General features: G+C 48.7%; 17 protein-coding genes, 1 long non-coding RNA gene and 1 other non-coding gene across 31 annotated transcripts; 7 read left to right on the plus strand and 12 right to left on the minus strand.

The window, feature by feature from the left end:
* The first annotated feature begins 15,330 nt into the window (after positions 1–15,330).
* Positions 15,331–18,819, plus strand: MARCKSL1 (MARCKS like 1). Its single transcript, XM_077837818.1, has 2 exons — positions 15,331–15,734; positions 17,447–18,819. Exons 1-2 carry the CDS (start codon positions 15,639–15,641, stop codon positions 18,083–18,085), a joined length of 735 nt encoding a protein of 244 aa, XP_077693944.1. The 5' UTR covers positions 15,331–15,638; the 3' UTR covers positions 18,086–18,819.
* A 2,362-nt stretch (positions 18,820–21,181) lies between these two features.
* Positions 21,182–42,739, minus strand: HDAC1 (histone deacetylase 1). The gene is made up of 14 exons (XM_077837659.1): positions 42,613–42,739; positions 36,065–36,177; positions 35,408–35,525; positions 31,766–31,840; positions 29,819–29,957; positions 29,035–29,176; positions 27,238–27,330; positions 26,833–26,941; positions 26,509–26,649; positions 25,922–26,030; positions 25,668–25,798; positions 24,909–25,055; positions 23,178–23,226; positions 21,182–22,791 (listed from the first exon to the last, which is right to left on the minus strand). Exons 1-14 carry the CDS (start codon positions 42,659–42,661, stop codon positions 22,764–22,766), a joined length of 1,443 nt encoding a protein of 480 aa, XP_077693785.1. The 5' UTR covers positions 42,662–42,739; the 3' UTR covers positions 21,182–22,763.
* Positions 30,518–30,589, plus strand: TRNAQ-CUG (transfer RNA glutamine (anticodon CUG)). The gene has a single exon. It is a non-coding gene; the product is annotated as a tRNA-Gln (tRNA).
* Positions 42,740–45,234: 2,495 nt separating the features above from the next.
* Positions 45,235–75,961, minus strand: LCK (LCK proto-oncogene, Src family tyrosine kinase). The gene is made up of 13 exons (XM_077837997.1): positions 75,667–75,961; positions 62,236–62,342; positions 61,764–61,845; positions 60,560–60,650; positions 59,960–60,058; positions 59,564–59,667; positions 58,718–58,867; positions 58,160–58,312; positions 53,853–54,032; positions 51,076–51,152; positions 50,272–50,425; positions 47,332–47,463; positions 45,235–47,078 (listed from the first exon to the last, which is right to left on the minus strand). The coding sequence occupies exons 2-13, from the start codon at positions 62,335–62,337 to the stop codon at positions 46,876–46,878; spliced, it is 1,527 nt and encodes a 508-aa protein (XP_077694123.1). The 5' UTR covers positions 62,338–62,342; positions 75,667–75,961; the 3' UTR covers positions 45,235–46,875.
* A 5,875-nt stretch (positions 75,962–81,836) lies between these two features.
* FAM167B (family with sequence similarity 167 member B) lies at positions 81,837–84,958 on the minus strand. The gene is made up of 2 exons (XM_077838076.1): positions 84,644–84,958; positions 81,837–82,100 (listed from the first exon to the last, which is right to left on the minus strand). Exons 1-2 carry the CDS (start codon positions 84,956–84,958, stop codon positions 81,837–81,839), a joined length of 579 nt encoding a protein of 192 aa, XP_077694202.1.
* Positions 84,959–86,066: 1,108 nt separating this feature from the next.
* On the plus strand, positions 86,067–99,883 carry LOC144277227 (myotubularin-related protein 9-like). 3 transcript variants are annotated; one of them, XM_077837896.1, is made up of 11 exons: positions 86,067–86,155; positions 88,289–88,622; positions 89,996–90,104; positions 93,321–93,446; positions 94,457–94,630; positions 95,106–95,323; positions 95,709–95,870; positions 96,480–96,621; positions 96,969–97,189; positions 98,702–98,853; positions 99,101–99,883. In XM_077837896.1, exons 2-11 carry the CDS (start codon positions 88,426–88,428, stop codon positions 99,277–99,279), a joined length of 1,680 nt encoding a protein of 559 aa, XP_077694022.1. In that variant the 5' UTR covers positions 86,067–86,155; positions 88,289–88,425; the 3' UTR covers positions 99,280–99,883. The 3 variants fall into 3 exon arrangements, 2 of the variants coding, with proteins under 2 accessions (XP_077694022.1, XP_077694021.1); XR_013348422.1 differs by lacking the exon at positions 86,067–86,155 and adding an exon at positions 87,073–87,292 and having other exon boundaries at positions 98,716–98,853; positions 99,101–99,232; XM_077837895.1 differs by lacking the exon at positions 86,067–86,155 and adding an exon at positions 87,073–87,292.
* A 123-nt stretch (positions 99,884–100,006) lies between these two features.
* EIF3I (eukaryotic translation initiation factor 3 subunit I) lies at positions 100,007–109,184 on the minus strand. The gene is made up of 11 exons (XM_077837897.1): positions 109,105–109,184; positions 108,282–108,374; positions 107,610–107,697; positions 105,591–105,656; positions 104,473–104,622; positions 104,241–104,368; positions 103,672–103,782; positions 103,052–103,141; positions 101,490–101,563; positions 101,194–101,286; positions 100,007–100,465 (listed from the first exon to the last, which is right to left on the minus strand). Exons 1-11 carry the CDS (start codon positions 109,105–109,107, stop codon positions 100,384–100,386), a joined length of 978 nt encoding a protein of 325 aa, XP_077694023.1. The 5' UTR covers positions 109,108–109,184; the 3' UTR covers positions 100,007–100,383.
* Positions 109,185–109,193: 9 nt separating this feature from the next.
* On the plus strand, positions 109,194–135,351 carry TMEM234 (transmembrane protein 234). 3 transcript variants are annotated; one of them, XM_077837904.1, is made up of 6 exons: positions 109,194–109,230; positions 111,839–111,990; positions 112,533–112,599; positions 113,173–113,265; positions 114,445–114,553; positions 134,655–135,351. In XM_077837904.1, exons 1-5 carry the CDS (start codon positions 109,218–109,220, stop codon positions 114,513–114,515), a joined length of 396 nt encoding a protein of 131 aa, XP_077694030.1. In that variant the 5' UTR covers positions 109,194–109,217; the 3' UTR covers positions 114,516–114,553; positions 134,655–135,351. The 3 variants fall into 3 exon arrangements, with proteins under 3 accessions (XP_077694030.1, XP_077694029.1, XP_077694028.1); XM_077837903.1 differs by lacking the exon at positions 134,655–135,351 and having other exon boundaries at positions 114,445–115,053; XM_077837902.1 differs by lacking the exons at positions 114,445–114,553; positions 134,655–135,351 and having other exon boundaries at positions 113,173–113,339.
* DCDC2B (doublecortin domain containing 2B) lies at positions 112,708–131,301 on the minus strand. Of its 2 annotated transcripts, none has more exons than XM_077837899.1 (11): positions 131,213–131,301; positions 125,381–125,438; positions 124,476–124,552; positions 122,855–122,986; positions 122,148–122,294; positions 120,809–120,848; positions 119,548–119,616; positions 119,109–119,298; positions 117,716–117,819; positions 117,245–117,304; positions 112,708–114,954 (listed from the first exon to the last, which is right to left on the minus strand). In XM_077837899.1, the coding sequence occupies exons 2-11, from the start codon at positions 125,420–125,422 to the stop codon at positions 114,769–114,771; spliced, it is 1,047 nt and encodes a 348-aa protein (XP_077694025.1). In that variant the 5' UTR covers positions 125,423–125,438; positions 131,213–131,301; the 3' UTR covers positions 112,708–114,768. The 2 variants fall into 2 exon arrangements, with proteins under 2 accessions (XP_077694025.1, XP_077694026.1); XM_077837900.1 differs by lacking the exons at positions 112,708–114,954; positions 131,213–131,301 and adding exons at positions 115,703–115,931; positions 127,076–127,353.
* Positions 132,481–137,543, minus strand: IQCC (IQ motif containing C). Its single transcript, XM_077837901.1, has 3 exons — positions 137,488–137,543; positions 133,977–134,120; positions 132,481–133,283 (listed from the first exon to the last, which is right to left on the minus strand). Exons 1-3 carry the CDS (start codon positions 137,539–137,541, stop codon positions 132,921–132,923), a joined length of 561 nt encoding a protein of 186 aa, XP_077694027.1. The 5' UTR covers positions 137,542–137,543; the 3' UTR covers positions 132,481–132,920.
* A 2,244-nt stretch (positions 137,544–139,787) lies between these two features.
* On the minus strand, positions 139,788–143,035 carry CCDC28B (coiled-coil domain containing 28B). Its single transcript, XM_077837976.1, has 5 exons — positions 142,834–143,035; positions 142,116–142,285; positions 141,665–141,819; positions 141,382–141,404; positions 139,788–139,971 (listed from the first exon to the last, which is right to left on the minus strand). The coding sequence occupies exons 1-5, from the start codon at positions 142,992–142,994 to the stop codon at positions 139,917–139,919; spliced, it is 564 nt and encodes a 187-aa protein (XP_077694102.1). The 5' UTR covers positions 142,995–143,035; the 3' UTR covers positions 139,788–139,916.
* Positions 143,036–153,727: 10,692 nt separating this feature from the next.
* Positions 153,728–167,534, minus strand: TXLNA (taxilin alpha). Of its 2 annotated transcripts, none has more exons than XM_077837862.1 (11): positions 167,397–167,534; positions 165,590–165,840; positions 164,262–164,600; positions 162,542–162,633; positions 160,626–160,796; positions 159,533–159,727; positions 158,799–158,918; positions 158,372–158,446; positions 157,602–157,694; positions 156,869–156,964; positions 153,728–156,327 (listed from the first exon to the last, which is right to left on the minus strand). In XM_077837862.1, the coding sequence occupies exons 2-11, from the start codon at positions 165,804–165,806 to the stop codon at positions 156,010–156,012; spliced, it is 1,716 nt and encodes a 571-aa protein (XP_077693988.1). In that variant the 5' UTR covers positions 165,807–165,840; positions 167,397–167,534; the 3' UTR covers positions 153,728–156,009. The 2 variants fall into 2 exon arrangements, with proteins under 2 accessions (XP_077693988.1, XP_077693987.1); XM_077837861.1 differs by having other exon boundaries at positions 167,356–167,534.
* Positions 167,535–167,666: 132 nt separating this feature from the next.
* Positions 167,667–211,920, plus strand: LOC144277112 (uncharacterized). Of its 2 annotated transcripts, XR_013348393.1 has the most exons (4): positions 167,667–167,742; positions 168,992–169,328; positions 205,196–205,304; positions 211,853–211,919. It is a non-coding gene; the product is annotated as an uncharacterized LOC144277112 (long non-coding RNA). The 2 variants fall into 2 exon arrangements; XR_013348394.1 differs by lacking the exon at positions 205,196–205,304 and having other exon boundaries at positions 211,853–211,920.
* On the minus strand, positions 171,436–209,695 carry KPNA6 (karyopherin subunit alpha 6). 3 transcript variants are annotated; one of them, XM_077837668.1, is made up of 14 exons: positions 209,634–209,695; positions 190,684–190,823; positions 189,651–189,746; positions 189,176–189,275; positions 188,654–188,748; positions 187,512–187,643; positions 187,199–187,287; positions 185,482–185,581; positions 183,506–183,669; positions 182,499–182,577; positions 181,602–181,727; positions 180,863–180,990; positions 179,304–179,482; positions 171,436–178,824 (listed from the first exon to the last, which is right to left on the minus strand). In XM_077837668.1, exons 1-14 carry the CDS (start codon positions 209,635–209,637, stop codon positions 178,637–178,639), a joined length of 1,620 nt encoding a protein of 539 aa, XP_077693794.1. In that variant the 5' UTR covers positions 209,638–209,695; the 3' UTR covers positions 171,436–178,636. The 3 variants fall into 3 exon arrangements, with proteins under 3 accessions (XP_077693794.1, XP_077693795.1, XP_077693796.1); XM_077837669.1 differs by lacking the exon at positions 209,634–209,695 and adding an exon at positions 209,496–209,513; XM_077837670.1 differs by lacking the exon at positions 209,634–209,695 and adding an exon at positions 204,278–204,295.
* A 4,465-nt stretch (positions 211,921–216,385) lies between the features above and the next one.
* On the minus strand, positions 216,386–222,498 carry FAM229A (family with sequence similarity 229 member A). Its single transcript, XM_077837675.1, has 3 exons — positions 220,452–222,498; positions 219,198–219,335; positions 216,386–216,629 (listed from the first exon to the last, which is right to left on the minus strand). Exons 2-3 carry the CDS (start codon positions 219,314–219,316, stop codon positions 216,527–216,529), a joined length of 222 nt encoding a protein of 73 aa, XP_077693801.1. The 5' UTR covers positions 219,317–219,335; positions 220,452–222,498; the 3' UTR covers positions 216,386–216,526.
* On the plus strand, positions 221,101–224,738 carry TSSK3 (testis specific serine kinase 3). The gene is made up of 2 exons (XM_077837678.1): positions 221,101–221,245; positions 223,932–224,738. Exons 1-2 carry the CDS (start codon positions 221,101–221,103, stop codon positions 224,591–224,593), a joined length of 807 nt encoding a protein of 268 aa, XP_077693804.1. The 3' UTR covers positions 224,594–224,738.
* Positions 224,739–226,198: 1,460 nt separating this feature from the next.
* BSDC1 (BSD domain containing 1) lies at positions 226,199–240,263 on the minus strand. 4 transcript variants are annotated; one of them, XM_077837673.1, is made up of 11 exons: positions 240,220–240,263; positions 239,055–239,115; positions 237,368–237,484; positions 236,192–236,359; positions 235,583–235,637; positions 234,673–234,788; positions 233,557–233,625; positions 233,187–233,268; positions 231,828–232,388; positions 229,595–229,698; positions 226,199–228,522 (listed from the first exon to the last, which is right to left on the minus strand). In XM_077837673.1, the coding sequence occupies exons 1-11, from the start codon at positions 240,228–240,230 to the stop codon at positions 228,490–228,492; spliced, it is 1,377 nt and encodes a 458-aa protein (XP_077693799.1). In that variant the 5' UTR covers positions 240,231–240,263; the 3' UTR covers positions 226,199–228,489. The 4 variants fall into 4 exon arrangements, with proteins under 4 accessions (XP_077693799.1, XP_077693797.1, XP_077693800.1 ...); XM_077837671.1 differs by having other exon boundaries at positions 239,055–239,139; positions 240,220–240,259; XM_077837674.1 differs by lacking the exon at positions 240,220–240,263 and adding an exon at positions 239,208–239,681.
* A 9,122-nt stretch (positions 240,264–249,385) lies between these two features.
* LOC144277352 (oligodendrocyte transcription factor 3-like) lies at positions 249,386–250,087 on the minus strand. Its single transcript, XM_077838095.1, has one exon. It carries the CDS (start codon positions 250,085–250,087, stop codon positions 249,386–249,388), a length of 702 nt encoding a protein of 233 aa, XP_077694221.1.
* Positions 250,088–266,549: 16,462 nt separating this feature from the next.
* On the plus strand, positions 266,550–274,114 carry ZBTB8B (zinc finger and BTB domain containing 8B). Its single transcript, XM_077837875.1, has 4 exons — positions 266,550–266,582; positions 268,133–269,105; positions 272,734–272,912; positions 273,324–274,114. The coding sequence occupies exons 2-4, from the start codon at positions 268,157–268,159 to the stop codon at positions 273,633–273,635; spliced, it is 1,440 nt and encodes a 479-aa protein (XP_077694001.1). The 5' UTR covers positions 266,550–266,582; positions 268,133–268,156; the 3' UTR covers positions 273,636–274,114.
* Positions 274,115–280,069: the final 5,955 nt, after the last annotated feature.

Below are 280,069 nucleotides of genomic sequence, written 5' to 3' on the forward strand. Positions count from 1 at the left end.
GGTCCAATTTTGGGTGTAAGGGTGTGGGTGCTGGCTGGTGTTGGGATCTACAGGGGGGTCAGACTAGATGCTCTGGTGGTCCCTTCTGGTCTACGATGTGGGATACGGGAGATGCAGGTTCAAGTCCTCACTCCTCATCAAGCGGAGCAAAGATTTGAAACTGGATCTCCACATCCCATGTAAATGCCCTTGGGCTATTCTGGAGTCTCTAAGGTGCCACAAAGACTCTTCCTTGTTTTCCCCTCTCTGCTTTTTTGCAGAAGATTTCTAAAGGTCTGGATTTCCTTCCGCATTGGGACAAAACCAAAGCTCAAAACCTCAATTTTTATTTTATTATTATCGGTTTGGTTTGGTTTTTGCAAAACAAACAGAAACCTTATTTCAGTTGAAGTCAATAGGCAGATGATGGGCCAAATCCGGACCACGTGATGCTTTTGAATGGACTGCAAAAATCTTTTTATTTCCTTATTATCACTATTGTTATTGCGGTGTGAAAAACGTTTCTCTCAAGTCTGGACCTTGACCAAGAAATTTGGACTGTGACAAAAAATAATTGATTAACTCCTGCCTTATTTCTTGGCCAGCCCTGCCTAAAAACATACTATAAACTTTCCCCTCATCTTTTAAAGGCTGGTAGCAAACAACTCTGTTGCCCAAAGAGCTGAAATAACATTGCCAATGTATTCAAAACATGCTGCATTGAGAATTTAGGGGATTCTTCCCTAGTCAGGAAACACATTGGATGGGACATAGTGGGGAGGGACTTTTCCGTTTCTAAGCTCTAGGACACACGGTTATTCGTCTGGAGTTGTCCTTTCCCAGCAATCAAATAATCTTCTGCATTTATATTGCACTTCTCATCCGCCAACCTTTGATCACGTCACAAAGGCGGGTCTGGATCATCCCTCCCGTTCTACAGGTGAGGAAAGCAAGGCACAGAAAGATGAAGTGACTTGCTCAAGGTGAAGATCAGCCAGCAAGGGCAGATCCTGATTTCCAGTCCCCTGTCCTGTGCATGAGGCCCATGAGGCCCCAATTGAATTAACCCTGCGAATTCGCTGGGATTTTCTGGTAGAGGGAGCCACAGTGACAAGGTTAATGGTGTTGACACTTCAGGGCTCCTAATTAGGCTTTAAAGTTAACAGCCCATTACCGTGAATGGGGGAGTTTGCACCTCTCAGTGCCATTTGTGGCCATCCATTGTGTCACTGCCACTCCAGAGAAAACAATCCATTCCAGAGAGACCTCAGTTCCCCCTCCTCCCTGGGCTGGGATCTGCAGACACAGGGGGACAGTCTGGCCCGACTGACACCAGCAAAGTCAGGGCTGAGCCCCTGGAGTTCTGTGCCCACCGAGCTGACCAAAGAGAATCGGTACCCCGCCTGTAAACAACCAGCCAGTTAAAAGTCAACAGTAACATCAACTTCTTTAAATGTTTTTTCTCTTTCAAGCTTAGGGCTGTTTTAAAGTCAATGCCATGCCAGTGGAGGCTGCCAGACAGACATCCCCAGACCTACAGAGATCTACAGATACCACATGCAATGGGGCAACACAGGCCCCTCCATGATGCCCCACCAATGTGCTTCCACGGAGAAGCCACCCCTTGGAGATGGAAGGGAGTCCAGACCCCACACCTCTTTGCTGAGGCTGCTGACCAATGGGCCAACCGGTGCCGCTGGTGATAGTGGTCCTGTGAGGTGGACGCTGGCTGCACTGCACCAAGAGCCTTGGTATCAGGGAGAACAGAAACAAAGTGACCGAGATGGAACAAGGTCCAGAGAGCCATGGGTGTGGGGGGATGTGATGCTCGCCACTCCGCCTGTCCTCATCCAGCTAGGTTCTCACACCATGCTCATCACCATCACATCTGAGCGGCTTTAGTTGGCACCTATCCTCTGCCCCAGGCTTGTTCTCTCCTCCCTGGTATTTGCAAAAAGAAAAGGAGTACTTGTGGCACCTTAGAGACTAACCAATTTATTTGAGCATGAGCTTTCGTGAGCTACAGCTCACTTCATCAGATGATCCCTGGTATTTATTTTCTATACGGGCCCAGTCTTCACCTCATCATCTCCTCATCTTACTGGAAGAGGCTACATTGAGGACAACCTCCCTCTTCTCCGGACAGACTGCTACCCACCTCCTCATACACATCAGCATCAGCCTCTCATTGCTGGAGGGCCGAAGCCACAAACCTCCAATCCAGATCTTTGGAGGCAGGGTTTTGTTCCCCTCCTCTCAGACTCACCCAATAGCTGCAGCAAACTGCGGAGACCAGGAAAAGCCCCTTTGGTGGAAACTTCAAGAGATTCCTGCAGTTCTGCCCTGGGTTTCCTTTTTCTTCTACCTGACCTTTACTCATCATTCTGCAGAAGCCCCAGAAGAGTCACTTCTAGCTGCTCTCCAAAGACTGCTGAGCTGGCAGCAAAGAATAAACTGGAGCAGCTCCACTTGCTCGCTCACGGTAAAGGCCAGAGTATGGACAGAACCTTCCTGCCCTGGCGGAGCTTAGATCAGCTAGCGCCATTTCACAGGAAGGAGCAAGCACAGAAAAGACCCAGCAGGTTCTTCCACAGGAATGTTGCCCTGTTCCCAGAAGGGGAAACGGCAGAGGAGACCTGCCCCAATGCCCCCCCCCCAAAACACCCCCAGAGCGCCCAGGCCATTAGCGTGCAAAGCGCAGAGCTCCCCACAGCCAGACACAAAATGCTATGTTCTGCATGGCCTGTTTCCAACCCCATCTTGCTCCTACTTGAGGTCAACTGATGTTTTGCCACACGCCCCTCTCCCCTGCAAGATTTTCTGGAGCTGTAATTCCCTGTCCTCTCCCTGGCAGATTCTAGTGCAGCCCACGCCACTGGCTAGCTCTTCCCCCATCCCTGCCCTGGCCAAAACCCCTCCCCCCATCTCCACCCTCTGGCGCGCTCTCTCTCACTCTCTCCGGGATCATCAGATGTTGCTGAAAGGGAACAATACCACGTATTGTCCCTCTCTGCTCACAGGCATCAAACCCCAGCAGCACAACAAAAAGACACATTGACTGGCCTGGAGAAAGAGGCCCATACATTGCAGAGCTGCCTTTCGGGGCGGGGGAGGTCCCAGCGTGCCAAAGGGAACATCAGAAAGTGATTTTCCCGTACCCCGATCAGTAGAACTACACACCCGGGACAGATGCCACCTCGTCCGGGAAGGGGCCTTTGTCCAATGGCTGCAAGTCTGTAGTTCTCGAGCCCATTTCTGGGAGGCTCCGGTTCCCCGGAGCCAGGGTGTAATGTGATCTCAAAGGAGGCTCGGGTCTGTGGTTGCCCCAGAGTCTGTGACTCTCTGCTCTAGGGCTCCGCCGCTTAGTTTCATGATTATTTCCACTGGGGCTGGAGGCAAAAAGATGGTTTTGCTCTTGGGCAGCAGGAGCCGAGTGGAGACCAGCGGGAAGCAGGGTGAATTTGCTGGTCAGGAGATGCAGCGTGTCTGCTCCAACCACGCAGGCCTTGGGTGCACTGGACTGTCTTAGGGAATCTCCCGCCATTACACTAGCATCAGTGCAGCTCCCCTAGTGAGGGGGATGATGGGGGCACTTGTGCCGACAGGGCACTATCATTTTTATCCCTGTGTCCTCTTGCCTTGCTCCGAGCAGGGCAGTAGTAACGTTAGTGCCCTGGTCTGCCCTCTGGCTACCACCCGTGGAGCTCGGGTAGTGCAGGGATGAAAGATTTTCCCAAAGAGCGTAGCACAGACGTAGCCTTGGAGGCCAGTCAGTCATGGGCCTGGAGCAGAGACCCAACAGAAAGGGACTGATTGCTGGCTGGCACATGGCAGCACTGCCAAGCCCCAGGGCCTTACTCAGGCAAAACTCCCACCAAGTGCAATAGAGGCTCCGCCGGCGCAAACACGACACAAGCAGAAGACCCCACAATCTATTCCAACCTAAACGGAACATGAGATCTTTTCCCCGGCGCCCCAGCTGCTCCCACACGCATTCCAGCCCCATCGTCTGTAGCATCATGTCCTGGACAGAGCAGGAAAAAAAAACGGAAAACATCCTGTGGGACTGGCCAGCACGACATTCCCCATGGGCCATCTGCTTCAGTCTCAGATGCATCATCTCACACGGGGGACTTCGTTGCTGTATTGATCCAGGGCTTTCCTAGGGCGTTCACCAGGCAGGCCCTGCAGGGAAGGGATTTCTCTGGGTGTTCTCGCTAGGAGAGAGCGGCGTGCACATCCGCAGCTCCAGACAGGTCATTACCAGGCAGGACTGCTTTTGCTTGGGCTTTTTGTAGGAGCTTTGCCTCCAACTCCAATGGGAGCAGTAGCTCCAAACCTATCTGGTTTTGGCCTTGCCTGCGCAGGTGGGAAAAAACCATGGTATTGGAGGTGGATTAAGGGTTTGTGGGGCCCTGGGCCAGAGCAACTGGGGGCTCCTCCTCACCCCTTCCACCTGCAATCCCTCCCAGGCGCCCCCCCTGGCACTTCTGCCAGGGAAATGGGGTCGGGGCGTGGGGACTTCCCCGCCTGGCACTCCTGCCAAGGAGTGGAGTTGCGGTGCGGGGCCTTTCCCTGCTCCCCAACAGGAGCACCGGGTGGAGTGGGGCACGGGGTGTCCCAATTGGCCAGGGCCCCTGGGCACGGGCCCTGGTGGCCCAGTGGCTAATCCACCACCGCATGGTATAACCACATCTGAAATCCTGGGGCTGAAGCCAGAGAGGGGATGGGCATCTGCTGCTGGGCTTGCAGCTCCAAAGCAATGGAGTTGCAGGTACGCCGCAGGACTCTAATGCGCTTCATTGCATGGTTCTCCCACGGTTTTGGGGGGGCCAGTCCAACCCCCATTGTAACCCAGCCCACCCCCCCACCACGTGATAGTTTGTGGAGTACGGGAAGACCTTCCCTGCACCTCTGTTGAGGCTCTAAAGGAAATCGAGTGGGACGAGCTCCATTGGGACTGAAAGTCACTTTTGTTTCCACTATAAACTTCCTTTTCAATGAGAGGATTCTGAAAACGAGCTCCCTCCTCAGCCCCCGGCTGTGATGTTCCTGCCAAAAGCTGACTGAGCAGCAGCCTTGACTGTGCCGGGCAGAGAGCTCTGCCCAATGCTCCAGAGCACCCTGACACCCTCTCATGCTGCCCTCCCAACCCTCGCTGCCAGCTGGAAGTCATGGCTCGGTTTCTCCCCGGAGACGCATTGGCAGCCGGCCTGCTGTCGTAATGTGACCGAACCAGCAACATACTGGATGGTCAGGGTCAGGAAGCCCGTTATCAGAGCTCAAGGGCAGCCTACGAGGGAGATAAAGTGTGTGGGGTGAGTGTCCCCATGCAACAAGCTTGTTTTCTTGGGTTGAACTGTAGCCCACGACAGCTTATGCTCTAATAAATTTGTTAGTCTCTAAGGTGCCACAAGTACTCCTGTTCTTTTTGCGGATACAGACTAACACGGCTGCTACTCTGAAACCTGGGTTGAACAGAGAGGCACAGACTGGATGGGTCATGGGATATGGAGTCTTCCCTCTCCAGCATGTTGGGTCAAATGTGGCCCAGATGAAAGGCAACAGACCGTTGTTACCGGCTGGCAGCTGTTGGTGGCCTGTGGGAAAGGCACCAAGTAGGCCTCAGTATAATTCCCAGTAGTCAGTTCTCTGTAGCACAAATATCACCGCAGTTGGTCCCTGGGTGGGCAGCCTCGGCAGAGGGATCAGGGCCTGAACGGGTCCTGGAGACTGAATTCCCCTCTCCCATCGAGCAGGGATTCCTGCAGGTGAAGGCTGAGGCTCACTGGCAGGAGGTGGGCTGTGCGCAGGGCGAGCTGGTGTGATGCCGTTGTGCCCGTTCTGTGGAGAAGTAGAAGACTCTGAGCTCCTGAGGTGCCAGCTCGGCACCATTCGTGGGCACAGAAGGAAGAGAAGGGGCTGCAGAAAAGACACCGGCTGCAGCCTTGGCCCGCTTGGTACGCGGTGGCTATTTGATTGGGGTTGGGTCGTGTTCAAATACTTGTCCTAGAAGGCGGTAAATGGCCTCAGAGGTCAGAATCAAAGCGTCTCTCTCTTTCTCCCCTCTTGACTCACAACTGCTAGTTTCTCTAGCCTCAGCTTTCTTCTCACGCTGCTGTAAATCAGGAGTAACTCCAGTCAACTCAGTGGAGCTGCATGGGCACAGGTGACCGGGGAGATCAGGCCCTCAGTCTCTTTCTCGTACGAGTGGCCTGCGTGACAACACTCATCATGCTATAACACGCTGCCCCAAAGGTGGTGGTGCCCTGATGGGATTTGCTCATGACTTGGTCATGCCTGTGTAGACAGGACCAACCCATGTCATAAGCATGTTACAGAACCAAACACCTGTGTAAACAGCAGGTTCTGTAATACAAGACACTGAGTTCTCTTCAAAAGTGCTTCCAGTGATAGGTGCTTTACAAATGCCATCGCTAGATACAAGATCACCCAGTTCAAGGCCAGTCATTCCTTATCCAGTCAAGTCGCAGTAACAACATAAGGATCCCAATTAAAAATAGATAATAGCAACAGGGGTTTTTTTCACCCATAGATCCCAAAGCACCCAACAAGCTGCTGTCCAATCAAGAGTCACTTTCTCCCCCACCATGGAGAAGCAGCCATTTGCCATGCTGTTAGCAAGCTCCCAGCAACCTTCCTCTGCACAAACCCCACTGGTATCATCAGCTGATGAAATTAGGAAACATCATCTTCAAAGCTGCCTCTGCTCCTGAAAGCCTCCAATCTTCAAACCCCTCCTCTCCCCCCTGCCTCCCCTCCGCCACCAAAACCACTCGTATTCGATGGAAATCAAACCTGCCCCTCATCCAGGTGTGTTTCAAGGACTCACAATCTGGCCATTGTTGACTTGGCTGTAATCTCTTTCCTTGCATATAACACAGAAGAGAGAGTGTGTTTGGATTGCACAACCCACAGGGTTGATTCCTTCTCCCCCCTTAATCTTTTCAATCCCTTGGACGTTGCACAGAACAGAAAGGTCACTGAGGATGCTCTGTACCAGACACCATGAGCCAAAGTTGGATGGACTCTTGAGTCTCTAGTCAAATGCTGCAGCTGCACTGAGTAACCCAACACTGTATAGGGGAGAGGGACAAAGCTGGGGCTGGCTGAGCAAAATCTTATTATTCAGGCTTTGGTTTTCCAAAATTAGGGTTGGCTTGGACCCAGGGCCCATTCTATCCGTGTGGGTGTCAGACAATTGCTCAGGCCCATCTCCACTATATAATCAATAGATCTTTCTCATGTGAACCCACACGCATCTCAGGCTCCACACCTCGGCACTTATGGTGATTTTTGGCCCTGCTTCATTATACCCGACTAGCTCATTCCAAGCAATATCCAGCCACCCTGACTGGGAAGAAACGGAGCGATCCCATCAAAGAAAGCACATCTCTACAAATGCATCCTTGTAGAAGCCTACGCTGTACAAATGGTGTGGCAGGAGCCAGGTACAATATGGTTAAAGCACAGTTCAGACCTGCAGGGTAGAGGATAGAATTACGTTTTAACCACATTCCTGAGCCATGTCACAGGCCTGCAAGGTGCAAGGCTTCAGCAGGGTTTGGTCCATGGCTAGTGCCAGGCTGAGCGTTTTAGTGACTCCAGCAGACAATGACCTCACAACCAGGTGCTGGAAATGGAAGTTTTTCTACTGGTTTGATTCGCTCACTCCCTCTCTCTAGGTGGCACCTACACCCACCCCGCTGTATGGCCAATCTGGGCATGTCTACACAGAGATGCTCAGCATTCAGGAAAGTTAAACTGAATTAGCTAATGGTGTGTATTTAAAGTGCATTAGCTAACGCACATTACACCCCTGTGTGGACATTCTCTTCCACTTTGGAAGTGAATTGAGCTAAAGCAAACTAAACCGCTTTGCTTCTGAGCATCCACACAGGGGTTTAACTAATGCATTTTAAATTCACACCTTAAATTAATCTGGCTTAACTTTCCCGAGCAGCACCATGCAGACACCGCTCAGTAACTCATCATTCATTGAGGTGACAGTTCCCACTCACGCTAGTGTTGAATGGGCAACAGTCTGCTCTTAATTTCACCACCCCATCCCAGTCGCTACAGTACCTTATACAGCATGGCACCTGTTCCAGTGGGTCAGGCATGGGACCAGGAATCAGGACACTGCGTTCTAGACCCAGATCCACCACAGACTCTTGGTAAGTCACTTTCTGTTCCTATGCCTCTTCTACAAATACCAACAGCGCTTTGAAGTCTAGGGGGTTGCATGGGTGTAATTCACTAATTGCTGCAGTCGCCTCCTGGCTGCTCTCCCATTTACTCCGTCCACTCTTTACCTTCCAATCTACACTGCCCTCATTACTCTCACACTATTACCCGGCCATTCGGTCATTCACACAAGCAGTGGGCATGATGACAACCAGACCTGTCATAGTCAGTGAGAGCTGCTGAGTGCTTAAGATGTCTGAACATCAGGTCTATTATCTAGGTATTCTGGTCCACACATAGTTTTTGCACTGGAATAGCTATGTCGGTAGGATTGTGATTTTTTTTTTTTTTTTTTACAGATATACGACCCCTAGTGTGGATGCAGTTACACCAGTATAATAATAGTACCTAGCTCTCATATAGGGCTAGGGTGCCTTATACCCATATAGCGTATTCTTCCTCCTTGGAACTATACCAGTATAAACAACTTTCCTCTGAGCTAAAGCGGTACAGTGTGGACGGAGTTAACTATCCTTTAACTATATTGAAAATGGTACAGCTTTGGAGAGCAGGCAAGGCCTAAATATGGATTTAGTAGCTGGGCAAAGACTCTGAAAGGGCCAAGGGGTGTTTGAAGGAGCTGTTCTCCACGTTCTTGCTATGCCGGTGTCAGAAGCTGTTACAATCCATCCTTTCCCAATGGCCTATTCAAAGTAGCGCAGCTTTGGCCAGTCTCTCCCTGCTGTTAGTTAATACCATTGCTATTTTCAAAGCTACATGAAAGGCTCTCTCTTTTATTCTGAGTGTCACTGTTTGTGCTGGGGGGTGGGGAGGGGGAGCTGCTAACTTGGTCAAGATCCACTAGCCATGATAAGACACTTGTGAATAGCTCTATATAAATGAATAACTAACCAAACTAATTCTTACATGCAAACTGAAGGAATAACAAAGGTGGGAGGGTCAGGGTGTGTTGCTTATTAGCTTAGATTCTAAGCTCCTCCAGGCAGGGACAATCTTTGCTTCTGTGTCTTGCAGGCTGTTGGCACTTAACACATAATAAATTTGTTAGTCTCTAAGGTGCCACAAGTCATCCTTTACTTTTTGCGGACACAGACTAACAGGGCTGCTACTCTGAAACATAAATTCATCATCGTCATCTTCTTAACTAGGCTCTGAAAGTGGAAATCAACAGATCCATGCAGGCTTCCATGAGGTCTTTTAGGAATGATCAGTATGAGGAATGACAAGGTAGGTGAGGTAACCTTTTACTGGACCAACTTCTGCTGGTGAAAGAGACAAGCTAACCAGCTTACACAGAGCTCTTCTTTGAGCTCTTCTTCGGGTTCTTCAACTCTGCGGAACCTGAAGGCTTGTTGCTTTCACCAGCAGGAGTAGTTGGTTCCGTAAAAGATATTATCTCACCCATCTTGTCTCTCTCATATCCCGAGACCAATGCAGCTACAACAACACTGCAGACAGTACTCAGAAAAGCAGCCAGACTCATCTGGCGGTCTGGTAGAAAAGCAGATAGACTGCGAGTCTCTGCTTTTCCTGCACCATAGAAATCCCGAGGAGTTTTGCAAATGGGAGCTTATCCAAAGCTTGCTGAAGTCAATGGAAAGACTCTATTGACTTCAGTGAGTTTTCCATGGAGGCCTTTTGTGCTCATCCATCTTCTCTCCTGCTTCATTTATTACAGTAATTGTATAGAATCACGCTTTTTAGACAAGAGGATTTTTTTCAATTTACAATGTAAACCCCACTGTTGTTCAGGGTGCTGTGCTGCTGCTGACCTCCACCCCAGAAGTAGCTGCACTTCAGTGGTATTGTGTTTACACGCGCGAAGAGATTTGTCACTTATCATTTGCCTTGTACCAGCAAGGTACAAAACAGAAACCCAGACAGTCCCTCCCCCGCCAAAAAAGTGTACAGTTGAAAGGTCCCAGATCTGCACAGATGGACTATTGCCCCCAGAATCCCATGCACATCTGGGTTGAGGATCAGAACATCTACACCACAGCGGGGTTTCCTGACACAGAGGTAAACAGGCCTGCTCCTGTTCTAATCCAGCATGTCCACCATTGCTAGGACTAGTTCTGGATAAAGGATAGACATTCAGTAGTGTTCACAAAGCCTTAGAAAACCGGGCACACATGGAAACCTAGAGGGGACTTCCTCTATTTACAAACACATTCCTTGGTGTCCTCACAGAAGACCTGGGGTTTAGAGGACAGGGATCAAGAAAGAGTAGGTGACTGGGGATCTTTTGGGATGAAAGCTACAGAAACACCAGCAAGATTTATCGTATTTCTTATGATGAAAAAAAGGGCCTTTTTTCCCTCTCCCCTGCAGGTCTGCATCTTGACCTGTCTCATCATGCTACGGTTCGCCCTTTAGAAACATCACGTCTGCCTCCCATCACTTCAGCTCTGGCCCATGATTGCTGTGGCAGGAGAGCAGCGGGGTATCAAGCGCTTTCCCCCCTCAAGCAAAATGAAAGAGAGATAGGTTCTGCATGGGGGAATCACAGACGGAAAACTCGGCTATCAAAGATCTGGCGAGACAGGCTGGGTAGCATCAATGCAGCTGCACAATGTGCCCAGGGCAGCTTTGGTGGAGCAGGTTTCCCTCTTATCCCCCCACCAAAATCCCCTCTTTCCAATAAACAAGCCCCGTCATCCATATAATATCAGCCTGTTCCTTCACGGAGGAAAATCCCTGCCTAGCAAACAGCCACAGGGGAGAAGGGTGCATAGATTGTGTTTGATAACACACAGCCAGCGCTCCCGCTCCACTGATCCCATACATTAATGCATTCGGCAGCAAAACCCGGCTCTGACAGACTGGCAAAGACAGCCCAAGACTTTCACTGGAGTAGATGAGACATAATATCCTACACGGAGCAGTTCCAGAGAGCGTGGTGTCAGGGAGACTACAACCACTCCACGGAGCTTGCTGCTACGGGGCATGCTCGTAGGAAGATGAAGGTTTTTGTGTCCCGTCCCCCCCAGCAAAATGATAACCTAATGCAGACTAAACTAAACCGCACACATAGGACAGGACACCACTTTATCTCCGCAAACACTGGAAAAGCCGAGCATTGGCCAGCATAGGGAAATCCAGCTAGTTTGATGGACATTTTCTTCCCATGCCTGTTTCCAGCCCTGGCTTTGGCTTTTCGGTCTATGACTGTAGTTGCATTTTCAGAATCCCCAGACCCTCTGCCACGAACTTGCTATCGCCAGAGAGATATGCACAGGTTTGTATAGGTTTTGCATGACAGACAGACAGTCATGCTAGGTGCGGAAGTAACAATCTGCTACAAGAACCACCCCACACGGGTAGGGGAGGCTAGACTGCTCAGGAGATTGGAGCCATTAATTCTATGCCAGTTTCAAACCCAGCTGAGTTTAGTGGTGACCCAGAAAGGTGGACTATGAACTGTAAGTGATGTTATAACTCGCACCCAGTCTGGGTCTTCAAACAACATAGCTCATATACGTAGATCCTAACCATGTGGAGAATGCATTTGGACCATGCCCTGGAACTGGGCTTTCATTAACATAACAAACAGGCTGTATTTGGGATCAGACACAGTTCTTCTGCTGGGTATCCAGCCCCATACACCCCTGTCTGTGGAACTGGGTTGGCCAGTTCTCCTGTCTCTCAGATCTCTGGACAAGGGGGACATTGGAAAGCGTATCACACCTGGTGAAAAACACCCTACAGCACTCTACCCTTTGCACGGGTAGCTGAAGCATGGGATAACCATAGTGTCCTCATTTTCCCAGAATGCACCAGTACCAACAAGGTGAGGCTGCTGGTCTGGAGAGGCCCAAAGACTGGACGCACTTGAGGTGGGGCATTCTGAATGGGATCAGTTGTAGCCCTGCATGATTGTGCATGTCAAAGATTACTCATGCTTACCGAGGTTCTAGGTATAGCGAAGATAGGACCGTCAAACGATTATTCGGTGGTTTCTCAGTCGATTCCACAGAACCTGGCACTGCCGTTGGTCTCCACGTTGGCAGCGTCAGGAGAGAGGCCAAGGAACGAATGGACTCCAAAGTCTGGATTCTCCTATCTCTACTTCAGTTATGGGGAGAGACATATTGGTGATGTGCTATGGGGGAAGCCGGCTGTGCAGTTCCCCATGCTGTACCTGTTTTGTAGATAAACAGAAGACAATTAGTCTCCACGGCTGTCAAGATGGTCCCCTTTCATGAGCAGGACTGCAAAGTCACTCCAACCGCTCAAAAAGAAAATTAATTAGCTATGGTTTAATAACATTATGGATTGCACTAAAACTGACCAAAGCCAGAAAACATCAAACAAGACTGATGCCTGCTTTTGCAGAAAAGAGCAACAACTGTAACATCCAACTCCCGGGCTGTTTTCTCTTTGTGTCCCAGCAGATAAAGGGGAGGGAGGGGGTTTGCTCTCAAGTTCTTTGTTTAAGAACCAAATCTTTCATGCTGAACTCGAACATTACAGTGTGTTTACTCAACACAGTGTATGGATTCACTAGACCCACTCACCTCTTTCCAGCAAACAGGGGCCTGGCTACATGTGCTAATTCTGAAAGCATGCATGTACTTTGGCCCATTAAACTTTTACCCCCAATCGGGGAGATTGCAGATTATGTATTCCTTATGACACCAATTCCTAAACCGAATTTTGCACCCCTTGATAATCTGTACCTTATTCCCTGATAACCAGAAACTTCTATGCTTAAACTCTGTACCGTTATCGTTACTTTAATATTATCTTAATAAAATTTTTTAACTCCTGTAAATCCTCAGTGGCTCCTTTGCAATCCTTGTGGCCAATTGGGCAACTCCAGATTTGAGATATGGATTAAAGATCAGGAAGACAAATAAGAAGCCACATGGCAGCCATTCAAAGGCTTTATCAACTATAAACCAAGAGTCAATAAGGACAATGTGGCCCAATATAATTAACACAGAAATATTGCTCCAGCAGGGGAAAGACAAAACATGACCTTGTTGGTAAAACAAACACAACAACCCATTGTTTTCCATCCTAGATGCTGCTGGCCTTGATCCTACACTGCTTTGTGCAGGCCGCAGCTGGGTGCGCTAGGCGGTTGCGCTCCTGGGAAGCTACATAAGGGCAGTTAAAGCCAAGCATTCACGGTTTGCATTGAACCTCAAGCCCACTGACTCCCAAGACGGCAGGGTAACCAGGGGCTGGGGAGGAGCGATGCACCTATAAGCCCAAGGTAAGAGGTGATGAACAGGATGGGAGCAAAGGGGACCCCAGTCCTGCAGGAATGAAACACTGCTGTGCAACCCACATCATAGCACAAACGAGGGCAACGTGGAGAGCCAGTAGCCAAGGACCTTATTCAAATGATGAAGACCACAGTTCAAATCATGTCTCCTTAGACATACCCATTCTCCAGCTGTACCCCATCCCTTTGCTACAGCAGCAGACGCATATGGACCACAATGCCCTTACGTGTGCCCACGTGCTAGCTTCCCAGGGTCATGAAATCTTTGGCGTCCCTACTGTGCCATGGGCAAGGACGAGCAGGACCAAGGCCTACGTATGAAATTATTGATGTATCAGAACAGACACCGCCAGGTTAAACATCATCCGGGCCTGAGTTTCAGCAACGCTGAGCGCAAACAACTCCAGCTGCCATTAACGGGAGCTGTATGTGCATGGCCCTTACGAAAATGGAGCCCATGGATAGGTTCTGAAAGCAAATTCTCCTCTGCGTGAGAGCCACCCCCCTCTCCCTATTATAGGGACACCGTCCGCTTGAAATCTAGTCACATGTTAAAAAAGGAGCTTGAGGCCGTTTCAGGTGCCACATCTGCCTTGAAATTGTTGTGGTTTTACAATGACATTTTCCTAAAGATAGGTTTCAGCGTAACAGCCGTGTTAGTCTGTATTCGCAAAAAGAAAAGGAGTACTTGTGGCACCTTAGAGACTAACCAATTTATCTGAGCATGAGCTTTTGTGATCTACAGCTCACTTCATCGGATGCTCAAATAAATTGGTTAGTCTCTAAGGTGCCACAAGTACTCCTTTTCTTTTTTCCTAAAGATCTTTCTCTCCCCTGTTTTTGCATGAAAGTCCCACACCAACAGCAAGGGGAAACCCAAGGAACAGGGGAACTGACTTGACACAAAGTGCTGTCAAATGCACAACACAGACAAATTTCAGAGTAACAGCCGTGTTAGTCTGTATTCGCAAAAACAAAAGGAGGACTTGTGGCACCTTAGAGACTAACCAATTTATTTGAGCATAAGCTTTCATGAGCTACATAAATAAGCTTATGCTCAGATAAATTGGTTAGTCTCTAAGGTAACACAGACAAAGTGAGGAGGAAATGGAGAAAATGACTTCTTGGAGCTTTAGACATTTTAAGTGTGTGTGTGTGTGGGGGGGGGGAATTGATTTGTAAGACCACACCGTACAAACTTCAGACAGAAGGGTGATTTTTAAGCAGCTGGACTAACTGGAAAACCAAAACCAGGGCAACCATCCAGTTCATTTCCCACCCTGTATGTGTTTATTTCTGGCTTTGACTCACCTGGTAGAGTGAAAACAGACTGGTCGGTTCCACTTCTGTTTCCAGCCAATTTTACTTTCACACTGCAGGTGGGGAAAGGGGGGGGCAACAGTCTGATTGCCACGCCAATCTCTTCCCTCCCCCCCGCCACGAGAGCCTCCCTTGATGCTCCGAAGTCTTGCCAGACCCTTCACTGCTCCCTCCAGCCAAGCCAGCCGGGAAGCCAATAGAAGATAGCCTCCCAGTAAGAACTGAGCAGGGCTGGAAAGATGCAGCGGCCCCTCTTGCCTTTCCCCCCCAGACACGCACCTAGCACTCCCTCTAAGTCATCCCCCCATGCAAGCCACCCCTGTAAACCTCCCCCTTTGCAAACGCTGCGGGGCGTGTGTGTAAATGGCGGATCTGCCCCCTTTTGCCTCCCCCAGCCCCAGCGTGCTCCCCATTGCAAGGGGGGGCGGGGGGGGGGAGGAAGCGCAGCTCCCGCCTGTCCCCACCCCGCGCCGGCCATTGGGCGGGGATTTAAATGCCCGACACGCCCCTGGCTTTTGCGCGCTTATTAGCCGGCGCTGGGGGCGGGGAGGCGCCTAGTGAGACTGAGTCTGTCCGGCTGCAGGGCGCGGAGCTGGCTGCCGAGCCCCGGCTGGGACCCCGCTGTGCGAGCAGCCGGCAGACCGCGCTGGGCGGCTGGGGGAGGACGCCGAGCTGGTCTCCCGGCTTTGGGGGCGCGTCTCCCTCGCTCCTCGGATTTGTCGCTTTGCTTTTTGCCCAGCCAGGACTTTTTTGCCCAGCAGTTTGGGGCAAGCGGGGAGTGGCTCTGCCCGCCCGCCCCCACTCGCCCCGTCTCAGGATTTGAGGCGCTTAAACGGTCTTCGCTGATTGCCTGCCTCTCGGTTGCCCTCCAGCCGCCATGGGAAGCCAGGGCTCCAAGGCCGCCAAAGGAGACGTGATGGCTCAGAAACCGGCCGAGCGTGCGGCGGTGTCTCCCTCCAAATCAAACGGCCAGGTGGGTGTCTCTGTCCGGCTCGGGGAAGGGGGCGTTAAAAGGATCTTTGCTTTGTTCCCTTCCCCCCCCTCCGGTATAAGTCGGGGGGGGGCTCCCCGTGGGGGAGGTTTAAGCCCCCTGGAATGGCTAGGGGTGGGCTACTGGAAAGTCTTCGCCCCTTCTCCCCCCCCGCCCCGGATTTGGGGAGGGGCCCCTCCCGCTCTGCGGAGGCGAATCAGGCGATGTCCCCCCCCTTCTCTGCTTGGAAAGCAGGGCTCCTGGTCTGCCCCTGCGACTGAGCCCCCCCCTCGAAACCCGCCTTTCTGGGGGGGGTCGTGCCCCAAACATGGGGGAAGGCGGGGTGCGGACCCCCCCTGCAAATCTCCATTTAACCCCACCCACCCCCATGGCATTTTACTGCCATAATCTCCCCGCCGCCTGTCCCCCCTGCCCTGGGTCCGGCTGGAGACCGCGGCGTGGGCTGCCTTTGTTTGGCGCTCCAGCCCCGGCAAACCCCTGGGCAGCCCCGAGTGCGTGGAGGAAAAACAAAGGAAGGATCCGGGTCCAGCGCGCGGGGGCGGGGCAGGGCGATGGCCGCATTCCAGGGCGAGCCCCGGCGAGCTCCCGCCGGCGGCTCGGGGTGTCGGGTTTGGAGGGGCGAGACCTTCTCGTGCCTTTTCTCAGCGTCTCCAGTTAAAGGGAGTGTGGGGGGGGGCCCGGCGGCTGCGTTCCTCTGCCCCCACCCCAAATAAATCCGTGGCCGAAGCCCCAGGGGATCCCACGGGTCCCAGGGGGGCGTTCACTAGGGCGCATTCTGGAGGCGGGCAAGGGGGCAGAAGCCGCGGGGAAGGACCTTTGCAATTCGAATCACTGCGGGTTTTTCTTCCCTGGGCGCTGAGACCCCCCTCCACCCCCGTGTCGCCTTATCCGGGGGGGGGGGGGGAGGCGGGGCTGGCTCCCCCCAGGGCGGGGCAGGGTGACTGTGGAATGGAAAGCCGACATGGGGCAAGGGTGGTGGTGTAAATCACGGCTCAGCGGCCCCCCCCCCTTGCTTGCACCGTGCAACAATGCCTCCAGCAGCAGCCAGCTCCCCGCCCCTGCCCGGGCTCTGGCGATGGAGCGCCGGCGCCAGCTGGTGGCGGCGAAGGAGCGGCTCCTCTTAGGCGAACCCCCCGCCGCGCGTATTGGGGGCATGGCTCACCTGCGCTGGCAACGCACCAGCTGGGACTGAGCTTCTGCCGGGCTCTCCAGCGCTGTTAATGGCCGGGCACGGCCGCTCCGTTAGGCTATGGGGTTTTCCAGTTAGAGGGTTGTGTCTGCACTCCCCACAGCACATGCCTCCCTGTCTGCCAGTTGTGCCTCCTTCCCCCCACACCATGCCTGGTCAGCAATAGACCCCCCTGGACTGCAGCAGGAGCCCAGGCTCGTTTGCCTGAACTCTGTGGGAAAAGAACTTAGCTCCAGCCTTATGCATTAGCCACTGGGAAATACTTCCACTCCTCTCCCTGCTCTGTGGCAGGGGAGACTGATGAGCTGGCTAGTCAGCATATCATGGGGCATGCTCCTGACCTGAACTGATCAGGAAGCAAGAATTGGGTTTTACAGCCAACACGAACTCATCTCTGGGAGGTGAAAACACATTTTAATCCTACTAGTTAAAGTCACTGGGGGAAGTGGTGGTATTCTGGATCTCCAGGGTCTATCTAATATGTTATGGTTCTCTCTTCCGTTAGGAGAACGGCCATGTGAAGATAAATGGGGATGTCTCACCCAAGGCTGATGGAGAAGCCCCACCACTGAATGGCAATGGATCTGCTGAGCCAGTCCAAGATGAGGCCAAGGCAGAGTCTGGCAGTGGCGATGCCATTGAGCCAGCCCCAGCTGCTGAAGGTGGGGAGGCCAAGCCTGATGGCGCTGCAGCCTGCAAGGAGACCCCCAAGAAGAAGAAGAAGTTCTCTTTCAAGAAGTCCTTCAAGCTGAGTGGGATCTCCTTCAGGAAGAACAAGAAAGAGGCTGGGGATTCTGCTGTGTCCTCTCCCACAGATGACCAGGCCAAAGCAGAAGCCAAAGGAGAGGAGAACCCTACCTGCTCCACTAATGAAACTGAGCAGACCAGTACAACACAAGAAGGGAAAGCTGAGGAGAAAGCTGCTGCAGTGGACAGCAGCCTGTCTGCTCCTGCTGCTGAGGGGCAGCAGGAAGCAGAGCCTAAAAGGGAAGATGCAGAAGCAGGGGAAACCAAGGAGAAAGAGGAGCAGGAGCAGCAGCTGGGAGAAAGCCAGGAGGCTACAGCTCAGCCAGAGGAGTCCTCAAAACCTGTGGAGTCTGAGGCCAGTACAACACCTGCAGCAACTCTACAGAAGGAAGAGTAGAGCCCACCTGACATTGTCATAAATTAAAGACTTTTTGTGCCATCCTCTTCATCCCAATAACACTGACTTGCTGCCTTGCCCACACACCTGTATGGTCAAAGTAGAACTGACACCTAAAATTAAAATGCCTGAATTATTTGTCCCTCCCCCTCCATGCAGCTCACCTTTAGAAAACTGGTCTGGATTCCCACCACCACAACTTGGGACTAGTTTGCCTGAATCCTTTAAAACTGGAGGAAGACGATCCTGGACATAACTGGAATCTAGTCAGGCTCCATCTATTACACCAAACTCTGGGCTCCCTGCTGTGACCTACTGTCTCTTTTCCACTAATCCTCCATGCAGCTTTCAAAGTCCAATAAGCCACTGACTGTTCAATGGATTCTTTTTCTTGGTTTAAATTCCTCGTTCTGACTTCATTTAAAGTATTTGGGGCTTTTTATAGAAACCAACAGTTTAAAAGCTAATCTGGTTAGTTTTTTTTATAATGTCTTACTATTGGCTTAAAACCATAAAGCTTGTAAGTCCGCTGTGCTTAATTTTACTTCTAAGGGGTAACTTTTCTGGGGTGGGGGAGGGAGAGTACAAGCTGTATAATGTGAAGTTTTTTCTTCTGTAAATAATTTTTAATGGCCAAAACATTTGATTTGCAATTTTCTAACTCTAAAAAAAAAGAATTTTCTGGGTTTCCTTGTAACATTTGAAAGGAATAAATGGTAACCCCTTTCTGGGTATACTTGTTGACTCTTTGTCTGGGATATGGATGCTGGTGGTTGCTTATTTAGCCTAATGGGTGCACTTAATCACTTTATTCCTAACTGTACTAGCACTCAGTTGACTTCAGCACATCAAAAGCTGGACAAGCTACACCCTGTTCTGCAGGGTCTGTCCCAGTTTGCCCCATTTTGTGTTTAACTTTCTTGCATGTTGTGTGAGCCTGACTCTGCTCCCTACATGGAATCCTTTACTTGGATGGCCTCTACGCCTTATTGATCATCTTTAAACTCCAGTCTGAGGTGCACACCACATTAGAGTTAGCTTCAGGTAATAAGCTAATTCTAACAGACCACCTGGCTTGATAGCCTGTAATGACTTCACTGGGGATGTGACATGCATGGCTGATCACCTGGGAGAGGGGGAGTGCTTGGTAATTTAATCTAGAGCCATTGAGGTAGGGAGTAAATATTTTAGTCAGAATTCAAGCACAGATTAGGTGGCTTGTCCAAACTCACCTAGGAGCCTGTAGTACAGCTGGAAACTGAACAAGTGAAGTCTTCTCCATTCCCTTAACAAGGGGCCAGGCTTCTTCTGTAAGACACCAGTGGACAGGAGCAATAATGACATGACATGGTTACACCTTTTAAAGGCTCACTTTACAGGATTATACTGGGGCTGTAGTCTGTACCTATCATTCTGGGGTCCTTTTAAATAAACTTTGAGATATGTCTTCTCTGAGGTCTCCCAGTCAATGACAGTGCACTGGGGAAATGTGTACTTATAGGCCTCTCCTGCTAAAGGGGTATTCTTGCCTGTAATAACTTGATTCTACTATAGCATCTATGTATGGCAAAGTACTTTACACCATTAACTATTCTATGGTAGAGCATTCACCATCAGTGCTATGAGGCTAAATGTGACCAATCTTGTAACTAGATTCTAGCTCAAGTCACAGTATGCCAAGGGGGATGCTCCCAAATTGAGGCTCATCTCCACTGCATGAGATTGGGTTATGAAACTGGTACCTTCAGCACAGCTGTTGTCCATACTGTCTGGCAGAATTAAAGCTATCACATACTGCAGGTCCATGGAAATGGGCACAGCTGCACTTATCTAGTAGGAATCATTCTACAACATATGCTCTTACACATGCAACAGTATGAATTGCTCTAGGGTTAACTGCCCCAGTACTGAATAGCTGTGTGGCAGCCATTTTGAGTACTGCAGACCTACAGGGAGACTTGCAGGCTAATGTTCACAAGCTCACCATACATTATGGGTTGTAGTCACTTGCATCCCTTGGAAATGGAGAGATGCCCACATCCTGCTTCAAATTAATTGACAAAGGGGTAAATCAGGTGTTCTCAAACTAGGGCTTGAGATCCCTCCAGGGGTCATAGGTTATTACATCAGAGGTTATGAGCTGTCAGCCTCCACCATTTATAATGGTGTTAAAGATATTTTAAAAATTTATAAGGGGGTCTACTCAGAGGCTCACTGGGTGAAAGGGGTCACCAGTACAAAAGTTCAAGAACCACTGGGATAAATGAAAGAAAGGTAAGAGGATTAATTATGACCCATTATCACTAGTAGGCTTGCCAGTGGAAGAGATTGCTCCCCATGCAGGGAAATGCTAGTTTATGAACCTGTGTGAGGTGCAGAAAAATCTGACAAAATAGCAAGTAGGAGTCCTGGAATTGAATCAAGCACAATAACCCACTCATCTCATTTGTTTCTAGTGTTCAGTTGAACTACAGCAAAACATTCCTAGACCTGACACCATTTTTTCCTCTTCCAATTATAGCAGGAGTCAACTGCCTCCTAATTAAGTAGCAGATTGAAGATAATCAACTTCAGGAAAGACAAACAACTTTCTAAGCAATGAGAGAGACTTGACCTACTAAGTTCTCCAGTGGAAATCCAAACCAAGGTGCACACCCCAGTTGCAATGAGGATAGTGCAGCATGAGAACAGCAAAAAGAAATGCCTCTCTAGTGCTCAGCGTAAAATGTAAGGCAGGGGGATACCATGGCAAACAGACCAAGCCATTCATCAAAGGGGCATCTGGAGAATTAAGATACCTTAAACATTTTTTTTTTTAAAGTTGAAAGGAAGGTAAGGCCCTTACAGAGGCCTGTAAATGAAATGAGCAAAAGTAAGCATCAGTAAATTCAGTCTTGCTATAAATACATTAGCTTCAAAAGATGAATACAGGTCAGTTTTCTTACCAATAGGAGTAGAGGACACACTAAGCAATCACCCAAAGCCTCTAATTTCAATGGCTACGTTTTTCAACGGTGATCTACGCTATTTTGTGATCAACAAAACAAGTAGACCCCCTCCCTCCCTTGACCACAAAGAGTAACAATTCACACCAACTTAGAAATGTCATTTTTATTACAAAGATTTTCAAAATTCAAAATAAAAAGCATCTTTTAAAAAACCACAATATATTTCCCCCCCCCAGACACACAGATACAGTGATCTCTCTCACTTCACAAAAATGTAAAAAAGCAGGAGGAGCCGCAGTCAGCTTCAAGAGACTAGACATGGTGGAAAAGAAGAGTACTTAAAAAAATAAAACATTTAAAAATAAACCTAAGTTAGCAGCATTACTGGAGTTGAACCCATCAGCAGCGCTCAGTGGGAGGTACAGATATGCTAGTGGACAGAGGTATCCCCCTGAGAAAACAGCAAGTGAAAGCTGCCTGCAGAACTTCTGGGAGGCTGGAGCTCAGTGAAGTATTTCACAGAAAGCTCATCCAATGATTAGTCATGAGAAGTGAGATGCAAGGTAAAGGCCAGTTCTGATCTCAAGCGACAGTTAGGGAGTGCTGCTGTTCCATTACGAAGACAGCAGCTTAAGTTGCAGGTTCAAAGGGTTCCCCACAGTTACTGGCCTGGACAACAAGGAGAAAGGTCCTATCCAAAAACATTTGTGCTTCACATCAGATGAGAATTTTCAGCAAGTGCCAAATTGACAAGCGGTTTCAGCCAGGCTCTTCGCAGTCTGGTCTTTAGCTGACTTGGGATTTCTGTAGTGGTTTCAGTCTAGGACCTAGATCAGCACTCAGAATGCACATTATGTGATCACGGGTAGCTGAATGGGGAAAAAGCAGGAGGACAATGGGCAGTAATGCATTCCCCCCCCACACAGGGATTTTGGTATATGAAGAAAAATATTCCTTTGAGCCCTTCTCTCTTGTATGAGATGTATAATGCTGCCACACTAACTTCACGTAAAAGGATCCACTTTAGAAAGTTTTATTTAAAAACACCAGCTACCTGGTAGTTTTCATTTTGTGCTATACAGATCTATACCTTAGAGCAGGGCACCTTGGGCTGATACACCAGGGAACTTTACATATTTACTTTCAAACTGCCTCAACTCCTTCCACAAATCCACTGCATTTAGCCAACTGTATTCAAGAACTGCACTATTTGACCCTGAGAACTGGCATCAGCTTGCAGTTACTTACTATGGTGTAATTGGACCAAAGACCATAGGAGCAGTTTCTCTCACAGGCATAAGATGGGAACTCAAAGTTCTCCCACAAAGTTTCATGGCCATATTTCCACCTGACCTGAAAGTCAGACACTATTTCTACTTTAAAAAAAAAAATCAAAAAAATCCGTATTCTCCAAGGGGTTATTTCAAAGAGAAGGTAGAGGGGAGGAAAATGATTTAAAAAAAAAACACCACACCAAAGAGGCAGTGGAAGGCAAGAGTGAAACTTCCCTGTCACTAATTCTGAATAGTGCAGGTCTGTCTACTCAGAATCCTCCCCATCTGCTCTCCACGGAATGCAGCAAGGAATAATTTACAGTTCTTAAGTCATTTATATATTTATATAGAAATATATACAGAAACATATAAAATATAAATCCTGTGGAATGGGAGGCTACCAGAGAAGCAAACTTATAACTATGTACTGAAAGGTATTGTCCAGCTGCAATCATCTTAGGCCGATTTAGTCTCTTCCTTTACCCTGTAGAGCCAAGAGTGGAGAGCGTGGGTTAAGCAACTGACAAGGAAGACTTAAATTGTGATCAAGTGTAGCAAAATAGTGGAGTAGCATGTTAAAGACTTTACCCTTAGGTCCTGTCCTAACAAATGCACTAACATCTGTCCTTATCTTCCACACAATGCAACATATTTTTAAGCACTTCTCTAGCACCTTTCATCCAAGGACCTCAAAGTGCTTTACCAAAAGAGGGCCTTGGGTATTATCTATAATTTACAGATGGAGAAACTCAGATACAGGCACCTACAGGGAGCACCTAGAAAACCATCCTGCTCAACTCGCAGGCACCTAAGTCACATTGCATCCTAAAGTGGGGAGGGGAACATTCATAAGGCAGAAGTAGGTCTCACCCTTTGGGTTCTGCTTTCTCCTCTTTGGCTTTTTCCTCTTCTTTCTCATCTAGAAAAGAAAAACCCCAAATAGCAAAGAGGCAGAGAAATAGCAACCACTCACCAGCCCCACCTGGCAGAATCAGACACCAGTCAGGGAGGTCCGATTACATTAGAAATCACTGGTGAGGCAGTCATTTTCAAAGTTACCTTAGAAAAGCGAACAGATAATGCCAGCTACTCTGCATGTGTGGGGCAGAGTTTGGAAACCGGGGAACCCTTCAGGTATCCACATTTGAAGCCATAGTCTGGTGCAGCAACCTGTTTTGAGCCACTTGTGGCACCCTGAAGCTCTGTTTTCTATTGTCTTCCAATCAGAGTCATAAATCTTCACAGTAAGTACAGCAGTTGTCCCAGCAACAACAACAGACCAGACCAGCAGAGACTCAGACAGCTTGTGTTTGAGGTCAACTAAGCTGCAGAATGTTTTTGGGTGGCAGTGACAAAAGATTTTTGCAAATCTGGCAACAGGCTGGATTATACCAGATCTCAGGGAGCCCGCAATGATACAGCTCAGGTTGTAGCCTTTATGTAGTTGTTCTGAGGAGTCCCCTAACAGTCACATCATTCTAAGCGTGTTACATGCGTATTTTTCTTTGGAACAGGTTAGAACGGTCAGTGGCTCAGGCTGCATTTGCTGACATGTGGCCTGTGGTTTGTTAAAGATAGATTAGCCACTGATTCACAGCTCTACACTCACTCTACCAATGAAGAGAACTGTCGCCAATGCATTGTTGATGAAATAGAGACACTCGGAGGGCCCCACTGCGGCAAGCCAGTGCAAAGGTAATTAGGGCAAGTGGCTAGACACTATGGTATTCTGAAGGAGTTTGGGGTTACGAAGCCCATAACCCCAAGGAACCAGACAACTCAGATGTTTATTCCTCCCCTTCCCAAAATACCTAAAGCCTCACACTGAAGCTTTAGCAGAGGGATGATCATTATTAGGCCAGTTGGAGCAGAACGATGAGGGCAATAGCACAGAAGTATCAGACATTGTCTCAAAGCCCAAGGAATACTTTGGTTTTCCATCTTAGTGGTAATTGTTGGGATGGTGACACAAGGACAGAATTTAACAGTTGTCAGACCAGAGCTGACCTTGGTAAACCCACCTAAAACCAGAATCTGAGAGTAGAGTCTTTTTTGCCTTGGAAAAGAAGAAAATTCCCTAGCCTGGGTGAAATTAGAGCACTCATGGAGAGTACACAAGTCAGTCAGTGCTTAAAATGCGAGGGTGGGGACGGTTAGAAGAGGTCACAAACCTGGCAACATTTGTTGTCGTTTGTTTTAATTAAGCCAGGTTGCACTTTAAGCACTGTCTTATCAAAGCAGCTGCCCCAGATTATGAGGCCCCCACACACTAACACGCTCTTTCCAGATGCGTTAAGCACTGTGGTCAGTCCCATGTGTCACTGAGGTGTTTCTACTAAACTCCTGTTCTCTATTAGCCTGCCATGCAACCCGGGTTTCAAATCTGGCAGCTCCTTCAAGGTTCCCATTGATAGTGGAGTGGTTCAAACGTCATCTCTCTCACTCCCACATATCAATTGTCAGCAATCTAGAAGATGAACCGCAGAAACGTTAACTTCTGCAACAGACAGCTTTATTCATCCCTCACATTACGGAGTCCTGCATATAGGACCGGCTCTTGGGAGCAGTCCGACATACTGCTAGTTCCAGTTTTACACCTACCTTTCTTCTCCTCCTCCTCCTTATCATCTTCTGCTTTTACACGCTTTGACTTCTTAAAATTGGCAACATTTTTGCGACCACCTTCCCCTTCATCTTCAGAGTCTGAGAATTCTTCATCACAGGCTATTCTCTTGTCAGCAGAGCGCACTGAGAGCAAAGAGGGAGACGCTACCTCAGTCACACTGGAGTCTTTTTCCCAGGGGTCCGTAAGGCAGTAAACATATTTAGGAAGGTACATGTGCACACATGGAATGCTCTCCAGTGCCAAGAAACTTTACTACTGTGCAGAAATACAACAATCCTACTGGAGTCACAGCTTAGCCAACTACCTGCAGCAGCCAAGGTCAGTTTCGGAGATCTCTCAGTGTAACACGTATATGCGCCTTGGATTAAGTTTACAGCAGGATGTCTAGAGCTGCCAGCACAAACAGGTTAACTAACTTCACACTGGGAAAATCTGACTCCAGACCCAAAGGGCATAAGACAGTCTGGATATAAGCTAGTGTTTTCACAGCTAATGGGCGACTTTTGCTAGAACAGCGGGAGCCTGTCTTCTGGCAGCATAAACGGATGTTACAACTTCCAGTGTTTTGTCAGTCATTTCCCCCCAGGAGGCTTTGGCAATCGTTCGAGCTCTAATATTAAAATGTAGATTCTTTTGTTAAGGAAGTTATCTAGCAATAGCACTGCGTCACCAACGGAAGGTTCAGCAGCTCCGTGATCACGCAAGGCAACCTATGCCCACAGCCGGGCACCTACTTGAAATGCGTTTGTCAGGATCCTCTTCATCTTCATCTCCGCTGTCCTCCTGCACAGCATCCTCAGGAATTGGCTGCATCTGGACACCAGGGGCATGAGGGAGCATGCGTAGATTCTCAAATAGCCGCTGCCTACAACCAGCAAAAAAACAAACAAACCAAAAACCCCACACGCTGGTGATCTAAAAAGCATCATCAGAAACAAGCCCCCAGTGTAAGGGACCAATCTCACTAGGAGTAACAGACAACACTTACTTAATCTTCTCAAGATACTCATTGGTGTTCTGGTTGGTCATGTTCGAAGGACTGATGTGGAGCTTAAAGTCTGGTCCAAAGTATTCAAAATAGTCATTATATGGAAGCTCTGCACAAAGATTAGAACACAGAATAACCTTGATTGGTTACAGGTCTGGTATCGAAATAGCAAATATCACATGAGCTTCAATGTGCTATGAGAATAAATGGAACATTTCCTTTTGGGGGTGACTGGAGCTCTCCTGGGATGCTCAGAAAAACATAACTTTGTGACAGTGGGGCCAAAGACTATTCGCTGCTTTAACCCCATGGTGCCCACAACAGGCCTTTTAGTTTCAATGAGATGGCAGGACACCCCAACCATTGTGTGGTGTAGGGGAAAAACGGTTTCTCAGGAGGTACTAGAGGACTAGAACACCCCACATATGCAGCGGCAGCTCAGAGAACTCAAACGCAATAAAAGTCAGCAGCTAGCGAAGTGTCCAGGGTACTTCACAGGTCTCCTACACCTACTCAGAGCAATTTAATTTCCCCCAAGCTCTATTACTAGACACCCATCCTCTCAATACAACACACGATAGCCTTACCATTTGGAATTTCCGTGTCCAAAGCCACAGCAGTCTCATAAGTCCAGCATCTAGCCACGTTGCGGATTGTGTAGCCACCCCCTCCTAGCATCAGCATAGGCAAGTTAAAACTCTTTACGAACTCCACACACTTGGCATGACCTGCAGCACAGGGAACAGGAGAAAGTTCACAGCCTCACTAGGTAACTGGACAGTAAGCTTTTCAACACAGTGATTACATCAACCACACAGGTGCCACCACAGATACTGTATTTTACATGTCTGAGCTTTCCTCAAGGCCACCCCCCTGGTTTGACTGCTTTGCTAGAAGCAGTGTGCTCTTACCTTTGATGGTCAGATTAAAACAGCCCAATCTGTCCCCTGACAGAGAATCCGATCCACACTGTAAGGCAACTGCACTAGGCTGGAACGTCTCCATCACTTTAGATATCACCTGGACAAGAAATCCGTTGTTACACACTCCCGTGGGACGATGCCATAGCAACACAATGAAATCCATGTCAGCAGCTGACATGGAGATATTCCCTGATGCCTCAATGGCTGTTGCCTCCCTCCCGTATTGGTGACATTGAAGCTCTCACAGGTAAGAATCTGCAAGTGACTGGCTGTAATTGTCAAGTAGAAATAAACACTAGGGAATCTTACAGCACAGGATTGCAGCTCCCCTCATCAGAGCGTCACTAGAAAAAGACAAAGCAGCATACCAGACTCACTCAGAAAAAGGCTTACCGGCTTAAATATCGCCTCATAGGATTCATCGTCAATTCCATCCCGGAGAGGATAGTTGACAGCATAATACTTGCCTTTGCCTGCACCAATATCCTATTAGAGTGAGACAGGAAAGACCACAGGGTCACCAGAGAAAAAACACCAACATACACGTGCCAACGTAGAAAAGGAAAGTCTGGGATTCCACCAGGTTTATCAGAATCCAAGCCAAGGCACTTGGGGACAAATTCAGTCTTGGCATAAATGAGAACGATTCCAGTGACTTCAACAGAGGATTAGCCGTGGAGTAAGTGGGTACATTTGGCCTTTGCATTCAACTAATCAATCTAGACATAACGTAGCTAACGGAGAGTAATGCGAGGTTAGAGTCAAGAAAGGGAGTAAAACAGCACCTTGGAATTCTACTGAAACAACAGCCCTTGCCTCAGCATCTAGTCAAACATTCAACTGAGTCAAACTGGAGTCACAAGGTCTATGTAACTTGGGCCTCATTGAGAAGGTCATTAAAAAGTCCAAACAGGTGGGCTTTGTATTGCCCCCAGTTACAAGCCAATAGCAGATTTAAAGGAAACAGGTTCCACAAGCAAGGATGCTCTACTGAGAATACTTTACTGCTTGCCCGAGAAAGTTCAATCCCAGGAACAGACATGAAGAGCATCTTGCTGTGATATGATACATGGGAAGGAACAATCCCTAGTGACATCTACTGTCTCACTCTGGGCCTGTGAGTTCTCAGTTGCACATTCTGCTAGTAAAAACTGTGCATCGTGCAGATCCAGTAGCGCTGCAGAAAAGCCAGATTTTATTCTTTCCTGCATCAAGGACAGGGGAAACTGGCCATCAAGATTCCTGTTCCAGACTCCACACTGTTGGCAATGACGTACAGAGCCAAATGCGAATCAGGCTACAGTCCGATACCAGCCTGAGCCTGCAGTATTGACAGTTAGAGGAATCTTGGAAGAGTCTAGTTTTGATTTTTAAAAACAATTAAATATCTTCTATCTACAGAGCACACCACCACACCAAAGCATTTGAGAAAAAAAAAATCATTTCACTCACTGCTGCAGCGTGGCCGCTTGTAGGATCAAATGTGGCAGCTAGCTACAAGTATATATCACCGCATAACTTAGGACAGGCAGTGACAACACTACACCCACCTAAAACTCAAGGGGGAATTTAGGTCAGAATGCCATTACCCTAACTGGCATCAGACCATGACCCTAGGGTTAACATCCCTACCTCTTGAGAAGAGCACGGCATTGTCAATGACCATAAGCAGGCAGGACCCCAGTTGTGTCTCATTTGAAACACAGCACCTCCAGATAACCATTTCCCAGCACGGGCCATTAGGCTCAGCACCAACTCAGAGGGAGGAATGCCACCATCAGTAACACTTCCGCAGCACAAGGTGCTCCTTTGTCGGTCTCCCATTCAAGTACTGGCATGGCCAGACCATGTATAACTTGTGAGATCAAAGCAATAGGGCCACCAGGGGAACATGGAAGTCAGTCTGCCAATAAATATGGCCCACCAAGATGTTCAGAGTCCCACACTATGAGGCTGTAGAGTAACTGACATCTGATGTCTGGGCATTGTTACTATATAAGACTAAGCACCCGCTCAAAGAACAAAAGTTAACTGCCACACACATTTCCCATTAAACAAAGGCTGCTATTTTGAGAGAGTCCATCTAAACCAGTGAACACAGAAACAGCGTTTTAGTGAAATTAGTTGGACAGTGAATAGATGGAACAAATCAAATTCTAGGGGAAGTTTCTACTAAGCCTCCATTCTCACCCGCAGATCCCCTGTTCCTGGGAAGTATTCTCCGTACTTATGAAAGGATGCAGTCATGACACGGTCTGTGGTGTAAAAGGCTTCCTCCACGCCATCTCCATGGTGAATATCAATGTCAATATACAGCACCCTCTGGTGGTACCTAGAATCAGAAGGGAGTCAAAATGCTATATTTCTTCAGAATGGAAACGGTCTTCACCAGCAGAGTAAATGGGAGGAGAGCAAAGACTGTGGTGCTAACCCCCAGGCTGTATGGTTACCAACTTGCTGTCTCTCTCTCTTGGAGTCTCTAAGCAAAACCGATGCAGAGCACGGACATTTGCCTTGAACTGGTCGGCAGCGGAACAGAATCACCGAGGAAACCGAAGTGGCTCTTGCTGCAGCACCTGATCGCTGATCAATTCAGTTTACACAAACTCAACCCGTGACTTGCACATTTTACCTCCAAGCCTCCTACTTGGAGCTGCCTCATGACAAAAGCTGCCAGGATGGTAACGATCACGACACGTTACAGGAGTGCCACTTTTGTGCGCCAAGGAAGAAGCACCAAAGAGTGATCACGCAATGCCTCCAGGCCTTTCATCTACCGCATCATACCATAAGTACAGCAACCCCTGCTGAAGAGAGGGCACTGCATCCAAAAAAGATGTCTGATTAAGCCCTCCCAAGAAAAGACACAGCTAACAAGGTAACAAAAAAGAGCAAATTGGGAAGAAAGTGGTAAGGACTCAAAGAAAATGCATCAGAACAGACAAACAAAAAGGATAAGAAGTACTGCACATACTTTAATAGCTCCAAGATGGCTAACACAATGTCGTTGACATAACAGAAGCCAGAAGCCTCCGATTTCTTGGCGTGGTGAAGGCCTCCTGCCCAATTCACAGCAATATCTGTCTGTTGCTTGTTCAGCTTCACAGCGCTGGCTGCAGGGAGAAGAATTGCAGAGTGTTAGCATGAAAGACAGAATGGAGCCCTGACAAACTCTGGAGAACACACAGAGACCGCCTGCCCTGTAGGGTCACGTGTGTCATTCCATATGCCTGTGTGTGTATAACAATACAAATATCAAAGATTTAAACACTGGATTTCTCATACAAACCGGTAAGGCAGAAGACTCAGCTAAGGGGGGACACTACACTGATCTCTCTTCTACAGAGATACTACAGTAACGTAAACCAATTAAGCATCTATTTTTGCAGTACAGTCTTGGTCCTGTTTCACACCGGTAGTTCAGAACATAAATGGGGAGCCTGGTTTGAAAACAGGTCCACAGCCCGCTAGCTCTTGCTAGCTAGAGTCACAGTTAAAGTACAGTTTAGTTTTATTTATCAGTTTCCTAAAGATAAACCTTTCATGGATAGCTTTATCTCACACACACAGTTAGCTTTGTTTAGTCCTTTGTATAGATAACTAGGCAAAGGGATCCCCCACAAACCTTACAGCTTGCACACAATTCCACTATGTGGTTCCGTTTGGTTCAGATGGTTCCATTGTGTAATGGTTAGCACTCTGGACTCTGAATCCAGTAATCTGAGTTCAAATCTCAGTGGAACCTAGAATTTTTTGCCAGAAGCTGGGAATGGGCAACAGAGGATGGATCACTTGGTGATTACCTGTTCTGTTCATTCCTTCAGGGGCACCTGGCATTGACCACTATACGAAGACAGGATACTGGGCTAGATGGACCTTTGGTCTGACCCAGTATGGCCGTTCTTATGTTCACAGACTTCAGTGCAACTTTGCATGGGTCTAAGGGTCAACACAGATGAATCCTTTTGTAGGGTCAGAGCCTTAGTGATAAGAGACTGGAATAGCTACTTCAGATGTATCTGTCAGCTGGACAAGCATATGTTTATCTTTTTAATTTTTGAGTGTAGTCAGACTTTATATTTCAGAAAATAAGGATATCTATCAGTCTGTAGTAAGCCTCAAAGCTTTTAAGCATGTGCACAGTAAAAGTCTCTCAATGCTGCATTACTCTATGGCAAAAACTCACTAATAAGGATGCCATTTTATTTTAAATGATACAGATTTTAGAGAGTTTATTGAAATCTTCCTGCTTTTGTTTTTCCTTCTTATCAAAAAAAGAGACCAGTGGATTTCATTTTGTAAAACAAAACACCTGCTCTGAGGCTGAGGTTACACAGCCCTGGAACAAGTTTTTATAAAAAGCAAGATATCTTTAAATAAACCAAGGTTTCAACAACAAAGATAGCTAGCTTTATTGAAACAAAGTCATTCACGAGGCTTTCATTCCATACACAGGTTTCAGAGTAGCAGCCGTGTTAGTCTGTATTCGCAAAAAGAAAAGGAGAACTTGTGGCACCTTAGAGACTAACCAATTTATTTTAGCATAAGCTTTTGTGAGCATCCGATGAAGTGAGCTGTAGCTCACGAAAGCTTATGCTCAAATAAATTGGTTAGTCTCTAAGGTGCCACAAGTACTCCTTTTCTTATTCCATACGCAGAAATTCCTCAACATGACCACTTAAGTGATCTTTGGATGAGAGAATATGGCTCATATTGAAGAGCCAGACCTTTCATATAGTCATAAAGCATTCTCAACCACTGACCAATCTCATTCCAATGCATCGGGACTTGAGAATGATCACGTCAGCCCAGTTATTTTAAGGAATCTAGAAACGTCTCCAACATCACATTTCTTTTCTGACAGAGCGACATTATGGACATTCTCCTAAAAAGAGAAAGCATCTAGGATTCTTGTGCTTACCAACAGAGCCTCCTGCAGACAGCTGACAAAATTCAAACAACCCATCAAACACCGGGCAATCTTCCCCAACATTGACTTGAAAAAGAAAGAAAGTGTTTGCATGACAAGCCTGCATACAAGAGGCAAAGTTTATGATGTAAATCTAACTTAAGGACATAAACAGACTCAGTAGAGCAACAAATATCTTAGCCTCGTTTATGTAATTTACATGTATATAATAAATAAAATGTTCAGTGAGAAGTAGACACTCATCCCTTCACTAAAGATGTCATTGTATCAGTCATCAGTTGTTGCAACCTTCCATTCAGTCTTTGCTCAGCCCACTGCCATTACTGTGACAGCTTGCAGGAAAGGACAGAACCTGCACTTAAGGTTGTAAAAGCTCTCTGTTGGTACAGAGAGATGCTATAAGTGCAAGTCCACCGCTGCTCTTTGAGAGACACTAAAGAATGAAACCAGCATTTCACATGCACTGTGGATCTACACAAGAGTTGCACCACCTAGTGGAATAAACTATAATAAAACCCAATTGTCAGTCAATTGTGTTAGAAAGTGAGTCGTGACACTATTAATTTAAAAATCACATGTTGCAAACAGGTCTCCTTCAGTGTTACTAACATCACCTTAGATTATCAAGACTGAACATTTCAAAAGTTCAGTTTGATTCTCATGAGGTATGCTGTTCATTTACTTTGCGCATTTCATATCTTGGATTAAAAAAAAAAACACTAATTTGTCTTCTAGGTTCTCAAACCTGAAGCACGTTTGGGTTGGAAACACTGCAGGGAAACCATTTATTTCCATATAATTTTTCCTATTAGAAATGTTTACATGATTTTTTAAAAGTTTCATTGGGCCTATGTTTTGCAAAACCTGTTTTTACAAAAATCTGTATGGTGTAACAAAATTGAGCAGAACTTTTCCCTTTGTACTTAGAGGCAGGACCAGTCAAGCTTGAATCTTCCCAGCATGAGAAATGCTGCCTTCATTCAATTCCTCGCCTCCAAAAAGGCTAGCGAAAAATCATGTTTGGAGACCGAACAGATGAATGAGAAAGTTTAAGTAGTTTCCAGATTTAAATGGAACTCATTTCTTATGGACTGTACAAATCAGGAAAGTCCAAATTAAGTGTTCCAATTTGTACAACTGTTCCAGTGGGGTATGGTAAGTAGCAGTGGTTGAATAGTTCCCTCATCAGAGATGTGTGGGAATCTATTCCCAGCAAGTGGGGAGGTCTGTTATCAGTTGCTGCAGAATGTAAGCTTCCCAATGCAACAAATTAAATTTCTAGCCCTTATGGCTGCAGTATAATCTTCTTGAGTCTTCAGACAGAGTGTATCGATGGACTGAGATTAGAGAGACCGTTTAGCATCACTGCTACCATTCAGAACCTTGTGGGCTGCAGCAAAAAGGACAATATTTGACAGTGTGACTCTGCTTCTGCTTGGCAAAGATATGGCCCTCTGTATAAGCAGAAGCAAATGGTGGAGTTATTCATTCATATGGAGACCTCTTCCCGCCAAGCCCTTCAAAGCAGCCAGGAGATCAAGCCTTTTACAGCAATATGTGGCTCTGGACGGGGAAGAGAAAAAGTTCTCTCTCATTTCCAACAGCTAGAGCAGGGTCAAGAGCTTCATATGTATGATAAGCCCACTAGTCAGAGCCCAATATAATACTACCTAGCTCTTATATGGCACTTTTCCTCAAAAGACCTCAGAGCACTTTACAAAGGGGGTCAGTATCATTATCTCCATTGTATAGATGGGAAAACTGAGGCACAGAGTGGCAAAGTGACTTGCCCGAGGTCACCCAGCAAACCAGTGGCAGAGCCAGGAATAGAACACAGGTGTCCCAGTCCAGTGCCCTACCCATTAGGCCATTCTGCCACTCTTATCAAAGATGGGAGTCCCCAGGATAGCACCCCTATGGAAATCCCAGCACCCACTCCTTTCTCAACAGCTAAGAACAGAAAGGAGACTAGGCTCTTCACCAGGGACTGGCCTTGCACTTGGGTGGTGGGGCCCCATCACCTCCATCTTTAATCTCTATTTCTGGCTCATAGGATTAGTCCTCTGACTAGGTGGTGGTGGACATATTTTCAAAGCCCTGTTAAGGAGGGGACATTGGACTGAATTGTGAATTGGCTTTTGTCTCACCTCCATATGTACTGAAAAATTTTCACATTTAATTTCCTTAAAGTAAAACCCTTCCTTGGAAGTACAGTACAGAAAATGCCAAGCTGACCAGAGGGAGACCAGTGTGGAGGTTTATGAACCATTCCAGTCTCAGCGGTAAGCAGTTAGGTTTGTGTAAATATGTACTTTAGTATGTTAAGGCATATTATTTACCCCAGGAAGTACTTTGGTACACATTACACATATTACTCATTCCTTTAGTCGTTGCACTCATGTGCCTAAATACTGTGTGGATTTTGGCTCACAATAGTTTAAAACTGCATATAATTCACCCTCTAGACCATAAATCTTTCAAGAGAGTTAACAGGGGATTACATACACACTTCATAAAAATAAGCCCCATGGGCCAACAATTCTACAGATTTCAGGAATAAAGAGAGTGCACACAACCAATATACTGTTTTAGGGAACTCCTAGCAATTGTATTTGTCCAAATCAGCCAGAAACTATAGTTCATTACCTATTAATTGTTGAAAAATGTTAGCACAGAGCTGCAGAAAGTCTGAAAAGGTATTTAAGATTCTATAACATGAAAGCTGCAAAAGATTTTTCCACATGGAGGGTGGGGGGAAATCTATGCATCTGAGGATATTCTAAGGCCAGAAAGAACTTTAGTCATTTAGTCCAACATCCTGCATAATACAGATGAAGTTGCCTGTCAGGTACGACATCAGAACGGAAACTAACACCACTTTCAGCACAGAAGGCCTGGTCCTGAAAGCTCTCAGTGCACAGAACTTCAGCTGAAGTCCATTTGAATTCAGGGCTTGCAGGATCTAAATCTTGGTCAGAACAGAACAAATTGTGAAGCTGGAATTTAAGCAGCCAGATTTCTTGATGCTGACTGATAAATATCACAGAATATTTTATACTCGTAAGGAATGAATTCCACAGATCTCTAGAAATAGCCCCAAAAGGAACACAGTTACCAACAACATACCCCCTATTGCAATAGGAAATAGTGACACTGGTGTTCCCAGATCATGAAAATATTACACAGATCTCTGCATATCTACCATACAACAGTACTCCTGCTTCAAAAAAACAAAAAAACAACCCATCCTCCCAATATCTGGGAAAGGTGGTCCCCAGAACGTCCCCATTATTAACAACTCCAGAATCTTATGTTACAAGTTGCTTATGCAGAATACCTATTGTACAGGTATGTCCACGCTGTTCCATTTATAAGCTAGAAAAGAAGATGAAAGCTTCCACCAACCTCAAGATCAAAGGTGTTAGGGACAGAACCACAATGGAGGAAAACAGTGTAGAACTCTGACAAAAAATAATAATCTAATTGGTTAGGTGAACATGGAAAAAGAAAAGAAAAAAAAAAGTTTCATAAGATTCTCCCTCCTCTTTTGACAATGAGCTCAAAGAGCTAACCAGGGTTCTCAGGACTAAAGCAATTCAGGTTAGAAGCTGCAACACCATACGCATAGCTTACATCTCTGCATCTGCTTGCTGTACTCAGACATGTTATCAGGGCGAATAGATCTCAGAAATTTAATGTAGTCATCACTATGATACTTGGTCATTTCTTCCGCATTTGCTTTGTGGGGGCGCTGCAAGGAGAGAACAAAACAAGGTTTATTTGACATATATTCCTTCTCCCTCTCTAATGCCTGCCTCCAATCCCAAATTTACTCTCAAGAATAGCAGCAGCTAAAGCCAGTGCTATTAAAGCAAAAATAAATCTACTTTCGAAGGGGAAGAGGAATGTTATGATAGGAGACTGGAGCTTTTTACTATATGCCTAGGCATAGGAAATAGTCAAGGTACAGGGAGAAAAACATTTCCCATTTTTATATATAGACTACCTGATCTTTGGAACAAAACAAGGAACACCCCGCTAAACACAGGAGCAGTGGAAGTCTTAAATTCAACAATCTCTTTAAATTAACTTCACCTGGACGTTGGCCATTCCCCAGGAATATTTTCCAACTGTTTTTCCTCCATCTTGCTTCTCCAGAAGTTCCCAATAAAACACATGAGAGTCTGCAAGACCCTGTTCCATTGCAATACAGTGACAGCATGGGAAGCGGGTCAAGCCCCCTCCATACAAGCTTCCTACTTCTCTCTCCATGTCCGGGCCTATACTTACATAGATCTCCATTTTTCTGTAAAGGCCGTAGTTCAGCAGTAGGTTGTGGGTCATTCGGATCCTGTGGGGTTTCATTGGATGGCCCTGGCCATAATAGTAGTTTCCAACATCCCCTGAGAGTGATAAGCATTTGGTTATAGTGGAAAAGAACATTTTCTCCTCTGAGCAACATCACTGCAGAGGAAGATGACAGGAGTCACCTCTAGTTAAGTCCCATCTGACCTTTATTTTGTCATTTTCTCTTTTCTACAGCAATATGTATGCTTGTCATGTCCCCCCCACCCCCCAGATTTATACCAACTCTATCAGAGTCTCATGGAAGACTGGATAATTGAGGTCTTGGAAAACCGAGGAAGTTTTCAGTGCAGTTAACAGATGTTGGGGAACATGACACTGTTGCAAATCATTGAGGTTTGGTTAATCAAGTTTGTACCATACATGGAAAGATCCCACCATGTACAAAAGCTAAAATGAAAAGGCTGCAGCTTCTGTGGGACAAGAACAGCACTGACAGGCATTACACATAACTGTCCCTTAGTGCCATCATCTCCCAAAATTAGAAACCTTCTAGAGTCACCTCCATATGGTTAGGATCAATTTTCACTGCTGTATTTAATGAAGGTACACGTTTCCTTGAGAAACTACTGTACAGCCTAAGTTTTGGTCTGGAGCCAGGAACTCTCAAGTTCTAACGCCAGCTCAGACAATGTCTTGTGTAATAGCCTCAGACAAATCACTTGGACTCTCTGCCTTGGCTTCCTCATCTGTAAAATGGCAATAATGTTTCCTAACTCGCAGGGACAGCTGTGTGTGTGTGTGTTGTGATGCTAAGACAGTTAAGGCTTGCAATGCACTTTGAAGATAAACGAAATCCTAGTATTTTATGGCCCCAATTATCTTAATTCATCCGTCCTTACCAGCCTGTGCATCCAGGCCTATCCTATCGGTAACTCACACTCAACATTGACACACACAAAAAAAAAAGTTAACTAGTTTCACAACCTCAAACCATCCTAGGAGGTGAGAGCGCCAACCTCGCCTGGCAGGTGACTCAGTTGAGAGTACATAATGATTTGTCATAGATCTCAACATTCACGAGTAATTTGCATTGCTCCCGCAGCCAGCAGAGACTGAAACCTTTTCTACGCTTCCCCTAGTGTAGACAGAGTAAAACCACAGTTTCCACTGCTGGAATTTAACTCTGCTTGAAAGTGGGGTAGCCTGCAGCTTTCCTGGTCTACAACAGAACTCTGTACTGGTGCAGCAATACCAATGCTGAAAATTAGGTTAATTCCAAGCATTAACAAGGCCTGAAAGAACCACAGAGGAAGCCGAAGAGCCTAGCTAGGTAATCATCTGGCAGCCAGCACCTTCTGAATACCGAACTAACAACTGCCCAGGAGAGAATGGTCACTTGTCTTCTACCCTCCAATGAAATGCAGTGGGCAACTCACAAGTGATTTGAACTGAGCAGTCTATATGGAGGTTTATTTTGCTAAACAAAGTTATTTACCGGCTCTCTTTTTATAAGCAGTGGGGATATCTTTGCAGCCTCTAGGGTATGTCTACACGGCAAAAAAGGCATGTTCTTAATTTGGGTTAGCTAAATTAGGTTAAAATAGCAGTGAAGACATGGCATCTGTGCTTTTAAGTTGGGTTAAGGGCTCAAGTTAAAGCCTACGGGGAGCCTGGGGCTGAATTTGAGCTAACCTGAGTTGCCGTACATTCACTGTTCTTTTAACCCAAACTACCTAACTCAGATTAAACTAAATTAAGAGCACCCCCACTTTTTTTTTTTTGGCGCTGTGTAGACATACCCAAAGATGCTATTACAAGCTGGACTCTACCAGCATCCTAGTCTATGTATATACCGATAAAAAAAAAAGTTTTATCATCACTAACAGGCATCACCTATCCTGCTGTAAGAACACGCTGGGAGACAAAGCACTATAGTTTTACTGTTAGATCAAGCATAGGCAGGCGGTGGGGGAGCGAGAGTTCTGACCTTGCAGCTACCTTGTGATAAAAACTACAAGTGCCTTTCCCCACTTCAGATTTTACAGCAATAAAACTAAAGCATGTTAGTTATCCGCTGTAAAAAAAAAACAAAACCAAAACCAAAACACCACCTTTCTGTCCATGACTACAAAGCCCTAGTTTATCACTGATGACCCATGCATGAGTACAAGTGTGAAAATTGTGCATCTCCAGACCCAAGGGGCACTGTGGACCCTCAGACAGAGCTTTCATTCGCCATCTGACAGTCACGGACGTAGGTACGGCATTCCCACAACTATCACCACCAGAGACCAGTATTTCCCGGAACTCTGAAGGATGCATCCAAAACCTCAGGGCATTAATGTGGCACTAACAGGTCACAAATACTTTGATTTTATGTCTAATGTGCACAGATCAGCTGTGGATATTAGAAGGATGAAAGTCAGACTTGCAATATCACGACAACTGGCCTAACCTAAGGTCCCAATCCAGCAACAAGTTTTGCAGGGGTCAACCCACATCTAGCACTGTGCGCATGCAGGGGTAGATCTCATATTGGAACAAGGGCCTAATGTTGCAAGTTACTGTACTGAAGAGATAAAAGTCCCTGATATATAGTTTATGGAGCAGAGCACTTAAATAAACCATACTAAAATGCCTAAATGATCACTAAAAGCACCTTCTAACCCCACAATAAAACGACTAATAGTTATTTTGCCACAAGGATTAAAAATATTATGATAAACATTATGATTACACAACATCTTTTATGAAGGAAGATCACAACCTGCAAGAGATCATTTCATCCATCACTGAAACACACACCCTGCTGGCAAGGCACACAGCAGCAAGTGTGGAACGGCAAACAGCAGTTATGTGACTGTAATTTCCCCCACTGAACTACAGGGGAAGAAAGGGAGGCAGAGCAGAATTACCCAGGTTGCAATTTGGGCAGGGCACCAGGGGCTAACACCCAACATTTGGGGAAGTGTCATGGAATAATTCAATAAACACAAAGCATCACCCCCCCATACCCAGTACCTACACTCACAATCCAGCCAAGCATATGCCTGGTGTTAAGCAATACCCCTGGCTACAGAGCCTCCCCAACTAAAACCAAGCAGCTGTTCTGAAGAGAGACAGAAAGAAAAAGGTCTGATTGATATTACCACTATAGATCCGAAAAAGTTTTCAAAAGCATCAAGGAACAGCCCCCTTCGCTAGCGCTGCCTCCCCCACAGGCCCTTCCCCAGCACCCCATCTGGACTTCCTCCCCCGCAGGTCCTTCCCCAGTGCCCAGCCATCCTCATCCTCACACCCCCACCTCTTCCCCCCCCACAGGCCCTTCCCCACCTCTTCCTCAACCCCCCCTTCCCGGCAGGCCCTTTCCCAGCCCCCCCTCCTCCTCACCCCCGCTCCGCCGGCTCCCCTCCAGTCCCCCCGTACTCCTCCTCACCCCCCCCGCCAGCTCCCCTCCAGCCTCCCCGCTCCTCTTCCTCCTCACCGCCCCCGTCGGCTGCCCTCCAGCCCCCCCCTCCTCTTCCTCCTCACCCCCCTTCCGGCCCCTCCCCTCCTCTTCCTCCTCACCCCCCCCGCCGGCTCCCCTCCAGCCCCCCCCTTCCTCCTCACCCCCCCCGCCGGCTCCCCTCCAGCCCCTCCCCTCCCCGGTCGGCTCCCCTCCAGCCCCCCGTCCTCCTCCCCTCCTCACCCCCCCTCCGCCGGCTCCCCTCCTCCTCCCCCCCCCGCCGGCTCCCCTCCTCTTCCTCCTCCTCACCCCCCCCCTCCGCCGGCTCCCCTCCTCTTCCTCCTCCTCACCCCCCCCCTCCGCCGGCTCCCCTCCTCTTCCTCCTCCTCACCCCCCCCCTCCGCCGGCTCCCCTCCTCTTCCTCCTCCTCACCCCCCCCCTCCGCCGGCTCCCCTCCTCTTCCTCCTCCTCACCCCCCCCCTCCGCCGGCTCCCCTCCTCTTCCTCCTCCTCACCCCCCCCCTCCGCCGGCTCCCCTCCTCCTCCTCCTCCTCACCCCCCCCCTCCGCCGGCTCCCCTCCTCCTCCTCCTCCTCACCCCCCCCTCCGCCGGCTCCCCTCCTCCTCCTCCTCCTCACCCCCCCCTCCGCCGGCTCCCCTCCTCCTCCTCCTCCTCCTCCTCCCCTCCCTCCGCCGGCTCCCCTCCTCCTCCTCATCCCCCCCCTCCGCCGGCTCCCCTCCTCCTCCTCATCCCCCCCCCTCCGCCGGCTCCCCTCCTCTTCCTCCTCCTCATCCCCCCCCTCCGCCGGCTCCCCTCCTCTTCCTCCTCCTCATCCCCCCCCTCCGCCGGCTCCCCTCCTCTTCCTCCTCCTCATCCCCCCCCTCCGCCGGCTCCCCTCCTCTTCCTCCTCCTCATCCCCCCCCCCCGCCGGCTCCCCTCCTCCTCCTCCTCTTCCTCCTCCTCATCCCCCCCCTCCGCCGGCTCCCCTCCTCCTCCTCCTCTTCCTCCTCCTCATCCCCCCCCTCCGCCGGCTCCCCTCCTCCTCCTCCTCTTCCTCCTCCTCATCCCCCCCCCTCCGCCGGCTCCCCTCCTCCTCCTCCTCTTCCTCCTCCTCATCCCCCCCCCTCCGCCGGCTCCCCTCCTCCTCCTCCTCTTCCTCCTCCTCATCCCCCCCCCTCCGCCGGCTCCCCTCCTCCTCCTCCTCTTCCTCCTCCTCATCCCCCCCCCTCCGCCGGCTCCCCTCCTCCTCCTCCTCTTCCTCCTCCTCATCCCCCCCCCTCCGCCGGCTCCCCTCCTCCTCCTCCTCTTCCTCCTCCTCATCCCCCCCCCTCCGCCGGCTCCCCTCCTCCTCCTCCTCTTCCTCCTCCTCATCCCCCCCCTCCGCCGGCTCCCCTCCTCCTCCTCCTCTTCCTCCTCCTCATCCCCCCCCTCCGCCGGCTCCCCTCCTCCTCCTCCTCTTCCTCCTCCTCATCCCCCCCCCTCCGCCGGCTCCCCTCCTCCTCCTCCTCCTCTTCCTCCTCCTCATCCCCCCCCCTCCGCCGGCTCCCCTCCTCCTCCTCCTCTTCCTCCTCCTCATCCCCCCCCCTCCGCCGGCTCCCCTCCTCCTCCTCCTCCTCTTCCTCCTCATCCCCCCCCTCCGCCGGCTCCCCTCCTCCTCCTCCTCTTCCTCCTCCTCATCCCCCCCCTCCGCCGGCTCCCCTCCTCCTCCTCCTCTTCCTCCTCCTCATCCCCCCCCCTCCGCCGGCTCCCCTCCTCCTCCTCCTCTTCCTCCTCCTCATCCCCCCCCTCCGCCGGCTCCCCTCCTCCTCCTCCTCTTCCTCCTCCTCATCCCCCCCCTCCGCCGGCTCCCCTCCTCCTCCTCCTCTTCCTCCTCCTCATCCCCCCCCTCCGCCGGCTCCCCTCCTCCTCCTCCTCTTCCTCCTCCTCATCCCCCCCCCTCCGCCGGCTCCCCTCCTCCTCCTCCTCTTCCTCCTCCTCATCCCCCCCCCTCCGCCGGCTCCCCTCCTCCTCCTCCTCCTCTTCCTCCTCCTCATCCCCCCCCCTCCGCCGGCTCCCCTCCTCCTCCTCCTCTTCCTCCTCCTCATCCCCCCCCCTCCGCCGGCTCCCCTCCTCCTCCTCCTCCTCTTCCTCCTCATCCCCCCCCTCCGCCGGCTCCCCTCCTCCTCCTCCTCTTCCTCCTCCTCATCCCCCCCCTCCGCCGGCTCCCCTCCTCCTCCTCCTCTTCCTCCTCCTCATCCCCCCCCTCCGCCGGCTCCCCTCCTCCTCCTCCTCTTCCTCCTCCTCATCCCCCCCCTCCGCCGGCTCCCCTCCTCCTCCTCCTCTTCCTCCTCCTCATCCCCCCCCTCCGCCGGCTCCCCTCCTCCTCCTCCTCTTCCTCCTCCTCATCCCCCCCCCTCCGCCGGCTCCCCTCCTCCTCCTCCTCCTCATCCCCCCCTCCGCCGGCTCCCCTCCTCCTCCTCCTCCTCATCCCCCCCTCCGCCGGCTCCCCTCCTCCTCCTCCTCCTCATCCCCCCCTCCGCCGGCTCCCCTCCTCCTCCTCCTCCTCCTCCCCTCCCTCCGCCGGCTCCCCTCCTCCTCCTCCTCCTCCTCCCCTCCCTCCGCCGGCTCCCCTCCTCCTCCTCCTCCTCCCCTCCCTCCGCCGGCTCCCCTCCTCCTCCTCCTCCTCCTCCTCCTCATCCCCTCCCTCCGCCGGCTCCCCTCCTCCTCCTCCTCCTCATCCCCTCCCTCCGCCGGCTCCCCTCCTCCTCCTCCTCCTCACCCTACCCTCCAGCCCCCTCCCCTCCTCACCCCCCCCACCCCCTCCGCTGGCTCCCCGAGGCTCGGCTCCCCTCCCCCGCGGCTCGGCTTCCCCCCCAGACCCCCCCTCCAGCTCAGCTCCCCTCCCGCCCCCTCTCCTCCTCACCCCCCCCTCCGCCGGCTCCCCTCCATACCCCATTCCTCCTCCTCTTCCTCACCCCCCCTCCGCGGGCCCCCCTCCTCTTCCCTCCCCCCACAGGCCCTTCCCCAGCGCCCCCTGTCTCCCCCCGGCCCAAAGTCTCCTGCTTTCGCTTCACCGCCCCCAGCGAGGACCGCCCCGGGGCTCTCACCGTCATAGTAGTAACAGACTTTCCGCTTGGTCCCCTGTGTCAGCGCCATTTTCCTGCCTCCCGACCGCACCAAACCCTCCCGCAGCGCAACCGAACGCGCCCCGAGGGCCAAGCACCCCGCGAGCAGGTCCTCCCGCCCCCGCGGGGCAGTAGACCTATCGGGGAGTGGCTTGGACCCACTTCCCTCGGAGCAGCCAATGAGAAGTCAGATAGGGCGGGGCGGTAGGATTAGCAGGGTAGGTAGAGCGCAAGTGTTCCTGGACTGTACCATTCCCAGAGAAGGGAGAAAAAAGGAGGAACGGGTTGGCAGGACTGTACCACTTCCGAAGAATGGGGCTATGTTCAGACAGGAGTTTACCATTCCGGGGGGGGGGGGAGGTAAGGGGAAAGTACCATTCCTCAGAGAATGGGGGGGAAATCACACAGACATGTGCTATTCCCAGGAGAGGACTTGGGGCTGACGGGACTGAACCATTCTCACAGAAGAGGTGATCTGGGCAGCTTAGGGCTAAACCATTTGACACTTGCTGCCACGACATCACGTGCCACATGGCTGTCCCCACAGTGCCATTTGATCCCTCGCTAGTGCCGGCCCGCAGTGCGCTGCCCAGGGTGTGGACGCGCCCGCGGGCCTGGCTGGAGCCCGGTGGGGCAGGGCTACCATGGGATTGAGGGGGGGGGGGTTAGCAGTAGTCCCAGAATGCACTGGGGCCACCATGCCTACAGGGGAACTGGCTGGGGGGGGGGGGCACGATGTGTCTGCCCCAGCTGCGGGGGGAGGGCGCATTCGGGTGACCAGACATCCCCAGACTGGGGCTTTTTGTCTGACACAGAGCGACTGTACCTCTCCTTCCCCGCTCCCGAAAAAGAGTGTCCTGATTTTTCACCCTCCATGGTCCATTCCTACCACATCCATGGTCCATTTTTGTAAATTTCACAGTCATGGCATTTTAAAAATCTTGAATGGCATGGTTTCAGACATTTAAATCTTAAATTTCCCGGTGTTGTAACAAAGCATGAATATATACTTAAAAACAGCAAAGTATAAACGTGTAAAGCCCTTGTGTCAGCTTTCCTCAAACTGGGGGTCTCAACCCAAGGGCGGGGTCGCAAGGCTATTGCGGGGAGGAGAGTCACCGTATTGCCATCTTTGCGTCTGTGCTGCCTTCAGAGCTGGGTGGCTAGAGAGCATCTGTCCGGGTGCCCAGCTCTGAAGGCAGTGCAGAAGTAAGGCTGGCAGTATCGCAATGCCCCCACCCACAATAGCCTTGTAGTTCCTTTTGGGTCAAGACCCCAGTTTGAGAAACGCTGTATACTTTTGTATACTTTTCCCCATAGTACAGTATATAGGGTAAAAGTCCACAAAACACCAGATTTCCCCGTCCTTGACACGTTTTTCATGGCCGTGAATTTGATAGGGCCCTAGTCACATCACAGACCCAGATCCCTCACCTAGGGACTCCCTGACAGGTGTCACCCTTGCTCCCCCGCATGCCAGTTGTGACAAGTTCCTGCTATATCCTTGCAAGACTTAGTTCTATTAAGTTTATGTTTTATCGCTAGATGTTTTATAGCTAGAACTGTATGTAAACTCTCTAGGGGGAATGTGACATGTGAAACCGGGGAGTTCAGAAGACTATATTGAAAATGGGCTGGACAAGTGTGGACAGTTGGGACAATACATTTCCTGGGAATACCTAGGGAAAGGTTAATGCAAATTCCCCAACTCTGGTTATGCAAAACCCCAGCCTTTTACGCCCTAAGGAGAGGGAGAGTGTCTGCTGATTACCTGTTGCAGAAGGCCAAGATCAAAGACATGAGTGGTATACAGAAACAGCTGATCTGCCCAGCCTGGGTTCTGGTTCTGGATCTTTGTTGGATATGAACTTGTAACCACAGGAAAAACCCAGTTGTGGATTTTGAAGGACTGACGCCTACCAGAGTCCTAGGTAGGAGTTGGGGGGTGACCTCTGGTAAGCTTTCTAGCATGCATGCAGGTTCTTTTATTGCTTTAATGTGCTTTCGCTGGAATGCTTTTACCTTAAGAATAAATGTGCTTGCTTAGCTGGAACTGGGTGGTAACTTACACCTCTGGGCAATACACTGGGCATAGCCTCTAAAGAGAAAGCAAAGCACAGGCGCTGTCCTTCTAGGCAGACCGGCTTGCTGGGAATTTGACATGGTAAACCAGGGGACCGTGTAGCATTAAAATCCCTGGTTAGGAAGGAGTGAGGCACGGCTCTCCGCCCAAGAGACACGACAACTGGGAGCTGGAAGCCTAACGTGGACCATGAATGGGGACTACTGGTGCAGCTATCCTGAAACTGGATACCAGCGCCCCCTTACTGGGTACTCACCCTGCCAGGAGCTAAGCCAAGTGCACCCCTTGCCCCCTGAGAAATGCTGCCTCAGATCCCCCTCCTCACCAAGTGCCCTGACCTCCTATTGGGCCTGGCTTAGGGCCCAATCCTGCAAGTTCCCTGTTGGGCTTCCCCTGTGAGGTTCTGAGAAGGAGAGCCAGTAGCCCACCCTCAGCTCTGTATACACACAATGCCAAGTTAGGATGAGCAGCTCCCCTCCCCACCCCCGCCAGAGTAGAGGAAGCAGGCTCCATTTCAAAGGTGTTTATTTACTGAAAATCAAAGAGCAACATAAGACAGGGCTTTAAAGTACCATGGGAAATAAAAGAGTCCTGCACAGGCTGGTTATTCAGGGTGGCTCGTTCCTAAAACAGGGATTTGGGAGGGTTGCTCTCAAATAAGCCTTTTGTGAGACTATGCAGAACCCCTGATGGTAGGGATGGGTCCAGATTAGAGCCAACACCTGCCAGGTCAAATTCTGAGCCCACTTTTGGATCTAAATGTTGTGGTTTGAACCTGTCGCTATCGACTTTCCAGGACACTAATGTCACATTCAACAGTGCAGAGAAACCAGAAGAGCTTTTGCCTCTGCAACTCCTGCCGGTTGAAACAGCCTTCTGCATCTCTCCACACCTCTGTGACTCACCAGATCCCTTGCAGTCTGGGCTGAAATCCTCTCCTTTTCCTCCTGTGTGGTCATTCCTCTCTCTCTTGGCTAAAATGTTTGAACTGGGTGACTGCATTACCAAACTTTCTAAACGGTTCTGGGACCCATTGTGTGCGACAGGCACTGGTCAGAGACCAGCCGTGTGGTTTCAGAGTGAAAATGAGCAAGCGAGCAGGGCAGAGAGTGGCTGCTTCACGGGCACTGGGACAAATAGACTTGGGCAGTGGTGTCCCAGAGACAGCCTGGCTCTGGTGTGAAGAGGTTTTTGCCTCTGTTACATTGCACAAGGGGGCCCTGCGTCCCCTTGGAGCAGCTGTGGCGAACGCAGCGATTTGTGTGCCTTGATCACAGCCCTGTGCGTGAACTGTTCTGTCACAAGGCTGGCAGAACCCCTTGGCACGGATACACCATCCATCTTCACTGGGGAAAGAAAACGCACCAGGGAAATCCTGCATTGGGAACCCATGGGTAGGGATGGCAGGGACATGAGGTGCTCCACATTGCAGCTCTCCGAGCCTCTCATGCTGGAAGATCAGTGCTGATAAGGGATTCTTTGGGTCCAGTGCAATTTGTGGTGGGTTCTGAGCATTACCCGTAGCCTGGGGCTGCAAGAGAACTTGGCTTGTGCATCGTACTGGGCCAAAACGAGGATTTTAGTTGCCAGAGATATGGGTCTGAATGGTTACAGTGCAGCTCTGTGTGTGTGTGCACTGCATGTCCGTGTGTGTCTGTACCGTGTGGGTGTGTCTACACGCCTAAGGCTTTGTGTGCATCTGCACAGCTGAATATTTGTGTGTTTATGGCCCGGGTGCACACACACACCACACACATATCGGGTACGTGTGCATTGAGTGAGCCCATATACGGTGCGGTGGGCATACATGTGTGCCCACGGTGTTTGTGTGGGTGCTCTAGCATGTGTGTGCCTGCCTGCACACGCAGCTCAGGTAGAAAACTCGCAGCCCTCTGGGTCACGCAGCTCTTTTGTCAGCACTCACAAAACACACATCACCTGTGCTCTGAGAATCAAGAAGAATCAGCTGCATGAGTGTGAGCTCCAGAAACACGTAAACACCTTCACTGTCGTGAGGGGGAGAGACGAGTTTCTGCCAGGGTTAGGCTGTGATCCAAAGGCCCGGGCCTGAGCTGTGAGTCTCTGAGGAGCGAATGTACGGGGACCATTCCCCCCTGCACATCCCAAAGTGAGGACGCCGCCAACCCTGGCTCAGGGTCTCGTCACGGCTGCTGCTGGTACTGGCCCTCTGTGGCAGTGAAAAAGTCCTCAAGAACGCTCTTCATGTACTCAAAGGTGGGGCGCTCCTCTGGGCTCTCCTTCCAGCAGTGCATCATCAGTCCATACAGCTCCTCTGGGCAGTTGTCGGGCTGAGGCATTCGGTAACCGCGCTCCAAGTTCTGTATCACTTCTGGATTAGTCATCCCTGTGGTCACAACACACAGCCCTGAATTAGGAACCAGCCAAGTCAGGGTGCAATTTACATACCCCAGGGCTGGAAGCCCTTCCCCACAGCCTGTGGTCCTGCACTCTTCCCTGCTGCACCTCTGACTGGTCCAATCTGGGACTGGAGTAGCTGGGCGTGTCCCCGAGACAGTGAGGGACTTACTATTTTTCCAACTTTATGCACAGTGTACGTACAGGTACACACACACACACACACGCTGTGAAGTCCTGACCTGGATAAGGGATCCGGCCGTAGGTGACAATCTCCGTCAGGAGGATTCCAAATGACCAAACATCAGACTTGATGGTGAACGTCCCATAATTAATGGCTTCTGGTGCTGTCCACTTAATGGGGAACTTGGCTCCTGAAATACGAAAGGGGATTTAAAAAATAAAAGGTTAAGGCTGACCTGGGACCTTCCCTACCTGCCCTCATCACTTACACCTTCTCCCGTTGCTTAGACTCATCCCCTTCCTTCCCCATCACTGCCCATCTCAGAGATGTATCAGCACACTCAATGTCTTTTGGGAGCCTCCCGATGCCTTGGGCAGCCCATGCTCGGGGCAGCAATTGGGAGAGTGGTTGGTTGTTGTTTCAATTCCCATCCCCACTCAGCTTGCTGGGGCAGGAAACACAGAATCCCCAGATCCAACACCCACAGCCACCCCTGGAAAATCTCTGACAATATTCACAGGAATCAAAGACCCCCCGCAAAAGGCCCCTAACTGGATTCTACACTGGCACTGTCCAAGGTTTTATTATTTGGAAGCACCATTCTCATTTGTCCAGAATGCAAGGTTATGGGCAGTTTTATCCATTTCTACAGAAGCCACCATTCCAGCCATCAGTAAAGAAAAGCTTTAATCCAGGGGATGCCTGAGCAGTGCCCTTGTCAAGGTGTTATGCCGGGATTTTAGCTTGCAGACAACTAACTACAAGCTAACTAGCTATAGATCCCTGCACTGTTCCATCAGGCTGGCTGACTCATTCCATGCTCCCAGCTTTCTACACTGGGCTCGTGCCAGGGTTTGTGACCCACACACTCACTACTGTCAGAGCCAATCCAGAACCAGCGATGGTCCCAAGCTGGAAGGAGAAACTGAGAGGCCTAAAGGCCACAGGAAACCCATGGAGACTGACTTTGTAACCAAGTGAAACAAACTGAAAGACACGCTCTTCTTCTCTGCACAAAGTGTAAAGGTGTGGCCCCGAGCCAGCGCGAAAGCTGTGCCTATCCTCGGAGAAAGGAAGGAGGAGGTGGAAAGAGGGTCATGCCTGAGCCAATGAATCACACAAGGACCCAGGGTATAAAAACCTGCTTTGGCACTGAGAAAGATGCCCTAGACACATCTCACAGACTGCTGATGTGCAGACTTGGGCGTAATCTGCACATCTCATCACGGCCACAGAGTTACTGAAACTGACCTGAGCGATGGAGCCAGCCCGCCCAACCCTAGAACAGATGCCAACTCTGGCCTTTTAGTGTTGGCTGTTCCTGCATGAGCCACCAGAGAGGGCTCTAATCCTACAGGACTGATGTGAGTTACAGGGCAATCAATGTCTGGAGGAGCAGCCCCTCCGCTCTAGAGAGGTTATAAATGTTTTCCCCTGCTGCTCTCGCTGGCTTGGGAGAACAGGGGGCAACCAGGCTGTTCTCTCCATGTGTGTGTAGGTCCTTTACTGAAGAAAACAGTCGTGACCCCATAACCTGTAAAGATCCTGCTCTCACACTGGGAGGGGCTGCCTCTAGCCCTCTAACCCCTCTCCCCCATGCCCCACAGAGCTCCTCGCACCCCATCCCACACGAGGAGGGGCTGTGTCCAGACCTCAAACCCCCTCTGCTCCCTGCTGAGCTCCCCCCGCAGCCTACCATGAGTGGGAGGTTGTCTCTGCACCCCTGAATCCCTTTCCCTCGCACTTCAGTTATACCAGAACATTTGAGCAGAGCCTCCTGCCCATCCTGGCCAGTGCGAGGTCTCAGCCCTGCTCCCGGATCTGGGAGACGCCAGCCTGTTTCTACCAGAGATGTTCTCTGGCGCACAATGCTCCAGCTGAGGCAGCTCCAGGTCCCAGCTCACCTCTGCAGGACCCACCCCCCAGGCCCAGCTCAGGCTGCAGCATCCTGTGCTCACCAAGAGCTGCAAAGAGCTCAGATACACAGGGGCGACAGGTTACTTGTGGTGGGCTCCCACTTCCTCGCTGGGCTGGGATGTTACTGCGAGGCTGTGGGTGTCTATATTCAGCCTACTGCTGGTCTCCCCCCTGCAGGAGGAGAGACGCCGAGAGATGTGTCAGGCCGGCATCCTGCCACGAGCTAGAGTTTCCAATGCTACATGGGCGGGTGGCGGGGGAAGAGGTTCACTGCAGCTCACCCTCTGTGCAAGGCATTCACGAGCAGTGATCAGTGCCTTAGCCGGTAACCTCGTGCATCCCTCAAACACTTTCCACAGCAGAGGAGCCCAACCTAGAGCCGCACAGTCTCACTGAAATGAAGCCGCCCAGGAGGTGGAGGGTAGTCACGTGGAGCAAAACCCTGACTCGCAAGAAGTGCCCTGGGGTCTTTAATATCCATGCAGAGAAGAGGATTTCTAGATTCCCCCCTCTCCGATGACCCACCCAGGGTAAACGGCATGAAATCCTATTGCTGTCAATGGTAGATATTAGTCAGCTCTAGAGGGGTTTGAACTCACGGCTGCAGAAGCCTGTTTCAAACCTGGCCACCAGTAAATGCTCCTTTTTAGGAGGAGCTGGGGGGATTCCCTCATCCCTCCAGCTCCTCCAGATCCTCCTCCCAATCCTGCTCCCCCAGGGCAGAACCAGGGCGATCAGGGAGGTGTGAAATCCACCCCGCTCCTCTGATCAGCCAGCAGAGGAGCGGTGCTGCAGGAGGGGGAAGACAGCAGCAGCGAGGGGCTCCATGGGGGCAGGAGACCCCCCTAAACTGGAACTGGAGGATCAGATTGAGAGAGAAGCTGGGGCAATTGTCCCTGCAACCTTTCAGTGGGCACATCAAACACAACACCGCTGCCCTGTTGCAAGGGCCCATTCCAGCCTTGGGAGCTCTGCCCCCCTGCTGTCACGGCCCACACCTGCCCAGGAAACCCCACCACCCTGCTTCCCAGAGAGGGGCACCCCAGCTGGCAGGGTGGAGCGGGGGAGGTGGCAGACGCACCCTCCCGGGCTGTGTACTCATTGTCCTCGATGAGCCGAGCCAGCCCGAAGTCAGCGATCTTACAGCAGAGGGTCTCTGACACCAGGATGTTGGCAGCTCGCAGGTCGCGGTGGATGTAATTCTTCTCCTCAATGAAGGCCATTCCCTCTGCGATCTGGGGAGGTGGGGCACAGAGGGGCCGTTACACATGGCAGGGGAGACTGAGGCTCTGCTCCTGCAATCTCAGTTCCAGCCCCACCTCGTTGCTCGGGCCTCAGCTAGTCAAGCATCTCCTGCAGATCTCAGGGCCGGGGGCCATGTGGTGGCAGGTGTGGGGGGCAGAGGAGAAGGAAAGACACAGAGGGGAAATTCCTTCTCCGCTGGATATGGGGGGTGGGGGGCTTACTGACAGTAAACCTGAGGGAGTGATGGCTGCTGGGGCTAGCACTGGGTACAGGGCAGTCAGGTGCTGGACAAACTCCTTCCGCCCCAATGCTGCCCATCCCTCTCGGTTCTAACCAGCAGGCCCTTGCTCTTCCTGTCCTGCCCCACCCCACAGCTCTGCCGATGCCCCTCAATCCCGACAGGCAGCCCCCGTCACTGTCCAGCCTCTCAGTCATGATGAAGTATGTCAGAATGTAGGGTTCTGCATGGATGGGCCCATCCATTCCCAGGGTATCAGGCTGAGATTCTCTCTCATCACTTGAGCACAAAGCCCTAGGGAACATTAACCCCCTGTGCCCCTGGAGACAGACTCTGCCAGCTTGTCCCCAGCCCGGCACCATCCCTACCCGGTTCCCACCTCCTGGCGCTCCCCCTCCTCACCTGTGCTGCCATATCCAGCAATTTGTTAATGGTGAGTCCGATTCCTTCGGGGGTCTTGAGAAAATCCACCAGGCTCCCTGCAACAGGACGAGCCCCAGTCAATGCTAGCCCTGCCCGGAGGGCAGCCCTCTTGGGAACCAGCTCGGCCACCCTCAGACCCAGCACCAGACAGTCTCCGTCCATCAGGGCAGGGCTTCTCAAAGGTGCGAGGCCTCTATTTGGCCTGGGTTGTTCAGACAGGGGCAGGGACTGATTTGCTAAAACACAACCTGGCCCCGTTGGATGAACAATGAGCCAGTGCAGGACCAGACTGGGTTGGGTTCACGGGGTGGGGAAGGAGGTTATTGCTCCCTTTGCTGGTTTGTCATCATGTGATTTCCCTGTGAACCCATGAGCTTGCCCCCTATAAACCCCTCCTCCCCCATTGCTCCACAATCAATTCACACACACAGGCAGCGGTGAGCTGGAGCCGGTTCGCACCGGTTCACTAAAACCAGTTGTTAAATTTAGAAGCCCTTTGAGAACCGGTTGTTCCGCGAGGGGGAACCGGTTCTAAAAGGGCTTCTAAATTCAACTGGCCCAAAGTGGCGCCTTAGGCACCGACTCCATGGGTGCTCCAGCCCTGGAGCACCCAAGGGGAAAATTTGGTGGGTGCAGAGTACCCACCGGCAGCTCCCTGCCCCGCGCCCAGCCCACCTCCGCGCCCCGCTCTGTTTCTCTGCCCCGCCAGGCTTCCCGCGAATCAGCTGTTCGCGCGGGAAGCTGGGGGGGCTGAGAAGCAGGCGGTGGCTTCCCGCTCAGGCCCAGAGAGCAGAGGTGAGCTGGGGGGGGCACAAGGAGGGCTGCCCGCACTGCAGCAGGTAACCCGGGGGGGAACAGGGGGCGCAGCAGGTAACCCGGGGTGGGGGGGCGTGCAGGGGAACCGCTCCCCACCCCAGCTCACCTCTGCCTCCCTCGGTCTGAGCGCGAAGCTGCCGCCTGCTTCTCAGCCCTCCCCGGCTTCCTGCCGAACAGGTGATTCGCGGGAAGCCGGGGGCCAGTGTGGGAGGTGGAGAAGCAGAGTGGGGCGGTGGGTTCAGGGGAGGAGGCGGAGCGGAGGTGAGCTGGGGCCGGGCGCAGGACGGGGAGCTGCCAGTGGGGTTTCTGCACCCACCAAATTTTCCCCGTGGGGGCTCCACCCCCGGAGCACCCCCAGAGTCGGCACCTAAGGCGCCACTTTTGATGTGATCAGTGGGGGGAGAGGCCACTCCCCCTGTTCACCCCATAGCTATGCTCCCCTGCCCCTAGGAGCCAGAGGGACCTGCTGGATGCTTCCTGGGAGCTGCCCCAGGTAAGCACTGCCAGGACTCCCCACCTCACCCCCCGGCAGGTGCCTCTAGCTCTTAGGGGTGGGGTGGGCACCCACTACAGTGGCCCACAAGACCCTCTTGCCCGGTTCTGGGGGCAGTCAGGGGACAGGGGAGGGGGGTGGATGGGGCAGGGGTCCTGAGGCGGGGGGCATCAAGGAACACAGGGGGGTGGATGTGGCAGGAGTCCCGGGGGACGGAGGTGGGCAACGACCCCCTCGTGGGGTGAGGAGGGAACCGGTTGTTAAGATTTTGGCAGCTCATCACTGCACACAGGCACCATGCAGTGTGAACCACCCCCATAACGACAGACCTGGGACCCTCTGAGAAACATTCCCCAAGGACCCCTATAAGCCCCCATCGTCCCATGGGAGGATCATACTGAGAAATCAACTCCTTGCAAACTTCTTGAGCAACATGACCCAAGTCTAGAAATAGACCTGAACAACCCTGGAGTTGGCTGGGTGGCCTGGGTCCCATCAGCCTTTCTGCTCAATAGCCAAACATAACAGACAGGCGCGTTTCCTCTGGCAGAGCCGCCAGCTCTCAGAGGAAGGGAGCGTGACTCTGCCATGGAGCCGGCGAGACAGAGAAGGGCCATGCTGAACCCTCTGGATGTGTCCCTTGTGACTCTTGCTTAGCAGCCCTCTGAACTGGATTCCTGCCTTCTATGACACTCTTGCCAGGAAGCTCCACAGCTCTGCTGAAGTTGGCACGGCGTGGAGGCAAGCAGGAAAGGGAGAGCTGTCTGTAGGTCTCTGTCTCTCCTTATCCCATCCAGCCGGCCTCCCTCCTCCTCTGCCAGGATTAGTTTGTCCAGGTTCGCTGTCACACCCTCTGGATAATGGAGGTCGTGACCCGAACCCACTGCTCTTGGCTCTCAGAGCAGGCAAAGGAAATGAAAGGCTGCGTGAGACAATATGCAGTGCCTGCCGGCAGGACTAGAATAGCCCTAGCGCCATGAGCCCAGGGTGGTTTCCTGTCTCATTAGTAATGAGACAGGGGAACGCCAGGCTCAGGGTCAGCTCTCCAAGGGAGTGGGGAGTTCAGATGGAGCCCAGTTCTAGGGGAAAAAGCAGGACAGGGCATTTAAGAGGCTTTGCAGTAACAGTGCCCCTCTTGGGGCCGCTTCCACCACGCAGCGCTCTGCAAACAACTAGCAGTTAAGCGCCAAACCCTGTCATCACTAGCTGACTGCCATCATCCCCATACTAAGGCTGGGGAAACTGAGGCACGGGGTGTTGGAGTGACTCCCCCAAGGTCACACAGTGAGTCAGTGGCAGGGCTGGGAACAGAACCCAGGCGTCCTGGCTCCTGAGTCTGCTCTAACAGCTGGACCACACTTCTGCCCTATTCAGTCTCTCATTGGAGTAGCCTTTGGTGGGGGGGGTGCACGGTTAGGGATGGCAGGGCAGCTCCCGGCGGGCTCACCTTTCTCCATGTACTCCGTGATGATGTAGATGGGCTCCTGGGTCACCACGGCGTAGAGCCGCACCAGCTTGCGGTGCTGCAGGCTCTTCATGAGGTTGGCTTCTGCCAGGAAGGCGCTGGGGGACATGCTGCCCTGCTTCAGATTCTTAATGGCCACCTTGGTGTGACCGTTATAGTAACCTGCAGAGAGATGGGGCAGGGGGCAAGGAGGGAGAGGAGGCCGGTGTTACCGCAGTGAGTGGCTAGCACGATCCTCCTGCCACTACACTGTCAGCCTGGGGCCCAGCCGGCACTGCTGGGAGGGAGCTCACAACAGCGGAGACTTGGGTCCAATCCATGCCTGGTGTGACTCCATTGACTTGCCCTCCCCCAAGGGAGCTCACACAGCAGGGGTCCCATACAGCAGTGAGTGGGGGGTGCTGGAGACACAAAGACCACTCAGCCCCTCCAGTCTACGCCCAGAGAGAGGAAACAGCAGGTACAAAGCGACTGTTGCAGACGGCGTCCATAGGGCACCGTGCGTGGGAGTTACGCAGCTTCGTGATCAGCACTTACTCCCCTGGGGGGAATCTCTAGTCACACTTCAACCCGGGGGCAGGGGGGTTACTCATGGTTCTTGGTCAACAAGAGAGAGGAAGCCGCGGGGGTCTGACCTTTGACACCCTGCCCTTCAGAGCCACAAGCTCCTGGACCGGGGTAGCTAGTGGGGTGCTGACCCTACCTCTCCCCCGCACCCCTGTTCCCAACAGCCATCTCCAGTGGGGCCCTCAGTCCTCGCCCCCACCCTGCAAACCCCTCCTGGGCTAGGCTGCAGAAACGGAGCACACAGGGGCAGGGCAGCCCAGCAGGGCCCATGCCACTGTCTGACCCAACGGTCAAGGGGACGCAGAGTGGGGAGGGCCCGAGAGAGAGAGGAGCTTGTGCCCATTGCAATGGCAGGTTCAATCCATGCGTTATGGTGCTGCAACAGGACCCCCTGCCACGCTGCACCATGGCAGCCCCTCCCTTCCGGCCAGGGGAGAGGACGCCAACCACAGCGGGAGCTGAAGAGCCTTGCAGGGTGTTCCTCGCTGGCATGGGAAGGGACAGACGAGCTCAGGCACCAGGCCCGCTCTAGGTGTCTGAAGGAAGCCCCCACCACAAGGTGCCAGGGTGAGACAGGAGACTGTGCCCTCCTGCTCTCCCTCCAGCTGCCACAGCACCGGGCGGTTTCACGATTTGCTCTTTTTGTCACAGCGCAGCTCAGAAACACAAGCCCTCGGAGCAGCAGCTGGTCCCGGATACCAGAGCGACAGCCACAACAAGGGCTTTTCTGATGCGCACGATTCTTATCAGTGCGGTACAAAACTGCCAACAGCTCCTATGCCAGGCGGCGCTCCTCATGCCCAGAACACAGAGCCAGGCCCTGGATGCACGCACTCTCCACACCCCGCCTGGGACCGGGCAGCCCAAACCCAAAGGAAGTTGGGTTCTCTGTCTGAGCACTGGGACCCAGGCCTGTCTCCACTAGCGCCTGGCATGAGGCCAGGGCGGGAGTGGAGTGGGAAGAGGCTGGGGAGACATTGAGCCTGATTGTCAGTTACTTGGTTGGGGCAGGAGTGGAAGGTGGGATAGAAGTGGCATTAAGATATCTTTGCGCTCCGCATATTCTGGGCAGTGCAGGGGTCTACCTGGCTCCTGGTGTAAGATAGAGCAGCCTCTGGACTGCTCTAGCTTACGTTTTCCTTCCCTTTGGTCCCTGGGAAGCAGGTAATAGCTGCTGTGCAGTGTACTCCAGCCACGCCCTGATCCACCCCCTCTACCAGGGGCTAGGTTAGGACCCTTATCCATCTCTATGCCAGCCGAGGGCTATTTCCACCCCCTTTTCACCAGGGCAGTACAAAAGGCCTCAGGGGAAGGTCTGTGAAGAGGAGGGGAGAGAAGCTAGGGAGTCCTGAGCAGATCCAGGGCCCACTCAGAGACTGAAGCCGGAACTCAGGTGCTTTGAGGTCCAGCTCCCACGTGGCTCTGTGCTGCCGTGTGCTGTCCTGGATTATTTGCCTGGCAGCCTTTGGACGCTGGATGAGAAATGCCCCCAGACAGGAAGCTCCACTGTCTGGGTAGTGCTGGCTGCTGTATACCTAGAAATCCCTGGGCCACGCTGAATTTCCCTTGAAAGCTGAAGTCCCTGGAGCACGACTGCCGTGGCTTTCCACTGGGGGCTGCAGCAATCGTAGTGGGGAGTGACGCCCTGGGATTGCTCCCCCTGGAGTGTTAGCCAGACTGACTCCTGGGGTCATGCCCCCCGTCATATACCTCCTGGAGTGCCAGCCACCCTGCACACCACAGGAGCACCGAGGACGACGGGCCCTGTTCGCCAGTGCAGCCTCACGAGAGCCGAGCTTTGCAGCTGTGCACTGGGGCGGGGGTTGCAGGCGCTGGGCCAGAGCACCCGGGGCGAGAGAAGAAGGATGCAGGCCTGGCCTGCCTTGCTGGCCAGTGATAATGGCACCACCCCTCCCTTCCTCTTCTTGGCAGCCAGTGGGGCCGGGGTTAGGGGTGAGCCAAAAGTAAAGCAGCAGGCAGGGCAAGTAGAGAGTGTGGGGGGAACCCAGCCACATGGAGGGAACTGTGGCCACCTCCCTCCCTGGCACCAAAGGCCTGGTGATGGGCAGGGCCGGGTGAGACACGTCCCTCAGCAGGCCCTGTCCCCCCCCTCCCTTTGCATTCCACTTGGGACGCAGCTGGGCCTCTGTCCAGTGCAGCCTCGTCTGTGAGTGAGAAGCCAAAGGAAAGGGGAACAGACACCTCGGCTGGGCCTGGGAGCCAGTCTCTGGGCAAGTCTCTGCTCCCTTGTACTGCTGAGCCCCAAGGTCTGTCTCTGCCTCTTTTCACCCTGGGCCAGCCCGTCGCCCTGGCGGGAGCGGAAAGAAGCTGCACTGAGCTTGGGAGCTGGGCTCGTGAATCAGGGCTGGCTTTGTCCCTGGGAGGGACTGGCAGCCCCTATTTACCCACAGGACAGGCACAGCCCCGGGCTGGGGGAAGGGACGGCTTCCCCCACATCCTGGTCCCCTGCCCATGGGCCTCAACCTATCCCACAGGCCAGTTCAGTGGGGGGGGTCCAGCCCCACTGTTCCAATCCCGCTGCACCATGCCCAGGTGCAAATGACAGCATGAGGCACTGGTGAGCCACGCCAAACCGGGCAATTAGCCAGGGGCAAAGAGCCATCTGCTGGGAATGATGTTGGATCCCTACACAGCCGGGCTGGAGTATGTATCCAACCTTGGAGAATCCTCTTACCAGGCCCCTGAGCCTCCCTTCCCCACACCATCCTATGCTGTGTAGGGCAGGAGTCCTCACGTCCATTACACCTACACACTCCTTCCAACCACAGCCCTGGCCCTGCCTGGCAGAGTCTGGCTAACCGTCCAGCACCCATCATCACTGCCCTGGGTGGGGTCGCAAGCCTGCCTCTCCCCAGGGTCTTTGTTCTTGCACCCCCCAGAAGTCAAAGTGCCCGAAGACGGTCCTGGAACAAGTCCTACCCCATCACCTCCTCTCCCTTCTTCCGCTGGCCACAGCCCTGGGGAGAACTTCCTTCCAGGATGCAGATACAAGGAGAGAAGCTGAGTCAGCAATCAGGTGCCCCGAGGAACCGCAACCACAGTGCCAGTCGGATACAGGCAAGAGTGACAGCGGAAGGCAAGGGGGCAGAGAGCCAAGCAGGGGGCCTCCCTTCCGGGCCTCTCCTCGATATTGCTAAATATACTGTAATAAACCCAGGGCCACTAAGGAATGCCTCAGCTGTCACTATTCTGCACCCCCTGGACACCAGCAAGGATGGAACCCTGATCCCCCTGCACCAAAAGCACAGGCCTGCTCGAGCTGCAGGAGACTCTCCATTCCCTACTGGCAGTATAGGGCCTATGACTCACAATCGATGAGTTTTGTTTCCATCCGGCAAAGGGCAGCGGTGCTCATGCACACTAGTCAGTTACAGTATTAAACCCAACCCCTAAATGTAGCTGAGATCCATGTTTATTCACAATGTGACCTCATTGTTTGGAGGCTGGGGGTCCTGCTGTCCTCTTGCCGCACCCCGTGACCCCTCCTCCAGCCCTTGGCTGAAGATGCCTGCAGGCAGCGTTTGGGAGCCTGTCAGGGCCATTCCTAAAAGCCAGCTGGAGAGGGATTCTGCACATAAGCAGACATTCCCCTGGCCATGCCAGGGAGCTGAGCCCACCAGTGCCACTCCACACCCACTGACTGGCCTGCCTGTCAGCGTCACCCACCTCTTGGCCCGTGTCATGGCTGCTGCTTTACTCACCCATCCAGACCTCTCCGAACTGCCCCGCTCCCAGCTTTTCCACCAGCTTGAGAGTCTCCCGAGGCACCTCCCATTCATCCTGCCACCAGGGCTTCTGCGGCTTCTGGTTCTGGCAGGGCTTGCCCAGGCGGGTGCATAGTCCATCTGTATTGCCTGCAGGGCGGGGAGCAGGGGAGGCAAATCAAGGGGTAAACATGAGCCCGCATGGAAGAGCAAAGGGGGCGCACGCAGGATGGGGCGAGGGAGTGCAGCCATGGCCAGGCACTACACGTGCTGCTCGTCCTGTCAGTGACTCGTCACCAGGTTTTGCGGATCGATTTGTCCAGAGCAAAAGCTCATTCGCCTTCACGAGAGGAGACGAAACACAACTCGGCCTCAGAGACAGACTGCACAGTTCCCCGTCCCAGCCTCTCCCTGCAGGCTGCGCTGTGGGGCACGGGGGCCAAGAGCTGTTGGGTGTGTCCATGGGAGGTGGAACCGCCGTGGTTCCCGCAGTGATAAGTGGAAGTTTCAGTGCCCACCCTCCCTTGACCTCTCCCGCAGCGCCCGGGGCCTTACGTGTGTAATGCTCCACCAGCTCATGCAGGCTGCTGAAGGTGATGCGAGGGGAGATGTAGTACCCCCCATTGTCCATGTTCCGGATCTTGTAGTGCTTCACCATCTCGCCTTGGCTTTGGTCGAAGTCCCTCACTGATAGGGAGAAGGAACCTAGCGAGGCCGACATGAAACAAGGAATGAGGCCGCTGCGGGCTTGGTCTCCTTTTCTCCCCTTGAAGACTCCTGCCCCACAGTTCCTGCTTCCCTGCCCACCCTCCCCTAGGGGACTCCCGGAGCAAACCTGGACCGTGCCAGGCACCGGCAGAGGTGCGCCAACATGCTGTAAGAGGTGGCTTCTCTTCAGGCCAATGCTGAGTCCATCGGAGAGATGCCAGGGAATGTTGGCCAATAACAGGCCAAATCCTTCTCCCACGGCCGTCACCACAGCACCACAACAGTCTTGAGCTCTGGGCTGTTTGTACCATCCCCATAGCCAGGGTAAGACAGTGCAGAATGGCAAGTATCTGCCCCTCTGCTTTATAACCTGAGCAGCTGAATGCCAGGAGGAGGGGAGCATCCCCACACACAGCCCAGGTGTGCAAACACGCACACACACCCATATAGGGAAAAGTGTGGGTACACTTGTTGTACAGTACAGTTGTGGGTTTGCTGGGAGGAAGCCCACTGCCAGAGGCCCAGCTGGCACTGTCAGGGCACTGCTATGGGGAAGCTCACGCTGACAGTAGCCTTAGTGGTACAATCAGGCTATTAAAGAATTGGATTGCCCGTAGAGTAGCAGATGGAGTTAACACGGTGCATTCAGAGCACCAGGCAGGCTCAGAGGTGCCAGACACGGACACAGGTTACCTTTGGTGGATTCGCTCTCCCGAATCAGGAAAGAGCCATGCGTGTTCCCGGAGGCCAGGAGCTGTCGCTCAGCATCCTTCCTGCTGAGGTTTTTGAAGAACCAGCTGCATGGACCAAGACAGAGTTAGTGTCACGCAGGCTCGTGCTCCCCTACCCCATTGCCAGCCCCCACGCCAGCAGAGACCCGACCAAAGATGCCTCGCTGTGCTCCCGAGGAGGACAGGAATCCGGGATCCATTGGGGCTCATGTTGCCCAGTCCCCTCCCCCCCTAAGACCGGGGGCATGTTTCCTAGTGCTGCAGCCAGGCTCAGAGCAAATATGGCCAGGGCTGAGACTTCCCTCTGGGGGCATGGGCTGGGGGGAGAATATTGAACCCAGACGACACATCCACTCACGGTTCCGGCTCCAGGCTGTTCACCCTGGCGACGAAGTTATAAGGAATGTACCCTTCCTGGCCAGTGGTGAGCGATTGGGCCTTCCACCACTCCCCACTCCTGAAACGAGACCAGAAGACAGGCCAGCGTCAGCCCCCCAGTCCTGCTAGGGAGGGACGTTTCCGCTGGCACAGCGGTCTTGGTAGAAAGAGGCCAGTGGGGCCTCAGACTGGCATGGGGAAGATGCTCCCAGCTGGCTGGGAAGGTGGCAGATTGCCTGGTGATGCTGGCTCATTTGAGGGTCGTCCCGCCCCCACTTCTTACCTTATTGTCCAATGGGCGCTTCCCTCTCACTTGTAGCTTATTGCTAGATGCAGCCACATCCCCTTCTCCCTCCCTGAGGCAGGAGTGCAGGGTGCTGAGGGCCCTGCCTGCCTCCAGATCTGGGGTCTCACCAGGAAACTGCAGGCAATCCCCTGGCCGCAGGACCCCTCCCAGGCAGGTGCTCGTCCAGCAGCACTGACCGACCCATAAGCCTGCAAGGCTGGCTGGAGAGAGCATGCTCCAAGTGGCTCTCCAATGCATGGCTTAGTGTGAGTGGGGAAAAGGCAACAGACTTACTCCTCCAGAAGTCGGAGCGTCTCCCCCTTCTGGAGCCCCAGGTCGCCATCGTGAGTTGGTTCATAGTCATACAAAACTACCACTAGTTTATCTGGAAAGAAAAGCAAGAGATCTCTTTCGAGGAGGCTGGACAGAGGCCAGGTGTATCAGGGGCCTGACAGTGACCTATGGAGCCTTTCACCACCAGGATGCTAGTTTGGCCCCAGCCCCTGTCAATTAACTATTGCCACCTGATGGCTGTTTCGGGGCTTACATGAAATGAGTTTGACAGGGCTCAACCCAGCGTCCAATGAGCACTAATTGGAAGTCTCTGCAGAACAGTTGTAAAGGCTGGAGCCCGAGAGGTGGCCCCTCTGGGTCAGAGTGGAAGAAGCCTGTGGTTGGGGGCAGAACTGGGGGGAATTCAGAATTTCTGTCCTGTGGGAAATGCCGAGAATTCAAAATCGGGTTCTGCCCTGAACCAGGAGGAAAAGTTGAAATGCCCAGGATTTTTCCTCAAACAATATATTCCACAAATCTTTCATTTCAGCCCTAGGGAAGCATTCCATTTTGGCACTGATCCTTTTTACTGTTAGTTTTATTCTATTATGAATGTGATCATTTCCCACAAAAAAACGTCGATGAAATGGACCCGTTCCCACAAAAGGGTTTGATTTTGTACAATCAGCGTTTGCCGACGGCAAACACATCTGCTGGAACATTTTCAACCTGCCCCAGGAGGGGGTAAAATTTGCACTGGGGCTGTGTGCACAAGAGAGGACTCCATGCTCCATGGGCCGTTGATCAGGCACTCTCCAAGAGCACTCAGTTTAGATCCACACAAGCTAGAGGGAGCACTGAGAGGGGAAGAAAAGCAAAGAGAATGAGAAGAAGAGGAAGAGGACGGGCTCAACTCTCCCATGCACTGCACCTTACATTGTCTATTACACCCGCACAAAGTGGGAGTAAAAATTCTACCCTCCTTTTGCACGGAAGTGAGTGATGGCACAAGGTGCAGGGCAAGAGAGGGTCCGGCCCAACGTGTCTCTATGAATGGCAACAGGTGACTTATTGGAAAGACTTCACCTTTGGGAGCCACGTTGCAACCATGCACTTTCTGGGACTAACTCATTTGCACAGAACCCGCTAGTGACTCAGAGTCTGGGCAGCTTCCCCAGGACCGGAGACCCCTTTTCCCTTAGCGTTCTGGTCTGCGGGTACCAACCTTGCATAGGAGAGCAGGGCGGAGAAGGAATTTCATAGGACACCAAAGGATCACGCACCTCGGAGCCATTGTGTGTCAGCCTCTGGAGGGAAGAAAAGAGACCAGAGTGAAGGGGATTTCTCTGATTTTCTCTTCTAGAAGGAACTCCCACCCCCGCACCCAGTTTCTTCCAGTCTCCCCCTCACACTGTCCTCTCAGATTCACTTCCTCCCCAGCAAGGCGTTACCAAGGGCTTCCCCTTCCATCTTCCTGAGTGAGGAGTTTCTCTGTGCTTTGGGTTCACAGGGTCCTCCTTAGCTATACAAGACCCCAAATGCTCGGCACTGCGGAGCTGTTGCAAGTCTCAAATATGGCCTCAAGTATGGCCATTTCCTCCAGCAATGCCAGTCCAAAAGAGCATGATCCCTATGAAAGGCCCCCTTCCCCACCCCGATTCTGTGATGAGAGGCGAGCTCTCCCCCATCTCCCTCACCTGGGATTTACTAGCCGGGTCTATGGGGTAATTGCAACGCTCACAGATGTCAATGTTCTCGATCCAGTCTTCGTCATAATCAGAACTGCAACAACAGCCCATGGTCCCTGCAGGAAGAGGGGGACAAGAGCCAGAGGCTGTGAAAAGGGAGGGTCCAGGTCTTCATTCCTCACCCAGAGGGACCTGAACATCCAGGCACAAACCAAATGCAAATGGGCCCATCCCTGGAATGCAGGCAACAGTCTCCCCACAAGTAACAGGTCGGGTTGGAATCCAGTCTCCTCCCTGGTTCTAAAGGAGGCCTCAATCGCATCAGACCCCAGAGGGCAGGGAAGAACTAGGTGTTGGCTCCTCCATAGGCACAGGGCTCAGTTGTGGGGCTGAGGCATAGCATGGGGCCATCCCCGACCAGGGGGCATTTAAGGAGGAAATATGCCTCTGGGGCTCCCACCCCTTTCTAGGTTGATGTGTGGTCTTCAGTTGTCACTCAGTGCTTAAGGTACTTGCAATAGCTCTCCTATGCATAACAACAAAAGCTTCCCAGTGCCGCACCCAGCCTCTCTTTCTGGGACGTTCAGCCCTTAAAGGCACAGGCCACTTCTGACACCACAATATGTCGCCCCCCCACTGTGAGGAGCAGTCTCTCAAGCTCTCCAGAGCATGACTGTGACCAGCCCTCCTGCAGGATGTGCAAAGGGCTGGGAGAGTCTGTACGTGAGAGACAGCTCCCATCATGGCTGGGGAATTAAACCCAGGACCTCCAAAGCTAAAAGCATGAGTCTTTACAGCTTGAGCTAAAGAGACAACCTCTACAGCAGGTGGCTGCATGGACTCTCAGCCTCTGTGCATCGAGCACAGAGGGGGACAGCATTGACAGGTGGGTTACATGCATGCCCCATACTCTCACACACAGTAATTAGCTCCATCTATCTGAGGAGTGGAGGGGAGTTAATCAATGGTAATATCCTCTTACATTTCAACCGCACATCCCATCCCAAGCAAGGCAAAGTGCTTTACAGACTTCACAGCTTGAGATATTAACTGCTTATTCACTTCTTCACCTGCCACCGCAGAAACGCAGCCATCTCTGGGATGGAACGCAGCCGCCATTTATCAGACCACAGCAACATTGCACAAGAGTTTGGGACAGGAGTGATGGAGCTGGGATTGCAAAGGGAATTGAGGGAGGCCGAACGTAATGATCCACGCTAGAATCTGGCCAGGACGCTGGGAGAAACACCCCTGATCATGCAATCAACACGATCGACTCTTTAATTACCCTAAGCAAGCAGGTCATTGGTGTTATGCCTAAATATAGCACAACAGGGCCCTTAACACTACGCCAAGTCATTGGCTCAAAGGTGAACAGACTCAGCCTCCTAAAGCACCAGGGTCATTTTCGGTCCCCCTCCAGGTGCTGACCTAGCTTAACCCTGCATAGCCGTGGAGATCGCACAGAAATCACACCCCCAAGGGGCACAGCTGCAGATTAGCCCCCAGTAACTGTCTGCCATTCAAAGGATCGATGCTGATACAGAGAGCAGTTTATGAACTCCAGCCATTCAGCCCTTGAGAAGCCCATTCCCCACAGAGGAAGAAGACCTGGGAAGACAGAGCAAGACAAGCTGCCCCAGCCAGCAGAACCAGCTAAAGTGCCCAACCTTGGGAATTTGCATCTTCATCCCCTCTCTCAGAGGCCTGATCCTTGCATGCTACTCTCATCGGCGTCCCTGCAGAGCACGGACAATACACAGGCCCGGTGTGAGCTTCACATTCTCTCTGCTGGGGTGACCCCGCTGCTTCATTCGCTCCCGTTTCCAGCTTCCCCATCCGCTAAGGACGGACGAGAGTTACTAGCGGGGGCGTTGTTTGTTCCCAGGCTGTACTCCAAGTCCTTCTGCCCTTTGGGACAAGTTTTCAGCCAAGGCCACGACTTTTGGATGGCTCCTTTTTTTCAGGAGCCCAACTTGAGACCCCGGAGGCGTGATTTTCAGAGGTGCAGAGCACCCACCACTCTCAACGGTTTCAACTCGCATGACCGGTTCCCCGTAATAAAGAATCAGCCAAACGGGCAGAATCGCCCCAGCAAACAGACTAACCTGGGCCCGGCGTTTGAGATCACAAACGCTGAAGTGCTCCTGTACTGGCATGCCCAGGAGTGTGGGTGGCACATACATACAAACACGTGGTATGCGCAAAACAGCAGGCGGGGGTGTCAGGGACGTGCTGGCAAACGTGGGCCTTGCCAGCGGAAAGCCCCCTTTTCGCATTAGCCGCACAAACCACCTGGAAAGCATAGCCCTCCCACAAACGCTGAGCACAGCATAAATCAGGGTGGGGAATGCCACCCAGTGAGTCAGTCTGGAAAGGTTAGCCCACAGCCACGGAAAAGCCTGGCTTAGGGCATCTCCCTCCTCTGCCTCCCTCGCCATCGGTCTGCCCCTCACAGCACCGAGCAGCCCCAACTCCCTTTGAAATCTGTGAAGGGTGAGAGAGCCCTGAACTCACAGGCGCTGGGCCTGAGTGATTTGGTGCTGAGGGGCCTTGCCTGTCTTTAATTGTGACGGTGTCAGGTCCTGGAGAAACGCAGAAGCTAAGATGAGAGGTGGCTCTTTTAATAGCGACTGTCGGCTTCATTCATTCCAGGTGGTCGTGTAATGGGCGCTGCAGGGGGAGAGCCCCGAGGCATACAGCTCTCCCATGCCTGCAACGGCCTGGTAATGTTCTCTGGGGATAGGGAACGATGGCCCAGAGAAACTAAGTGACTTGCCAGAGGTCACACAGGGCATCTGTGGCAGAGCAGGGAATCAAATCTGTGTCTCCCTAGTCCTAAGTTAGTGCCCTAACCACGAGAGCCGCCTTTCTCTCTCAGTGCTTGCGCCTTGTGGGACCATTTGCACCTTGCATATAACCTTGTCTCTAGTGATATGAGAACCTCTCCTCTTGCCCCCTGGAACAGCCTGCTTGTATCTCACCATCTCATCAACTCACCATATGTTTTCCATTCCTCCTCTGAACACATGTCGTTTAGCCCTGGCTCCTGCGCCTTGATTTCCTTCTCCCTCTGCTTTAATTTGAAAAGGACAAAGTCCTCTTAAAGCTAGTCAGGGTATGTCTACACTGCCCACATTACAGCACGGCCGCAGCGCCATGGCGTGGGCAGGCTCAACGCGCTTTATCGCCGGGGGGGAGAGCTCTCCCAGCGATAAAACCCCCCCACCCCGGACGAGCGGGGCCAGCTTTACCACTGGGAGTGCATCTCCCAGCGATACAGCGCTGTCTCTACCGGTGCTTTTCAGCGCTAAGGGCTTGGCCACGCTGGCTCTTTACAGCGTGATGACTTTCTTGCTCAGGGGTGTGAAAAAACACCCCCCCCCGAGCGCTGCAAGTTTCAGCGCTGTAAAGCGCCAGTGTAGACCGTGCCCCGGCGCTGGGAGCTATTCCCCTCCTGGAGGTGGTTTTTTTATCTCCCAGCCCCGGTGCTGCGACTACACAAGCCATGGTAAAGCGGCAGTGGTTTAATGTTGCCAGTGAAGACGTGCCCTAAAACTTCTGTCGCTCAGGGGGGTGTTTTTTCCACGCCCCTGAATGACAAAAGTTTTAGTGCTGAAAGTGGCAGTGTAGACACAGCCATAGTTTGTAAGAACGAGTTCACAGCAGTAGCAGGTAAGGCACCAGCCCCTGAGCCCCCCCGACATTTGGTATAGTGTGAAACGCACAAAGGGAACAAGCTGAGAAGCTTGATTCTCCACATCTACCAATGTGATATATGCCATCATGTACCAGCAATCCCCCTCTGCCATGTACATTGGCCAAACCAGACAGTCTCTACGCAAAAGAATAAATGGACACAAATCAGACGTCAAGAATGGAAACATTCAAAAACCAGTAGGAGAGCACTTCAATCTCCCTGGACACTCAATAACAGACTTAAAAATGGCCTGTCTTCAACAAAAAAACTTCAGAAACAGGCTCCAACGAGAAACTGCAGAACTGGAATTAATTTGCAAACTGGACACCATCAAATTAGGCCTGAATAAAGACTGGGAGTGGATGGGTCACTACAAAAAGTAATTTTCCCTCTGCTAATATTCACACCTTCTTGTCAACTGTTGGAAATGGCCAACGTCCACCTTGATTGCACTGGCCTCGTTAGCACTACAAAAGTAATTTTCCCACTCTTGATATTCGCCCCTTTTTGTCAACTGTTGCGAATAGGCCACTTCCACCTTAATTGAATTGGCCTCGTTTAGCACTGACCCCCCAACTGGTAAGGCAACTCCCATCTTTTCATGTGCTGTATATATATATATACTGCTTACTGTATTTTTCACTCCAGGCATCTGATGAAGTGAGTTTTAGCCCACAAAAGCTTCTGCTGAAATAAATGTGTTAGTCTCTAAGGTGCCACAAGGACTCCTCATTGTTTTTTCAGTCAAACTGGTTTCACACCAGCATAGTTGGGGATTGGTCCTGCTTTGAGCAGGGGGTTCTGACTAGATGACCTCCTGAGGTCCCTTCCAACCCTGATATTCTATGATTCTATGATTCTACAGTTCCTTCTATTTGCATCATCCGGGATGAAAAACCAGGCCCAAAGAATTATTTTCTCTCGAGCATGTTTCATCTCTACTAATCTTAGACTTTACTTGTAACAGCAGTGGGGGGAAAGTGTTTAGACTGAAATGTGGCTTTTGACATTGAGAGTTTCCCTTTAACTTCACGCTGGCATTATTTAAGTTGGCAAAGTATTTAGGGCTGGAGCAGACGGGCAGGCACCTCAGCCGGAGTAGCGCCACTATCAGCCAATTTCAATATTGTCAGTCGCGAGCGTTCCAAAATCATGAATCGGGCTGCTAAATAGCATGAGATTTGCTTCAAATCATGTGGTTTTTCTCTTTGCCTTTTGGGTTTCTGAGCCTTTCGGGATTTTTTTCTGCAACCATGAGAACTAGAAACTTACCATTTTTGTTTGTTTGTTTTTAATGAAACCTGAGATCCTCATGTCATATCAGGATTTCCCAACCTGGGACTTTAAGAACACTAAATATCACGTGAGTCGAGATAAAATTGTAGGGGTTGGCCACATTGCAATTGACACCAGCTGAGGCTCTGACCTGTGAACTGGTTTTTCTCAGGCTATGCTCTGGGTCCCTGTGTGTTCGGATCAATTTGTCAAAAGTGGTCACTTACGTTGGAAGCTTCCTTTCTTGGGAACCCAACTGGAGACACCTGGGGCCAGATATTCAGCACCCACAACTGGAATGACGTCAATGGGAGCTGAGTGTACTCAACACCAGGACCCAGGTGTCTCCGGCTGGGGTACTCACAATCAGAGGCTGCTTTTGAAAATGCTAACCTTGATCTGTTATCAGCGAGTGCGTCTGTTCTAAAACAAAGTGGTGCAGCTGGTGTGCGTAGCTCATTTGTAATTGTTCCCCCCCCCGCCTCCGTGCAGTCCCGTGCTAATGTCTGTTTAAGCAGGCAGCAGACAGGCACAAGGAGGTGGCTTTTCAAAGGCACAAACAACAGTTAAGCACCCAATGCTCAGCAACTTTCAATGGGACCCAGACGCCTACTTGTCTTTTGTGTTCTCAAAAATCTCCCCCCAACATACATAGGTGAAAAGATGGGAAACTGGCTGAAATGGGCTGAGCTGGTACGAAGAATTCTCTATCTCAGGCGCTTAGCTGGAGGGTCTTGCTCACATGCTCAGGGCCTAATTGATCATCATATTCAAGGTCAAGAAGGAATTTCCCCCGAGGTCAGATTGGCAGGGACCTTGGGGGTTTTTCATCTTCCTCTACAGCATGGGGTGTGGGGTGCTTGCCAGGATTACCTGGGTATATCTCACTTAATCAATTTCCTGCCGTGGCGGAAGCCTTGGGGATTGGTTCACCTTGGTCCCTCCTGTTCTCTGCCTGTGGCACCCAGCAGCTTGGTCTCCTCAGGGCTGTAATACCTTGGGTGGGATTCTGGCGGCGGAGTGGCTATCTGGTGTTTAAAGGCCCATGATATACAGGAATAGAGAGAAGACAGTCTACTAGTGCCTCCCGGCCTGAAACTCTCTGACTATGGAAACTCCAGTTTTACAGCCCCAGTGTAATTGTGCTGCAGAGAAGGGTAACAAGGTATAAAGGGTTAATTAGAATGGAAAAGAATAATTAATAAAACTAGGAAGCTCCTGTCTTGTCGGCCGGGGGCCCTACCCAAGGCCTATTGAAATTAACTGGAGTCTTTCCATTGACTTCATTGGAGATCAGACCACAGATGATGGGGAACGTTTAACGCCCATCGGAATCCATGGTAAAGAAAGAGATTTTCCAAGCTGTCAGCTAAGTTCTACTAAATCAATAATGGAGGCAGAAATAAATATATTTTTTCTCTCTTTTGGTTCTTTTCAAAGGGTTTGGTCCATTTTAAATGCTCCATGTTTGCTTTGTGGGGAGAAATGATCAAACTTGCCACTGAGCAAAGCCTCCTGCTTTTGTATAAATCACAAAATCATAGAAATGTTGGGCTGGAAGGGACCTCGAGAAATCATCTTACCCAGCCCCCTTGTGCTGAGACAGGACCTAGTAAACCTAGACCAGGGAGTGGCAACCTTTGGTATGCATGCGGCCCATCAGGGAAAGCCGCTGGCAGGCCGGGCCGATTTGTTTACCTGCAGCATCTGCAGGTTCGGCCGATCGCAGGTCCCACTGGCCGCGGTTTGTCCCAGGCCAATGGGGGCTGTGGGAAGCGGCATGGGCCGAGGGATGCGCTGTCCACCACTTCCCACAGCCCCCATTGGCCTAGAACGGTGAACCGCAGCCAGTGGGAGCTGCGATAGGCTAAACCTGTGGACACTGCAGGTAAACAAACCATCCCGGCCCTCCAGCGGATTTCCCTGATGGGCCGCATGCCAAAGGTTGCCGATCCCTGGCCTAGACCATCCCTGACAAGTGTTTGTCCAACCAGTTCTTAAAAACCTCCAATGATGGAGTTTCCACAATCGCTCTTGGAAGCCTATTCCAGAGCTTAACTACCCCTACAGTTAGAAAGTTTTTTCCTAATATCTAACCTAAATCTCCCTTGCTGCCAATTAAGCCCATAACTTCTTGTCCTACCTTCTTGTCCTACCTTCAGAACAATTGATCACAGTCCTCTTTGTAAAATATATCTGAAGACTGTTAGCAGATCCACCCTCACTCTTCTTCTCTCAAGACGAAACATGCCTTTTTTTGACCTTTCCTTCTAAGTCAGATTTTCTTAACCTTTTGCCATTTTTGTTGCTCTCTTCCGGACTCTCTCCAATTTGTCCCCATCTTTCTAATGGTGTGGCACTGAGAATTTGACACAGTACTCCAGATGAGGCCTCCCCACTGCTGAGCGTAGCGGGACAATTACCTCCCATGTCTGACATACAACTCTACCATTAATTCTCACCCAGAATGATATTAGCCTTTTCCACAACCATATCACATGGTTGATTTATATTCAGTTTGTGATTCACTATAACTCCCAGAGCCTTTTCAGCCATACTACCACCTAGCCTGTTATTCCCCATTTTGTCCCTGATTTTCCCTTCCTAACTGAAGCTCTTTGCACTTGTTACTATTGAATTTCATCTTGTTGATTTCAGGCCAGTTCTCCAATTTGTCAGGGTCATTTTGAATGCTAATCCTGTCCTCCAAAGTGCTTGCAACTCCTCCCAGCTTGGTGTCATATGCAGCTTTAATAATCATACTCCCTACTCCATTACCCAAATCATTAATAAAAATATTGATTAGTACTGAACCTAGGACTGACCCATGTGGGACCCCGTAGATATGTCCTCCCAGTTTCACTATGGACCATTGATAACTATTCTTTGAGTATGTCTTTCAATCAGTTGTGCAACCACCTTATGTTTATTTTATCTAGTTTGCTTATGAGACTGTCATGTGGGACTGTGTCAAAAGCCTCACTAAAATCAAGAGGGATCATGTCTATTGCTCCACCCCTATCCACTAGGCCAGTAAGCCTGTCAAAGAAGGAACTTAGGATGGTTTGGCCTGATTTGTTCTGGACAAATCCATGCTGGCTATTCCTTATTACTCTGTTATAACTCTGAGCACTTGTGAATTGATTGTTTTAATAATTTGTTCCAGTACCTTTCCATGTATCAAAGTTTGACTGACTGATCTATAATTCCCAGGTCCTCTATGTTCTCCTTTAAAAAGCTAGGTTCTATGTTTTCCCTTCTCCAGTCCTCTGGGACTTCACCCCTCCTCCAGGAGTTCACAAAGATAATGGCAAATGGTTCCAAGATCACTTCAGCTAGTTTGTTAAGTACCATAGGAGGAGTTTCATCAGGCCCTGCCGGCTTGAATACATCTAACTTATCTAAAGATTCTTTAACCTGTTTGTTTCCTATTTTGGCTTGTGCTCCTTCCCCCTTGTTGTTAATATTAATTGTGTTGAGTCACCATTACACTTTTTAGTGAAGACCAAAGCAAAAGAGGCATTGAAAACCTCAGCCCAGTTATTAGATCTCCTTCCCCGCTAAGTAAAGGACCTACGCTTTTCTTCATCTTTCTCTTGCTCCCAATGTATTTATAAAATGTCTTCCTATTGCCTTTTATATCCCTTGCTAGGTATAAGTCATTTTGTGCCTTAGCTGTTCTGATTTTGTCCCTGCATGCTTGTGCTATTCTTTTGTAACTCCCTGGCAATTTGTCTGTGTTTCCAATTTTTGTAGGATTCCTTTTTGATTTTCAGGTCATTAAAGAGCTCCCGATGGAACCATATTGGCCTTGTACTTTTCTTCTGCTCTTTCCTTTGCATCGGGATAGTTTGCAGTTATACGTTTAATATTGTCTCCTTGAGAAAATATTGTCTTCAGCTCCCGTGAACTCCTTTTCCCTCAGATTTTCTTCCCATAAAGGCAAGTAGCCGATGAATGCAATTGAACGAGGATGCATCGGAGGGCTGGGAAGCATCAGTGAAACGGTGTCTCTCACTGAGCCACCCCAGCCCCGCTCATGGTCATGAGAGTGAGGTCTCCGCAGGTACTTCTGCAAATGCTTCTGACTATATCCCTGTGCGGCATTAGAATAAATCAGCATAGATTCCATTTAGTGCCCACACCTAGGGCCTGTGTTAGCCAGTCTTCTTACTGTATCAATTCTGGCCTGTGAACCTTCACCCTGGGCTGGATTCTGCTGTGTTGGAATCAATGGGAGATTTGTCAGTGTCTTCAGTGGGTATTGGACCGGGTCCCGTGTGTGCTTGTGTTGGGAAGCATAGAATGCATTGCTCAGCTAACTGTGAATTTCCAGGGGTTCGTTGCTTTCTGTTGTATCCTTAACACAACCACAATGTAGGTTTTTTTGTGAGGATGTAGCCTATACATCTGGGTGACTGAATATGTGTGTGTGTGTGTGTAAGTATGACTTTGTGTGATTGTGTCCACGGTCCTGATCCTTCAACGGCATCCACACAACAGAAACTTTGTACCTGTGCAGCACCCCCTGGAAGCCACACGGCTCTTAGGAGGCACAGCGGTCGCCCACGTGGCTCGTATTGCAAGATGTGTGTGTGCGTGTAGGTCTATGCAGGGTGCACACACACCCTTGTTCATGAACAGAGAAGTGTATTGTCAATGGCCCCTATTGTATCGATTTTAAACGTTACATTTGATCTTGTTGGCTGGTGAGCTGGCTACTCACTGAAGTCTATACATTAACTAGGTATGGTTAAAACAGAAACCCGTGTTATCAGAAACTACGCAGATGCTCTTGTCCAAATGAGGTGGAGAGCAGTTAGAGCAAAGATGGGCTGGCAAAATATTTGTCGCTTGGCTTGGAAGTTTCAGAGATGCTAACAGCACTTAGAAGGGATCTTTCTTAATGGAGACATGGAAAAATATGGGGGATCGTTGTTGCCGTTCTTTGCTTCAGAGAGAAAGGCCTGAAAGCTTCCCCACTCTCCCCTTCCAAATAGTTTTTATTTGGCTCGGGGGATTATAATATTGGAGTTTCAGGTCTTCTCTACCCTGCAAGTCTCCAGCAATGGCTGGGGGACTCCCAGGTGTGATATCACAAATTCCAAAGAAGTGAAAACGGAACGCCATGGAGGCGTTTCTAGGTAACTGTGGGCCAGCACCGGAGGACGAGTTTGCATCAGCCGTTGTGTCATGGGTCTGCCTTGCTGGCATGACCCCAAATGAACTACAAATGCTCAGCTCAATCCAGGCTGAGAGTAGGTCACAGCCGAGGGTGACTGCCCTGACTTCTGTCACTGGCAGCACAGGGCTGGGGGAGTTCTGGGTTTGGATGGGGTGGGGGAGCTAGAGGGAACAATCCACCTCGAGCTCTAGATCAGTGGTTCTCAACCAGGGGTCCGGGGCCCCCTGGGAGACAGTGAGCAGGTTTCAGGGGGTTCGCCAAAATAAACCAGAGAGCAGGGCCAGCGTTAGACTCGCTGGGGCCCAGGGCAGCAAGCAGAAGCCCAGGCCCCTCCTCCCCGGGCTGAGGCCAAAGCATGAGCAACTCAGCTTCGCGGGTCCCCTGTGGTGTGGGGCTCCCGGCAATTGCCCTGCTTGCTACCCCCTACCGCCAGTCCCGACTTTTAACCTACTAAAACAGCTGTTGTGGCACGGGTGGGCCATGTTGGGTGGGGGACCCAGAAAGAAAGAGGTTGAGAACCCCTGCTCTAGAGAAAGCTTGAGTCTATGCAGGGCCTGACTCCCCAGGTGTTTAAAACTCTCTCTTTTTCATTATCATCTATTTAACACTGGGGATAAACCCTCTCTTTGGTAGTGTCGGCCCCTCCAATCCTTTCAGCAAAGGCAGACAAATCTGAATCTGCATCTCCGACACCCACAACACATTCTCCATCAAGACCAGGAAGAAACTACCCATATTTTCAAGGTTAAAAAGGCCAGGTCTTCACTACACACTTACTTCAGTATAACGAAGTCTCATGGGTGTGAAAAATCCAGATCCTTGAGTGACCTAGTTACAGATCGTAACCCTTGTGTAGACAGCACTACATCGGGAGGTGGAGTGACTAAGCAGGTGGGAGAAGCTCGCTCTCTCTCTCTCTCCCATCGGCTTAGGGCGTCTTCAACAAAGCGCTACAATGCAGCTGCACCGATGCAGGGATTGTAGTGTAGCCCTGCCCAAGGAAAACTGGTTTCAGGCCTTTGCTTCCTAAAGAAGCCAAAAGGCCGGAGCCTGATTGCTTTGGGCAAGGCCACTTCCAAAGAGGGGTACAGTGAAATGCACGAGGTGCTGCCTCATTGTATTTTAAATGGCATCCTATGGCCTGCTGACGTGACGGGGAAGTTGAGCATTGTTTGTCTCCCGTTAACAAGAAGGAAACAAATAAATTAAAACAAAATGTCCACCCTCGTGGAAGAAAAACTTCAAACTGTCCCAGATACCATTGCCTGGAGAGAACATCAAACATTTAAAATATGATGCTTTAGCAAAAGGCAAAAGATACCAGGGTTGTGTTTTTTCCCTTCCTACAAGAATCCTGGGTGCGGTAGGAGGTGTTCATGCTCAAGCCACAAAACAATTTCCACCCCAAATCAGTGTCATCTAAGCAACATCTGAGGCCAAAGAGGATTTTGGCTCTGAAGTTGTTTTTGTCTCTCTTTGGTGACTGTGTTTGCCTATGTGAGTGAACATTTGTGTTGGTCTGCATGCGTGTGTCTGCACTTACTTGCCGCGGTGTGCTTGTGTGAGTTTGTGTCAGTGTGTCTCTCGATGGGTTTGTCGGTGAGTGTATGTCTGTGTCTCTGGGTGGTTGTCTGTGTGACTGAATGTGTCGGTCTGCCTATGTATGTTGGTACCTGTTTGTCAGTTTGTCTCTCTGTGCACTGGTGTCTGCGTGTATATGTCCAGGCTCTCTGTGTGTGTGTGTGTTTGTGTCTGGGTGACTGCAAGTTTGGGTGCTTCTGTTTGTGTGTCTGTGTCTGTCTATCTCTGTCTGGCTTTGTGCATGTGTTTGTGCGTGTTTGTGTGTGTGCATGCATATTTTCCTCTCGTGGTTTTGTGCCACGCAGTTTGGGAGGCGTGTGGGTGGGTGGCTGTGTTGCGGATAGCTATTGTGAAAAGAACAGTGGAACCCTCATCTCTGAAAATATTCCAGGGTTCCTCACTAAGGCTCCAGCCCCTCAGTTTACAGCACTGACCCCACACGCCTGGCTGGAGCAGGCTGCAATAGAGTCTTGTTTTAACAAGGTCCACAGGGGCTAAATGTATACAGAACACGCGCTGCCCTACAATGTCGCCACTCACCACAAAAGCGAATTCCCACCCCGGTCACTGCTGACCAGCCCACATGAGAGACCCTTGTGTTTCATGCGGCCAGCCAGGCTAGCGCCAGCATACACATATCCCAGCTGCTCTGGTTCAAGGGGAAGAATGCAAGATGGAAGGAGGGAGGACAGTGGCCCAAACAGCCTTACGCTCAGAGCAGCCAAACTACCCATGTCTGATCCTTCCCATTTCTTGCAGAGAGGGAACAAAAACCCTGCCCTTTGCATCTTGGGCCCCTCTCTGGTTACTTGTGGCTCCTGGGGTGGCTTTAGCAGAGCAAAGAGTCATAGCTCTAATTAGGTATTGAAGGATGCGTCTTAGAGGGGAATGGGACCCAGAGCTCTTTCTGCAGCCACACGAGGCAAGGAGCCAGCCCTGCCATGGCGTCTGCACTGAAGAAGTTCATATCAGAGCCACTGAAGTTGAACAACACCATTCAGAAGTATTTCAGTGACTCTTCACTGCAGAGATGGATTTTCCCTGCTTCTTGAGACTTATGGTACCTCAGAGAGCTGCTCCGAGGGACAAAACAACACAGCAGCAAACAGACCCTTCAGCATGTTTTCAGTCCAGTTTCAAGGCTGCTGGCTCAGGACATATCTTCTAGCTTTGCCCTGGAAGTCAAGGTTTTTGGAGCAACGGGCTCACCAGATGCCTGATATGCTCTCTGAAGGGAACCCCTCTGAATTAGCCATTCCTAGTATGTGGGCAGATGGGGCACTTTGGAGAAGTTTTGTTTTGGAGGGAGCAACTCAGGAGCCTGTCCATGACCAACTCAAGACTAAAATGTGGGTCTGTCTGTCTAAACATCCCCAAACCAACACAGTGTGCCCCGAGAGAAACCAACAGGAGAGGCTGAGGAGATTAAATCTTCCTCGCTCCATCCCCAAATGTATCGCCCAGATGCTATGGTGATAGATCCTTGACGGACTCACTGCAATGCTCACTTCACTCCCTCCAAGGAGGTAAGTGGGTATCATTTGGGGGTCGTCCTTCCCCCAAAGAAACCATTACTCCCCAACTGGGGCTCTGAAAGAGCCAGCGCACACCCGTCATGCCACCCCACACCGTGGCAATCCCTGATTCCCACTCCAGGACACCATTCCAGGGCTGCTCACAGCCCCTGCCCTTCCCTTACCTGTTTGCAGTGAGGTGGACACCAGCTGCTCTTAGATTTCCATGGCCACAGAGCAATAACTCCCTTCCCAGTCACATTATCATTTCCATCCGTCTCATCCAGAGCTAGGCTCTCACCTCCCAGAGGGCAGCCAAATGGTCCTTCACATCAGGGAATTGCAAGAGTGCTTGTTCTCGCTTGGTGTCTGTTTTTCCTGATTTCCTGCCTTCTGATGTATCATGAGCAAACTTGAGAAGTCTGTTCTCAGCACTTGCTATAACCACAAAATGAACAGAGCTAATGAGAAACTCAGGGGTTTCCTGCCAGCCCTGGACTAGTAGCTCCAGAGATGAAAGCGGCTGGTACAGCGTGGCACCGTAACCCACATTGCTTGGATGTCACATGCCTGACATTTGCACAGGTGTCTCCAGGGACCCCAGGGAAGCCCTGAGAAGGGCAAGCAGCTCCGGGGCCCTGCAGCTGTTCTACACTGGTCTTCTGGGGAGAGGGTGTTAAGAAAATGTGCCGGGGGAGGGGGAGAAGGACTTTGACTTATGTTCTCATTGGGTGACGAGCTCAAATGTTGCACATCGCAGCAGGGCAAACTGAGGAGAAAGAAAAAAACCCCTTTTAGACCCTCCCGCCCCTCTCCCCGAAAACCGGGTCCTGGTCACCAGGATGACTAGTTGCTGGTCAATCTGTGCAGCAACTGGCAATCCATCGATGGTCCCAGGGCAGCAGGTTTGTATAATTTTTGGTGGTGCCCAGAACAGGTCCAAGTCCTGACCCCTGCCCTCCCTGCCTAAGGCTCTGGGAGGTAGTCTGGGTGCGGAATGGGGTTTGGGGTGCAGGCTCTGGGATGGAGTTTGGGTGCTGGGTGCAGGCTCTGGGAGAGAGTTTGGATGCGAGCTCTGTGAGGGAGTTTGGGTGCTCGGTGTGGGCTCTGGGCTGGGACAGGGGTTTGGGGTGAGAAGGGGGTGCAGGAGGGGGTTTGGGGTTCTGGGTGGGGTAGGGGTTTGGGTGCAGGATGTGGGCTCTGGGAGGGGATTTGGGGTGCAGGCTCTGGGAGAGAGTTTGAGTGTGGGCTCTGGGAGGGAGTTTAGGTGCTGGGTGCGGGCTATGGGAGGGGGTTTGGGTTCTGGGTGCAGGTGCTGGGAGGGGGCTTGGGTGCGGGAGAGGTGCAGGCTCTGGGACGGAGTTTGGGTGCTGGGTGCAGGCTCTGGGCTGGGGCAGGGGTTTGTGGTGCAGGAGGGGGTGCAGGTTGCGGGCTCTGGGAGGGAGCTTGGGTGCGGGAGGGGGTTTGGGGTGCAGGTTCTGGGAGGAAGTTTGGGTGCGGGAGAGGTGCAGGCTCTGGGACGGAGTTTGGGTGCTGAGTGCGGGCTCTGGGCTGGACAGGGGTTTGCAGTGCAGGAGGGGGTATGGAAGGCAGTTTGGGGTGCTGGGTGTGGGAGGGGGTTTGGGTGCTGGGTGCAGGCTCTGGCTGGGACCGAGGGTTGGGGTGTGGGAGGGGGTGTGGGGCATGGGGCTGGGCCAAGGATGATGAGTTTGGGGTGCAGCAAGCAGGCTGCTCCGGGGTTGGGGGCCACAGAGGAAGACTTCCCCCATCCCTCTCCCCACCAGCAGCAGCGAGCTCCAGGGAAGGGCATGACACTCACCCAAGCCCCCCCAGGCTGCTGCTCAGGAGGTCCAGCCAGGATAGGCCCCCCAGCCCCCCCTTGCAATCAACTTGGAGTCGTCTGCCGGGGGGGGGGGGGCTTGCCATAAGCCTCCTCCCTCTGTAGGCGCAGCAGCTGCTTCAGCCTGCCCCTGGCACCGATCCCTTGTAGCTGGCAGCGGCCGGTGAGGGAGCGCAGCGTGGAGCTGCAAGGGGCAGCCACCCATGGCCCAGGGCAGGCAGGGATGCTTGGCGGAGGGGGCGCACGGGGGCGGCAGGCAGGGCCGTGGGAGAGACCCAGCCCTGAACATTGGTGGAGCTGGACCCTCTGGGCCCTGAATTTGCTGGAGCCTGGGCACCATGGGCCCATACAACTCGCTGCCCCTGGGTTCTACATGGTCCCCGTCCCCATCGTATCTGACCTGAGCCCTGGCACCTCACGCGGGGCTGAAGCCCTGAGGGCTCTGGGAAATACTCCAGGTGAATTTAAGCCCTGGATACTAGCCCAGGGAGAGAGAGAGCTGAAAGGGTTTGTCTATTTAAAGGAGTGTTGTGTTTGCTAATGCCTTCTGAAAGGCCAGAGTAGCTAAGGCTGGGCAGCCTTTAACACTTGCTAAGCTGGTGGCGTTAAACCTTAGGTGAAGCCTTTGGTTCCTCTTATTTCAGCCCAGTGACTATTCCTCACAAATGATCCCTTTTTTCACAGTAACGCCAATGGCCCCACTGTGCTTGGTGCTGTACATACACCTAGCAAGAGACAGTCCCTGCCCTGAAGCACTTACACGCTAAATAGACAAAGAGCTGAGGGTGGAAACAGAGGGGAAAGTGACCTGCACAGGGTCCCAGGCATGACACGAACACGGCTCGGCAAAGCCACAGTCCAGTGCCCCAGCCACTGGACCACACTGCCTTGCCGCAAGACACAGCGACGAAAGCCCCAGCATCCAGCAAGGCCATTAACTAAGCTAGAGTGAGAGAGTCTCTGGAAGAAAACCAGGGCTTTGACTCTTTCTCTCCCATCCAGACAAAGGGGAGCGAAGTCGTGAAGCTTCACTTTCAGCCCCTCTCCACCAGACCTGCACGTTCAGTTGCTGAAGACAGCAGAGGAACCGCAAAGCTATTGTCTTGGCTTGTTACATCAAATGTGAAGCCACAGGTATGAACAGGCTGTGCTGGGCAGGGGGAGGGGAAGACAGGAAGCTGAATCTGTGGCAGAGGAGTCTGAAGAGGGGGTTGTTGCCTGGGTGCAGGGCAGTTAGCCCGAGCGCAGCACAGAGCCATTTCCAACTACACTTGTAACAGCACTAATGAGCCATCTCCAGCCTCATCACAGTGCAAGCTCTGGCAGCTTGCATTCCTCATGCTGGTAATGCAACTGCAGCGTGTCGGAATTGACTGCACTGTGCATGAGGATCTCAGGATATCCTGGGCTGGGACTCTGTCCCTGGAGACAACCCCTCTAGGAGAGCATAGTGCAAAGCGATGGGGGGAAATCTAAGACGTTCAGAAGAGACAGGACAAGAGCAAATGGTTAAACCTCTTCAATTCAGCTCTCTTACCCAGCAGAGGTGCTAACCTGGAGCTCTGGCCAGATTCCAGCCAATATAAATACATTCTGCAGCCCTAATTTCCCCTGCAGGTGTGACAAGGTCTTGACTTCCTGTCCTAAAGTATTGTGTAATGTTGCTATGGTTTTTCAAACCACTGCCTGAAGTCCTGGCCCCACCCCAAAGATGGCTGCATTTCCGTGGCGGTTGGAGTGTCCCTCTCTTGGATATGGTTTACAAAGGGCTTTTGGCGCTTTCAGAATGAAAGGTGCTGTAAAAACAGCTGATACCAATTCATCATTATTATTATTTATTGCTGGTCAAAAAATGAAACAGCAGTTTTGCAAAAATTTCAAGTTTTCCGTATGTTTTTCTGTTTTGTTTTTGGAAGGGTTTGAAATGGACCCACTTTTTCAGAACTTGTCCTGCTTTTTTTAAAGTGGAAACCATTATGGAAAATGCCAGCAAAATGGTGATCAACATTTTTTATTTACTGATAACAATTTTGAGAAAACCTGTCACAACTTGGCTTTCACAGAAAACTAAAAACGTCGCTAACATTGACAATTTTTTTGGCAAAAGATTTAAAAAAAAAACCCAATATTTTAATTAAAAAAAACAACCTTATTGTATTAAAAATTTCAACTGGCTCTAATAATTATTCAGTCCAGGAAATCTTCCTTTATTTCTGTTGAATTTTGTGAGTATGATGATCATTTAATGGGATCCTTTAGTGCAACTCGGAGCTCTTGGTTCTAACAGAGGTAATGTGCGGTTATGTTTTGAGCTGGGAGCTTGGAGTCAGGACTCCTGGTTTCAATTCCTTGCTCTGGGAAGAGAGGGTAGTTTAATGGTTTGAGAAGAAGACCAGCTCCTAGATTCTCTTCCCAGCTCTGTTACTGGTTTGCTGCGTATCTTTAGAGCAAGTCATGCCCTATCTCTATACCTCATTTTCCCCATATCCAAAATAGGCAGAATGATACTGACCAATCTCAGCTGGTTTGAATAGAATTTATAAAGTGCTCTGAGATCCTTGGATGAGTGCAAATTAATTTATTATCCATTGTGATCATAAAAACTAATGACAGGTTTCAGAGTAGCAGCCGTGTTAGTCTGTATTCGCAAAAAGAAAAGGAGGACTTGTGGCACCTTAGGGACTAACAAATTTATTTGAGCATAAGCTTTCATGAGCTACAGCTCACTTCATCAGATGAAGTAAAAACTGTAATGTTTGTAAAAACTAATGTTCCCCTGAAAATGACCCTCCCCGAGGAGATTCTAGGCACGCCCGTAAAAAGTTCCAGGGGAAAACTGCAAGTGTCTTCAGGGATGATCGCACGAGGAGACAGCGAGAAGGTGAAACGTGGAGGACAACCAACATGCCTATTCGCACGTAAACGAGAAAGGCACCTGGCTAGGCAGGGCTGCTCATAGGTTCACTGTGCAGTGGGCGCCTGCCTCATCTGAGGCCTCAGTTAAACCGAGTGGAAACAACAACACACAGCGGAAGTGAGAGCGACAAACCCAACGTTCTCAGCGCTTGTTAGAAGGCTACCCAAAAGAGCGACGTGGAAGGGGAGCGGGCGAGGGCACAAAACCACTTGCCAGCACGGTCAAGGATGGATAGACTGAGCAGCCCGCATTGGAAGAGACGGCCGGTCAGAGGCTGAGAGTCAAGACAGTTCTCCCTCATTGCGTGTTTCCACCTGACCTGTGTTTTTCTGTCTGTGGGTGGGTGGGTCCGAGCAAGGAGGCCCCGTTTGTCAGTGTCCCAGATCATATATGTCTGCAGGTCGAGGGGAGCTGACTGTGTGTGTGTCCCTGACCCTGATCTGGGGATGGAGCCAGGCTGACTGTGTGTGAGAGACAGAAGGAAACAAGGACACCTTTGCAGACGCCGTCTTTTATTTCTGCACAGAAACTTTTTTCTTGAGTTTTCTGCAGTAGTGAATGGGACGCAGCAGCGTAATATGCATCACAGATGCCTTAGAGCAATAACCTTCTCCTCCCCCGTCCCCGCCCAGCTGAGCCATGAGGCTCACATGCTGGGGAGAATTCACCCAGCTGCTCACCAAACCCTGCCCCCTCTCTGCAAGTACCTGCCACCGCAGCCTGTGGACCTCTGGCCCCGCAGCTCGAGCATTTCAGCTCAGGGAGGTGTGACTCGCGGGTTAATGTAAATGCATAGCACAGACACGTAGTTACAGACACTGCTTCCTAAGCTAGGACAGAGCTGGCTGAGGAGGGACTGCCCCCTGGCCAGAGCTATGGCACTGAAGGGTGGGGATGCGGCTACTGCAGGGCATAAGAACCTTATCTGGTGGGCAGGGTGGGAGCTCAGCCCCTTAGCTTTCCCTCTGTGTGGGCAGCACTGGTTCCACAGAGCACACCTATCCGTCTTTGCAAGGCAGGCCCAGAAGTGTCCCCATGACTGCTGCAGGGACTGAAACCAGTCACAGGCTCCAGTTCCTCAAGGGGCAGTGCTGAGCTCCTCCTGGGCCTGCGGGGCTCAGCACTGCATTGACTTGGCAGGTCTCTGCACCTCTCCATGCAGCGCGTTAGCCCGGCCTCAGTTCGGTCAGGTTTGGTTTCTAGCTGGCTGCTGTATCCAGTGTAGGACGCTGCAGGGACTGACCAGAGGCGGCTGTGAATGGCAGGGGAGGGTCGGGCAGCAGGCTGTGGCATCTGACAGGAGGCAGCAGCCCTGCTTGCCCACAGACCTGCAACATCAGTCATCAGGGAGGGGGGAATGCGCTGTACACTCACCACTTGCCTCAGTTTCCATAACTGGGCTGACCACTACGCTGGCCTGTATATAACCCGACCCACCAGCTCAGGACCCGAGCCTTCAGCCTGAGTTTCTAGGTATGCGCACGCCCATTGGCCAGGTTTGGGGCCCGGAGAGCGGTCCCTGCTAATGCTCCCCCTGATGTGGATGGGCTGCGAAGAGGTGTCCTGCCCAAACAGCCCTGGGCAGGAGGCCAGGGCCCTCAGCAGAGGGAGAAGCGCCGGGAGTTGATGTTCATGCGTGTGACGCCAATGTGCTTGAGTGGCGTGGAGAGCAAGAAGGCGGCCTTGGGAGGAATGTTGCAGAGCAGGTCTGTGTCCTCCTCACAGCCCTCCAGGCCAAAGGTGGCATTGTCCAGCATCTCCTTGTGCTGGTGGCACACCTGCTCCACCTTCAGCTGGTGAATCTGCCCCCGCAGCCGCATCAGCTGCCGTGCCAGCTGGTGATCCACAGCCTGCATCTCCTGCTGTGCAGAGGAGGGAAAGGGGAACCTTTAGGGGGCCAGCTGGAGCACAGGTCACCCCTGTCACTGAGGCAGAGAGCAGCCCTAATGCAGAGCCGCACGGACAGAGCCACAGACGTGCGGAGACACAAAGACAGAGGTACAGACGCATGAGGTATGTCAAGTGGCAGCCTGCGGCAACGAGTCTCAGAGTCCGGGTCAACGCCGCCAGGCTTGCAAGGATCGAGCCGCCATGCTAAAATTAGCTGTGTAGATGTTGTGACATGGGCTGGAGCTCAGGCTTTGAAGCCTAGGGAGGGGGTGGGCTGAAGAACCCAAGCTCCAGCCCAAGCTGCAATAGCCGCACGGCTGGTTTTAGCGCGGTAGCCTGAGCTGTGTGACTGGGGCTCTGAGAGTCGCTGCTGCAGCCTGACGTTTGCTGTGTAGACATTCCTATGGAGACACGCAGAGACACACAGACGCATGGAGAGACACTGCCAGAGACAACCCTGAGACATACGACACACAGAGACACACAGACAGGCAGAGACAACCCCGAGACATGCCAACACACAGAGACACACAGACAGACAGAGATACACAGCGCCAGAGACAACCCTGAGACATACGACACACAGAGACACACAGACAGGCAGAGACAACCCCGAGACATGCCAACACACAGAGACACACAGACAGACAGAGATACACAGCGCCAGAGACAACCCTGAGACATGCCAACACACAGAGACACACAGACAGACAGAGATACACAGCGCCAGAGACAACCCTGAGACATACGACACACAGAGACACACAGACAGACAGAGATACACAGCGCCAGAGACAACCCCAAGACATGCGGTCACCCAGAGAATCATGGACAGAGATAGAGACATGGACACATGGAGCCACACTGCCAGAGGCAACCCCGAGACTTGCGAACACACAGAGACACCCAGACAGAGACATGAAGACACACGGTGGAGACACACTGCAGAGACAGACACACAGAGACACGCAAACACACAGAGACACGCAGACACCCAGCAACAGATGGACAGAAAGACACACAGACAGAGACAACAAGGAGTCCGGTGGCACCTTAAAGACTAACTGATTTATTTGAGCATAAGCTTTCGTGGGTAAAAACCCCACTTCTTCAGATGTACGGAGTGAAAGACAGAGATACAGAGACGCTCATGGACAGAGAGAGACATGCAGATGGACACACAAATATACAGAGATGCATAGACAGACACCCACAGAGATAGAGACACACACAGATGTACAGACACAGACACACAAACGCAGAGGCACAAACATACTGAAACGTGCAGACAACCAGAAAGACAGACGTGTGCGAGCACTTACAGACTTGTGGACCAAGCTGGGGACAAACATACAAATACACAGTTGCACTGATGCAGACACACAAACGTGCAGAGAGAGACACACACACACACACACACACACACAGGCCGTGTCTACACTAAGCAAAGAAGCGTTGCAACAAATGGGGCCTGGAACACTTTGAGCTGGCAGAACATGTGCAGCCCCCCACGCCCACATATCCGAGCTGCCCAGACCTTTCACAAGCATTGACTGTAATGCTTGGTTGCAACCCCAGGAGTGAGGTGTTTCCTTTGGGTCTAGCCGAGCCGGTGTTGGCTACAACGGTTTCCCCCGAGCATGGAGAGGAAGCCATGACCCTTGCAGCTGCCCGAGGTCAGCTGGCCCCCCAAACTCCCGCCCACACAGCCGTGCCGCACGCTTGGAAACCCGTGATGCCCTCACTCCTACAACAGGGCACTAGGGAACAGGTGCTCCAGGAGTCCCAGAATGCACTGGGCCAGCCACAGCTGTGAGAGGTGATGCTTTGCGCACCAGAATGATTCAGGGAGGAACCATGTTGCCATGTATCCGCACCGACCCGCTGCAAGGGTAAAGCAACCAGCCCTTCCAGGCAGGGGGGTCCCCCTGCAGCGCACCTGCAGAGAGACACAGCTCACACACACACACAAATGCTCGAAGACAATGTCAATCGAGGCCTATAAACACCAGAGTTAGGGAGATAGGTAGGCACCGAAATGGGCACGTTGGCATCAAAACGGCTCATTTGTACATGGACAAGACAATGCCAAGCACCAGCCGGGATTCCTGGGGCACTAACCTGGGGAATGAGCCCTGCTCGAGGTGCAGAGGGCTGAAGTAAGCAGGGTGATGGAGAACAAACCAGCCTAGTGCCACCTTTAAAATCGACCCCCCCCCCCCCCCGCGGGCCATGGATGTGACACCCAAGCCAGGTACAAATTGAATTACTGAGCTCCCAGCCCACGGCACGGGCTCTCTCCTCCTCCGCAGCATCCTCATACTCCCTCCCCTTTTCCCAGGTGTTCTCTGTCCCATTTCCCTTTAGCCCTGGGGATGTCAAGCCGAGCTCCACAGCCCAGGAGCCCTACCGCTGCGGGGCCTGGGATAATGGTTTAAGATCTCTTGCCATCTCTGTCCCTTGCTCTTCACCCACAGAGGCCGTGCTCCCAACAGAGCTACCAGGGGGTACTCACCAGCTCCTCCCTGAGCCACTCCAGGGCATCATCCATGGTGGCAAACCCACAGATGCTCCCGGACGGCACTTTGGCTTGAGTCCCCTCCAGAAACACCTCTCCTCCCTGCTCTTCCTTCAGCGAGCTGATGGCTCCCTCCTTGACCCCATTCCTCCAGGACTGGCTCTGCACTCGGGCCTTCCACTCCGAGTAGGAAGGCCTCCTAGTCTGCAGCTTCAGCTTGGCCGTCAGGGCCTTCACGCTGTCCAGGTTCTCCTTGTCCAAGTTCGACTCCTCTTCTCCTAGCTCCTTGAACTTCAGGTGGCTGTAGGACATGGCTGTGCTTGCAAGGTGCAAGAGAGAGGAGCGTTTGCCTGTGGCAGAGCTGGCTCGCTCTGTGTGTGTGCGTGTGAGCAGGAGAACTATTTATTTCTGGAATGAACAATAAAGCCTTGGAACTCGATGATGATTATAAATGAGCAGGAACTTTAATTGCCTGGAGGCCTGGGGAGGTGGGTTTTTTTTTTTAAAAATATTATTGTCTCCAGCTGGGAGGAGACACCCTGTTCTTTGAAAGGAAGTTTCACTGGGGACATAAAGGACTGTAGGAGCGAAAAGTAATTTATCCCACAGACATGCCTTCCCTTCCCAGTCTATTATCAGGACAGAAATGAAACTGCTTCTCCACCCAGCTCTGAGATCAAGGGAGGCTGAAAGGTCACTTGAGATTCAAGGCTGCTACAGAGCCATAAAAAAAAAAAAGAAAAAACAGAAAAAAGAAAAATAAAAAAGCTCAGCTCTGTTCAGGGTTTTTCCTGCCCCACCCCCAGGCACTTATACAGCGCCAAGGGCGGATCATACAGTGCTGGGCAGATCAGGCAGGAGAGGTTAGAGGAAGGAGAGGCCTGGCATGGAGGGGCTGGTGTAGAGTCCCCAAGAAACACTGGAGTTCACTACAGAGGGGGTTTCTGTTCAGAGTCCCTGAGAAACCCCTCTGCCACCTCAGGGAAGAACAGCAAAGGATCCCTGCAGACAGCAGGATGCTGTTCTGCACCCTTAGCCACATGGCTGATATCCCATCTGAGATCGGAATGGGCATGTGGCATCTCACAGTATCTCCCCTGCGGGTCACCGTTTGGGCCATGCTGAGTCGGCCACACACACCCTTTGTGATACCTTCAGAGGGAAGGCCAAGCTAGGGTGTGTGGGTTTGCTCTGTGCCCTGCGGGGGTCTCTCCCCAGGATCCCAGCTATAGGGCCTCCTGGACCTACAATTCTGCTAATAAACCCCACCATTTGAGGACTCTCATTGGTCACCCGTCTCCCAGCCGTGCTCAAGGCTTCTGGCCAGGTCACTTTAACCAGTAGTCTATTTGCTTCTCCACAGCTGTGCTGCATTTAAGGTGGAACCCGGGGGCCCTGGAGAGAATGGACAACCTAAGGAGATTGCAGTGCAGAGGCAGAATGCAGCATTTCTCACCCCTATGCACACCCCATACAGAAAAACAAGGACCATTCAGCACAGGGTGACAGGTAAAAAATGCCCAGCCTGTGGCAGAGAAGGAAACATGGGGTAGATGGGGAACAGGGAACGTGGTGCTGGGTCTGAGCAGGGGCCCTCGCGGCTTCTGAGTAATAGAGATTGTAGCACTGGTTGCTGGCAGTGGGCCTGGGGAATTCTGGGTAACAGAGACTGCAGAGCTGGATGTGCCCTGGGTAACAGAGACGGTGGCACTGAGGACAGGTAAAGGAGTCTACAGTGTCTGGAGGGGAATCGTTTACTAGTCACAACTCACTGTGCATATTTCTATCAGCCAGCTGTCCCCCCACCCCACTCCCTCTAGGCCTGTCTCTAGCACTCTCTGACCGGAATGCCCTCAATTTCCCCAGCTCCCTCCCCAGCTCAGGGATCCTGCTTTGAAGAAGAGAGACTCTGTCCCCTTTCCACAGATTCAATTCTTCAGCCCTCCCAAGGTGCCTGAAGCTAGGAGCCCTGTGCCTCCAACGGGCAGGTTCCCCTTCTCTCCCCCGCCCCCCAAAAATTGAGGCCCTCTGTCACCCTGGTATCCCCAGAACTTTACTTCCTCCGCTGCCCCATCCTCCCCAGGAGGGACCCCATCATCTCCAGGTGGGATTCTTTCCCCCCTACCCGCCCATCACGACCCTGAGCCTGCGAAAAGCCCCCTGCAGTGACTCAAAGGGAAAGCTCTTGGGTCCCTGCAGGGCCAAGCCTGGGCTCATTTCATCTGCACAAGCCTCCCACCAGGGAGAAACTAAATCAAAAACTAGAGCCAGGCCACCTTAAACCCGACATCCTCCGTCTCTGCTTCTCGGCCTCACCCACACGGCAGCCTGCTCAGTTCCTGTTGCTGTGTTTCACAACCCCTGCATCAGAACATGCTTATCACCAGCTTCTCAGAAGCAGCAGCTGCCGCTAGGTATTGCATGCCTGCTGCAGAAGCCGCTGTGCCCATCTCTGTGGCGCAGTCTCTGCTGCCAGCATCGGGGCTCCCCTGTTCGCTGGGGCATGGCTTTTCCAGCCAAAGAATTCCTTTGCGGTCCTGATCCCAGCGCTAGAGGTTTGGGCTCAAGTTCCCCTTGAGCAGGACCTGCCCCCTCTGCTGACCCACCTCTCCGAAGGCAGCCTGAGGGTTGCCATTCCAGAAACAGGTAAGGGCAGTGGCCATTGCTGGGGGCAGATGTTGGGGGGTATTAATCACTTGCTTCCTGCTGCTGCTTATTCCAAAAGAGAAGCCTGTTCCCCAAGATGGGGCAGGCATCCCTGCCTCCCCCCATTCCTTAGGGGCAAAGGGGGTTTGAGCAGGTTCTGTCTAGCATCCCTATACCAAGCCTGGCCAAGCGGAGCAGCTCTGAAGTGGTTTCTGGTTTTAGAAAGGGGTCTGTCTATTCTGGAGCCCAGCGTGCCTGGGAATAGAGGAAGGGGGCTAACTCCTCAGCCTCCAAGGATGAATTATGGATTGGAAGCTCTTTGGAGCAGGGCTGGATTTGTACAGCTCCTAGTGCATTACGGCCCTGATCCCTGGTTGAGGCTCCTCCATGCTTCCACACTACAAATCCTAAATAATAGCAATAGCTTCTTGCAATGGATTTTCACTTGCAGCTAAACATAATCAGATTTCAAGAATAACCTTTGATGACCGATATGGCTGTTCCATCATCTATGTACACATATACGCAAGGAGAGACAGAGGGATGGTTCGGCAGCCTGACCACAAGCCTAGGTGCTGGGAACTCCTCCCCAAGTGCTAACCCTGGTTCTGCCACTGACTCCCTCTGAGCCCTTGACTAAGTCACATTGCCTCTCGGTGCCTCCATCTGTAAAGTGGAGCTAATGACACTGACCCACTCCCAGGACAGGATCCAGGGCTGAATTAGGTAGTGCTCCGCCCATGCTTTGCAGATGGAAAGTTCCATGTGCCCTAAGCCGTGATTCATGTGGGTCGTTTAAAAAGGATCGAATAAAGCAATGGAGACTAGCCTGCAAGGGGTGACCCTATATTGGCCTAAGAGAGTACTGTGGAAAGAGGGAAGCATGAACCTGTAGGAGGGGGTGGAAGGAGATGGCAAAGAGAGTCGGCGAGGCGCCTCCCACGGCCTGTCCCCCATCTCACACTGAGTCTCCATCTCCTTTTCTGGCCATTTTAGGTGCTGGCAGAGGACTTTGTCTGGTCGCGGTTGCCCATCAGCCCTTCAGGAAGGACACGTGACAATTCTTTGGGGCTCTCTGTGCCAGGCGCCCCGCGCTCCTTGCCAGGGTTCAGCTCGACACCGCTGCCATCGCCATGGAGTTTGCAGAGCTGATCAAGACAGCGAAGGTGGAGAACGTGCAGCTCTCATGCTCTGGGCTCCCGCCGATCAAGGGGACGCTGTGCATCACCAGCCATCACCTGCTGCTGTCGTCCCAGCCCGGGGGCAACGGGGAGCAGGGCACGGTGGAGCTTTGGCTTCTCATCCGGAACGTGGATGCTGTTGAGAAAAGGTGAGTCTCTCCTGCCGCCTCCATGATGTCCCACTGGGGAGGCGTGTGTCCGACACCGTCTCACCCTCTGAGTGAGAGAGAGAGCCTGTGGGTGGTCAGAGCTGGGATGGGCCCATTGGCGTCGGTGGGAGTCACATGGCTCACGCCCCCAGATCTGGGGTTTGTGTGTGTGTGTGTGTGTGTTGAACCAGGGGTCTGTCTCTTGTTTACAGGCACCACCCACACTGTTCACCATTCACTTATCCTCCCTTGGTGCCCATCCGCCATGGTGACCCAGAGAACGACAGAGTGGATCTCACCAACTCTGCACCCAGCATAGAGCGGGGGCTGGGACGAGACACTAAACTCTGCCTTCAGCTGCCATTGCTGAGTGTCCCAGTTGAGCGCTGCATCCAGCACGGGGAGAGCAGCTGATTAGGGGACAGAACAGGCTTTCGCCTCTTTTTCCATTCTCTCCTCTGCCCTCGGGGCTAGTCAGATGGTGCAGCTCAACCCCTGTGCAATAACCTCTCTTCTTTTCTGTGACTCAGTGTTCAGAACCTAAGCTGGTACCAAACCTCCAGGACTAACTGCTCCCACCAAGACACCAGGTTTGGCTTTTACCCCTGTATTGGCTCTAACCCACCTAAAACGCCTGGCTTTGCATTAACCAGAGAGCAGCTTCCCGCTCAGACGGCTGCGCTGGGCTGGGGCACCAGGGACCTGTGTCTGCAACGCATGCTTTAGTATCCTCTCCCCAGAGAGGTGGGGAGGACCCTGGCCTCACTGCTTCTGTCAGGAGTCGGGGAAAGACAGGGGAGAAGGTGGGGCCTGGCAGTCAGAGTGAACGATGCCTCCATCGTAGCATTCAGGGATGGGGCAGCTTGACAACAATGCGCCTGAGCTCCTCCAGAAGGACTGGAAACCCCCGTCCTTTACACCCTGGGGACAGGTGGAATAACACACGCTCCTCACAGTCATCCCGTTCAGACCCTCCCAAGCACATGCTCCCACATTTGCACCTACACGTGCACAGCCCCAGCCACGCTTCCACGATCACACGTTTACCCACCCTCCAGGGCAGCCGTGAGGGCAAACCATGCAAGCCACTGCCCAGCAGACGTGCACCTCTCGGGCTGGACTGAGCTTCCTGAGCAGCAGCCTGGGCAATGAAGCCACTTGACACATTCTTACACACAGATGTTCCCGTGCACACCCAAGTTCTCACCTGCCTCTCTCTGTCACGTCTCTTACTTACATGCACCCATGCTCGCATGCACCCACGCTTACACATGCAGCAGCTGGAGTTCACCTTGGGAGTTTGGATTGTGGTTGATCAAAGAGACAAGGACACAGGGTCTGACTCCCAGCTCCTGTCTGGCATCTCCCCACAGGGTTGCAAGTTCCTTGGGCACAATCACACTCAAGTGCAAAGACCTGAAGGTGCTGCAGCTGGAGATCCCGGGTATGGAGGAATGTCTCAACATCGCCAGTTCCACTGAGGTCAGTCAGTGCCAACTGGTGGTTCAAGATTCGTTCTCTGGTGAAGGGAAGGGAGTGGCCTTTTGGCCTCCCAGAGTATAGCTGGGGTCTGGGCTGGGACAGGAAGGCAGCCAAGTGCAGCTCCTGGAAAGATCCTCTCCCCAGCGTGGAAGGTTTGACATTTGGCAAGAGGAAGCGCAGTGCCCCTGTGGTGTTTGCTTTGAGTTCATCATTAACGTGGGTAAATATTGACTTCTCTCTGGCCTTCGTTTGCATTCAGATAGGGTTACTGTATGTCCATTTTCCTGGACATGTCCCCGGCTTTTTAGTTCTTAAATCACGTCCGGGAGGAATTTTTAAATATCTAAAAACGCCCGGGAAAATAGGGACGTTTGGTAACCCTAGATGGGAGCTGCCAGAGCTGCAAAGCGGGGCTTGCAGTGAACAGAGAGCCCTCCGCCCCCCACAACCTGACCTGACCCAACCCTAAGAGCGAGGTGAGGAGTCCCAGCGGTGCTTACCTGGGGCGGCTCCCGGGAAGCATCCAGCAGGTCCCTCTGGCTCCTAGGGTAGGGTAGGGTCGGGTCAGGGGGCGAGAGGGAGGGTGAGGAGGCTGGCGGGCGAGGAGGCGGGCCGGAGGAGGGCAGCAGGGGTTGAAGAGGCGAGTGGGCCAGCAGTGGGTGGGTGGGTGGGTGGGTAGGCGGGGTGAGGAGGTGGGTGGCAAGGGAGCCAGCTGCGGGTGGGTGGACAGGCGGGGGTGAGGAGGGCAAGGAGGCGGGCGGCAAGCCAGCGGCAGGCGGGAGGGGTTGAAGAGGCGAGTGGCAAGCGAGCCAGCGGCAGGTGGGCAGGCAGGGGTGAGGAGGCAAGCGGCGAGTCAGTAGCGGGCCAGGGGGTAAGGAGGGGTGCGGTGGCGGGGCCGTGCGGGCGGGGCCTGGGGCAGAGTGGGGGCGGAGCATGGGTGGACTGTGGGCGGGGCCGACACCACCCCAATGTGGAGTGTCCTCTTTTTTGAATGTTCAAATATGGTAACCCTAATTCAGATCTCCTTGGGGGCTTTCAGACTCACCTGCTGGGTCCATCTCACTAGCACATGGTGATGACCTGGGGCACCCTACTGTAGCCCAGCTGAGGGCTACACTGAAAACTTGACCAGGATCTCAAAGGCCTTGGCTTGCAACCCCAGTCCTGCTCGCAGCCAGCTCAGTGGAAGTTTTGCCATTGACCTGAATGGAGGCGGGGTCAAGACACCCCCATCTTTAATGGGCCTCATCTTGGCCCAAAGAGAGTACAGTTCCCAGCATGCAATGTGCCATTTTGACTCAGGTGGTCTGACTGCATTGCATGCTGGAACCTGTAGTTTCCAGGGGATGCACTTCCATATGGAAGAAAGAGAAAGTTGATAGTAATGAATATAAATCAGAAGTTAGGAATTGTAGAAAAGTGATAAGGGGAATCAAAGGGACATAAGGAGAAATCTATGGCCAGCACGGTTAAAGACAATAAGGAGGAGGTTTTTTAATATATTAGGAACAAAAAGCATCCTGACAATGGTACTGGTTCGTTATTAAATGGAAATGGTAGAATTATCAATCAGAATGCCGAAAAGATAGAAGCGTTAAATAAATATTTCTGTTCTGTATTCGAGGGGAAAATAGTCTCATCAAATGGTGATGCTAACACTCTTTCCATTCCACTAGTATCGCAGGAGGATATTAAACAGAAGCTACTAAAAGATATTTTAAAATCAGCGTGTCTAGATAACTTGCAACCAAGAGTTTTAAAAGAGCAGACTGAGGAGTTCATTGGACCATTAATGTTGATTTTCAATAAGTCTTGGGGCATTGGGGAAGTTCCAGAAAACTGGAAGAAAGCTAAAGTAATGCCAGTTTTTAAGAAGAGTAAATGGGATGACCTGGGTAATTATAGGCCTGTCAGCCTGACATGGATCCTTAGCAAGATAATAGAGCAGCTGATATGGGGAGTCGATTAATAAAGAATTACCAAGAATTAATTATATCGTAATGTAATTAATGCAAATTAACATGGGTTTATGGAAAATAAATCCTTTCAAACAAACTTGATTTTTTTTTTTTTTAATGAGATTGCCAGTTTGGCTGATAAAGATAATAGGATTGACATACTATATTTAGACTTCTCTAACGCGTTTGGCTTGGTACCACAAAGACATTTTGATTAAAATACTGGAACGATGTAAAATTTACATGGCACATTAAATGGAATAAAACTTGGCTAACTAATAGGCCTCAAATGTAATTGTAAATGGGGAATCGTCAGCAAGTCGGTGTGGGGGCTGTGGTGGATAATCAGCTGAACATGAGCTCCCAGGATGACACTCTGGCCAAAACAGCTAATGCGATCCTGGGAGCCATAAACAGGGGAATCTCAAGTAGGAGCAGAGAAGTTATTTTACCTCTATGTTTGGCACCGTTACAGCCGCTGCTGGAATATTGTGTCCAGTTCTGATGCCCACACTTCAAGAAGGATATTGATAAATTTGAGGGGGTTCAGAGAAGGGCCACAAGAATGATAAAAGAATTAGAAACCTGCCTTACAGTGGTAGGAGCTCAATCTATTTAACTTAACAAAGCAAAGGTTAAGGGGTGACTTGATCACTGTCTATAAAGATCTACACATAATTAAGCATAGGCTCTTCAGTGTAGCAGAGAACAGTCTAACAGTATCCAATGGCTGGAAATTGAAGCTAGACAAACAGACTGGAAATAAGTGGGGGTAATGGAGCTTGGGGTAATTTACCCAAGGTTGTGGTCAATTCCTCAACTGACCATTTTAAAATCAAGACTGTATGTTTTTCTAAAAGCTCTAGGAATTTGGAGTGGGGAGTTCTCTGGTCTGTGTTAGACTAGATTATCACAATGGTCCCTTTGGGCCTTAGAATCTATGTATGAAAGATGAAGACATCTGTGGCCTGCACTATCTCTGTGGCTGGCTCACAGCCCCTCTCAGCTACTTATTTTGCCTGCCATTAAGACTTAAGATTGGATTTGGGTGCAAAGAAGCCCTGAGGCCCGGTGCGGGTGGTGTTATCCCCTCTAATAGCTGCTGTCTTTGCATTAGCTGCATTCTGGATGCAGGATGCCTCTTGTGGGCTGCTCTAGCCCTTCCCTAGCACGTAGTCAGTATTCTGTGGATGCTGGTCCATATACTATGAATAGAGACCAATTCCATGTGTGGGGTCATCCTTGTTCTTTCTTTCAGGCCCTCTCTTCTGTGGATTCAGTGATGATGATGTACCCATTCTTCTACAGACCCCAAAGCATGAAGCTTAAGGATGGATGGCAGCTTTACCCCCTCCAATATTACTACGAACAAATTGCCTCAGAGGTGGGTATGGAGGGGCAGAAACCTTTTCGATGAGAGATCAATGGTGGGGGGAAGAGATCACTCCAGAAATGTCCTTCAAGATGGGATGGGGGATTGAGCCACTCCATACACAACACACAGGGCAAGGAGGGAGTGGATCATTTCACGCATGGGGCATCACCCCACACGCAGGGCAGAGAACGTGTCAGATCCATGTGGATGTGATGGCTCAAGGGGTGGGTAATGGCAGGAACATTGGTAAAGGGAGAGGTTCTTAGCAGGAAAGGGCTTTGGTCAGGATGCAGATGGCACATAAAGTATCTGAACACGGAGGATGGGCTGGGAAGTGGAGATGTGACATGGCATCTTTCCCTCCAGGTTGCTAGGCCAAAGCAGCCTGGATCTGTAGGAACTGAAAGTTATCGGCTCATGCTATGGTGACCTACGGGCAGAGGTGAAAGTAAGCCAGTACGGTCCAGTACGGCGTACCGGTAAAAAAGTGCCGACTGTACAGTCTGGGCCGCTGATGCGGGGGGGAAGGGCTCCAGCAGTGATTTAAAGGGCCAGTGGCTCTGGCTGCTGTTGCCTACCCTGCCAGCGGCCGGAGCCCTGGGCAGTGCACGGCGGGCAGCACTGAAGGGTTGGTTGGGGGATTTTGGCCCAAGGCCCCACCCCTTCCAAGGGCCCAGAGCCGCCCCCCACCTTGCCCAGGACCCCAGCTGCCCTGCGTACCAGTAAGTCATTTCAGTTACTTTCACCCCTGCCTACGGGAGATGAATTGGTGGGTGTCACTCCAGCCCCAAATGGGACAGAGGTCCACATCACAGAACCCACCCTCCACAACTGGTCCCCTCGCTGACAGTCTTAGCAGAGAGGCCAAGGACTAGCTGGGCCTTGGAGATATCTGCTGTAGAGGTGGGCCCTCCAGGGTAGAGTCGAATATCCATCTGGGATAGAAGCCCCCAACCCCACCCTGTCCCCGTGGGGTGAAAGCTGTAGGAATCAGAGCCTGACACTTCTGTACTTCCCAGACAGGTGCTTGGAGGCTGAGCTGTGCTAACGGGGATTTCACCATCTGCTCCAGTTACCCACCGGCTGTAATTGTACCAGCCACAGTGGACGATAATGTCTTGAAGAAGGCCGCCCGGTTCCGCCAGGGGGGACGATTCCCTGTCCTCAGCTACTATCACAAGAAGAATGGGACGGTGAGTCTGTTTCCCTTTTAATTTCTTGCTCCCCTCCCAGCTCTTCCTCTCAGAGGGTGAATAATGAGAGTGGGAAAGCTTCTGCAGATCAGCGCTTCCCCTGTCTATCTGCCACCGATAGCACTATAATCAGACGTGACCTCTCTGAGGATCCCAAAGCACGTCACCAACAAATTGAGCCACTTCTGGGGCGAGGCACTGCAGCTGTTGAACAGTTCACAGCAACACCGCCCAGCTGTTCAGTACAGGAAGTAACAAAGAACACGGTCTCCAGCAAACTGCAAGGGGAAATGAAAGAGCCAGAAGAGACCCATTGAATCCAAGCTGGAACTGAGCTAGGATTCTGACAGCAGCTGGGTTTGCCCTCCGAGGTCTCCGAGCCAAGTACCAAACAAGCCAAAGCCTGCTTAGCTGAAGGCCTGCTGGCAACGGTGCACAAGGGGAGGAAAGACGTCCTCACTCCTCTGTCCTGCAGGTGATGCTCCGTAGCAGCCAGCCGCTGATAGGGCCCAACAGGAAGCGCTGCCAAGAGGACGAGGTGCTGCTCAGTGCTGCCCTGGATGGAGGGGGGCGCGGCTTCATAATCGATACCCGCTCAGCTCAGGCAGCCAAGCAGGCCCGGATGATGGGGGGCGGCACGGAGCCCACATCCTCCTATCCCCGCTGGAAGAGGCTGCACAGGCCACTGGAGAGGTAAGGGCAGCAGCTCTCCTGCCTGCCGTCTCACTAAGCCCCCGGCATGGAGGCTGGTGGCTTCATCTGCAGTGCATGGGGATCTGTGGCCGGGCTCTTACAGGGAGCGTCCTACATTGACATTAGACATTAACCCCCCTGCCCTTTTGTCTCCATTGGCACCGTAGTATTTGAGGCCGTGCTATGCCAAGGCCTGGCCCACTCATTACACTGGTGGTTACTGACCCAGCTATGCAAGTTCTGCAATGCCCCACCAACCCCAGGAACATTGGGACAGAGGCTCCAACCTCCCCTCCTTCTCAGATGTTGCAGACTTATTGAAGGAGCCTAGAAACCATCACACACACACACCCCCCTCCTGACGGCTTCCTCCTCCTCCTCTCAGGGGCCGCCCGCTCCAGGAGAGTTTCATTAAGCTGGTAGATGCCTGCAACGACACTTCCCTCAGCATGGACCGCTGGCTGAGCAAGCTGGAGAGCTCCAAATGGCTGGCCCACGTCAAGGGGGCCCTGAGCACTGCCTGCCTGGCCGCCCAGTGCATGGAGAGGTGAGAGGAGGGGGTGGAAGGGGCGGGCACTCAGCTGCTTTTGGGACAGTGCGTTGCGTTGTATCACCCGCTGCCCCTGCAGACTGTTGCCAGTTCTTTCCCCCCGGAAAAGGTCTTTGTAAAGCAGATGAACAGGCTGCATGTGAGCTGGGGTTCCTGGGAGGTACCCGGCCTAGCCCCTGGAGCCCAACTGGGACCAAGGGACACCCAGTCTTGTTCCCAGTGTTGCCCCTGACTCCCTATGCCTCAGCCCAGTCACATCCGCCTTCTGGGCCTGTTTCCCCATCTGTGTTTAAAAAAATGTGCAGGAGGATTAATGATGGAAGGTACTGAGCGTTAGTTAAAGCTCCCCAGCTGACTGCAGAATAACCACAGCTGTCAGCATCCTGGTAGCCTTGATCCGCGCACAGCGACAGCCTGAGGCATCCGAGCTGTGATTCAAACACCGGTCCGGTCCTCTCCTCCCTCAGGCAGCCCCAGCAGGCTCTCTTCAGCCCTGGTGCCCTGTCACTCTCTCACTGATAGCAAGTTGGGACCCCACCACTCACTGGCCTGCAGGGGACCAGGGCACTTTCCTTCTGGTGACTGCCGCGCTGTGTTTGCCTTCAGGGAAGAGACCTGCGTCCTGGTGCACGGAGCCGAGGGGACAGATACCACCCTGCTGGTGACGGCTCTGGCCCAGGTGATCCTTGACCCTGACTGCAGGACGCTGGCTGGCTTCCAGGGGCTGCTGGAGCGGGAGTGGATAGAGGTAACTCCCTCACGAACCCACCCCTGGGCCAAGGAGCACTTCGTGGAAGGGGGCTACCAACCCAAAGCAGCCTGGCCATAGCAGCTCTAGCCCACAATAGAGGGTAGAGCAGCCAGCCCAAATCTCATAGCAACACCGGCTTGCAGTTGGGGTGAAGGAATGATGCTCTGGCTCATTACACCAGACCCACACCAGCTCCTCCTCATCCCTGGTCCTCACCCAAGGGCCCCATTGTTCAGGGAACAGGCAGCTCCTTTGTGTAGGTCACCCCCCCGGGGCTTGTGCCCACTCATTTCTGCCTCCCCTGCCCTGTCACTGATGGATTCCTTCGGCCCTTGGCTTTGCAGGCAGGACACCCGTTTCACTTCCGCTACGCCCACTCCGCCTACTCCCATGTCCGACTCAAGCAGGAGGCTCCCATCTTCCTCCTCTTCCTCGACTGTGTCTGGCAGCTGGGGCGCCAGTTCCCCTTCTCCCTGCAGTTTAGCGAGCACCTGCTGCTGGTGCTGTTTGAACACACGTACGCATCTTGCTATGGGACCTTTCTGTGCAACAGCGAGAAGGAAAGGTGAGTGCCCAGAGATCAGTGAAGGGACGGCTATCCGGAGAGCAGGGACAGTACTGATCAAAGGATCTGGGCCTGGGAGATAAGCTAGCAGCACTGTGCCTGCACCCCCGCCCCCCCAAAACCTAGTTTACAATCCCCTGGGGCTCATGGGGGCAGCCCCCACCCAACTGATAAGTGATCTCACATTGGTGCATTAGTGTTTTCACTGGGTAAGGTGGGGGAAGATTATCCCCCCTGCCCTCTTTCACCTCACCAATTACTGCTAAGTTGTCCTGCATGTGCCAGGGCTGAGATGAGCTGGCAGAAGGATCATTTGTCCGGCTTTGCAAGGCACGAGCGTGAAGCAAATGGTGTGTGCCTTTCTCTTGAGCGAGCACTTATCACTTCCTTGCATGTTCTGCTCAGACCGGCCTTAGGAGACGACACACCTCTTAGGGCAGTGGTTCTCAGCCAGGGGTACGCATACCCCTGTGGGTAGACAAAGGTCTTCTAGGGGGTACTCTGCTCATCTAGATCAGTGTTTCTCAGTTGGGGGAGTACAACTTCCAGGGGGGTCATGGGACAAGTTTAGGGGGATCAAGTGCAGGGCCAGCAGTGGGTGGCCTTGAGGGCAACTGGCCAGAACCTCAGGCCCCAGGGAGCCCCACAAAGCTAAGCTACATGCCTCAGCCCCAGGCAGTAGAGCTCAGGCTTTAGCCAAGGCTCACAAGTGGAAAACAGGCACAAGTACAATATTTATATTCCCGTTGATTTCTTTTATAATGAAATGGTAAAAATGAGAGTCAGGAATAGGGTGCTAGTACTTCTGTATTTTGGTGTCAGATTTGGCAAGGAAGGAATTTTTCAGTGAGCTGAACCATGCGCTACCCAAGACAGATCAGACTCCTGAAAGGGGCACCGTATTCTGGAAAGGTGGAGAACCATTATGCAAGGGGATAGGCCAAAACTTCCACACCTTGCTGCCAGCAGCTAGGCACCTCAGCCCCGCATTAGGTGGTTGACTAGGAGTGGCATGATCTGCAGAGATCCAGAGCAGGCCCAGCGCCTGCTGCAGCCCCCAGAGATGGAGCAGCTCCCACCTTACCTGAGTTGGCTGGGGCCAAGCACACCCAAACCAAATTCCCACTGACAGCCCATCCCCCTCCCCCATGCGTGCTTTGGTGTCTCTGTACCCGTGAAGGGATGGTATGAGCATATTCCCTCCTTGCTTCCACCGCTGGCTGGACAGCCACATGTGGCCCCAGCTGGAGCAAAGCCCAGCACCAGCCGAGGTGGCTCCTCACCCAGTCTACAGCTCAGCCCCAGCGCTGGGTTTCTGCTACTCCCACAAAAGGGCTTTAGAGCTAAATTCACAATGCCCTGGCAGCTTCTGCTTCGCCAAGGAGCAGGAGCATCAACCCAGGCCCATGGCCAGAGCACGGCCCTAGCTCCGGGAGAGGTCATCCCTGTAGGCTGCCAGTACACTGCAGAACCCCAGGGAAAGGACTAAAATGCTGCTGGATGCTCATGCAGGCGCTTGTGTAAAGTGAAGGAGAAAACTCACTCCCTCTGGGCCTGGCTGAACCAACCCAGTGAGCGGAAGAAACACCTGAATCCCCTGTACACATACAACGCCCTGGTCATCTGGCCGTCCGTGGAGCCTCAGAGCCTGCAGCTCTGGCAGGGTAAGTGCTGCTCAGGCTTTGGCCTTTAGCTAGCTACTCTTAAAATACAGGGGTCTCCAACCTAAAACCACACTGCAAGAACCCTGCATTCGATCAGCAGAAACCTTGCCTGCTCCCCTCAGTCGCTGCAGGGAAGAGCATCGAGCACAGGCTGGGGACAGCTGCTGCAGTTCCAGCGTCTTCCTGCAGGGCTGAGGGTAGGAGCTGGGGGCTGCACATAGTAACGCAAACGGAACGTGTCTGGCAGGTTTGTTCCTCCGGTGGATCCGATCCTCTCAATACTTAGACGAGGCCTGGGCAGAAATCCAGCGACTAGTGACAAGCTGTGAAGATGCCCCAGAGGAGAGCGCAGGGTGTGCACTGTGCCACTCACAACCAGACGCTGCGTACCCACTGACAATCGCAGGGACCGCAAATGAAGGATGAACCAGAACATCAGTGGCCGCAACAGAACAGCTGATGGCTCAGGCTCAGCCACCTCTCCCATCTACCACTCAGGCTGCTCCAGAGGCAGCAAGGAGAGACGCTGCCTCTTAGGGAGTGGGGCTTTGTGCTGGTCACACAGGCCCTGTTGATGCCACATACAAATCTGGACAGCAGGCCAGGCTCTGAGCCGAACGTGCCAGGCGCACGGGGATCAGAGGACACATGGAGTGGACACGGACCCAACCTCGTGGCACAACGCTTGGAGTGGTTACAAAGTACAGACTGGGTTTGTTACAGTAAAATGGTCTCTACTCATGACATCTCCTCCTTTCGAGGGGGGAAACATTCAGGGCATGTCTACACTGCAATAAAAACCCCACACCACTTAGGCTCAGAGCCTGGGTCAGCTTACTAGGGGTAGCAGAGCTAAAAAAAGATATTTAGCATCAAAACCTTCCTAGTGCAAGAAGTAACTGTTCCATGAAGAAAGTCAGCTCAGTCTCACTTCCTGCACAAAGCAATGGGGTCATGTGCATTTGTCATCTGGACACATAGCAACCAGTAATTGTTTTCTGACTTGTTTATAGATTCAGTGATTCCGGATATTAGTGAAGGGGAGATGCGATTGGACAGTGATGGGTGGGTAAGAGATTTATCCAGGGAAACAGAGAGAACCAAGCTGAGTTTACCCACAGCCACTGCAAGGACTGATACACTTGTACTCATCTGGTTATAAAAGATTTATATTTATCATTTCCTCTTGCGTTTATTTTCCCACAGCCTTATAAATATCTCCAGCAGGGCAGGAAGTTAGTGTCCACAGCAGCAGGGTACAAGCTGGCTCATTCTTCCCTCCGGTCTCTCACCACTCAGACTACCTCAGACAAAGCAGCTGATCCTACCTACCATTCTGGGCTGGTTTCTCTTTTAGGCTCACACCCTCAGCATTCACTCCCAAGAGCTCCATGCTGCCACCCATTGGAACAGACTAACTTTAAGACTGGACAAAACTCCAGGAGAGGAGCCAATGGGGGGTTGGAAAAAAACACGTGTAAGGGGGGAAAAAATAAAATAAAGAGGGTGGGGGAAGAAACAGGAGCTGCTTCAAGCTTCAAATTCGAACTCAAAGTACTGTGGGTCGAAGTAATGGATGCGAACGTAACCATCTTCACCTCCACTGCTGTAACTGCATGGGGAGAGAAAGCCAGATGAACCCACTGCCCCGCACTGGAACCTCAAAAGTTTGAAGTCATTGACACCCCTTTATAAAACACAGTCTAGTAACCCCCACTTCAGCTAGTAAAGGATTTTGATATGGGACAACGGTATAATCAGCGGAAGTAACCCAGTAAAGATTTTGGGTTAGCAGACCTCAGAGGGTCTCACTTGTATGAGGATGCGGGAGCCAAGAGCTAGTGAGTCTATGCCTAGGATGGATATTCGCAGAAAGCTATTACTGGCTATATAGGATCAGCAGGTAGAGAGAGAAGAGACCTATTGGAATCATCTGTCCCCTCTGCTAGGACAGGCTGGCTCCCATACTAAGATTACTATATTAGATCTTAACCAAGGGCCAATACTTCCAGAGAGGCTGGCCCTCCCCCTTCAGGGCAGGTAGGGTGTACTAGTTGAGATGTAGAGAACCCTAAGGCCAAGAGGAGGGGGACTGGTATTGGAACAGCAGGGATGGTGTGCATCTGCATGAGGAGTCCATGATGCGACCAAACCGAGGGTGCTGCAGGTCAGAACTGAGGTCTATTCGCAGAGTTTAGCTGGGTGCTACAGGGAAGCAGGTGAGGCCTAACTGTACTGTAGAGGGAAAATGCATCTAGCACATGCCTGACCCTAGCCAGCATTTCAGTCAGCACCACCATTGGTTTTCAAAAGCCTGGGGAACCCCAGCGAGATCCCTACCTCTTTCCGTCAGGATGGAAAGCAACACTGTTTATTGGACCAAAATGACCCTTGATTCTCCCAAACTCTTCTTCAACACCCAGGTGGAAGAACCTAGGAACAAAGAAGAGGGTTTTGGTTATTTCAAGAGGCTCAGAGCTCCGGTTAGGTCAGAACAGAGTTTGGCCTGCATTTCACCCAAAGAGTAACTCTTCCATTCAAGTGACACTACTCCAGCTGTACCAGAAGAGGTGTCTTCAGGTTGCTACAAACACACCCAAATCTCCTTCTGCCTTAAAGGAACAAGACAGACCAACCTTGCCTCGAATTTGCCAATCCTGGTAGAGGTTGTGGTCACGTCCATGGCTTCTTGTCCACCACCCAATACTACCTGCAAATAGGAAGAAGCCAAACACTCTGAGATGCTGCTCCAGTCACTCTCACCTGGTGGAAGCCAGGATCTAGAAACTCCGTATAGCAGCCAGAGCAAAGACTAGTGGGAAATTTGCTCCTATCCCAGCTGGTATCTGTGGCTGGAGCAGTACTATTAAAGAGCTCCCATGGGATTTCTTGCCTCCCAGACACATTTGTTAAAAGGGGATCAGTTAATAAGCCGTGAACAGGAGGCTTAGCACTCAGCAGCACAATGCAAGAGATGGTGTCAGTTTCTGGGCTCTTTGTACACTAGAAGTGAGGTTGTCACCTGTCCAACGTTCAGTGTCTCAGTTCTGTGTGTTTTCATGTTACCTGTTTTATACACACACTTCCCAATCCAGCCAGAGGCATGGGAACCCTGCTCAGTTGGGATTTTCAAAGGCGCCTAAGGGAATTCAGCGCACAGCTCCCATTGGAATTCAGTGAGTGCTGGGTGCTCAAATCCTGTAGGCTTCTTCAAAACTCCCAGTCTCCATTCTCACACTGCACAGTCCAGTCCTACAATGCTTCTCTCCCCTTAGCATTCCCACCCGCTGCAGATGGATGGGTTGGTAGCAGGGGAGGGATATTACAGAAATGTTACAACTGACCTCTAGCTAGTACTGCCTGCCAGTGCTGTGATATCGGAGATGTTTTTAAGCTATTGCCAGCATAAACAACACAGGACAGGACAGGCTCATCAGTGTCTCTGCTCCCCTGACAGGCTGAGATGGGGAGTGGTTCCCAGCTGCCTGGTTGCTGCTGCAAATTTCAGCACTCAGGAAGCCGAAATAATCTCCCTCCCCCCCTCCACGTTGCCTGTGTCAGAAGCAACACCGGAGGGAATTATTTTAATTGAGAAGTGTCTTCTTTCAGTTTACACCTCCCCCTCCCTGGTATAGGGTGGTGGATAATGGAGCAGTCTGCCACAAATATGTGATCAGCACTTCCTGATCTCACCTAACATCTCAGAGGCGACATAAAGGGAATGTAATACCAGGATTTAGAGGGGTGACAGGGAAGAGGCTTTGGGATGCAATACTAAGACGCCATTAAACCCAAACCAGGGGTGCATACAGAGCGAAGATGATGAACGAATGAGCCATAAACCCTCCCACACTTCACGAGTGATGCATAGAAAAACAATGAAGAGTGCACTGTGGAGAACAGTCCTGCATTAATCCCTGAAGGATGGAGATGGCCCAATCATAGGAGCTAATTACAAGATTCCTACGATTTGAACACATGGCCCCACTTGAAAGCCACCCAAAACCCATCTGTGCCTTGCATCCACACCAATTCCCTCCCCACAAACTACACTCTAAAATCCTATCCTGTCACCCAAACTTTGATACTGTTCTAGAATCCCAGCCCCCTGGAACAACTTGGGGGGCCAGGGGAAAGAAAGAAAGTCATCTATGACATGACCACAGTGAAACTAAATGATTCGTATCAGTTAGCTTACGTGATCAAAGATGGGGGAAAGAGCTGCAGAGTTGACAGGCCGCTCGGTCCGGAACGATTTCTGATGCTCAAGTGTTGTGGAGTCAAACAGCTAGAAGGCAAGAGGCAAAGCTGATTATTCTGATGCTGAATGGGGGGAACAGCCGTTTACAAGCTCCCAATGCTGGGAGCATGGAGTGGAAAGCCAGCCCCCTCCTAAAGCCCTGGAGCTCTGCCTTGCCTCCACAGGTGCCAGGCAACTCCATCACCTCTGAAGCAGTTAGCGACAGGTTCCCAACTCTTGCAAAAGGGTACCAAGGCCCAAACACATCTGAGCACACAACTTGGAAATACCAGCACATGGTGCCCCCTCTGCACCTTGTGCCTGAGACAGCACACTTGAAATCACTGTATCATCTGTGCCTGTTCATCTGGCCAAGGTACGTCATCCCCCCCAGCCTCGTTACTGGGCTTGTCCCACTAAGCAGATGTCTACTTGGAGACAGGGAAAACTTGGCTCCATAGTTACCCGTAAGTTTCTAGGGAGAGGGAAATAGACATTCAAGGCAGGAATATCTTTTGCGTTTGCTCTCAGGCCCATCGGTCAGTGGGGTCCACTGAGGTAGGGAAGGGAGGTCTCACCTTGGCCGAGTTGTCCTTGGAGGCAGTGATAAACATGGTCATGTCCCTGGAGGTCTGGATGTCATTGATCTGCTTGGTGTGCTCCTTGACATTCACAAGGACCTCCCCTGACTGGGGCATAAACGCAAGACAGAGTTAATGCTACCGAGCCATTGCTGAGAGAGGTGCAGACCAGCCCTCATGCACATGTTACACCTAGCATCCTCAGTGCATTATATGCTGGTCCTTTCTGGCCTTAAACTCTATGGCTCTAAACCACCACTCTGCAATGGTCTCCTCATCCATGTCTGGACTGCAGCCCAAACGGACATTCAGGGTAAGTCTACACTAGAAAGCTACATCTTTTTCACACCCCTGAGCAATGTGAGTTACATCAATTTAAGCAGTAGTTTAGACCAGCCCTCCATAGCCGTGTACTTCAGCTGGCGGCCTTCTGGCTACACCAAGCAGCTGCTGGTTTGACTTCTGGCTCAACACTCCTCCCTGTGGCCACTACAGGTATCTTGTGGCACCCACCCCCTCTGCCCTCAATTAAAGAGGAGGAGAGCACGGCTCCTCATGACAATAACCTTGGCACTGAACTGGTTCAGCTCTCCATTTTCGTGCCCCGCGATGATGAATTCACCAAGAGGGCCCCACACAGCGCTAGTGATTTTAGACTCATTGCATGGGATTTTCATGTAAGGCTCGTCGCTTTCTGCGGAGAGGAAGGGAAGAGTTAGACAAATGACTCATTTGCAGGTGATCCAAGTTTTCCCACAGTCCCCATCTTCCATGCAAGTATTTGCTTGAATTCCTTACCAATCTGGCTGGGGTCACGAAGGTCAAAGAAGCTAACAAAACACTGATACCCCATCTGCTTATCTGTGGAGAACATGATGATGTTTCCTCCAAAGTCAAAGCCGCAGGTTCGCACAGCTGAGTTGGTCTTCACCAACGCAAGCTGCTTTCCTAGACACAGGACAAAACCGGTTAGATTGCACAGGATATCCTCACCCCTTACCATCGCCCCTCCCTTCTGCAGTGTGAATCATAGTGCTGAGCTGGCCAGTATGCAATGCTCAGATCAAGAGCAGGCTAGCGTCTGTACGAAGCACTTCTTAATTTTCCGAAGTGCTAGTGAAAAATCCTCCCTTGGACCAATCTTTACAAGTCATAAGATTAGCGAACACTATCCGTTTAATCACAAAAATTTCACTAAGCAAAAACAGGAAACTTGGCCTGGGTCTTGCCATCAACTATGATCAATCAGTCAAACACTTAACGCACATAACTGTCTATTCTCATTGCTCATTTTTCCACTGAGTATTTAGCTAGGCCAGCAAGTTCTGTTCTGAGCTGTGACAAGTGCCCCACCATCATCTCTTTAATTGGTAACGAGTCTCAATGTTCCTCTATAGGTCACAGAAGCATTCTGTCTTTCTGTGGACCTCCTGCTGGACACCTTTCCTACTCACAGGATGACACCAATTCATCCACTGAAATATGATTTACAAGACCAGGAAACCCATAGGTGCACATACATGGTTTTCTTTAAAATTCTGGATGAATTAGGCACTCATGAAACTTAGGATACTGGCCAGAGATAAAGCAAATTAGTCTGGACAAGCTACCCACACGCTAGTCTCCCAATGCACCTGAATCCTAATCTGCACCAGCAGTCCCTGGCCTTTTCGGGGCAGACACTGTTACTTCCTGCCAGTTTGGATGGTGAGGGAGTTATGAAAGAATATTTATTAGTGGGTAAGGGTAAGAGTGAGAGTGAGACCAAACCCATCTTCACCAGTGGTCCTAAAGTAAAATTAGAATCCTAGCTTATTCCCCTGCCACTCAGCTCAAGGCAAATAGATTTCATAGATATAACTATGCTCTAATGAGAGAGTTTAACACTCCCCCTGACCCCAATATTCTTGTCTTACCTGTTTCGCAGTCCCAGAGCCGGCAGGAGTTGTCTGCAGAGCCAGTAAGCACGTGTCTTGTGTCCCCTGCATCAACAGTTAGGGAATGCCAAGAAATTCTCACACCCCATCACCCCAAAAGGCCAATAGCCACATTTTGCCTTAGGATGCATAAGGACACAAGCTATGCAGTAGCTACAGTATTTATCTAGAATCAGAAAAAAAATCATGCAGATGAAATAACTTCCATTCCAACATACTATGTCCAGGCACTTACGCTGCTGAGGGAACCATAACTTTGAATTTCCTGCTCTGGGGCATTAAGGAGCTCAACTCTTAAATGCAAGAAACCTGCCCTAATGTAACTTTTATCACCTATCTGCATTGGTGACAGACGGTCACTTTGAAATTCAGGCATCTTCTAAGAACTCCAGAGCACTGTGAACCACCATGATTTCAACAATTTCCGTCCCACCATCAACCTCAGCCTGGACCAGTCCACACAAGAGATCCACTTCATCGCTTATTAGCACTGTAGTGTCCAGGGTCACATAAACACCACCCTATACCGGAAACCAACTGACCGCTATTCCTACCTACATGCCTCCAGCTTTCACCCAGACCACACCACATGATCCATTGTCTACAGCCAAGCTCTACGATACAACCGCATTTGGTCCAACCCCTCAGACAGAGACAAACACCTACAAGATCTCTATCAAGCGTTCTTACAGCTATAGTACCCACCGGCTGAAGTGAAGAAACAGATTGACAGAGCCAGAAGAGTACCCAGAAGTTACCTACTACAGGACAGGCCCAACAAAGAAAATAACAGAACGCCACTAGCCATCACCTTCAGCCCCCAACTAAAACCTCTCCAACGCATCATCAAGGATCTACAACCTATCCTGAAAGACGACCCATCACTCTCACAGATCTTGGGAGACAGGCCAGTCCTTGCTTACAGACAGCCCCACAACCTGAAGTGAATACTCACCAGCAACCACACACCACACAACAGAACCGCTAACCCAGGAACCTATCCTTGCAACAAAGCCCGTTTCCAACTGTGTCCATGTATCTATTCAGGGGACACCATCATAGCGCCTAATCACATCAGTCCCACTATCAGAGGCTCGTTCACCTGCACATCTACCAATGTGAGAAATGCCATCATGTGCCAGCAATGCCCCTCTGCCACGTACATTGGCCAAACTGGACAGTCTCTACATAAAAGACTAAATGGACACAAATCAGAAGTCAAGAATTATAACATTCAAAAACCAGTCGGAGAACACCTCAATCTCTTTGGTCACTCGATTACAGACCTAAAAGTTGCAATTCTTCAACAAAAAAATTTCAAAAACAGACTCCAATGAGAGACTGCTGAATTGGAATTAATTTGCAAACTGGATACAATTAAGGCTTGAATAAAGACTGGGAGTGGATGGGTCATTACACAAAGTAAAATTATTTCCCCATGTTTATTCCCCCCCCCGTCAGACATTCTTGTCAACTGCTGGAAATGGCCCCACTTCAAAAGGTTTCCCCCTTCCCCCCCTGCTCTCCTACTGGTAATAGCTCACCTTACCTGATCCCTCTCCTTACCATGTGTATGGTAACACCCATTGTTTCACGTTCTCTGTGTATATAAATCTCCCCACTGTATTTTCCACTGAATGCATCCGATGAAGTGAGCTGTAGCTCACAAAAGCTTATGCTCAAATAAATTTGTTAGTCCCTAAGGTGCCATAAGTACTCCTTTTCTTTTTGAGCACAGTAAGTCAGTCAAAAGTGATGTCTGAATAAGTGAGGGTAGAACACAACAACCCGCAGTTCATTTACTATTTAAATGGGTGGGGGGAGAAGGAGAGGGAGGAGAAGCCAGCAGAGAGTAATTGAAAGACCAGGATACCAGCAATAAAAATCACTTATTGTAGTGCCTGCCACCTAGTGTCCACAATAAAAACACCCCACTTCATACGTGAGAAGAATCATCATAAACAAGCAGACAGACAGGTTTCAGTCACCAAAGGATACAATCTGCATCCACACACCAGACAGCTCCAGTGTGGCCACTGTAAGTGCCAAGCCTCTCTCCATTGATTGAATACCAAACATTGACAATCTGGGAAAGCAAAACAATTAGTCAAGTATCCACTTTAGATCAAGTTGCGACATAAGTGAATGCAATTTATTTCCATATGGTCTCATCTTTGAGTATCTCAAGTCTACATCACTGCACATACAAACAGGAGCACATGCGGTATAATATAGCTAATGGGCAACATCACTAAAGGTAGTAGGATAGGAACGTTAAAGGGTGGAGAGGTCAAATTGGACAAAATGGATTTTCAGACTACACAGACGATCTAATACAGCTTAATTACCAATTTGTATACAGTCTCTGTAAAAGCCAAACCCCATATAGTGCTACCATGCAGGACTGAGAACTCTCCGTGGGATAGGTTAGAAAGATAGAAACTCATGGCAATGCCCAAGTCCCAGCCTCTTGCAAAAGGGAGTCATCATAATAACTTGCTGAACGAAAAAGTGACCCCACCACCTCAGCTATGGTTTTGTGCCACCCTCACCATACTATTAAACAGGCTGCAAGAACTTTCATGTTTTTAGAATCCTGTTTAAGTTCTCCCCCACAAAAAAAGTTCGAGAGACATGAAACACTTAACTCAAAGGCTCTGGAATACTTACAGGATCTTTGGCTACTGTAAAGAGTAGGTCTCCTTCACGGTTATATTTTATTTGAGTAATGGACCTCTCATGCCCTTGCAACAGTATAGGTTTCTAAAGGGAGATAGATCGTTTTTTTTAAAAATCCAGTATTTTAAAACAAAATTACAAACCTCCGAGCTTTACAGTTTATGCAAATACACAAGTACAGAGTTTCCATCAAACACAACTACAGCTAGACCATTTGCTCCTGTTTCCACGTTTTATACCACGAAACCTGCATAAGAAAACCTCATCTCTCCAAAGAGATGGAGCTAAATTCATCCCTGGTGTGAGCCCGTTAGTCAACTTTAGCAGAGTCCAGAGTCCCCAAAACACACAGCATTACTGGCTGTTTATTTTCCCAGGCTGCCAGGTCTCGCGGGGAAGCCCTGGAAGGGGATCTGTCATCTCACAAGCCCGGACACTTCTGAGCCCAGCAGGCTGAAACAATAAAGACTGTGGATTGAATTCGATGCACAGACACGAGGGACCAGAAAGAAGGGGGGAGGGGGGAGAAAAGGGAGGGCACGGCACCGCGGGGATGGGCTCCAGGCCGGGTGAGGATGGGAGAGGCACGACACCGCGGGGACGGGCTCCAGGCAAGGCGCGGGTGGGGGTGGGAGAGGCACGACACCGCGGGGACGGGCTCCGGGCAAGGCCCGGGTGGGGGTGGGAGAGGCACGACACCGCGGGGACGGGCTCCGGGCCCGAAGGGGGGGAAGGGGGGTAGAATCCTCTCTCCCCACAGAGACCCCCCCTCCTCAATTCCCGCTGGGCCCAGCCCGGGAGGCCCCGCACTCACCATGACGGCGGCTCAGCCCTGGCAACAGCCTGCGCAGCGCTCCGCGTGAAGGGAAGGGGGAACCACTTCCGGGTCAGGGGGCGCGGCCGGGCCGGAAGTGAACGGGAGCTGCCATGGCCTCTGCGGGTGAGTTTCCTGCTTCCGGGGGCCACCTCCCCCCCCAACCCCCCACGACAGGGCTCGGCCCGGGGAGGGGTCCCCCCAGGGTGGTCCAGAGGGAGGGGCGGGGCCCGAGGGGAAGGGCCCCCCAGGGCGGGGCGGGGCACAGGGGCTTCTTGTGCAGGGAGAAGGGAGAGGGTCCCCCGGGGGGGGCTTCCTGGGCGAGAAGGGCCCCGTGGTGTGGGGCCCAGGCGAAGGGGCTCCCCACTGGGGAAGGTGCGGTTCAGGGGGTCCTCAGTGTTAGGGGTGCAGGGGAAGAGGATGGTCGGGGGGGTCCCCAAGGGTGGGGGGGGCCTCCACGGAGGAAGGGAAGAGCAGGCAGTTCCCCCTGCACCACGGGGGACTGACAAGCCTTCCCGTCTGTAATGGGGCCACCGAAGGGCCCAAGACAGTGGCTTCACTGACCCTGTAGACCGGGGCGGGCAAACTTTTTGGCCCGAGGGCCACATTCGGGGTTTCAGAACTGAATGGAGGGCCGGCTAGGGAAGGCTCTGCCTCCCCAAACAGCCTGGCCCCCGCCCCCTTTGTGCCCCCTCCCACTTCCCGCCCCCCTCAGAACCCCTGACCCATCCAACACCCCCCCCCACCCACACACTCCTTGTCCCCTGACTGCCCTGACCCCATTTACACCCCCGCCCCCTGACAGTCCCCCCCCCCCCCCCCCCGGGACTCCCACGCCTATCCAACCCTCCCTGTTCCCCATCCCCTGATACACACACACACACACCCAGAACCTCTGCCCTATCCAACCGCTCCCTGCTCCCTATCCCTAGACTGCCCCCCGGGACTCCCTGCCCCTTATCCAACCCCCCGGGCCCCTTACCATGCCACTCAGAGCAGCATGTCTGGCAGTCACACCTCCCGGCCAGAGCCACACGCGCTGCCCTGCATGAGTACGCAGCCCCGCCGCCCAGAGCGCGGCCCGTGCCAGGGGCTAGCCTCTGTATTTGAGCTGATGCTCAAATAAATTGGTTAGTCTCTAAGGTGCCACAAATACTCCTTTTCTTTTTGCAAATACAGACTAACACGGCTGCTACTCTGAAACCTCCCAGGAGCTCAGGGGCTGGGTAGGACAGTCCCACGGGCCGTAGTTTGCCCACCTCTGTTGTATACGCAAACATGCCCAGTTGTTCGTTGAGCGGGTGCCAACTGCTTCCCAGGACATCACCTTTAAAGGGCATCAGGATGTAGCCAGGTTTTTTAAAGCTGCTCAACTCCTTTTGCTTAGCACACACTGCAGGTTGCACAAATGCCGCATGGTTCCAGGCTGGTGGCATGGGGGGAGTGCCACAAATGTAAACTGATTTGTGTTTGGTGCCAACACATCTCAAGCCAGCACTGACTGGGCCACAACACACTGCTAACAAGACCTCTAAAGTAATGTAGAGCCCAACTTTCTCACTGATAGTTTATTTAACCTACTTTCATGGACTGGAATAATCTGCAATAGTAACTGGACAGAAAAAGAACTGAAGCACAAATAAATGTGTAATAAACCTGCGTGAACATCACATAGTAATGTTTATTGCAAAATACTGCACCGTCAGCAGCATTCAAACAGGACTGTTCAGTGTTTTGCACTATTCTAAAATACATAATGCACCATAAAAGCGCAGAGCTTTTCAACATCTCTCATTCTTTAGTGCTTGCAGATGTGATGATTGGGTCGCATTTATTGTAGGGGAGCTGGGGTGGGAGGAGGTATTGTTTCATATTCTCTGTGTATATATAAAGTCTGCTGCAGTTTCCACAGTATGCATCCGATGAGTGGGGTGGGAGGAGGTATTGTTTCATATTCTCTGTGTATATATAAAGTCTGCTGCAGTTTCCACGATATGCATCCGATGAAGTGAGCTGTAGCTCACGAAAGCTCATGCTCAAATAAATTGGTTAGTCTCTAAGGTGCCACAAGTACTCCTTTTCTTTTTGCGAATACAGGCTAACACGGCTGTTACTCTGAAACCGGTCACAACATTAAGGTTGATTGTTATTTAGTAAATAACACTATGTTAATGACACAGATGCACTAAATGTACTTGCTACATTACAGAAGACATCGTAAGAAAAGACCCCTACGCCTAGGAGCTTATAGTTGACCTCAGACAAATACTATGCTGGGGACTTTAGTTCTTTAGTTTAGTTTAGACTATAGTTCTTTTGTGAGAGTTGGTTGGTAAGATCATTCCATAGGAGGCTTTATGGAAGAAACGAGGTTTAAAGAAGGATTTGATAGTTTGACTCACATGGAGTGAGAGACTTCCAAACAGGTGGGAGTGCATTGAGTTAGGGAGAGCAGTAAGGATGAGAGAGAGGGTAGAATGGGAGTTCTGGGTGCTTTCCACAATTGGGCTTTTAACACAGGAGAGAGGGGGAAAGTGAAGGAATTTGTGATGGTCACAGTGGCAGACGCAGGACTGATGTTCAGAGCACAAGTTTAGTCGCAGAGCAAATGGCAAGTTCCACCCTGCACTACATGCAGCCACGGAGTTGGGATAATGTAAGAACTAAAGTGAGAAACTCATATTACAGGACACAAATAATCCCTGAACTGTGGTGGTTTGTGATTGTGTTGTAGGGGAAGTGTCTGCACTGGTCCTAGTGGCTATTCTGTGGGGAGGGACAAACCCATTTTTGAAGACGGGGACGGAGGGACTGGAGAAGGTGAAGCAAAGGAACCGGGTGCTGCAGCTGCTTGCAGAGATGAAATTCCTGTGCCTCAATTATAAGGTATTAGAACCCCCTCCAAACCATTTCAGATAGTGCCAAGGGGGCCTCCTGGATGGAGATTGTTTTGAATGTCTGTGGCTTAATCTGGCTTTAACATTAATTTTCTTGACCATTTAATTATATCTGCTCTGGGCTTGATGGTTTTTATTGGAAATTTAATTTTTATCCTTTGTGATATTCCATTTAGCTTGCATATGATACCACTTTTCCCATGAGGGTTTCAAAGCACTTTACACGCATTAGTTAATTAAGCCTCATATCATTCCTGTGAAATAAGTGTTCTCTCTCTTTTACTGACTAGGAAACTGAGAAGTTATGAGACTGACCCAAATTCACACGAGGAGTCAGTGGCACAACCATAAACAGAGCCCTGTGATTTAACTGCTAGACCACACTTCCTTCTAGAGTGAGGAATAGGACAAATGAGTCCTGGTTCCTAATTCCCCACTCTAACAACTAGCTTCACTTCCTCATATAACATTCATGCTGTGTATATGGTCATTTCATGTGCAGTGACTGAATATGTTATGTTTTCCTTGTAGTACATGGTGCCATTTCTGTTTAACCAGTGTGGATCAATAATCTACTACCTCACATTGGCATCCACAGGTTAGTCCTTCCCATTATGTTTCAGTGTAGTGGGATAGCTGGGGCTGGATAGACAATTTCATCCTTGAGAAGTTCTGTGGCCCAGCCAAGAAATCAATTACACATATCTAGGCTTGGCAGAATGTATTATTTTTTAATTTTGACATAACATTGACATTTATTATTAAACATTTTTTGTATTTTTATCAATTTAAATTTTCACAATTGCAGAAAATTATGGGGGATGTGACAGGCAATTATTTAATGACAGCCTTTGAGATGCAAAAAAATTAAATATTTATAATCATTAAAACAAATTGTCACATCACATGTTAAAATATATAAAGTAAATTTCCTTAAAATACAGTAAGTTCTCAAGCAGCATTTTTCTCACTTTGCCTATCTGTAAATATTTTTTCATTGGTTTGTGTGTAAGGTGAAACCAATGTTTACCAACAAAAATCTAAGCTTTCCAAGCCTACATATAACAGGATAGCAGCAGTTTTGCATTGGTGATGAGAAAGTGATTTTTACAAGATTTAGTTTTTAAACTGTGGTTAACTGATCATGTCAACATTCCCTGTTCAATTTCAGACCTGTCCCTGGCGGTGCCTCTCTGTAACTCTCTAGCTTTGATAGTCACAGTAGTAACTGGGAAGACTCTTGGGGAAGACATTGGTGGTAAAAGTAAGTCATACTTCAGTGCAGTGCTTTTATATATGTGCTCTGCACACAGCTTGGCATTCAGCACCATACCTTGAACATCTAGATTACCATTGTTTGGTGTGATCGCTAGATCATGTAATGCTAGGGGCAAGATGTATGGTTAATTAAATAGTTCTTATCATAATTGGGGATGGATTTATTGAGGACCCCTCCCCTAGATATGTACAGAGTGATGATCTGGTTAATCCTACCTTCTCATGGATGGATATAAGATAACACTAGTCTGTGTGTGATCATCAGTTGCTGTTGTCTCACTGAGGGATTTGAAACTAGGTTTTAGACAACTCTACTCTGCTAGTAGTAACTTAATATTTTTACATTAAGGAGCTACACTGGGGGTAAGCTCCAGACGGTAAGAATGTTATCCTGTGCGTGCTTTAGGGGAGGGAAGAAACCAAGCAAATTGAAAGTGTGATGACATTTTGTTCCAATAGCAGCTTATTCAGCTTTCTAGGATTATCGCTGAGAGAGGGTGAAATTTGTAGATTTAGAGGCGTCCTGTACAGTTCAAGTCAATGGGAGTTAAGGGTAACCGTACCTCAGGTTCAGGCCTTTACAAAATAAAGACATGTGAGCAGAACAGAACTGGTGAACACCCCTCTGGGCCAAGAAAGATGTTCTATAAAAACCTAAATTACCAATGAAGATTCTTCTTCCTCATCCCCTCCCTCAGTCCAGTGTGTGACACTAGATAACTTCATTAAATGTCTGCAAATTTGAGGTTGTTTGTAACTGACTGGGATGAGGTCCAGCTCCATAGGCCTATACTAATAGCTACATTTGTCTTTAAACACAGCTATTGTTAGCACAGCGTTAACAAGGTTTCCCTGACTAGAGCAAACAAGGACTTTTTTCCTAAGAACTGTGCTCCAGCCTCCTATACACACACGCTATGCTGTCCGTAGTTTTATAATATAGTTAACAGATTAAAAAAAAACAAACTTCTGCACCGTTGTGAGGAAGAGTGTCTAGAACCTGCTATTAACAACGCTACTGAAATTCATCCAGAACTAGCATGTTTCTGATCTTCTCTATCTAGCTAGTCAAACCACATCATCACTGTAGCATGTGAACGGAGGACAAGGCCTAACTGATTAGTGGTGAGTGTTCATGATTCCTCCCATTTTTGTATGTCCTTAGGAGCAGTGGTAGGAATGCTGCTTACTATCTTGGGAGTTGGTCTATGTATAGCTGGTTCTGTGAACGAGTGAGCGATCGTGACAGTGGAAGAAGAAAGAATGCGCAGAAGGTAATGCCATTGTTTGGGATAGGTACCCCTGCCTCTCTGGACCCAGATCAGCTGCCAGTGGTGTGGTCTAGAACCAAGGCAACGTGGAAGGGTGAATTTTGATACCTAAAGAAGAAGATTTGTGAAAACAGTTGTCTCTTTGCCTTTTCAAGGTTGAGGTCTTGTTCTTTTGGGGGCACTAAGCCTTGAATATTTGGGGTTTGAGCCCCCAATACTTAATTTACGTGCAGAATCCTATGCAAAAAATTAGTGTCCCGATCTTCCTCCAACCTCCCTTCTAAGTCTCCCAAAGTTCCACACTGCTGGAGTCCATGGTGTAATCTCCATTTATTGTACATCCCCGTGATGGACATGTTGACATTCCCACCCACACAGTGAGGGATTTGGAACCAGAGTTTACTCTGTAAAAAAAAAAAAAAAAATGTAAACAACTGGGTTGCAGAGTTGAAGCGTCATCTCATCACTAGATAGTACATTTTAAAATCTGAAAAAAAACCAAACCCTTTATATCCATCAGGGGAATATTTGACACGGGACAGCAGAAAATGGTTCACCAAGCTTACTTCCGGAGGTAGCTACTGCACTCAGACTCCGCACTGTACTCTAATTGCTACATCACCGTATTTCTAGAACCCAAAGGCTGAACAAACTAGATAGGTTCATACTCATCCCCTCCTCAGTTTTTCCAGAATGTCTTTTCTTCCGTGTGTGCCTCTTAGACTGTAAGCTCTTTAGAGCTGGGACTATCCTTAACTTGTCTTGTTCAGCACTTACTGGATAATAAATTATTACCAAATGCTCTGAGCCAACATCCCTCCCGGATTGAGACTTACAACTTAACTGAGAACCCAGCTAGTCTCTCCGCTGCAGAGGTGTTTGGAAGGACTCCCCTTTCATGGGCGAGTAAAAGTTATTCTGTACAGTAAAAATTAATTCCTTCCCCCCCATTTCAGATACAAACCAGCTCCTTGACTGTGGAAATTAAAAAACGTAGGCCCAGGCATTTCCCATCTTCCTCCCCAAGCAAGGAAGAAAAGTGTTTATATTAAAATTTATATTTTTAAAAATATATTATGAATGTGTCTGACTCATTGTTCAGCTGAAGCCTGCTTTACAAAGCCCAGGAAATGAAGGCATTCTTATTGTTTAAAACAAGCATTTTTTAAAATCCTTGGATTTGATCAAGGTGCTTATGTTGTTATCCACCACAGCACAGAGAGTAAAGCTAACTTGATCTCCATTTCATCACAGTCACTTCATTAACTCTTTGGAGCTTCACACGGTCGGAGAAATGGCTCTTTCAGTTCTCTTCCTCCTCCGAGTCACTGCCGTAATTTCGCATTGTCAAGGCCTTCCGCCATCTGTCAGTGCTCCCAACCTTTCCCCATTTAAAGACAAAACAATACAAGTGACTTTTAATGTAACTAACGTGGTGTTGTATAGTGGTTACAGTCAGGGTCTGGCATTAAGAATTTCTGGGTACTGTTCCCAGCTATGCCATGGACTTGCTATATGACCGCAGACTTCTGCGTGCTTCAGTCTAAACACCTTTAAAATAGGCTTAGGGATTCTTGCCTACAGCACAGGAAGGCTATGAGGCTCAAATAAGTGTTTGTATAGCACTTTGAGGTCTGTGGATGAAAGGCCAACTACAATAACATCAGCATTTGCAGGAGGCAGCAGGGTACTCTTTGCAGACAAAGAAACGCTGCCCCAGCCTGTGAAGTAAACACAGAATACAAGGATCCAAATTCACCCCAGAGGCCAAAGTGCTTCATTAGCTTATTCTGATGTTAGCTAGGAACGGCTCCGATTTAAGTCTGAATTTTACCCTTGATCTTAAAAAGGAACAGGAGCAGTCCCATAACATATGCAATGGGACAAAATGCATTAACTCTAGAAATTCTTATGAAAACTAGTATAAGAAAAATTACTCCCCCCAAAGAGCAGGCACCTTTATAAAAACTCCACAAAACTGGGATTTTATTCATTGCAAAAGAAAAAAGTTTCAGACTATTGCTGCTAAGTGACTGAAGAGATGTTACAAATGTGTTGAGCAGCTGATTGTGTGTGTGCCACAAGCATCCATACTTTGCATGTCTAAAAGCACCACTTGCAGTGCCTAATTTATATGAAATAAAATACTCCTGCCTCCATATTTAATAGAAGTGCAACCTGCAGAAACTTGGTCCCAGCATGCACTGCACCATCAGGACCCCAGTAGTCTTAACAGGCTGCATTATAGTATTAAAGATTAGGGCAGCTGCAGGCTGAGACATTCAGCTGCAGAGGCCAAACTTCCGCCACCCTTGGAGGACGCCAAGATTCAGCTGTCAATCTTTTACACATTCAAAATCTAAGCCTCTGATAAAGAGGTTTTTACAGTGAAGGTTTGTAACCACAACTACAGTTACACAAGGTGAGACAATAGCACACAGTAAGTGGCATAGCATTCCCCTGATACTGTGTGCAGTTATTTTGGTTTTAAGAGTTTATTGTATCAGTTGCTTTATAAGTCACAATTAGGGGATAGCAAATGTGTGTCAGTTTAAGAATTTGTACTGAGTTACCCTCCTGTTAAATTAAAACCAGTTGCATCTTAGGTATCTAATCTTAACTTGCTTACTTTCACACTCTCTGTCTTACACACACACACACACTTTACAAGTATACTGGACTGTTTAGCAGTACCTTGCTGTGAGGAGTCATTTTGCTTTTTGGTATAACTTCTTCCACAGTCTCGGCAGCTCTCTGGAGAAGAGAGAAAATGACAAAAATCAGGGGCAACCAATTTTATCTTTAAGTCTCTGCTCTGTTGGAGAACTGTATGACTCTTACAGCTCTGTAGAAAGGCCATCTCTAGAGTCCTGTGCAAATGCAAAAGTGTGGATCCACATCTGATTCATATCCACAAGAATCAACTCTCTGTATATGGCCGGGTGGGGGGGTGGATATAGGATCTGAAAGGTGGGGAAGCAGCCTCATAGGCTATGAGCTGCAGACAGCGGATTCCCTCCCTTTGAGATCCTATATTTAGAGCCCTGCGCAGATACAAAATTTGTATCCTCATCCGATCTCACAGTAGCAGCCTGAGCTCCCAGACAGTAATGCAGGAGAGAAAAAGCCTTTTAGTAATTTACCAGAGAAAGTTATACCTCATACCTGATCAACAGGTAGCTCCATCTTTGTGTATTCGTCCTCCACAACTTCCTGGGCACCTCGCATCTCCTTCCTCGGGTCTTTCACTTTATAGACACTTCCCTCTTCTGTGAGGAGAAGAAAGATCTTAAGAGGGTATCACAGACACTAGCTGTGTCTTAGTGCAGCTTAAGCTATAGGAATGGCTAGGTCCATTCTAGTGTTTCTGGGGGTCTTTCATCACTGCCTGCCATGTTGCTAGCACTGAGGAAATAGCATTAATAAGCTGTTAACCATGTTTAGAGTTTGATTTTATATAGCAAATCAGATTAAGAAAACATTGGGTCGGTTCATAAATCTCATTTAAAAAAATGTTCCTGACACAGTTACAGGGTGAGCTGCACCTCTGTCCCCTTTCTAGGTCTCCCAGACTTCCCCCCGCACCCTGTTAGACCTCATGCCTTCGTCTCTCTGGGGTGGAATCATGCATTTTTCCCACTCTTAGATCAGGTCTAAGCACTAACCATACTTACCCAGCAGGTCCAACTGGGTTTGGTACCTGCCGTTCTTCCTTTTGGGAATCTGTGACCAGTGGTGAATACAGTGATCATACAGCCTTCTTAAACCAAAGTATTGTTTAACAGTAGGAACAAAGCACTTAGAGAAAAATGATTTTCAGACATCAGTCTATCTTACCTACACACTTACCATCCCTGGACGGTAACTGAGGTACTCCTGACACCCCAGAGGAGCCTATGTCAATCTGGTTTCCCCAAACAGCTCCCCAACAACTCCTCCCCCTCCCGAGAGAGAAAGAGTTCCTTTTTAAACTTCTATAGTGCTTTTGATCTCTAATTCACAGCCTTTTCCCCATCCTGGCATTATCTCTTAACAAACCTTAGGTATTTACTAAGGGGATGGGGGGGGGGGGTCTTATCTTGAACCACTGTGTTTCCTTCCTGCTTGTTTTCCTTGCAGCCCCCTATTAAACTTAACCAATATAGTCATACAGTAAACATCCAAATAACCAGGTCAACATAAAGGATTCGTAAGTTATTGCAGAGCAGCTCCACATCCACCACAGTTCCTTCCCTGGCTTGCTGGTAGGCGTTCAGACACATTTGCTTTTCACCTTTTATGCTCTTTAGCTATTGCACCAGCAGATACCGCGGGGGTGCAACTCAAGGCAACTCCAGACAGAGTTCAGTATCTCAGCTTCACAACGACTCATGTCTCAAGAAAGTCTCGTTCATGGGGTGTTTGTTGAGGAGAAGAAGGAATGGAATTACAACAGCACTTAGGAGATACACTAGCCACTGTTTCCCTGTAGCACCTCCGAGTTAGACAGATTACTCCCTTAGCATCAAATTAAAGCCATTCCCTGTCATTCCTAAACATCCATAGTGATGTTCTTTACCTTGGTCAGGCCAGTGTTGCATGTTCCTGGTATTCTTCCTGTTTTGCCCTGCACGGACAGGCTTAGCATGGAAAACAGACTCTTCCTCTTTGCATGGATATTTCCCGGCTTGTCTGTGCACTGCTGGAGAAGGAACGGGGGTCTTGTCTTTCTCTTCATTTCCTGTGGACTGCACCCTGCGATAGTCTGGCTGAAATTAACATTCACAATAACATCCTTAGTTTGTTTCTTAACCTAGGGCTCGTGAGAATGAGAGACTAGTTCTACAGCACTAGTTATAGAGACACTACGCCATCTGCCCAATATGGCCCCACCAGTACACCTCAAAGCTGACTGGCAGGATCCAATATGATACCAGTCCTGAAAACAAGGTTTTAATGCAAACTGCTATGCAGTTTAACTATAGTGGGTCACACCCAGTGCTTGCTATATTCATTACCTGCTGAGGTGGATCAATGAGGGCAGAATCACTAGCTCCATCCTGGGAAGTGGCATAGCTTTTACCAAACTGAGAACAAGAACAGGAAATGTTTCAACAAATGTAACAAGACAGACACTCCTCCAAAAGGGCATAGCAGCCAGGACTTGTTGGGACAGTTCGTTTTCAGTGGAGTGACAAGCTGACCCCAGCTCCTGTAGCTGAGATCCCTGTATGACCACTTCCTACTCACACAAGAACTCTCTCCTGTCCATTCCAAGATGGATTTTCAGAACAGCTGCCTTTATTGATCATGAAGTGACAAAAAGAAGGGCACAAGCCCAAATTTGCAAGCCAGCTCTATGGAGCACTGTACAACAGAAAGGAGAACCAGATGGTCACTGGCTACACAAATGTCTCCTGCTGGTCACGGGCATGCCAGAGAAAAGGACACCACAACCAGGATCATCCGAAAATAAGATCTGAAGTAGTCAACATCAAGGTCCCAAAATTAAGGAAGAAGGAGGTGTTTAAGGCCTGCTCTGGAAGCTTCTGTTGGATGAAGATAATACGCCATGGCAAAGCACTAAGATCTACTAATGATCTTACTAGGGGGCTGCGTGCTTCATTGCTTCTGTAGGCTGCGTTTACTGCACACACCAGGTGCTCCTTGCATCCCTCCATTCTCCCCGTGTGCCACTCTCCTCTATGTCAGGGACTCCCTGCAGCCCCCTCCACTTCTCCCCCATATCAGACCCCTTCATCTCCCCTTGCCCCCTGTGTGTGACCCCATTCTACCCTGTGCCAGGGCTACCCATTCCCCCAGCCATTCTTATTCTCTCTCTTTCTCTTTCATCTTTTCTCCCCTGTTCAGGATGGTCAACATTTTAAACTCAGCGGAGATCGAGACAGAGCTAAAATAAGTGGTATTATTAGGCTGGAATGTCCAAACAGAAAAATGCCATCGAGTTGATGTAAAGGCCTCACAAGCTCAGCCAGTTACGATTATACTATAAAGAGCGGACAAGTAGAGTGCCTTCATAGGGCAGCTGAGGAGAACGCCGCTATTGCTTAAAACAGAGAGAAATGAAGCAAAGATGGGCATTTCCAGCCAAGACCCATTGCTCATATCCAGAGGATATTGTATCAGAATCAGTGTTGGGGGAAGCTTTTCTGTTGCATCCATTTACATGTGTCCACTATGTACAGATTTATGTCTAAACCAGCTTGACAGCTGGTCTGTAGCGTAAATGTAGCAGCCCACGCAGGCTGAGCTACCTACCCCGTGATTGTGGATCCTGCGTCTGTTATTTGGATGGTTCCTGAAACACAGAAAACCGAATCGCAGCATGTTGAGATCCAACATATTCAGCGACAGGGTGTGCGTCCATGGGATGTGCATGCACAAATATTCACCCTGGCATTTTTTTCCTTTTCCACATTCACAAGCAAGTGCAGCGCTGGTGAAAGGTGCTGGATTGACAGCCCTGGAGGTCTCTATTCTCAGAGCAGGCAGACCACAGGTAGCATCAGTGCAGGCTCCCCCACCAGTGTGCTCAGCCCTAATCTGAGCAGGGCACTGACTCCATGACTGGACTGCTCTGCTGAGACGACCCGCAGGAAGGAGAATTCATGATGCTTGTGAAGAGCTGTTTGACTCTAAACTGAATCAACACCCACCACTCATTTCACACGGGCCACTAAACAGCCAGCAGGTGATTAAAAGAAAAAAGCTCTTAGTCACTGCTGACCTAGGCCAGATTTGAAGCACCATCCTAGAGGTGGAAGGCTCTATCCCACTGCCAATCCCAGACCAGCAAAATCTGCTGCTATTCTCAACTGACAACGGCTTTTTGGCCCTTGCTACAGGACTACTGGGAAACTGAGCCAACCAATCTTTTTCTGGTGCTGGGCACGGGGATTTCATAGGGTGGTTTGTACATGTTAAAAACAGCCCCTGACACTAAAATGCATAAAAAAACCCCCAAAATTTTGTACTCGTATCATACTTGTACCCTGACTTCTATCGTAATTCAGATTATTTTAATCCAAGGCCTCAGACACTCTCACAACAGAATCCTAATAATAAGGAAATTGATTTAAGTGTTCACATTTCCCATTTCAAGTTGGGAAATTTGATATGCAAACTCAATAAAAGCTGTTAAAGTTGTTTCCAAGATTCAGACAACACACACTTTTGCCAGGGGATGGGGGGAAGGGCTCCCAGGTTCCAATCACACCAGGAGAGCATCGCTGAACGTCGGCTCAACATTGCGGCATTTCTTTTTGAAGTGATTTTGGGTTAGTTCCAGCCATAGAAGGCGGCCACAGATTTTGAGCATTTCCAGTTTTAGGTGCCCAATTTGAGACACCTAAGGCTTTGGAGTTACAGGTGGCTCAGCAGCTCTGAAAATCAGGCCCCTACAGGTCTCAAACTGGGCACCCAAAAAGTCAGAGTTTTGAAAACTGGGGCTTGAGTGATTATTAAGTTACAGGAAGAACTAGTCATTTGTTCCCTTATTTCCCCTCTCCTCACTCCCATGCATAAATATGAAGATTATTTTTAAGTTTAGGACCAGCATAACGCACAATCTCTAGGCCACAGGTACCTGCCTACCTACCGTAATGTCCGGTGCTTAGAATTCTCAGGCACCAGCAGCTCAAAGTAGGGCAGATTTTTGTACTTCTCCACCCCTATCGCCACATAGTATTCACCGTTCACCAACTCCTTGCCACTGGAGACTGGGACTCCATCCAGCCGGCAGAGCCTATGGGAGAAGATAGCAAGGGGTTTAAAAAAGCATGGGAGTGGGGCGGGTGAGGGAGCAGCAGCAAATGATCCTGCTTGGGTGGAAGTACACCTTGTGATCAGAACATAGAACACAGGCCAGAGTATGGGCCAATCTCATGGTTGGTGGAGGTCTGCTGAAGTCAGTGGAGTTATTACACCACTGTGAATGTGGCCCAGTGTGTTTCAGCTAAGTTATTTACTGTTCAAACTGTATTTGTTCAGTAAGATTCCCCTCCCCCCCATACACATAAGGCATAATATGAGGATAATGATTTGCTTATAGTTCTTTTCACCTGAGCATAATGAACATTAACTCTCACCAAGCCCCCAAGAGGTAAGTATTATCCCCATTTTACAGAATGTAAAACTTGAGTACCAGGGCCAAACAGCACATCAGTAGCAGAAACAGGATTAGAACCCAGGTGTCCTGACTCCCGGTCCTCCTGTGCTAACCACTAAACAGTGTAAGGGGACACAGTATAGACCAGATGGACATGAGGTAAGGAAAAGCCAGTAGTGCCTCTTACGGATACCCACTTTCGAACAGCTCCACTGTGCAGGTTGGCTCTCTCAGTCAGCAGGCCCAGGATGGCATCCCACTCCTGCAGGGTGCTCTTGGAGAGCAGCAGTCGGAAAGGGGGGCTCAGCAAATCCCCATTCCGGAAAACACTTCAATAAAAGGGCCAAGAAAATATATGTGATGAACCTGTGTTTCCAGCCCCCTGTATCTGTACGCCCAACCCCCATGAACAAATAGCCAACTCCTCTAGAACTTTCCAAGCCAGTAGCTCTCCAATAGCCACACAATTAACCAGCTCTTTATTATTGGGTACACAGTGGTTGAGCCAAAGGGTCCCAACCAGGATTGGATCTAGGTGTTGTACAAACATATGAGACGGTTCCTTCACCAAAGAGTTTATCATCTAAAACAACAACAGATGAAGAGGCAGGAACAGAATACAATGTAGGAGCAGAGTGAACAAGGCAATGATAGAGGAAAACAACAAATGTACTTATCTCGCCTTTACCCCTAGGAACAGACAATATATGAAGGGCGGAGGAAAGGGAGGCCATCAAAATGCGGACAATGTTTACCCAGGCACATGTTAAAATTTTCTTTTAAAAGATATATATCAACTATAGCCAACAGCCCCCCCTCCTGTCCATTGTCAGCTGGGCATTTAATTGGAGACACCATGGAAGAAGTGGGCCTTGAGGAGGGATTGGAGAGTGGTGGCTTTATGGATCAGCTTGGGGAGAGCATGCCAAGCTCAAGGGGCAGCATGAGAGGAAGCACAGAGATGGTTGTGGGGGGAGCAATAAAAAAGGCTGGCACTGTTGGCAGAAGAAGCAGAAGAGATAAGAGTGGATAAGTAGAGTGGCAGAGTTGCAAAGAGCCTCAAAGATGAGGAAAAGACTATGATCTCAGCAGGAACTTGTTGAATGGACTGGAGATAGCCTATAATGCCAGACTCTCGAGGTCAGACATACAGATAGTGTGATCTCCAGTTAGCGTGTCACAAATTTCCTCCCCATCAAGACAGATCATCCCAAGGCACAGCACGCTGGATTTAGAAGAATTTAACAGTGAGGTGTCAGCCTGTAATAATCCATATGCACAGCCTGTGCTTCATATATTGGACCAAACTGTGCTCTCAGTTTACACTGTTGTAAATCCAGAGTTAACCCAGTTGAAGCCAATGTGGTTACACTGAATTTACACTAAATTGGTATCTGATCCAATCAGTTAAAAGCCCAGGAAATTCTGGTACTAATGGGGCTTTCCGTGCTTATTCTGTTTCAGAAGATGAAACGATTGTGCTCATAGAAAACTATTCCACACATAAGGCTGCAAGATTCATTTAACCCAGGGCTAGAGGAGCAGGGCCCAGAATATATCCAGCTACAGAGGGCTGGTCATTGAAGAGGAGGGGTCCCTTACTTCTAAAGAATGACTTAGTCCTGATAGGGAGGAACTTGATCTCAATGAAGGAGGCATAGGTAGAAATAGCAACTAGCTCTGGGAGGGACCAGGGCAGGAATATACCCCTCCAAAGTCAGTTTTCCCCAATTCCTGAGCTCTGGGACTCTGCCTCCAGCCTCCCCAGATCTCCTGCTCCCGAAGGGAATCTTTAGAGAAAAGTCAAAAGGCACTCACTGTATAATGCAGGGCAGGTGGACATTCTTCTGCCATCGCGCTGCCATGTTCAGCTTCTGGGGAGCAACAGGACGGATCTACAGGCCAGATTCAGCGCACACAAATGTCACTCAAACGCAGAGCTTAGGAGCTGCCTGCCAGGTTGGACTTCCTAACTTGCTGTATGGTCTCATTGCTGCTAGGTGGGGCTTGTTGGCAGGCAAGTCCTGGAGAGCCTCTTCAATCACTCACTCACACGCACTCAGCAAATGGGTTGGCAAGGCTAGGTGCATAGGGTTGCCAGGGTTACGTCTGTGTATAGGTCTAAGTGTCAATGATGGTGATGGAATGTAAACAAAGGGCTCAGATCTGCTGGCAGTCACCCAGGGGATGTCCCATTGACTCCCAAAGCGCTTTCAGGGCCTTCATTCTTAGGCACCCACATTTATTCCTGTCACCCACACCCACTTCTTCCTGACTCCTGTGCATTGTGCACAACTGCCTCCCCTGCTCGGTTTAGGATTGACATTCTCAGTTCCATTGATGTTTAAATGGGGGTGGGGTCGGGGCGCAGCCAGCTGCTGGTTCTGACAAGCTTATTTATGAGCTGTGGATATTTTGAAGAGATTGGCAGGAGAGCACCCCATACTGCTTTCTCTACAGCATTAGTCATGGTGGGAAAAATGTCACATACCCAGGTAGATCTCACACTGCCCTCCTCCCCCCACATCCTTCACCACCAGGCCCTCATTTAGGGAGTGGTTAGAGGAAGAGAAACACATGCAACGAGCCTTGTAGAAAGTAATTCCCCTGACAAAATTCTCCCGTCCTCTGCTAGTAGCAGGTGGTGTCCTAATCCCTGACCAAGCCTTACATTCTGCTCGCTGTTTGAACAAGGCAACCACCTGTCTCCCACACGGACTCACCTGCATGCCATTTTTTTTCCTGCTCCCACTGAGCTGCTTCATTCCAGGGTTTAAATAGCTGTAAAAACACAGGCAAGAAAATTATCAATACACACCTCTTCTAACCCCCAGCATCCTAACCTGGGGAGAACTTAATTTGTATGTATTAAACTTAATACCTTATTCTAAGTCTCATCAGCATGAATAGAAGTGAAACTGTGGACTAATCAGGCTACAAGAACAAAATTCTAGCTGGTTTTTAACTGATTACGATCACAAGATGGTTATGTCTAGTGTTTACTTCTTTAGAGGTCAATACCAGCAAGAACTGGACCAATGTTAACTGGTTAGGTCACTTCTCAGCTGATAGTTCTTGACTTCTGCAAATATCTGTATGCCAGTGTTGCCTACATTCACGCTGCAGCCATTCACATTGTATATAAAACTCTCTGCTTCCCAAGTGCTTATCAGCAGGAAATTATCATTTCTTCTGGTTGTCTCTCCCCATCTGCCCTCCAGAATGCTAGACTAACCAACAACTGTTATAATGAAACAATTCTCAGCCAAACAGGCCGAGTTCCAGATACCACATATGCCAACTTCACATTTTGGTGAACAACATGTTTTATCCCTTGAGCGAGACATTGACCAAGACTCCAAGCACTGGCCAGTGTTGCTCAATAAATACAGGTTGACAGTTTCTTCCACAATATTTACTTACTCAGTCCAGTTCATCCCTCATGAAACTTCACTGACTCCAAAGGAGTTATGCCAGGAATGAATCCAGCCCACTATATTTTAGGCTGCATTTGAAAAATAAATACACATTTGGAAATGCCTGCTCCATGCAGAACATAAGAAACCTGGTAGAATGGAGATGATGCATCAGTGGCTGACATTTCTAGGGACGGACACTTGTGATGGAAGCCCACAGCAGATAGCCCCAGCTAACTCCCACTGAGCTCCTTAAGACACAGAGCTGTGTGTAATGCAACATAATGCTGCACAGCACATACCAACATCCTGCCAGAACATACATTTTTCTGCAGATATTTTCTTATTCTTATAATGTGAAAGATCACCTTGATTTACATTTCCAGTCTCATCCAGCACATCTAGGAATATTCACAGCTGATTCCTGAGTGAAGCAATTAAAAGGACAGATCTCTTCGTTCCCAGTTTCAGGCTAACACACAGCTGATTGTTGCATGCCCTTTAAAATCCCGAATATTAAACTTATTTAAAGTCCCTTTAACTTCCCCAACTATTAATTTTAAGTGTAGATAATCTGATGGGAAGTGAAAACCAAGATTACTGACAAGTTGTTATATTCTTTTGTGCCACACAACCGGCTACACTAAGATTTTCCTTCGATAAAGACTGGTTCTTATGCATGATGAATGAGGCATGCACGAGAGCAGGAATGAGCTGGCTCTGTCAATCAAAACAAGGTGAGACTCTAAGCTCAGCGCTGTCAGCCATATTTATGACAAACCAAACACACTGCATGAATTTCTCATGCACCCCCCATTACCCGCTCAGTCTCCAATTTCTTTCCACACTCTGCCTCTTAAACTCTCGACAGAACATAACACACGCAGAAGTGCTGTCTGTTTTCAGCTGCACAGTTACCTCTTCCTTCCCCAGTAGCCACACGGGGATAGGTATCTAAGGTCACTTATCAAGTCCCGAGACTGAACAGTTTGATCTACTCACTCTAACTTTTTGAACCGCTCAAAGCCAGCTGCCACATACGGGCATCCATTCTGCAGCTCCTCTAGCTCAGTGACCCGGTGGCCCTGCCTGGGGGTGTAGATGTTCCTCACAGCTACAGAGGCATGAATGGTGCTGGTCACCTCATTCAGAAATGCTTCAAAGGTCAGGAACTGGCGCTGGTTCACCACAAACTTCCTTCCACGGAAGAAGGAGTCCCCATTGCGATATACCATCACATTCTTGGCCACAGGGGCCAGAGCAATTGTGTTAGAGCTCATTCCTCTTGAGCCGCGTCCACCCCACTGATCATAGAGAGACAAGCCGATCAGCGCAGGGCAAAGGCTGGAAGAGGAAAACCCCAGCAACCCTTGTGCTAAGCACAAGCCCTTGCTGGCTGTCTCCCTTTGTGCTCCCTCTCCCTTCTCAGAGCTGTGTTCTGAAAGGGACTCTTGACGTTTCCATGGCTGCAGCCCCAGCAAGAGGAGGGAGTTTTGTAGGCTGGCCTGGAGGCTGAGTCACTCAAACGGAGAACCAAACAGCTCCTCAGTACCTCTCCTCTACTACACACAAACAGCACCAAAAGCTCCCTCACAGCCCAGCCCCAAAATCAGGAGATCGGATGGCTCAGGAGAGCAGACAGGGCTGATTATCTCCACAGCCCAGAGTGGAGGTGTCTGAAAGTTGTCACTCTCTGATAACTGCTCAGTAGCCTGTGGGACATGAGTTTGGCAGGTGCCAATGCAGCACCTAGTTGACAAGTATCTGCATCACAAAGCAACCCCCCCCCATCCCCCTGCATTAATTAGCTCCCTAGTTACCATCATCAAAATGGACTATGGAAACTGAACTACTCTGCTGGCCTGCAGGAGAGGAAGAATAGTCCAGTGGCTAGGGTATTAGCTCACAACCGGGGAGACCCAGGTTCAATTCCCTGCTCTGCTGGGGGGGACAGAAAAGTACCTACAATAGAAAGATAGTTGGGGGGCGGAGCTTGAACTGCTGCAGACAAGTCTGGTCAGCTGGCAGAGGAATTCAAGCCAAACACCTCTCACTTATATGACAACCACTCAAAAAATATTTCAATGCAAACAAAACTATACGTGCCCCGTCTTCTCCCCCTTTCTATTCCACTGCTGAGAGCATAGATTCAAGACATCAGCCTGATTCCCCCATCTCTGCAGAGGGGTGAAGAAGTGAAGCCTACAACAGCTCCTCTCTTCTCTTCTTGAACACAGAGGGCCAAATATTCATCCTGCTTAAGTTAGTAGCTCATTAGTCTTCAATAGGGCCAGAAAGTTACATTGGCTGGAACCATCAAATTCTGAAGTACCCCTCCATACGTTTACAGGGCTAGTCTGTACTAAATGGAGTCAAGTCAAAGACATATGCATTAAAGGATGCATCCAACAGCTTTATTTACATCGTGAACAGGTTACAACCTGGAGAGCTTTCCTTCAACATATACTCTGTCATCTGAAGCAACAGCCTCTGCCCATCCCTAGCATTTGACATTATAGCTGAGGTTAGGCTTGCTTTGCTTTTCACTGGATAGTGTCCGTGCTAGGTGGAGGGATCAAGACACCATCTAGCCCAGCCAATGGCAGAGACAAATCTGGGGAAGAGACCATATTTTATTCAGAAACAAAAATGGAGAACAAATGAGTATGTTCAGGAACTGACACAGTTTTCATTGGAATAGTTCCAGACTCTACATTAAATATGTGTATGATTGCACGTGGAAAGAGATAGAACCCAGAGCATCTGCACTCACAAAGTGTTAAGGGTCTGGGATAGGGATCAACCATGCCATATGGAAAAATCCCCTTTCTGTTGTTCATGGGTTGACGATTAGAACAGGCAACAAAGCCCACTGGGAAAAGCATCTGGTTAGAGAATACATTCTGTACACCCAGGGCCAAATCTTGTGGTTAGCATTCTGCTGGAGTGAAGTCTGCAGGGTTTGGCATGGAGTATTTTGGGATCTCCAAGTCTTGAGAACAGAGTCATGGTATATGGGAGGCAGACTCTTTCCAAATACATGGCTCAGCGAGCTGACTACAAAAAGCCATTCCTACTCTGTGGAGGGGAGCCCATTCCTCGTGTTCAAAGCACCAGGCTGCTTCCCTGCAGATCAGTTCAACCACTAATCATCAACTAATCATTTAAAGAAAAGTACATAAACAAATCAGTCTGGCTGAGATTTCCCTCTCAGGCTCAGTCAGCAGAAATGGGGTTCTTCCGGGTGAGGGCTGAGTAATAACCCCTTCAGTACATATAATGTCCTCCTTAGCGTGGGGCAGATATTTAACACGTGTCTTCACCAAGACTTTTCAAGTTTAAAAATAAACATCTTCATCGTAACTAATTCTTATTCTGATGAATGTGACAAAGTCCCAGTGGAAGTCACAAGTTAACCATGAAGAACATCTATGCCACAGTGGAGCTAGTGCTTTCCCAGGCAGCTGCAGTTCATGCTGCTCACGCGAGGATTCCCCTCCTGCAGTGGATGGGACACAGTCCAGCTAGTCCCAGAGAACGCTGCTCCTCCATTACAAGGTGAGCATACTCTGCATCCCTCTGAAACAGTTTCCTATCACTCGGGAGTCCCCAGCCTTTGCCTCAGAATCAAATACTACAAGACAAAAAGGAAATCAAATGATTGCTTAAATCTTGCTAGACTTGAAACCAGAGAAGCATCTGTCTGCCTGTTACCCAGCTACCACTGGAGCCCTCATATGTGGGGAGAAATCCTTAAACATTGAAAGGAACGCAACTGAGGCTTGTAGGGCTAGATTTAGGTGTCTTCCTCCCTCTGCTGGCTACTTGCTCATGGCCAGGCAGAGTGCTCTAATATGCTAAGGATCTGTCCTATGGATGTTGCCTATTCACAAGAGGAGCAAGTGGACAGAGCAGAGGGACGTTGCTAAGTATACACACAGCAATAGTCACATGCAACGAAGCACTTTACAAACTTAATTAAGCAGTGCATGCATGCACGCCCACCCAGCCAGGTGTGCACACGCACGCACACTATAGGTGAATAACCTTATCCCGATGTTATAGACGGAACCTGAGGCACAAATTGCAAGGTCCCACAGCAAGTCAGCAACACCTTACCTTAGTCCTAGGCTTAGGCATATAGAAATCTTTCTCCCTTTGTGCCTACAGTTGGAAATAAGCCCCAGCATGCCAGGTTTACCAGTGTTGGGTTGCCTAGCAGAGTACCTGGCATTTTAGACAACATCCTCCATGTTTAATTGTTTTTAGAGTAGGTTATGGTTAAGATTGTCAACCCTCAGTGTCCTTCAGCAGCAGGAACTCTTACTAACACACACACACACACAGCCCCCGATGACTACATTACTAATCCCATCCACTGTTGCGGGGAAAACACAGAATTCCGTACCCACATCTCGGTAGGAAAGTGAGAGAAACCGAGGTAGAGATCTAGCAGTTGAAGCCAGGGACTTCCAGGAGAGTCAGTATTCCTGCATTCTACCCCTGCTCTGCCACTGACTTAACTGTCTGACCTCAGGCAAGTCACCAAACCTCACCATGCCTCATTTCCCTATTTATAAAATGGATGTGATACCACTGACCCATATCCATAAAGCACTTTGAGACCTTGAGATGGAAGGTACAATATAAGCATTATTCTATCCTTATTTCTTTACCAACTGATCATTGCTAATTCACACTCATGCCTGGAGATTAGCACTGAAGGCAGATTAGCATGTAAGTGAGAGAACACAACAATAAAGAAATAACAGACCCTACCTCACAAAACATATTTGGATAAACTAGATGAACAAGTGTGGTTTAGATTAGAATATGGACTGTAGTACATTCTAGAAGAGCAGTGAAGTCTTTGTAACACACCTATAGCTAACCTCAGCCATATCTTCATCTAATTAGCTGATGTTTACACATGGAAAGTGCTGTACAAGTGTTAAATATTATCATCTCCTGCAGAGAAGAGAAATGCACCTCCATCATCTGATTAAACTCCTATGTAACTAAATATTCATCCTGGAAATCCAATCCCCACCACAGTGATTAACCGCAGATTCCTCTTGCAAACGTTTGTCTGGACAAGCCAACCTCTGAACACACCAAGAGGCAAGGACAGGCTCTTACACTCTTACGGCTCACGATAGCTTGTTGCAGCCACAGCAGCTCCATGGCCAAGTGATTTCGATAGCACTGGAGGTCAGGAAGAGTTTGAGGCAGCTCCTGTTTTATGCTCTTGGATGGGAGCTCTGCACAGAAATGGAAAACAGAGATTAATGCCATTTAAGGGGTTATTTGGTTTTATAGCCTAGATCCTCTTTAGATCCCCTCTTGTGTTCAGAGGCCAGACAGGGGCAGGAGGTACTCTTCCCAAATTCCACCCACAATCCCAGGGGAACTGAATGTTTTGATAGAAGAATCAGCAGTGAAACAGTTAACCACCTTAACATGCAAACTGCTGTCAACAGGTTTCAAAGTCAACAACCCATTGCAACAAAGAGAGGCAGGTCACCCCATTTGGAACCAGAATTCTATTTTGTACTATTCTCGCTTCTCATATTGCCATCATCACTGTAGTATCCAAGAACACACGACTATTAAACCAAGCCAGTGCACACAGACTTGGAGCAAGCTATTTAGAAAATTAACCTCTTTGCATTCCTCACATCTTATGAAAGATGCACATCACCTTCCTTGGTTTGCAGAGTCATACTATACAGAAGCTAGTGGGTACAGAAGCTAGCTAATTTTCCTGTGTGGTTACTGCTGGCAAAACTGGGCCAGTCTGTCTGTATTATTCACTTTCTGGCTCCATAAGAGGCTGTTTATTTTCTTGGTCTTGTACATCAAGAGAGAGATACCTTGGATACTAACCTACTTCCAACTGTGTCAAAACAAACACATGCATGTCCACAAACAGGATAAAAATCAAACACTTTTCTGGGTAAAATCCCTACACTCTTGAACAAAATCCATCCTGATGGACTATCAGAGTTTTCTAGAGCTAGAGCCTAGAGTCTTTCCAACACAGTGTTCCCTAGACTCTGCTCTATACTTGATCATGGTGCCTACATAGAGAGGTTATAACACTGAGATATTGCCTGCTTTGAGGATCTGCAGTTAGTCTCTAGGACCTACAAAGAAAGGAAGTTCCTAACTTAAGCAGCCCAAGCAAGACTATGAGCTTGAAGAGTATGCATAAAGCTGCTTGGAACAGAAAAATCTAGCTTGCTTGTGATCAAAGGCTTTGCAGAAAAATCTTTAATCTGATCTCAAGTACAGCAAGGACCTCCCCCTTCCCCTATGCTAATGGAAGAGGTGACATGGAATGTATTTAGGCAAACAAAGGTTTGTATTTTCAAACCTTTCCCCACCACAGTGATTAACCTTTTGTAAGAGGGTGTATTTTCCCCTACAATTGATGCTCACTGGGAGGCAGAACCTACATTTGGAAAATGGGAAGATTTGAATAAGAGGGATTTTTAGGTGAGAAACCTGGAACCCTGCCCCAAACAGGGGCTGATCAAGGTTTCTGAACTGGTGTGGAACCAAGTTTAGTTTGTCCTTGCAGTTAAATAATGTATATCTGCAATAGGTAATTTCGTAGTGTAGACACGACCTTGGGGAGGAGATATGATTTAAACAGGAGACTCACGCAAGAGGCCCCAGACTCTATTCTATGCTACCTCTTGGATAAAATTCATTGCTCTAGTCTCTCTGTTGTATTCCTGAGGCTTTTGTCTCCCCAACAATCTAACTCAGGTGGGTGAGTATGTTGCCAGGTTACACATGCCATGCTGGAAGGGTTCAGAGGTGCTGGCTATAATGTGCATCCCTATTCCTGTTTCTTACCCTGGCTGACTGCAGTAGACCCTGTCTCCGGAACAGTGCTGCTCCATACAGATGATGCATTGCTATAGTTCTTCCATTCCATATTCTCCCCTGACAAGCTGCAGTCCTGTCCAGTGGATTTATCTGCAGCACGCTCTGGATTTTGCTTCACTCCGTTGCTTTCACCTCTTGAAACCATCTCCTCACCTTGAAGCTGGGCTGGAGGTTTCAAGTAACTCCTACAGTCACAGTCCTTTTCTGGTTCTAGTGTCTCAAGAGGACAAAGCTTTTGCTGCCCTTTATCAGTGTTGTTCTGGTCTTTGGATCCAGACTCCTGATCAATTAATCGCTTTACTTTCATCTGCTTCTGGAGAAACAATGTTTGAGAAGTTAAACATGAAGGAGAGTTAACGAATAGAGGGAAGTAATAAAACAATCCAACAAGGTTAGATTCTTCCTGGCCAAGATGATCTCGCTTAGTAGATGTTTGTAACCAGCTCTGGTAACTTTCCTCATTTGTGGGCAGAATGAATTTCTGGAAAGCAGTGAGGAAAGTTACCAGAGCTGGTTACAAACATCTACTAAGCGAGATCATCTTGGCCAGGAAGAAACTAACCTCGTTGGATTTTTTTATTACACTACAAACACTGCAAGAGAGCAAGTCTCAGATAGTGCCTGGTTGTATTATGGACAGATGGGGTCTGTCATGGAGAAGAGAGAGTTGGTTCTTCCAGGCTTCAGCATCACGATTCGGGTGGTCAACACATAGCTAGGTTCAGTCTATAGTGTGAGATGGAAGCTTTAACTGTGTCAGAGGACAAGCAGGTTTCCCCAATATGGCTGCAGTTATAGCATTTAGCCAGACCATAGTTTGAATCCAAGCACAAATCATGTGATAATGAAGTCCAGAAACTACCTGCTATATGTAGAAGTGCTGAATACCGTTTTAGCTACACAATTTTTTGTAAGAAATCCCTATACACAGAGAATATGCCAATCATATCAGCAATGCCAGCCTTTGCCAGGAGCGACAGCGTACCATGAACTGAATGGACCATACCTTTTGAGGAAAGAAAGGCGTTGGTATGAAGCGTCCTTTCCACTGCAACTGACCCAAATCCCCTTCAATCTCCTTTACCGTGTTCTCATAGTCCTCCTGTAAGCTATGGAACCTCTTCCTCACAAGATAACCCCTGACATAGGCCTATGAAGTATAAGACAGAGATCCTTAAATAGTCATAGAGATGGTTGACGAAGTTTCCCAATACAGAGACGATTTGCAGATGCTTCAGAGGGAACGAACAGCACAGGGCAATTTTGAGTGATACATCCCCTGTCGTTCACAACCAGCTTCTGGCATTAGAGGTAGGGCTACCCAGAGCATCGGGTTGCGACCCTGACCATCTTGGCTAATAGCCATTGATGGGCCCATTCTCCATTAATTCTTTTTTGACCCCAGTTATACTTTTGGCCTTCACACCATCCCATGGCAATGAGTTCCACAGGTTGACTGTGTGTTGTGTGAAGAAGTACTTCCTCATGTTTGTTGTAAACCTGCTGCCTATTCATTTCATTGAGTGACCCCCTAGTTATTGTGTTATGTCACAGGTAAATAAAACACCTCCCTGTTCACTTTCTCCACACCATTCGTGATTTTATAAACCTGTATCATATCCTCCCCTCTACTCATCTCTTTTCAAAGCCAAACAGTCCTAATCTGTTTATTCTCTCCTTGTAGGGAAGCTGTTCCAGTCATTCTTGTTGCCCTTCTCTGCGCCTTTTCCAATTCTAATATATCCTTTTTCAGATGAGCTGATCAGAACTACATGCACCATTCAAGGTGTGGGCGTACCAATGGTTTATGTAGTGGCATTATCTATCCCTTTCCTAATGGTTCCTAACATTACTATTACTTCACAATACCTTAGATTATTAAAACGGAAACAATCATTAATAAAATCTTAGAGCCCAGTACTGCAAATGCCACATAAGGCACGATGCTAACTACCCTGATAGTCCCACATAAGTCAAATAGACTACCAGATATAATGCTTCTGGCCATGAGTAGTGAATATTTGCAGGATCAGGCCCTAACTTATTGTTACTGCTTAGGCAATTTGTTGGTTTATTTTTGTATTTCTTCTGGCTAAGACAGAGAAAACAGCCCATCAATTTCACTGTGTTTCTAGTCAGCGTCACTTTCTATATGTCTAGATGTTCTCTATGTATATAAATCTCCCCACTGTATTTTCCACTGAAAGCATCCGATGAAGTGAGCTGTAGCTCACGAAAGCTTATGCTCAAATAAATTTGTGAGTCTCTAAGGTGCCACAAGTACTCCTTTTCTTTTTGAGAATACAGACTAACAGGGCTATTACTCTGAAACCTGTCTAGATGAAAGTGATTGATCTGAAATAAACAGATTTCAAACACTACAGGGAGATGTTTGTGTGTGTTTTAAAACCGTTTCCACTGGATTTTGTTTTCTCCTAATTTTCAGTTTTGTAAAACTTATTTTTACAAAGCCTAAATTCTCTCACTTAGTCTTTTTAAAAAGTTTCTTAGAATAGAATGAAGAACACAGTTCCAGGTGTGCTTTTCAAGTCACTTCCTTAGAGGGTAAGATTCCAGGTCTTGGGAAACCTCTTTCATTGAGGAGATACATTTCTCGCCTATTGGGCTATTGCCCCAGACCAGTGGTTAGGTTCTTTTAGAACGAACACATCCCCCCCCCCCCCACAGCAAAGCACCAATGATGAAAGTTTCTGAGAAAGGCATCCACCCTTTAAGGAACATGTGGCTTCCTTATACCATATTATGGCTTGTCTACCATGTCTCATACCATGGAGCTACTCAGGAATGACTACTGTGCCTTAAATTCACACCCTACCTTAATCCAAATTAACTTTCAAATGCAAACAAACTCTGAATATAGATAAAAATGCACCAAATTTGAAGTCAATGGGAATTTTGCCACTGACATCAGTAGTGCAGGATCAAGGCCCCTAATGTTATTTGTATATTGTGCCTGTTTCTATGAAACACACAGGAAAAAACTAAAGACAGGCGCACCAAGGAGCTGTGATTACTCTGGTTTCAGTGAGGGGAAAACTCAGGCCTGGAGTAAGAGAACAACCCACCACTGCCTTCAGTGGTGCTGCACCAGCTTATGGCAGGGAGGTGTTTGACCCAGAGACTCCACACTAAGCGTTAAGTGCAAGAGACAGCAGGAGCTGGGGCATCAGAAACAGATTAACAGAACTTTGCCCCTTGTCTCCCAAGATGTGCCAACACCAAGATGCACCCCCCCCCCACTCCTCCGATATACAGTCATCCCCCCCGGGGCCTGCCCCAGCCCCAGATGCACCACCCCACCCTTCCAATATACAGTCATCCCGCCCGGGGCCTGCCCCAGATGCACCCCCCGCGCACGGCCTGCCCCAGATATACAGCTCTCCCCCCCCACGGCCTGCCCCAGATGCACCCCCCCACTCCTCAGATATACAGCCCTCCCCCCCCACGGCCTGCCCCAGGTGCACCCCCCCCACTCCTCAGATATGCAGCCCTCGCCCCCACGGCCTGCCCCAGATGCACCCCCCCTCCCCACTCCTCAGATATGCAGCCCTCCCCCCCACGGCCTGCCCCAGATGCACCCCCCCTCCCCACTCCTCAGATATGCAGCCCTCCCCCCCACGGCCTGCCCCAGATGCACCCCCCCTCCCCACATATGCAGCCCTCCCCCCCACGGCCTGCCCCAGATGCACCCCCCTCCCCACTCCTCAGATATGCAGCCCTCCCCCCCACGGCCTGCCCCAGATGCACACCCCCCCCACTCCTCAGATATGCAGCCCTCCCCCCCACGGCCTGCCCCAGATGCACACCCCCCCCACTCCTCAGATATGCAGCCCTCCCCCCCACGGCCTGCCCCAGATGCACACCCCCCCCACTCCTCAGATATACAGCCCTCCCCCCCACGGCCTGCCCCAGATGCACACCCCCCCCACTCCTCAGATATGCAGCCTTCCCCCCCACGGCCTGCCCCAGATGCACCCCCCCCCACTCCTCAGATATACAGCCCTCCCCCCCCACGGCCTGCCCCAGATACACCCCCCCCACTCCTCAGATATGCAGCCCTCCCACCCGGGGCCTGCCTCAGATGCACCCCCCCCCCACTCCTCAGATATACAGCCCTCCCCCCCCCCACGGCCTGCCCCAGATGCACCCTCCCCCACACTCCTCAGATATGCAGCCCTCCCCCCCACGGCCTGCCCCAGATGCACACCCCCCCCACTCCTCAGATATACAGCCCTCCCCCCCCACGGCCTGCCCCAGATGCACCCCCCCCACTCCTCAGATATACAGCCCTCCCCCCCACGGCCTGCCCCAGATGCACCCCCCCCACTCCTCAGATATACAGCCCTCCCCCCCCACGGCCTGCCCCAGATGCACCCCCCCCACTCCTCAGATATACAGCCCTCCCCCCCCACGGCCTGCCCCAGATGCACCCTCCCCCCCACTCCTCAGATATGCAGCCCCCACCCTCACGGCCTGCCCCACCTTATCCCCAATACCTGCGCGCGCCTCACCTGCAGCTTCATCACCAGCCGTTGCTGCTCCGCCGCCATCTTCCCCCGAACCACCGCTGCCGCTGCCTGGTAACCGGGCTCCGGCCAATGGCGTCATCGAGTGGCGACAGCAGGCAGGGGATTGGCTCTTCCGCCTCCCGCCCGCCGCCCTGCAGTGGCCCCTGGATACTGCCCTCTTGCGGCACGTGCGGGGAGGAGACCCATTACTGTCGGTCCCACCTCAGTCCAGTAGCCAGCCTGGGGCCAGCAGGGGGAAGGGCAGTGAGTGGCCCCATGTCCAAGTGCCACACAGGCTGGGGGCTCCCCGCTCTGAACCCCTAGCCAGTCAAAGGTAGGACCCTCTGGAGGGGTATAAGGGGGTCCCCCTCTTTGCCTTCTGACCAGCTGGGTGATCTCACAGCAGAGCCCCATTCCTGGTGGCAGGATGGAGGGGTGGCTGGGCCAAATACAAGTGAGTGACATTATGACCAAGCACAGGGCATCACTCTGCCCCTCAGGTTTGGGGTAGCTGGGCCACTACCCTGGCCTCCTCCTTAGCAAAATTCTGGGGGCACCCTTGCCCTGAACCACCTGCTTTCCCAGTGAATCTTTGCCTCTTTGTCTGGGGTAGAGTAGCTCCCAGTGCTTTACCCCCATGCCTCCTCCATTCAGCCTCAGCCCCATTTTACAGATGGGCTAACTGAGGCAGAGAGCGATTAGGCAAGATTTGCAAGACAATAACAAGCCTCAGGATTTAGGAGCCTAACCCAAGACATTGTAAAGGAGCTGGAACACGCTCAGCATTTTTTGAAAATCAGGCTCCATTCAGGTGTCTGACATTGGACACCCACTTCCATTAGTCACTTCTGAAAAAATCACAAGCCTAGGGCAGATGCAGGAATTGAACCCAGGAGTCCTGGCTACCCCCTCCTTTGTTTTAAACTTCCATCCATTTTTCCTTCTTTACACCTTAATTAAAGTGGTGGAGAAAACAGCAAAATACCACAACTAGTTTATTTACATTACAATTTCATTATTTAGTGCTACATTCTACTACTAGAAAAACATTTTGACACATAAACATACACTCACCTATTCACTTTCAGTGTCAAAGTGAAGCAGCTTAGCTGTTTAAGACTGGGTGTGTGTGCAAGTGTAGAAATGTTAGTTGTTTAAACTCCTCTCTTCTTACTTGTGGTGTCTGGTCTAGCAAAGCCATCACTTCTATCCTTGTTGGAATGGAAATATTACCCAGCTCCCATAGAAAGAATTTCCATAAAAGGCCTGGGGTATTTTGCAAGAGGGGTAGTTATAGGCCTCAATACAAAAAAACTGTATTGTTGCAAAAATTCAACCATTAAAAAATGTTGGAGGAAAAGGATCAGACAGCAGCATCGGTTAATGACTTGTTACACTATTAGCAGAAACTTTTCTGCGAGCTCCAAAACCTGTTTCATTTCAAGTGATCATACTTCTCCTGCGTGGTTTCAGTTCCGTGTTGACCGCTGCATTGTAGAACAGGCAGAAGCTAAACCAGCAAAAGCCTTTACTGAGCTTTTCTTGGCTGCTGCTTCTATGTTTACATTTCAGGTAGTTTCAGGCTGGTGACAACTGCCAGATACACAGGGCTGGAGCTAGAGAGATTTTAAATGTCCTGCATAGCTAGTGGCTGTACTTTTCCACTGTTTCACCACCCTGCCTTGGAGGGACAAAGTCTGGGAGCGAGGAAAGAGGGGAGTTCAGTCTTCCAGGCCTGACAGGCCATGATCATTCTGCTGGGAGGGCTGTCAACAAGGAAGCCAGTTACAGCTGTTTGTCCACTAGGAACTTGACTGAAACCCACCAAACTCATTTCACAGACAGCCCCTCGAATGGTCCAAACTGAATCAGGGTGGAAGCAACAGCCTGAAAACGAAAGGCTCTATCTCCCCTTAACAATGCTTTGTTTGGATATGGCACCTTTTATCCAGGAATCTCAAAGAACTTTATACAAGGTTGCTTAAGTATCATTAACCCCATTTTTAAAAAAGGGGGGGGGGCAGGGAACTCAGGCACAGAGAGGTGCAGCAACTTGCCCAAGGTCACACGATGAGCTGGGAACAGACCAGGAGAGAGAACCCAGTACGGCTGATTCCCAGTCTTTCCTCTACGATTTTCTTGTTTACTTTTCAAGTTATCTTGACAATGTTTGGCCTTTTCAGATGCTCTAGAAATCCTGGATTTTGATACAAAATTATTGGACAACATGCCCCTCCCCCAGCCCAGCCCACCCCCAAAACACTTTCTCTTAGGGGTGTCCTTCCTTTTATACCCCTACATTTCTGTACAGTTCAGAGATGGACATGATGGATTCAAGCTGGTGGAGCTTTCCCTTAGCTCCAGAATTCTCAATGCTGCCCTCTGTTGTCTATGGAGGGACCAGGCAGCCTTTTCAGCTAGGCAGTGGCAGCATCCTCCAGGTCTGGATTCTCCGCTAGATGTAGCTTTTGGCTGAGTTTTACGTTAAGGAAGAAGAATCATCGATCAAGCTGCCACCCCATCACTGACAAGATCCGTGAGGGGAGAGGCTGGAGTTCCTAACACAAACCTTCCAACTGAGCCAGTCTCTCTACCCAGTAGCAACGGCACCGGAACCGGGAGAACGGGGGGCCATGGCCCCTCCACTTTTTAACATGGGTGTAGTTTCGGGAGGCCGGAGGCAGTGTTGCCCCCCCTAAACTGCAAGCCTTGGGCAGGCACGGAGTGGCGCCGGCAGGGGCTGGACCGTTCCGTGCCTGCCCAAGGCTTGCAGTTTGGAGGGGCAACGCCGCCCCCCGCTGCCCAAACTACATCCATGTTAGAAAGTGGTGGGCATGGCTCCGTGGCCCTCCGGTTCCAGCACCAGTGCCCCCCGCCCCCCTACAAAGGTTCTGGCGCCCTGGCTGGTAGCCTGCGCAGCACAGGAACATAGGATTTGTCAATGGTTTGTACCATGCAGTATCCTGCCTCATCAAACCAATGATCCATAGAATATAGCATCTCCCTGCCCCAATGGGACAGGCCAATGGTCAATAAAAAGTCTGGTCTCCTCCCGCCAGCCATGGTCTGTACATGAAACTGTGCAGACAACAGAAAAATACTCCTGGGGAACTGTGCATGGCAGAGATGGGGGAAGGGTTCCTTCCTGACCTCTAGGGAGAGCAGCCTGAAGCAGGAGATTTTACTCCTTCTTATCCTGCACAGCCAATGACGCAGGATTTCCCATACTGGATCAGACCACCAAGCCACCCTGGTTGGGATTCTGTCTCCAAGAGTGGCCAGTACTACATGCTAATTCAAACTGGTCCCACAGTTATCCAGCTCCTTCATAGACTCAGCCAAATTACTCACTCCATTCATGGTGCCTGGTTACCCTTAGCAGTGGATTCCAGCCAGCATCCTTCACCGCTCTGGCTCAGTACATTAGGGCTCCCTCTAACCTCTTGCCCACTGATGGGCAAAGGATGGCATGTGCTGCTCAGAGAGGTTACTCACACCTCCAGATTCCACCCTCAGGCGCCTCCTTCCAACCCAACCTTCCCTCTAAAATGGTGTCCTACAGATGTCTCCATGATAGGCTCGCCTGGAAACCTTTGGCGCCAGCAGAGTCCTGACTTCTTTGAAACCCCTGGCAATTCCCAAGGAGCCTCCAAGCTCTACCGGACTCCCTGCCTAGAGTCTCTGGTAGAAGATGACCAGCATCTATTAATGGCACCTCATATCCAATGCCGTGGTCTCGGGAGATATTGGAGAGTGGGGCTCAAGTGTCTCAAAGCTGATTCCCTCTTCCCTGCCCTGCCCGAGGGGTCACCCAGCTGTGCACATACAAAACAGGCCCCCTGAAGAATCCCACAGCCCCCATAGGCCCCGGCAGAAGGATACATGGAGTTGCTGAGCTCTTCCAACTGAAAAGGGAAACAGAACCACCATTAGAACAAGGTGACACAAGCAGCTATGACAAAAAAGGGAACAGGGCTCCCCCTTGCCTTTGAAGATCATTAGGGGGCATTATCTGTATTGTGGTAGCCCCCAGAGGGGGTCGGGGCCCCATTGCACTAGGCACTCAGAGCAGCACGGTGTAAGTGCGGGGCTCGAAGGGAGCAGGGATGTGGTCGAGGGTGGGCTCCGGGGTCAGCCCATGAAGGGGGAACTCTCTGATACTCACATTCGTCAGCAACTGATCTAGGTTCCTATCTGCCACCGTCTTCTTCTGGTCCTCAGAGAGCTCCTCCACGTAGACATCCAGGCTGAAATGCAGGCGCGCCAGCTTCTCCTGCATCTCCCGGACGTGTTCCAGCTGCTCGAAGGAGCACTCCTTCCCTGTGCCACCCAGGACAGGGACCTGGTTACACTCAGCCACCACGACACATCCTCTTGCAGTAGAGATGCCTAACCCGCTGTCCCAGGTTTCCCATTGCGGATGGACTGGGCCTGCCCCGGACATCACACAACAGGATGTGTAGCAGGAGCCTCCCCGATTAGCCAGATCTTCCAGCGCCAGCCACGGTGGCTTTGGGTGACCCTAGCTCCCAGCACCCCAGGGCCAGGCATTGATACGTTGGGGACCCCATTCAGGCTGATGAACCCCCCCGATAGAGGAGGTGCCCCCTGCTTACCAAAGGCCTGCAGTTTGCCCGAGTGGAAGTCGTTGAGCAGGTTCAGCAGCCCCCCCTCCATCTCATAAACATCTGAGACGTCAGTCAGGAAGGAGTGCTGCAGAGGGGCCCCCAGTGCCGCGCCCCCACTGCCCCCAGGCTGAGGCAAACGAGATTTCTCTTTGTTCACCCTAGATAGAAAACACAAATCCACATGAACATTGCCGGGAGGCCTTTCCATGCCAAGAGATGCAGCCTCCTAACTCGTTCGCCTTGTCTTTCCTCCAAGGAGCTCACTGTGCTGAGCCTCCCATGCAACAGAGATAAGGGACCCAAGAGACGCTACCACCAGTCCAGCAGTTCTGCATGATGCAGTGCGCTGGTCTAGCCTGTGTGAGCATGTTGCACCCAACCACTAGAGGGAGAAAAGTACAGCAGCCTGCTCCTTACAGCTAAAGGGGGCTATTGCTGTAGCTCCAGTCCTAAAAAATAAAAAAAAAAATCATTTCTGGAGTGTGTTCCCAGCATTTGCAGTAAGTGATTTGCTGGAAGGTGAAGCAGCGTTCCAGTACAAAGTGCCGGACTGGCACCGCAGAGCATTCCGGCACAACTCCAGCCCTGGGTAGCTCACGCAGGAGTGGCCTGTGTGGTTTCGGTGCTCGCGGTCTCAGGTGTAATACCTGGGGACAGGCAGCATTTGTAACCCAGGCTCCCCATCATCCCAGCCCCCAGCACTGACCTTTTGAACTTGGCCCGTTGCTTTGGTGAGGGCAGGTGAGGCAGCCCCAGAGAGAAGGTGGTGCTTTTGCTGGTGGGGACGGGCAGCTTGCGCAGCGCACTGGATGACGCAGGCTGAGCTAAGCCAGGCTTCGGACTCCTCTTCTTCTTCTTGTCTTCCATCTTGAGAACCCAATCCCCAGGCGGGGGCCAGTCGCAGGCTCAGTAACACACTGCAACAAGGAACCTCTGGGCACTGAAAGGAGACACTGTTCACAAGGGAGACAAAGCCCCTATCTTTCAGCCCCTTTCTCCAGCGTAGGCTATTCAAGAGCAGACAGAAGTTGCTCCCGTGTGGATAACTTACAACAGGGGTAATCAATCAGCGGACCGCAGGCCCAAGCCAGACTGCCAGACGCTTTTGAACAGACCCTCCCCAGCATATTTTTAATTGACTTATTTTTTATTATTGTCTCTGGAATCTGGACCTTCCCTATATCTAGGCTGAGAAATTTGGACCTTGACAAAAAATAATGGATTACCCCTGACCTGGGGGCTAAGAAAAAGAATGCTCAGTACTGCTCAGATTTCCGTCTGCCCCAGATCAGGAGATCCACCTGAGGTATTTATCTGAGCACTTCACAGTTTTGAGGGTATTTATCCTCACAACACTCGTCTGTGGCAGGGAAGCGTTATCCCCACTTAATAGATGGGGAACTGAGTCACAGAGGGGACTCATGCAAGGTCACACAAGTAGTACGGCAGAGCAGGTTTTGAACCTGGTTCTCCTGACCCCCAGGTTAGCACTTTAACCATGGGGCTTCTTTTCCTTTTCACCAGGAAGCATTTTTCTGAAGGGTGGGAACAGCACCCAGAGCCTCTCCAGAAACGGCCCCTGCAGCAAGGGGTGTCTGCAAACAGGAGCCAGGAGAGGAGTCAGGAAAAATTACACAATCAAATGACCAATAGAACAGGGTCCAGACAACCTGCTTTGCCCAGCCTCTAGTCCTGCCTCACTCCCTGTCTCTCCCTTTGGGTCATGAGTGCTAATGTGAACTGGATGCATCTGTGACAATGAGTTCCACTGAAACTTCTCTTTTCAGCCAGGAGGATCCTCAAGTGTCTGCCAGACCAGGAGCCACACCATCTGCTGCTGAAATGTGGCCACCTCTGGGATAAGTGGGAGCTAGATACAGGAGTGCATGTAATCCCCTGTTCAGCATGTATTACATATCCCCCTTTATGCCCATTACATTGACGGCAGACCTCTGATGCAGGTCCCAGCTGGAGGACTCAGGCCTATAGTGGCTCATGCTCTTAGCTCTGGAGGTCCCCAGTTCTGTCCATGCTGAAGGTCACTTGCATGGTTTTGCATCTCATCCAGAAGAGGACAGCACCCTGGTAGCACAGGACCCTTAGCACCATGCTGGGGCCAGTATTACTTTCATTCACAGGCACTTGTGTTGCCAGTGGAGGTTTCCTATCAGTACAGTGCATGCCACAGAACACTGACTACTCACTGCCCCAGGAAGATGCAGTAACCACAGTATAATTTTCAAACCAGTCACTATATTGAGCGGGGCCCATTGCCCTTACCCAGCTTGACCCTGCTTAACAAGATCAGATGAGATCATAGCCTGAAGGATGTATTTGGTTCTCAAGGCATGAGAAGAAATATTTAAATACTCACATGTCCAAACAAGCACATACCCTGTGTCTCCCCCGGCCCTGGTGCCTTTCCCAAAGTTTTACTTTCTCTTCTTTCTACATCTGTCCTCTAAAATATTAAAATGCACTCTATGTGTGAGTATATTTGTAAGTGTCAAGGCTCTCTTTGTATCTAACAAGACAGGGAGGTGGGGGCAAGGAAATAAAGCAGCTATTCAATTGTTCTCCAAGTGCTGTATAAAAATTTTAGCGTTTAAGAAGAATCAAAATCCTGGTTTTTACAGTGACACTCCCAAGCAAGCATTTAACACTGATCAGTCGTAATCTCAACCAGCAGATGATATCTTCCTACTACAGATCCTCAGCTGGCCTAAATCAGCATAGCTCCACTGAAGTCAGGAGTTTGCCAATTTACACCAGCTGGGGACACAGCCCATTGACCTCCATGGACCTAGATTGATTTACACCAGTTGAGGATCTGGCCCATTACATTCAAACAGAAAAGGCCAGGCTGGAAAAGCAGACTAAAGCTCAGAGTAAGAGCCCAGGTCAAGAAGAGAGGGTCAATGACATTCTGGGTTTGTTTTTTTTTTAAAGTAAGAGGAATTCAATGAAGGTGTTGATGACACTTGTTCTGGGTTTATTTCTATTTAATTAATTACCTGCAGTGATTTTTGACCTGCACAATCTAGTATTATTTATAAATAACATTTTATATTTAAATGAACAATCAAAAGGCTGTTTGGTCATTTTCTCTGTTGTTTTGTTAAGAATTAGGCAAAAGGGGCCCTAGGGAGCAAATTGTGCACCTCCCAGAGATGGGGCAGGGCAAGATTCACCCACCCTAATGTTCTTCAAGTCTGAGGGGGTAAAGGGGAAATCACGTCAGGCAGGGAAAGATGATTTGGATCTCCAGCCTCAGCAGAGACTATCAGTTCCCACTGAGAGGGTTTGTTTTGTTTTAAACATACACCTGATAGGAGGTCAGTGAATGAAGACAGCTTTAATGTACTGCTGACATGGGATTTGAACCTGCGACAAAGACATGAAGGGCTCTATCCCACCACCCTAAGCTGTGCAGAACTCTGTCTATATTCTTTAGAGACTGTACATTTCAGTACGGGGCTCCTGTGTGTTTGTACAATTCCTCCTTGAACAATGGAGCCCAGATCCCAATCAAGGCCTCTAGGCACTACTGCAGTCTAGGATTCCTAATTACACTGGAAATTTAGCCTGGAAACACTTTGGCAGGTCGAACCAACAAGCCCAAACCCAGCCCTTGGCATGGCGCTATCTCAGCGGAACTGGGGCTCCTTCCGACTTTATACCGGCCCCATTGATCACGCTTTAATAAAACACAGCAGAGCTCTTGCTAGTCTTCCTCCATACGCCATTCCCATTGTTCTGTACAATGGCACCTCAGCTGAAGCTGGTCGCTGCTGGGTCTGATCAAAGCCCTGTCGTAGGTGGTGGAAACAGATCCCTCTTTGTTCAGTATGAAAATGGCTGTGATTCCTAAGAAGTTACCCAGACAGTTACTTCAGAGTATCGCGGTTTGGTTTTGGTTTTTTAACTAGCAGCATATCCACCGTCCACCCCCCAGACACTGGACAGCCATGAGCAGATTCAGAACCGATCTTCATTCCCACCCTAGCATTGCACGCCTGGGGAGCGAGCTGCACCCGGGAAGCCGATTTCCAGAGAAGAGAAAAGCCAAGATCCGGAGGACAGCAGCCGCCCCTCCCCAGCAAACTGCCGGGCTGCCCCGCACGATGGTCTCTAACCTCCCTGCTCCCCACCCCTCAAAAACCCCGCAGCAGAAGCCGCCGCAGATTAGGGCTGCACAAGCCCCAGCGCGCTGACAGAACCCGCAGAGCGCCGCTGTAGCCGGGCCGCGTTCCAAAAGGGAACGTTCGCCCTGTCTCCGTTCCACCGCCCCTCCCCTCCCGTGCCGTGCCGTGCCGTGCCGTGCCGAGCGCCCTCCGAGGTGACACTGACCTGAGAGGAGCCCCCCGCGCCAAGGCTGCAGCGGCCGGACCCCGCTCTGCTCCCAGCGGCAGGGCGCCCTGCAAGGCTCGGTGTCCACAGGGCCCCGGCGCCAATTTGCATTTAAAGGGGAAGGGGCCTTCCTCCAGCTCCCCTCGCGTCCAGGCGGGGCTCTTCAGACGCGCAGGCTGAATGGCCGGGGATCAGGTCACTCGCGCCCCAGGGCAGATTTTGCCTTCATTCCCGCGTAACGCCTCCCCTGCCCTGACTTCAGTGGGGGCCACGGCTTGGCGGCCGCCCGCTTCGTGAGAAGAGCGGAGTTCAAGCCCGGGGTCTGCATGTATGTCCCTGGGTTCCCCGGCCTGTTTTCATGGTCAGTGACCAAACACAGAACAGCTCCAGTGGTGTGAAACTGCAGGGTCACTGTCTGCCTCTCTGTCACAGACACGGGGCGCCGCCAGAGTGTTCCTTTACCGCCGCTGAGGATCTGGCTCAGAGTCTCTATCTTTCCTTTCCTATTCAGAATATATTCCAATGTTCCTTTCAGCAGAAACGTGTATTGAAACCGCTAGACTCATCCAAAGGAGAGGGTGTTGCCAGCATTCACAATTTTATCTTGAGTCTCAGAACATAGGGTCTTTTCTTCCTAAAGCCCCAGCTCATGGAGTCATGTGATTATCTCAGCTTAAAAGAAAAATAAGCTTCTAAGTAGGGATAGGATACAGAGGGACCTAGACAAATTGGAGGATTGGGCCAAAAGAAATCTGATGAGGTTCAACAAGGACAAGTGCAGAGTCCTGCACTTAGGATGGAAGAATCCCATGCACCGCTACAGACTAGGGACCCAATGGCTCTGCAGCAGTTCTGCAGAAAAGGACCTAGGGGTTACAGTGGACGAGAAGCTGGATATGAGTCAACAGTGGGCCCTTGTTGCCAAGAAGGCCAATGGCATTTTGGGATGTATAAGTAGGGGTATTGCCAGCAGATCGAGGGACGTGATCGTCCCCCTCTATTCGACATTGGGGAGGCCTCATCTGGAGTACTGTGTCCAGTTTTGGGCCCCACACTACAAGAAGGGTGTGAAAATATTGGAAAATGTCCAGCGGAGGGCAACAAAAATGATTAGGGGACTGGAACACATGACTTATGAGGAGAGGCTGAGGGAACTGGTTTCAGAGTAGCAGCCGTGTTAGTCCGTATCCGCAAAAAGAAAAGGAGGACTTGTGGCACCTTAGAGACTAACAAATTTATTAGCGCACAAGCTTTCGTGAGCTACAGCTCACTTCATCGGATGCATACAGTGGAAAATATAGTGGGAGATTTTGTATACATAGAGAACATGAAACAATGGGTGTTACCATGCAGACTGTAACAAGAGTGATCGGGTAAGGTGAGCTATTACCAGCAGGAGAGTGGGGGAGAGGGGAGAACCTTTTGTAGTGATAATCAAGGTGGGCCATTTCCAGCAGTTGACAAGAACAGTAGTGGCGGGGGGGGGGGGGAATAAACAAGGGGAAATAGTTTTACTCTTTGTAATGACACAAAGTAAAACTATTTCCCCTTATTTCCCCCCCTTCTGTTCTTGTCAACTGCTAGAAATGGCCCACCACACAAAGTAAAACTATTTCCCCTTATTTCCCCCCCTACTGTTCTTGTCAACTGCTAGAAATGGCCCACCACACAAAGTAAAACTATTTTCCCTTGTTTATTCCCCCCCCCCCCACTGTTCTTTTCAACTGCTGGAAATGGTCCACCTTGATTATCACAACAAAAGGTGTCGTCGCCCTCCCCACCCCCGCTGTAGCTCACGAAAGCTCATGCTCAAATAAATTGGTTAGTCTCTAAGGTGCCACAAGTACTCCTTTTCTTTTTGCGAATACAGACTAACACGGCTGTTGCTCTGAAACCTCACCTTACCTGATCGCTCTTGTTAGTCTGTATGGTAACATCCATTATTTCATGTTCTCTGTGTATATAAAATCTCCCCACTATATTTTCCACTGAGTGCATCCGATGAAGTGAGCTGTAGCTCACAAAAGCTTATGCTCTAATAAATTTGCTAGTCTGTAAGGTGCCACAAGTACTCCTTTTCTTTTTGAGGGAATTGGGATTGTTTAGTCTGCAGAAGAGAAGGGGGGTGGGGGGATTTGATAGCTGCTTTCAACTACCTGAAAGGGGGTTCCAAAGAGGATGGATCTAGACTGTTCTCAGTGGTAGCAGATGACAGGACAAGGAGTAATGGTCTCAAGTTACAGTGGGGGAGGTTTAGGTTGGATATTAGGAAAAACTTTTTCACTAGGAGGGTGGTGAAGCACTGGAATGCGTTACCTAGGGAGGTGGTGGAATCTCCTTTCTTTGAGGTTTTTAAGGTCAGGCTTGACAAAGCCCTGGCTGGGATGATTTAGTTGGGGATGGGTCCTGCTTTGAGCAGGGGGTTGAACTAGATGACCTCCTGAGGTCCCTTCCAACCCTGATATTCTATGATACTAGCCCTCCTGGCTGCAGAGAAAAGCTTGAAAATGTGACCCCCCCCTAAAAGAACAAAATTTGACATTTACTATTTTAAAAAACTAAGCCATTCTCTTGATTTTTGGGGCCTGCCTCATGATTTGTTTAACTCTCAAGGAATGTCTATATAGCATTTCGGAGTGAGCTTCCCAGCCTGGGGTCGAAAGATATGGGCCAGGGGGACTTGTGCTAGAACACTAAAAATACCGGTGTTGACAGTGCTTTGAAGTTGCAGTTTGAGCTGGAGTTTAGGCTTTGAAGCATAGGGAGGGGGGTCATATGTCTGTGGACCCAGGCTGGGAGGCTTGGTCCAAAATACTGTGTAGACATACATTTAAGGTTCACTGTGGCAAACAGGGCAATCTCCTGGATGGACCTTACTGAATTCAGTTAAACCTTATTGAATTAAGTTCAATGCCTTTGGTGTTGATGATATTAAAATACAGTTGTTGACATGTCCTTACGGGATTGTATGTAATTTTCCTAGGACGCACGACTAATGTAAATCTTGGAAAATGGTAGGAACTTCAAGCAACTTTTTGAAACAATATGAACTTTTAAAATTAAGTGGGTTTCCCAGGAAATCCCTAGGAGGCAGGAGTATGCTAATATAATTAATCTGATTAGTCAAGAACTTGACTTTTGGAAGTTTTGCCTCCAGGAGAGGACCCATTGTCTGGCTGATTACCTTTTCATGGTCTCTTTGAAGACCCCCTTTGTGGATAAAGGACTCACTTACTGATCCATGAGGGATCATGTTCTGAGCAAAGGGTGTTAACAAAATTGAAACCACCAGAAAACCCCTGTGTGGGGATTTGAAGGCCTGCTCACCAGCCAGAGCCCATGCTGGAGTTGAGGTGACCTCTTGGAAGCTTATTAGCACGTGTGTAGGTTCTTTTATTATTTTTAATATGTTTTGTCTGTATTGCTTTTACCTTGGGACTAAAACGCGCTTGCAACCATTCAGCCTGGAAATACCCTGATCAGAAGGGAGAGAACCGTGGGTCTCCACCCAAGAGAGGCCACAGCTGGGGAGCCAGCAGCCTAGAGTGGGTGCCCTTGCCAGACCATAGAGGAGGAATGTAGGTGCAGTTGCCCTGAACTAATGTATGACCATAATAAATTATATATTAAAATATATAGTATCCATATTATATATAGTATTGGTAAAATTATTCTAGAAAGCTATTAATACTTTTACTAACACATGATGTAGCGTTAATATCTCTTTATAAGTATATCATGTTTTTAAACAGACTTTTAATATTGAAAAAATTATTAAATATTGACCATGCTAAAATTGATTCTGCCATTTCCTCTTGAACCTTCCACCGTCATGGATCTGGATCCTGCTCCCACTGCCTGTGGGCCCTAGCGGGGTAGTGAGTACGGTAGGCGCACATAATGATATAGAGAAGGGAAATATTGCTCTTGACAGGGCCCAGAATGGGCTAGTATGCAGCAGGACAGTGGTGTTGCACCTGTCTCAATCTGTCATCTTGTTCTCCAAAATCTCAGCGTGCATACATAAAATAATGATATTAAATAAGTCTCTGTTATGGTTGTGAAATCTCAAAAATGTGAACCAAGCAAGACTGCAGCAGAGATAAATCTGCAGAGAGCCTGGAACAATAGCTCAGAGAAGTGTGAACTGCCTCATTCAACTAAGAGAGACAGGATGGGTGAGGTAATATCTTTTATTGGACCAACTTCTGTTGGTGAAAGAGGCAAGATTTCCAATTTACAGAGCTCTTCTTCAGGTCTAGGAAAGGTACTCAGTGTTACAGTTAAACACAAGGTGGAACAGATTGTTAAGCCTAAGGGAATGGGCGACAGCAGATGGGTCACTTGATGATTACCTGTTCTGTTCATTCCCTCTGAAGCATCTGGCATTGGCCACTGTTGGAAGACAGGATACTGGGCTAGATGGACCTTTGGTCTGACCCAGTATGGCCGTTCTTACGGGGTTAACACATACTGTAAAAGACTGAAGTAGATGGCTATTTTTAGCACACCAACCTGAGGTGAGCTAGCACAAGTCTGTCTACCCGGGCTGGGAGGCTTGCTCCAAACTGCAGCATAGACATACCCTGAGTGGTGTTGCCTGGTGATGCACACAGGCAAAGCTGGTTTTGTGTCCAGAGTTTGGAAAAGCACCACCATTTTCCTAATTTGACCCATTCCCTCACAGAAAATGCTCTAGAAGCTTTAGCTGGTCTAATGTCCTTTAATCCATGCAGAACAGATGGGATCTGGGCTTTTATGGCATTTTTGGAAAGATTCCCCTGTATTAATTGCCCAGAACATATTGTATCTGTCTTGGATGTATAAAGAACTGAATAAAAGCCTGTGGGTCCTAGATGATTTCAAACCTCATGCTTACAGCACCCAGTCATCCCTTCCATTCCTCAACAAAGGGGACTATAAACTAGCAGGTATCTGGAGGTTGCCTGGCCATTTAATTCTCACCAAATATGTTTTTGATTTTGAGCCCGCAATGATTCAGCCTGTAACAAATCCTTCTCTAACAGGAGTCCAGAGAAGAGACTGATCCTTTATGGTGTCAATGCTTTAGATGAGGCTTTCAGAAAAGGGAACACGTGCAGGGAGATGAAAGAAGCAAGGAAAGGGTCCTGCTGCCTTTTGGGGGGGAACCTCGGTCTGAGTGTGAGACTGCAGTGAGCAGTGGTCCTGTCACAGCACCTGGGGCTGAATTTGGGTGAATTCTTGAGGTCCTTTCCACCCTTACATTTCTGTGAAGATCACATCCCCTTTCCTTCCTACACATGACTTATAACACACAGCACATCAAACAGAAGGAGCTACCTCTTCAGCATGTTCTGCTTCCAGATGGCCTGAATTATGGTTATCAAGAAAGAAACGGTAGCAAACTGCATAGGTGCTCCCGTGGCAGGTGTCCCACCAAGCTATTTACAGGAGTGATATTTTATCTTTAATTACCACAGCTCACGTGCGCTGTGACTGAGGCCTGCTGCAGTAACAGTGCACTGTCCAGTTAAAGAACCACGTTTTATTTGGTAAGGAAATGTTAAAAGCTAGCTGTAAAGGAGGGCTTGGGCCCAGCTGGATGAACGTAACCCTCAGTCCCCCTCTCGGAACACCACATGCCAGAGCCTACAACAGCCCAGCTGGTTGGCAAGGACACAGTGGTGCGTCTCCTGCAGGGGATGGGAGAGGTTCACCACAGGTGCAATCCAAGCCGTACGGATGCTGCTTCCCAGCCTCACAGTGCTGACAGGCTCCAGCAGCAGGATCCATTTCCATGACATCTGTGGAGGTTGGGCAGCATCTCCTGATAGGTAGTGCTTCCTGCCAAGCCCTCCCTCTTTCAAAAGGCACCGCCTGCTTTTTGCCCTCCACTCCTCAGCCCCTTCCGGGCTGATCATTAACAGCCATGGGAGGACTGGCGCTTCAGAGGTACCATTTGGGGAGATCATCGGGGTAGCTGCAGTTCAGAGCAGGGTCAGCCATAGGAGTGCTTAGGACAAAGGGTCACACAGCAAGCTGAGGAAAGAAGCCCTCACCAGGGGAAGGCTGTTAGGATGGCATCAAGAGGAGTCCATTTCCCTCTGACACCTTAAATTTAAAGCCATGCCTCGGAGTTTTCAGCCCCCAAAGGCCTCCTGCTCCATGGGCTGGTGCATTACTAAATTCTTTGCCTAACAGCCCAGTGAGAAGCTGTGTTTCCATTGAGATCTCATCCCTTTACATCTCCTTAATGGAAATCCCTGCTTCTAGTTCTCCTTAAGTGTAGGCACCACTTACAGCCTGAAGGGATGCTCAAAGACAATCCCGACTTGGGTAGGCTGGTTCTTTGCCACCCCCAGCTCCACCAGGAGGCAGGAGCGGTTGTTCTGCCCAGGGACAGGATACAATGCAAGCCCATCTCACGACAGCCACAAGACCTGTGTAAAACTGGGCTCATCTGAAGTGACACATCCCCATGAGGGCAAAATCAAAACTGCAGCTCAGTGCCACAGAGGTTGCATGGCATCGAGAAGAAGAGCATGGGGAGGCCGAACAGGGGACAAGACCCGGTGCCAATGTTTGGCAAGTGATGAACAAAGGCCCAGGCCTGGGATAAAGCAACTGATTCCTTGAATGCTGTTTGAGGACGGTAAGCTCAGGGCATGTCTACATCATAACTGTAACAGCACTATACTGGCAAAATACTCCTGGTGTGGACGCAGCTTAAAACCAACAACCCTTGCTTCTGCTGATATGGCTTGTTCCAGCCACCCTGACCAAGACAAGCTACAGGTCCATTTTGGTGGTATAGCTGTCTCTACACCAGTGGCTCCAGTTGGCACAGCTCAGTCCGTCAGCGATCACAGCTCTTCGCATCCCGGACCGACAAAGCTCTGCTAGCAGGAAAACGTCTGTAACGTAGACACCGTGGAAAGGGTACAACGTACTGCACCTTGACCCCAGCTCCTGCGAAAATGCTGAACTGGCTTCCAGCTCATCAATACTTCCTCCTAACACCCAAAGGAGGGCCCTGCCACAAGCAGCTCTCGGGATCTAGTGACGCACCGGCATCAGAACCCGGACCCTCTCCATGCCAAGCATTTCCTGCTCTCCCTGGTTACTTGCAAATATTTTACGTATGCTCCATGGTGGATGAAGCCTGTAATTAGGATACAGGAAAAGAACATCATTCTCTCGAGAAAGATACAGAAAACTTGGCTCGCTGTGTATGGTGTAGGGGGAAAGAATACAGACACACCAGCAAGTAGTTTATGTGCATTTCTATTGGATATGAAGATACATACAACAGATCCTACACACAGGTTATCTGCACCATCGCAAAAAGAGTTTGTGGATTTCTAAACAGCAGGAGCTGAGGAAAGTCCGGATACAGGCTGCAGCCCTTCACCTTAACTAACCTTCCAAAAGCGAGGCGTGGTCCCATCAGGTCGTAAATACATTCTCTTGCTCAGTAAGTCCCAGTTTGCATTGAGAGGCAGAGAGAGACTTCCCTGAGCTGACAGTAGTGATACTTCAGGCAATGGGGCCAGAAGACAAAACCAAAGCCAAGCTCCATTGAGTACGTTCCACTGACTTTAAAGAGAGACCCAGGCTAATCAGTAGGCTAAGACCTCCTGCTCTGTGATGACCAGAAAGATTCCAGCTTGTTAGGTCCTGTCTCCACTAGAGACTTAATTCATTAACCAGAAAAGTCTTACTGGTTCAATACCGTTTGAACTTCAAGTGGAGACAGGATGAGTGTACAGTAGCACCTTCTGCTGGCTGATCCCAAAAACAGCACTGTGGATGGTTTAAAAGGGCCCTGTGCAGCTGCCTAGAGATAAGCTGCTAAGCAGTGTTGCCAGAAGAGAAACAGTGGGAAGAAAAATTAAAGTTCCCCACCAAACGGCTCCAGTCTAAGACAGATAAAAGAGTGGAGAGTGACTGAAATTTACTTGAGCTGATCATGTTTGGTTTTAATCAAAGGAGGATGGTACTGAAAATAAAAGTATATTGTGAACTAAAGTTTTAGTGAGGCCTGCTTCAAAACTAGCAGAGGATTGGGGAGACTTACATGAGTGGAGGAGTTTAGAGAAATGGTTATCTGAGGGCCAATCCCAGAAGTCTTTGCTCAGGCAAGACTCCCAAACTGAAGTCCATGGGATTTTGCCCCCATAAGGACCGGTTAAAGCAGCAGATTCCCCATCTCATGGGACTGACAGGATGGAGAAATGGTGCGCTGCTCTCACACTCTGCTGAAGGGAGAGATTGCATGCATCCATTTCTCTCAGCAATCTTTCCCTGCAGAGCAGCTGTCAGCCAGGAAGACGGTCGGATGGTACGTTACTGGGGAAGGGTACTTGTGAATGAGGTGCTGTTACGACAAAGTCAAAAGGAGCCTGCCAGAGCACTGGAGCAGCGGCACGTCACAGCCAGTAGACTATCCATGTGGACATGGCTCCCTTCTCAGGGGCTGAGCCTAGAGCACGTTGCTCATGGTCCCAACTATTCAGCCAAGGACAAAGCTGAGGTTTTGTCTTTCTGGAACCACTGCTTTGTAAACACCTACCGTGGGGCAGCACAGAGGCCCTTCCACAGGAAAGGGATCTAGACAATAACCTGGAGGACCTCCTCACCCCCTCACGGTATTCATGTGCAAAACAAGTAGGAAGTAGACCTTTGGATTAACTCTTTAATACACTTGTGCATGTGTGCGTATAGCGTAGAGGCAACTGTGAATTATAAGGCTATTGAGACATCAGCAGGTTCTGGAAATATCAAGAGCCCAGAGGGACAGCTGCTAGGGGGCTTTCTGATGTGTCCAAGACCCCACACTGTTTCTCCATTTCCTTTTGCTCCCATACAATACATGGACTGTATGACAAAGTAAAACAGCCTCTTCCCTCCTTCTTTTAAGGGAAAGAGAAAGTGCTAACCAGGAAAAAATAAGCCAGCACACCCCAGCAGCCTGCCTTCAGGCAGGTCGGTTTTAAACCAGGAAGAGAAAAAGGAGCATCCAAGGCTGGGAAATGCTTCAAATTCTCCCCATTTCCACTCTCTGCTTTAAAGTCACGTTGAAAGCAGGACGGCTGCAGACCGCGCTCGTGACATTTCCAGTTGTTTGGATGCTATGAGCTGGCGGGAGAGACTGGAGATGGTTCACCCATCTGGCCCCCTGTGCTGCACTAGCTTTTAAAAGGGCATCACAGCCCACCACTAACAAGGTCTTTTAGCAAAAGGGCCAATCAGTTGAAAATCCGTGTATTAGATATCCACGCACACGCAGGAAAGTGGGTCAATCTAGTTTATATATATCCATATATAAAAGTGTATGTTGCCCTGCACATTGTTTTATATATCATATATATATATGTATATATTAAAAAAAAAAATCTCCAAAAGCCTAAACTGGAAAATCTCAAAGTCCCCAGTCTTGGGACTAAGGAAAGGACATTAGATCAGTCTGTGGAACCATTCATATGTTACTATCCCTTCCCCTATCTCCACCTGCTTAGTCAGCACAGCGAGAGCATTCCTCAGTCCCAACCTAACCCAAAGCTCCTATGCTCAGTTCTCCGGGGTTCTCCGCAGGTTCTGTGCAGTGCATTGGCTTTGCTGAGCGAAGACAATCCTCCCTGGGGCACTGCTGCGCTACAGCACCCCCTAGTGCTGGCTCACCAGAGCTGTCTTGAGATGGGTCCTTTAGGGGTTCCAGCGTGTCTGCTTCGGCCTGGGGTGTATGAGCACACAGGTCCTGCACCTTCTTGTTCAGGTCATTGCGCTCGGTCTGAAGGGCTCGGCAAAGCTTCTCCAGGCGCTGGATTTTCACCTGAAGCCCTTCCAGCTCCTTATCCCGAAGGGTTTTCTGCAAAAAGAGTCAACGGTCCCTAAGCAGTGAAGGTGAGGAATTGAGAGTCTTACCGCTAAGACAGAAACCTAGAGTCTGAGGCCGGGGAAGAGAGGCAAAGGGAAACTCCTGGAAGAAACAGGCCAAGTTCACAGGCAAACATATCAGCAGTCAGCAAAGGACCCAACATTCATATGCTGTCACCACCCTCTTCAATCTACCTGTTCCCTTGCGGGGCAGGGAGTGACTGTCCATCTCGGTAGCACCTTCCTTTCAAACACCATCATTAACCCTTGCTTCCTCACCACTAGTTTGGTGAGTCTCGTTATCCTCTGTACACTGAGGGGAAGGGACTTGCCCAAGATCACACAATGAGTCAGAGGCAAAGCCAGGAACCAGACTCTTGGTACTTACTCCCAGTTGCCTGTTCTAACCCCTAGATCGCTCTCTGATGCATTCGCCATTGGCTATTTGCCAGTCTCAGTGTACCCAACAAAATGCAAAGCTGAACCAGACGCCTGACAAGTTGCCGCAGCATGGTACCACGGACGGGGCTTACCTCCTCGGCCATCTCCAGCAGAGCCTTGTTGCTGCTCTCCCAGCGAGACCGATACACAGTGGTCTCTTTCTCCAGCTTCTTGATCTTTTTTGTCATCTACAGAAATACAGCAATAAAAGGAAAAGAGAAACAGTGATACAGAGCGTCGCAATTGGACAGTTTCTACAGCACCCTCGAGGGGGCATGGACATTCCCAGAGCAAGGGGTCAGATGCCAGCCGGCCCAGGAAAGTGCAGCAGCCCTTCCGCCTTGCCTCATCTCACCCACTGGAGTCAGTTTCACTGAGAGGGAATATTGACCAGGCCTCCCCAAGCCTCTGATACCCACCACCCACTGACCAGGGCACAACAAACCTGAACAAGAGCTGGGACTAAGCCACCCCCACACCCAGCTCTAAACTCCCCTAACCTTTGGGAAGGCTCAGGTGCAGGCTCTGCCAATCACGGCTAACCCTCGACCAACCTCTCCCACCCCACCCCAGACCAACTCCACCCACCCCATTGCACAGGAAAGCTCCTTCTGCTAATGATTGCTGAATCCAACTGGTTTACTTCCCAGGAGTACACAGCTCCTGGAAAATTTCTGAGGATGGTGAAAGCTGGCCTCCACGTAATCAAGGAGTTGCCACTTTACCAGCTTGGAAACCCAGTGGGGATGGTGGCAGACAGTGGCTCTAACACATCAGAGAGGACCATGCCAGCTCTCTGGCCAATAGGGGTGGCAGCCACAGTACCTTTTCCATCTCCTGTTTGAATGTAGTGAACACCTCACTGCTTTTGGAAAGCGTGTTCTGAAACTCCTCAAACTTCTCTGTGTAGAGGGCCAGCTAGGGAGAGAGGGAATTACAGCTCAGTGCCAAGTACCTTGACACTGCACAGCAAGCATCTCGTTCCAGCCTCCCTTCCCCATTCCTCCCCAGTTCAGCATCCAGCATGGGAGAGGCTGGATTTCTGTGAAGAACTGGGCTGACTCTTAGGATTCAAGCCCTTGTGGTTCAGTTGGTCCTGCTCTGGGCAGGGGGTTGGACTAGATGGCCTCCAGAGGTCCCTTCCAACTCTGTGATTCTATGATTCAGTAGAGTTCAGGGCTCTATGGTGTAACTCGTAGCACCAAGCTGCTATGCTCAGAGTCCTGGACTAGACAGAGGGGAACAATCCTCCCGTCTTGCTTAGGCCCAGTCCTGCAAGGTGGTGCATGCCCTCAACTTCCACTGACTTCAGCATCTCGCAGGATCAGGCTTTCTGTCCCATGTGAAAGAACAACCTACCTCAGCACTGAGAAAGATGCTGGTAACATTGGGACCTCCTCCTTCCTCCAAGGAAGCACAGAGGTTAAAGGGCATAGGGAGGTCCCACCCTGCATTGTACCTCCTGCGCTGTACCAGGAGCCAACACACCAGTGAAGACCACCCCCTTCCTCCCCCAGGGAAACGGGTTTCCTTCCACCTCTTTGCAGGTGGAAGGGAACCATAAGAGCCAGACAGCCTGGGCTGTGCTACGTCACCTGCTGCTTGAGATGGGTCTCCTGCTGCTTCATCAGCTCACACATTCTCTGAGACTCCACGGCCTCTTTCAGCAGCTAGAGGAGAAGGAGGGAGATGGGAATGCAGTTAGCTAACTGGACTCCAGGGAAGAGCTTGAGTCCATCCTAGCTCGGGAAGGGCCAGCTGGGTCAGAATCAGACACACCTGCAAGGCAGGGGCTTGGCACTGATCCAATAGTGAAGCACAACCAGTGCTGAAGAACAGACCAGGGCTTCTATTGCCGGGGACGGCCACTGCAGAGGATACTGGACTGGGACAGCCTGATCTGGCTGGGCAATTCCTTACCTCCCAACAGGCCAGCTGCTCTTAGGAAAGCGTTAGCAGGGAGGCGAGAACTAAAAGGTTCAACAGGTTTCGCTAAGATAGTTGCCAAAGCTGGAGACTTACAAAGTCCTTCTCCCGCTGGTGTCTCTCCTCTGCCTCCTTCAGCATCTCCTGGGCCTGCTGGAGCTTGGCATCCACCAGCTGCTGCTGCAAGTCCTTGTGTTTGAACACCTTATCGATATGCTGCCAGGGGAAATACAGGGGCTGTTACTAACATGGTCACCTAGGCTCTGCTCCCCACATAACGCGTCAGCAATTCCACAGGAGCAGAGGGGCATATGGCCCAGGAGGACATGTCCACAGGCCACCCAGGAGCCCTGTGCGTTCTATGTAGGGCATGCCCACTAGTTCATAGTACCTGGCTTACCGAAGGAGGGACCTCAATGGTTTCAGTTCCAATAACCCACGTGACTGCAAGGGAGAGGCACCAGTCTGGTGCTTAGAGCACAAGGCTCCTGGGTTCGAATCCTCTCTCTGCCACTGGCTCGCTTCACCTCTCTATGCCTCAGTTTCCCATTTGTAAAATGGCGATAAGGAGTATCAGGCAGGTCTGGGGTGAATAGCTCTGTGCAGCCAACAGCACTGCAGTTCAGTGTTATCATGACATAAATTAATATCATCCCAGTCTCCAGGAATCCACATCACCTTGCGGGTGCAGGTAGGGGGTGTATGTGAAGGAAAAGAGGAGGAAACATCCCCCTCCCAGCCAGCCCAGGCCCGAGGATTCCATCTGCTCTGCAGAGCCCCCACCCTATCCCTCCTAGGCCCCAGGATTTCTCCTCCGATGGGTGCCCCACCTCCTCCCGCAGCTCATACTGCTCAATGAGTTTTTTCAGCCTCTCTGCCAGCTCCATGTTCTCCTGGCGCAGCTTGGAGTTCCGCTCATTGTGCTGCTCCATCTGCAGCTGGATGTCATTCAGCGTCACCTGGAAATGGGACGTCACTTCCTTCCGCTTCTCCTCCTCCTCCCGTGCACGCTGGACACCTTCCTCCTATGGGAGAAGACGAAAAGGAACAGAGAGACCCAGGTCAATCCCCCGCGTAATGCACAGGGAACATCTGGACCAGTTGACCCACAGAGCAACTTACCCAGATCACCCTGCCCTCCAGGGCACAGGTGCTATTGTTTAGGCCAAAGAGGAAAGAGGTTTGAGTGGCCCCTGCCCTGCACCCTCCCGTCCCTAGCCCATCTTGGTGCTCTTTCCACCCCCCCAACCCCCCCCCCATCTCCAACTATCCATCCACCTGAGACAAAAGGCAGGCAAGATGGATGAGTCAGATCTGCCCATTTCAGCTGTCCTGTCCTCTGCTGGGTAGGTTTGGCGATGGGGAAGAGATGGGCAGTATCATGGAGTGAAATCTAACGCAGGGCTATGCAGAAAGTGGCCTCAGACAGTCTCACACAGACCAGACTGACCTCCCATGTGGGGTACAGCTGAATGCCAGACACTGCTTTCTACCCAGGGGTTCCCAGTTACGAAAACTCAAGAGTGCAACTGGTACTCCAGGCTCCCAGCTTCCCACCTTACCAAAGAGCCTCTGTGCTGGATGCCAGGGCACTGCCATTGCACAACTCCTTCATCTAAGATGCTCTAGCCCATCACAAAGCACCAGTTGCTCTAAACTGCCTGATAGTCTCGCTAGGCATGCCAAATCCCCAGTCTTCACTGTCTATGCAAGCGAAGAAGCAGTGCAAGATTAGCACACTAACGAATGGCAGGCAGTAGGCAATGGCTAGTACAGCCAAGCCCTTACTCTGGTAAATGGGAACAATCACCCTAACAGGTTGGGAACCACTGATCTGGGGAAGAGAGAGAAAGCAGTTCCGTTCCGTTGGTGCCTTTCTCTCATGTTCAGAACCCCCAAGGTGGGAAGCGAAGAGGCTCTTGCCTTGAGGGTGCGGTTGTGTCTCTGGAGCTCGCGGCACAAGCTCTCCAGCTTGCTGCGGGCCAGGATGGCCTTGCTATGTTCACTCCTCAGATGATCCTTCTCCTGTACTAGCTGCGTCTGCTTCTTCTGAAGGATTTTCATCTGCTTCTGGGAGTTCCTGTGCTCTTCCAGCTGGAGGGAGGGAGAAGCAGAGAGGGAAAGATGCAGCAAAGCAGACTCCAGCTACACCCCAAGGAGAGGGTTCTGGGTTCAGGGTGAGAATGTTCTAGCCCCCAAGAGAATAACGATAGCATCCCAGTGCAAACAGCCACTGCAGTAATGAGGCCTGGAGAAATCCATGGCTTATACAGGCTCACATTCCAGCAAGGGCTCTCACTGGGCACAGCACCTTTCCTACAGCCAGGGGTTGGCTCTAGCATTAAATACTGTCCTTGAGTTAGATGAAGGTGGGGTGTGGAGTGCAGTGTTTTCTCAGTGGCATGGGCACCTCTATCCCTGGACTCATCACTCTAGAGGAACCACTTTGGGCACCATTTGCTACTCTGGATTCCGATGGAACTTATTTCTGTGAGGAAGGCTCTGAGTCAGGCCGTTCCCTGTACAGCTAATCCATATCCATGTGCTTATTTCAGGTATTACAATAGCTCTTATATTGTGGAGAGGGAGTGATGTCTAGTGGTTGGTGCAGGGGAAATTGGGAGTCAGAACTTCTGGATCCCATTTGTGGCTGTGTCAGTGATTCTGGGGCAGTGATTTCCCCTCTTTGTGCATCAGTTTCCACACCTGTGAAATGGTGATGAGGCTACCCGCCTGGTAGAGGGATTGTGAGGTTTCTTGCATGCAAGGTGCTGTGGACATGCTAAGTATTAATCAACCCTCACAAACTCCATGAGAGATGGGTCGGTAGCATTATCCCCTGCTCTAGATTCACAGATTCCAAGGCCAGAAGGGACCATTGTGATCATCTAGTCTGATCTCCTGTATGGCACAGGCCATAAAACTTCCCCCAAATAATTCCTAGAGCAGATCTTTTAGAAGAATATCCAATCTTGTTTTAAAAATTGTCAGTGATGTAGAATTCACCCCGACCCTTGGTAAATTGTTCCAGTTCTAGAGTTGGGGAAGCTGAAGTACAGAGAGAAGGGTCTTGCCCAAGGCCACACAGCGAGTCAGTATCAGAGCTGGGAGTAAAATTCAGGAGCTCTTAGCTCCACCAAACTCCATCCACTAGACAGTACTGCCTTTCTGAATAGCCAGTCTCCCCTTTGGCATGCACTTCCCTTGAGCCTCCTTATCTCTGTCCCAAGCACCATGTTTCCTGGGCTGTGTACTGTTTTGTCCTCTCTCAGTGCAGTGTGTTGGGAAAATGGGACCCGCCAGCAGATATAATGGCACAAGGGTGACACTGAATACCGGGCCGGTTCTATCTCAGGAGCACACCACAGCTGGTTCATTGCATTTGAGCTCTTTGGCCCTACCCCGGCTTGTTTTGCTCTCTCTGTGCAGAGTACGGTCCAAGTTAGCAGGCCAGAGAAAGACGGTCTTTAAAATGGCCATATATAACACTCCTGACATCGATAGCAGGGTGGAGCTTGGAAATCCCACAATACCAATCTGCCCAAGGCACTTCTATACTCGCTTATACTTCTGCTGTGCAGAGACGGCTAAATGATCACTAGAAAACAGACTGAGCCTAACAAACTCTCTCCACCTGGGGCCTAGCTGCATTTTTGAACCCAGGTGTCCAGAGAGCCTAGGAAGCCATGTTTCACATGAAAATAACTGCAGCGTATGCATGGGCTGTCCCCCTCAATCTAGGGACATGTCTGTCTCCTGTGTCGCCAAACAATCTCGATCCCTCGGCCGTGAGAGACGTCTCCTGCCCTAGAGCCTGAAGTGTAGTGCTAGGAACTGACCAGCTCAGCGTATTTCTTGCACAGTGCCGCCAGCTTCTCCTCTGGGGTGCTCAGTGTGTTCAGCGTCTGCATCAGCAAAGTGATCTCCTTGCCTGGAAGGCAAGACAGAAAGCAGAAACAGCTCTTTCACCCAGAGCTCTGGGTCACAAGGCAAAGGGGAAACACCCAGGTGGAAACCAGAAGCTGCTACATTCCCTGCTCCAAATACACACAAAACCACAGCTAGGATCCCTGATGCACTTCTCAGATTCTCCACAAGAATTTAAGCCATCAGTGTAATTTAATTTGGGGCGGTTTCCTTGGGAGGATGGACTCCAGAGACCTAGGTTCAATTCCCTGCTCCGCCACTGACTTCTTGTGAGACCTTGAGAAAGTTACTTAAGTCCAGGTCCTCAGAAGGTATTTAGGCACCTCTCTGATTTCAATGAGAGTTAGGTGCCTAAACAGAAATCTTCCCAGGCCTAATTTTTAAGCCTGACTCAGACCCAAGCCCACCTGACGTAAGCCCAAGAAGGTCAAGTTGTTTCCCAATCTGACCCCGACGCTTCCCCACCCCCGAACCTGCATCAGCACCACTGTCGTCTCCTGCTGGGGGGTTGGATCTTCTCCCCAGGCCCATGGGATCAGTGCGGAGGCAGCTACAAGTGCCTGTGTGCATTGTGCCTCCTCAGCACAACCAGTCTGCAGCGCACACGGTGCAGCGAGATGGTGGTGCTCAGTACGAGCAGGGCAGGCAGCCACCCAAGTGCTGACCCCCAGGCAGGAGGAGTGCCGACCAGAGCCGGTCTGGTTGTTTTCCCACCTGACCCAGACCCGACACCTGCAGTCAAATCCCACAGGGTTCAGGTCAGGCTGCAGGGCTTTATAGCTAAATACCTTTGAAGATCTGAGCCTCAGTCTTAGTTCCCCATCTGCACACAGATCCCATGAGAATAAGTACATTAAATCAATGAGATGCTCAGATATTACAGTGCAGGGGGGTCCTATCAATACTAATATAGATGGCTGGATAAGCAACTTGACCTAGGCTGCACAGTCAGCATGTGGCTCAGCAGGGAATAGAACTTGGGAGTCTTGGACTCGCACGTCCAGGTTTAACCGCTAAATCACCCCAACCCCCGGTAAATGCAGCAGAAGAAAGAAGTTTAGTGCATAGCTGTGTGCGCAATTTCATGCCTAATTTGTAAATGCAATTACAATAAACGTAGATGCAAATTAGACAGGCAATTGCACATTCATTTTGCACGCTTACCCTATTTAGAAATCCTCTGTTGCTAGCTTATGCAGATCAAACAGGGCAATTTACTTTCTCACCCAAATGCAGGAATAACTGATCGTCTCTGTAGGATCTCACCTACATCCTTTTCTTTTATCGAGAGTGTGTGTGGGGGAAGACAGTTCTTAGAAGCCGTGCACTCAGCCTGGCCCAAAGCGCAAAGCTGTATGTACATGCCCTGCCCAAAACTGTGTGCACCTGGAATTCAGAGACTTCGTCAGTGCTCAGGGCTGGTCTGTGCCTGAGCAGCACAGGGCATATGTCTTCACATCCCTATGGCACATGGAGCCATATCGTTTTTCAACATTGCTGTGCAGTGCATGGCTAGGATGCTTATTTCAGTGGCTTTAGCAGAGGGCAGTTAAATCACTATGAAAATGGAAGTCCCCAGGAGGAAAGTTCCCCACCCCAGAGTGGCCACAGACCAAAGCTAGGAACCCCTACCGAGACCCTTGGCTTTCTTTTTCTCCTGGGCCCGTTTCTGATCACGCTCCCCACACTCGTCGTTGGCTCGGAACTCTTCGGTCCCCTTGGAGCCCTCCTTCTCTCCATTCATCTCAGGGCAGCCTGGCTCCTGCTCGCCGTTCCTGGGGGATTCGCTCCGGCACTTGTCTGCTTCGTCTGGCTCCACGGGCTCGCTCTGCCCACCATCGTCTCCTGGACCTTCTTGGCTGGCATCCACACAGTACGTGTTCAAGATGTCCTCCAGCTGCCTGCTCAGCTCTTCAGAGACATCACATGTGGCAGGCTGGGAGGATTTTGTCTCCTCCTCCACATGAGAAGCTATGGGAGATAGGTGAGGACAAACACATGACACTTTCTCTAACAATTTCTATCCTGCTAGCTCCTCTCTACTGTAGCCCTGTGTAATAACCAGACAGCAGTGGAAAGGCTTCCTACCAGGGCCAGCAAACTTTCAGCGACATACATTCTCCTGGGGTATTGCATCTCTAACTAGCTGCTCTGACAGTGGAGCTGCACTTCTAGCTAAGTTCCCTTCCAATCTAGGGAGCACGACCAGGCTCCCAACATCTGTTGGTGGCAAAACTCCCACTACATTTATTGGGAGCAGGCTCAACGTGCGTTTTCCTTCATAAGAACAGCCTACTAATATCCATTCCTGGAGTGAAGTATATGGTTTAGAACCTTTCTCCTTATGCACCACCCTGACAGCTAAGGTCAGTAAGGTCCTCCTGCTGAGAATCCCAATTTGATCTCTTGAAGATTGGCAGCAGCTGATGAAGTCATCGCAGCCACTGGGCATTCACCAGACCCCAAATTTATTGGTCACCAGTGTGGATGGCAGGGTTCATTTCAACCAACTACTTACTTGACTAGAGAGCTTTCCCCAGCTGGAGGGTTATTTTTGTTATTTCTATAGCACCAATAGGAGAGCAAATGTATAGGCTCATGGGTGGTGGTGGTGAGGGGGCAACTAATAATAATGCCCAGTAAAGCAGGTCTGTTTGATTTTTTGACTCTAAAGTCCAAGAGGTCACAGCAATGGGTGAACAGTAAATAATTCAATACAGCCAGCTCAGAACCAGTGGTGGATGCATCTTCACGCCTTTGTATCCACCATCCCATACACACGGTTACTACTTTGGGACTGCACATATACAGACATTACACACACCTGAAATGAAACCCAGGACTCTGCTTCTAAAGCCACAGGCCTCCTGCATGTGAGTGAATGGAAATTTGTTACAACAGCCACCCCAGAGAGAAAGCCACAGCCAGACATGGCCACTCAGTTCAAAATGGAAACACACCCTCATTCTTATCCTGCTCCTCACTGGTCAGGCTCTCAGCATTGCCATCAGCAGAAGGCTCAGAGTTGCATGTCCTGGACTGGCTTGGGGAGTCCCCAGCTTCAGGGGGAGCGGCAGCTTCGGCTAAGACTCCTTCCTGTAGCACCAGATTACTGTTCATTTTGGGAGGACTAGCAGGCAGCAAAGCAGCTTTGTTCTCCCCACCTTGGTTCTTCATCAATGCTCTTCTCCCCACTCAGTCTCAATAAACCCTGGTGAAAGAGAAAGGTCACCTGAGTTTAGTTGTAAGAAATGAGGATTCATGAGATTTTAGCAGAAATCACCACCCTGCAACAGACTGACTGTGAGGTGAAATCAACAGGAATCGACACACTCAGAACTGGGAGAGCAAGGTTCTTCACTGACCCTCCCCATCCACTGCTAGTTGTAAGATGCATTTGCTGTCTCTCACTCAACAGCAGCTTTGTGAACCCCATTCTGCTATTGGAAAGCGCACGCATCCTTTCTCCCATATCTCCAAGCTATCCCGCTCGCCATAAAGGGTTCCATGTCTGGATAACTGTTCCTCCAGTTGAGTAAACTGCTCCTCCAAACCCCTGGAGTAAATGGTTCTCTCACTTCTGTATTCTGCAGACTGCAGCCTTCTGATGGACCCAAGTTCCCATCCTTCACTTCATGCTTTGCTCTCAGAACATTTCATTCCACAAGCCACCAGGAAATAAGTTCCATGGATCACAGCATTAGCCTAGAGGGGCCCATGCAGGCTGACATGAGAACCTCTCTCTCTAGGATTGAATGCATTGCCTTTACTAAGCACACAGGTCCTCCTAGCTCAGGAGCAATGGACAGAGGCCAAAATCTTGAATCAGGATCCTCAAGGCAGAAAAGGGACCAGCGTCTATTAAAACAACAGGTGCATTTGGCTAGAGGGAAAGCATGCAATTTCCAAGAAGAGCTGGTGGTCAGCAACAAAGAGATCCATCAATAGCTCCATGAAACACAACAGACAGACACAGGCCAAATTCAACCTTCTTTCCATTTCCATGCCCCTCCAGGGATACACTCTCTCTTTCTCACCCTCAATCTCTCATTCACCATGCAGATGACAGGGAAAGCAATTGCTGCAGCCACTCTGCAGTCTCCCATTTCAGAGACACTTCTAATTATGAAGCACAGGCAGCTTATCTGTCCCAGGACAATTCGGATCCCACCTCTGATGAGAGAAAAGCGTTGTCCCAAATTTGGGCATAGCGCCCCACGGGTAAGTCTTCTCAGAGGGCAACGCAGGGCACAACCAGCCACGTGAAGCCAGGGGAGGCAGTTAAAAAGTAATGGGGGCCAGGCAAGCGCGGCATCTAGTCGTGCACAGGCCCCACGATGGGCCCGTCTCTCACATGCAGGCCCAGCAGCACCGGTTTCCCACACTGCACACAGCCCCCGTGTCACGAATGCCCCCTCTCCCTGTGGCACCCCACGCGCTGCACACACCGCTACGTTACCCAGTGTGCCCCACCCAGCTCTGCAGGGCCCACAGGCTCCACTGCCTCAGCTTCCCCTGCCAGCGCCCTACACCAGCCCCCCCTGCACTGTGCCCCCCAAGCTGCCCTAGATACCCCGCGATCCCAGCCCCACTCCCACCCTGCCCCATTCACACACACACACATGCCGCCCCCCTGCTCCCCACACCCTCACCAGGCCCCGCCCTCTGCCCCCAAGGCAGCGGGCAGGGACGTCACCCCTACCCTGCAATGACATCACCGACGTACCGCGTGACGTCACCGCCGAGTACCCTGACGTGGCTCCCTACCCTCAGCCAATCAGTAGCGGCCGCCGGCCGCACTCCGGCAGATTGGAGAGCCCCCTACATACGGGTCCCCACGGCGCTCAGCGGCCCCTCGTCCCCGCGGCGCAGCTCTGCGACCGGGCAAGCGGTTGCAGCCTCCAGCCCGGGCCTCTGAGCGGGTACAGAGAGCGCATGCGTCGTCACCCGCCGGGCCCGCCAGCCAATCCGCGAGCGGGGCGGCGCGGGGCCTGCCGGGAAATACAGCGAAGCGGCGGCATTCGAGGCGGGCAGCCGGTGCGACTACATCTCCCGGCGTGCCTCGCGCCAGGGGGCGCTAGTATGTCTCCCGGCGTGCCTCGCGCCAGTAAGGGTATGGGGGGAGTGGTGCGGGCAGCGGGAGGAAAAGCCCCCTCCTCGTGCCCTAAGTGGCGGGGGAGAGAACTGTGAGGAGAGGGGGCAGGGAGGCACTAGCCCGAGGGGGGGGGGGGAGCCGTGAGGAGAGGGGGCAGGGAGGCATTAGCCCGGGGGGGGGGGGGGAAGCCGTGAAGAGAGGGGGCAGGGAGGCACTAGCCCGGGGGGGGGGGAGCCGTGAAGAGAGGGGGCAGGGAGGCACTAGCCCGGGGGGGGGAGCCGTGAGGAGAGGGGGCAGGGAGGCACTAGCCCGAGGGGGGGGAGCCGTGAGGAGAGGGGGCAGGGAGGCACTAGCCCGAGGAGGGGGGGGGCGTGAGGAGAGGGGGCAGGGAGGCATTAACCGGGGGGGGGGGGAAGCTGTGAGGAGAGGGGGCAGGGAGGCACTAGCCCGGGGGGGGGGGGAGCCGTGAAGAGAGGGGGCAGGGAGGCACTAGCCCAAGGGGTGGGGGGAGCCGTGAGGAGAGGGGGCAGGGAGGTACTAGCCCGGGGGGGGGGAGCCGTGAGGAGAGGGGGCAGGGAGGCACTAGCCCGAGGAGGGGGGGGGCGTGAGGAGAGGGGGCAGGGAGGCACTAGCCCGGGGGGGGGAGCCGTGAAGAGAGGGGGCAGGGAGGCATTAACCGGGGGGGGGGGAAAGCCGTGAGGAGAGGGGGCAGGGAGGCACTAGCCCGGGGGGGGGGAGCCGTGAAGAGAGGGGGCAGGGAGGCACTAGCCCAAGGGGTGGGGGGAGCCGTGAGGAGAGGGGGCAGGGAGGTACTAGCCCGGGGGGGGGGGGAGCCGTGAGGAGAGGGGGCAGGGAGGCACTAGCCTGAGGGGGGGGGAGCCGTGAGGAGATGGGGCAGGGAGGTACTAGCCGGGGGGGGGAGGAAGCCGTGAAGAGAGGGGGGAGGGAGGCACTAGCCGGGGGGGGGAAGCCATGAAGAGAGGGGGCAGGGAGGCACTAGCCCAAGGGGTGGGGGGAGCTGTGAGGAGAGGGGGCAGGGAGGCACTAACCTGGGGGTGGGGGGAAGCTGTGAGGAGAAGGGCTAGGGAGACACACACGCTGGGGTGAGGAGCTATGAGGAAAGGGGAGGCCTCATGCACTAGCCTGGCTGCTGCAATATCTCAACCATAAATTCAGCAGCAGGTTTAGTTCCTTTCCTTTCCTCAACCTTTCCCCCTTGCTTTAGGAAGTGACAAAAGCATCTTTTTTGTTGATTGTGTTTGACAAGCGTTACAGGTGGAGCACAGGAAGGGGTGCCAGGCATCTAGTTTTCAACTGGAACACCTGGTCGAAAAGGGACCTTGGCAGTGCTGTTAAGTCAGTGGGGCTAAGGCAGGCTTCTTGCTGTGTGCTGCCCCTGCCCTGAGCGCTGGCTCTGCAGCTCCCAGTTGCTGGGAATCCTGGCCAATGGGAGCTGCAGGGGTGGTGTGAGCAGTGTGCACTGCCACCTGCTTGTGCCTTGAGGCCAGACATGCTGGCCACTTCCTTGAGCAGCATGGAGCTAGGGCAGACAGGCAGGCAGCCTGCCTCAGTCTCACTGCACCACTGATTGGGAGCCACCTGAGGTAAGTGCTGCCTGGCTGGAGCGTGAACCCCCCTCCCAAACCCCCTGCCCCAGGTTGGAACTCCCTCCTGCACCCCAAGCCCCAGCCCTGAGCCCCATCCTACACTCCAAACCCTTCATCCCCTGCTCCACCCCAGAGCCTGCACTCCCTCCCACACCCCAACCCAAGCCCAGTAAAAGTGAGGGTGGGTGGGGGGGAGAGAGAGCATGAGTGATGGGGTTGGGCTTTAGAGAAGGGGTGGGACAGGTGCTGGGGCAAAGGTATTCAGTTTTGTGCAATTTAAAAGGTGGCAATCCTAAAGGACAGGCAGAAGCTACTTCGCCACCTTAATGTTAAGAGTTGACCTGCACCCCAGCGCAGATTAAAATGCCCTAAGCTGCACTGCAGGTAGAAGGGTAGCCTTGGTCTGGAGCAAATGTGTGCCACTGATAAAGTCAAGAAAATGACTGAATGGAAACAGACATAGGCTAGGCCATGTAGCCCTAGCTACTATACAAAGGAAGTTTGAGTTCTATGAGTGGCTGTTAAGCTGTTTGGGGAACAGCTGCACCGTTCCATACAAACATGGAACAGATGTTAGCTAAGATGGAAATTGCGTTCCTCATCCTTTACATGTTGGTTCTGCAACTGTGGCAGGCTGAGTTGTACACTTGATCCCCAGGAACAGGTCTGGGCTGCAACATACTGCTTACTCAGCAAAGGTAACCAAGAGAACATAACAGCCATACTCGGTCAGACCAAAGGTTTATCAAGCCCTGTATCCTGTCCTCTGACAGTGGCTGATGGCAAGTGCCCCAAAGAGAATGGGCAGGTTATCAAGTGATACATTGCCTGTCACCCAATCTCAGCTTCTGACAAACAGAGGCTAGGGACACCATTCCTCTCCATCCTGGACAATAACCATTGATGGACCTTTCTTCCATGAATCTATCTAGCTCCCTTTTGAACCCTGTTATAGTATTGGCCTTCACAACACCCTCTGGCACTGATGTCTTCTTTAGAGGGCCACATTTTGTCTAAAGAAGAAATCAGTCTGGACAGAAAGTAGAATCTCAGTTATGAACACCTTGGGAATGGAGGTTGGTTGTAACTCTGAACAAATTATGGTTATTTTCAAATGTTTACAACTGAACACTAACTTAATACAGCTTTGAAACTACTATGCAGAAGAAGTGAAACAAGCATAGAAAGTTTCCTTACTTTGGCAATTTTTAAAAAAAACTTTTTTTTAGATTTTGTAGTTCACATTCAACACAGTACTTGTGCTGTATGTGTTTTTTGCTGCTGCCTGATCGTGTACTTCTGATTCCAAATGATGTGTGTTGTTGACCGGTCAGTTCATAACTGAGGTTCTACTGTACTAAGGTTGAAGAAAATTGCAGCCCCAGTAGTTAACATGTAGTAACAGCACACTCATGGATTAATTACTGCTGGATCAGGTAACCTGTATGAAAGTCTCCAATATATGCATCATGCTGTTTAATTAAACCTTGCCCCTGTGAATGAATTAGTTGGGTAATTTAAAGTGCAAGCATGTTGAGGCAGGGACCTGTCACCATTTCCACAGTGCTGCCTACATGCCATCCAAAATTGGGATATAGGATGGTTAAAGTAATGTGTACTACCTTTTATAGTTTGGGCTTAGTCTTACTACAAATGGTCTCCTACAGCTAGGAATGCTCAGTCCCAGCTGAGTGGAAAGGACAGAATGCAGAGTTTGAAGACTGCTTTGATTAGTACTTTTTCCTCCTCCAGCTATGTGGTTAAAGAGTGAAATAAGCATGACAGGCTGATCCTAATATAGTAATAGGCAAGGACTGGGCTGGTACAGTTCAAATTTATTGGCAGACAGTGGTCCTTTGCCCATGTCAGCTTTTTACACATTGAACATTTATAAGCAATCCTCCATCCAAGCTTTTGGAGAGTTTTCCTTGCAGTTTGCCAATAAATAAGTCACTATGATTTTACCAGTATATTGGCATGTGAGCTTTTTGGTAGTGGGATGTTCTGTTCATATGTGGGCACCCTGTTGGTACACTTTAGCCCAGCTGCCAGGATCCCTAAATTTTGACACACAAAATAATCCAGACAGACTGAGCACCAAGAGCAGCTTTGGAACAGACTCTTTATTTTGCATTGTATCTATTACAGTGTTGGAAACTTAGATACATTTTTAACTCTGAATGTGTATAAATATCTTTAATCTGTACACATCGTACTAGTCCACACTAGAGTCAGGTGTATATCCTCACAAGGCCTATCAACCAACCGTGGTACAGCTATAATGTACCTCTAAAGGGCCACACATTGGAAAAATAGCCAGAGTTGTTTGACTTTTATAAAAGAAAAGTTTAAAAAAAAAAAAAAGTTGAATCACTGTTGGCTGTTGATGTGGCTACATCCTGAAGTCCCCTTCCCAGACTTTTGATTTGGGTAAACAATCACATACTATTCCTCCCCTTTGTGCCATGCTCACTAGTGGTTTCATAACACAACCCACACATGAGCGGATTTGGAAAAAAAAAAAAAAAATCAGAACACAGCACCAGCTCCACCCCGGGGGTTTGGCTTCATAGAGGTTAATGCTTTGAGCACTGTTACTGCAGCAGAATAAGCCTTTTAAATGCCATTCCTAGGGCCTGTAACAGTTTGCTTCTAAAAAATGGTAGACATCTTCAGTTTCTGGGTCCCTGGATTGTTCCAAAGAGGGATCCAGAACAGATGAGGAAAGTTTCCAAAACACTATTCACTCTCCAGTAGCCTTTTCTCCAGCCCAGTATTGTAGCTGGGTCTGACAGTTGTACCCATCTCTTCTCCTCTTGTGCTCCCCAGAATTAATTTTAAAATCCTGATCAGTTGTGACACTGGTTGTAGGTCATTTCTTAAACATAAAAATATTCAGTTGGATTATTTTGGAGTTTGCATAGACCTGTGCTGATAAAAGGCTTATTCACTCAGGAGTTTACCATATCTGTAATATGGAAGGGTAAGTGTCAAGCAGGAGTTCAGGTTTACTAGAGAAACTAGATCTGCACCTCCAGTGAAGGAAAGGAAAGTAGGATTCAGATGAAGAGCTCCACCTCCTTTAGGGCTCTTTTGAAGTCACTGCAACAGTTCTGTTATGCAGGCAGCTACTGCGTGTTCTGACTACAGCTGCCTGTCTATATAAGACACCAAGCACAGGTCAAGTCTTAAATGGAAGGAGGATATATACACATCCCTTGATCAACAAATTCAGACAATACAGAGAGCTTATTTGCTTTAGGTCAACTGAAGTAGCTCAAGCTCCACACAGTAAAAGGATGAAATCTTAGCCCCAAACTGAAGTGATAAGGTATTAAAGATGACATTAATGCAGGGCCAAAGGAGAAAACTAGAAATTTAGACTAGCTAATTCTAATGTTCTAACTGATGGAGATACTAGAAGCCTGGGATGCTTTGCACTAAAATGAGTAATTCCAAAGGGATCACTCTGATATGAGTCAGCAGTCTCCTAGCCCCATCATCACCTTAATCTGGAGATGTCTGCCACACCAGTCTGATGCAATTCAGTTTTCAGAAGGAGACTGTCAGGAATGCAAGCTCAGCACTAGTGCTGTTTTACAGCATGGCATACAGGCCCCAACACTTATGGATTAGGAAATGTGACAATGGAGATTTTAGTCTGTACATTTGGCTAAGATCCAAAACTTCACTGAGGTAAGGTCCTCACATTTTTTATGACAGGACAGAATGGTACCTACTGTGGGCAGCCTTAAGAATCTTCTGTTTTCTGATAGTCAAGAGAAAGTAGTACTTTGCTTAGACATCACTGGTAATTTGCAACATATTAGCAAGTATCTAACCTGGCTAAATACAGAACCAAGCTGAAGTCCATCTGGATTTAGACCAGTTTAACACTAGAATTTGGATCAGTTTTTAGTACTATACAAGGCCTCTGCATCAACGGATCTTCCATTTTTTGCTACTGCAATGTTATAAGCCCCTTTGGGACACCTTGGTTCGACACTGTCATAGTTGAAGCTTTACTGCACCCTTTAAAAAGGTCAGAACATTCATGAGTTCTAACTGGACTGCTGGGTTGTGAGAACATGCAAAGACAGCTTATGAGAGAAGAGGCTGTGCTGTTTAATGCAGTAGTGTTGAAGAGGCTGGTCTAGGAATAACCCCCCCCCCCCACACACACACACACACAACCAAGAGTGCTTCAAGTTATGATACATGCAGAGATCTGAGAATTATGAGGGAAGGGATCCAGTATAATGGCACAGATTAAACTTCTTCTAAATACTTTGAGAGATTTCATTGTACAAGTTATCTGCCCTGGTCATGTACTAGAGACTAGAGAAAGCTAAACGCTAGCAGTTAACTGTAATTGCATGCTTGCTTGAGGATCCTTCCTCCAATTATCCCCGACATGTTCTGTGTTGATATTGCTTTCACTCTGGGTTGAAGTGCTATTGCTCTAGGTAACCAATACAGAGGAGGTACTGCCAACAGTCAGGAGTCCCTAAACGACAAGAATGGTAAAACTAGTTTTTATAGCTAGCATCCACTGGGTATGCCATACTTGGAGGTATGCTAGATGCGCACAATTACTAAGCAATATAGTATGCAGGAAGTAAACTAGCCTCCAAAGTGTTTTGGGAGCACCTAAGAGATGGTGGTCCGAGAAGGTAAGTGTACAAAATAGACCCCAGACCTAGGGGATTTACGATACCCAAGTTGCTGACAGCACAAACTTAGCACTGAGGTTAACTGAACGGGTTGGCATAGTCTGTAGTGCAACCACTGCATGCAGTGCAATATTGATAGGAAAAAAGGCCATAGATTGTTTAACAAAACAGTAATATTCAAAATAAAAAGTAGACCCATAAGATGAATGCTTGAATTTCAACATCTCTTGTAGGTCTACACGGCACTTGTGAGAGCTGAGAAAAATAGAAGCAGCTTACATGCGGGGGAGGGGGGGGAAATGAATGTTTGTTAAAAACTAAGTGGCACACCCCAGGACAGCATTTGTGGAGGTTCTGGAGAGAGCTTATCTACAGACACTTAGCATAAATTCAACAAGGTTGACATCAGCATGGATTCTCCTGCACTCTGCAAGAGCAGCTTTCCAAAAGCCAAACTTGTTCCCTAATATCAGTTGTAAAGTTCCAATTCAGAAGACAGCAGGAAGTGATGCCCTTTTCACAAGATTTGTTTTTTTGTTTTTTTTTTTGGGGGGGGGGGGGGGGAAGGGCAAGGTGCAAGATTTTTTTGGTAAACCAATTATTCCCCCATTTTCTATAAAAAGATGTCAAGCTAATTACAAGAAGGAACAATACCTCAATAGGTGGCTTGGGCTTAAGTATTAGTTTCTCTGGTTGCTAAGGGAAGGTTTGAGTTGTAATTTAGACAGTAGTTTACTGCTTTGTGTAGGAATGGCTCTTGCTATCAAGGACAAGAAGCAAGCTTCCTCACAGCAGGAAGATAGTAGGGCCACTCTGAACAAAAAGCCATCCTTACTACCTCTGCAGCTTTTGCTACAAGTTTGTTAGGTAGTTCCACATCATTTCAGTCTTATTTCAGGGACCAAAAGTCTCATTTTAAAAAAGCGATCTTGCAAAGCCGATCCCAATGCCTCTTCATGCTGCAATGAATGGAAGAAGCTCCGATGGAGTGAGGAGCTCCATTTCTTTTACATGGTCCTGAGGTAATGCACAGAACAAATAAAACCTTGGGTTTTAAGTGATTTACATCAGAAGACTACAATTGTGGATGAATCAAGATCTTTTGGTTACCTTTTTGCTATTGAGATGCCATCCTAAAGCCATGGAGGTATCAGGCTCTATCCTGGAAGGATATTTTCTCTTCACCACAGTCCTAATATAGTACTCTGGTTCATGTAACACCTCAGATAGCTGACTGGTGGAATAGCAGCTCCAAGAATGTCTCCCTCATCAGTTAAGGGACCACTGGGTCACAGGTGGCTTTGGAACATTTCTCATAAGGCCTTCCACATAGAACCGGTCTATGGAAGGGATACACTACTGCTTTTCATTTGCCAAAGAGGGAGCCTTTTTGGAAGGGTAAAAGCAAGATGGGGCTCAGTATTGACCAGATATCACAGAAAGACACAGCCTCATGGGAGAGAGAGCTGAGGAGGAAGGAAACAGAGTCCCACACAAGTCTTCTCCAGTTCTGGGTTTCAAAGTTGTTAACTTCCCTTGGCTGTAGATCCAATTTCAAATACAATATGAATATCCAGAGTCTAGTTGGTAAAAAAAATTAGACACTGAATAGGTTTACCCTAAGCTTAAAATAAGGTTTTATTGATTGTAGAACGGTTCAATCCCACAGTGAATTTTACCATCTCCATGAAACCGATCATATAAATTTTGTTCCTCTGAAGCCCTTCACTTGATAACAGTTCCTATTCAACAACTTGTTATTTCCTACTGATAAACAGCTTGATTCTGCAGATTTAGCCCAACCCACCTGCAGGCTTTCAGGTAGCCTGGCTACCACATTCTGTGGTCACATCCAGCCCCTGAAGGTCTCCCAAACAGCCATGCAGGAGAACAGTCCTTTTTACCCATCCACATTCTCTTCTTACTCTCCACAAAGTGGGTGTCTGCTTATACATCAATTCAGGACAGCATTTTTTAATTTCAATGATCCCTGCAAAGCAGTTTGCTACAGCATCCATTTCTCTTCCAGATCCACTGCTGAATTATTTGCAGATACAGAAAGAGGTGAGAGAAAGGTGTCAGTGCAACAACTGAGCTTTAGGGTACATCCTAGAACCTAAAGTACCGTATGCATGGCCATGGGAAACATCATTGATGCTAGTGCTGAAAGGCCTACAAGTGGAAGGAAAAATAGCAGCAACCCCACCCCCCCGCCTGCCTCACAAAAGAGACAGGAGAAAGAACACCCATGTGTAGAAGCTTCACTTAACCCTCAGTTGCTCACGGATATTTTTAATGGGGAAATAAAATCTCTTGAGGCAAGCAAGATTCTTGAATAAGACTGGACCAATTAGATTGTAGGTAGGCTGACCCCAGCATCCAGGAATATACTCTGCGATCATACTGATGGTATTTGAGACCTTAAGCAGAAGGCTAGGCTTGAATTTGAATATAAAGCCAGATCGCTTATTTCTTCATCTTCCATCAACTGCATAAGGATTCATTAGAAGAGATTTTAATTTGCATGCTCTCCTTTAACAAACTACCCCAATACATATTACATTGAACTACACAATGAATCTTTCTTTCATAAAAGCCTCAATACAAAAGACTTCTCAGCAGCTAACCCAAGCTTTAGAAGATGGACAAAAGGATTTCTCCCCCCTCTGTTTAAAGAGAAGAGGGAGGGGATGCACACTAGCCATAGGCATGTGAGTGAGCCACTGGGCTAATGTAAGTGGCTTGTCAAGTAACCTCACAAACCTTAATACATTTTTTTAAAATGCGATATTCAGTTTCATTCTTCACAGATAAATGAAGGTTCCAATTTTAATGTGTTCGCTAGGAGTCCAAGTTCCCTGGTAGGTTTCTAAAGATCCTGCAATGGCACAGCACTCCAGTACACCATGGCTAAGCTTTCACACGTGCTCCACAAGGCTCTCTAATATTAAATAATTCACCCCAAACTTGTACTGCAGCAAGTGATAAAGGAACTTTATGCATTTAGAGATCACTCTAGCCACAGCCAGCTACCAGTCAAATGCACCAATTTTTTTTTTTTTTTAAATGTGAAGGACTTGTGAAATTAGATTTCTTGATTTCATACAACTGGCACCATGCTTTGTTTCTTACCCTCTTGAAATTCTCAGTCCCAAAGGCATCAAAACTTGCACTTGCTTAGGACAGCAAGAACAGGGAGGGGATGCACTCAGCAAGTCTATTAGACACCTCGGTGAACCATGTTTCCCCATCCCCTTCCCTCAAATCCCAAAATTGTTTGGGTTCTCCATAGCCTATTGTGTTTTATATCACTCTTGGCTAACTAAACTCAATCTGGAAAAGGAGTTTAAGACAAATCTATGTTTGCTTGTACAGTACGTGAGTAAACAGAGGAAAAAGAAGCAGGACAACCAGTGAGTGAGTTCATAGACCATCATTTCCAGGTGTACCTGCCTCACAGTATTCTATTTACATAAATTACAGAAATTTCATATATATTTTTCTCTGAAGCCCAATTAGACAAATATCTACCTATATATAATATATAAAAAATACAGAGCTTTGACTCTTCCTTTTGAAGTAAAATGTACATGATCCAACTGTGAGCAGAAAGTAATCCTGAAAACTCAGGCCCTTTGCTACTGGAGTTAACACCGCACACAATGCTCCTGTCAAGTGTAGCTATGCCCTCCTTCCTCCCCACCCCATAACAAATAATCCACCCCCACCCCATCCATTCAGAAAAAAATCCAAATCTTAATACATGTTTTCATGAAACAATTTTCAAGTAAAGATGAAGATGGGTTTCACCATTTCAACAGTTCTGTGACTTCAATCAGTAGCAATGCAAGCGAAGCCCGTGCAATGACAGCTGTGCTTCCTCTTTTCAAAGACCACCAAAACATCTCCCCCACCTGTTCACAATTACCATCTTTGGGGTTTTGTTGCTTTTTTTTAAATACCAATAACAGTTCTTTAAAAAAAAATTAATATTTTTAAACAAAGGGAAAAAATCCTTCCCCAGGAAAAGTCTCCCCACTTCTCCTTTGTCCATTTACAGTATGTTTCAAGGGGAACTTGGCCCATGTCCAATGGCGCGGTCCACTGAAGGAGAGCTGTGAAAACGTGAGGGGCTAAACTTTGCTCTTGGCAGATTAGAGTCTTTAACAAAGAGTAAGATGTGCAAAAAAAATTAAATAGATCAACCCTAGCTTCCAGGATTAATGTTGTCAGAGAAGAGAATGCTTAACTTTTGATTTGTGTTTTTCCCCCCCACCCACCCCCACTGAAATTTCATTTAAGTACCCGAGGTAACAAGTGACAATATTTGTGAAAGATCACCACAAATTAAAACAAGAGGTGCAATTTGTTACCTCCGTGTCCTTCCTCCACCTTGGTGCCTGCTTTAAAGACATGTATGCAGCAGCAAAAAAAGTGTAAAAAATAAAATCCCCTTCTTTCCATGAGAGCAAAGCATTGCTTCTAGCTGTTCTTGAAGGAGGAACTGTTTCCTAATGGGTGGCGTGGGTGTTTGCGCCTTCTGTTTGTAAGGAGGGGGAAATGGGACTATAACTCTGGCTGCTCCCAGTTGATTTCTGGCAAGTTCATGGTGTTCTTCCCCATCTGAACACATTATAGCTGGAAGCCTTCCATAGGGGCCTCAGGCTGCTGGAAGATGAATTGCTGCTGGTTCTCGTCTACCTGGGGAGCCAGGTTGGAGTCGTCATCCTCTACTCCAAAGTAGTGCTCAATCAAATCGAAGGCCTTCTGGTAGATTTCCTGGTTCTCATGACTCTGCAGGAACTCTATCTTATCCAAGCCTTAGGAAAGAGAAAAATGGAATGTGGCAAGACTGATCAGAACATCCATATTATTCCCTGCCCCCATCCATCCTTCACCCTTTCAACTGTTTGGGGCCACAAGACCACCATTTGTTCAGCTTGCATTTTGCCCACCTACCCCTTCTCCCCCCCGCAAGGCCATGCCCCCTTCCCACCTACCCCCCTATTCCTTTTACCCCAAGGCCACCACCTCACCTTACATGTGCGTCTTCTCCAGGCACCTAATTAGTCGAGCCATGCTTGTGTGACTCCATAATAAGGTGGGTGTCCCTTCATTCTCTCGTGTGTGGCTGCCCAGGAGTGCACCTTAGAGGGAACTATCCACGGACCACCTGAATGGAGCTTACGGACCACTGGTGGTCCATGGACCAGTTTGAGAACGTCTGCTCTAACACATATCCTGCATTACTTCCTCCTGGGAAGGAGTCACAATAGCAAGGCCAGTGAGAGCCACTTACCATAGGCTTCCTCAATGAGGCTGCAGTAGGGGTTGATGCCTGTGCCACTTTGCTTGGCCTCCTGCTCACCGAGCCGCAGGATATTCTCCAGGCCATTCAGAGCCACTTGAACAATCTTGGAGTCCATGACAGTCAGCAGGTCACACAGAGGTTTGATACAGCCTAGGTTTACCAAGTACCTGAAGAGAAGGCACAGGGAAGACAAACATTCAGTTTATCAGGAAGGAAGGTTAAGTAACAGTGTGGCATGCATTTAGGTTTAAAGGGCCACTGTCAGGTTTAAGGAAATTTGTATTTTAAATATTGCCTAACAGGTAATACCCTTTTCACCATTAGCTATGGAAGCTGGGTGTTTAAATTAGGCACTTTAACCTCTCTTTCAAGAGCTAACAACCAGGGCCCTTATTTACAATGTGTTAGCACTTAACTCCCATTGAAGTCAGAATCCAGATGTATTAAAGGTGCCTGACTTTATATGCAGGCAAGTTTGACATTCTACTCTGGTTTGTCCAAGCTTTGACATTTACTTTGAATGACAAAGTAAACTATGAAACTGGAGTCATCTATATCACTTGTTTACAGTCAGATGCACTATTTAAATCCCAACAAAAAACTTCACTGGAATTAAAAAAAAAAAAAAGATTCCCATGGGTCTTAAATTTTGCAGCATATCTTTAAATTTAGCCTATAGTTAGCCAGGTATTTATACTCTGATACTGTGAAAGATTTATACCCAACATCTGTTTAAATTTAGACTTGCAAAATTATTTGTGCATTTCCTACACAAGCTGCAGAAAAAACAAAGTTACCACCACTAACTCACCTGCATAGAGTCCATATTACATTTTTCCTGTGTAAAGCACACAATACTGACAAAGTGATAGGAGCACCTTGTAATGCTGCTGCTGCTGCTATTAGATGCACACTTAATAAATTTTAAGGACATAGAAATGTATTTTGAATGAAGCAGAACAGAAAGGGTTTAAAACCCAAGAGCAAGTACTAATGGATTAGGAAATTAAAGTACTTCATTGGGTTTTGAATTGTACCCAAGCCAGAGTGTCAGCATATGCACATGATGCAAACTAGATACTTCCAGAATTATACTGCATGGCCAACATGCTGAAGACTTGTAAGTACATCCTTTGTGTGGCACAAGATTTTTAAATCAATACTGTTTATGCTACATTTGAGGTGTGTTTTAGTTATATAAAACCAAGTTACACTAAGCTATAGCTCAGACTTTGAATATGAACAATGACTCTTCTGGTTCTCAACAGCTACAGTCTCAATGGTGACTGCAGAAGCAGCACCAGTAAGTTATCCCTACTTGAATGGCTTTACAGCAAAAATGTATTCATTGAAAGAATTAAAGCCTAGGGAAAGCTAGATACATGCTGGATCTCTGAATACATCTTGGAGCTTCTTTCAAGGCCAAGGTAACCAGAGGAGTCGATGGACGGATGGCCACAAATGCGGATGGCAAACTGATTGTACAAAGTTGCTATAGCTTCATGGAGTCAGAGACAAACTACAGATAAAACAGCCTCTCAATTTACCTGATCTGCTCTGGGGTTCCTCCTGATGTTGCATTCGTGATGGCCCAGGCTGCCTCTTTCCTTGTGCGGAATTCTGCTTTCTGTAAGATTTCTATCAGCACTGGGAAAATGTTTGCATCTATGACTGCCTGAAGGAAGAAGAGAGAAGCAGCATTTAGAACAGGCCAAGTGACTCCTAAAAAGGTAGCAGGCTCCGGGAACAGAAACCTATAACCTTTTCAGTATCCCCATCTGCTTTCCCTACCGTGTCCTGTAAGTGTAAGATTAAGTTTACAGTCCAAGAACTTAAATCTCCTATTATTGCACCAATACCACAGGAAGTCTTTGGTCACTGTGTGCATCTGTTTGGATATAAGCCCTTAGAAAGAATAATCAAATGCTGTACACCCATTGAAAAGCACTATTCTAAGTGTACGTCTGAATTTTGGAACCACAATGAAGAGGCAGATTAATCCTCATCTCCCCAAGCTCACTCAGTGATTAGACATTTAGAGCATGTTTCAGACCAGGCTCCATTTGTGGGCACAATTAGGGTCACTTAGATGTCTAAATATCATTGTGGGTGCAGTCAAGTAGGACACTAATTGGGCCTGCAAATAACTAGAGAAAAAGGGAAGCCCAGGGTGTAAAATGTGGCCCTTAAAACACCAACTAAGAATCACATAAGCTTTGTTTTAATGGTGCTCTGTGGATCCAAGAGTGCTGCAGGTGGACCTGCCGAGGATTCTAGAAACTGTACCTGTATCTGAGCCCTGTTTCCAGCTGTGATGTTAGAAATGGTCCAGCAAGCTTCCTTCCGGATAGACTCTTTGGGGCTGCTTAATAAATGAAGCAGGCAAGGCAGAGCTGAGCAGTTCAAGATCACCTTAAGAGAAGAGTACAGGATAGGATGACACCGTTCGCCTTCCTCCGCTTCCATATAGTGGATACTTTCAGCACATCTTCACTGAATTCTTATGGGGAAGAATATTTTCTTCCAACATTTTCCAGAAACTCCTGCCACTGAATGAGGTGTTCCATTCAGCAGCAGCAGGAAGAGAATGCTTTTCCTATCCCAAAGAGGCATGTGTAGGATCAGACATCCCAATTGCAAAGTGTTCTACCAGGAATGCGCTGTATGTGGTTCAGGAGGCAGACAGAAGACAAGCCTCCCTCCGCTGCATCCTGCTCCTCATCTCCTGTTGTAGCAGAGCTCAAGGAGGAGGCAGCAGCAGAATGAGTCATCCCTAGAGTTCTTGGATGCTGGAAATTAGGAATTTCCATGACTGGAGTCCTGAGATTTGTTTCCCTACACACACATTGGCTACAATGAGATGCTCGTATACAGTATATTTTTCATAAGCACCAATACATAGAAGGGACTTTTGTTGCAGCTAAATCTTGAACCATTCCATCATGGCTCAGTTCATCTTATGGGCAACCCTGCAGGTTGAGCCATTCCTGTTTTGATTAAGGGGTGGGTTTTCTAACCTAGATTTCATCTTCTAGTGGCAAGTCTAGAAATCTGAGCGCAGATCTGTCATGAGATCTTTACCCCATCGTCTTAGTAATAATCTGGGTTTTTATCTGAGACATTTTAAATGCTCCCTCCTGCTCAAACACTGAATTTGAGAAGACCTAGTAACATCCCACTCACCTGGGTCTGGATGTCATCACCTGTCACAATGTTGCCTACAGCTCGCAAAGCTGGGGAAGCTACTTTATAATCATTGTGCCTAAAAGAAAGAGGAAGGGAAAGAAACATCAGTCCAAGCCCTTTGCAACAGAATCCCTCCACCCTCCTCACCCCCCAACATCACCCCTATTTGGTTAAAATTCCACCATCAGAAGCATACAGCAAAACGTGTCCAAACCAAAGACGGTCATTGAAAGAGCAAAGATTGTGTCACCATAAGAACATTCTTTATCCTCTTACAACCATAAGCTTCATCATGGACCACTTCTTGTCACCTTCAAATCACTCCTAAACTTTAGTCTTTCATGCCTCTCCTCACTGTTGTGGCATCCAATTAACAGTAATTAGAACACTCCTGAAAATGCATTTATTCTGCAAACCCTCAAGATGCAATGCAAATGAAAGCCATTTGCATTAGACAACACAAAATCAACAAATCTAAAATAGAGCAATGACTCTACAGATAGTTCGATGGATTACAGGAGTGTCAACAAAAGACAAGTTTATTTGGAATGTGCTGTGTTTATTCGGTTATTGATCCTTTTCTTCTAAGATTATAATAGAGCCAACAAAAGATTACTTTAAGCTTCCACAGATGAGTTTTAAAGCATTAGAGCAGCACAGAGCGTACGGTCTTACTCTGGCATCAACACCATAGCCTTTGCACATTCATGGGTTAGACTAGCTCTCAGGACCAGCATTGTCTTTGTGTATCATGCTCTTCCTAGCATAGGGCACTACAGCTACACTGCCAGCACTATACAGAGACTTTTCCCCCTGTCCGATAGGCCAGCACAACCCATGTCACATATTCCCACATACCCATCGATACTAGATAATCCCTCTGACACAAGCAGCCTTATTTTTCCGCTTCACCTTGATAAGCAAAGGGTTAACAAGACAAACCCATATTCACATGGGCTGTTCGGTCCAAGGTCTTTGCCTCTTATGCAGGGCAACACACTTACATTAACAGCTCTACCAGTCTCCGACACACCCCAGAGTCTATTACTGCTTGGATTTTCTCATTGGGGCCATCTGATAGGTAGGAGAGTGCCCAGCAGGCATCTGCCAGCAAGTCGGAGTCACTGCTGAATAATAATCGGGACAATACCGGCAAGCAAGGAGACACCTAAAAGAATAACCAACAACCCCCACCCCGGAGAGAGAGTTTAGAAAAGGTTCGTTGAGAAGAGGCAAGGCAGCTGTGTGTGCAAGCATGCCAAATGTCAGTGTGTGTGACTAATTAACTGGATGCCATCCTATGGGTGGGGTTCTCACCTAGATTTCTAAACCTACCACAATTAACAGTACCAAAGAACTGGTTCAAGTAACATCAGAAACCAAAGTTTCCATTCATACATTTGATACCTAGGACCTTACATATATTGTTCAGGGGCCAGTTGTCTGACAAAGTGTTAGAGTCGTTGATGTAATATGGGTAGTTTTGGATACACAGATTCCTACACAGTTCACATAACCTTGTAGCAAAAGAGATTCAAGTTACAACAGGGCCTCTCCAACGCTCACTAATCCAGCATATAGGGGTCATCCCTCTCCAAAACTAATATCCAGTTATAAGCTTTTTACCATTCTTTATAAAATGAGCAACAACTGGACTGTTTGCAGCTTGGATGACAAGCACTCTTCTCATGTAAGAAAACCACCTCATTTCCTGCCCCTTTGATAATCTTCAACAGCCAGTACTGTTGACAGGGACCCCCCAACAGTCACCACCATACTTGGTAACCTATGTAACGGTGCACAGCCTTACACATACTTCTAACTATCCATCACTGCAGCTTCTTCAGCCTTATCAAGGGAGTTGTCAAGTAACAGACCTTAACCACAGTGTTAAGCAAAATAGGGAGCAAAGATCCTTCAGTCCTGCTTAATGTTCATGCTGTTACTGACCATCTTTTTTAGATGACAGGGGCACCAAACGGAAGGGGTATAGAGAAGAGAAGGCCTTCCTTGGGTAATAAGTAAGTCTGCTGTGAAGGATTTCTATATTTTGAAGTTTGGTTTGTTCCAAATTGGAACAAACTCCAAAGTTCTGTGTTCTCCACTAAAGAGAATGGAGCCCCAGCTCTGGGACAGCCTGCATGGCCTAGATCGGGGGTTGGCAAACTACAGCCTGGGAGCTGGATCCCCCCGAGCGGTTTTAATTCAGCCTTCAAGCTCCCCTTGGGGAGCGGGGTCTGGGGCTTGCTGCGCTCCAGCCAAGGAGCGGGGTCGGGGGCCACTCCATGCGGCCCCCAGAAGCAGCAGCATAGCTCCTCTCTGGCTCCTATGCTTAGGGGCAGCCAAGAGGTTCTGCTCCACACACTGCGCCCGCAGCTCCCATTGCCTGGGAACTATGGCCAATGGGAGCTGCAGGGGTGGTGCCTGTGGATGGGGCAGTGCATAGCAGAGCCACCAAGCCATGCCGTGACATAGGAGCCAGGGTGGGGGAGGGGACATGGACATGTTGCTGCTTCCAGGAGCCACTTGACATAAGTGCCACCCAGATCCACCCCCCACACACCCCAACTCCAATTTTGTGAGCATTCATGGCCTGCCATATAATTTCTATACCAAGATGTGGCCCTCAGTCCAAAAAGTTTGCCCACTCCTGGCCTAGACCCTGGGGTCCCTGACTCAGAGACAGTCCAGCAGGTGGACTGCCAAGGAGCCTAGGGATGGAAAGCTAGCAGGAAACAGGCAGGTTTCAAAAGCTACCTAGCAGCCCTTGTCCCATCAGGCCCCCGCCTTATTACCAATAGAATTTCATCAAAATTGAACCATCTCCATCAAATGTTTAGACGGAGATCAGCAAACTCCAAAAAATGTTAGTCTGAATGTTTCTTATGACCTCTAGAGGTAGCAGACCTCAGGGTCTTTCTGGGGTTCCCTCTCCACAACAGCTTCTGTTCCCATTAACAGGAAAGGATTCATTCCTCACCTTGTCAAATTCAGGTGGTGGGTTCTTCCCTCTGCACAAGTTTGACAAGGCCCAGACAGCATTTCGAGTCATTGTCAACCTGGTGGACTTGGTGAGGAGCCTAAAAAGAGAAACAACAGCTATTATACTCCCAGGTTAAGTCAGTTGAGTTATCTTTAAACCAGCACATGATTCAATATGAAGGAACACAATAAGAGTCCAAGAGGTTCGAGACAGCTGCACCCACTTGCTAAGCCCAGGTCTGAAAAATTCAGATCATGCTATTGTTGTATATTTCATGAGCATCATGCACAGTCCGTGAGGAAAGATGAACTGTGGGTACCCCTAGGGCAGAAACAATAGCTGTTTAACAGCACAACTCTGAACAGGAAGTATATACTGTCTTCAACTAAAATTGCTAGGGGGAATTTAGGTTGGCAGAATGCGATTTCTCAAGACTGAAATTTGGCTAAGGCATCCAGATAAGCGCCCACACTGATGAAGAGGTCCATGGGATCTTCAGTGACCACAAGTAATCAGGACCTCATTTTTAGATCTCATCTGAAAAGATCAGCAGCTTTAGGACCCCAGAATACTAGTTCAGTACTGACCCAGGAACAATGCTATTTGTAATACAATCAATGCCACTTCTTGCCAAGGAAATCACTCAAGACTACACAACTGTATAGAAATTATGGTGAAAGATTTCAAAATGCTTTCAACAAACTGGGATTTCTGCTGGTAGCAACCTCATTGCCAGTGCTGACAGTATGGAAGATTTATCTTGTGGTAAAGTGCATTTCAGGAGAAAACCAGCTTTTAAAGAGCTAAATCATTGACCTTCTTAGAGGGTCCAGTTGAAATTAGAAGCTTTGTTCTCTAACACTTCATGGTTCATAAAGAGCGAGAAGTTCCCACCCAGCTTTTTGGACTCTGCATGAAATAAGATGGGGCAATGTGGTGCTTTCCTCTTGGACCATGACCAGCTCTGTGCACCTGTCACAATCACCACCACAAATAAAACCAATCCCTTAGTTCTTGGACAGAAAAAAAAAAAGTCACCAGCTTAGCCTCAAGGAGCCTGAAGTCAGCAGCTACTGTAAGAAGAGGCTGTTGATTTACTTGCACCATCCGTGGCAAAGCACTTATCTTGCTACTAGAAGCAGCATCAGTTCACCCAGAACAGGATGGGGTAATTTAGACTGTTTTGAGAGTAATTAATATCGCTAGTACTTGAAAGCCCTCAGTCTAGGTGAATCTTCCCATCTCCATTTCTAGTGTGCTGAAGCAGTTGTCAGGACTTGTGTGTTAAACAGAGGCAGAGAGCAGAGTACAAAGACCTTCTTCTCCTCAACCCTGGGAAGACCTCAGACTAACAGGTTCCTGAAGTTTATAGTGTAGCTGTCTCTCTTTGGGTTCTCTGCACTTACTGTATATGCACTTCTAAATAGCCCCTGTGACTTCAGAAAGGGCTGTCTGGCATACTCTGCAGCAAGAGCTCATGCCATGCACAGCAAGCGTAAGGATGTGTGAGGTCAGTTGTCTAGCAAGTTGTATCAGACACCAGTCTGAACTACTGCTAATTCATCTGATGCCTATTTGCAGGCTAAGATGACTCCCAACCCACACACACACTCTTCTGTAGTTCTGGTCACTCAACCTGGACACCAAGAGGATACTCTGCTTTAGTACACAGGGGCTTTAAGAACTGTATTGCCAAGTGTTCATGGCTACTCACAGTAACAAGGGAGGAAGAATAGAGCAGTTAAGGACATAATCTCTACACACAGAGCTGTCTCCAGCGATGTTCCCCAATGCCCAGACAGCCTGGAAGGAAAGAGCAGCAGTTTTAGCGCACACAGTCTCTGAATAGAGGATGAAGGGAGCACTGTCCTAGGAAAGTGTTTCTAAGACTCCAAATAACTAGGCCAGACTGACAGAAGCTCCAGCTCTGGAGCTACTTGCTAAACACCTTCATGCATGTTAAACACTTAGCTGAAATCCAGTGTCTATAACACTCAGCCTATCCCCAGAAAACTAATGAACCATACCTGTTCTTGGACATCCTCAAAGTCAGAGTTTAACAGCTCTATGAAGATAGGAACTGCCCCAGCCTCAATGACTATTTTTGTTTGTTGGGAGGTTCCTGATGCAATATTCGTCAAAGCCCATGCCGCTTCAAACTGAAACAAGCAGATCAGTAACAGGTTACAGAGCAGCTGCACAATGGCATAAGCTCAACAACCCTAACCAGAGCAAAACATTTGCTATTGATTTTAGTCTATGCTCTTCATCTTGTGCTCTCATGTCTACGGGGGTGGGGGGGATTGTTTTACAAGGCAAAAAGTTTTCCTCCACAATCTAGCTGGATGATTGCTCACTGAGCGTACTAGTTTCTGGCACAACAATGGTAGTTCGAGGGAAACCTACAGCTTTTTTAGGAGTGGGGTGGATTTTGGTTACCCAGGGTAGATCCTGCCCACACCCACCTGAAGCAAAGGGAATATCATTTTACAGGTCTTTGACACTGAAAAACTGAAGCAGTTGCACACATTTGTCTCATCTCTCTGCCAACACTGCAGTTCTCAGCATGGGATTAACAAAGTCAAAGCTCACTTCCACTTTCAGTGGTCAGGCCAGGAAGCACTACCTCAATGATACCACACCCCAAAGCCTCAGACCATTTCCCACTATGAGGAACAGTCTCAAGATGGCCCAGAAGAGTTCCTGACCAGATCTTTGTATTGGGTGGGAAGCGAAGAGATTGTTCTACTCAAACAACCAACTCTATCCCATGCCACTCCCCGGATACCAGCACAGGTGCGGCATTTGTAGCTCTGAGCCCTAGGTGAGGTAGAGCTTCATATTTTGCTCTTTATCTCCCTTTGCTGCCCTCTTTTATGAGTGACTTTAATGGCTAAGCTCCCATTCAATTCTCCTTGGAGATGGATTCCTATGACATGACACCTCCTAGAGGAAAAGGAAGTAGATGACCATCTGCCTAACACCCTCAGTCAGATGTGAGAAAACGCAGTCTCCTCAAAGAGAGGCTCGTACTCTGCAACTTCTGGGCTCTAAGATGCCACCTTTCCCTGCTTGTTGCTGTAAGGTTCACACTGCTCAGCTCTGAAGTGTCATCTTAAATAAGTGCTTTTTATTCACAATATGAATCCTTCATGGTTCTCTCCTTTACCTGTAGTGTGCAATTTTCACTCCTCTTCAGGAATTCAACAAACCTGTCCACCACTCCCTGAGTATTTATCACTTCGTCTATCGGAGGATTCGGCTCTAGAAAGAGGAAGGCAGGCTCAAAACTCAGTAGGGGTATTTGAATTTAATACAGGAGACCTAGTTCATTGCATTAAATCATCCACTCCAACGATTTTAACTTGTACTTGAGCTGACAAGGCATCTAGCCAGAAGAAGGCTTTTTCCACACTTCACCCAGCTGTGGGTCACTGGAGCATTTTCTAAATGCTGAAAAGCCAGTAAAAGACAATACTAATGGTCAATATAGGTTTGGTATTCCCTCCCCACCCAGTGTTAATCAGGAACAGACGTGCCAATGGGCATAAGTGACATTAGATGGAATTCTTCTGCCCCCAAACCCAAAGTTATTAATTCTCTGTACAGCACCAAGACTGTGCTAAGTGCTTCACACAGCTAAGAGAGTTACCTGTGAGAGCTTGCTAAGAAAAAGGACCTCTGCTTTTACCTTTGGAGAGCAGTTTCCTGAATTTCTGGGTGGTTGCTAGCTGCAGATCAGGGTCCTCCGAGAAAAGCATCTCCACCATCTCTCTTGTGATCACTCCCTCCTAAGAGGGCAGGAAGGGCAAGAAAAGCAGCGTCAGATAGAACCATAACTCCAAACTTATGGTTGCAAACCTCAAAGTCAGAACTTAGTACCACCAGAATCCTGTGCTCATCCTTTTGATCTGAAGACTAATCCAAGTTAGGACCACACTACTCTTGAAAGTCTAATCCTGGAAGGCTTTTAAAACTTACCAGAGTCCCATCTGCAATATTTGTAGAAGATAGGAGTACAAGGGGTTACGAAGGGTAGTGAATTAAGGAGTACTAAGGCATGATACCTATGCATTTGTAAAGGGTTAAAGTTTGTTGTTGATTTTGTGATCCACAGAATTAAAAGTCTGTGTAAGGGAGGGACTAAGTTACTCAAGAAGCCTTACCCCAGCTGTGGTAGTGCTGACATAGGAATCCATGAGGAGGCTATCAAACATGGCAGCATCTTCATTAATAAGTTCCACATTTCTCCTTTTAAATAGCTGAAAAGAGATAACCAGAGTGAGTGGTATCTGTCACGAGGCAATGCCGGACTTAGAGCCATCACAACTGGGCAGTCTTGTTCCACAAACGCAACATGCCATCTGCTAGACCAAGTGCAACTTAATAGGAGAGTGGCAGCTTAACACACTAGCTGAGCACCTCTGCAGAATAGTTTGACCTATGAATCCTGGTAAGAGCGGACCAAGTCCTACCCTTAGTTGTATCCATGGATTTCACTGGGACTGTATGGTGTAGGCAAGTGCAGAACTTGGCCCAATGAGTTCAGAAAAGAAGAGCCAGGTTGTGGACCAGGGTTGAGGCATAGGAAGAGCAGTGTGGGAGGCTTGCAGCATTTGCCAGTTCTACATGTGGTTCTAGCTACAGTATCATTTTTACACCCCCCCAATTAAAAAAAAAGCCACACACCAAGGACAAGGAAAAGCTGTAGCTCATGTGTTTATTTTTTTTTTACTTGGTCTTCCTGCTCCTCAACAGCAGGCAGTGCCATTTTTTAAGCTGGCCACAAAGTCCTTAGATTCCACCCCGCAAAAAAATAAAAAAATATATATGTATATATAGATGAGCAGATCTAAGAAGCCTTCCCCTTATCCATGATCACAGAAAGCCAGACAGAATTCCACTGTGGTATCTGAGCGCTGCATTTGCGGCATGTACAATACCTGTGAATCCCACAGGGAGCAGAGAGCTCTCCAGACAAGCCACATTCTGAACAAGGGTGTGGAAAAAACCCCAGAAACATTCCACATCCATATGCTGAAGAGGCCCAGAGAGGGGGAAAAAAAGAGGAAAAAAATGACCCATCAACTCTTCATCAGCTGGCCCCTTGAAGGGGCAACTGTTGGGTAACAAAACATTTCTGGTTGAATTAAGCCCCTGAACATCCCCCTCCACGCAGGTTACCAAAGGGCAGGTTACCTGTTGCTCTCGTTTCTGTTTGCGTAGTTGGATCCCCTCCTCTTCCCTTCGCCGACGCATTTCCTCAGGGTTTAGGGCTTTGTTTTTGTAACTCTTCATTCGATAGTTATCCTTATCCTTCGCGGGACTTGCCATGGTTTCTATGGAAGGAGAAACCGGAAAAGTAGTATCAGATTTCACTGCAGTCATACTGCCCTTCTCCCCCAAGGAAAATGGGAACACACATTGTTAAACTGAACTTTTCAGTGCGATGGCACACAATCTCTTAAGAACATAAGATGCAGTTTAGATATCCAACTTAGAAAATGCATTGCTGACCTGGTGTGTTGTATTAGTGAGAATGTTCTAAGCTAGAAGCTTGACACAGACATCTCTACCACTCTGAAAAGCACCCTGGACCTGTACTTCACTGTAGGAGGCACATTTCTCAGTGTGTGAGGTTAGTACTCACTGAACTATACCATTGTCCTCAGGAGGCAGCAAGCCTGAAGCTACCTGGATTTTCAATACTTTAGATTGTGCTAAGAGTACCTGCACCTTACTACAATCACAAGTGTAAACAGCACCTTGAAAGAAGATTATTCTTCCTCTCCTCCCCACTCCACGTCCTCCACAGCAGGCTAACATGTCAAGAATTTGATGACCAGTAACCACAACACGTACTCAGACATTACAGAACAGCCTGGTCTGCACAGAAGGTGTTACATTGAGTTAGGAGCTAAAGACATTCCATTTAGACCCATTTTATGTTGTAAAGCAGGGAGACTTTGCAATTTATGAAGTTCACACTTCCATAAATTTAACAGCACAATCACAACTCCAACCATTCAGAGGTGAACATAAATAGGTCTGAAGACAATGAAGTCTAGACAAGGCATAAAACAGTCCAGCAAAATTCACTTCAAACAAACTTCAGCCTAATTCCAGGCCCTTAAAAAAAAAAGAAAGAAAATATTACAAGCATGCAATACATCATTTAGGTGGGAATGGCATGTAGGCCAGGCTTGTCCAGAGAGCTAGACTATTTTGATGGTGTTCAGCTCTGAGAAGCACTGCTAATTATTTTGTCATTTGTTTCATAATAACTATTTTAAACTCTGGTGCCTACACATTCCACTCTAGAGATTCACAAAACAAACATTCTTGCATTTGGCACAGGGACAGCAATTATTGCTCATTAGCGACAGAGGAACTTGGATGTAAGACTATGTAAATTTCTCAGTGGTATCTAGTTTATGCAAACATACTACTGCCTCAACAGGGTTAAAAGAGTTTGGTATTCAAGTACGGATTCAGCCAAGCCATGTGTTTAGTGTGTTTCAAATCATGCATGAGCAGGTGTCATTCCCAACCCTGTTCTAAGATACAATTTAGAGAGTGTAGAGTAAAAACACGCATCCCTTCCCAGGAGAACCACCACACACAAAGTTCTGTACAAGTCTCCTCACCCCCAAAAGCTTGGCTGCTCCAAGGATTCCTCTTTCAAGACTACTCCACCCACACCCTAGTCCTCTCTAAAGGTTCTCCCTCTATATTCAGGAGAGTTAAGCCATAAGCTTCAGTGAGTCAGGAGAACCCATTTAAGGATTCCCAGCAGGAGGGCATCAGGGAGGGATGCTTTAGGCAAACACCATGAAAGTGTTACACTGAAGCACAAACCATGATCTACACAAAGAGACTGAACTGTTATCCAGGTACCCCAAAGTAGCAGTTGCATCATAGACAGGACAAAGGAATCATAAATAGAACTCTTCTAGTTTCTCCTCCACAACATTCAGCTCATCTTACTGCACAGCTCACTCTCCTTCCACCTTTGGTCAGCCTCACCAATGCGAACAGTAGCCTAGATTTAAGTGAAACTGAATGTGAAGTGGTTTTCCTGTTCATTCACCAAGTATTCCTCAAAAGACAAAGCACAAGATTAGTTGTCAAAATTTTATTTTGCTATTGTTTAATCACCACCCACTAGATCAGAACAGTAAGTATGAAAGCTTGTGTCTCAATCTGAGACCATGGCAAGCTATGCATTCTCAGGTTTCTGCTGCTTATTAGGTAGGTACTCAGAGTGACTTAGGCCTGGTCTACACTACCACGGTAAATCGATCTAAGTTACGCTACTTCAGTTATGTGAATAATTTAACTGAAGTTGACGTAGCTAGATCCACTTACCATGGTGTCTACACCACACTGTGGTGACAGGAGACGCTCGTGCCTGCTGACTTCCCTTACTCTTCTTGGGAGGGTGGAGTACACAAATTGATTGGAGAGCACACTCCCTTCGATTTAGCGTGTCTTCACTTTGCTAAACTGACACCGTTCCATGGATTTCACCAGTGCTGATATAGCTGGTAGTGTAGACATGGCCTTAGTCAAGATACATTAAGGGAAAAGGTTTTCAGACTATAGTGTAATTTAAGTTGCAAGTTACTAGCTTAGTGTAAGACCCAGTTTTAGGGTCAGCTTCTATTCAAGCAGGTTATATAAATGAGATGTACGAGTGACCAACATCTTAATGTCAAGGCAAGTTAAACAGTCAGGAGAGTTCACCTGTGAACAGGAAAGGTAAAGATTTAAGTGAATTATGGATTCCACACACCAGGGAGAATAAAGCCACAAGAATGGAAGAAACCCTAACATGGACATGATCACAGAAAAAGAGAATCTTGTAACGGTATCGACTGTTTAGAGGACATTCTCTCCCTCAGGCAAAAAAAACTGAGGGGGGGGACTCTTCTTCAAACACATATAAAGCAAAAAAGCCAAGGTCCCCAGGATATCTGCACCACTCCAAATATGCATGTTGCAAGCAGCCAGCCCCTCAACCCCATGCTGTTCCTTGTTGTGAAATGGACAAGCAAGACAACTGAGGGCCAAAGAACAAAAGATGCATGAAGAGATGGAATGAGCGGCAGGATGGATTGCAAGATGGTACAAACTATTTACTTCTAACTCTGCTTAACATCTCAAAGCCCAGAAAAAAGGCAGTTCCTCATTGATACAAGTCTACTTAAACCAAAGAATGAAAACCCTTTAAAAAAATTTAAAAATTGCTTGCTCTGCCTTGGTCCCTGCTTACCTTCTCAGAAACAGTAAGTCAAGGACTAAAAGGTCTTTTAGTGAGCATTGATCTTGGATCACTGCTTGGAAAAGTTTTCAGCCTCAAAACATTTGTAATAGTTCCAAGTGTTTCTAGCCCTGGCAGATCACACAACCTTAAGAACGATCATTAGTCTCTCTTCTAAATGGCAGTGCATTTTCACTTACCAAGTCCCTGTCTACACTACAGACAAGTCAGGGACCCGGGATAATTCTTTTTTGTCAAGGTCCATATTTCTTGGTCAAAAGTATAGTCAAGGTCTGGACTCCAGAGAAAATACAAAATGCAACAACAGTGATAAATATGTAAATAAAAAGATTTCACAGTGTGTTCAAAAGCATCTAGTGGTCCAGACTTGGCCCACAGTCCATATATTGACCACTCCTCAGGGAGCCTAACTACAACAGTTACCTCTTCATACAGGGAAGAGGTAACCAAATCCCTATGACTCAGACAAAATAAATAAATTTTATAAGTATTTTATAAATTTTTTAGTCTCTAAGGTGCCATAAGTCCTCCTTTTCTTTTTGCAAATACAGACTAACATGGCTGCCTGTCATAGTTCCACTCTACTACTCTGTCACAGACAGATCCCTCAACTACCATATAGTTGCTCTATGGATGGGGCTTTTGCTCTGCACTTCAAACCAATGTAGTTTTTGGCAAAAAGCATCATAAGACTATAAATGGGCCTGAACTGAAGGCTGGATCTGGACACCGATTTGGTTTGGGTCTGTCTCATATCTGAAGTTCAGAGGAATAACTGGCAATTTCCCAGGAATATACTTAAATGTAGCAACTTTCCTTATTCTAAATGTCAGTTATGCATGACTAACCATTGAAGATGGATTTTCCTCACTAAAGATGAAAGTGAACACCATGTGGAAACTAACTTCTCCCACCTGCCTCCCCCCAGCCCAATTATTAGGGTAGGCTTAGAAAGGAGGCAAGAATTAAGTAATAGCAGCTGAATCAGAGGGTAGAGTTGATTGAAACCTATTTAGATCCTTGCATTTCGTACCAAGATGTCAAAATAGGCACATTAGAAATGCAAAGATAAGTGGTCAGCACAAACGTTAGTTGGGATGAAACAATCCAACACCATTAGTACCACTCCTGTAAGTGACCGTACTGCTGTCTTAACATTAATGGCTCTATTACAGCTGCATACAGTGAACAGTAACTGCAACTAGTTGTGTTCTGAAAGATTACAAAGGCATCCAAAAAAATTCCAGATCAAGACTTCCCCTTCAAAAGGTGATGGCTCAAGTTAAAGGCAGTTTTAATGAACAGGACAAAATAAAAACAAGAAGGGAAGAGGAAAATAGTTAAGTGGCTTAGTATGACATACAGGATTACTAGCCTGTTAGTCATATAAATAGCCAAATGACACATGACAGTTCAGCTGCCTGGAAACTTGCACAATCCCAATCTGTGTTCTTGGCTGGGCACGCCTTGGTGCTCTGGACAGCTCTCTTAGGTTCTGCGTGCCAAGAAACAGCGCAGTGAGACCAGCACCAGATGGAAGTTTCATCAGGATCCAAGTTCTTAGAATATGCCAAATTTGCCGTGTACCTCACCCGCAAGAGGCCTTATGGATTTGAGTGTGCTACAAATGCTGGGCTACTACTGAGAGGCCCTGTAGATTCAGCAAGCCATTCAAGAGGGATTTTCATACTGGCTAAAACAAAGCACAGCAGACTTCAGGCATTAATTTACCTGGCACTTGATTTTCCATTACCTCTTGTACACGTTCACTAGGTCAGGTGCTTTCATCCGACTCTTTTCCCAGGGTGTCTTCTGCTTGATCCTCTAGTGAAGTCGTAATGCTGAATTTGTGACATTACATCCCATTTCCATGGCAACAGAGATGTCACAAATACAGGATTAGGATTTCACTACAAACTCAAGGAGCAGGAGAAGCTAGGCTGTGAAGTACAAGCTCTTCAACAAATGCAAATATATGGAATAGAGAGCACCTTGCTAAGGAAAAATGCTTTGTGCACAAGTTGCTTCTTTTTAAGTTTGTTCCAGAGGAAAAGTCCCTATTAACCCAGCCTACCTGCAAGTCAAGCAGTGTCAATGTTAACTATTAACCCAAACTTCACTTCAGTACTTGCAGGATAGCCCCACTGAGTAATGCTATTCACATAGTTTAAAATCTTTAGCTGCTAGGAAGAGCTATCATCCGTTAAAGCTCCAAGATGGCCTAAAATATTGAAGACAGATGTTTAAATGCCACTCAAGCCACACTTCCACTTGGTATTTTAATGTCCTGAGTTGTGCTTTAAAATGCTACTATGTTTCTCACAACCAGAAGGGCTGTAGCTTAAGGTAAACCTGGATATCAGCACTTTTCTTTTTTAAAAACTGCTCTAGAGTTTTAGATGTTGAAAATCTAGAAATTTTGCATTTATATGGCTGCTCTGACTGGAGGATCCTAAAGCATTTCACAAGTTAAGTTGTTCTGACTCACTACAAGGGTTCTCCCTATCCAGTCACCTTGAGTTCTCCTTAGGAGAGGGTTTCCCCTCTGCAAGCACTGACTCAGTCCTACCCATTAAGTCAAGATCTGATGAGATCACTGCCCAAAATCATCAAGTCATGTCTATGCTATGCCAAAAAAATATATTGGGTAGTGAACCAGTCAGGAGTCTGGGATTCCCATCTTAACTACTGTGCTTGTTTCAAGGACAGCAAATGCAGAGCTAATCTAAAAGCAAACTATCCTCCTCATGGAAGACTTCAGAAGAGTAAGTCTCTGCTCCGGAATGCTGCTCAAGCAACATGCTCAGCTCGCCTGATTGCTCCCCAGAGTGCGGAATGGCCTCTACATTTGGTAGCAAGCCCTCTGGCCCTCTTGGTCGCAGCACTGGCTGACAAGAGCCACGTCCTGCCCTCCTTTGGCAACTCAAAGGGAAGTGAAAACATGGACATAAGAGCCTGAATACAGAAGATTCCTGCAAAGGGGACCATGAACATCCTTTTCTCAAAACAACAAGGCAGCACGCCCAGCCTAGTGTACTTCATTTCACCAGGTCGCCCTTGGTCCTCACTCTCCTCTCATGTTGCCAAAGGCAGCAATACTCTAGTTGTCTGGGAATCCTCTTCCATCATGCTGCATTACCCCAGCATGTCACAGCCTCTCTAGTTCAGTTTTGCTTTTCTGCCTGCCATCAGTAAAAAGGAGAAAATTAAGCCTCAACACTCCCTGTGAGGCAGGGAGTCAGTGTTTGAAGATCCAAGATCCTTGGATGGCAGATGTTATGGACTGGTTAAGTATTACCACTTGCTTCATAAATGGCTATGAAGAGTGTACATTACCAGTGTCCTAGCTGCCCTCTTGTGGGCCACGTTCACCTGCCTTAAGTCATTTTCTCCCTCGTGCTGGTAGAATTATATATGCTACGAACCTAATTATATCTGTTAAGTACAGAGAGATGTGGATAGCTCAGTGGTTTGAGCATTGGCCTGCTAAACCCAGGGTTGTGAGTTCAATCCTTGAGGGGACCATTTAGGGATCTGGGGAAAAAATTGGGGATTGGCCCTGCTTTGAGCAGGGGGTTGGACTAGATGACCTCCCGAGGCCCCTTCCAACCCGGATATTCTATGATTCTAAGATGTACCTCATCAACACACCTAAACCGGATACTCATTATAAAAAAAAAAATAGCACAGTGACCTACAAACCCCCCCATCCGAGGTCCACCACCACCAACACACCACAAGTGATTTTATCCTAATTTACAGGCACTAACGTTCCTGTTAGTTTCATAACTGGAAGACCACTAAGCCATTTGATGGCTGGTCACTGACCTGTATAAATGGAGTTGGGAAGGTCTCAGCTCAATTAATAAATTATAAAGCCATAAGGGACCATTGTGATCACCTGGTCTGACCTTCTAGACAGCACAGCCCACAGGACTTCCCTGATTTAATTCCTGCTTGAACTATTGTATATCTAATTACCAGGTGGCAGGTGTCCAGGCAGGGATGACAGTCATTGGCAAGGCAGCATAGGTGAAGCTTGCACTGCTTCTGCCTAGACAATGCTTGTTCTGTGGCTAAAGAACATCAGTCTGAAAGGCTGTCACTCCAGCACCTCTGAGCATGCACAACACAAATCAGTTAACCTTTAAGAACTCCTGGCTCTTTCACTTTCAGAGGATGAAGCCCATTTGAGAAGTTTCAGAGTAACAGCCGTGTTAGTTTGTATTTGCAAAAAGAAAAGGAATACTTGTGGCACCTTAGAGACTAACCAATTTATTTGAGCATAAGCTTTCATGGTTAGTCTCTAAGGTGCCACAAGTACTCCTTTTCTTTTTCCCATTTGAGAAGCTGCTCCTCATTCATCATGCAAAATAAAGCTCACACTCTTCCTTTAAAAGAGGAACATGCAGGTGGCTAGTCTAATTAGTCTCAGTTTAATCACATCACTCTGGCCAAGTCTGGGACAGATTTCACTTCTTCCTGGATGGAAGTATTCCTCTTTGATATCATGCTCGTTCATAGGCTGATGCATTCCATAGTTAAGAAGCTTCTTACTGCAATAAAATTTATTCACAACAACTCCACTGAGTAGAAGAGCTACTATTTGCATTTATATAGAGCTCCTCTCTTTCCTCAAGAATCCTAGAGCTCTGTACCTCCAAATCAAATCTGCTTTTAGCCCCCAAGATGCCAAATCAAATGTATCAAATAAACTGTGCTAAAATGACACCTTAAATAGATTTAAGAAACAGACTGTGCATATCAAGCAGTAAATGTTCTTCCACAGCCTGAATGCATAACAGAAAGCAGCCCTAGCTCAATAGGCCAGACCGGTATTTCAGGAAATCCAAAAACTGTGTAACATGGTTCAGTGTGTACAATGGAGCAAGGCTGTGTGAAGATTTGATCAAGGAGACCAGGCAGTGGAAGGGATCAGTAGAGATGTGCAAAAAAAAACTCACATTAGATTACTAGTCCTGAACGTAGTCCTTTGGTGGGCTAGAAGGATAGTCATCCCCAGTCTAGGGAAGACATCCCCAGTCTAGGGAAGACGTAGAGTTCAGTCTGAGTTTGGCAACGCAGGAAAGAAGGAAGTGATCACTCCCCACCCCAAGGCTAAGTGAGGGAGCAGTGCTATAATCTCCAGTGAGAAACCAAACTAATTTCTTGACCAAGAGGGTCATGGCTGCAGTATAGCATCTCAAAGGCAAGTTGTATTTGAATTCCAGTGGGAACAGATGAATCCATTAAAAAACCTGAACAGATGGAGAAACCAAACAAGGATTCAGATTCAAAGATTGACGAGGCTGGATTAACATTAGTGAGGTTGCATCTAGGAGGAGAAAAATCTGCTGCAGACTAGCAGCTCAGTTCACTGAAGACTAAGGGAGAAGTTTAGCACACCTTTCACAGAATGAATGCAAGTACAAAACATAGAAGAAGCCTTTCCAAATCCATTCTGAATATGCATTGAAATTGAACAGTGAATAAAGGTTACTCACTTTACAGGATTGTAAGGCATTCAGCTAATGAGAGTTAACTGGATGTTCATGCTATTTCTACACAATAGGTCATGTCTTTTCAGAGAATTGTGGCACAAATCACAAGACTAGTGGTTGCCTGGATTACAAGTAAGCGAGTTCTTTTCAGTCACCCACCTTTCCATTCTGGCAACAGAGTGAGACAGAATGGAAGTGGTTTTAAAATCCTATCTGAGGGTTTTTTGGAGGCGGGGTGTGGGTTTTTACTATTTAAGTAGTAGTAACAGGTTTACAAATCCTTGCCAGGTAAACAACAAAACAATCATTACAACTGTGTAGCTTTTGTTTAAAGAGACATTATATTGTAAGTCGTCAGATCTCTGTTTAACAGGGTGTTACCATATGAGAGTGAGCATCATTATGACACCTATGACATGTTTCTAGTGATTTTACTGAATGACCTCTGATTATACATATGTAAGAGACCACGCATGTCTATCAAATGTTAATACACAAGAAATGGACAGGTCTGCTTTTTTTGCAGGTGAATGTACTTGGATATTTGGTTATAATTTATTCAATACTCAAAGTACAAGTCCTATTTTGCAGGGTACATAATTGGTGTTAATTTTTCCAGAATGACTTTTTTAAATCATTCCTCTACAGTTGGACTATTTTTCCTCTTCCCAGTAAGAGGCAGGCAATAGATTGTCAGGTGAGAGATTAAAAAGGAAATGAAATAAAGATCATTTTTGCCAGGAAACCCATGAAGAATTACCAAAAGATCTGTTAAAATCCTACCTAGGTTTTTAATACCATGCCCAACATCAGGGTGTCCAACCACCTCACTAAAATTAACAGTATAGCCTCAGCTTCAGTGATGTATGACAAAAACCATACCCTGTTAGCCAATGATTATTTCTCATAGCTGGGAACAGGGAAGAAGGATTTAAATAATTTGTTTTACTTTTTAAAAAGTCATTGATTTAGGTCCCGTTGAGGCTCTGTAAAGCTAATTTAAAATGTGCTGTTGCAATTTTAGAAGAGCAGCTCATCTCTTTCCGCATCCCCCAAACACCCCAACCCTAATCATAAACTAGTACTAGGGGTAAATAATTTTAACAATTTAAACTAAAATAAAGGGAGAATCCCTGAAATTTTTATGCAACGTTGGTCTAATGACTGTTCATTCTGACCCCTCAAAAGCATCTGGATGCAGACCAACATGTCTACAATCTCTATTCTCCCGCTCGACTCATCTGCGGTCATTACAAATCTCCTGTGAGACAGTCTAGGGCTGCTGGACCAGAAACCCAACTAGGAATTTTCAGGCTTTTATTCTCTCACCCCCTGCATTACAGAACATGCCTGCTTCAAATAGTTTCCCTTTTGGCAGCTGGTTAAAAGCCTCCTAGCTGAGTCATTGCAGGGACTCACATGGCTAAATCAGGACTTGGGCTGCTGAGTCAGAGGCAAAAGCAGACAGAAAGGGGAAACAATTACCTTAGCAAATTTAACATGGATTTTTTTTTAGCCCAAACACCCTTTCACAAAGGCAGCTTTGGAAAAAAGTTTCTATAACTAAAATGGAATACGAGAGCAGTTGTGCTGCTGGACAGGGGGAAACCACACCTGACACCTACTGTCTCAGACAGCCTAATAACCAGGGTGAAATAGACACGTGCCACCACACCCCCACCACAAGAAGCTACATCTTCAGATTTAGAAAGAACAGAACAGTTGTGTCAAGTTTATTATATGCTGTATTCAACTGTAGCATCATCAGCTTAGTTAATACCATTTTTTTAAAAAATGTATTCGACTTCTACAACTGCAGTAGAGAAATTCATTTGATGAATTTCACTGGTATAAATCTAACATATTTGCTGAACAGTACTGACCAGCTGTGAAGCTGGTCAGTTACCCTGAAATGGCACCAAATAAGTTATTTAACAAATACCAGAAAAATTCATTGACTAATAACGGAGATTGGCTGAATGGACTTGGCACTTACTATGTTCTTTGTTTTAGTTATATCTTCCTCATCTTAGTTGAGCGAGTTCCTCCCTTTCTGAGATTTGTCTGCAAGTTACACGGAACCACTCAAAATTTCTGACCTACCTCCCTGTTTCTCAGCTCAGAGCTTGCACACAAGTGCTCCTACTGCATTGTAGCCCTTCCTTACTCTCATAAAACCCACAGCTGAAAGGAATGCCTGGTCACTGCTGACCTCAGTCTCCTGGTATTTTATTGACCTGACACATTGAAACAGTTTTGTTGGGATGACTAACTTGCCGGGGTCTAACAAAAGACACCCTGTAGTTTGCATCAATTCCCCTCAGATTTCCCTCACTACAGACCTGTGACTTACAGTGATGGAGTGGGTGAGCAGTGGGGAAAGTGAGCAGGAGACACTTTATGCTCATGTTTTGCATATCTCTGAACACACAGCATCCTTGAGAAGGCAAGTTGTCAGATGTTTGGGGTTTTCAAAAAGTCACACTTAATCAAAATACTTCTCCCCCCAAACAATACTGTACACATCCATAGCTCTGTCCATCCCAGGGCACTTCAGAGTACAAGGCTACAGCACCACAAACATGGCCATCTCTGGGAAACAAGGCACTAGTCAAGCTGCCCAGAACACAACAGTGGAACAAGGGACAGTCCCTTCCCTCTGCCTCCTTACAAGTCTGATCTTTATATGGCCATCCAGAATAGACAGGGGCTGACATCATCTAAGAGATCCTAGTACTGTAAGCTGCACTGAACTCAGTTTATCCATCTGGGAGGACACGAGTAGCTGCCTTCTAGGAGCTCAAGACAGTGAACATTCCCAAGGGGGGGGGGGGGGGGGGAAGAGAACAACTCTTCCTATATTATGAAATCAGAGGGGCCCCAAACCACAGCATGGAAAACAACCTGGGTGAATCCATGTGTCTGGTTTTGGAGCATTTCAATCCAACACTTCAAACCTAGATGAAGTGCGATTAACACAGTTTCCTCCTCTTACTTTATCAACAATATCAGATGTTAGGATGTGACAATCTCACAGCAACCAAAAGCCCCAACCTGACCTCTAGCAGACTTGCCTACTAACCCAATCAGGGAGACCAATACTCAAGTTATCAAGAATAATAAAACTTTCCACCAAACAGCAAGGGGGAGGGCAGCAGGGTGTGGAACCTGTACCCAGGCCTGGAAGAAAGGAGAAAGATGGCAGAGATAGCCTAATGCTAGATTGTCACCTTGTCTCTGGAGCAGAAATAGTAATAACAAAGGCACACAAGATAAAGCACAGAACACAATTCATACCTACCTCTGACAGATACCTAAGGTCCTTTATATGTTGTCAACATTTACCTGATTTGTCATGCCAATAAAGTATTGCTGAATTGAAACTATAGTACAAAGGGCAGAACTAATAGGCAAGTCAGTGGACTAGACACCTGATTTACAATATCATTCACCTCTAAACTTAGGATCTGTCTTATAATGGCTATATATACACAAACACTGTGCGTGTGGCTAGCAGAGTTTCATTATAGGGTGGCCAAGACTTTACAATACAGCTTGGCATGTATTTGCCCGCAGACACATACAAATTGACTGCACTGCATGTGCATCTCAAGGACCAATTATCAAGCTCTGCAAGCTTCAATGGAAAAAAAGTTTCCTTCCCCATTTCTCAGAAGTTTTTACTTCTGTCGAGAAGTTAGCCTTCCAAGCCCAGTTTCATTTTGCAGAATCCCGAACAGCTGCCTGCAGCAGATAAGGAATCAACATATTTTCAGCTAATTACACAACTATCTTCAAGGAGGTCAACAGGCCCACATACACTGAACAGGAAACAGATCAATTTTAATAATTACTAGGGTGACAAACTCAGTAGGTTCCTTTCTTTGAAGGGATTGTTTCCGATGAAACGCTTGCCCTTCCACAGACTGTGCTCTGAAGGAATGGCTTAGGTTTAAAAATCAAGCAAACCTACTACAGAATACACACCCCCTTCATCCCAAAGAGATGAGCATTTCATGGGTTAGAAAGATGAATTAATGGCTATTTAATGATGCTGGAAACCAAGACAGGGAAAAAAAAACCAATGAAGTGGATCACCACCATACAATGTTTGGACTAGTCATGAAAATCTTAAGTGACTGATGTGTGTGCAAGTATCATGTTAGATCACGGAAACCTGCTTCAGTGTGAGTAATATGCCCTACTGTTTCATCAGATACTACTTTGGATTTATACAGCACCTACAAGGTTGCTAGGATTAACTCATTAATATTCATAAAGTGCTTTGAGATCCTTGAATGGAAGGAGTTATGAAGGTGCAAAAGTTTTGAATACAATTTTCTACTAAATAAACTAACATAGTATAAATGAAAGTCTCCAGCCTCTCTTCTGCATTCATCTGCTAATTGGCACTTCCTTCATCACAAACTATATTACCAACCTCCTGCTAGGAAGTGGCAGAAAAATTGTCACATTCAATTAGAAAACTAAACCGTTCAATGTTATGGAGATAATGAAACAGCAACAGGTATTCCTAAAGTATTTTGGAATTTCATTTTAATCCTTCTCCCCTTTCTTCCATCCTTCAACCTAGCCACTATGTTAGAAAGTTTAAAGAAACACATTCAATTTGAAAACCACAGGTGGAAAAATTTTGTATCTACCAGATATTACTGTAACTGACATAAATTAGCAAAAAGATGGTTTCTTTCAGCTTACTTTGTGTAATTGACAGCACACTGTATATGGCCTTTCAATGCTTCTTCTATAGTCAGTTTCTCCCTTGTTGAAGGGAGACTAATCTTAATGGGGAACAGAAACAATAACCCTTGTAAAATTCGGGACACTATTTTAAAGGGTGTACTATCGAAGTGGATTCTGAACAATTCTTTTAAAGAATTCAAATGGATAGTGTCCTTCTTAAAATAATTAAAAAGGAGTTTAGCTTCTACAGAACAGTCTCTTGCTTTACAAGCTGGCAAAGAGATTCCTCCACAAACAGGTTTACCAGCAGCAGCTACAGATAAGGACCTGTCAACATTTGTCTTAGGAACTCCCTTCTTGAAAGGCTCATAACGAAACCAAGAGAATTTGCAGGATGTTTACAATTTTAGAAAAAAACTAAGTTGTATTTTAGTTGTCGTAATGCATGTGCACAAAGGGGTTGAGTCAGTGTTGCATATAAACCTTAAAAGGACAGCAACAACTTGAAGTCTAGTTAATAACTAGTTAAAAGTGGTTTCTTGTATTGCACCTGCCATTCAGTCCCCTTGCTAATTTGTGCAGTTTTACTGTGACTTTTTCAAGTTGTCCTTGTCCCCTAGTGGAAGACACAAAGGAGTGAAGTCGACTACTGGAAAGTAGTATCAAATGCACAGATTAAACTGAAAATATTCGTTCTGATTTTAGTTGCACTATTTTTAAGTGTTACTTGTAAACACTTATAGGGAAAAGGTTCTGCCAAGAGTACAACTTAAGAATGTTCTTTTAGCTAGGGTATTTTCTGTGTTAAACGTTTGACTGTGCAACCTTTACATTTTCTCAAAGTAGGTATTTGAACATATTCCTGAATGTTTAACACAAATAAAAACAAATACAGTGAATGCTGAGAACTGTCTTAACATAGCTGTGTGCTTTGCACACAGTACATTCTGTGCTAGTAAAACGCTTATCCACGCAGTTCTTTTGGCTGTCTGGTGCACCAGTCACCATTGGCTCATTCCCTTCCGTTTTAGCTACCAAGAGCTAGTGATGTGACATCATTACTGGAACATGCAGCCAGTCTACTCATGGAGCTGGCTGCTTAGAGAGGGGGGAAAAGTAAAGATTTTTTTCTGGGGAATCAGCAGTCACTTGTTATATTGGTTTTTCACTAAATTCAATCCTGTTAAGACTGCATTTATTCTCCCCATATCTCCATGTAAAGGTATCCATCCATTCCTCAGCTGACTGCCAAAAACACTTTCCAGCTTCAGTTCTGCTTGCAAGCCATCCCCAACCAAGATTCTAACGTTTTCAGCAGCCTTCTCACCTGAGTAAGTGCAGTTCTCCTTATATGTTATGGGCAGTTCCCGAGCATAGACGGGGTTGAAAATCTACAATGTGTAATATTGCCACAGCTAAGTGCTTAAACAAGAGGATTAGGCATTTGACTAAGTCAAACAGTTAAACTCAGTGTTTGAAATACTCATGACAATTGCACCATTCCAGATAGCCTTCTTGCAAGATGAGTTTCAAGGCAATGAGGTATATAAAATCCTGGCATTCCCATCTTTGCTAACATGTGCTCTTTGTTAAGAGTCAGATAGTATTGTATATTTTTTTCCAATAAGAGATTTTTAGGTGCATGTCAAGCTTACTTGTATAGAAATTAAAAAAAACACTACTTTTTAACTGTAGGTAATGGGGGTATTAATTCCCCAACCTTTATTATACTAACTATTTTAATGCACATTCAATTATCCCAATACTAAATACATGCTCACTGCATCCAGACCAATATGCACAATCAAGCTAAAGTAGCCACCTAACTACTTAAACTTGCCAACTTGGGGACCCAAACAGTATTGTCTTTGTACCAACACTTGGTGCTACTTGGTATGCTAGATAAACAGTCCAACATCATCATTTATATGCCCAAGTTGCACAATGAATGAATGGACACCTGCTTCGGAGCTCTTCTCTAACACTACACATATTAGAGTAATATTGAATTTGACAAACATATATGGTCAAATCATTGGCCTATTGTTAATAGATACATAAAGAGACAGAGTTAACACCATCTGCACCTCAACTTTGTATATTCTTAAGTGCTCAAAAGTCAGAAACTTCCGAACAGCCATACTGGGTCAGACCAGCAGCCCATCCAACCCAGTATCTTATCTTCTGATCAGCCAGTGCCAGAGGCTTCAGAGGGAACAAACAAGGCAGGGCAATTATCGAGTGATCCATCCCCCATTGTCCAGTCTCAGCATGCCATGCTACCTTAACATTTTATCAGTGTGGGATTTTAATGAATGGTCTTTTTTGAATTAAATAATTGTCACAAAACTGTATGTCTCTTTAAAATAAGAGACAGACATTAAGGGGAAGGGAAAGTGATCTTTGGAATAAACCATTAATTTTAGATTGAGAAAATATTTTCTGAAAATTAATTGTTCAGGCCATCGGACACTTTTCTACTATGATTTTTATAAAATCTAATATCTAATTCTCTGGTCAGGATTTTACATTCCAAGCTCTACCATGAGTCCTTATAGAATTGCACAGTCTAGAACATCTTTAACCATCTCCTTCCCAGACTTGTGGCCACCTTAAGTAGGATTTTTGGGGTGTGCCACAAAAGAGGTATTTGGAGGTGAAGTAAAAGCTTGTGGCAAGGTCATGGTGTGCTGGTTGTATCACAGCATGAAGGGCATTTAACTAGAGCTGGCTTACTAGACAATATCAGTCAACTTCAACAAGAAGCTAGTCCTTGCTTTTACAAAAGAATCTTTAGTCTGTCATATAGTTTTCTTTCTCTCCCCCCACCCCCCTCCAATTCAAACCATGCCCTGCTAGTTAAAACCTAAGAAAACAGAGTCTCGCATTTTTCTGGGTAGGAAGTCTTCATTTCAGGACCAATGAGAGAAGATCAGAGCTTCTCAGGATGCTACTGAAATAGCCTCTGAAAGGCAATGTTCAGTTGTCATTTGTTTGTAGATGTGTTTGCTATAGCTATAAACCCTAACATTTCCTACACTGCTTAGGCCTAGACAATAGCCCAGCTATGAGAGTTTCCTCTCATTCTCTACACAACACCAGAAGACAGCCTAGTCTGCTGTAGACAGAAGAGTCAAATAAAGTTTGTGAAGTCCATGACCAGCACTTGAACTCTAGGACTGCAGTTTCCTAAAGCAAAGATATGGACGTGTTGTTGCTGCTGCCTATAGATCTGAGAAAGTCACTGTACTCGTCTACCACCACTGTGGACTACATATAACATTAAAAAAGAGTAGTTACAGTTAAATAGGATTTTATTTTAACCTAAGTCAGGATCGGAGCAGCACTCTAATCAGGTGTTTAAAACACAGTCTTAACCATTTTAATAGAGTGGTGTTACAACAGTTTGGTCTTGGCTACCCATGGAAGACCCAGATATGTTTAACATGACTGCGGCACTATCCTGCAAAACTTTAATTCCCTAACACGGCAAGGAAAACAGGCCCCTAGGGACAGCTCAGTTTTCTCCAATCACCTTCTTATGTGGCATCTCCATTACCGGAGGCTCACAACCACGGCAGTCCATTCTGTACAATCCTCTGCTAATCTAATCTTCACCTTCTATGAAGCTTAAAATGTAAAGCAGTCCAGGATCCCTAGATACACGCTGATTAATGAGAGACCCGACACTAGACAATATTCACACTGTGAATGAAGATTTGCTAGCAACAGCTGCATTTGAACATTGTTGCTGCTGGAAGGTTTCTGGCATAGTTTCCTTAAAGGCAGAACAGGGCTTCCCCTGCCCCAACCCAAGAATAATATAGCAGTACTATATAACCAGTACTTAGAGGCAGGAGAGGTCAGCTATATAGTTAAGCTCTCAGACAAGTAATTCCTCTTCATACTGCTCAGAGAACAATGCTAGAAACCTGTAAGCAACGCTCACATTCCAACAGCTGTTGCTAGTTAGCTTGAAACCAAGGACAGAGCACCAAACCAACCCAACGTCTGTGCAGATGTGCAAGCTATACAGGCCCCTGCTCAGCAGCCTGCTTCTCTCTAAAAGATTAAATAGATCTGCAGAACTGAGAAGCATTTTTAAGTCTCATTCCTGGCTTCCTCAGGATCTCCCCTACTAAGTCACTAGGAAACAGTCCTAGACTGATCCCACATACACAGTGAAAGTTTTGCCTCAGAACTGGACTTTGTGTGTGGTGTGTGTGTTTGTTTTTTTACCACACAGCTAGGGTGCCTTGTATTAGGAAGAATTGGTTCACTGACCTTCAGGAAGTGTATAAGACTTATCTATGCAATGAAAGAGGGGAAGGGATGGTTAGCAGCATTTTGCAGAAAGTAGCAGATAGTGAGTAGCTTATGTTTTAATCTTCATACATACACCAGCCATTATTTAGACAGAGGCCACAGTATGCTGGGTGCTTCCCAGACATGCCAACAGACAATGCCCAGCTCCAAAAAGCTGGTTAGGTAAGCACATTTTGTAAGTCAAGAGATAAAGCAATTCCTCCCCACGCTATGCATTTTATGGCTGGCATACCAGCCTGACAGCCAGGTGAATAGGCCCATGATTTGCAAACTATCCTACTGCTGCAATGATTTTTGGGTACCAGCAAAATGACTGTGGTGGTCTGTTTCTCGCTTCCAAGTATTGCTGATAAAGAAGCCCAACAAAATACTCTTTCCCATGCAACATTCAAAGCGTAACAGAGCACCTTCCTTTCTGGATGAAAAGGACAGTACCTCTGAAATGCTACTGCTTCTGGGGTGGAAGAAGTCAGCCAACAGACCAGTTAAAAGAAAAGTGAAGGGGGGGGAAATTTTCGCTAGGACACTGGGACAAACCCCTATGATGTGGAAGGTCAAGGGGGTTTTGTGCCTCTCCCACAGAGCAGGCTGCAGCAACGGACACCCCCTTAAACTGCACCCAAGCCAAGGGCCCAGGCTCCCCCCCCCCCACCGGGCATTCATGCACGCGGGGCGCTGCTTCGCCCTGGCGGGGGTGCCACTGTCACCCAGAGACAGAACAAGCGGGTGGGGGGGGGGGGCGGGCAGCGGGGTGGGGGGGGGCGGGGAAGTGCCAAGCAACCCGCGCGCGGAATGAATAAGCAGACGCGCCTCCAGAGCGGCCCTGGGCTCCCCCTCCAGCATCGCCAGCGCCGCCCCGCCCATCAGGGACTCAGGCCCCACGGCCGGCCCCCGGACACGCCGCCCCGCGACGCCAGGCCCCGCCGCCCGACCCCGCCGGGAGCCAGGAAACGCGGGGGGGGGCAGACACGCCCCTAAACCCGGGGGGACAGAAGGGGGCACAGGGGCGGGCAGGAAGCGCCCCGCGGCCGCAGGGGGTCAGACCCCGCCCCCTCGAGCCAGATCCCTCCGCGCAGGGGCTGAGGGGGGCAGGGCACCAAGGGGCCGGCTGATCCCAGACACACTCGGGGGGCGGGGGGGGGGGGGGAACTGACCCCACCCCAGGGGCCCGGCGCGCGGACCCGGCGCTCGGATACCAGGGTGATGGGCACCGTGTCCGAGACCGCCGAGCGGGCCCCGGGACGGGCAGGGGCGGCCGGACCCGCCCGGCTGGAGCCTCCCCGCGTGGGCGCCGCCCCCCGCAGGGCGCAGAGGGACCGCAGCGGCCTCCTCACCCATCTCCGGCTCCGGCGGCTCGTCACCAGGCTCCGGCTCGAGCTGCGGCGGCCACAATATGGCGGACGGGGACGGGGGAGGGGCGGGAGGGAGAGCGGAGAACGGCGGCCGGGAATGGACAAACCTCGCCACAACGCGCCCCGCCCTTTAAAGGGGCAGAGACCCCGCGGGAGGGGAACGAGGTGCCTCCTCCCGCCTGCGGCAGGCGTCTGCGCTCTTGGGCGCCCCCCTGCGGCTGGGCAGGGGGAATAAGGCGCCAGCCCAAGCCAGGGGCTCCCAGAGGGGCCACCCCTTCACAGCCCAGCAACCCCTCATACTCCCCACAGACCCGCTCCCCCAAGCCCTGCCCCGGCCGGGGTCCCTCAAGACGCACTTGCCTGGAGGGGCCCAGCCAAGCCCTCCACACTGTGCCCCCCAACACACGCACACCCGGCTGAGACTGGCCAGGCTTCTGCACCAGTCCCTATAAGGTGGGTAGAAAGTTGGCTAGATCGCCGGGCTCAACGGGTAGTGATCAATGGCTCCATGTCCAGCTGGCAGCCGGTATCAAGTGGAGTGCCCCAGGGGTCGGTCGTGGGCCAGTTTTGTTCAATATCTTCATAAATGATCTGGAGGATGGTGTGGATTGCGCCCTCAGCAGATTTGCGGATGATACTAAACTGGGAGGAGTGGTAGATACACTGGAGGGCAGGGATAGGATACAGAGGGACCTAGACAAATTGGAGGATTGGGCCAAAAGAAATCTGATGAGGTTCAACAAGGACAAGTGCAGGGTCCTGCACTTAGGACGGAAGAATCCAATGCACCGCTACAGACTAGGGACCGAATGGCTCGGCAGCAGTTCTGCGGAAAAGGACCTAGGGGTGACAATGGACGAGAAGCTGGATATGAGTCAACAGTGTGCCCTTGTTGCCAAGAAGGCCAATGGCATTTTGGGATGTATAAGTAGGGGCATTGCCAGCAGATCGACGGACGTGATCGTTCCCCTCTATTCAACATTGGTGAGGCCTCATCTGGAGTACTGTGTCCAGTTTTGGGCCCCACACTACAAGAAGGATGTGAAAAAATTGGAAAGAGTCCAGCGAAGGGCAACAAAAATGATTAGGGGTCTGGAACACATGACTTATGAGGAGAGGCTGAGGGAACTGGGATTGTTTAGTCTGCAGAAGAGAAGAATGAGGGGGGATTTGATAGCTGCTTTCAACTACCTGAGAGGTGGTTCCAAAGAGGATGGTTCTAGACTGTTCTAGATGACAGAACAAGGAGTAATGGTCTCAAGTTGCAGTGGGGGAGGTTAAGGTTGGACATTAGGAAAAACTTTTTCACTAGGAGGGTGGTGAAACACTGGAATGCGTTACCTAGGGAGGTGGTGGAATCTCCTTCCTTAGAAGTTTTTAAGGTCAGGCTTGACAAAGCCCTGGCTGGGATGATTTAGTTGGGGATTGGTCCTGCTTTGAGCAGGGGGTTGGACTAGATGACCTCCTGAGGTCCCTTCCAATCCTGATATTCTATGATTCTGTGATTCCCAAGCAGCTCAGCTCCAGGGAGACCGGTGGAGCCCCACAGGTGGTGGGAAGCAGAGACTGCTCAGAGCTGGAGGTGCACTGGGGTCTGGCCAGGAGGCTGAGAGGAGCGGGGGGGTGGGACCAGGGAGTGGAGAGGAGCCCTTGGCTGGCCAGCAGGCAGGTCGAGAGGAGCAAGTGGTGGGCGGGGGGAGCCAGCGGGGTCTTGGGGCGTAGAGCAAATGGAGCAAGCCGGGGCTCCTTCTGAGCATGGGCCCGGCTTCATGGAGCCATTGTAAACCCAGCACTGCCCATGACTCATTTCCTGATCCATCCTGTTCCAATTCTGACTGCGCCCAGTAACCATTCCTCCAGCATCACTACCCACCCAGCCCTCGGAAAGGTGCAAGCGTTTGAAGTCAGTTTACTTGTCTCTGTGGGCAAGGGAGATTTACACATCCAGGTGAATGACATTTTCTTGCTGTCTGTGGTAGGAAATGTTAAGTTTATGATTCCATGCTGGAGACAGTGCAGGTCTGAGCCTGCCATTATTCCCCACCAAAAACCAGTGTGTTATGCTAGCAGCATCAAGTCTGCTGGGAAAGGATTAAGTGGGTTCTGCTGAGGGAGGTGGGAGTGATTTCATAGAGCGCTTAGGGCATCCTGTAGAAAGAACCCGGGGAAGTGGCTGATGTTTGTTCTCCTCTTGTTAATAGAGTGAAGAGAAGAGGAAGTTGCTGGTGATGGTACAGACCCTGTACAGAATAAAATTCTTTCAGTGGCAGCACCTTTCCAGTTTTGTTCCTCTAACCTTCAAAGGGAGAAGGGTGTGGGATGAGGAGGTTGGGGGGAGGACATAAAGGAGACAATCCAGCTTCAGTTTTGCAATCTCCTCTTGCATGGGCAGCCTTAAATTTTTTTGATGGCTTCCCTGTTGATGAGGCACAGCTGATGCCTGCACCCTTCCACTGCCTATCAGTCCCTCTCTCCAGCTCTGACTGCTTGGCCACTCCCAATGAAGGGCTTTGTCATGGCTCTGCCAAGGATAAGTCACAAACAACCCACATGTACCTCCCACTCATAGGATGGCTGGGGGCACTTCCCCCTCCCAACCCTTGGAAGAAGAAATCAGCATTAAGGTGATCCTTCCTCCAGCTCTATTAGACATGGAAGGAGAAGAGCTGGGGGCCCAGGTGCCATCTAGTCACTCCGGTTTTTGCATCCTCCTTTGCTAAGAGAGGAGCATGGTCTCTATGCAGCGATAACACTGTAGAGTTCCCCTGGCCAGACATCCTTAATCAATGACAGACTGGTTGTCTCAGAGGACAAGCTTACGGTTCTGGGGCAGCATGACATCCCCAGCCCCACCTTGGTGGCATCGTCTGGCTGTACTGTACGCCAACCAGGCCATGCAGAACTGGTCAGCTACACATCCCAGCTTGCAAGCTGGCATGCGCACCAGCAAACTTTACCAATACACTGCTCAAACACAAGTCAACATCCCCTCCCATGAAGCTCTGGCTGGTCAATCGTCTATGAGCTAGGGGCTGATTGGCCTCTCTTCTCTTACTCACCTCTTTCTTCAGATTGTGGAGACCAAGCAGCCTGTTCTTATCACAATGCAAACACACAGAGAGGTCCCCAGTTAAATAACCTGCTGATCAATGGACAAAGGTGGGATTGGCAGTGAAGGAATTAGAGGAACAGGAGCAAAGCCTCAGCCAGAAATACTGAGAAACTATGATTGTTCCTTGAGAAGAATGGTTTGGTAGTTCCATATGTACAGTCTACTTTTGTCACTGCTGTTTATTATCTTCACTGGAAGTTTCTTAGGTCAAGAACAGTGGGTTGTCCAAGGTCCTGATTCCCCCCTGCCTTTCACCTGCAATATGTCACTTAACTGATTCCAAATCAGAATGCTAGTTACACCCATTTTGCACAGCTGTAAGAGTCTATCTCACGCGCAAGGCAGGAGAGAAGCAGACCCCCTTGTGTATGGAAGATCAGACATTAAAATTCCGAACACTGGCTAGCCCTGGATTAAAGCAAAGACACGTCCCAGGTATACATTTGCTTCAACCATTTTCCAAAACCAGCTTGTTCAGGGGAGCGAAGAACAAAAATAAAGATTTCACATTTGGCAGGAAGGGATAAGTTCCATGCCTTAGTTCCTAAGTGTCAAAGGGCAGCCGGCACAGGGCATGGCTCTACAGAAGGTAGCAGAGCGGAAATGCCACAGATATACTGTGACTTTGCACTCCATATGATTTTATAAAAATATGCTAATGAGTGTGAATATAATGTAACTGGAATATGCTTCATGCAAAAGGTCTCTTGTAAGGTATCATTACAAAGCTTATAATCTACTGAGCACGGTCATCCAATTTGTACGAATGTATCATTCTTGTATCTGAAACTAGGAATACAAAATATAACTCTGAGGTCCTATTATAGTTACGCAAATTGTGGGCCATTAATGGCGGTTTAGAATCTTGATGGCTCCCATCAAATAGGACAATTGACTGTAGATGGCTCTGTTTACTTGCAAGCCTTCCTCTGATGAGATGTGAGTGAAGGCTTGGGGTCTCACAGGACATGTGACCATGTCACCTGGTACTGAAGTCCATCTTAAACCTGGTGCTTTTCCATTTAGAAGAAGGGGTGGGGACCCAAAGAGACAAAAGATTCCCGCCTTGTGCCAAAGGTATATAAGGGGATGGAGCAGAACAAAGGGGGCTCAGGCATGAGAAATCCCCTAGCTACCATCTGAGCTGGAACAAGGACTGTACAGGGGAAAGGATTAGGCCCAGACTAGAAAGGAGTCTAGCCTGTGAAAGAAGCTTATTGGAACATCTCTGAGGGTGAGATTTCATCTGTGATCAGTTTCTTACTGTATTAGTCTTAGACTTGTGTGTCTTTGTTTTATTTTGCTTGGTAATTTACTTTGTTCTGTCTGTTATTACTTGGAAACACTTAAATCCTACTTTTTATTCTTAATAAAATCACTTTTTGCTTATTAATTAACCCAGAGCAAGTAATTAATAGCTGGGGGAGCAAACAGCTACGCATATCTCTCTGTCAGTGTTATAGAGGGTGGACAATTTATGAGTTTACCCTGTGTAAGCTTTATACAGGGTAAGACAGATTTGGGAGCTGGGTATCTGGGTGCTGGAGACAGGAGCACTTCTTAAGCTGTTTTCAGTTAAGGCTGTAGCTTTTGGGGGACGTGGTTCAGACCTGGGTCTGTGTTTGCAGCAGGCTAGTGTGTCTGGCTCAACAAGGCAGGGTGCTGAAGTCCCAAGCTGGCAGGGAAAACGGGCTCAGAGGTAGTCTCCGCACATCAGGTGGCAGTCCCAAGGGGGTTTCTGTGACCCAACCTGTCACACGTACACAGAGCCAGCTGGGACTGTGGCCAGTCATCTCTTAGGAGAGCCCAGAACACAGTGAACTCTCACAGCTGATTGGACTAACACACAGGGCTTAAAAGCAAAGTTTTATTGTGGCCGAGTACAGAAGATCAGTGTTAGTTCCAGGCTAGTAGGGCCGGGGGAAATCTAGTGACCACACACTTTCCAGCATCTCTGTGAAAGCGATGCAGAGCAAGTTCTGTTACCTGCTACAAATGCTCCAGGAGCTGAGGTAGCAACTTCCTGCGCAGCTGGCTCAGGTGCACACAGCCTGGAAAGGCAACTGAGGTTAGAGAACAGAGGCAAGGGGCCTCCCCAAGAGTGGCCCAGTGGTGACTCTTAGCTGGCAAAGGCGAGGACTGAGGGCAATGCCCATTGCAGGGGACCCTTTCTGCAGTGAGCCTGCAAGCCGCTGGGTGGAGGCAGCTGGATTTGCTCTGCTCTTTGTGCCCGATTGGTTGTTTCTACAAAATTAAATACAAGCCAAGATCATGGGGAAAAAGAGCCCATGTCAGCTTGGCCAGCACCTGGGCTGGCTCCAACCCTGGGTGTTTCACTAAGCCCAGCCTGGGGTGGAGGAATGGGATCCTCTCTGCTCCAGCCACTCACAGGTACCCTTTAATCAACTCTTTGGAGTTACTCAAATGCATCAGGGCCAGAGCAGGGAGGGAGAACCCTGCTGGGCTGTGGGAGAAGCAGCTGGGTCCCAGAGGGGCAGATCTGCTCTCCCCTTTGGCCTCAAACGTTCCAAGGATGGAGGCATGGCACAGCACCCAGAGTGCACCCTCTTAGCCAAGTCATGTGACTTTGGAGGCATGTGATCATGCCACCTTAAAGGAAAGGCTATGCTAGCACATCTCCTGCCCAGGACAAGCTGGGCTGTGTGACCCAGCTGCTGCCCCCTCCCTACCCGTACTCTCGCCTCCACCTATTACCAGCAGCCAGATCTGCCTGCTGTGGCCCACGAAAAAGCCTAAGAGAAGCAGTTTGCATAGGACATACACTTATCACCAGGGCCCCCTCTGCCTCGCTCTTCCCGCCCTGGATACTGAAGCTAGTTTGGCAGTGCCCCTGTGGAGATGATTTGGGGAGGGTCCCCACCCTGCACAGCTCACCACGCAATCCAGCTACTATTTGGCCCCTACACAATCCATGCTCCCCTTCTCTAAAATCAACCCCACCCCATCACTCGTTCCCCACCCTAACCTCCTCCCACATCCAGCCTCCTTCCCTCCCCTAAATCAACCCCCTCCAAAAAGGTATCATCTCCAAATCAGGCCCTCCAACAAAAACCAAGTTAGCCTCCCCGCACCAACTGGTAGGGGCTGGCTCAGACTCAGGGATGGAGGAGGCGGCTGCTGCTGCCACCCAGCCAAACCTGGCCTTGCGACTGGAGGGGCGGGGCGGGAGCTGGGAGGCAAGGAGCTGATGCTCTCTGCTTTCCCCCGGGCTGCGGAGTCTCGTGCCAGGCAAGCCAGAGCACGTCAGCTGGACAGGGATGGGGAAAGCCGGAGCCTGAGGCTAAGAGTCAGAGTAGGCAGGTCTCCCTTGCACCCCACCGCGGGTGCTGGGAGGGGAGAGACACACTCCAGGGGAGGGCAATACACCTAGGCAGAGCACTGACCCCACTTCATTCAAGACCCCCTCCAGTGAGCTAGGACCTCAGCACCCCCTGCTGGGCTGAGGGGTAACGCAGTGACCCCGTTCTGCAAACCCGGCCCGAATGGCTTGTTTTGCTGTGACCCCTCTGCCAGTGAGGGGGCCCAGGCGATCCCATAGGAAGATGGGAGAACTCCTGCTCTCCGGGCGCAGCACAGCGAGCAAAGGAACGGCGCCCACAGAAACGTTCTAAGATGTCCTTTTATTAAAATGTGCGTCACTGTTTTGTGTGGCGGCGGCGTCCTTTGCGGTTCTCCAGCTGTCAGGGTGTTTCGGGTGACCAGCTCGGCGGCCTCAGCACTCGAGCCCAACTCAGGGGAACCGTTAGGTGGTCCGTGGCCTCCCGTTCCCACCCATGGCAATGTAAACGTCAATGGGAATGTTGGGCAGGGTCAGGCAGTGGCACCCGGGGCATCTTCTCAGCTGCCTGCACAACGAGAGAGGGGGGTTAGTCCAGCTTCCCAGGAGCGCGGTGCAAAGCCACAGATTGAGCCCCTCAGCATCACAGGTGCAGGGTCTAATAGTAGCATATTCACCGACCATGAAGGGTGCAGATCTCAAGAGCCCTAGGCCAGCTGCCCAGGGATCAGAAGGCATCTGGCTAGTTGAACATACTCCACAAAGGGTCCATCAGTGCTCGTCCTCCTCCAGCTTTATGCAGGGAGGGAAGATTTAGGGACACACATTTCACACACACACCCCGCCCCGCCCTTCAGCTTCTCTGTCAGCTGCTAGCAGCCTGGAGCAGGAATTGAAGGCCACTCTGGAATTTTCTGCCTTAGGAATCTTTTGGCAGAAAAAGGACCAACCAACCCCCTCCCCCGCCCAACACTCCCCTTAACAAGGGCCCTGAATGCCGAAGTCAGCCCTAGATGGTCTCTGTGCAGGATCTACGTCCCATGTGCCTGAAGAGAATGACCAAGGGGTTGCGGCCAAGCCCTGACGGTTGGCAATCAGTAGGAGAAGGCCGGCACTGGGCAGCAATGAGAGTGCCTCTTCCAGGCGGTGATCTGAGCATGGTCTCTCAGCCCAGAACTGCCCAACTTGGCCCACGTACTCATTATATAAACAACTAGTAAGAGGCAAAGTGCACAGTACAGCAACAGCTGTGTTAAGGGTCCAGGTGGAACTGCCTGTTTTCGTAGCTATGGGATGCTAATTACAGTATTGGTCGTTGTCTGGTGACTGAAGATCTGGCCAGGAGAGATGAGGGGTCCGTTCATGACCAGTCTGTTAGGTTTATAGACTGAGCCGGGCAAAAAATTGCACAACCTTTTTTGGTGCTAAATACTGCTCCTGTGACCCTGAACCATTTTGTGACACCCTGTGGATTTCGCCCTGTTGCCCGGGTGGGAAGAAATCTAAACAAATTCAGACAAACCCGGTGTTTTATTTTCTAAATGCAATGTTTAAACTTTTCAGTTTGAATCCACTTTTCACTTCAAAATGTCCTGTAATTTTAAATGATCACAACTGGTAAAACAGGGTCAACATCAAAACAAAACATCTTGCTTGACCCCAAACGTTTTTTTTTACTTTGTGGAATTACCGGCAAACCAGAAACTCAGTTCTGCACCCAGCTCTCTTTATAAATGGACCCTCTGGCCCAAGTACCCCCATCACTAACCCAGCAGCCCCTGCCCAATTTGTTCCCCGCTCTGCTCCTCACTCTAGCTGAGCATCTTCAGCCTGCTCCTCCTTGCATCTCTCCGCTTACATTGGCCTCTATAGGCCGCAGCATTGTAGCCCTGATTCCCTCAGACTCGACAGTTACAGCAGGGGGTAGGTTTGATTTTGCCCTTGTCCGATCAGCTATAACAAGGGGAGAGTCAGGGCGAGAAATTGCATCAGAATGGAGTGAGCAGCAGCAAGCAAGCCTTGAGGTACAAGGCTTGCACCCCTAGGGAGAGCTAGAGGGTACAGCCCTGTTACAGCCCAGGGAGGTCAGGCTTGGAGTTAGTTACAGGGAGCTGCCTTGGCCTCAACAGATGTGAGTCTGACCCCCAGCCTTCGCTCTCTGATGGAATGGAGGCCGCAAACCAGTTTCCTCATTTTAACTTTACTTGGGGCCCCTGCCTCAGCCCCATTGTACAGGATTCAGCCCACAGTTGCCTAAAGTCATCCCTGGGGCCAAATCAGATGGCAACAAACTCTTCCGACCAACAGGCTCCAAGTCTGGCTGCATGTTCCAAGCCAGGCCGTGCTGCAGCCCCAGAATGCAGCCATCCTAACCACCACAGGGAGCAGGTGTTGTGCGAAGCAGGTTTCCTTCGCTTTCCTTTGGGCACAGAGCGAGGAACTTGCTGTGACACTGAACTGGGGCGGGATGACTACAGCAGAGGCTTTCATTGTCCCCCAAAGCCTGATTTGTAGAGCTCACAGGCCAGGGTGGGCCTGGTGAAAAGGGGGTGCAGTTCCACTGGCTCCTGAACGCAGCCCTGCAAGGCCGCAGCCCTCTGGGCTCATCCCTGGCCCTTTACAGAAGCCCAGTGTGTTTTGGGCAGAACAGCCTGGTGAGCCAGCCCTGGCAGGGATGCAGCATGGCAAGAAGAGGCAGGGAGACCTGGAGGAGGGGCAGAGATTAGTGAAAGGGGGAGAAAAGGGACCACGGCTCCTATTCACACCGCCCTGTAAAACAGGCACAAAGGGGGACTTGGAAAGATTAGAGGGGCAACACACCTATTTCTAAGGCTTGAAAGCTTCACTTTCCTGGGGGAATTTTCTGCTGTAGGACATGGAAGCAGGGGACCAGACCATCCCAAAGGGGGGCTGTTCATAGCAACATCTAAGCACAGCAGCTGCCATTACAGCATCAAGAGGAAGATTTAGAAAGTGCATCAGTTCTCATGCTTCAGAGCATAACATGATTGTTAACTGGGGTCAGGAAGTAAGCTCCCCACTCCCCACTGTATAACTCTGGAAGATGTCTGCCTTCCTCCCCAAGCACTGGGCATCAGCTGGCTCATTTGCTGACAGCTGCTGCAGCTGCCCTTACCTTGCTGCAGTGTGCTCAGTGGCAACTGGCTCTTGGGTCTCTGGAGCAGCTACCAGGCTGGGAGAATCTCCTGCCTCTATGGGAAATCTCCGAGCTTGTGGGGTCTCCTGGGAGCTCATGTCCTAGCCCCAGACCTGTCTAAGGAAAAGGAGGACCAAGGTCAGCACCTGCGTGACTGGGCCCGGTGAGCCCACAATTTCAGGCCCACCCCCGCCCCAAGCTGCTGCACCCTTCTCTGGCCTACGCTCACCTCTTGAAGGCTCAAGAGGGTTCCCAAGAATAAACCTGGCAGCCTGCAGTGCCTAGTGCAAAGGGCAAGATGTGACGGGGGCCAGTGGGAGGCACAAAGGCTGTTACACTGTGACACGGAAGGGCTGCTCTGACATCACAATGCAACCCGTGAGTGGCAGGGTACGACCTTCTCACAGGCACGAGACTCAGGCCCAGGCCTTCTAACTTATGATTTATTATTTGGACTGCAGTGGCAGCTAGGAGCCCCAGTCCTGGACCGTGTGCGAGGTGCTGTACAATTACAGAACAAAAAGCTAGGCCCTGCCTCACCGAGCTTACAATCTAAGTATAACACGAGAAATGACAGATGTGGGAGCACAAGGAAACCATGAGACAATACTGGTCAGCATGAGGGGCAGCAGTATCAGAGCAATAGACTGACCTAGTTCTCATCTAGGGATAGACTCGGGTCAAAGCACCACCATGCTGTAAAGGTGAACAGAGGAACTGCCTCTGCCGGCCCCAGGTTTTCCCCAAAAGGCTCCGGGTCTCATGACGAGAAGGGCCCTTCCTCGACCGTGCCCAGATCAGAGATGTATTTGGGGTTGATCTTTGCTCCCTCCTGGAAGCTGATCCCCATCGGGATACAACGTGGGGTTTTGAGGGAGATCTGGGGTAGCCCCTCACACTGGACTCCTACCCTGTCCTGTAAACTGAAACTAAACAAATAAAGCCATCCTGCCAATTTGTTTGACCAACCAGGTCCATCTGATCAGAGACTCAGGTTGTGAGCTCTTTGAGACAGGGACTGTCACTTGTTCCATGTCTGTGCAATGCCCAGGACAAAGGCTCCCTAGAGAAAGGAAGCAGTGTTGCCTATTGACTAGAACACTGGACTGGGTCTCAGAAGGCCCGAGTTAAATTCTTGGTTCTGCCACTGGGTTGCTGGGTGACCTTGGACAAGTCACTTCCCTCTTTCCGCCTCAGTTTCCCCATCTGTAAAATGACATTAATTATACTGACCTTTGTAAAGCGCTTTGAGGTCTATGGATGAAAAGTGCTAGATGAGAGCTAGGTAGTATTGTTAAGCACTATGCAATACAAACAGACATCCCAGCCCTTGTATTCATTTGAGATCTGGTCTGGACCCTCCCTCTCCCACCCTCAAATTCACCTGGATCCAGTCTTGAAAACTTGGTCAGATCTGCACATTTAGTCATAATACAGCAGCAGACTGGGGAATATTTGGGGTCTGTTCATTATGCCAAAGCCTGTGTAACTCTATGCTATAGGAGCCCCTTACCCACGATCCCCACCAAGAGGTCTCTGGAGATTTATCCCATCACTGCGCCTGGAGTGACTCAGTGCAAGGTTGTGGGCAGGTTAAGTAACTGCCCATTTGGGGTGCTTGCCCCCCCGATTGGTGCAAATCCAACCCCTTTGACCTATGCAACACAAGGTTACATCATAATAGGGGCTGAAAGTTTTAAAATGTCCCACCCCAGCTGCCCCCGTCATCACGGGACTTTGTCTAGGCAGGAAAATGATCTAGTGTCCAGGGCTGCAACCCTTGCAGGCCCTGGTTAGGGAGAGAAGCAGAGCACAGAGATGTCATCTCCCAGGATCTACATGATGACCTGAGAGAATGACCAGTCCAAAATTCAGAGAGGAGATGGAGGAGTTTTTATTCTCCAATGGCTACCAGCTGGGCAAGACCATTGGGGAGGGGACGTACTCAAAAGTGAAAGAGGCCTTCTCAAAAAAGCACCAGCAGAAAGTGGCAGTTAAAATTATTGATAAGATGGGGGGCCCGGAAGGTAAGAGGCAGCTCTGGGAGAGGGTTCTGGGTTAGATGGTTGGGGAATATTCATAGATTCTAAGGCCAAAAGGGACCACCCTGATCATCCAGTGTGACCTAGGAGTCACGGGGGATAATCCGCTGAACATGAGCTCCCAGTGTGATGCTGTTGCCGAAAGAGCTGATATGATCCTGGGATGCATAAACAGGGGACTCTTGAGTAAGAGTAGGAAAGTTATTTTACCTTTGTATTTGGCACTGGTGCAACTGCTGCTGGAATGCTGTGGCCAGGTCTGGCACCCACAGTTCCAGAAGGATGTTGATAAATTGGAGAGGGTTCAGAGAACAGCCACGAGAATGATTAAATAATTAGAAAACCGGCCTTGTGATAGACTCTAAGCTCAAGCCAGTTAGTTTAACAAAAAGAAGGTTAAGTGGTGACTTGATAACAGTATATAAGTACCTATATGGGGAGCAAATATTTAATAATGACGGGCTCCTTCAGTCTATCTGAGAAAGGTCTAACATGATCCAAGGGCTGGAAGTTGAAGCTAGACGAATTTAGATCGGAAATAAGGCTTACTTGTTTAACAGAGTAATTAACCAATGGCACAACTTGCCCGGGGTCACGGTGGAATCTCCATCACTGACCGTTTTTACATCAAGATTGGATGTTTTCTGAAAGATCTGCTCTAGGAATTATTTTGAGGAAGTTCTCTGGCCTGTACCATACACGATATCAGCCTAGATGATCACAATGGTCCCTTCTGGCCTTAGAATTTATGACCTTCTCTGGAACACAGGCTAGAGAACTTCCCAGAATAATTCCGGTTTGAACTAGTCTTCTTGAAGTTTGCCCGGCATCAAGATATCAGTGCACTTAACTGCACATAGTATCAAGTATTTTCACTGCTTTGCTTAGGGCAGAGGTGGGCAAACTACAGCCCGGGGGCCACATCTGGTACTTCAGATGTTTTAATCCAGCCCTCGAGCTCCAGCCGGAGAGTGCATGCTGTGACTGTGGAACTCCCAGAAGCAGCAGCATGTCCCCCCCTCCAGTTCCTACATGTAGAGGTAGCCAGGGGGCTTCACACGCTGCCCCTGCCCCAAGTGCTGCCTCCACAGCTCCCATTGGCGGGGAACCACGGCCAATGGGAGCTGCAGGGGCAGCGCCTGCGGATGGGGCAGAGCGCAGAGTTGCCTGGCCATGCCTCTGCCTAGGAGTCAGAGAGCGGACATGCCTCTGCTTCCAGGAGCTGCTTGAGGTAAGCGCCATCTGGAGCCTGCACCCCTGTCCCCCTCCTGTGCCCCAACCCTGATCCCCACGATCCCAGCCTGGAGCACCCTTCTGCACCCCTAACCCCTCATCACCAGCCCACACCCCCAGCCAGAGCCAGCACCCCCACACCCCAACCCCCTGCCCCAGCCCAGAGCTGCCTCCCGCACCCTGAACTCATTTCTGGCCCCACCCCAGAGCCCTCACCCCCTCCCACACCCCAACCCCCAATTTTATGAGCCTTCATGGCTCACCACATAATTTCCATACCCAGATGTGGCCCTCAGGCCAAAAAGTTTGCCCACCCCGACTTAGGGCCTTCTTTCCCCCTTATGCAGAAAAACCCTCTGGAGGGGAAAACTTACCTGAGAAGTACCATGAGAATCTTCTCGCATCATCTTCCACATTATCTCATCAGTGGAGAAATGGCGACTTGCCACAAACTTCTCATTTGTAACCCACAACCCTAAAAACACACATTTCAGGTTTCCCTGCTGGATGCATTAAACTAAAATAAAAGGTTCACTAGGAAGTGGGTTCCAAGGGGAAGCTGGTCTCTCCAGAACTCCTCCAAGGGAGGGGACTTTCCCTCTTGCCTCTAATTCACTTGGAGGGTCTGCTACCAGTGTTTCACAGACTTCCCACTCTTCATCTTCCCACCAACTGGTGGATGGTGCAGTAGCTTAATGTATGCAAAGGGGGCCAGATTCACTTAGATGGCTCAGTTTTCCTTGTAGAACACGTGTACAAGAATTCAGCCCAGATCCTCCTGCAGCCAGATCACCTGGCTCGTAAGTTGGGGTAACCGCAGTGCCTTTCAGATCACTTCCTATAGCACATAATGGTGTTTACTTGGCCAGATCTGTGTCCTAGACTAAAGCCACAATCAGATAAGATTCTAACAACTACATCTCCTCGCAAAGCAGAGTAAAACCATTAAAATGGGGCTCTCTCTGTGGAAAGCAGAAAGCTGCTAAGGGGGCATAAGTTCTACGGGTTTGTTGTTGTCATTCGTTAATCAGTTGAAAGATCTGCTGTAGTTCAGCTACAAGAGATGAGGCTGGATGCAGGAATCAGGTGTGAAATCACTATGCAGGAGGTTGGTCGAGAGGATCAGAATGATGCCTTCTAGCCCTAAGATCTATGAAGCCAACTGAAAGTAAATAAGTTACAGTGCTGACCCTGTGACCACTTTACAACCAGCCAAGTTCCCAGGGTTTAGAATGGGAAAGCTCCTCCTTTCAGCCCCAGTTTGTGACAAACAGGGCCCCTGCCCCCCTTTACAACGCAGCCTCCGCTGAATGGCCAACAGTCCCAGGCACTGCAGAGATACTGCATCCATGAAAGATGATACACACTCTTCTCGGTAGCTAGCGGCCCCCTTGAGATTACCCAGGCCTTGAACGAATCTGGTCTTCTCTCTCTCCAGAATTTATCCAGAGATTCCTGCCTCGAGAGCTCCAGATCGTCAGACGCCTGGATCACAAGAACATCATCCGGGTATACGAGATGCTGGAGTCCGCCGACGGGAAGATCTACTTGGTGATGGAGCTGGCAGAAGACGGGGACGTTTTTGACTGCGTTCTGCATGGAGGTCCTTTGCCCGAGAGCCGTGCCAAGGTGCTCTTCCGCCAGCTGGTAGATGCGATCCGCTACTGCCACAGTTGCGGCGTGGCGCACCGGGACCTAAAGTGTGAGAATGCCTTGCTGCAAGGCTTTAACTTGAAGCTGACGGACTTTGGATTTGCCAAGTTGCTCCCAAAGAATCGGAAGGAGCTGAGCCAGACGTTCTGCGGCAGCACTGCCTACGCTGCGCCAGAGGTGCTCCAGGGCGTGCCCCATGACAGTCGGAAAGGGGACATCTGGAGCATGGGCGTCATTCTCTACGTTATGCTGTGCGCTAGCCTCCCCTTTGACGACACAGACATCCCCAAGATGCTGTGCCACCAGCAGAAAGGGGTTTCCGTTCCGGGGCACCTGGAGATCTCCGATGAATGCCAGGATCTCCTGAAAAGCCTCTTGGAGCCAGACATGATCCTGAGGCCTTCCATTGAAGAAGTTGGTTGGCACCCATGGCTGGCAAACTCCTGAGAAAGACCATGTCACGGTCTCCCCAAATAAAAGGGACAGATTGCTTCCAAAATGCTTACATATATTTTAATGTTACGCTTGGTTTCCAGTCTATCCTTAAATACACACCCCCACACCTCTCCTCCTCCCTGTGCCTTATGCAGAGGATGGCTGGTCTGCAGGGGAGGATTGGGAGGTTGTTCCATCTCACACCTTCATTAGGGATTTTACTCATTCAAACAAACGGAATGGTCTGAAGAAACCTAACAGTGTTTGTGCTGTTTCCTTTGTAGCTGGGCACCTTGCTGAAGTGGGGAAACATGGGATAGCATCTGGCCACCTTCCCAAGTTATCTCTAGTGATGGCACCTCCAGAGAACACCCGAACTGAGAGGAGAGAGTAAGCAGAGAAGTTGGCTCCTCCATGCTGGGGGAGACATGTAAATTTACATAGGGTCTTAGGAGCAACAAGAGGGAAATCAGTGGGAAAAAAAATCTGCTGATCGTAGTCATCTATATACAAACGAAAGGAGTAAGTGGAATCAACAGGAGGAACTGGAAGCTAAATTATCACTTAACTGCCATCACAGAGACTTGGTGGGATAAGTGTCATGATTGGAATAATGGTATAGAGGGGTACAACTTGTTCCGAAAGGGCAGGCAGGAGAAAGGCAGTATGGCAATATATACACACTTGTTCTGAGGTCCAGGAGGTGAGAGGCAGACCAGTTGAGAGTCTCTGGGTAAAGATAAAAGGGGTAAACAATAGGAATGTCACGGTAGGGGTCTACTATAGACCACCAAAACAGGAGGAGGGGGTGGATAAGTCAAGTCACAGAAATATCCAAAACACAAGAGCTGGCAGTAACAGGAAACTAACTACCTAGGCATATGTTGAAAAAGTAACATGGCAAAACAAAATTTCCAGTAAGTTCTTGGATGTGGTTGGGCGGACCACACACTTTCAGAAAGTGGAGGAAGTAACCAAGGGGAGAGCCAATTTAGACTTGATTCTGACTGACAGGGAAGACTTGGTAACAAATCTGATTAACAAACTCGGAGAACTGGTAGGTAGAAAATCTAAGGGAAAAAGGAGTTTAGGGGAGCTGGCAGTTTCTCAAGGAGACAATATTAAAGACACAACTGCAACCTCTCTTGATGCGAAGGAAAGATAGGAATAGTAAGAGGCCAATATGGCTCCCAAAGGAACTCTCATGACCTGAAAATCAAAAAGGAATCCTATAAAAATTGGAAACAGACAAATTGCTAAGGAGGAGTCCAAAACAATAGCACAAGCATGTAGGGACAAATTCAGAAAGGCTAAGGCACAAAATGAGTTATACCAAGCAAGGGACATAACAGGCAATGAGAAAAGAGGTTCTTTAAATACTTTAGGAGCAAGAGAAGGACGAAGGAAAGTGTAGGTTGTCTACTCACAATTAAAAACAACCTTGAAAAATTGGAAAATTGCTCTGAATGGACTGTCCAGCCTGCCCCCAAACTAAACTCATGCCCAAAGCAGGGGCTGCTACTGGGCAGCAAACCACACCCAGACCCATTTCAGAAGGATGGCCACACATGGCCCTGTAGGTGGTGGAAATAAAGACAACCCAACGCAGACAGCTGATTCTGTAGAATTCCTTTAATTTCTGTTAACTGCAAGTCTGTAAAAGGTTCAGGAGAAAGTTGTCATTACAAAACTAACAGCTGTTAGAATCTTTCTTTTGCCTCAGCTATAAAATGCTCCCAGGAGATGCAGTATAATTTAAAATAGAGAATATTGCACAAATAACCAAGAGGTTAATTAACTAACGAAAGAGTTACAAAGAGAAAGGCAAGCTCCGCGCTTTCTCCCAGCTTCAACCTTGGGACATGAGCTTCCAGCCAGGAACCACACCTTTAAATGGGACAGGAGTATATACAAGGGGGTCCTTGCTTGGTGCAGCACCAAGCGCAAATGACATGGTCTCAGATACTTCCAGAGAGCCACCAGTCTCCTGGCAAAGGGCCCAGCCATACTGGGGAACTAGTTACGACAGGGATGTCTCCTGACTTAGCTCCATCTCAGTATAGAGGGGACCTAACTGCACTTTACCTGCGTCGCTAGGACAGAGCTAGGCAGTAGCATGGCTTAGAGACCCTGTTGATCAATTCTACAATGACAAGCTGGAGCCATGCTGTAGGTTGGTCCCTGGACCTGGTGGGCTTTGTGGCACAGACAGGCTCTCAGACAGGGATCTGGATGACACAGCCACCTTCGATGCACCTACATGTGCTGCTGCTGCCACTGGAGAATCTCCCCATAAGAAAATTAACACTCCAAGACCCCAGAAGGCTAGTGCCGTCTAAAAATATAGGGAAACCCACAGCCCCAGTGAATTGGCCCTTAAAGAAGCAGAATGACCTAAAGAAACCATGGATAAAACCAATAGTTTGAAGGCCAGAGACAGTGGGATAGATGCTGTCCCTTTAAGATAACTGTGTACTGGTGACATCCACTGGGGAGCAGCATTTTGTGACAGATCAGAAGGACAAAGAGAGAAGGGAACACTCCCCCCATGGACAGAGATGACAGACCGAAAGGGGGTCTACAGCAGTCAACAGGGGTGGGAGAAAGAGTCAGAGCCTTGCAGGGGGCTCAGCTGAACAGAAGCAGAGATGATATAGCAGTGTTTGGAGTGCGTGGGGGACAGGCAGGTCCTGCCAAGGAGGCGGAAGGGAGGGGTGAATTTCAGGAGGGGGATTCAAGCAGCAAAGTCAATGGCTACAGTGACCAGCCCCTGCCACCAGGTAGCATCTGTTGTGCAAGATGCTTTTGCCTCCCGCTTTACATAGAACAGCAAAGAGTGGTGGGACCTGCTGGCAAAGGCTAATGTTTAAGTGGTGGCCACCGTACCTACATTGGGTCTTTTAAGTGACCAAGCCGGGTGGCTGGTGCACACAGATGGGGCAGTTCTGCCCTGGGTCTGACCCAGGTCCACTGCCTGCTCAGAAAAGCCCATTCAGGAGAAAACTACAAGCATCAGGACATTGCCTGAGGAATTGACGACAATTAAAAGTGCTCATCGCCCAGCAGAGCAGAGAGAGGAAGTGCAGATAGCAAAGCAGGGGAGGGTGACACAACTCCCTTCGGAGGCAGGCTGTTGCTCCCGCAGCTGGGAGTTTGGGTTTCTAACTGAAAAGCTGCATCCCAAGGAAACAGAAGGAAGTGCTGGGATTTCTGTAGCAGCTTCTAAGACAACAGGCCAGGCTATGGTTCAGGAAGAGGCAGGGCAACATATAGTTCCCTCTAGAGAAGCCTGGCTCTAGATCAAAGCCTCCAGCCAACTGCCGTTCTCACAGTGGTAAGTGTAGCAATACGAAGGGGCTTCCAGGGCTGCATCGCCAGCCTCTGGTCAGTCCCACTTCGGGGGTCGTTCTCAGAGTTAGTCTGGCCTGGAGTCTGAAGTAATGAGCCAACAGGAACAATTCGCACTGAGGAGCCTTCTAAACTGCTGTATTGTAGGTTATATTCACACACAAGTAGAGTCAGCAAACTGACATCCTGCCAATGCAGACCAGTCCTGCCAGGTGTTCTGCCCGGTTCGATCCCAGGGCCCCACCTGACCTGCCACCCACCCCAGGCCTCAATCTGGGCAGGCAGTTTCAACCCTGCTGGTCTTTAGGACCTAGTGAGAAGATGCACCCCCCTCCCTAGTACCCCTATGCGTATTAGTGTAACACCCGCTAGCACCTCTTCCAGCATCTGAATGGGTCATGAGTTTGAGCTACCCCTAGGATTTAGCAGGGATGGAACTCCTCCAGCCTGGAACCAAAAACCCCAGCACAGTTACACATGAAAGGAATAGTCGATCTGTGATTTAATTCACATTGGATGGTGGGAATGAGCCTGTGACACACACAGAGGAAGCAATCGCCTTATTCCCAGTCCTCCCACTCTTCATCTTCCAGCTGTAAACAGGAGAGAGACATCTATCAGTTGGTTTAGATAATACACCAGCCATCTGCTTTCGGTAGCACTGGACACTTAGAGTTTGTCTACACTACCACTGAAGTCATTGTAACTTATGTCACTCAGGGGTGTGAAAAAGCCACCCCCCGGAGCAACACAAGTTACAGTGAACTAAGCGCTGTCTACACCAGTGCTATGCTGGTAGGAGACGCTCTCCCGCCGACATCACCTCAGCAAGAGGCGGAAGCCGAGTCATCATGCTGATGTGAATGCGCTCTCCTGTCGGCAAAGGGCATCTTCACCAGACGCGCTGCAGCTGCGCTGATGTAGCACGGTAACGTAGGACTAGCCCTTAGTGGCCAGACGAGGCAACCAAGTCAGTGCAAAGCCTGGCAGACACAGAACACACCCTGATTGCTCCAGTTTCACTTTCTGGGAAACAAGTGTTCCTTTCTCAGTAACTGTCCCAGTAGTGTTTAAAGCAGGGCTTTGGAGTGAAGCCCAGAGGTGGAGTGCAGAGCAGCTCCGGAGCAGTGAAGCTGCAGGTTTTTGCCTGGAGCGGAGACAATGCAGAGCTCCAAAGCCCTGGTTTAAAGGGTTAATCCCCTCCCTCTCTCTAGCTAGTCCCTCCATGACTTTTGTAGGCAAGAGCCCAGATCCACTTCTATTGTGCCCTGGGTCCCCACTGCTGGAGAGCGAAGAATTCTGGTTATTCAGCTGCTAGCTGGCTGCCCAGCCCAGCTTCTCTTTGTGAGGAGAGGCAAGGAAAGCAGCAAACCCCGTATCTCTCTAAAGCACATTGTGCTACACTGCCTTGCTGTCTGCAGAGAGGATGGGGGTTGTTCTGCAGCCCAGGAATTTCCCCTTAGTTCCAACACGCTGGATCACTCTCCACTCAGCTCCATGCCAGGAGTTGGCGGCTGACCCAGGCCGGAAGCTCCCAACAGTGGTTATGCTCATGCACAGGTGCAATGAGAAGCCACTGAAAACAACAGTGCATGGTGGAGTCTGTCCTGGGAGGGACCTTCTGCTAAGTTAGCGCTGCCATGCCCAACTCGCCGTGTCTCTTACCTCCCCGGACACCTCCACCTTCGAGAGTGCCAGCTGCACTTCTTCTTCTGTCATGTCCAAATCAAAGTCTTTCTCCCAGTCCTCGCTGATATCGGTGCTGGAGCCTGAAATCACAGGACACTGAGGTTAAGCCCTCTAGAAGGCAAAGAGCAAATGGGAACGTGAAAGGCTTTGGTGGGACCTGATGATGCACTGTGTTTCTCAAATATTTTACATCAGGGTCCCTGGCTCTTTAGAGTGAAACAGATTTCATCAGCCCAAGATCACCCCACTTGGCTCCTGCCAGCTCACCGCCCCAGCTTTGGGGGCCCAAGGTTTGGGATTAGCGAAAAGGCCTCTCCCCTCCTCTGGCCTTGCTATTCCACAGCGAGCTGTTAGTAAGAGCAAAGCAGGGTCCCCGAAGCAGCTCACTGCAGACTCCACTAAACAGACAAGGTCTCCTGGCTTAGGTGTTCCAAGAGCTGAAGACTTGGCTCATGCCACAGAGCATGTGCAAAGTAACACAGAATCCAACTCAACCTAGCCACAGTATCAGCAAGATTGAGGTATGCCAAGGCCACCTACCTCCAGGCTTGACTAACCGCTAACTATCAGGGACCTGAGATAAAAGAGCATGACCAAGTCTTTGCAAACTCCCAGATGATACCGACAGTGCCCAGGGTCTCCAGGTGGAGCCTCTTCAAAGTATGTGCATGCCGAGGACACACTCCACGAGCATTTGCGTGCATGGATTTCTGACCCATCAGTGAGACGCCAACAAGGACGTTACGAGGCAGACAAGAAGCCAGATGAGCAGGATGGGGAAATCTGCCATGCCCTCCTGCGATGTGTCCTGAGCTCACTACTGGCAGGTGGAGGAGGGTAGGGAGTAGGTCTGGGCTGAACCGGACCCGGACTTCCGCTGTGTCCGGAGTCACTTCTGTTTGCTGGGGGCGAGAGCGAAGGGGAGCTCTACCCAGGCCCACTCCCAGACAAGAGCCAAGCTATAGACACAGAGCAAATGCAGCAGGTAAGAGGGGACAAGAGCTACACCAGCATTCAGCATTACCATGACCCAGCTAACACCCCCTCTCCCCCATACACTCTGGGCCGAGAGGGTGCTTCCAGTTGACCAGAGGCCAGGTTACTGATGGGGCCTCTCTGGAAGGAAGAATTTCACATCATCAAGTACCTGCCACCATCCTGGCATTCTGTAGCCCCAAGGGTGGCCAGGAGGGGAAGAGGGTGCCCTACTGTGTCCTGTCGGGAAACTCAGATTTCTTCTTCTAATTGGACTCCCTTCCCCAGTATAAATCCACATCTAACATACTAAGCCTCCTTCCCAGGTCCTGCTGCCTGTCGCTCAGAGGTATTTCCAGCAGCACCAGTACCTTTAGGGCCAGGCCAACACAGTCAGGGGACATGCAGCTCACTTCAGGGCAGTGTTCATACCCCATGCCTGTGTCTGGCTTGCTGCCAAGACTCTTCCCTTTCTCCCCAAGTTAAGGGTTTGATGGTGGAATCTCACCATCATTAACTGTTGATGCCCCAGACCCTGCACTCTGGCTTTTTAGGGGCCTCAAAGAGATAAGCACAGAGTTAAGGCTTTCAGAACAAGATGAACAAGCCACAGCTACACCATGATCCCAGGCCACCCTGACCACAGATTGTCAATAACTTGAGTTGCAAAGTTTGACGCCCCCAGGTGGCAAAATTGTATATTACGGATTCTAAATGAGAAGCGAGGCAATCCAGCTCGCCACCATTCATCACACTGAAGGGTCAGATCCAGCACACCCTTCTCCCTCCCGGAGCTCCCTGCAGTCCCTAAAAAGCCAGAGAATCCATATTCGCCCCTCGGTATGCCTTGGGCAGCGAGCTGGGAAAGGTTTGTTCAGGACTGACGCAGAAATCGTTTACTTGGCTGCTCTAGAACTTGCACCACTTCAAGATCTGCCTGTGTGGGCATACATGGGTAGATGGGTGTAGCTCGGGGGTTGGCGATGTCAGCAACACATGGAACGTGAATAATCAAAGGCTCCCAACGTGGGATCATCAGTCAGCTCACCAGTTCAGCACACTCTCCAGCTCACAAGCTATTCACCCACGAGTCACAGTTCAAGGCTCATTTCGGCTGAACCCAGGACACAGAGCAATAAAGCGTGTCCATTATAAATCAGGCACCGTTCCCGAGAGCTTCGTTCCCTAGGGCAGGGTCCCCGGTGATGGCTCAGTGCTGACAGCAGTTACCCACCTTTCTTCCCATTGTTGGAGGGAGTGGATTTCCCGCTGTCTGAGTTCAGCTCAAAGACTCGTAAATCTGTCAGCCCGTCCTCTTTCAGAGTCTCTATCTGGCCCGTTGGCTTGCTCTCTGCCTGTTCCTTGAGCCCCACAGAGCCCAGTTGCTCTGAAGATACTGCCAGCTTCTGAGTGGTTGTAGGAGGATGTGCAGACTCTGCCGGTTTTGGCTGGGAGCCCTGCTCTTCAGAAGTAGCTTCCAGTAACCTTTGGGAGAGGTCCCTGGCCCCAGACAGCTGAGCTCCAGTCTGTAACCGTGCATCAGGCACAGAGGCAGGGTTTGCAATCTGAGTCACAAGGGAGACACTCTCGCTGCTCTCAGACGGGGTCACCTGGGCCGGGGCTGGGACTGCAGCAAGACCAGACCAGCTTTCCTCTGCTGGCTCCTTTATGCTGGGGATGGGACTTCCCTCCAGGGTCAGGGGAGCAGCTGCTGCAGGGACAGATGTTGTTTGCTTTCCCTCTTCTGGAGATTTCAAATTCACACAAGGTAGGGGCGACATCCCCAAAAATTCCTCTGTGGGGGGGGGAATGGAAAAAGATTTCAGCACCTCTGTATGAAGTACAAATAAGCAGAGAACAATTGCTGAAAGGGGCACCTCCCTTCCCAAACACAGGCATCAGAGCCTCCAGCCACTGCTGGGAGCAGCATCAGCACCACAGTCTGCTCGTTCCCCCTACCCATTCTGGGAATAGGCCCCGCTAAGCCTCCCTGCCACATATTTCCTGCCAGTGGGTGCTCTGGTCCAGGCAGCACCCCAGAGCAGCAGGGCCAGCTTGGAGCTAACGCACACAGGAGACAGTCCTCAATGTCCAGCTCCATCCCAAAACTTCCAGTGTGACCCTGGGCATGTCACTTCATCTCTCTGTGCCTTGGCTTCCCTAACTGTAACATGGGGATGATCCCACAGGGGACCTGAGAGGATCAAACCATCCAGGTTTGGGAAGCACTCAAACTGCTGTGGCAGGAGTCAGTCCTATAAAGTAGGCAGCCCCAGCGTTTTAACCAGCCTTCCCTCCAAACCTGTTCAGAGCAAGTCTAAACAGCACTTTGGTGCCGGGAGCATTCACCTCGCCCGTGCTAGGGCTCCCGCCGGCATTAGCATGGTGCAGCCGATAGCGGCAGTGGGCTATTTTGGGCCACAAAGCCGAATACAGACACAGCCCATGGCGGGGCTGGGGAGGGTGTTGCAGCTGGATTGGGGAACTGGTTTCATGACAATTTAGCAGGAACCATTCTACAGCACCCTTTCTCTTCCCAGATCCACCATGGGTCTCAGAAGCTCTCTCTTGGCTTCCCGGCCACCTGACTTACCCTCTTCCTCTTCCCAGCCTGGCTCCTCGTGATGCACGCTTTGCTCCGCCCTCTGCTTCAGAGCTTCCCTCCGAACCTCCTCCTGTGGGGAATTCGCAGCTGTAGTCAGGAGCTGTGCCCACACCATCTCCTCCCAGATCCCGGCCCTGGTGTGCAGAACTCCAACCCCTGCAAGTTCCCTACAGCATTGTCACTAATGGCAGGGACTTGGGGAAGGGAGCCCAGTTCTCTGCTGCTGTTCAGGGCTAGCAACCCTCCCTCTGATCGGAGGGTGCATATTGAGTAACAGCCCCTTTGCACAGCTCCTCACCACACTGCACCCTCCACTTTAGCTTCCTTGCAGGGTAGACCTCCCTCCCCTGGAACTCACCTGCTCCAGGTGATGGACTTTATAGAAGTAGCGCTGCCAGAATTCGGAATGGGAAACAGCCACTGGGACCTGGGACCATTGGAAGGAAAGGAGAGAGGGAAGAATTCAGTAAGGAGAGCCTGGGAACGCTGCAGTCTCTGACCTCACTCCCCTTGGGGTTCCTCTGCCTTCTTGCTGCAAACCCTTTATCCTTCTGGCAGAGAACAACTCCATGGGGCTCCCACTGGAACCCACTGACTGATAAAGCAGACACAGTAAAGGGGTCACGAGTGAGCAGCCCTTCCACCTATGACAGGCCACCTGCACCACCTCAATGCTCCCAGCCCTGCAGACCTGAGAAGAGAACAGCAGGGAAACCCAGGTCTCCCACACTAGGCCACTGCTCCCACTCACAGGTCCTTGCTCTGCGTATCCCAATCCCATCTTCCTGATAAGACAATACTCAAAATCTCTTATTTTAGATCACCGGGCACCACTCTAGGTCACTTCAGGCAAGAGCTGCCAATCTACCAACATCAGCAACTGTTTGATCTCCCTGGGCTGACTATCACTCCGTTCAGAGGTGGGGCAGCTTAACCAGTTTACAGAGAATAGAACCCAGGCATCCAAACTCGCAATTGCCTGCCCTAACCACTAGACAGCACTGATTTCCCTCTGCTCATTCAACTTCCTCATGACTTGGCCACAGTGCCCATACGCCCCTGGCTCCAACCACTCCTGGGACAGACTGTGCCCTACATAAGCAACCTGCATTTTCAGAATGCAGATGACTTGCTGTCAGACATCTGCTGGAGACTCATTACACAAGGATTCACCAAGATGCTCAGACAGACAGAGGCCAGACAGCTCCAGAGCAGCATATGACAACTGGCTCTGGACCTGCGATACTGCAGTCCACAGGCAGAGAAGAAGAGCCCAATGAGCTACTTGGCAGCGAAGTTGCACAGGCCACCTGCTTGGCTAAAGCATGCTGCCATTCCCCTCTATCCCAGGCCCTGGAGCCCAAGGAGTACAGTTTCCTACTCATATCTCCCCTGACTCCCACACACTGGAGGCTTCAGGCAGGTCTGAGCCTGCCCAACCATGAGAGAGTGCAGGAGCCAGGCTGCACCTCACCATCTTGGTGTAGAGAGCCCGGATGGAGGGGCTGGTCACCAGCAGCTCTGAGATCTCCCCTTTCTTCTCCTCTAGGTTAAACTGCGAGAGCCAGGACTCAAAGAGCTCAATGGGGCCTGCACGGGGGAAGCAGAGAGAGGTCCTTGGAACAAATGAGACAGGGACAGAAACACAGGGAGTTAAGGGGAAACATGCTATCTGGTGCGATCAGGTGCCACTGGAGTGAAGGGGCCAGGCTAAGACAGCAAGGGGCATCACAGAGGCAACAACCTGAGTCCTAAGGAAGTGAGCAGGAAGCACACTTCACTGGCTAAGCAGCCTGAGGTGCATACTCATGGAGAAACACTGATGGGCTCCACAGCCAGCCCCCACCCACAAGAGGCAGGGTCACAATGAGGAGGCAGGGGACTGAGAAGAGCTAGAAGTGTCCTTGAGAAAATCCCTTTATAACTGCACATTGGGTAGGTGTGTGTGTGTGGGGGGGGGGGGGGGGGTTGCATCCATGCCCACCCACTCCCCACCCCATCTCAGACACACCACTTGCTCTGCCTTGCCCTTCCCATGTGTGTCTACTGGAACCGAGGGTCAGCATTCACTCTTTGGCACACTGTCAGTTGCTGGATTCCCAGCTCCAAAATCCCAGAACAGGTTAATCAGGCAGCAGCTCTGCAGGTTCCCACATAGCGCAGGGCATGGAGCCTCAGCCACACCTGGGCAGGGTCAACTCACAGGCTGCGAAGTTAACTCAGTTGCCATGGCCTCTTTGCCAACAAGCAGCCCACGAAACCAGCTGTGGTGGCGGTTGGTCACGAGGGCACTCGTCTACTGGGAGCCCAACCCTGAGACCCACCAACCACCACCACACATGCGAACACCTCAATGTCTCCCCCTCCCGCCCATCTCAGCTTACCATCCGGTTCGTTGCAGTAGGTTGCTGGGTCTGACTGCAGGGTGTAGAGACGAGCCTGCAAGAGACAACACATACGGGAAGGGACAGCCATTAGCATGAGGGGCAGCAGCTGAGCCCAGGGATGAAGGGGGTCTGTCACATAAATCCCTGGTGGGAGCTAAGGCGTTTCCCACCCAGCAGGCAGTGAGGGGCATTCGGCACCTAAGTTCCGTTTAAGCTGCACGGCCGAGCAGCAGCCTATTAAACGCCACGCAGGCTGCAGCTCCACAGCATGGTGGGGAGTGGTACCTCTCCCCCACAGCCCAGGTGCTGCTGTGGGGGCAGAGAGCTGGGATGGGGGGGAGGCACCTCTCCCTGTCGTAGCCCTGGGGCAGCCTGCACCCCAAACCCCGCACCCCCAGCCAGAGCCCTCACCCCCAAACCCTCTGCCCCAGCCCTGAGCCCCCCTCCATACTCCAAACCCCTCGACCCCACCACTGCCACATGAATTTTGTTATATCACCAATATGGAAGTGACGTGTCACACATCATCTCCATATTGGTGCACATAACAAAATTCATTCCACACACGCAGGGGAAAAACCAGAGGGAACACTGCTCAGCACATACCTTGGTGCTGTCGTACGGTTCTGTAGTACCAGAGGGTGTTGCCATCAGCGTTATAACATCGCAGTCGATGGTCTTATCTGGCGAAGGAGCGAACGTGTCTGAGATGACACCCAGGAAGTCAGCGAGTCCTTTCTTCACCTTCTCAGTCGTGCCCGAGGAGCCTTCCGTCTTTGCAAAGAGAAAGACAAGGGAATGATCTAAACAATGGTGCCTGAACCGCAGACAGTCCCATGTGGTCTTTTCCAGTGTCAGTGTCCCTTTAAAGGGAGACAATTCTCTCCTCAAAGGGTGGTAGTGGGGGATTGTGCAGTCCAGGCTGACCTGAGATGAGCAGGGGGACGGGGTAGGTGGTTAGTCAGGGTGATGGCAACAGATAGGCAGGGAACTAGCCTGGGCTGTGGGGTGGGGTGGGGTGGGGGGCAGGTAAGAGTGGCTGGTTTGGGGAGAGGATAGGGAGCTGTGCTGTCATGGTAACAGCTGTGCAGGGCAAAGGTCTCCTTTGGGTCTGGGAAAAGGGAACCCATCTCCAGGCTTATCCTGACACCTAGGCAGAACATTCTGTGCCTCACCTGGTGGCACAGGTAGGCAGAGGGTGAAGCTGATTCCAAGCCTCACAACAGCAAAGAGAACGGGGAACCAAAGAGGGTAGGAGAGAAATTAGTTCCAAGCAGGAAATGCAGATCCAACTAGGTATCCTATCTTCCTCCCACCCCTAATCACACAGTCCCACTCTCAGCTAAGAGCTTCCCCAGCCCCAAGCAAATGGAAATTAGGATTCCCCTTGCAACATCTGCCACTACTGTGCAGAAACCTGGCCTGTGGCTCCAAAAGGCCCCCCGCCCTGAGAGTCACAAACGGAAAGGAAGAAGCTGGCCCTTCGGGGAGCCAGAGCATGCACCTTCCCCTGTCCCATCTTGACAACTGTCAATGGGGCACTGACATCAAACAGTCCTGGCAGCCATAACAAGGGAATCACTTAGGGTCATCACAGACACTTTGCATTAGGGAAGGGAGTTCAAATTCAAAGTCCAAGAGCGATGTGATTTCAGGTCATGCTATAAAGGCATCATTTCCTGAAAGGATTAGTCTGTGTACTGCCAGAATCCTGTTTGACAGCCAGCTCTACTCTCTAATGAGAGCAGGAGGCAGAGTCGTGGCTTGCCTGCTGTTACTTACAACCAGCTTCTCCTTGACCACGCTGGCCGTGGCAGCAATGGTGCATGCTGTATCATGCTGCACCACCTGGGTGAACTCAGTCAGGTCCCGCTTCATGAACTCCAATGCTTCCGTGGACTACAAGACAGAGGGACACAGAGTATATCAACCCCAGATTCTCACACAAGTCCATCTTCACCCTAGGAATATCTGAGACAGCACAAACCCTGGAGCAACAGAGGCCTCTAACCCGAGGGACTATTCTGTATGTGGAGATGACAGAGCTCTCGCAGGTGAGGCCCTACCAATGCCATAGAAATAATCATGTTTACAACACATCTGAGAAACACAACTATGCTCAGACCACGTTACAACATGTTCCTTCCTTACCAGTGCAGATAGGAGGAAAAAAAAAAAAAATCACATTTTAACCCTGGCAGACAATTAGGCTAAAGCCTGGCTCCTTCGTTGTCATGGACACGCCAGCGCACATTCTAACAGCAGTGCTGTAATCACGTTTCCAGACTGTTTAGAGGTGATCGATGCCGTAGTGCTGACAGGGCCTTAACAAAAGCTGTCGCTAGTGCACAGATCTACAGGGATAACTTTAGACATAGCAAAGCGATCGGATTTTTATTTTTTTTTAAACCACACTTTTTCTTGGCTCCTTTATTATTGTTTCAATAGCCTTTGAATGAAAGCTGCAAATATATGGATGAGTCACATGTTGCCTAGTTTCAATCATAGTGTAGCTGAACTTCTCAGTCTCATGCCTTTGCGAGTTGCTGTGGGGGGCAGTATGCTCTGGGCATTCTTCTCCCCACTGCCTCCAGAACAAGAGGCCTTTCCAAAGTGCAGATCTATAACTACAATCTAGTTCAAGCTTTCAAGTGACTTTTCGCAGCTCAACATCTGAGGACAGGGTTTCTGTTTGGATAAGACTAAGTTAAAACTTTCCAGTAAACAGATTTTCCCCAAGAGTAGATGGTAACATAGAAGTAATGAACTGAACAATTATTAGAATAACATTTTACATTAACACAGGACTCTCCAGGCCAAAGGATCCCAAAGCCTCTCATAACAAACACAGCCAGCTCTGGGGGGAACTGCAGCAACTGGCTAGTACAGGGCATCTCACACGACATTGTTAAGAAGGGAAATTTTAGGTTAAGTGCCACTAGATAATTCATAACTTTGCAGAGTAGCCACGCTCTCTGCTATCAGGGGCTCAACCAACATTTCACAGCTTACTTTATACTAATCATAAGTGACGGAATAAAGTTCTGCACTGCAATACGGCTGCCTTACCCCTGAACTGCATAGTTGCTTAAGTGCATTTTTAGAAGGCAACAGAGAGCATGTAGGCAGATTGAAGATGATAATACCCACATCATGGCTAATGCCCAGCGTATGTCAAACACCAGGCTACAATCCAGCGGGAGAAAAGGACATTCACAGAGTGACTCAGTCCCATAGGTTACTTTAAAAAACAATGTAGAAATCAGGAAGAATTTCCATAGGGAAGAGGATTACACAGCAAAACAGAAAACCCCTCTAAGAGGCTCCTTACTGGGCCTGATTTGCTCGGGTTACAGAAGAACCCACAAGAAGAGTGAGAAATCCAAATAAACTATTGTGTTTTTCTATGGGAAGATGCAAGCTTTCCTCAAGCAATAGCTTGTCCTGTTCCATACAAGCAACCTCCTACCTTCTCTTTGACAGTCTGGTAGCTTTGCTGCAACCAGCTTCTCCACCAGCCTCCATCTTCCCTGTTACAGGACAAACATATGAAGCTGAAATTGTGAATTTCACATTATAAATTCACACCAAGGAGTCCATTAAACCATACATACATACATACCCCAGCATGTGTAAAAGCTACAGCCACTGCTTTGCTCTGTTCAAACCCTTTGGGCCTTCAAAGAACCTACCCCTCCTACCCAGCAACTCTCCTTTCAAAGGTTTAAGATCCATAAGGGTTGCAATTAAATGCAAACCACCCCTGCAGCATTTCCAGCCCACACATTGCACCCCAGGCTGTGGCACGAGACCCACAGCATGAACTAAGCCATCTCTGCGGCCCCACAGAATAAACTCAACCCCAAAAGGAAGCAGGGAAATTAGAGGGGTCAGTCCCCCTTAGTTTAATCATCTCAGGGAGAGTCAGTAACAGTGAGAAAGGCAGACCTGGCTGGTTTTTAAACTGGTTGGATTTTAACCAGACCATGTTTCTAAGCCTCTCCTGCTCCCAACCGAGAGAAACAACCCCCATCACAAGACATACTCTCCATTTCTCCCATGGTTTCTACCACACCATAACACTCTTTCCTCTATACAGCCAAATTCCCTCCTACCCTCACCCCACCCCAGCCAGCTCCCTTCCCACCCACCCCCCTCTGCCCCCCCAGCCCCGCCCAGCCAGCTCCCTTCCCACCCACCGCCCCCCCAGCCAGCTCCCTTCCCACCCAACCCCCTCTGCCCCCCCAGCCAGCTCCCTTCCCACCCAACCCCCTCTGCCCCCCCAGCCAGCTCCCTTCCCACCCAACCCCCTCTGCCCCCCCAGCCAGCTCCCTTCCCACCCAACCCCCTCTGCCCCCCCAGCCAGCTCCCTTCCCATCCAACCCCCTCTGCCCCCCCAGCCAGCTCCCTTCCCATCCAACCCCCTCTGCCCCCCCAGCCAGCTCCCTTCCCAGCCCCTTTGCCTCCCAACCTCACATAACCAGACTCCTTCCTACCCCCACTACTCCCTTCCCCGCACAGACCAATCCCTTCCCACCCCGCTCTGCCCCCCACCCCTCCCGCACAAGGGCGCCCCCCTCAGATCCCTTCCCCCACCGCCAAGGCACCGCCCCCCCTCTCTGCGTTACTCTCACCCTTCCGCCATTTTGGACGCCTGACGTCACCAGTATTTACTGACCTTTGACGCCAGACGCCCCGCCTCCTGGGCGGGCTATTTTTAGCCACCGCCCAGCGTGGGCGGGTCACGCGGGGGCCGCCGCCCAGCGGCAACGTCACGTCCTCGTTCACGCGGGGCTCGGGCCGGTAACGGGTACGGTGGCTGCGGAGGGTCGAGAGCGATCGAGCGTCGGCCGGGCAGCTCCGCACGCGCGCTCAATATTAGCGCCCCGCCCCCCGGGAGCGAGAGCCCGGGGCCCGGCGACCCCCGCCCGGCCGCCCCAGGGAGGCGGGGCCTCCGCTCCCCAGCGCCCGCCTATGGCCGGGGCGGGGGGGTGCCCCCCCGCCGGGCGCTACTCCGGGGTCCTCCCTCCCCACCCCCTTGGGGCTCCCCGGGCCGGTCCCCCCCGCACAGCGCTGCTGGGAGCCCCTGGCGCAACCCCCCCCACCCCCCCCGCGCGGGTCCGCTTCTGGGGGGGTCGCCTGGTTTGTTCCCACCACCCGGCGGGGGAGGGGGGTCCCCTGCCCGCTGCCTTGGCCACTCCCTGGTTTCTCAAGCCGTCCCCGGGGGTCATCCCGTCCCCTTGGGTTCCCCTCTTGCTGGGTCCCCTTTCCCTCTCTGCTCTCCCAGTTAATATCCCCCCCACCCACCCGGGGCTGACTGCTGCGTCCCCTAACCTCGGGACCATGCTTCTGCCTGTCAGTTGCCCCACCTGGCGGTGCCCGCCTGTCTCCCCTACCTCTGCGCTTAGCCAGAAGGGGCTCAGGTATTCCTACAATCCGCGTCCGCTGAAGAAGCGGGTAGTCGCTCCGGAAAGCTCCTGCTCCGATGCGTCTGTTAGTCTGTAGGGTGCCACAGGGCTCTTTGCCGCCGCGTAAGCTGGTCTCGCTCGCCAGCAGAAGTTGGCCCAATAAAAGACAAGCCCTCACGCCCCTTATCTCTCTAGTTTGCTTAACAGTAATATAACTTTATATAGGAAATAATTCCTGGAAGAGTGAAGTTGATGTGTCACAGCATCATCGGGGACTCCGGCAGTGCGTGAGATTTCTTTCAGCAGCTTCCTCTGTGCCGGGCAGCTAGTGCCGCAGCTGAGCGCGCTTCCTCAGAGCGGTGACCGCTAGGATCCCAGCTACAGCAGCAAGCTGCCAAAATCAACAAGGAATCCAGCAGCAAGAGCTTCCCCACGGGAGCGGGCTTGCCAGAGGTAGTTAGGATGTTGGTGGTGATGCGTGCACCGTTTCCACTGTACGGCTTTCTACTCTCTTTCTTTGCTGCAGGCAAACCTCATGTCCCATCTTCCCTCAGGGGAACAACTTCAGTGGCCGCGCTTCTGTGTCAGCAAGAGCACAGCTGTGGTCCTCATAATTAGCTCAGAAGCGCAGCCATGAGCGAAAAGAAAGCCATAGAAAAACCACCCCCACCCCCCGACAGCAAGGCTGTGATGAAGACAAACCTCCCAGCACCCACAAAATGTTTGATTCACTAAATACTCCTATTTGGTGCATCCTCATGAAGGATGTCTGATCCTGAAGTGCTGAGCGCAGGAGTTGCGGTCTTCATGGTCTCACGATCTGGCTTTTGGTTTCAGCTTACGAGTGAATTTTTTGCATCCTATACTTTTTGATCTTCGGCTAGGAATGAGAGGGAGAAAAGGGAGACCCAGATGATGCTTCATAAACATTTCTATTGCAATGGTGATTGGACTCCTACCAATTTTGCTCTGACTTACTGGTTATTCTCTGGTTGCGTTGATATTGTGCCCAGTGGAAATGGCTCTGTGGTCACTGTGTCCAGAAAGCCCCATTGCTGTGCTCTCATCACCTTGGCACACCTGTCCAATGCATTCTCACATTCATACGTACTTTGTTGAGTTCAGCCTCAGTAGCCTGCATGAGTTGGTAGCAAGTCTTTTAACTTTGTGTGATGGAACAGTCTCAGAGGTAGCATAAAATGGAAGAATTATGGTCATATTTTGCTGGGGGGAGAAAACCCTCCTCTGCAAAATATGAAGACAGGATGCATCTTACCCTCCCCTCAGATGTTGTAAAGCAGTTCCCCAGGTTTTTTCAAGAAGAGAAAAGGATACTTCAAATAGAGCATCTCCACTGGGTTCTCTTTTTCATGCACTGTCCTGGCACTAGAAAGGCAGCAAAGAGGGAGGAGGAATCTACAGAGCAAACTGCAAAATGCCCCTACATACCATATACGCTCATCACCAGCTGCTCCTTCATAGACACCAGTTTACACACACAGAGGCAAGGTTACTAACTCAGTTCTGTGTGCCTGTCACAATTGCTGGCTGCATTTACAACTGACTTGCAACACCACAAATAAGAGAACAAAACTAAGCAAAGTCAGTTTAGGAAAGAATTCCTTCCTCCCCCCAACTTGCAAAGGAACTCAACTGAGCCAGGGTAAGCCTGAACAAACAGGTAAATCTTGCAACACACCCTCCAGGTCAACAAATTGGTTCTGTCAAACTAATGGAGTAATTGGATTCCAGAGCCAAGGCTACCCTCACCCCACTGATAAGGCCCTTCCTCCAGCCCCTGCCAAGGAATTCAGACCTGGGGACTGCTAGTAATATGTCCCAGCTGATTTCAAGTGGTGGGATGATGCACAAGGAGCAAGGCTGTCCTGTGCTGGTAACAGAGGAGAACATGTTCACGTTTCTGCGCTCCCTCTCTGTCCATATACACACACCCCACTCCAGAGGGAATGCCTCATGCAGAACAGGAGACATGCTTGGCTATTAAATGGCCAATGAATTCACGCCATCTGCTTCAGATTACTAGCTGAGTGACAGCTTCTCATGGGTCAGTGACTCTCATTATCCCAACAAGAGACTGCCATGTGCCTGCATGTCAGGAATTGTGCTTAATTTTTACACTGCTGATTAACTAGTGATTTCATCCTTTGCCCATCTGGGTGAATTTAGGAGGGGATGGGGACTAGTTCACTGGACATTTGGGGAAATGTTGAATTGCACAATGTTTGTGTTTCAAAGACCATGTGGTGCTATTAGATGCTGGCAGATTCCCAGGGGTCATGCTCTTTATCATGCAAGTTATTAAGTCATTCCTGCTTTAGTCTCTCCCCATCCAGATCCCAAAGTTGGTGAGGACTGAGGGTTCATTTTACTGTAAAAACTGAGCATGTTTATCCCAGAACCTTGCTATGCTTGGGGATCATGTCTCCTTGTTTTTCTTCTCTCATGAGATGATTCTGGAGAAGTGACTAGGAGATGCAAAGGAACCAGGTGACATCTGAATTGCTGAGTCCGCAAAGGGGCCTTTAGGCCATCCCTCCCAGCTGCCACCCTTGGCTTTTGCTTTTCAGGCTCACTCATGTGATTTATTAAAGAGCCATGGTTTACAAAAGGAGGCAGGCGTCCATGTGCACACTATCAAAACCAGTCCATAAATTTCCCTTTTAACAGCTTTTGTTCTGGAGACATCAGTCCCTTGGCTGGCCTAGGGCTCGTTAATAAAAATGAAGCCTTTTTGGAAACAGTTGTTGCTTGTATGATACATGAGCCCTGCAAATAACCATTGTCCCCAGTTCATCATTAGCAGGTTTTTCTCTTTCCTTCCCACCCCCCGACCATTGATTTAAAGCTGAAGTCTCTGTAATCAATGCATGAAGTTTGGTCCGTTCTCAAAACCAGCTATTCCAGCATGAGCTAGATTTTTTTTATGCAAATCAGGTCCTGAGCTCAGGAATATGGCAGTGACCTGAAGAATCTGAAGTAAAGATAAAATTAATAGTAATTAAGATATGCTTTTTTGCTATAACTTCTATATCTTGGCCAAGGTAGAAGAAACCCCAGAGGCTCTCTGGGGCTGGGACTGTTTTTATTCTTGTGTCCTGTATAGCATTGAACAACTTGGCACTTAAACAACCAATAATCCAATTCTGGGTTTGGGTGGCTGGCTGGCTCAGGAGATAGATAATTGGCTAGGGAGCCTTTCCTCTTCTAGGATGCTGTCTGAAGACAGTATATGTCAATAGTTACTGAGTTATTATCAGCTGTTGGCTGTTCGGTGGATCTGTGCCGGAATGAATCGGGTCTCAGAACCATTGCTAGTGGACATGTGCTCACGACCACCACAGAGATTGATTCAGAGATTCCAAGGCCAGAAGGGACCTTTCTGATCACTGAGTGTGAGTTCCTGTACAACACAACCATAGAACAGTCCCAGAATAGTTCCTAGATCAGGTCTTTTAGAAAAACATCCAATCTTGTTTTAAAAATTGCCAGTGATGGATAATCCATCACAACCCTTGATAAATTGTTCCAATGGTTAGTTACCCTCACTGTTAAAAATGTATATCTTATTTCCAGTCTGAATTTGTCTAACTTCAACTTCCAGCTATTGGGTCATATTATACCTTTTTCTGCTAGATTGAAGAGTCCATTATCACATACTTGTTCCCCCTGTAGGTATTTATAGACTGTGATCAAGTCACTCCTTAACCTTTTCTTTGTTAAAATAAACTCAAGGAGCTCAATATATTCATCTTTAGAAGACAGGTTTTCTAATCTTTTAATCATTCTTGTGGCTCCTTTCTGAACCAATATCATCATCCTTCTTGATTTGTGGACACTAGAACAGCTGGACATAATATTTCTGCGATGGTTGCACCAGTGCCAAACACACAGGTAAAGTAACCTCTCTCTTCCTACTTGAGATTCCTGTTTATGCATCTAAGGATGTCATTAACCCATTTGCAAAAAGAAAAGGAGGACTTGTGGCACCTTAGAGACTAACCAATTTATTTGAGCATAAGCTTTCGTGAGCTACAGCTCACTTCATCGGATGCATACTGTGGAAACTGCAGAAGACATTATATACACAGAGACCATGAAACAATACCTCCTCCCATCCCACTCTCCTGCTGGTAATAGCTTATCTAAAGTGATCACTCTCCTTACAACGTGTATAATAAAGTTGGGCCATTTCCAGCACAAATCCAGGTTTTCTCACCCTCCGCCCCCCCCCCCACAAACTCACTCTCCTGCTGGTAATAACCCATCCAAAGTGACCACTCTCTTTACAATGTGAACCCATTTGGCCACTGCATCACACTGAGATCTCCTGTTCACCATGATTTCCCTTCCCCCGCAAATCATTTTCAGAATCACTGCTTCCCAGGATAGAGTCCTGCACTGTGTAACTGTGACCTACATTTTTTGCTCCTAGATGTATACCTTTATATTTAACCTAATTAAAACATACATTGCTTGCGCCCCATTTATCAACTGATCCAGATTGCTCTGTCCTCTTCATTAGTTACCACGCCCCCAAATGAAGAGCCCTTGTTGTCATTCTCAGGGACAAGAATTGAGTGGGCCATGAAGAAAAATACCATTTCGCCTCTCTTGGTACTCCTTCCATTGCAGAGTCAAAGCACATTATTTGGACAGTATGAAGAACCGCATGAAGGAAGCCTGCTCCGTTGCTGCTTATGTTGTAGCTGACAGCTCAGCACCGATCATCTTCAGTACATTAAAAATAAGGAAATAAACTTTTGGAGCCTTTGCCCCAGTTACCTTTGACTAGTGTATTTTTCTCCATGACACAGCAGGAGCAAATACAATATGAAAAATCTCATCAAGAAGCCTAGATGAGATGTTGGCATCTGACCTTCTCCCCTGACTTGGATGGGTTTGGGAAACTTGTGCTCCACCCAATGAATTGGAATCTGGTGACAATATCATAGGATTGTGCTATCTAGAGGAGAAGGAGGCTAGCTACAGAGATCACCCTGACATTACTCCTTCTCAGATGCAGTGTGTGGCATCTGTTTGGGCTTCTAAGGAAGACACTCATATCCTCATGGATCAGACAAACTAAGCACCAGAGATAACGGTGGGGTAGGGAAGCCAGAGTAAAATGGTGAATAGCTGCACACCACAATGAAAGTCAGGGAAAACCCATCAAACCGAGGGTTCCCTGTTCTAAGGCATATGTTAAGACACCCTCTTGGCTCTTAGCATTTGAGTGGGAAAACTATCATGGACTCTAAGGGCATTGGAAATGGCTGCAAAACAAGAAGAAAATAAAGATTTACATAGTATTGTATATATTTGCCGGGAGTGATTTGAACACCAGTATATTTCCTCCCAGCCCATTCCTACCCAGATACCTGCGCGTTTCCAAAAATGTGTTAAATCAGAAATGTCCCCACAGTGTTCAAATTCTGTCTTAATTTCAGGCTTCTCCCTTCTCTGTACTCCATGGAGACCCCTCCTGCAATAACAAGTACAGCAGTATTGTACAGTAGTGGCCCAAAACACTAGTGTGAAGCGTGGTGATTTGGATCATTAGCGTAGAATGCAGCAGTATTTTAAAATCACTATCTCTTCAGTGATATATGAAGGGAGACAGCAAGTGAGAAAAGGCTTAATGGCCATCTTATGTTAGGATACGTTCAGATCTCATGCTATGCAGGGTTGGCCTAGGTAAGTAGTATGATGTTTATTACAGTAGTATGTAATAGTGAGGACTATCTAGGTTTGCAGGATTTGGTGCTGGTGATTCAATGGGAAGCATTGTTTCCTTTGAGTTAGTATTAAACCAATGGCCCAGAACAGCATCAAGGGCACTGCTGGCGGGACTGTCTTTCAGATGAGATGTAAAACTGCCATCCTGTAATCCCGTTTCTGCAAGAGTAGGAGTGTTTAATCCCAGTACCCTGGTCAAATTCCAGATCAAGCAATTACTGACTGCTTCCCTGAATCCCCCTGTAACTTCACATGGCTGTCTCCTGCGCTTCCTGCTTGAATCTGTCATGTAGAGCCCCTGTTCAGCGTTAAACACCTTGCTTGTTCTACCCCAGAGATGGCTGAATTTCAGAGGTGGGTGCAATGTCTGTATAGTTTATATATTTTTGTAAAGTGGTTTGGGAGTCTTCAGGATGAAAGGTGCTATAGAAATATAACAGATGATTATGTGATGCATGGATAGTAGTTAGCATTGAATCATCAGGGTGTATTGTGAGCATTTCCGGAGATGATTAGAGGGTCACAAAGTGAAGCTGAGCAGATCTCAATGAGAGACTCTGTCAGGTAATTCCAAGGGCCTTTCCAACAGCAAAGCCATTTTTATCAAGAAAATAGTTACCGTGTGAAGGAAGGTATTTTGTTGACAGGTTTTTTTAAAATAACTTAACCCTTTCTTCTCCAATTCCTAAGAAGCTTAAATGCATTTTCAGGAGGCATCTTATATTGACCCCTTTGATTGATAGGAGAGCCGTAATTCTACAGCGCCTCGGAGAAACTGGAAACCTCTCCAGACCTGTAGCTGAGTATCCGTGTTTAATGGACACTGCTTCAGATTTATGCCACTCCTAAAATTCCCATAGTTACAGTGCCCTGAGTTTGGGCTGTGGATTTGGAGGCCTTAGGCATCCTAGAAAAGTTTGCTGGGATAGCTATATCAGTATAGCTATATTGGCAAACCCACATAGTATAGACACTGTTTGTACCAGCATATGCTTCTGCCGGCATAATTTATACCAGTTGCCCAAGAGACATAAACTATACTGACAAAAGGACTTTTATGCTGGTATAACGGCATCTACACTATCCTGTCATAGCTTTACGGTTAAAAAAAATCACACTCCTCACCATTATGGCTATGCTGGTATAAGTCTTACGTGTTGACTAGCCCTAATGTGTTTCCAGCGTGGCTGCTAGCTGCAAACCTGATCTGAAATCTTCTTCTGAACTTGTCAGGTGTATTGTAAAAGTAGATCAGTACTTCTGCCCACTAAAGTTTTTGAAAATGATACAAATATTTACTATTTAAATGCTTGTAGCCAGAAGGTATAAATCATCACATCATGGATTCTGTCTATCTAGGTACTGTATGGGCCCCATCAGTGAGGCATCTGACCACCTGTCCTGCCACAATAAAAGTTCAGATACTAAGTCTGAGCTCCAAAATACCTACTGCCCCAGGTCCGTACCCTTGGACCCAGCCCTAACTGTGTAGCCCTATGACACAGCAATTGCTTGCTCCCTGGGTTACAGATCAGAACTCTTCATGCATGGGACACAGATGTATATAGTGCTAGGACATCAAAGGACTTGACCTGAAAGATAAGCATCAGGAAACAAGAAGAGTTTGAAAGACTGTGGGAAATCCCTTAACAGTCTACCTTTCACAGTGTAACTGTGAGCCAAACCCCACCGAACTGTAGCTCCCCTGTTTTTTGTGAAGTTCCCTAAACCTGAAATAATTTGAGTTTGTCTGAGTGCTTGAAAAAATGCACCTTAGAATGGAAACTCTTCTTGGCAGGGAATCTGTTCTTTGCATGGCACATTTACAATGAAATATAAACAATAAAAAATTATCAACAAGTAGTAATTCTTCAAGATTAGCTAAAGTGGGAGCGGAGGTGCTTGGATATCTGTCAGATTCATTTGCCCTGTATTGGATCTTAGGTTTATTTTAACAGCTGTTATAAGCAATCATGGAGTTAAAGCATTTAGTAGAACCTTCAGGACTGCTTAAATGAAATCTAATATAAATTCCCAAGGCTTCTATATGGGAAACTTGGGCTAATTGGTTTCACTTTCTTCCAAACCCTTCAGCTCTTTTTCTCTCCTAGCCTAGCCTATCCCCCCCCCCCCCCCATTCTTCTCTCTCTCTCTCTGAAACATTTTCTCTAAGTTCTCCCAGCCCAAATGAAACTCTTAAGGAACTTTCAAAATAGGAGACCGGTTTGCCAAATCCATTGACTAAGATGACTATATTTATTATCAGTAAAGATGAAAATTCCAGGTACGTTGCATCACTGGTACGTTGCATTTACTGAAGAAAGGCAAAGCTACGTGTCACAGCTGAATGGCCACCTCAGTCAAGCTCTTCTCTCACCAGCCTTGGGAACTGTCTTAGGGTTCCTGCTCCCTGCAGGTTTGGATACAGAGCGTGTCGCAGAGTCTTGAGGGGATAAGTGTCAGTTACATGATCAGGAGGAGACTGGCGAGGTTTGTAAATGGAAGGGCACCGATAGCGCTATCCCATCCCCCCCCCGCCCAAGGACTCTCCTTGTCAGAGCAGTGCCCCTTCTGCGGCGCTGACCCTACTAACGCCTTGGCGTTGGGTCTCTGCGGCCAGGGTAAGCCTCCGGCGTTACTTGCTTGCCCGGAGGCAGGACGGGGCGGCGGCCGTCCTTGGCAGCTCCTGGGGTGCGGCCTGGCACACGGAGCAGAGGCAGGGCAAGCCGGAGTAGTGTCTGTAAAAGGGGCCCAGGGGCCCCGCTGCCGTGCGGTGAGTCTCTTGCGGAGCCGGTCGGCAGCCCGGGTACCCAGCTGCGGCTGCCAGGGAGCAGGCGGCGGGGGGCAGGCTCTGCGCCCCGGCGGCGGGGTGCATGGGGCGGGCCTGCGGGAGCGGGTGGCTGCGGGGCCCGGCGTGGAGCTCGCTCAGCAGCCGCCTCATCTCCTGCAGGGAGCTGCTCAGCGTGAGGATGTAGTTGCGGGCCAGCAGCAAGGTGGCGATCTTGGAGAGCTTGCGCACCGCCGGCCCCTGCGAGTAGGGCATCACCTCCCGCAGCCCGTCCAGCGCCTGGTTCAGGTCGTGCATCCGCCGGCGCTCGCGGCTGTTCACCTTGAGCCGCTGCTCCTGCTGCTGCTCGCCCGACTGCTCCTGCCTGCTGGCCCGGGGCTTCCCCCCGGCCGGGCCGCTGGGGCTGGGCTCCCCGGGCCGCCGCTGGGGGGCCCCTGGCTCCCGGCAGAGGGCTTCGAACACTCGGCTGGGCGGGAGCTCGGGGCTGCCGGCTTCCTCCAGCTCTGGGGACGATGCTCGGCTGGATGTGGAGGCCACATCGGAATCCATGGAGCAGCCAGACGTGCCCGCTGCTTCCCCCCCGCCAGCGGCTCCGGGGTGGGGCTCCCCGCTGCTGGGGCAGCTGCTGCCCGGCGCAGTCACAAGGGGCCCGGGTGCACTGGGTCGGAGGCAAACTTCCCCGCCGCCCCCCGTCCCCCTTGTTGGCTGGGCGAGTGTAGCGGGCTCACCGCAGGGCCGGTTATTTATACAGCCCCCGTCACAAAGGGAACAATGGCGCCCAATCACCAAAGAGATTCTTCCCCTAATGCGGCTACCGGGCCGCCACTTTCCCCAGTCGCCACCCGTGGCTGCTGGACTCTCTGCGGCGGAGGGGTCTGATCAGCCCGGAGCGTGCAGCCGGGCAGAACGCGACCAGCTGCAGCGAGATCTCTGCCCGTTGTCCTCCTCCGGCTGTGTGGACCCTGCGAAACCCCTGGCTCGCTCACACACACGTTCCCCTCCACCCATGGACACAGTGGGCCACAGCGGGATTTGGCCCAGAGTCTCTGCATCAGGGCCTGGAAGGTCCAGAAAATGCTTGTGTCAAGGGGAGCAGGGATAGGGCAAGGGGCAGATTGAGAGCTCACAAAGTGTCTGGGGAAGGCATGGTGGGCATAGGACGAGGGTATCTTGGTCCTGAAACATGAGCCAGAGCCTCAGAGGGTGGGTGCAGTCCCATTGACTTCAGGGAGGTAGGGCACTTTGCCCCAGCTGGGGACCTGGCCCACTGTTTGCTGGGAAAGCAAAGCTAGGGATCATCATGGTTTCCTCTAAACTGCACATTTCTTCACCCCAAAGAGGATAAGGCTGCTCCTGAAGAGGATGGCTGTGCCAGGGTCAGGAAAGAGAAGGCATCCTGCAACTGGGTCTGTCACACTGCCCCATGGTGTCCTCATTTGTTATAAAAGAGACAAGGTGTGTGAGCTGATATCTTTTATTGGAGAAAATGGAAGCAACTCTAATGGCCCAGTGCTCATTCCCTTATGTTTTGCCACTGTTCCTCTGGAAGCCAGAGTGAAACTTCCAGGCACTGAAAACAGAATAATTTGAGTGGTGGTTTCCTCAGCTGTGGAATTAATTGCCACAAGAGATCAGAATGAGCCCTCACTTGACTCATTTCATGGCTGTGCCAGGGTCAGGAAAGAGAAGGCATCCTGCAACTGGGTCTGTCACACTGCCCCATGGTGTCCTCATTTGTTATAAAAGACACAAGGTGTGTGAGCTGATATCTTTTATTGGAGCAACTTCTGTTGGCGAAAGAGACAAGCTTTCAAGCTACATAGAGCTAGAGAGCTCTGCTTCCGGCCTGTGAAAGATAAGCAGTGTCACAATTAAATACAAGGTGGAACAGATTGTTAAGCATATGAAGTTAATACATATTGCAAGAGACCAGGCCAAATGCAATGGGAAGGTAACAATCGCTTAACAACCTGGTCCACCTTGTATTTACCTGTGACACTCTGATTACCTTTCCCAGACCTAAAGACAAGCTCTGTGTAGATCAAAAGCGGGTCTCTTTTACCAGCAGAAATTGGTCTGATAAATGATACTACCTCACCCACCTTGTCTCTGGGACCAACAGAGCTACAACAACACTGCAAAACCTGGTTTGTTGTGACAGTTTCACATTCATGCTATCTACTCTCACTCCCCTTGGCTGAGGCGGTAGAATGCAGCAGTATCTGTCCTGCTGTTGAAATGTACAAGAATACATCACTGGGGTACACTCTATTTTCTTATTGAGCTTGCAGTGAAGGGAAAATAATTCACCCATCAGTGGGTTTGTTGGAGTCCCTCCATGCAAGATAGAAAAGGGACAGGAAAGATGGGTCTCAATCTCTTCTGGAAAAGCAAGGGAATCTCATAACGTTTGTATCACTTTGGAAAGAATAAACCACCCACATGAAGTAGATGTGTGTTATAACAGACACCTCTCCCCTCCCAACCCCCTTCTCATTATTATTTAAATTACAGTATCACCTAAAAAGAACAGGAGGACTTGTGGCACCTTAGAGACTAACACATTTATTTGAGCATAAGCTTTCGTGAGCTTGATGAAGTGAGCTGTAGCTCACGAAAGCTTATGCTCAAATAAATGTGTTAGTCTCTAAGGTGCCACAAGTCCTCCTGTTCTTTTTGCGAGTACAAACTAACATGGCTGCTACTCTGAAAAGTATCACCTAGAGGCCTCATTGTGCTAGGCACTGTACATTCACAGAAAGAGTCCCAAAATGCTTACAAGACAGAGTAGGATGGGAAATAGGCACAGAGGCTTACCCAAGATCAGACAGCAGAACCAGGACTAGAACCCATGTTCCTTCCACTAGACCATTTGGCTGCTTTTCCTCTGCTGAACAGTTCACTTTGTCAAGTTCAATAGGTTTTGAGTTTTGTGAAGAAAAAAAAATCTTACAAACATTTTACAAGAGAAAACCTGTTTTTACTCTTAGGTCAACATCAGAGTTTGGAAAGCAATTGGGGACCTGTGTGAAAGGAGGTTCAGTTCAGGTTGTCAGTTCAGTTCTTAGTGAACAGGTGTGTCCACATCACAAAAATGTCCACAGTATCTGGCACTAATCCATATCTTAGTTGGCAGCCTCAGTAGAACAATCAAGGAATGAATGGCAATGGAGACTGAAATCCCTTCTACCCCTTGAAGTGGTCCTTCTAGGTTGTGGCCCATTAGCAGGGCCATGAGGGGAAGTTTGCACAGGGTTAAACCTCTTCTGTGAATTAATAGAGGACTTCAGTCTCCAGGGTTTCAAAGCAGCACCTTCTACATCAATTAATTCAGATGAATGAATAATAAATGTAGTTATGGCCACAAAAGTGATGGCAAAAGCAATGGCAACTTTGTGCCCCATTATTTATTTCCTGTCAAGGACCCACTGGATTAAATTCAATTACTTGACAAGTCAACAACAAATCTTACTAGTTCCCATAACTTAAAGTGTTCCTGGTCTCTGAAAACCAGTCCGGGCTCCTTTGGCTTCGAATATCATCTTCAAGTGGAACCAGCAATAATGATTCTGTAATAAGAATTCACCTACCACTTTGGCTGATGTCGCAGGAAGGAGACCAGAATTCATCTTGTTCTTTGGCAGCAACAGGATACTGGCTCTGGAGGGCCGAAGACAATAAAATCTTCTTGTTAGTACCTTAAGCATATCTGGGTCATATTTTATATTGAGGTTCCATTTTAAAAAAGAGTTAATAAATAGTTCACAGATGTTTTAATAGATCATTAATCAATTATTAGAGTGTTCAACACATCAATAAGTTACTAATAACCATGGTTTAAAACAATCTCTAATACCTTTATTGATGTGCTTATAACCATGTATGAAACATTCCACTCATGTTTGCAATGTGCTTATAACATCTATTAATCATTTATTAACCCCTTGTAAACCATATATAAATGGGATCATACTGCAAAGTGTGACCCATACATGAAGTGAATAACAGACAGGGGCCAGGGGCCAGTTTTACCCTTTCCTAAGCATCTCTGCACTTCCAGGCTCTTACAACTCCCCTTTAGGAATCATTTGGAAGATTTTAGTTTATCGGCAGAGGACATATTACACAGAAAGTAAACTATCTGAACATTGTCCATTAAAAAACAAAACAACACAGATTTAGAGGCCCATCTTGCGTGAAGTTTTGACTGAGCAAGGTAGCTAGAAGCTTTTAATCCTATATATCTCTGTTTATATCAAGCTTTTCTTCTGAGTTCAGTCAGGACTAGTAAAGTCATAGGATTGTCAATGATAAACCAGAGATTAGCTTGTTCCTGAGTCTCACTTTGAACACCCTGAGCTTAGATCCTTCCTAAACCTAAAACAAAATGGGCCAAATTCATCCCTGATGTAATTCAATTCACTTCAGTTGGGTGACCCCAAAGATAAAACAGGACCACAGATTTTAATTTTATTCTTGCAAAGTCCATGAGGAAGAATTTTGCCAGCACAGAATTTCTGGGTGTCCCCTTTAAATACATGACCTACACAAATACACATCAAAGATCTTTGCACTTTTGGGCTGCTGACAAAAGACTTTATTGGCCCTCTTGGAAGCAGTCATTAATGTATAAAGACAAATTTCATGGTTATTTAGAAGCTGAATTTCTCTCCTTCCAAAGGTTTTAGTTCCCCCTTTCATTTTGATTTGTAATGACTAAACTTGGTTTACAGGTGGGGATTCTGAAAGCCCAGGGTGTATTTCACACAGCTGCTTAGTGGGCATGTGTAATATGGAGTGATATACAAGCCTAATTAAGGTATAAAAAACAAAACAAAGTCAGACAAGTAACAAAGAAATAAAGCAAAGATTCTGACAGCTGCATGTACCAAAAGCCTACACTGGTAATTCAAAATGTATTTCAAATCCATTCTTCACTCCCAGGTAAGGATCCCAAGAAAAGCTGATAGAACAGATCAAAATGAAAGGAAAGCTCATGAGTACAGGGGAACTGGCTGATGTGATATTGGGGTGTATATTAATTGGGTAGTATCCCTTTAATTAGTTTATGAGCCCTCCATGGCCCCTTAAATCCTTACTTTTCAGATGAGATTTCCAGCAAGAGGGCCAATCAGAATAAATGTGGTGGTAATTTTTGTGATGTGGACTCGTAACTGGACTGAAGCCACTAACTCGTTTCATACAGGTCACGGGATAGCAATTCAATGATAACTTGAAATCACTACTGACCCAGGCTATATGTGAACCAGTGACATAATGAATGCAAAGCTCTATACACCACTTCTAAAACCCAGAGCTATTCAGTTCTTAGATACCTTTTAGACTTCTAATGCATAGCTTTGAGGATGCTTTCTAGTTATACTTCTTATAGAAAACCAACTTAGATATACCTGTATTTATTAAGTGCTGTTTTTCAATAAATATAAAACAATCAGGAATTATCATTGGAGCTATTTGTTACATTTTGAAAATAGATAATTGAAAAGAAGGAAATTTAGTCTGTAAAATATTTAAAGTGAAGCCTTTCTGCCCAATTATATCTTTAATTAATTAATTCCGTTGAAGGGCCTTAGCTTCCATAGATGAAGAATGTAAGTCAGTTCTGTGGTGCTGATATAAGGAGAAAGTCAGAATAGAGGGTCTGATTCTGCACTCCTTATTCATGTTGACTAGTCTCACAGGCAATTGAACTACTTGCATAAGTAAGAACTATTCTGCATAATTAGAAGTTGCTGAACCAGGCCCATAATGAGAAAAGTGTTTTGCTTCATGTGGCCTTTGACAAAGGGAGCTGAGTTATTGCTCCAGAGTAAGCTCTCCAAACTGCCCTGGATATATGCTGTCAAACTCCTTCCTCTCTGGCCTCATTCTTTCATGAGTGTTCTTGTGCTTGAAGTCGTCTTTCCTTTCAGCTCATTAGCATCACTTGATCGCACTTGTCCTAGCAACCTGTGCACAATGAAATCAACACATCTGTGAGTTAAGGATCTTGGTTCTGACATCTGTCCTTTGTCATTGGTCATGCTATGCCCATCATCCTCTGCATATCAGTGACCTAAGGTCATCCCTGTACAAACATGGTGTGTTGGTGGTCAACCATACTTTTGTTAAACAATTAACTCTAGCAACTGTAGGGTGCACAAAGTTGTCCAGAGACAGTCAGTGTACGCTGCATTAAGCCTACAGCTCTGAGAGATCCTCCCTGGTGTTGCAGAAATACTCAGACAAGAGATTCCAGGCAATATGAAATCCCAGCTCTGGAGAAGAGTGGAATGGAGCCACAGAGGAGATAAAATATCCCCTCCAAAATACATTAAAACAATTCTGGAGACTTGTCTAATTACATTATATTTAGCTGAAAGTGAACTTTCCAAGTGTAGGAGAATAAGCCTTGTCTAATTCTATAACATAGCTCCTCTGATAGGATCTGAAGGGATTCTTGGCCTGTTCTCATTGTCCAACAGCAATATTAGGACCTTTTGGGAAGAACAGGGCATAAAAATGGGAAAATGGTGGGAAGCCTCAGAGCTCCCATCTACGGAACAGAACCACTCCAAACCCCTGCTTTTTAAAAGGCAGAAACTAACCTATTATATGATTTCAACTCTCAAAGATCTCAGAATCTAATGAAACAAGAATGAGAGGACTCTGGATGTTGCAGGGTCAGTGACTATAAGACAGAAACTAACCTATTATATGATTTCAGCTTAGTCCTGCCTTGAGTGCAGGGGACTGGACTAGAAGAACTCTCCAGGTCCCTTCCAGTCCTATGATTCTCTGATTCGTAACATACTAACCGTTGTATTTCCAATTGCAAGTGCCTGTTAGCATTGAGACCCTGTGCCTTAAGACGTACTCAACAGAGTTGGAGCTGGCATTACCCTTGAGGACTGTGTGTAGAAGAACTATGTTCTCTGCTAGAATTAAATTAGGTGAATTTACTCCAGACACAATCTGGAATTTTCCCTTAACTCCCTTTGAACAGAGAGGTAACGAATTGTAACATCCACTCAAGTCAGGTAGATGAGCACTTTTGATTGAACTCTCCAAACTATCTCAGAATCTAATTAACCAAGACTTGAGTGGACTGTGGATGTTGCAGTGTCAGGGACTAAAAGGCAGAAACTAACCTATTATATTATTTCAACCCTCATTCTTTTACTCTTGCTGCCCTGCAGTGGAGCCTTCCCCCTGGTATTGAGATGTAAATACAAAATTAACAATTACAATAAATGTCTGCCACACATTCACCCTTGATTCAGCCCCTGTAGCTTAGAGATGGCTGGTATAAATCTTCATCTATCCATAAAAAAGTGACAACAGATTGTTCTTCAGCCCTTATTACTACAGGAAGACTTGTGTGAAAAGGTAGGTTTTTCATTGTGCTATGAAATGAGTCAAAAGAGGGCTCATTCTGGTCTCTTGTGGCAATGAATTCCACAGCTGAGGAATTATTCCACAGCTCAAATTATTCTGTTTTCAGTGCCTGGAAGTTTCATTCTGGCTTCCAGAGGAACAATGGCAAAACATAAGGGAATGAGCACTGGGCCATTAGAGTTGCTTCCCTTTTCTTTTTTTAGAACAGTACCAATTTCCTTCTTTGAGTTCATTTGAGCAAGTCTAGTATCTGTGAAAGGTGTCAGAGACTTCAGGAGACTTAATTTCTCTGTCCACAGAACTGGGGCAGCACGGGCAGCAGCTGTGCAATCTTCCTCATGTAGCCACATCAATATCCCTCAACTTTGACCTGCAGAACTCAACTCTGGGGTCTGAATAAGATACTAGTTTAGTTTCCATCCCCATTCAGTTCTTGGCCACTCTGCCAAACCTAACAATAATGGTTACGGAGAGCAATTGTGATGGTGGACATGATTCCTCTAGGAACAGGACTCAGAATGCCAGCTCATTTCTGGTTGTTTTGGGATCTCTGCGGAGGGAAGAATGTTACTGAACTGAATGTTACTGAACATGTGCCAAAAGAATTGTGCTGTCCATGTTGCTGGCTTGGCATCTCTGCTGTTCTCCAGAAGATCCTCCTCCGAGACTATTGTGACAAAGTTCCTGCTCTACCTTGGTGGGTCTTGCACTTATTGGCAGATTTGCTCGCCTTGGAGCTTCACGGCAGCCCTCAGCTTGGCCGTTTGTCTGAACCCACAGTCCAGGTCGACTCCTCCTGTGTCTGACCAGGAGTTGGGAGGATTTGGGGGGAACCTGGGCCCGCCCTCTACTCCGGGTTCCAGCCCAGGGCCCTGTGGAATGCAGCTGTCTAGAGCGGCTCCTGGAACAGCTGTGCGACAACTACAACTCCCTGGGCTACTTCCCCATGGCCTCCTCCCAACACCTTCTTTATCCTCACCACAGGACCTTCCTCCTGGTGTCTGATAATGCTTGTACACCTCAGTCCTCCAACAGTCCATGTTCTCACTCTCAGCTCCTAGTGCCTCTTGCTCCCAGCTCACACGCACACCACAAACTGAAGGGAGCTCCTTTTTAAAACCCAGGTGCCCTGATTAGCCTGCCTTAATTGATTGGCTGCAGGTGTTCTAATCAGCCTGTCTTAATTGTCTCCAGAAGGTTCCTGATTGTTCTGGAAACTTCCCTGTTCCTCACCCAGGGAAAAGGGACCTACTTAGCCTGGGGCTAATATATCTGCCTTTTATTACTCTCATATAGCCATCTGGCCCGACCCTGTCACACTTTGTATTCTGTAGCAGTGTGAAGGAACAACCCTTTCATTTCTACAAAACAAGCCAAATGAAATGCTTCCAAAATAATCTCTTTTTTCACTAAATCCTGCCTGGGACCTAACCCAATCTGTTACATGCTGGAGTAAACACCGAAATTTCCAAGTTGTTCACAGACTGGGCTTCACATGCGAGTTTTGCTGACAAGGGAAGAGGTTAAACATTGCATGGGTATTCTGAGTCAGGCTGCCAGTTAACAACCAAAGAAGAGGGCTGTGAAGCTGGAAAGCGTGTCTCTTTCAACAACAGAAGTTAGTCCAATAAAGGACACTCGGTCACTCACCTGGCCTCTCTAATTAACAACCTGACAACCATAGTGCCCTCCCCATTTGGGGAAATGGAACCAGATACTCCTGTGGCTCCCAGTTCACTGGGAATGAGGACTGAAGAGGGAAATTCACAAAAGGAAACAAAAAGGAGAAATTCCTTAAAACTAGCCAAACTGTGGATGAAGTAGTTAATGAGCTCTTATATGGCTGTATCAGGCTAACAAAGGCCTTGTATTCCCAGATGGCTGCTGCTGTAAACTGGCTGGCTACTGTCAAAGCTGAATGGCTGAATGAAGACATACGACTCCCTGCTGTGTGTCCCCTTCTGGCATATACCCTTTCTTTTAAATCAAACACAACCAGGAGAACAGGGTAACTCTCGCAAAGGAACTCCAGCCAGAGGCATGTAATGGCTGGAGAAGGGGCGGGTGTCACTTTTCCTGCCAACACAGGGTGGCTCTGAGGCAAGAAATAGATTAAGAATTCTTTAACCAACTGGCCCACCTCAATTATCTTTTGTTAGGGCAATTCCTACCTGTTTTGTGGGGAAAAGAACCCCCCGTTTATTGTCATACATCCTTATTACTGTTTTGCAATAAAATAGCCTTTCCATTTTAAGTGGCCTCATGGCTTGCCTATAAAATCAGCATTTCTGTGGGGCTCAGTTTCTCACTTTGCAAACCTCTTCTTTCCTCTCCCTTGTAACACTTTACTGCACTTAGCCAAGGGAGGCTCAGATTCAGAGCTAGGGAAAAGTTAGCCTGAGATAAATGGATCTGATGAGAAAAGATATATTTTAACTGATTTTGGAGACACATCGACTTCTGATATCCATGAATGAGGCATCCTTAAAATGTCTGACATCATCTCATGATCATTCTGCCGGATGACTTTAGTGCACTCCTGAAGAGCAATGTTTTGCCTTTGGACTCCCCTGTATTTAAAATGCATGTAATGTGGTCAAAACCAAGAGCGCTCCTTATAAAGGATGTATCCCTTCGCTACCCCGTGCAAAAATTACTCTGTTTATACTCTGGCCCAGGCATCCATGACTGCCTCATTCTACATAATCATTCTTCATTGTTTGCTTTATTTTGCTAATTTACAGGTCGATTCTGTTATTCAAGAAATTATTCTGTCCTCCTATCATGGCACCACTGCCATGCAACTGAGCATTAGAAGATACCTCTCTGCAGAAAATGAAGGTGTGATTGCAGCGCTGGTAGCATACCATATAATCTAGCTAGCACAGGTAACAGTACTAGCGAAGGTAACCCACCTCACAGCAAAGAATTCAGTGCAGACTAGCAACCTGAGAACATCCCCCACAGGCCTATATTGGGGCAGCTGGCCCATGCTGAAGCCAGGGCCACCAAGGCTTCACTACTATTGTTACCCACATTAGGTAGATTAAAGCTAGTGCAGGTATACTCACTGTGCTACAATCACACCGCCATTTCCTGTGTAGACATACCCTAAGCTCCAGGACAGAAAGATGCAGTTTGGGAGTGGCAGAAACAGATCAGGGGCAGTAGTTCTTCCATAGTGTCCCTTGCTAGCTGAGCTACATTGATTTAAAAGAATTTGCTACCCTGGGCATGATCCTGCTCCCTTTCAAGTCAACAGAAAAAATCCTGTTGATTTTAATGGAGCAGGATCAAGTCCCTAACTGAGTTTAGACAATTTTAAAAATGAAGGGAAGGGCACTAATGATGATTTGGCAAAAAGAAAACCTAGAAACTCCATCACTAAACTGCGCAGGTTCACTGCTGGGCAGACGAAACACTGCAGACGAAGTGGAATCCATCCTGGATAAGCAAGACTCCAGAAATGCAATTAAAAGACAGAAAATAATGGGCTGCAATTGGTATCAAGCAGAGAATGTTTCTGCAGAGACAGCCCCAATTACTGACTGAAGCAGACCTGTAAATACTGAAGCTAATTTCTGGAGACAGGCAGTATGAATCTCCATATAATTAAGCTCTGACTCCCCAGAAATTGATCATGAATGGCATTTAATAAAGAGCTTGTTAGTGCATGAGTTAGGCAAAACTGGTTGTTAACAATGACTGATTCTGAGAATCAGAGACTTTTGCCCTTGCCTAACACAAAGCAGTGTTTAAAAAGAATAGAAAAGAGCATCTGTGGTGGATTGTTGAAAATCTTGATGATGGTTTTATGATTTTCAACTATTTTTAAAATATATACTGCAGAAAAGGAAAAGGAATAAAATAATATCTGGTGTATAGAAAATGCTTTTCATCCTGAAGAATCCCAAAGCTTTTTAAAAATCAAATGACATAGGGATCACTTCACCCATCAATGAATGCAGTCACTTTTGGAGTGGAACTTGGCAGCTGTTTAACAGCGCAGAGCACTATTACCTGACAACTTAGGACAGCAAGTGAAGAACACTATCCAAATAATATTGTAGGGAGATTTAAGTAGTAAAATTGTGCAGTAGAGATCCAGGACAAGATCATCAACTGATGTAACTTGTCACATCTCCACTGGCTTCAATGGAGTTATGTAAATTGGCACCAACTGAGGATATGACCCCCAAACTTATATTTGATGAGGACAACTGTGCTTAACACCTCTTCTCTTGCAAAAATGCAATGGAATTTTAATAATAAATAATAAGTTTCATAACCATACACAGTCAGGAACTCAGTTTTGCTTCTCATCTGAAATAAGGCAGTTCCCACAATGTAGTACCCACTAGCACCAGGATAAAGGTTTCATTCCGTATTGACTCAGTGCTTGATCCTGCATTGCTCTCTCTGGAGTTAAGGTTGCACAAAGAATGTAGAACTGAACCTTAAGTGCAAAGAATGCCACTTACTGAAACACTATGTCTGTTTCTTGGAACACCATGGCTGGGTTTTCCTTGTAAATCTCCCATCCAAATACTGACCAGCCCTAAACATACTTTTGCTTGTGAGATCTGACAAGATCAAAATAAAATGATGCATACTTTCTTCAAAGCATGTGCAAGTATCTTTCACCTTTGTTGCTAGCATGGATCTATAGTATATGTTGCTTGGGCTTGTAATTAGTAAAGTGTAAAAAGGTTTCCTACTGCATGAGTGAACCCATCTTTCATAAATCCAGGGGTGCTTTTGAAATGTTAAAATATATTTCAGTGATTGCACCAACACCAAGAGTGTTAAGCTGATAGAAATTGTGTTCTCTAGAGGTATAATCAGCCAGTGAAAGTTTAATCTGATGGTGTAATGTTAGTAATGTGATAGCCTGGTGGAGAGCCTTGGGGGGAGGAAGAGTAGAGTTTCTATGCTATTAGAAACAAGTAAAATTATCTCCTGCCTGCTTGTACAAATATATGTATCCCTCTTAATAAACTCACTTATTATTTTTCCTCCAGACTCTCTTAGTAACTCTTACTGCAAAACCAAAATATACCAATTAATGTATTTTTAATAGAATGGAATGTAAAGCGTGTAGAGGCTGTAGTTTCATTGAGGATTCCTAAAGACATAATAAATAACAAAAATATTTGAATCAAAGCTCCTTGATGGAATCAAAGCTTTTATATTGTAGTTTTAGAAAATATGTTTATTTCATATTACAAAACACTACTAAATATTTAGAATTTGGAGATGATAACAGTTTCCAAAGCAGTTATATGTGATCATATATTGTTGGGAATATTAAAATAAATTTAAGTCAATAATGACTTATTAGCAGGTGGAGTTGAAAGGTTATAAAGAAGTCATAGAAGGTCACAGACTGATTCATTCTAATTGCAGGGGGCAGCATGTAGATTTTCACAAGAGAGAAAGTTTCGATGTTCTTTTCCATTATAGTTCTAAACCACACTAGTTAATGTACCACTCTGCCACGCTGGGAGAGAATGACTGTTAATAACTAACACATAGAGCACCAGGAAGAATAATCATCTAGACTAGAGACAGGCAGAGCACATCAGCATTAGAATAGACACAGTGGGTACTAGCAAGATAGTTAATATAGAAGAGGGAGGAGAGAATCCAAACGTTTTGTATTAGACTTAGAATGATTCTGTAAGTAGGGAAGAATTTAAGTATGACAGAAGCTATTCCATATATAAACAAATTAACATTTGCCCTCAGATTGGTTCGTGAGTGCTCCAAAACCTTTTAGGACAACAATCTCCCATCCCATTACCAGACTTCCAGGATAATTATATGATTTTTCAGAGAAGAATTTTCCATGTGAAGTTCTTAAACAACTAGTCTATTTGTCCTGAATGAACACTCAGAAACAATGCCTCCTGGGTCAGAAGAAAAGCCAACCGGTTTGAGGGCAGTGAGTGTGCTTTTATGGAATTCAGATTAACAGCACAGTAAAACCAAGGAGGCTCTCAAACTCTGAAAATCTGGTGTCTAACAACTTTAGAGACCACAATTCTAGTCAGCTGCATTTTGCAGCAATGTGGCTGGCCAGGAGAGCTGGTAGACTTCTTTTTAGCCAATGGGCATTCTGTACCTAGCCTAGCGTGAAGATTAATAGGGATCCAGCTTTGTTGTAATATTATAGACCTAAGATTTATGCCTTGTGGATTCAGTTGGCTCCACTGATCAACTATTTTGCCACCAATCTTATGAATTTTCATCTGGCCTACATGAAGATATGGCACATTTTACACTTCCCAAGATAGGATCAGTGAATAGTAAAGCTTTCTCCTTTATAAGCTCTATTTTCATAAAACTTTTTGTATTAAAATCCATTGTATTTCTAAATAAACAAACAGATTGGTAGTAAAGGAAACATTTGAAAAGTAAAAAGAAAAGGAGTACTTGTGGCACCTTAGAGACTAACCAATTTATTTGAGCATGAGCTTTCGTGAGCTACAGCTCACTTCATCGGATGCATACTGTGGAAATGCAGTTTCCACGGTATGCATCCGATGAAGTGAGCTGTAGCTCACGAAAGCTCATGCTCAAATAAATTGGTTAGTCTCTAAGGTGCCACAAGTACTCCTTTTCTTTTTGCGAATACAGACTAACACGGCTGTTACTCTGAAATTTGAAAAGTAGCAGAAGTAAATAATGAAAGGGTTAAGAATGCTGATGCTGTATTTGGAAAGACTTCATCGGATGCATAGAATGGAACATATAGTAAGAAGATATATATACATACATACAGGGAACATGAAAAGGTGGAGTAAGAGGCTAATTAATTAAGATGAGCTATTATCAGCAGGAGAAAAAAATCTGGCAATTTTGCAACAGAAAAGCTTCAAAAACAGACTCCAAGGAGAAACTGCTGAGCTTGAATTAATATGCAAACTAGATACCATTAACTTGGGTTTGAATAGAGACTGGGAGTGGCTGGGTCATTACCCATACTGAATCTATTTTCCTTTGTTAAGTATCCTTGCACCTTCTTGTCAACTGTCTAAATGGGCCATCTTGATTATCACTACAATAGGTTTTTTTTCTCCTGCTGATAATAGCTCATCTTAATTAATTAGCCTCTTACACCACCTTTTCATGTTCCCTGTATGTATATATATATCTTCCTACTATATATTCCATTCTATGCATCCGATGAAGTGGGCAGTAGCCCATTAAAGCTTAATGCTCAAATAAATTTGTTAGTCGCTAAGGTGCCACAAGTACGCCTGTTCTTTTTGAAGATAACTGCTGAAATCCTGGTGATCTCAGACAATATGTGCATGTCCTTGTCTCCCTGTACTGCCCTCTGAAAATGGCAGCAGAGCTAGGTCACTTGCTGCTCTGCTATTGGTTCCCTGCCTGCTGCTTCATGCTTCTGCTCTCTCCACTGGGATTTGGAGGCCGCGTAGGAGAATTTGAGCAACATTAACTTATGTGGCAAACAGTGATGTGATTTCTTACTGGGAAACATGCCATGTAAGAGCATCTGTACCCTGCTTCATTTTCCTTTTCCCTCCGGCTTAGCTCTCCTCCTCTTTCTTGCACAGTCCCTGAATTCTACAGATTTTCTTCATCGCTGAGTGATCAGTGTGTATTCTGTGAAGGGTATGCTGTTTACGCATTGCTTATCAGTGAAGGGAGTTCACAATTCATCTTATAGCAAATTCATAAATTCATTTATCTGCTTAGTGGAAATGAGGAGTGTACAAAACTCTTGGTTATTAATTGAAGGGTAGATGAAGATGCAGGACGGTGGAAATAAAGTAAAATAGCAAAGGGAAGGTGGAGAGAGAGAGAGAGAGCTGAGGGACTGTGGAGAGGAAATGTGAGGGGTAAGTGTGAGAAATAAGGGACTGGGGCAGGAGCAAGAAATTAGGCCTGGCAAGGAAGATTACTGGAGTGGGTGGGGAGTAGGAAGAGGAATTTGGCAAGGACTAATACTGTAGGAAGGTATAGATTCGAAAGGGAGAAAAAATGAGTGGACTACAAAAAGAAATAATATACTGAGGGAAGTATGAAAACTGATGGTGAGGAGAAAAGTGATTATATATGGGGGTAGGGTTGGCAGCCGTCTGGTTTTCGACTGGAACGCCCGGTCAAAAAGGGACTCTGGCGGCTCCAGTCAGCACCACTGACTGGGCTGTTCAAAGTCCGGTCAGCGGTGCAGTGGGGCTAAGGCAGGCTCCTTGCCTGCCCGGGCTCCACGCAGCTCCCGGAAGTGGCCGGCATGTCCCTGCAGTCCCTAGGCACAGGTGTGATCAGGAAAGCTCCGTGTGCTGCCCCCGCCCCGAGTGCGGGCTCCACAGCTCCCACTGGCCGGGAACCGCAGCCAGTGGGAGCTGTGGGACCGGTGCCTGAGAATGTGGGCAGCACACACTGCGCATAGCCGCCTGGCCGCGCTTCCACCTAGGGGCCGGACATGCTGGCTGCTTCCAGGAGCAGCGAGGAGTCAGGGCAGGCAGGGAGCCTGCCTTAGCTCTGCTGCACCACAGATGGGGGATGGGGGGAGCAAAGGGGCAGTGATGTTAAAGCTCTGCCACGGCAGCACTTTAACATTGGCTGAGTACAGGCCGGTAGCTGTACCGGCCTACTTCCACCTCTGCCTGAACCCCTCATTTCTGGCCCCACCCAGGAGCCTGCACCCCAAGGTGGAACCTGAGAGAGCAAGCAAGAGGCGGGGGAAATGGAGGGAGTGGGGGCGGGCCCTCAGAGAAGGGGCAGGGCAAGGGTATTCAGTTTTGTGCGATTAGAAAGGGGGCAGCCCTATATGGGGATTGATGTATGTGTAGGGAACAACTGACATTTGGTGGCTTCGTGAAGAGGGACTCTCAAATCCCCGACTCCGGTGTATACGACTATTCCTTTCATTTTCTTGCTGGTGACATTTAGCCAGGTTTGGTGCATCGGGACGCACAGTCTGTGCGTATCCTATTAAATGTGTGACATGCTTTAGGCTCCCTGGGGATGAAAGGAGAGGTGGTAGTCACACCAGGGAGGCTGAGGCCACTCCCCAAACGATACTGATCTTAAATGCCTTCACCCCATCCCAAACTGAGAGCCCAGCCCACCTCAGGCAACACCTCCATGAAATCATAGAATATCAGGGTCAGAAGGGACCGCAGGAGGTCACCCAGTCCAACCCCCTGCTCAAAGCAGGACCAATCCCCAATTTTCACCCCCGATCCCTAAATGGCCCCCTCCAGGATTGAACTCACAACCCTGGGTTTAGGAGGCCAATGCTCACACCACCATCCCTTTGCAGCGAACCCCCCCAGCACCGCCCGGGAGCCCCAGCCAGCAGCCCAGGAGATTGGGCCCTCGCGGTGCATGCTGGGATGTGTAGTCCCTTTCCCTGGCTCCTGCCCCGCGACGACAATCACAGCAGGGCACTCCAAGCCCGGAGGCGGCCGAGGCGAAGGGCGCATGCTCCGCGGGGCTGCAGGCGGGTGGCCGGGAAGGGCGCACTCTACCTTGCTGGGAAGGAGGCACCGCCTCTTGGCCTGTCCCGCCGCGGGGTTGGTGGGTTGGGCTCGGGAGGTGCGGCGAGGAGGCGGGCCCGGCCCGGCGCGTGCGTCAGGTTCGGTAGCGCTGCGCGAGGGGCCGGGTAAAGGTGAGAGGGAGACGGGAGGTTCCCCATTTTCATTCAGGAGGGGACGGGACGGGGCAGGTCGGTGCGGGGCGAAGCTTCTGCCGAGCCCGGGTTCGGGGTGTGGCTGGGGGCGGGGGGCTGAGCGGCATGAATCCCCCCCCCACACACACACACACACTGCACAGAGCTGGGGGAGGGGCTGCCCAGGGGCCCCAGCCCCACTCCTTTCCCCGCAGGGAGGGGCGGCAGGGCTCAGTCCCGTGAGGGGGGGGGTATCCTGAGGGGCGGGGAGGCGACGGACCCGAGATAGCACCGACCCTGCGGAGTCTGGTGGGCTCCCCATCCCTCGGGGGGAACGGGGGGGGGGGCTGCAGGGACTCGGCCCTGCTGAGATGCCCCATGAGTGTTTGTTCTGCTGGGGTGGGCAGGGCTGGCTCCTCTCCAGCCGACTTGGCATTTCCCGCTTTAACCCAAGGGAGGGACTTCGGCTCCAAAGAGCATAAAACCTACAGTGCCAAATCATGCCCGTAGACTGCCACAAGAGCGCCTGGCCGAAAGGCAGGAGCGGGAGTAAAATGAGCTGGGTTCCTAGCGCTGCCACAGACTTTCTGTGGGATGCTTAAGCTCAGTTCTTCAATTCCCCTACCTGTAAAATGGGGATAGCGCTTCCAGTCCCGCAGGAGCGCTGGGAGGCTTCATGCTTGTAAAGTTCTCTGAAATTCTCAAGCGGAAAGCCTTAAATAAGTAAAATGTATTGTTATGTTTAAGCTTTTCCAGTTTTCATCAGCTTTTCCACCAGAGGTGCCCCTGAGCAACCAGCCTATGCCAGTTTCACCCTTGACTGCAAATATCAGAAAAATAATAGTGTCTGCTTCTTTATAAAGAGTTAAGGGATTAATGTCAGTGGAGGTGCATGTAATCTCATCCAATGAGACAACTAGTACATAAGAAAAAAGGTGAACTTTGGTAACGGTATCTTCAAAAACTGTTCTCAGGGCAGGTTGTAATTTTACCCTGGAATCAGTTTTACTGAAAGAGTTATTAAAAGCAGATACCATCTCAGACTATCTGAAGTTTAGAATTGTTCTGACGCTTTGGAGCACTGTACGCAGTCACTGCGTCTTTGCCATGTATCTGTGATAGGTTGGCTGAGTTGGGATATAAGATACTAAATTTGTCAAGCTAGTGTGTTGTCCACTAAGAAATGACAGAGGCTACTCTATTTAAATTGTAAGCTCTTTAGAGCAGGGACCATCTTTTTGTTCTGTGTTTGCACAGTGCCTAGTACAGTGGGCTTCTGGCCCATGAGTAGGGCTCCTTGGTGCTGTGGTAATGCTAATAATAATTGGACGTGGACTGTTGTAGTTGGAATGTTACAATGACTTCAGGTTTAAAAAAAAATTTCCAGTTTTCCAGAGTCTGAATATGACTATAGGCCAGGTTGTTGGGGGGAGGGAGGGAGGGGTTTGTTTGTTTTTTGGAGGGAGGGAAAACAGTGATAGGTTTTGATTGATTCCACAAAGGGAGAAGAATTTCTGCTCTAATGTTCTTTCTTTGTTTCTTCTTGTCAGTGATCAGAAGCAGCAATAGGAGAAATGGAGATGCAGTCATATTACACGAAGCTCTTGGGAGAGCTCAATGAGCAAAGAAAGAGGGACTTCTTTTGTGACTGCAGTATTATTGTGGAAGGCAGGATCTTCAAAGCTCACAAGAACATTCTGTTTGCTAATAGTGGCTACTTCAGAGCCTTATTGATTCATTACATTCAAGACAGTGGGCGACACAGCACTGCTTCTTTGGACATTGTTACTTCAGAGGCCTTCTCCATCATCCTAGATTTCCTTTATTCAGGGAAGCTGGATCTTTGTGGGGAAAATGTTATTGAAGTCATGTCAGCAGCTAGCTACTTGCAGATGACTGATGTGGTCAATTTTTGCAAAACTTACATCAGGTCATCGCTAGATATTTGCAGAAAAATAGAGAGAGAAGCTGCTTTCTATCAGGCTGATAGTGGAAGCTCCAGTTCTGCCAGGGAGGGCACTTCTTATGGTACAAAGAGCCAGTGCTCTGCCTCCATCTCTTCTCTGCAAGAAAAGGAAAGGATTTCTGATTGTCAGAGAGATCCTCCCTGTGGTGAATGTAGCAGCTGCCACCCAATGGAACTTGTGGTGAGAGACCCTGTAAGCAGTGATTCTCCAGATGACATTAATTCTTCTCTGCCCAAAGGGGTAGTAGAACCAAAAGTAGAATTTGACTCTGATGAAGTGGAGGTAGAAGTGGGTGAACGACTACAGCAGTATCCAACTCCATTATCTCTTGAGCAGATGGAAGAGGGGCTGCACAGTGGCCAGGCAATGGACTTGGCCTGTAATAACTACCATATGAAACAGTTCCTGGAGGCCCTGCTACGCAACAGTGCAGCTCAAAGAAAAGATGATGTAGTTCATCACTTTGTTCGGGGCTTTGAGGGTAGGCCAGAAGATGCAGGGGTGGCCATGAGTTCCATGATGGACATTCACAGCGACTGGTATGGTGAGGATACAGGTGAGATGAGAATTCCCGAGGCTGTAGATAATGTCTGTATAACAGATGAGGAAGCTGTTTATATGTATCACTTTCTATGTTAATTGAACGGTTATTCTCATTCTTGTTCAGTATACTTCACAGGAAAATATTGCTGAATTTTATGCAACAGCAAAATAAACTATTGTTCTGGACTTCAAAAGAAAGCTGCACTCATTTTGTTCAGTGCAGCATTTGGAAGGTAAGTATTTCTGATCTAAAAACTTGTATTTGAAATAGGTATTTTGGAGTCTAATGGTGGTAGCATAATTTGGGACAACACTGGAATGAAAGATGAATGTAAGAAAAGCTTTACCTCTTATAACTGTTAGTATTATGTGTGACAGGTTCGGTCACAAAGACCCCCTTGGGACTTTCACCTGATGTGCTGAGATTTGCCTCTGAGCTTGTTTTCCCTGCCAGCTTGGGACTCCAGAACCCTGCCTTGTTGAGCCCGACATGCTAGCCTGCTGCAACACAGACCCAGGCCTGGTCCACAAAGCTGCAGACTTTAACCAAAAACTGCTCAGCAGGTCACCTATCTCCAGCACCCACACACCCAGTTCCCAACGGGATCCAAACCCCAAATAAATCCATTTACTCTGTATAAAGCTTATACAGGGTAAACCCATAAATTGTCCACCCTCTATAACACTGATAGAGAGATATGCACAGCTGTTTGCTCCCCCAGGTATTAATCACTTACTCTGGGTTTATCAATAAACAAAAATGATTTTATTAAGTATAAAAAGTAGGGTTTAAGTGGTTCCAAGTGATAACAGACAGAACAAAGTAAGTCACCAAGCAGAATAAAACAAAACACGCAAGTCTAAGCCTAATACATTAAGAAACTGATTACAGGTAATATCTCACCCTCAGAGATGTTCCAATAAGCTTCTTTCACAGACTAGACTCCTTCCTAGTCTGGGCCCAATCCTTTCCCTTAGTACCGTCCTTGTTCGTTCCAGCAGGCATCTTAGGTAGAAACTAGGGGTTTTCTCATGACTGGAAGCCTCTTTGTCCTGCTCCACTCCCTTTTACAGTTTTGGCAGAAGGTGGGAATCTTTTGTCTCTCTGGGTCCCCACCCCTCCTTCTAAATGGAAAAGTACCAGATTTAAGATGGATTCCACTATCCTGTGACTTGGTCACATATCCTATGTGACCTTATTCTTCATTACCCATGGGCTGGCACACAATACACAGGGATTTCTCAAGTAAACAGCCATTTACAACCAATTGTCCTTGTCAATGGGAGCCATCAAAATTTTAAACACTGTTAATGGCCCACACTTTGCATAATTACAATAGGACCTCAGAGTTACACTTCATATGTCTAGCTTCAGATACACGGATGATACATGGCATACAAGTAGGAGGAATATATTCAATAAGTTAAAACACTTGTTATGATACCTTACAAGAGACCTTTTGCATAAAGCATATTCCAGTTGCATCACATTCACACTTGTAAACATATTTCCATAAAACATATGGAATGCAACGTCACATTATGAACAAGAGTTGTTATAGATTCAGAAAGACAAACTGATAGTCCCATGTTGGTTATGCTATAAACACTGAGAGGCAGAATATTAACTACACTGCATATTTTCCCTCTAGAGACAGACTTCCTTCTCCATTGCTGATCATCAGGGCTGCTGCTTTCACTAGCCCAAATGCATGCTGGGATTTCTCAGCACCAGCAGGAAGGCTATGTGACAGCACCTTCGGGGACCTGAAGGAGAAAAAGCTCATGTAAATATACACATTTCTCCTAAGATGGCCATTAACGATTTTGGGTCTTCATCTGCTTGTAATAAAGTTGGAGGACTATTTCTTTTCCCGAATACTGTCTCTGTTTACCTTTCAAAAACTGTCCTTTAAGGTGGGCTCTACTCCTTGTCTGAAGTACACCTCAGTTCTCATAGCCATTCATAATTCGCCAAGTTAAAAAATAATGATGCAGGCAATAGGAGTTATTCACAAAGATAGTGTATTGCTGTAGAAAGTAAAGCTACGTTTATGCCATCACTAGCTCAAGCACACAAGTGTGTTCTTAAAACCACTTAGAGTTCAGCGGTTCCGTAAGGAACTCTCACTGTGTAGTGAATCAGTGTTCATCTGATAAAATTATTAAGTCAGTCAGCCTAATTGAAATATTTAATGGCAGGATTCTGTTACAATAACATCTACTGCTTCCAAAATGCTGTAGCATAGCAGACATCTAATAGGATATGTTCCATTGCTGTTTTTTTCAAGTAAAACTCTTCAAATTGTTAATCTAGCATTAAAAGTGGAAATACACATAAAACCTGATAAATCATCAATAATTAACAGAATTTGCTAGAAACTTTAACACTAGAAATATGCATTCAGGGTTCTATGTTTCTTTTAAAAAAAAAAAATTGACGTCACTAGCACCTAAAGTAGAACAGGAAACTATTCTTTATGCTGGTTTAGGTTCTTGTGATGTATTCAGCTCTTTCAAGGCAGAGACAGAACGCTGATCGCAGGTCCTGGTAGCTAAAGTTGCGGAATGAGTCTCAGATATCTTGTTTTTGAAAGTGTGTGTGTATGCTTGTGTGTATATGTACATATGTATATGTCTACACATGAATTATTAGGGTCTTACTGATTTTGATTTCTATTGAAAAAGATTTTATTTAATCTTTGAGGTGCCAATATAGCAAAGGACTATGTGTATGCATAACTTTAATCATGCACTTAAGTCCCATTGACTTCAGTGGGGTGCCTGACTTCAGGGGGGTGCTTTAACGTTAAGGATGTGTTTAAAGTATTTTACACGCTGATTCAGGAAAGAAACGCACACTTTTTAGTCTCTTAACATCACCACCCAATCCTAGTCATGTTACAAAGGACATCTCTAGTCAGTCATGTATTGGCTACCATCAAGAAGCTCAGTAATGCCAATTTTTATTTAAAAATTTAATCTTCAAATACAATTCTCAATTTTTGCATCTTCTCACATGAATTTTATCAGTGTTTAATTGTATGTGTATATTCTGAATCTAGGCATATTTTACTGGAAAAAAAAAAACAGCAAATGTATTAGAGATGAAAGACTCCTATTAGTCCCAGTAGAAAGCCTACTAAGACTTGAATGGGGACAGAGGCATAAATTACCTTTAGGGATGGTCCCTCTGTGTCTAAATTGACGCCCATTATTATAGCATATTGGAAAACTTGCTAGTGCTTGTGCACTTTTCTGTGGCTAAATTAAAGACTTTAGTTTCCAGTGCTGTTAATATGACACCTTTTTCAAAAATAAATTTGCAAATAACAAGAAGCTTTCAATGGCTCACATATTGAGCATAGTCAAGCAAACACATCACACCAGAAACCAATTTTGCCAATTTATTAAATTTATTTTAAAATTGCCTGATTTTCAAGGGTTCTAAGAACCTGCAGCTCCATAAGCTTTTAAAAAAGAGACCATAAAATTAAAAAAAAAAAAATCATCCAAGTGAGTCAAATACAAAGAGGAAAAATATGTGAGTATTCTGGCCCTAGCTTGCAGGCAAGGATTGTAACGAGCAACCTAGCTAACTTTGTTGAATTGTCTAAAATATATTGTTTTCTTTTTAAAAGGTGATGTGTTAGTTGTGCCAATCAAGCTCCACAAATGCCCGTTCTGTCCCTACACCGCTAAGCAGAAGGGAATACTAAAACGGCACATTCGCTCTCATACAGGCGAGAGACCCTACCCTTGTGAGACATGCGGCAAACGCTTCACCCGGCAGGAGCACCTTCGGAGTCATGCTCTGAGTGTAAGTTTGATGAAAGCAGATATCTCTCAGAAGCAGATTTAAAAATAAATAGTAAGCTCCTGTGTTCGGTGTTTCTCAGTCATTCTGCTGGTGCGTGTAAAGAATGTATATGTATCACATTTTGATTTAAGGCTGTTCTAAAGTACAGTAGAAGATAGAATGATTCTGCTCTCAATAGTAAGGTTAACTGGGCAATGGTTAAGACTAAGAAATTGACATTTAATGCAATACAATTATATAATCCAAAACCTTTGTTCTTAGAAAGGTGATGTGATCATTTGCCCTGCAAGTTTGGTAAATGCTGCTGTGTGTTTCGCCTTGGAATATATGCAAGCAGCATCCCCAAAAAGAGCTAAAGCAACAAGATAGGCCAACCACTTTTACAATGATGTTTTATTTCTCATTGATCAGGTGCACCGATCAAACAAGCCAATTATCTGCAAGGGTTGCAGAAGAACGTTCACAAGTAGCCTATCGCAGGGATTACGACGCTTTGGCTTGTGTGACAGCTGCACTTGTGTAACGACTACGCATGAGGATTCAATGCCCATTAACCTCAGTCTGATGGAACCTTCATCAGAAGGTCAAGAAAAGGGTGATACAGACAATGATTGGCCTATATATGTTGAATCGGGTGAGGAAAATGATCCAGCTGATGACGATGATGCTGATGATAAGCAGGAGATCCATAGAAGCTTATCAGACCGAGAGGCACTTATGTAGTAACAAAAGGAGGGTGGGCAGATTTAAAGTGTCTCCCCTGTGATTGGTCATTCTACAGCAGAAAACTGCATATTTAACCAGCTTTGTGGAACTGTGTGTTTTTTATTACTAAATTCCAGTTTTGATAGAACTGGTGGGAAGAACTGGATTTTGGAATTTTGAAATATTTTTTAACTTTTCAGTGCTGTGCACTAGAATTCTGAGGGAATTTCCTGTCCTGGGTGAGCAGAGGCTGTCTCCTTGCAATCACCTGTTGTGCTTCTGTACCCTGGCTATGAGGGAAGGATCATCACGATCGTTTGATACGGAGTTTCCTCCCACAATGCTACCATAGTCCCTCAGTCCTGGTCTCAAGGGGGCACCATCATCTTTCTAGGAAGAGATGTGAAGAAAATAAATGTAGTTTTCATCCTTAGCCTTGGACTTCTCTAAACTATTTTACATTCTCGTCCCTCTTATGCTAGGAAAGTCCTATCTGAAACTGTAAATCCTAACTGTTTAATTTTAAAAGTTTAGAATAGGATTTGACCTGGAAACCATGGTAAATTACCAGGATAATAAATATGCTACAGAGGGAAGCATATTCAGTAGAGAATCTTCACACGTGTTTGTTCATATATGTACTTAGAGAGCAAGCTTCTATTTTTGGGCAGTTTTCACTACATTTCCATCCCTGGAGAACAACAGAGCTTGGGCTATGATTCTTCTGGTCTATCTTTAATGCCCATTAGACAGTAGTCCAGGCCTGAGAACTACACAGAATACTTATTCTATGATCTAGTAAAATAGTGTCCAAAGTGCACCGGTCACTGAAGCAAGAGTAAGTGCACTACCCACCTCTTTTCATAAAATCATAGAACTGGAAGGGACCTCGAGAGGTCATCTAGTCCAGTCCCCTGCACTCAAGCCAGGACTAAGTATTTTTCAACCATTTAAAGTAGAAGTTATAACCTAGCAATCTAGAAAAGTGGTTTCTTTAATAGATTCAATAGTCAGATTTACTGCTGATCTAGCTGAAGTACAATTCCAAAGAAAAATCTGGGCTATGTATATAACACCATCCCTGCAAAGTATATTTCAAGAAGTCAGGTGAGACCCCTGGTAAAATTAGAGACTCCCTGTATGCAAACTTCCCTTTTTCTAATGAGAGTTTTTTCTTCTTATGTAGTCAAAAAATAGTCTTTGGTGATTCCTATGATGGTTTGTACCCTTTCATTGTCTTATGAATTCATCCAGGTACTGTCTCTTGTTTAAATTCCAACTTGGACCCTACATTTTCCTTGTTGAATAGATACAAGTTGGTTTTTGAAGGAGGTGAGATTACTTAATTTACCTGTCCAGTACCAAATTGCTGTAAACTATGAAATTAGCTGGGAAACTGTAAAGAGCTCTTGGTAAGCTACTGCTAAACTTAAGACTAAAGAAGATACAATGCTGAAGGATTCTGTGAAGTGAAGGTGCTTACTGTATGTAGATAGTACTTTCTAACTTTGTAAATGTTAATGAAAAGCATTGTACTTGGGCCTCACTTTCTGGATCAAGTGCTAGAACAGAAGATTGCAGACAGACATCACTGACACAAGAAGATCGTCTCACTTAAAAAGACAGTTTTCCTTTCTTATATTTTACAGAAGACTTTACACTGAGCAAACATAAAATGGAACATTTTTATATAAAAAGCAGCTGATTTAATCAGTCATTTTCTGTATACCTCATGCAATTATTTCACATATTGGATAAGAACATTCTGCCCCACAGTTCAGCTTCTTTATTTGCTTCATCCTGTAGTAAGACAATAATCCTGGTGTGATATCACAATCTACTTGTACAGAAGTGATTCTGATATCACAAATGCAGCATTATGACTTCATTGCAAGATCAAATAGGATGAATAAAAATGAAACAAGCCTCTGTTTATCTTTAATTACTAGCAAAGTAGCAAAAAACCCAACCCCCCCAAAAAATCAGAGGTAAATAGAGTTGTTTGAAATGTCTCCCCAAAACTCGAAGTCTTACTTTAAGTGCTATCTTTCTGGAAGATATTGCATTTCTTGCTGGATTTATTTTCTGTAACTTAAATTGAGAGGAGCAACGCACCTTTAAAAATAAGCTATTTGTATTTGTCTTTTAGTTTGTTACAAAACCTCTCCAATAGTCCTTATTTCATATTGTTTGTAAATTGGAGTTGGTGTCTGAACGATAATGTCATAGTTTCATCAGCATAGCAAATTAGTATGAGGGCCAGATTTTCAAAAGAACTAAGCAACCACCAGCAACTCCCATTTAGGCATCTGAATGAGTGTCTGGATCTACAAAAGAGCCCTGGCCACTTCATTTAGGAGCCTAAATGGGAACTGAGCTCTCCTGAACATCCAATTTCAATTTTGGGCGCTAAACACTTTTGAAAATCTGGCCTATAGAGTGGGCTTCTAAATCACATAAGCGCTTTTGAAAATCCTATATTTAATCCCATGAGGGTGGTCTTTTCGATGACTTCTCTGTTACTGCTCAGCCAACCCAAGTTCACAATGGTATTCTCTATCTGCTTATCAGTTGAGCAAAGGACTTTGTGTAAGAACATTTTAAAAGGAGTCCTCATACTTTTGACAATTGAGGACTGAGTTGCATAATGAAGGTGTGGTAGGAATGTAAATAGTCATCCTAACTTTTCATCAGCATGGCATCCTGATCTCTATGGTCATTCTGGCAGAGAGGTGCCACTTCAGTGTAAATATTAGAGGCCAATAGACTTGGAATATTCATTGGATATGGTGCTGGATAGTGTGTTACAATGCATCTTTCTGGTGATTTAGCTTATCAGAGAAACACTGTAGAACTATGTTGAGGCATGTACTAGTGAACTCTGAAATTGTGAAGACCTTCAGAAGAGGAAAATCGGTGCTCTTGTGAAGGCATGTATGCAGTGGATTTAAGAGCTGTGGGAAACACTGCAGTGGCCTTCAGCTGTTTGAATTCAGCCTGCTTCATTTGGTTTTAGAAATTTTTCTTGTGTGTCTTGTGCATAGAGAATGGAACTGTGTTAAGTTTTGTGTAACGTTGGGGCAAGGGGTGGGGTGGGAGAGAGATTCCAATCACGTTGCAGTTTGAAAGTGACCAGCAAAATTGCAATTTCTGTTGATCTGTCATAGCGTGCCACTTTGTTTTTCAGTGGGTCCTTAATTCAGCCTCAGTGTTTAGTAGAAAAGGTTACGCTTTATTCAGTTTCTTGTGACAGATGTTTATGTAGATCTGTGTTTGCTGTGCTTCCCACCCAGTTCCATGCTGTTTCCCTGAAATCTTCCATGTAAATACAGCCTTTACAAGCTTTGAGAAAGTGACACTGCTGTTCTAAAAGAATATTCATATGGTGCTGAATGAAGAATCAAAGAAAATGTCCTTAGACTTGTTTCTAATGTGATCTTTTCTCTCAAAGTTTTTAAAAGGCCACGAAAACTACATATCTTAAATTCTTAGCTCTGCATAATTTACACTGTTTAGGAGTATACTTAATTTATTTGTTTGCACATAATTGCACTGTTTTTCACAAAGAAATACATGCTGCAATGATATTAATGGTGCATTGAACTTGTAAATATTAATCTTCCAAATCTGAGTCATTTCATTTGTCTGAAATTTGAACAGTAACTTTATAGCTGGAGTCCTTTAATTTAGTCTACCTAATTAACAGACACTCTTACGAGCTGAGCCTTATTTGAACAGCTGATTTAACTACATCAGTGGATACCTGGAGGAGTCTGAAACCTATTGGCCTTGTGTAGAAAGTAAACCTAGTTAAGGGGGATATGCTTTATAAAATATACACCAGTTGACTAAATTGAGGAAACTCCAAGTTAAGGCTCAACACTCAATTTTTAATTCCGACATTCAATCCATCCACTGCTGGCTATGGGCACTATGCAAGCAAAAATCAAATTAATGGCAAGGAAAGATTAAAAGGATGCTATCAACTTTAAAATCTAGTCATTTTTTTAAAGTGTTTTCAGGTACTACTGATTCTTCCTAATTACTTTTATGGTTTTACAATCATAGTTTCATTTTTAATTTTTATTTTTTTAAATAACTTTTCTTTCCCCTGTTGCTGTGGGGGGATCCTGCACAACCCTCTGGGGAAACAGTGAAACTGACTGTGTTGTCAAATGCACATAATAAACTGCAAAAAACAGATAAATAATTTCCCTCCTAATCTCTTTCTGTTATAGTAACCTCTTGGATGTTACTTGTAACAATAATAGGTTTTAAAAAATCCAGATGAAACACTTGTTTTTTTAAAAAATCAATGAATTTGGTTGCTTTGTAACCCCTCAATTAAGTGAAAATTTAAGAAACCCAGTTTACTTTTTACATTTCTCACAGTTTAGATGATGAAAACTTGTTTATTCGGGGGCCTCAGAGCTGCAATGTTTGGGTTTCAAACAGTGCACGGGAATTGTTAAAAACATAAGAATGGCCATTCTGGGTCAGACCAAAGTTCCATCTAGCCCAATATCCTGTCTTCCAACAGTGGCCAGTGCCAGGGGCTTCAGAGAGAATGAACAGAACAGGCGGTCATTGAGTGATACATCCCCTATTGTCCACTCCCAGCTTCTGACAGAGGCTAGTGACACTCAAAGCATGGCATTGCATCCCTGCCCATCCTGGCTAATAGTCATTGATGGACCAATCCTCCAGGAACTTAGTTGTCTTTCGAACCCAGTTATATTTTTGGCCTTCACAACATCCCCGGCGACAAAGTTGTCTATGCATTGTGTGAAGAAGTATGTTCTTTTGTTTCTTTTAAACTTGCTGCCTACTAATTTCGTTGGATGACCCCTAGTTCTTGTGAAGGAGTAAATAACATTTCCATATTCATTTTCTCCACACGAGTCAAGATTTTATAGAGCTCTATGATATCCCCTCTTAGTCGTCTCTTTTCCAAGCTAAAAAGTCCCAGTCTTTTTAATCTCTCCTCATACAGAAGCTGTTTCATACCCCTAATAATTGTTGTTGCCCTTCTCTGTACCTTTTCCACTTCCTATATATATATATATATATATATATATATATATAGGATGTGTAGGATTTTTTTTTTGAGATGGGGAGACCAGATTCGCATACAGTATTCAAGATGTGGGTGTACCATGGATTTATATAGAGGAATGGTATTTTCTGTCATCTTATCTATCCCTTTCCTAATGGTTCCTAACATTGTGTTATTTTTGACTGCCACTGCACAGAGTGGATGTTTTCAGGGAACTATCCACAATGACTCCAAGATTTTTTTGAGTGGTAACAGCTAATTTAGACCCCTCGTTTTATATGTATATTTGGGATTATGTTTTCCAATGTGCATTATTTTGCATTTATCAACATTGAATTTCATCTGACATTTTGTTGCCCCATCACCCAGTTTTGTGAGGTTCCTTTGTAATTCTTTGCAGTCTGCTTTAGACTTAACTGTCGTGAGTAATTTTATATTGTCTGCAAATTTTGCCACCTCAGTTTACCCTTTTCCAAATCATTTATGAATATGTTGAACAGCACTGGTCCCAGTACAGAGCCCTGGAGGACACCACTATTTACCTCTCTCCATTCTGAAAACTGGCCATTTATTCCTACCCTTTGTTTCCTGTCTTTTAACCATTACTGATCGATGAGAGAGCCTTCCCTCTTATCCCATGACTCCTTACTTTGCTCAAGAGCCTTTGGTGAGGGACCTTGTCAAAGGCTTTCTGAAAATCTAAGTACACTGTATCCACTGGTTCACCCTTGTCCACATTCTAATAGATTGGTGAGACATAATTTCCCTTTACAAAAGCCACGCTGACTCTTCCCCCAACAAATTGTGTTCATCTATGTGTCTGATAATTCTGTTTACTATAGTTTCAACCTATTTGCCTGGTACTGAAGTTAGGCTTACCATCCTGTAATTGCCGGGATAGCCACTGGAGTATTTTTTTTTAATTGGTGTCACATTCGCTATCCTCCAATCATCTGGTACAGAAGCTGATTTAAATGATAGGTTACATACCACAGGTAGTAGTTCTGCAATTTCATATTTGAATTCCTTCAGAACTCTTGGGTGAATACCATCTGGTCGTGGTGACTTATTACTGTTTAATTTATAAATTTGTTCCAAAACCTCTTCTAATGACACCTCAATCTGGGACAGTTCCTCAAATTTGTCACCTAAAAAGAATGGCTGAGGTGTGGGAAATGCCCTCACATCCTCTGCAGTGAAGACTGATGCAAAGAATTCATTTAGTTTCTCCACAATGGCTTTATTTTCTCTGAGTGCTCCTTTAGCACCTCAATCATCCATGAACATTGTTCAAATGTTTAAAATTAACTTTTATCATTGGAATTCTTAATGTGAGAAAACATTTGTTGGTCATACTGTAAAAGTTTCTTTGCAAACTAAAATTTGGAGCAAAATT

The sequence above is a fragment of the Eretmochelys imbricata genome, chromosome 19, assembly GCF_965152235.1.
Source record: "Eretmochelys imbricata isolate rEreImb1 chromosome 19, rEreImb1.hap1, whole genome shotgun sequence".
Lineage (NCBI taxonomy): Eukaryota > Metazoa > Chordata > Testudines > Cheloniidae > Eretmochelys > Eretmochelys imbricata.

Coding starts and splice junctions, on each gene's coding strand:
- FAM229A (XM_077837675.1), bottom strand. CDS start 219,316: ATGAGCTCCCAGGAGACCCCACAAGCTCGGAGATTTCCCATAGAGGCA. Junction 216,630..219,197: donor ACTGAGCACACTGCAGCAAG/GTAAGGGCAGCT, acceptor CTCGTTGTGCAG/GCAGCTGAGAAGATGCCCCG.
- LOC144277227 (XM_077837896.1), top strand. CDS start 88,426: ATGGAGTTTGCAGAGCTGATCAAGACAGCGAAGGTGGAGAACGTGCAG. Junction 90,105..93,320: donor ACATCGCCAGTTCCACTGAG/GTCAGTCAGTGC, acceptor TCTTTCTTTCAG/GCCCTCTCTTCTGTGGATTC. Junction 95,871..96,479: donor GCCGCCCAGTGCATGGAGAG/GTGAGAGGAGGG, acceptor GTTTGCCTTCAG/GGAAGAGACCTGCGTCCTGG.
- MARCKSL1 (XM_077837818.1), top strand. CDS start 15,639: ATGGGAAGCCAGGGCTCCAAGGCCGCCAAAGGAGACGTGATGGCTCAG. Junction 15,735..17,446: donor CCTCCAAATCAAACGGCCAG/GTGGGTGTCTCT, acceptor CTCTTCCGTTAG/GAGAACGGCCATGTGAAGAT.
- HDAC1 (XM_077837659.1), bottom strand. CDS start 42,661: ATGGCGCTGACACAGGGGACCAAGCGGAAAGTCTGTTACTACTATGAC. Junction 26,942..27,237: donor ATGAGGCGATATTTAAGCCG/GTAAGCCTTTTT, acceptor TTTCTTGTCCAG/GTGATATCTAAAGTGATGGA. Junction 26,031..26,508: donor GGACACGGAAATTCCAAATG/GTAAGGCTATCG, acceptor ATCTTTGTGCAG/AGCTTCCATATAATGACTAT.
- TXLNA (XM_077837862.1), bottom strand. CDS start 165,806: ATGAAGAACCAAGGTGGGGAGAACAAAGCTGCTTTGCTGCCTGCTAGT. Junction 159,728..160,625: donor GACACAACCGCACCCTCAAG/GCAAGAGCCTCT, acceptor CTTCTCCCATAG/GAGGAAGGTGTCCAGCGTGC. Junction 156,965..157,601: donor TCAAACAGGAGATGGAAAAG/GTACTGTGGCTG, acceptor GTATTTCTGTAG/ATGACAAAAAAGATCAAGAA.
- ZBTB8B (XM_077837875.1), top strand. CDS start 268,157: ATGGAGATGCAGTCATATTACACGAAGCTCTTGGGAGAGCTCAATGAG. Junction 269,106..272,733: donor CTGGTATGGTGAGGATACAG/GTGAGATGAGAA, acceptor TCTTTTTAAAAG/GTGATGTGTTAGTTGTGCCA. Junction 272,913..273,323: donor TTCGGAGTCATGCTCTGAGT/GTAAGTTTGATG, acceptor CTCATTGATCAG/GTGCACCGATCAAACAAGCC.
- LOC144277352 (XM_077838095.1), bottom strand. CDS start 250,087: ATGGATTCCGATGTGGCCTCCACATCCAGCCGAGCATCGTCCCCAGAG.
- EIF3I (XM_077837897.1), bottom strand. Junction 103,783..104,240: donor TGAACCAGTTCAGTGCCAAG/GTTATTGTCATG, acceptor TTTATGCCCCAG/TCAGGGGAGGTCCTTGTGAA. Junction 101,287..101,489: donor ATTGGCAAATTCGAGGCAAG/GTTGGTCTGTCT, acceptor CTTTGTTCCTAG/GTTCTTCCACCTGGGTGTTG.
- DCDC2B (XM_077837900.1), bottom strand. CDS start 127,353: ATGAGCTCTAACACAATTGCTCTGGCCCCTGTGGCCAAGAATGTGATG. Junction 119,299..119,547: donor TCATTGATCCACCTCAGCAG/GTAATGAATATA, acceptor TGTTAATTTCAG/CCAGACTATCGCAGGGTGCA. Junction 117,305..117,715: donor TGGAGCTACCTGTTGATCAG/GTATGAGGTATA, acceptor TCTCTTCTCCAG/AGAGCTGCCGAGACTGTGGA.
- TMEM234 (XM_077837902.1), top strand. Junction 111,991..112,532: donor TCCTGTGCCTCAATTATAAG/GTATTAGAACCC, acceptor TTTTCCTTGTAG/TACATGGTGCCATTTCTGTT. Junction 112,600..113,172: donor CCTCACATTGGCATCCACAG/GTTAGTCCTTCC, acceptor GTTCAATTTCAG/ACCTGTCCCTGGCGGTGCCT.
- FAM167B (XM_077838076.1), bottom strand. CDS start 84,958: ATGTCCTACAGCCACCTGAAGTTCAAGGAGCTAGGAGAAGAGGAGTCG. Junction 82,101..84,643: donor AGTGGCTCAGGGAGGAGCTG/GTGAGTACCCCC, acceptor TCCTCTGCACAG/CAGGAGATGCAGGCTGTGGA.
- CCDC28B (XM_077837976.1), bottom strand. CDS start 142,994: ATGGAAGACAAGAAGAAGAAGAGGAGTCCGAAGCCTGGCTTAGCTCAG. Junction 141,820..142,115: donor GGGCAAACTGCAGGCCTTTG/GTAAGCAGGGGG, acceptor TGGGTGGCACAG/GGAAGGAGTGCTCCTTCGAG. Junction 139,972..141,381: donor GAAGAGCTCAGCAACTCCAT/GTATCCTTCTGC, acceptor CGTAAAACTCAG/CCAAAAGCTACATCTAGCGG.
- IQCC (XM_077837901.1), bottom strand. CDS start 137,541: ATGGCGGCGGAGCAGCAACGGCTGGTGATGAAGCTGCAGGTGAGGCGC. Junction 134,121..137,487: donor TGCAGGTGAGGCGCGCGCAG/GTATTGGGGATA, acceptor TATACTTCATAG/GCCTATGTCAGGGGTTATCT. Junction 133,284..133,976: donor CGCCTTTCTTTCCTCAAAAG/GTATGGTCCATT, acceptor TTGTTTCTCCAG/AAGCAGATGAAAGTAAAGCG.
- LCK (XM_077837997.1), bottom strand. CDS start 62,337: ATGGGCTGTTGTTGCAGTTCTGATTATGACGAAGACTGGATCGAGAAC. Junction 58,868..59,563: donor GGAGAGCGAATCCACCAAAG/GTAACCTGTGTC, acceptor CGGCCTCGCTAG/GTTCCTTCTCCCTATCAGTG. Junction 47,079..47,331: donor CGGCCGGATCCCTTATCCAG/GTCAGGACTTCA, acceptor TTGTGACCACAG/GGATGACTAATCCAGAAGTG.
- TSSK3 (XM_077837678.1), top strand. CDS start 221,101: ATGGAGGAGTTTTTATTCTCCAATGGCTACCAGCTGGGCAAGACCATT. Junction 221,246..223,931: donor TAAGATGGGGGGCCCGGAAG/GTAAGAGGCAGC, acceptor CTCTCTCTCCAG/AATTTATCCAGAGATTCCTG.
- BSDC1 (XM_077837671.1), bottom strand. Junction 236,360..237,367: donor TGGTCAAGGAGAAGCTGGTT/GTAAGTAACAGC, acceptor CTCTTTGCAAAG/ACGGAAGGCTCCTCGGGCAC. Junction 229,699..231,827: donor CTCCAACAATGGGAAGAAAG/GTGGGTAACTGC, acceptor CTGTGATTTCAG/GCTCCAGCACCGATATCAGC.
- KPNA6 (XM_077837668.1), bottom strand. Junction 185,582..187,198: donor ATTCTTCCTCCCTTGTTACT/GTGAGTAGCCAT, acceptor TTCTCTTTTTAG/GCTCCTCACCAAGTCCACCA. Junction 181,728..182,498: donor GTGATGACATCCAGACCCAG/GTGAGTGGGATG, acceptor TCTTCTCTTAAG/GTGATCTTGAACTGCTCAGC.